Source organism: Rhinoraja longicauda, chromosome 37 (genome assembly GCF_053455715.1).
Source record: "Rhinoraja longicauda isolate Sanriku21f chromosome 37, sRhiLon1.1, whole genome shotgun sequence".
NCBI classification, from domain to species: domain Eukaryota; kingdom Metazoa; phylum Chordata; class Chondrichthyes; order Rajiformes; family Arhynchobatidae; genus Rhinoraja; species Rhinoraja longicauda.
Genome location: NC_135989.1, coordinates 8,118,126 through 8,388,273, shown reverse-complemented (window position 1 = coordinate 8,388,273; position 270,148 = coordinate 8,118,126). Strand labels below are relative to the sequence as shown.

Here is a 270,148-nt window from a genome sequence, read left to right as displayed (position 1 = left end):
CCCTCCACCCTGGGACAGATGAGAGAATGGATCTGTGTCCCTCTCTCCCTCTCCCTCCTCCCCCTCACTCTCCCTCTCTCTCTCTCCTCTCCCTCTCCCTCCCCTCTCCCCTCCCCCTCCCTCTCCCTCCCTCCACCCTGGGACAGATGAGAGAATAGATCTGTGTCGCCCCCTCCTCCCTCTCCCCTCCTCCCCCTCACTCTCCCTCTCTCCCTCACTCTCCCCCTCCCTCCACCCTGGGACAGATGAGAGAATAGATCTGTGTCCCTCCCTCTCCCACTCCCTCCCCCCCCCCCTCTCCCACTCCCCCACTCCCACTCCCCCCTCTCCCACTCCCCCCTCTCCCACTCCCCCTCTCCCACTCCCCCTCTCCCACTCCCCCTCTCCCACTCCCCCTCTCCCACTCCCCCTCTCCCACTCCCCCTCTCTCCCTCCCTCTCCCCTCTCCCTCTCCCCCTCCCACTCCCCCTCTCCCACTCCCCCTCCCTCTCCCCCCCTCCCTCCCCCCCCCTCCCTCTCTCCTCCTCCCTTTCCCTCTCCCCCTCCCCCTCCCTCTCTTCCATTAGTACTCTTGCATTCCCCTCTCTCCTAGTCTCTGCTGTTCCACAGTGCATATTACAGAGAGTCTCCCACTAAGTCTCTTGTCATTAATCTGTCCACTTACCTTGTGATCTATTGATACAGCATTACGGACATTTGGTTAGAATCCCTCGGCTTCGGAGCACAGAACTGTCCAAAGAAGAGTCCCGACCCAATCCGCATTCCCCCGCCCCGCTGAGTTACTCCAACACTTTATCTTTTTTTTAATGACCAGGCCCTTCGGCCCAAAATGTCCGTGCCGATCATGATACTGTTAAAGCTAATCTTCCCCCGCTTGCATGGGATCCACACCCCTCCATTCTCCACTCTTCCCTCATTCCTTCCTTCTCGACATAAAATTAAACTTTGAAGTTTCAGTCTGAGGGATCACAACCGGATACTTTGCCAATCCATGTTCTCCAAAGATGCTGCCTGACGGACTGAATTACTCCAGCACTTAGGAGCAAAGAGGTCCTTCTGCAGTTGTACAGGGCCCTAGTGAGACCGCACCTGGAGTACTGTGTGCAGTTTTGGTCTCCAAATTTGAGGAAGGATATTCTTGCTATTGAGGGCGTGCAGCGTAGGTTTACTAGGTTAATTCCCGGAATGGCGGGACTGTCATATGTTGAAAGACTGGAGCGGCTAGGCTTGTATACACTGGAATTTAGAAGGATGAGAGGAGATCTTATCGAAACATATAAGATTATTAAGGGGTTGAACACGTTAGAGGTAGGAAACATGTTCCCAATGTTGGGGGAGTCCAGAACCAGGGGCCACAGTTTAAGAATAAGGGGTAGGCCATTTAGAACGGAGATGAGGAAAAAAGTTTTCAGTCAGAGAGTTGTGAATCTGTGGAATTCTCTGCCTCAGAAGGCAGTGGAGGCCAATTATCTGAATTCATTCAAGAGAGAGCTAGATAGAGCTCTTAAGGATAGCGGAGTCAGGGGGTATGGGGAGAAGGCAGGAACGGGGTACTGATTGAGAATGATCAGCCATGATCACATTGAATGGCGGTGCTGGCTCGGAGGGCAGAATGGCCTCCTCCTGCACCTATTGTCTATTGAGTTCCATTTAAAATCCATTCAGAAGCCAGCATCCAACTTCCACACTCTGCCCGTCACTCTCTGTGCTAGCTCACTCTGCCCCCTTTAAAAAGTGTAGTTTAGTTTAGAGATCCAGCACGGGGAGAGGCCCTTCGGCCCACTGTGTCCACACCGAGTTCTGTGTTGTCCCGTTTTCTCACCCACTCCCTCCACAGCTCAGTTGTGTTGAGTTTATTGTCTCGTGCACTGAGGTACAGTGAAAGGCTTTTGTTGTGTGCTCGCCAGCCAGCAGAAGGCCAATACACACCAGGGGGCAATGTGTAGAAGCCCATTAACTTACAAATCCACACATCTTTGCGATGTGGGAGGAGATGGGGTCACGGGGAGAACGTGCAAACTCCGAACAGTCAGCACCCGCGGCCAGGATCGAACCCTGGAAGCTGTTCAGTTTATCAATTCCCTTGCCAAACTTCACTTCCCTCTCAGCCTTTTTGAAGCAGCTCCTTAAAATCTGCTGGCACGGTGGCACAGCGGTAGAGTTGTTGCCTTACAGCGAATGCAGCGCCGGAGACCCGGGTTCCATCCCGACTGCGGGTGCCGTCTGTACGGAGTTTGTACGTTTGACCTGCGTGGGTTTTCTCCGAGATCTTCAGTTTCCTCCCACACTCCAAAGACGTGCAGGTATGTCGGTTGATTGGCTGGGCGAATGTAAAAATTGTCCCTAGTGGGTGTAGGATAGTGTTAATGTCGGCGCGGACCCGGCGGGCAATAAGGGCCTGTTTCCGCGCTGTGTCTCTAAACCCTGTAAAAGATTTGCACAAAGAAGTGCAAAGTATTTGGAGCTTGATAAACAGGATCTGGTTCAGGGCAGTCTATGTGCTGGGATGGTGTGATCAACGAGCACAGCTCTCGGCTGTGATTGAGAACCGTTGTGATGTGCATTGTCATGCAGGGTCGCTGGGGCTGAGTTGCTGGCTACCGCAGTTTGTGCATTGACGACCTTTACTGAATGCGCTGCTCCCTAAACTGACTCGCCCCTTTGCCTCTGCAGCCTCTCCCAGCCCAACATCCCCGTGGTCTGCGTGGACGTGGAAAGAATCCAGCTCCGGCCTTCGCGGTGAGTGAAACCACAGCCTGTTCACCGGACAACCTCCCCAGATGTTGCACATCACGGTTGGCACGGTGACCCATGTTCGATCCTGACTATGGGTGTTGTCTGTACGGAGTTTGTACGTTCTCCCCGTGACCTGCGTGGGTTTTCTCTGGAAGTTGCAGTTTCCTCCCACACTCCAAAGACTACAAGTTTGTAGGCTAACTGGCTCGGTAAAATTGTAAAAGTGTCCCTAGTGTGTGTAGGATATTGCTAGCGTTCAGGGATCGCTGGTCGGCGCGGACCCGGTGGGCCGAAGGGCCTGTTTCTGCACTGTATCTCTAAACTAAACCAAACAAAACCAAAAAAGTCAGAATACAATTCAATACAATACAATATATCTTTATTGTCATTGTACCCAGGGGTACAACGAGATTGGGAATGCGCCTCCCATACGATGCAATATTTTAAGTAATTTAGACAACAGCAACCCAACGAAACGAAACAATTGTAACAGTTTTTAGACAGGGTAAAGTGCAAGTTGATCTATGCGTTGTGGCCATCCGGCTCAGCAGGACCGGTTCATAGCAGCTATGGCCCTGGGGATGAAGCTGTTCCTGAGTCTGGAGGTGCGGGCGTAGAAGGCCTTGTATCGTCTGCCCGATGGAAGGAGTTCAAACAGACTGTTGCAGGGGTGTGAAGAGTCTTTGTGGATGCTGGTGGCTTTTCTGAGGCATCGTGTGTTGTAGATGCCCTCCAAGTCTGGTAGCTGTGTTCCGATGGCCCTCTGAGCTCTATGGACTACCCGCTGTAGAGCTTTCCTTTCTGCCTCCGTGCAGTTGAGTTTAGTTCATTGTCACGTGTACAGAGGTACAGTGAAAGGCACGTGTATCGAGGTACAGGGGTAATTTGCTCCTTTATCCCTAGTGTGTAGTTCTATCCTACAAACGTGGGGTAAAGAAACCAATTAACCTACAAACCCGCAGGTCTTCAGAATGTGGGGGGAAACCGGAGCACCCGGAGAAAACCCACGTGGTCACTGGGTAAACACGCAAACTCCGCACAGACAGCGCCCGTAGTCAGGATGTAACCCGGGTCCCTGGCGCTGTGAGGCAGCAACTCTACCGCTGTGCCACCGTGCCGCCATCTTGAGGCTTTCCTGTGTACCACTGTTCAAACATCGGTCGCACCGCTGTTTCTCCTCCGTTTCCACGAACGAATAAATCATCGTGGAAAGGAAAATAAAAGGTCATTTCATTCACATTTCCCCAGAGCCGCTTCTCAATCAGTGGTAACCGCGGAAGGCTGAACTCCAGGGCTCCTCCAATGCTGTGGGGCTGGTGGGCCGGAAGCGATTTCAACGTTGCGTTTGGCGTGCACGTCAGGTTGGATTGTAAGGCCCAGTGCCCACGTCTCCCCCTCCCTTCGTCCCCACTGCCCTTGGAATAAAACGGCAAGGCACGTGGCAAACCTTGCAGCCATCCCTGCCCTTCCGTGACATTAAGAATACACGCGCACTGCCTCTGTCACAAGGTATCAGCCTTAGACGAAGGGATTAAAAGTACCATTAGCAAATTTGCAGATGATACTAAGCTGGGGGGTAGTGTGAATTGTGAGGAAGATGCAATAAGGCTGCAGGGTGACTTGGACAGGTTGTGTGAGTGGGCGGATACATGGCAGATGCAGTTTAATGTAGATAAGTGTGAGGTTATTCACTTTGGAAGTAAGAATAGAAAGGCAGATTATTATCTGAATGGTGTCAAGTTAGGAGGAGGGGGAGTTCAACGAGATCTGGGTGTCCTAGTGCATCAGTCAATGAAAGGAAGCATGCAGGTACAGCAGGCAGTGAAGAAAGCCAATGGAATGTTGGCCTTCGTAACAAGAGGAGTTGAGTATAGGAGCAAAGAGGTCCTTCTACAGTGAGACCGCACCTGGAGTACTGTGTGCAGTTTTGGTCTCCAAATTTGAGGAAGGATATTCTTGCTATGGAGGACGTGCAGCGTAGGTTCACTAGGTTAATTCCCGGAATGGCGGGACTGTCGTATGTTGAAAGGCTGGAGCGATTGGGCTTGTATACACTGGAATTTAGAAGGATGAGGGGGGATCTTATTGAAACATATAAGATAATTAGGGGATTGGACACATTAGAGGCAGGAAACATGTTCCCAATGTTGGGGGAGTCCAGAACAAGGGGCCACAGTTTAAGAATAAGGGGTAGGCCATTTAGAACGGAGATGAGGAAGAACTTTTTCAGTCAGAGAGTGGTGAAGGTGTGGAATTCTCTGCCTCAGAAGGCAGTGGAGGCCAGTTCGTTGGATGCTTTCAAGAGAGAGCCGGATAGAGCTCTTAAGGATAGCGGAGTGAGGGGGTATGGGGAGAAGGCAGGAACGGGGTACTGATTGAGAGTGATCAGCCATGATTGCATTGAATGGCGGTGCGTACAGGCTCGAAGGGCTGAATGGCCTCCTCCTGCACCTATTGTCTATTGTCTATTGTCTCCATAGGCTCGACAGTGCCACACAATCTGGGCCTTACCCCTCGTTGTGTCTCTCAAACTACAGGGTTGGACAGACTTAGATCATTATCTCTGTAATGTCGGAGGTCGAGGGGAGACTTGATAGAAGTATTTAAAATCATGACAGGGTAGACAGACAGAACCTTTATCCCAGGATGAAAAGGGGATAACTAAACAGGGCGGTCACGGTGGCGCAGCGGTAGAGTTGCTGCCTTACAGCGAATGCAGCGCCGGAGACTCAGGTTCGATCCTGACTACGGGCGCCGTCTGTACGGAGTTTGTACGTTCTCCCCGTGACCACGTGGGTTTTCTCCGAGATCTTCGGTTTCCTCCCACACTCCAAAGACGTGCAGGTTTGTAGGTTAATTGGCTTGGTGCATGTGCCAAATTGTCCCCCGTGTGTGTGTGTAGGATAGTGTTAGTGTGCAGGGGCCGCTGGTCGGTGTGGACTCGATGGGCCGAAGGGCCTGTTTCTGCGCTGCATCTATAAAACTAAATAAACTAAAACTAAATCGTCCCTAGTGTGTGTAGGGTAGTGTTCGTGTGCGGGGATCGCTGGTCGGTGTGGACTCGATGGGCCGAAGGGCCTGTTTCTGCGCTGTATTTCTAAACAAAACTAAACCCAAACATAGCACTGTGGTGAGAGGGGAGCAACTTAATGGAGATGTGTGTGGGGTAAGTTTAAAACAAACATTGTGGTGTAGATGAGAAAGTGGGATTACATCGAACTAGTGTGAATGGGTGATTTATGGTTGTCGTGGACTCGGAAGGCCGAAGGGCCAGTTTGCATTCTGTACATCTTTGAACAAAACCAAATGAAGACGTTTGCAAGCCTTGCGACTGTCGAGGTGGCTTGGAACATTTCCTCACGCCTGCCCTCTGGATACAACCCTCATTCCCTTTCTCATGTTACCTGGCATTCAAAGCGGCCTCTGTGAAACCAGTCATTCATTGGCAGGGATTATTCCCGCAGTTTCCTTTGCAACCTGATTTTTAAAAAAACTTCACCAGGTCACCTTGAACTCTTGTGGCTTACCAAAGCAAACACGTGCATTTCCTTTCAACCAAGGCTGCACAGTTAAATCTCTGTCAAAAGCAAGCCATCCAGAGTATAAACCGGGACTGGGAAAATGGGTGCACTTAGATGGCAGTACTTCAAGCCAGCAGAAACTGTTCCTTCACAGTGCCAGAGACCCGGGTTCGATCCTGACCTCGGCTGCTGTCCGCGAGATGAAATCGCACATTCTCCCTGTGACTGCGTGGGTTTCCTCGGTTCATAGAAACATAGAAAATAGTTGCAGGAGGAGGTCATTTGGCCCTTTGAGCCAGCGCCGCCATTCATTGTGATCATGGCTGATCATCCACAATCACTAACCCGTGCCTGCCTTCTCCCCATATCCCTCGATTCCCCTAGCCCCCAGAGCTCTATCTAACTCTCTTTTAAATTCATCCAGTGAATTGGCCTCCACTGCCCTCTGTGGCAGAGAATTCCACAAATTCACAACTTGAAAAAGTTTCTTCTCACTTCAGTTTTAAATGGCCTCCCCTTTATTCTTAGACTGTGGCCCCTGGTTCTGGATTGCATTGATGTGCAGGTTTGTGGGTTAATTGGCCCTCTGTAAATGGACTCCTCGTGTGCAGGGAGTGGATGGGAGCGTGGGATATCAGGCAACTGACTCCACTCCTTTCATCGGCTAGAGTGTGATCCTGAACTCCCACCTAACTCACTGGAGAGCTTTGAACTCTATAATTGGACTTCAATGTTATATTTTTGCACTAAACGTTATACCCTTGATCCTTTATCTCCGCGCTTTATCTACGTACAGTTTTGTCTTTCACTGGATAGCACGCAAACAAAACCATTCCACCGTACCTCGGTATTTGTGACAATAAGAAACTAAGCATTGAACTTGTGTGTGAAAGGGTGATCGATGGTCAGCACGGACTCGGAGGGCCGAAGGGCCTGTTCACAGGTTCTAGGAGGAGAATTAGGCCATTCGGCCCATCAAGACTACTCCGCCATTCAATCATGGCCGATCTATCTTTCCCTCTTAACTCCATTTTCCTGCCTTCTCCCCATAACCCTTGACACCCGTACTAATGAAGAATCTGGCAGTCTCTGCTTTAAAAGTACCCATTGACTTGGCCCTCACAACCATTTGAGGGCAATGAGTTCCATAGATTCAGCACCCTCTGACTAAAGAAATTCCTCCTCATCTCCTTTCTAAAGGTATGTCCTTTTATTCTGAGGCTGTGGCCTTTGGTTCTAGACTTCCCCATCTGTGGAAACATCCTCTCCACATCCACTATCCAGGCCTTTCATTATTCTGTAAGTTTCAATGAGGTACCCCCTCATCCTTCTAAACTGGTTAGTTTAGTTTAGAGATACAACGTGGAAACAGGCCTACCGAGTCCGCACCGACCAGCGATCCCCACACATCAACACCACCCTACACACACTATGGCCATTTTTTAAACGTTTATACATTTACACCAAGCCAATTAACCTATAAACCTGTCCGTTTTTGGAGTGTGGGAGGAAACCGAAGGTCTCGGAGAAAACCCACGGGGAGAACATACAAACTCCGTACAGACAGCGCCCGTAGTCAGGATGGAACCCGGGACTCTGCCGCTGTAAGGCAGCAACTCTACCGCTGTGCTCCTGTTGCTATGCTTCATCGCCAAACTATATTTTCATTTTGATCTGCTCCCCCTCCTTCCCCCCCCCCCCCTGCTCGCACATCCACTCTTAATCTGCACAGACGTCCATTAGAGATGGGGCAGAGATTAGGCTCACCGTGTGTGCAGACAAGCCTGTACATTTTCCCTGCTGGCAGCATCTCCTACAGAACTGGGTCACCACACATCGGAACAGTTGTCCACCCGAGTGCATCCTATCTCCTTCAGCACAACTATCGCCTTGTTATTTTTATTCCCCGATTAAAATATTCATGAACCATGTCCATTTTAACCATTATTCCAATTTACCAGCTCAATTTTTCTAAAGTAACATTGATCTTTTAAAAAACGCTGCCCGGATTCTGTGAAAGGCGTCTACATTTCTTTCATGGTGATCCTTGCATGTATGGTGAAACGCAGTGCATAGAAGCTGAGGATCCTAAGTCAGGGGTTATGGGGAGAAGGCAGGAGAATGGGGTTGAGAGGGAGAGACTGATCAGCAGTGATTGAATGGCGGTGTAGACGCGATGGGCCGAATGGCCTAATTCTGCTCCTGTCCCTTATGAAGACCAAAAGACGTTTGAGCAGAATAGGGCCATCCAGCCCACCGAGTCTGCTCTGCCATTCAATCGTGGCTGATCTATTCTTCCCTCTCGACTCCATTCTCAAACTTTCACCCAGTAATCTTTGACACCCGTGCTAATCAAGAACCTGCCCATCTCCACTCTAAAAATGCCCTGCAGAGTTGTCAAGTGTAGTTTAGTTTAGAGATGCCAGGCCCTCTGGGTCATCCAAGTCTGTACCGACCAGCGATTGCCCGTTCACACTAGTTCTGTGTGATCCCACTTTCCCATCCACTCCCTACACGTTCGGGAGCCCAGTGTAATCTACAAACTCGCACGCCCGTGGGATGTGGGAGGAAACCGGAGCATCTGGTGAAAACCCACCGGGTGAACGTGTAAACGTCACACAGCCAGCAGCCGGGCTCAGGATTGAACCTGGGTTCCTGCTGCTGTTCAGCAGCGGCCCTACCCGCTGCGCCAGTGTGCCGCCATTGTCTTTGGCAACGAATTCCACAGATTAACCATCCGAATTGGCCCTCTGTAAATTGCCCCAAGTGTGCAGGGAGTGGATGAGAAATTGAGATAGCACAGAACTGGTGGGCCGAAGGGCTTGTTTCCACGCTGTTTCTCGAAACTAAAGACAGGCCCGAAGTACAAAAAGCAGGCAGGTACAGCTTAGCTTTTTAAGCGGTGGTACAGCAACAGATGGGGTGTGAAGCCCAGTTCTTGCCAACGCACTTTGGGAAGGATGTGAATGAACAAGAGGGGATGCAGAAGAGATTTGCTGGAACTGTTCCAGGAACGAGGGATTAGACCTGAGATGTGAATGCTCTCCTTGTAGCACAGGCAGTCGAGAGGCCCTCGTGTACAGCTCAGACCCCTCTGTGCTTTATAACCACACTTTCAACACATTCTTTCAAAGATTTATGTCCATGTTCTCCCAGGACTCTGTACAGCCTCTGGAAGTACATCGTCTCACTCATATTGTTACTGTTCCCATCCGTCTCACCGCCCTGTTACGTTTCTCTTGGCTGTCTAGCCTGCCAGCCTCTCCGGTCTGGAGACTCTTACCGTCCTTACAGTTGATCCAACTGCCCAACGTGTACCAACTGCAGCTGCTGCCGACAGACACAAAATGCTGGAGTAACTCAGCAGGTCAGGCAGCATCTCTGGAGAGAAGGAATGGCTGACGTTTCCGGTCGAGACCCTTCTTCGACCCGAAAAACGTCATCCATTGTCGCCCGTCTCTTTGAGTTACTCCAGCATTTTGTGTCTATCTTCGGTGTAAGCCAGCATCTGCAGTTCCTTCCTGCACATTTTGTCCGCAATTTTATTCAGCACAATCCCAAGGGAATAAAAGTCAGTGGTCCCAGCACTGAGCCTAGGAACACACTGCCAACCATCCTCTGAAATGATAGTTCTACCTTTTAGGATAAAGTCAGCGGATGAGAACTTTAATCAATGTGCCTCCGTTTTGCGGTCTATTTTTGTGTGGGAGTTGCATGGGGCTGCACGGTGGCGCAGCGGTAGAGTTGCTGCCTTACAGCGGCAGAGACCCGGGTTCCATCCCGGCTACGGGCGCTGTCTGTACGGAGTTTGCACCTTCTCCCCGTGACCCGCGTGGGTTTTCTCCGGGTGCTCCGGTTTCCTCCCACACTCCAACGACGTACAGGTTTGTAGGTTAATTGGCTTTGGTAAAGATTGCAAAGTGTCCCTAGTGTGTGTAGGATAGTGTTAGTGTGCGGGGGATCGCGGGTTGGCGCGGACTCGGTGGGCCGAAGGGCCTGTTTCCGCGCTGTATCTCTAAACTAAACTAAACATTATCCACTGCATTCCATCAAGCGTCTGGGAAACTCAGTCATCTTGGTCAACTCTGATATATATTTTAAAGACACAAAGTGCTGGAGTAACTCAGCAGGTCGGGCAGCATCTTCAGAGATCAGGCAGTGTTTGATTAGGACCCTCTTTTGGTCTGAAGAAAGGTCACCTATCCATGTTCTGTAGAGAAACTGTGTGATCCACTGAGTTACTCCAGCACTTTGTGTGTTTTTTTTGTATACCACATCTGCAGTATCTTGTGTCTTTTAACTTATGCCTTGCTTCAGATCTGTGTCGCTCTCCTCTGTTAACCCTTCCCTTTTTAATCTGTTCCCAGATTGCCACTGAATGTTTTTTTGCAGCCAAGCTAACGTGACCAGTCTGCAATAGACAATAGGTGCAGGAGGAGGCCATTCGGCCCTTCGAGCCAGCACCGCCATTCAATGTGATCATGGCTGATCATTCTCAATCAGTACCCCGTTCCTGCCTTCTCCCCGTACCCCCTGACTCCGCTATCCTTAAGAGCTCTATCCAGCTCTCTCTTGAATGCATTCAGAGAATTGGCCTCCACTGCCTTCTGAGGCAGAGAATTCCACAGATTCACAACTCTCTCTGACTGAAAAGGTTTTTCCTCATCTCAGTTCTAAATGGCCTACCCCTTATTCTTAAACTGTGGCCCCTTGTTCTGGACTCCCCCAACATTGGGAACATGTTTCCTGCCTCTAACGTAATAATCTTATACGTTTCGATAAGATCCCCTCTCATCCTTCTAAATTCCAGTGTATACAAGCCTAGTCGCTCCAGTCTTTCAACATATGACAGTCCCGCCATTCCGGGAATTAACCTAGTAAACCTACGCTGCACGCCCTCAATAGCAAGAATACCACCATGTCGAAACAAGGAACTGCAGATGCTGGTTTAGACACTACAGCACTAAACGTTATTCCCTTTATCCTGTATCTGTTCACTGTGGACACTTGCTTGTCATCATGTATTGTCTTTCCGCTGACTGGACAGCATGCAACAAAAGCTTTTCACTACATCTGTACACATGACAATCAGCTAAGCTAAACTAATTCAGCAGGTCAGGCAGCATCTCTGGGGAACATGGATAGGTGATGTTTTAGGTCGGGACTGAAGAAGGGTCTCAACCCAAGACATGAATGCGGCAGGGTGGCACAGCGGTAGAGTTGCTGCCTTACAGCGAATGCAGCGCCGGAGACTCGGGTTCGATCCTGACTACGGGCGCCGTCTGTACGGAGTTTGTACGTTCTCCCCGTGACCTGCGTGGGTTTTCTCCGAGATCTTCGGTTTCCTCCCACACTCCAAGGACGTACAGGTTTGTAGGTTAATTGACTGGGTAAATGTAAAAATTGTCCCTAGTGCGTGTAGGATAGTGTTATTGTGCGGGGATCGCTGGGCAGCGCGGACTCGATGGGCCGAAGGGCCTGTTTCCGCGCTGTATCTCTAAATCTAAAGAAATCTTTTAAATATCTAAAATCACCTATCCGTGTTCTCCAGAGATGCTGCCTGGCCCGCTGAGTTACTCCTGCACTTTGTGTTCTAACCTGCGGTTCTCCACAGAGGTCATTGCTATGCTCAATCTGCCTCAGACTGGGTCAAACCTGGGCTTGCAATGGTCTGGAACTCGAGATAGAACGGGATGCTGCCTATTAGTTAGGAAAAGGGGACGTACAACGAGATCTGGGTGTCCTAGTGCATCAGTCACTGAAAGGAAGCATGCAGGTACAGCAGGCAGTGAAGAAAGCCAATGGAATGTTGGCCTTCATAACAAGAGGAGTTGAGTATAGGAGCAAAGAGGTCCTTCTGCAGTTGTACAGGGCCCTAGTGAGACCGCACCTGGAGTACTGTGTGCAGTTTTGGTCTCCAAATTTGAGGAAGGATATTCTTGCTATTGAGGGCGTGCATCGTAGGTTTACTAGGTTAATTCCCGGAATGGCGGGACTGTGATATGTTGAAAGACTGGAGCGACTAGGCTTGTATATACTGGAATTTAGAAGGATGAGAGGGGATCTTATCGAAACGTATAAGATTATTAAGGGGTTGGACACGTTAGAGGCAGGAAACATGTTCCCAATGTTGGGGGAGTCCAGAACAAGGGGCCACAGTTTAAGAATAAGGGGTAGGCCATTTAGAACTGAGATGAGGAAAAACTTTTTCAGTCAGAGAGTTGTGAATCTGTGGAATTCTCTGCCTCAGAAGGCAGTGGAGGCCAATTCTCTGAATGCATTCAAGAGAGAGCTAGATAGAGCTCTTAAGGATAGTCAGGGGGTATGGGGAGAAGGCAGGAACGGGGTACTGATTGAGAATGATCAGCCATGATCACATTGAATGGCGGTGCTGGCTCGAAGGGCCGAATGGCCTCCTCCTGCACCTATTGTCTATTGTCCCCAAGTGCTGCCCTGCTGCACAGCAAAGAAGTGGAAACGGTGAACTGCAGGTGCTGGATAGTACGCAAAAAGTGCTGGAGTTACTCAGAACCGGAGAACAAGGATAGGTGACGTTCTGGGTCAAGACCCTCCTGCAGTGGACAGCTAGCTCCAGGGGGCAAGGGCCGGAGTGGATGCAGATGGCATTGAGCGGCTCTGACAAGTGTACGATGAGTCAACATGAATGCACTTGAGTGGAAGTGACTGCATTTGCGTAGTTCAGAGCTCTGGGCTAGAATGTGCCGTTTTTAGCTCTCTCCTCCTGTCATATTTGTTCTGATCATTCCCCCTGATCCTGGCTGCAGATGACGGTGGCTTCACAAGCCTGCGGCCAATACTCCCCTTATTAATTTATAACAATGAAGCCAGCCCTCAGTGAAATTCTTCAGCCAGATGTCGGTTGGGGAAAGTAGGTCTTATATAAGGAAAAGTCAAAAGATTTAGATTTTCAACTGCTAATTAGGGTAAATAACATGATTTCTTGACAGGACTTAATCATCCCTTTACACTTTTTGAAAAAAAAAGGTTTCAGGATCATTAAGTACAAAATGTGACTGGAATTGCCTTAAACATCCCTGTGAGATTGCCCCTTCATCTTCAAGGGGGTAGGTTTGCTCTTTGTCATCCATCTCCATAGATTAACTCCAGTAGTGCAGAAACAACGAACTGCAGATGCTGCTTTATACAAAAGAAAGACGGGAATGCACAGTGGTGCAGCGGTAGAGTTGCCGCCTTACAGCGAATGCAGCGCCGGAGACCCGGGTTCCATCCCGACTGTGGGCGCCGTCTGTACGGAGTTTGTACGTTCTCCCCGTGACCTGCGTGGGTTTTCTCCGGGATCTTCGGTTTCCTCCCACACTCCAAAGACGTGCAGGTTTGTAGGTTAATTGGCGGGGCAAATGTAAAAATTGTCCCTAAAGGGTGTAGGATAGTGTTAGTGTGTGGGGATCGCTGGGCGGCATGGATCCGGTGGGCCGAAGGGCCTGTTTCTGCGCTGTATCTCTTAAAAAAAAAATCGAAATCTTCAGTAACCCCTCTCCTCCTCGCCTTCCCCCCATACCCTCATGAAGTAGGATCCCGACCCAAAACCATCACTGTGTAAAGCACAAAATCTTCCCGGTTCCAGCTCCCTCTATCAATGCTTGGCAGCAAGCAAGGTTCTTCCCAAAGCTCCAGTTTCTTCCTGGGCTGGTTGGTTAACTGGCCACTGTAAATTGTTCCTCTTGTGTAGGTGAATGACGGAATCTGGGGGGGAAAGAGTGAGAATGCGGGGAGAACAAAATGGGGTTAGTATAAATGACCAGTTTAATTTAGTTTGGAGATCCAGCGTGGAAACAGGCCCTTCGGCCCACTGAGTCCACGCCAACCATTGATCGCCCGTACACAAGTTCTATGTTATCCCACTTTCGTATCCTTCACGCTAGATTGAGGCAACTTACAGGAGCTAATTGACCTACAAACCTGCACGTCGTTAGGGCGTGGGAGGAAACCGGAGCACCTGGAGAAAGCCCATGCGGTCACAGTTAGAGCGTGCAAACTCCACACACGGCAGCACCCGAGGTCAGGATCGAACCCAGTTCTCTGGCAAGGAGAGGCATTTAAAAAAAATGTTCTCAATTTTATTTAAATCTATCTCCCACTCAATCTAATGGTCAGCACAGACACAAAGGGTCTGTTTACCTTCTGTATTTTTCCAATTACTATATGACTTAGCAATAACAGCCTGTATTTTCCACGCGAGTTTGAGTTTCGTTTATTGTCACGTCTAGCGAGGTACAGTGAAAAGCCTTTGTTGCGTGCTAACCAGAAAGACTATACCTATTAACAATATATCCATCCACAGTGTGAGATATATATATTGGCATTTTCTATGTAAAGTAGAATATCTCACAGGTCACACATCCCCCCCATCAAAGGTAGGCAGCAGAGTAAATAAATAAATCCTTCTCTTCACGGATTTAATCAGTGTTGCCCTACCATGACAGTTCAGCACAGGACTGATGAAGCTGATGTGTGGCACGGTGGCGCAGCGGTAGAGTTGCTGGCTGACAGCGCCAGAGACTCAGGTTCGATCCCGACTATGGGTGCTGTCTGTACGGAGTTTGCACGTTCTCCCCGTGACCTGCGTGGGTTTCCTCCAGATTCCTCCCGCACTCCAAAGACGTGCAGGTTTACAGGTTAATTGGCTTGGTATAATTGTAAATTGACCCTAATGTGTGTAGGATAGTGTTAATGTGCAGGGATCGCTGGTCGGCACGGACTCGGTGGGCCGAAGGGCCTGTTTCCACACTGTATCTCTAAACTGAACTAAAAGCTGCCGCCAGAGATTCCCTTTCTTTTGGCTAACCCACGCCACATGTGCTGAAGGAGTATACGCACGCAAGTGGCCATTATGGTCAAAGTATTTCAGGACATTAATAATTGAAGCCACTGCATTGAATTTCGACAAACTCCGAGGGAACATCTCTGAGATGAGCTCTGGTAAGTTGCACAGTTTCCAAGGAGACGGGAATTTCAGGAGGCAACTGTGGCTCGTCGGGTGGAACAAGCTAATGGCATTGCTTTGGGATCTAAATCTTCCAGGTCAGTTGTTCCTTGAATCTAATACGAACTGCTGCCTGTTTGTGTTTAAATATAAAGTACTCCTTAGGCAAATGCACTGTAAGATGCGTGATTGTCTGTCCTCATAAGATTAAACCGATGTCTCGCCAATTGGTGCATGAAAAGGATGGGACATTTATACGTTACCTTGTTACAAAACACGCGAAGACTTAAACAAAAAGGCACAGTGGTTGTCACTTTGAAGGCCGGCTAGCGGAGATGAAGAACACCACTGAAGGTGGCTGGTTAATCTCTTAGTCTTGCTCCTTTGGTGCCCCATTGTTGTGATAAATGTTGTTGTTGTTCGTCCTTCGGGTCGGAAGATGACCATGACTTCACTTTCAGGATTGGTGACTGTGGGTCCAGAAGTGACTGGTGAGGCCATTCAAGATAGAGCTCTTAAGGATAGCGGAGTCAGGGGGTATGGGGAGAAGGCAGGAACGGGGTACTGATTAAGAATGATCAGCCATGATCACATTGAATGGCGGTGCTGGCTCGAAGGGCTGAATGGCCTCCTCCTGCACCTATTGTCTATTGCCAATCTGGGCCCGGAAGGCACGCCCACACGTAGGACACAAGTGGATGGGTGCTGCAGTGGAAGTGGAGGTAGCCCGGGCCTTGCACGCGGTGCGTTTCCTCTGGGCCTCTGCTGTGCGTCTGTTCTCTGCTGCACGGGCTCCTGTGGTGAGCTTGCTACGCCAAGTTGGACGGTCCAGAGCAAGAGACTCCCAAGTGCTGAGGTTGATGTCCAAGTCTTTGAGGGACACTTTGAGGCAGTCCTTAAACCGTTTTATACTCAACGTAGAAATGTACCGCGCAGAAACAGGCCCTTCGGCCCACTATGTCCGTGCAGAACATGATGCCAGGTTAAACGTGATTAAGTATGTGTGTGCCTTGAGCTGTTTGCACTGCATGCAAACAAATAGTTTCACTGTAACTTGGGGGACATAAAGTACCATTGAAACATAAAGTGCCATTGAACCATGGAACATGGAACCGTACAACACAGGAATAAGCCCTTTGGCCCACCATGTGCACACCAAACATAATGACAACTTAAACTAATCTCTTCTACCTGCACGGGATTCATAGCTTTCCATTCCCTGCATATCCATGTGTCTATAAAAGCCCCTCAAAACTCCACTGCCAAGTCTGCCTCCACCACCACCACCACTGGCAGCAGTTTAATTTACTGTCACGTTGATCGAGGTACAGTGAAAAGCCTTCGTTGCGTGCCGGCCAGACAGCAACACATGATTACAATCGAGCTATTTACAGTGTAGAGATACTTGATAAGGGAATTTATTCACAAAACGCTGGAGTAACTCAGCAGGTCAGGCAGCATCTCGGGAGAGAAGGAATGGGCGACGTTTCGGGTCGAGACTGAAGAAGGGTCTCGACCCGAAACGTCACCCATTCCTTCTCTCCTGAGATGCTGCCTGACCTGCTGAGTTACTCCAGCATCTTGTGAATAAATACCTTCGATTTGTACCAGCATCTGCAGTTATTTTCTTATACTACTTGATGAGGGAATAATGCCAGCAAAGTCCGATCAAGGATAGTCCGAGGGTCACCAATGAGGTCGATAGTAGCTCTCATGTTCCAGGCGTCCACCACTACCCAAGTAAAGAAAAAACTGCCTCTTTAAACTTTGCTCCTCTCATCTTAAAGCAATTTTTGACATTTCCACCCCGCGGAAAAGATTCTGACTGTCTATTCTATACATGCCTCTCATAATATTATATACCATCTCGCAGGTTTTCCCTCAGCCTTCAATGTTCCAGAGAAAAGAATCTCAGTACGTCCAAGGTCTCCTTATACATGTCTGTACAAAGTCTGTACGTTCTCCCTGTGACCTGCGTGGGTTTTCTTCGAGATCTCCGGATTCCTCCCACACTCCAAAGGACGTGCAGGTTTGTAGGTTAATACTCCAATACACACAGCATTCTGGTAAACCTAAATCTGAAGAAGGGTCTCGACTGGAAACGTCGCCCATTCCTTCTCACCAGAGATGCTGCCTGTCCCGCTGAGTTACTCCGGCGTTTTGGGTCTATCTTCGGTTTAAACCAGTTTCTGCAGTTCCTTCCTGCACATGCTAATAAATCCATTCTGCATCCTATCGGAAGCCTCTGCACTATTCCTGTGAGGCGATGACTAGAACTACCAATGATTTGGTGCGTCAGAGAGAGACTGGATTCATTATTTCCCCAACAGCTCGCTTGCCCACACCTTAAAACTCTGCTCACAATTGCCCACATGGAGACCGAGCCACTGGAGGGGGTAAAGGACACAGATAGCAGACGAGGTGGCCGGGAGTTTAAGACGATGGACTGTGAGCTCATTGTGCTCTACAGGCCTGTGTTCGAATCCCATCCTCATTGGGAGCTGTTACTGTGGGTAATGGATGGGGTGCTGTTAATGATATTGAGTGCAGCACGGTGGCGCAGTGGTAGAGTTGCTGCCTCACAGCGCCAGAAACCCGGGTTCGATCCCAACTATGGGCGCCGTCTGTACGGAGTTTGTACGTTCTCCCCGTGACCTGCGTGGGTTTTCTCTGAGATCTCCGGTTTCCTCCCACACTCCAAAGACGTGCAGGTTTGTAGGTTAATTGGCTTGGTGTAAATGTAAAAGTTGTCCCTCGTGTGTGTGAGATAGTATTAATGCGCGGGGATCGTTGGTTGGTGCGGACTCGGTGGGCCGAAGGGCCTGTTTCCATGCTGTATCTCTAAACTAAAGTAAACTAAACTAGAACTACCAGTGAATTGGTGGGTCAGAGAGAGACTGGATTCGTTATTATCCTGGCAGCCCACTCGCCCATCAAAAGGCACCTTAAAAAAACTCTGCTCCCAATCACCGCCATAGAGACAGTCTCTGGAAGATGAAAGGGACACAGAGTGCTGCAGTAACTCAGGGGGTCAGGCAGCATCTGTGGAGAACATGGATAGGTGACGTTTCACAGAGTGCTGGAGTAACTCAGCGGGTCAGGCAGCATCTGTGGAGAACATGGATAGGTGACGTTTCACAGAGTGCTGGAGTAACTCAGGGGGTCAGGTAGCATCTGTGGAGAACATGGATAGGTGACGTTTCACAGAGTGCTGGAGTAACTCAGCGGGTCAGGCAGCATCTCTGGAGAGCGTGGATGAGGGATGTTTTGGGTTGGGACACTTCTTCAGCTTTGAAGAAGTTCTCCTCGTGTGGAAGGACAGCTTTTCTCTGGACGTACTGGGATAGAGGCAAGGAAAGGCCCAGACTCGGTTCTCTGGGTTCTCATGACCTTATACACCTCTATAAGATCCTCCCTCAGCCTTCTGCGCTCCAAGGAACAATGTCCTAGCCTACCCACCCACTCCCTATAGCCCAGGCCCTCAGATCCTGGGAACATCCTTGTTCCCTGCACTCTTTCCAGCTTAACACCATCCTTCTTGTAGCAGGGTGACCAAAACTGAACACAGTCCTCCAAATGTGAGATGGAGTATGGTAGTGAGCTAGAGAGGTGGAGTGTGTGAGAGATAGGGAGAGAGAGATGGAGTGTGTCAGAGAGAGCGATGGAGTGTCAGAGAGAGATGGAGTGTGTGAGAGATAGGGAGAGAGAGGTGGAGTGTGTTAGTGAGAGGTGGAGTGAGAGGTGGAGTGAGAGAGAGAGAGAGAGAGAGAGAGAGAGAGAGAGAGAGCAATGGTGTCAGAGAGATGGAGTGTGTGAGAGAGAGAGAGGGGAGTGTCAGAGAAAGAGGAAGTGTGTCAATGAGAGATGGAGAGAGAGAAGTATGTCGGAGAGAGAGAAATGAAGTGTCATTGAGAGAGAGGGGAGTGTCAGAGAGAGAGAGAGAGGGGGGAGTGTCAGAGAGAGAGAGAGAGGCGAGTGTCAGAGAGAGAGAGAGAGAGAGGTGTCAAAGAGAGAGAGAGGGGAATGTTTCAGTGAGAGATATGACTGATGTACATGAGAGGGTGGGATGGAATATGTTGGTCAATGTGTCCATGAAGGTCAGAGAGGGAGGAGGTGTGTCAGTGATAGTGATGGTGTACGTGTGAGAGAGAGTGTCAGTGATAGTGTGTCTGTGAGATGGACTTAGTGGGTCAGATAGTGAGAGTGGAGGGAGGAGTGGGAGGAATATTAGTGTGGAGCTGAATATTCGGCAGCTCACGGCATTTTCTGTTTCTGTTTCAGATTTGCAGCATCTACAGGGTCTGGAAACCAAATGGTCATCCAGGGAGAACGTGCAGACCCCCACGCACAAGAACAGCAACCAGAGGTCAGGATCGAACTGAGGAATGAGGGGAGAGAATCAGGGGAAAGCATCCGAGACTGGGGAGTTAGGGGAGGGCACCAGTAAATGGGGGAATTAGGGGAGGGCACCAGTAAATGGGGGTATTAGGGGAGGGCACCAGTAAATGGGGGATTAGGGGTGAGCACCAGTAAATGGGGGAATTAGAGGAGGGCACCAGTAAATGGGGAATTGGGGGAGGGCACCCGTAAATGGGGAATTAGGGGAGGGCACCAGTAAACGGAGGATTAGTGAGGGAGAGATGCGTCATTGAGAGAGAGATGGTGTGTCAGTGAAAGAGATGGTGTGTCAGTAACTGAGGCGTGGAGTGCATCGGTGAGAGTGCAAGTGAGAGATAGAAGGTGTGTGTGAGAGAGAGAGAGAGAGATGTGAGTGTGAGTGAGGGTCTTTGATGATGTTGGCTGCTTTCCTGGGGCAGTGTGCTGTGTAGATGGAGTTGATGTGCAGTGTAGATGGATGGGCTGGGCTACATACATACTGTGTAGCTTCCTGCGGTCTTGGGCAGAGCCGTTGGCAAACTAGGCTGTGATGCAGCTGGACAGGACGCAGTGTATGATGTCTCTGAGGACGTTGTTGTGCGTTGTGGAGAGAGAGTCCTTGAGCAGAATCGGAGACATGTGCGATCTCCGCAGCCTTCTGGAGAAGTCGAGGCATGGCGTGCTTTCATATCTGCAGCAAGAATGTGGTCGGGCCAGGACACATTGTTGGTGATATTTATGCCCAGACGCATGAAGCTCTCGACTATTTGGGCGGCACGGTGGCGCAGCGGTAGAGTTGCTGCCTCACAGCGCCGGAGACCCGGGTTCCATCCCGACTACGGGTGCTGTCTGCACGGAGTTTGTTCGTTCTCCCCGTGACCGCGTGGGTTTTCTCTGGGAGCTCCGGTTTCCTCCCACACTACAAAGACGTGCAGGTTTGTAGGTTAATTGGCTCGGTAAATTGTAAATTGTCCCTAGCATGTGTGGGATAGTGTTAATGTGCGGGGATCGCTGGGCGGCACGGACTCGGTGGGCTGAATGGCCTGTTTCCATGCTGTATCTCTAATCTAAACTAAACTATCTCCACTTCAACCCATTGATACCAACTGGGAACTATACTCCACCCCACTTCCCAAAGTCGATACCTGCAGATTCTATTCACAAAATGCTGGAGTAACTCAGCGGGTCAGGCAGCATCTCAGGAGAGAAGGAATGGGCGACGTTTCGGGTCGAGACCCTTCTTCAGGCTGAAGAAGACTCCAGCATTTTGTGAATAAATACCTGCTGATTTGTACCAGCATCTGCAGTTATTTTCTTATACTACCTGCAGATTCTACAATCATTTAGTTGCTGCAACTTTAAGGTAGAAAGGTTTTGAGATTCTTCTGGGTGAATGGATTGAGAGGGGCCCCCTAAAGCAAGTGGCCTTAGATCTTGGTCAATAAGGGTCTTGACCTGAAACATCACCCATTCCTTCCCTCCAGAGATGCTCCAGCTCTTTTTATATCCACCTTCAGTTTAAACCAGCATCTGCAGTTCCTCCTACACTAAACATCTAACTTCCAGCTCGGTGCTGCCGACCCGCCATCTAATGGTCAGACTGAGTACTGCCGCAGCACAGCACAAAACATCACTGATACAACCAGAGTTCTTCACCTAACAGAATCTCAGAGCTGCAATATTCTTGCAGTCTCAGGGGAGGGTAGATTCACAGCACAATCATCAGCTTTATGAATGGCCAATAAATATGCAGAAATGAACTCTCATCATAATCCGACGCGCCACAACTTATTTAATAGGAGAATGTTTAACCAAGGAATTGCAGATGCTGGTTTAAAGTCTGAAGAAAGATCTCGACCCAAAACGTTATCTGTCCGTGTTCTCCTGAGATGCTGCCTGACCCGCTGCGTTACTCCAGCACTTTATAGCAGGTTCAATCAGAGCAGAAGGCTTCATTTAAACATAACATAGAACAGGAAAACCGTCTTCAGTCAGAGAGTTGTGAATCTGTGGAATTCACTGCCTCAGAAAGCAGTGGAGGCCAATTCACTGAATGCATTCAAGAGAGAGCTAGATAGAGCTCTTAAGGATAGCGGAGTCGGGGTATGGGGAGAAGGCAGGAACGGGGTACTGATTGAGAATGATCAGCCATGATCACATTGAATGGCGGTGCTGGCTCGAAGGGCCGAATGGCCTACTCCTGCACCTATTGTCTATTGTCTATAGTACAGCACAGGAACAGGCCCTTCAGCCCAAAATGTCTGTGCTGATCATGATGCCAAATTGGTCTCCTTAAACCTTTACCCTCTGACCTTAAATCTATGCCCTTTAGTACTTGTTATTCAATTTAGACTTTAAAGATACAGCACGGAAACAGACCCTTCGACAGACCCTGTCTGTGCCGACCAGTGATCACCCCATACACCATCCTACACACTAGGGACAATTTACAATTAACAGAGGCCAATTAACCTGCAAACCTGCACGTCTTTGGAGTGTGGGAGGAAACCGGAGCACCCGGAAAAAAACCCCACGCAGGTCACGGGGTGAACGTACAAACTCTGTACAGACGGCACCCGTAGTCGGGATCGAATCCGGGTCCGTGAGGCAGCAACTCTACCGCTGCGCCACCTATTTTGACGGTGTGCGGAAATATTCAGCAAAACGTCAGCTGTGGATCGGTTCCGACTTCAGTGAACATTCAACGCTGTCGGTGAGTTTGGACATTAGAGGAACCATCGACCGTTGACTGTACCCTGCGGCTGTGATGATAACCGCGAGGGAGGGTCGTAGACGGGGGGGGGGGGGGGGGGGGGAGCATTTGGGAGTGACTGCCTAGTTGCAGAGATGTACTGAAGGGAGTGGTGACCTTGCATTGGAAGTTTCACATGGAGTTTGGGAACAGCTCCGTCCAAGACAGCAAGAACTTGCAGAGAGCTGCAGAGGAATCCCACGCGGTCACGGGGAGAGCGTGCATACTCCACACAGACAGCACCTGAGGCCAGGATGGAAGCAGAGTCTCTGGCACTGTGTGGCAATAGCTCTACCAGCTGAAGACTGCTACAGGAATGTAACCAGTTGTTGCTGCCTGTTACACTTTAGTTTCGTTTAGTGTCACGTGTACCGAGGTACAGTGAAAAGCTTTTGTTGCGTGCTAACCAGTCAGCGGAAAGACAATACATGATTACAATCGAGCCGTCCACAGTGTACATAGGGAAAAATGTTCAGTGCAACATAAAGCCGAACAAGATAAAGTCCGATCAAAGATAATCCGAGGGACTCCAACGAGGTAGATAGTAGTTCAGCACTGCTCTCTGGTTGTGGTAGGATGGTTCAGTTACCTGTTAACAGCTGGGAAGAAACTGCCCCTGAATCTGGAGGTGTGCGTTTTCACACTTCTGTAACTTTTGCCCGATGGGAGAGGGGAGAAGATGGAGTGGCCGGGGGTGAGACTGGTCCTTGATTGTGCTGCTGGCCTTGCCGAGGCAGCGTGAGGTGTAGATGGAGTCAATGGAAGGGAGGTTGGTTTGCTGGATGGTCTGGGCTACGTCCACAATCCACTGCCGTTGGTGAGAGTGGTTGGGGACGTGCGGATCCTGCTGGAGCTGGTCACCGGTCGGTAAAGGCCCCAATCAACATTCATTGCTGTCGGTGGGTTGTAAGTCATGGAAAACTCACTGACCAATGAGTGGGACTGTGGCCGGATGATTCATCCTTCTTTCTAAGAGTTGGACCATGGAGCCTGAAACCAAATAGAACAGATTCCTCACGCCAAATAGAACAGGAGTATGTTTAACCATCTCCATCTTGCAGGGGGCTTTGATCAGGCCACGTGAAATGGTCCTTTGCAATTTTTCCTGTAATATTCAGTTTTTAGTTTTAGAGATGTAAGGTGAAAACAGGCCCTTTGGCCCACCGAGTCGGTGCAGACCAGCGATCACCCCCTACGCCAGTTCTATCCCACACACACACACACACACTAGGGACAATTGACGGAAGGCAACAACACAGGTTTGGGACGTGGGAGGAAACGAGAAGGGGAACGTGCAATCAATGAATTGATTCAGTCTGAAGAAGGGTCTCGACCCGAAACGTCACCCATTCCTTCTCTCCAGAGATGCTGCCTGACCCACTGAGTCCATCTCCAGAGATGCTGCCTGACCTGCTGAGTCCATCTCCAGAGATGCTGCCTGACCCACTGAGTCCATCTCCAGAGATGCTGCCTGACCTGCTGGGTCCATCTCCAGAGATGCTGCCTGACCCGCTGAGTCCATCTCCAGAGATGCTGCCTGACCCACTGAGTCAATCTCCAGAGATGCTGCCTGGCCCACTGAGTCCATCTCCAGAGATGCTGCCTGACCTGCTGACTCCATCTCCAGAGATGCTGCCTGACCCGCTGAGTCCATCTCCAGAGATGCTGCCTGACCCACTGAGTTACTCCAGCACTTTGTGTCTACCTTCGATTTAATCCAGCATCTGCAGTTTGCTTTCCAACACATCAATTAATTGATTATCAAGTTATTGTGTGATTGACTATCGTTTATTTATTTGTTGTGTTTACAGGCATGTAAAGCTGCAGCAAGTGTGAAGTTCGTTGTTCCATTGCAGGTACACTTGCCAATTATACACTCCTGATGCCATCTTGAACAGCTAGCTGCCTGCGAAGTCAGTCTGAGGAAGGGTCTCGACCCGAAACTAGACACAAAATGCTGGAGTAACTCAGCGGGGACAGGCAGCATCTCTGGATAAAATGAATAAGGGTGACGTTTCGGGTCGAAACACTTCTTCAACCCCATTCCTTCTCTCCAGAGATGCTGCCTGTCCCACTGAGTCACTCCAGCACTTTGTGTCTATCCCGGGAAGACTGGACTGGAAGCAAAGTATTCTCGACCTACGGCACCACCTCAGACCGGGTGAGGCAGCTGCATGGAAGGTCAAGCCCTTTCTCTTATTTATTTTTCACGACTTAAATTTCTGAATGTCTCATCTTTTGCCATTTTATCCCAGGGTCTAATCTGCTCTTGTTCCCACCTGAGAAATCCTGTTGACTGAAGTGAGCGGAAGCCCTTTGATGTTCAGTTGCTGTGTGTGTCGCTGGGTTCCAGGTGAAGGGGCAAAAAATATTAACACTTCTGGTGATTTAGACACCTGCACGGCAGATGAATGGTGAATGAGGCCAGACGTCAGCCAGCCAGCTACATAAAAGGATGAGCCAACACTGCAGATGGCAGATTAACACACAATGCCTATCGCAGAGACACTTGACTGACTTTAAATGATGGGAAGGACTTTTTTTACAGGAGTAATTTCTCGTGTACGAAAGAACTGCAGATGCTGGTTTAATTCGAAGATAGACACAAAATGCTGGAGTAACTCAGCGGGACAGGCAGCATCTCCGGAGAGAAGGAATGGGTGACGTTTCAGGTAGAGACCCTTCTTCAGACTGATCAAGGGTCTCTGAAGAAGGGTGCCTGACCCACTGACTTACTCCAGCATTTTGTGTCTACCTTCGATTTAATCCAGCATCTGCAGTTTTATTTCCAACACATCAATTAATTGATGATCAAATTATTGTGTGATTGACTATCATTTATTTATTTGTTGTGTTTATAGACAATAGGTGCAGGAGTAGGCCATTCGGCCCTTCGAGCAAGTACCACCATTCAATGTGATCATGGCTGATCATTCTCAATCAGTACCCTGTTCCTGCCTTCTCCCCGTACCCCCTGACTCCGCTATCCTTAAAAGCTCTATCCAGCTCTCTCTTGAATACATTCAGAGAATTGGCCTCCACTGCCTTCTGAGGCAGAGAATTCCACAGATTCACAACTCTCTGACTGAAAAAGTTTTTCCTCATCTCCGTACTAAATGGCCTACCCCTTATTCTTAAACTGTGGCCCCTGGTTCTGGACTCCCCCAACATTGGGAACATGTTTCCTGCCTCTAACGTGTCCAACCCCTTAATAATCTTATATGTTTCGATAGGATCTCCTCTCATCCTTCTAAATTCCAGTGGATACAAGCCTAGCCGCTCCAGTCTTTCAACATACGACAGTCCCGCCAGTCTTTCAACATATGACCGTCCCAGTTTACGGGCCTGTAAAGCTGAAGAAGGGTCTGGACCAGAAACATCACCCCATTCCTTCTCTCCAGAGATGCTGCCTGACCGGCTGAGTTACTCCATCATTTTGTGTCTATCTCCCTGTAATATCTCCCCACCTCTAAGTTCATTTGTACAATATCACCCAGATCAGGGGGCACACTGAAGCTTGGAGCAGCCAACTCCAAGGCTCTGTGGGGGAGGATCCCAGTCTAGGATCCTTCTGCTGCTGCACATTGAGGGGCAGAGTCCAGTGGGGACCCCCCCCCCCCCCCCCTCAAACAAGGGCAGGTAGATCACCCCAGGGTGCCACATGAGTAACAAGGATGTTGGATATATAATGATAGTTCCATGAACACCACCAAATACAACGCTAACAAATGTATGTGTTGCCGATGAGAATGCTGGAAGAGTTTTTGCACAGCTCTTTTTGTACATATTTATAATTCCCAATAAAGTTTATTGTTGGAAATAAAAAATATATTAACCCAGGAACATTGGAGAGGGGAGGTCAAGTCAAGTCAATTTTATTTGTATAACACATTTAAAAACAACCCACGTTGGCCAAAGTGCTGTACATCAGTTCAGGTGCTAAGAAACGAACATACAATGGCACACAAACATAACAGCACATACATAAACATTTCACAGCGCCCCCTCAGAGGGCCTCAAACGCTAGGGAGTAGAAATAGGTTTTGAGCCTGGACTTAAAGGAGTGGATGGAGGGGGCAGTTCTGATGGGGAGAGGGATGCTGTTCCACAGTCTAGGAGCTGCAACCGCAAAAGCGTGGTCTGGCAGAGACACCTCCTCAAACAGACATATCAACTCAGGGGGGCACTTGAGTAGCAAGACTGCTTGGTATTCGGATAGATTGTGCACACCACTGAATATAACGCTAATGAATGTGTAATCGCTGAGAATGTCAGAAGAATTTTGACACTGATCTCTGTTCTGTATCTATTTTTTTATTCTCAATAAAATTTATATTTTGTTTTTTAAAAAATCGTGTGATAGTTGGTTGTATTTTGAATAAACTGCAATTCTACGATGGTGCAAAGTGCTGGGGTAACTCAGCGGGTCAGGCAGCATCTGTGGAGAACATGGATAGGTGACGTTTCACAGAGTGCTGGAGTAACTCAGCGGGTCAGGCAGCATCTGTGGAGAACATGGATAGGTGACGTTTCACAGAGTGCTGGAGTAACTCATCCGGGTCGGGCAGCATCTGTGGAGAACATGGATAGGTGACGTTTCACAGAGTGCTGGAGTACCTCAGCGGGTCGGGCAGCATCTGTGGAGAACATGGATAGGTGACATTTCACAGAGTGCTGGAGTAACTCAGCGGGTCGGGCATCTTCTCTGGAGAACATGGTTAGGTGACGTTTCACAGAGTGCTGGAGTAACTCAGTGGGTCAGGCAGCATCTGTGGAGAACATGGATAGGTGACGTTTCTCAGAGTGCTGGAGTACCTCAGCGGGTCAGGCAGCATCTGTGGAGAACATGGATAGGTGACGTTTCAGGTTTGGACCTTTCTTTAGGCCAGTATTCCTGCACTTATCCCCAGCATTTTCTGTCTTATTTTGTGAGCCAGTACCTGCAGTTCCTTGTGTGTACAATTTTAATATGTATAAGAATTATATCCTTAGAACTTTAAATTAAAGGACATTTAATTTTATTCCCAAAGTCTGTATGACATTGCCAGCTATCACTTCCAGTTTTAAGTGTGTGCTACCAAAGCCAATAGTTTGCAGTAGACACAAAGTGCTCTAGTAACTCAGCGGGTCAGGCAGCATCTCTTGAGAAAAAGGATGGGTGACGTTTAGTGTCAAGATCTGACTTCAGAGAAACATCACCCATCTTTTTTCTCCAGAGATGCTGCCTGACCCGCTGAGTTACTCCAGCATTTTGTGATACCTTCAGTGTGGAAACAGGCTCTTCGGCCCAACTTGCCCACACCGGCCAACATGTCCCAGCTACACTAGTCCCATCTGCCTGCGTTTGGTCCATATCCCTCCAAACCTGTCCTATCCATGCATTTACTCTAGCACTTTGTGTCTATCTTTGGTATAAACTAGCATCTGCAGTTCCTTTCTACACCAATAGTTTTCAGTATGCAACTAGTTTTAAATAGGTAGTGTTTCCTGCAGTGCCTTAATGAAACTGGCACGTCAGTTTTTCCCTTCATAGAACATGGAAACAGGCCCTTCGGCCCAACGTGACCATGCCAGCCAATATGCCCCATCTAAGCTAGACCCATTTTCCCTCTAAATCTTTCCGATCCGTATACCTGTCTACATTTATTTTAAATGTTGTTATTGCATCTGCCTCTACTACTTTATCTGGCAGCTTGTTCCATATATGCTCCACCCTCTGTGTGAAAAAGTTATTCCTTAGTTGTCTTGTGTACACTGGAATTTAGACAGATGAGAGGGGATCTTATCGAAACATATAGGATTATTAAGGGGTTGGACACGTTAGAGGCAGGAAACATGTTCCCAATGTTGGGGGAGTCCAGAACAAGGGGCCACAGTTTAAGAATAAGGGGTAGGCCATTTAGAACGGAGATGAGGAAAAACCTTTTCAGTCAGAGAGTTGTAAATCTGTGTAATTCTCTGCCTCAGAAGGCAGTGGAGGCCAATTCTCTGAATGCATTCAAGAGGGAGCTAGATAGAGCTCTTAAGGATAGCGGAGTCAGGGGGTATGGGGAGAAGGCAGGAACGGGGTACTGATTGTGAATGATCAGCCATGATCACATTGAATGGCGGTGCTGGCTCGAAGGGCCGAATGGCCTCCTCCTGCACCTATTGTCTATTGTCCCTCTCACCGTAAACCCCTGTCCTCTTGTTCTTGATTCCTCTACGTGGGATAGAAGGCTCTGGGCATTCACCCAATCTATGCCCCTCACAATATTATACACCTCTATTAGATTGCTCATCAGTCTCCTATACTCCCAAAAATAAAGTCCCAGCCTGCCTAACCTCCCCGACAGCTCAAGCCCTCAAGCTCAGATAACATCCTCGTGAATCTTCTCTGCATTCTCTCTAGGTTAATGACATACACCGATCAGCCAAAACATTATGACCTGATGAGCCAAGACATTATGACCACCTGCCTAATATGCTGTTGGTCCTCCGTGTGCAGCCCCATACGCAGCAGGGTGCGATGCACTGTGTATTGTGACACATTCCTCCCGTGACCACCATTAAAATTTTCTGTGACGTGCCGCAGTAGACCTCCTGTCGGTTCGGACCAGACGGGACAGCCTTCGTTGCCCTCGCGCATCGATGAGCCTTGGGCGCCCAACACCCTGCCTGTCACCGGTTTGTGGTTTGTCCCTCCTCGGACCACTGTCGGTAGGTACTGCTGACCGGGAGCACCCCACAAGCCTTGCCGTTTCAGAGATGCTCTGACCCAGTCGTCTGGCCATAACAATTTGGCCCTTGTCAAAGTCGCTCAGGTCTTTACTCCTGCCCATTTCTCCTGCATCCAACACATCAACTTCAAGAACTGACTGTTCACTTGCTGCCTAATATATCCCACCCCTTGATAGGTGCCATTGTAGCAAGATAATCAATGTTATTCACTTCGCCCGTCAGTGGTCATAATGTTTTGGCTGATCGGTGTATTTCTTATAGCAGTGTGAGCAAACGTGAACACAGTATTCCCAAGTGCAGCCTCAGCAACCTCTTAGAGTCATAGAATCACGCACGTCTGAAACAGACCCTTCGTCCATGAGGCTCAAGATGCCTCATCTAAGCTCGTCCCAATAAATCTGTTTTTGCCCCATCTATATACTAAAACTCGTTTGTTTGTTTGTTTGTTCCTGAACTACAACCAAAACGGTACACGGTAGCGCAACAATTTTAGGCCCACCTTACTCACCGTCGTCCCTTTGGTGCTAATGGAAGAAGTTTCATTGAAATCGGTGTTATATTTTTAAAGTTATTCACATTTTAAAGTTTAAATCTATCTCCTGGGGAGGGAGGGAGGAAGGATAGGGTGGGTTGAGGGGGATAGAGTGGGGGGAAGGGGGTAGGGGGAGGGGGGGAGGAGTGGGTGGGGGAGGAGGGAGGGAGGATGTGGGTTGAGGGGGATGGACTGGGGGGGAAGGGGAGGGGAGGGGAGGGGAGGGGGGAGGAGGAGGAGGGAGGGATGATAGGGTCAAGTCAATTTTATTTGTATAGCACATTTAAAAACAACCCACGTTGACCAAAGTGCTGCACATCTGATTAGGGGAAAAAAAGAAACATATAGTGGTTGGGTTGAGGGGGAGGGGGAGGGGGAGGGAGTGGCGGAGGGGAGGAAGGGGGAGGGGAGGAGGGAGGGAGGGAGGGAGGGAGGGGAGAGGAGAGGAGAGTGGAGGAGAGTGGAGGAGGGAGGGAGGGAGGGAGGGAGGGAGGGAGGGAGAGGAGAGGAGAGTGGAGGAGAGTGGAGGAGAGTGGAGGAGGGAGGGAGGGAGGGAGGGAGGGAGGGAGAGGAGAGTGGAGGAGAGTGGAGGAGGGAGGGAGGGAGGGAGGGAGGGAGAGGGAGGGAGGGAGGGAGGGAGGGAGGGAGGGAGGGAGGGAGGGAGGGAGGGAGGGAGGGAGGGAGGGAGGGAGGGAGGGAGGGAGGGGAGAGGAGAGTGGAGGAGAGTGGAGGAGAGAGGAGAGGGTGCTGCATCAATGCAGGAGAGGTTTGGGTCCAATGAGTCCACTTGTCTAGTATCCCTTCAAATCTTTCCTATCCTTGCCTTGTAAACTCGTTACATCAATTCATGTATTTAGTGTGATTGCCCACAAAAATAACTTCACCGATCCACAGCTGGGGATTTATTAAAAATATGATTTCACATTTTTAAAAGTGAAAACATGACAGGACATGGAGAGGACATAGTTTTGAGGTGAAGGGGAAAGATTTAAAAGGAATCCGAGGGGTAACGTTTTCACACAAAGGGTGGTGGGTGTACAGAGTGAGCTGCCAGAGGAGGTAGTTGAGGCAGGGACTATTGCAACGTTTAAGAAAGGTACATGGATCGGACAGGTTTAGAGGGACATGGGCCAAACGCAGGAAGGTGGGACTAATATAGATGGGACATGTTGGTCGGTGTCGTAGGTTGTAGGAGCAGAATTAGGCCATTTGGCTTATTGAGTCTACTCCATGGCTGATCTACTCTCAACCCCATTCTCCTGACTTCTCATAACCCTTGACACCCTTACTAATCAAGAACCTATCAATCTCCGCCTTAAAAAAATATCCATTGACTTGGCCTCTGCAGTCGTCTGTGGCAATGAACTCCACAGATGCACCATCCTCTGACTAAGGAAGTGAACAAGTTGGGCCGAAGGGCCTTCATCCACTCTGTAAGACCAGGACTCTCTGACACAGTCTCTATATTTTCTGTGATCTTCACATCCACTGAGGCCATAAACAGCTTTGAAGAACAAATCCCCTACGACACTGATAACAATCTCCAACCAATCTTATTCATTCAGTCGGTAACAATGCAGGAGTCGCCTTTAAAGGTGGTCTCCCCAGTACCCAGCACCTACTGACAGCCAGGCACCATGTTCAACGTCTGGACAGACTACCTGGAATTGGGTTCGCTGGTGCAGAGTATGATGGAAGCTCGGCGGCGCCCACGGGCAGAATCGGGAATGGAGACGGTGGGGAGAACACTGAACACTGGGCTGGCCGACATGCAAAGCTGGAGGGCAGCTGGTGAGTCGAGGCAAACGGAAAGACAACCTGCCTGGAAGAACAGTGTTATCGAGATGCAACGTGTAGCAGAAGCTCTGAGGAGCCAGGGTTTGACTGTGGGACTGGGGACTGGCCAATTTTTGACCGCCGATTCCATGGGGCGAATGCATCGCAAAGGCATGAAGGAGCAACGCTTGTTCGATGGGGAATCACAGCACATTCCATGGATTCACAATTCACCATCTCATCACCGAGGTGCAGAAAGACAAGCTGGTGTCTTGGATTGGGAATCCAGTGGCCTGGCACCAAAACATAGGAGAGAGGTAGAAAGACACAACTTACTGGAAGACCTCTACCCATCGACAGGTCGCTCTGGAGGTAAGACGGAATCCCGAGAGCTTTTAGTCCTGCATCTTGGGGGGAATGCCCTGCTCCTCAGGGGAGAAATGTCAGACTGTGATTTCACTGCTACGCGGCGGTCGGCCTGTAAGACCGGACAACGGCCAAGCGTGTGTACGTTCTGCAAACAAAACGGGGAGTCGAGAAAGACCTACACTTCACATGTACTGAAAGAGGCAAGTGGCAAGGTTGTTTGTCCAATTCTGCGTGGATACACCTGTCCACTGTGCAACGCCACTGGGGACAAGGCACACACCAAACGTTTCTGTCACCTTCAAGGTAACTACAGATCTACATACAGGAAAGCAACCCGAACCATGGACATCTGAGACTTGATAAACAAGCTGCAATGTGGCATTTTGGGTCGAGACCCGTCTTCAGAGAAACGTCACCCATCTTTTTTCTCCAGAGATGCTGCCTGTCCCGCTGAGTTGTATAGTCATAGAGTGATACAGTGTGGAAACAGGCCCTTCGGCCCAACTTGCCTACACCGGCGTTATCGGTACCAATGTAGATATCGTTAATGTAGCAAAATTTATAATCATGTAGCAAACGTTTGATATTTTGCTTCTATACTCTGGAGTTTCTTTGTAATATTTAATAACAGTTCACAAGTTTAGCAAATGACGTGTCAGTCAAGATCACTTTAGGTTGAAAATGAATGTTTTAATTGTTAATTAAAATTGGCAATTTATATTGTCGGTACTTTATTTCAAAGTTGTACTGGCTTATGCCACGCTGACCTATCAGTCAAGATTAACACAAAAAGCTGGAGTAACTCAGCGGGACAGGCAGCATCTCTGGAGAGAAGGAATGGGAAACGTCACCCATTCCATCTCTCCAGGGATGCTGCCTGACCCGCTGAGTTACTCCAGCTTGATGTGTCTCTCTTCGGTTTAAACCAGCATCTGCAGTTCGTTCTTACACATATCAGTCGATTACTTTGGATTGAAAATTAGTAAGTTTAATAGTTCATTAAAATTAGCAATTTATATTGTCATCACTTTATTTCAAAGTTGTACTAATTTATATTGTTCTAAATAAAATACTTATTTTAAAAGGTTTTTCGTGTGAAGGCGATTTAAAAATACAAGCATCATTGCGGGTAAATCAAAGCCTAGTTTTCTATTTGCGTCTTCTTCTGTTTACCCTATAATGCCCAATGCTAACTTGGTCGGTGTATATCTAGAGTAAGCTCTATAAATAGTCTGAAGAAGGGCCTCGACCTGAAATGTCACCTATCCATGTTCTCCACAGATGCTGCCTGACCCGCTGAGGTTATCCAGCACTTTATGTCCATACATTTCTGGACGTGGTTAAATTTTCGAATCACGTTGAGAGTCTGCCTCACTTTCGGATGTGGAATTACAAATATGGGGCAGACCGGGGAAAGAATCCTGAACCGTTTTTTATCATCGCTTAAGATAGACACAAAAAGCTGGAGTAACTCAGCGAGTCAGGCAGCATCTCTGGAGAAAAGGAATGGGTGACGTTATGGGTCGAGACCCTTCTTCAGACAGCGTTACCTTGCTGCCTGACCTGCTGAGTTACTCCAGCATTTTGTGTCTATCCTCAGTGTAAACCAGCATCTGCAGTCCGTTCCCTCACCATTACTTCAGTTTAAGTTCCCTGACGACAAAGGTGTGATCTGAACACATATTCCAGACCTATCGCCAGATACTAGTCCAGTAACGGGTCTGAAGAAGGGTCCTGACCCGAAATGTCACCCATTCCTTCGCCCCAGAGATGCTGCCTGAGTTACTCCAACATCTTGTGTCTATCATCAGTCCAGTAACTAAACCTCTGTGCGATGTCACAGTGTACCCAGCCCAATCAGAAGGCACTTTCATTTCCCTGTGCCTTATTTTTCGTAAACCAGCATCTGAGGTTCTTGCTCTCCGACTCCACGTTCTCCTAACATCTGTGGCTCTATGTTTCCCCAATTCTCCAGTTACTGCAGACACCGCCTAGGTGCTTTTTAAAAATATGTTTGGGTATTTGCCAGATGAATTCCATCTCGAGGTGGCTTCAAAGTGAAAACCAACAAGCTACCTTCTATACTTCTCGTTTCCCTTTCCCTGACTCTCGTCTGAAGAAGGGTCTCGACCCGAAACCTCACCCATTCCTTCTCTCCAGTGATGCTGCTGCCTGTCCCGCGGAGTTACTCCAGCACTTTGTGTCTTATTTTTGGTGTAAACCAGCATCTGCAGTTCCTTCCTACTCTGAAACGTCACCTATTCCATTTCTCCAGAGATGCTGCCTGACCTGTTGAGTTACTCCTGCTTTTTGTGTCTTTCTTCTGCTTAATATTCTAATGTATACAGCCTTTTGAAAAGAGGGTAATGAGTCTCTAAAAAATATGCAAAGCTGACAAATGTATCCAGAAGGGTCCTGACCTGAAACGTCACCTATCCATGTTCTCCAGAGATGCTGCCTGACTGGCCGAGTTACTCCAGCACTTTATGTCCTTTTGTTGTAAACCAGCATCTGCAGTTCCTTGTTTCTACATTTATTTCCTACCCATCCCTTGGTCAGTGGCTGCTCAAATAGTTAAAGCAGTGCACTTGTTCAGATCGGAAGTATCAGCTAAGAAAAAAAGTCAAGTCAAGTCAAGTCAAGTCAATTATATTTGTATAGCACATTTAAAAACAACCCACGTTGACAAAAGTGCTGTACATCTGATTAGGTACTAATTTTAAAAAAATGAAACATACAGTAAGTAGCACGCAAACAGTTCACAGCGCCTCCTCAATGAGCCTCAAACGCTAGGGAGTAGAAATAGGTTTTGAGCCGGGACTTAAAGGAGTCGATGGAGGGGGCAGTTCTGATGGGGAGAGGGATGCTGTTCCACAGTCTAGGAGCTGCAACCGCAAAAGCGCGGTCACCCCTGAGCTTAAGCCTAGACCGCGGGATAGTGAGTAGCCCCAAGTCGGCCGACCTGAGGGACCTGGAGTTAGAGAGGTGGGTTAGAAGATTTTTGATGTAGGGGGGGGAATGTCCATTTAGGGCTTTATACGTGAATAGGAGGAGCTTGAAGTTGATTCTGTACCGTACAGGGAGCCAGTGGAGAGAGGCCAGAATCGGGGTGATGTGGTCCCTTTTACGGGTACCCGTCAGGAGTCTCGCTGCGGCGTTTTGGACCAGTTGCAGGCGGGACAGGGAAGATTGGCTGATCCCAGTGTATAGGGAGTTGCAGTAGTCTAGGTGGGAGGAAATGAAAGCGTGAATGATTGTTTCTGTGTCGTCGAATTGGAGGAAAGGTTTGATTTTAGCTATGGTGATAATGCACCATAGCTGTTGATGCACTGAGGAATTGATGTGTTTTTTCCAATTTTATAGTGCCAACCAACGATTGCAATTAACAAAAGACCCATGTGATAAATACAGAACAGCATAAGCACAGGAACAGGCCCTTCGGCCCACATTATCCATGCTGAACATGATGGCAAGTTAAACTGATCTCCTCTGTCTGCACGTGATCCATTCCCTAAATATTATTTTCGTGGGGTAAATAACTTTTAGTAGTTTCTACACGTGGCCTCATGCATCTACACTCACCTGCTCACCTGGTTTCCCCCCCCCCCTAGGGGTTGCCAACTATACCACTCCCAAATACGGGACAAGGTGACGTCACCGCCCCGCGCCCCACGTGACCTCACCCAGCCAGCGGCCACGTGCTCCCGCTCCCCCAATGGTGGCCGCCCGGGCCGGGAGGCGGGTTGCTAAGCAACCTCCATTAGGCGACGCCCGGGCCTCGGGGCCTACACTGTCTGCACCTACTGTCCGGTGGCCAATTCTCTGGATGCTTTCAAGAGAGAGTTAGATAGAGCTCTTAATGATAGCGGTATCCCAGGGGATACGGGGAGAGGGCAGGAGATGGGTACTGACTGTGAATGGTCAGCCATGATCACATTGAATGGCGGTGCTGGCTCGAAGGGCTGAATGGCCTCCTCCTGCACCTATTGTCCATTGGAAGGTACGCACGGGTTTTAACCAGCATCTGCGGTTTTTTTCCTACTACACTGTACGGACCAACAATGTCCGGGCCTTCAGCGTCCGGGCCTACAGCGCCCCCCCCCGGGCCTAATACAATACAATATATCTTTATTGTCATTGTACAGGGGTACAACGAGATTGGACAAGGGCTGTCCTGTAAGGGACAAGCCAATTTAGCCCAAAATACGGGATGTCCCGGCGAATACGGGACAGTTGGCAACCCTGCCCCACCCCCACTTTCTTCACCTCTCCTGTCCCCCACCCACCTGGTTCCATCTTTCACCCATTAACCAGCCTTTGCCTCAATCTCATTCCTGACACTGCCACCTACTGGCAATGCTTCCTCTTCCCTCTCAGCCCTACCCTAAACATTAACATTCACCTGCTGAGTCTGTTTTATCCACGCACAACTTTCCTAACAAGTAGTTATTGTCTTACTAAACAGGAGTCACATCTGACCCCAGGTAGCTCACCAGGCTGAATTAAAGAATAGAGTCATAAAGGGTGTAAACAGGCCCTTCGGCCCACCATGCCCATGCCGATCAACATGCCCCATCTACACTAGCCCCACCTGCCTGCGTTTGGCCCATATCCCTTTAAACCTATCCTATCCATATACCTATCTAAATGTTTCTTAAACATTGTGATAGCACCTTTTGTTTTGTAATCTATACACTAAAACTCTTGTTTGTTTGTTTGTTCCTGAACTACAGCCAAAACGGTACACGATAGCGCGACAATTTTCGGCCCACCTTACTCACCGTCGTCCCTTTGGTGCTAATGGAAGAAGTTTCATTGAAATCGATGTTATATTCTTGAAGTTATTCACATTTTAAAGTTTAAATCTATCCCCTCGGGAGGGGGGGGGAGGTAGGGAGGGAGGGAGTGGAGGGAGGGGGGATAAGGGAGGTTGAGGGGGATGGAGTGGGGGGGGGAGGGGAAGGGGGGACGTCGAGAAGGAGTGGGGGGGGGGGGGGAGGAGGGGGTGCTGCACCAATGCAGGAGAGGTTTGGGCCCAACTTGGTCCAGTGTTTAGCTAAAATCATTATTTGCAATCTTTTGGTTTTGAAACGGGGCAACTTAGTAAGGTTTTTATTCTGTTAAACTAAGGAACTCCATTACAGCCTTAAAGGTTCATTGGAAACAAAATGAATATGCGTTGTGTTTAGAAGATGTGAACAGCACTGTGAAAGACCACACATTGTGACATTTGGTTGTAATCTTCCAGCATGTGTTGATTGCATGCAAGGGTGAAAGTGGGAGGCTCCAAGTGGGAGCAATTTATTACTGCTGTGTCAGTGTGTTTAAACCACACCACAGACCTTTATAGACACAGAATGCTGGAGTAACTCAGCAGGTTAGGCAGCATCTCTGGAGGAAAAGGACATGTGATCATCTGGGAATGGTCACGTGTCCTTTTCCTCCAGAGATGCTGCCTAACCTGTTGAGTTACTATTTCTCCAGAGGTGCTGTCTGACCTGCTGAGTTACTCCAGCACTTTATGAGGTCATAAGTAATAGTAGAATTAGGACATTCGGCCCATCAGTTCTACTCCACCATTCAATAGTGGTTGATCGATCTCTCTCCTAACCCCATTCTCCTGCCCTTCTCCCCATAACCTCTAACACCTATACTAATCAGAAATCTATCTATCTCGGCCTTAAAAATATCCACTGACTTGGCTTCCACAGTCTTCTGTGGCAAAGAACTCCACAGATTCACCACTCTTTGACTGAAGAAATTTCTCCTCATCTTCTTGCTAAAAGAACGTCCATTAATTCTAAGGCTATGACCTCTAGTCCTAGACTCTCCCACTAGTGGAAACATCCTCTCCACATCCATTTGCGTCTATCTTCGGTATAATCCAGCATCTGTAGTACTCCTCCATTGCCAGAGTAAGGTTAAACGCAAATTGGAACAGCATCTCATATTTCGATTGGGCAGCTTATAACCCAATAGACAATAGGTGCAGGAGTAGGCCATTCGGCCCTTTGAGCCAGCACCACCATTCAATGTGATCATGGCTGATCATTCTCAATCAGTACCCTCTGTACTTCAAGTAACCTCTCCATTCCCTCTCCATCCCTCCCCCACCCAAGTCGCACCAGCCTCTCGTTCTCACCTAGCAGACAGCCAACAATGGCCTGTTTCCTTTATCATCGTTACTTTTTTGCACATCTTTCATTCATTTGTTCTATATCTCTCTACATATCCGTCTATATCTCACGTTTCCTTTCCCCCTGACTCTAGTCCGTAGAAGGGTCTCGACCCGACACGCCACCCATTCCTTGTCTCCAGAGATGCTGCCTGTCCCGCTGAGTTACTCCAGCATTTTGTGTCTGTCTTCAGATTAAACCAGCATCTGCAGTTCCTTGTTTCTACATGTTTAACATCTGCTTGAGAAACACACATCTTGGGCTGTGTGCCACTTCATGTTCAGTGCTGGTTCTACATTGAAACATTTCTCAGGGATCGCTGTGCGCACAACCTTATAAAATGCACCTTTCGAGGTTCATCAATTTTATACATTATTTAAAAAATAATTAATATTGAATGAGCTTAGCTTTTCACTCAAACTATTTACCCATCCTATTTTTGTTAGCCTGATAGTGAGGTGTCAAATGAAAATGGTAAAGTTATATTCTGCCGCAGTGAAAAATAATAATTGGTGCCACTGAGTCCTGTGGTTTAAATTGCTAATGACCCCAATTCAGGTTTGTTTTTGGATCTTCTCCAAACCATCTCTGCTCATTTCTTTTTCCATTGCCACAGCAGTCATTCTCGTGTGCTGTTAACTTTTTTGTTTGTTTAGTGTCTCATTTGCAAGGCTTTTCAAATTCCAGGAGCCCCCAAGTGTAGCTGAAACCTCTCCATATTCGGTACTTGTGTGGCTGATTCCTCGAACAGCTTCAGAAACTACAATTGACAAGATTAATTTTCTGGATTCGGCTCTGAGAAACGTGATGGTTAGGGGTGGTGTGTGTGGTATGGTACTTAAGTGTGTAATATTTGTATCTTTTAAAACTTTTACTTATTAGTCACAAAAATAATGAAGGTAGGAAGCTCTACTCAACAAGCAAAAGTCTGTTGCCTCCTTTTGTTCTGGTATTTTATTTCATTCACATGTGTAAACTATAATGTTTTATTCTTAATTGTTTACTGTATGTCGTGTTGTTACTTGCGAGCAAAGCACCAAGGCAAATTCCTTGTATGTGTACATACTTGGCTAATATAAGAAAATAACTGCAGATGCTGGTACAAATCGAAGGTATTTATTCACAAAATGCTGGAGTAACTCAGCAGGTCAGGCAGCATCTCGGGAGAGAAGGAATGGGTGACTTTTCTGGTCGAGACCCTTCTTCAGACTGATGTCAGGGGGGCGGGACAAAGGAAGGATATAGGTGGAGACAGGAAGATAGAGGGAGAACTGGGAAGGGGGAGGGGAGGAGAGGGACAGAGGAACTATCTAAAGTTGGAGAACTTAATGTTCATACCACTGGGCTGCAAGCTGCCAAGGCGAAATATGAGGTGCTGTTCCTCCAATTTCCGGTGGGCCTCACTATGGCACTGGAGGAGGCCCATGACAGAAAGGTCAGACTGGGAATGGGAGGGGAGTTGAAGTGCTCGGCCACCGGGAGATCAGATTGGCCAACGCGGACCGAGCGCAGGTGTTGAGCGAAGCGATCGCCGAGCCTGCGTTTGGTCTCGCCGATGTAAATAAGCTGACATCTGGAGCAGCGGATGCAATAGATGAGGTTGGAGGAGGTGCAGGTGAACCTCTGTCTCACCTGGAAATGTATTGGCTAATACATTTATTCCATTCAATTCAATTCAATTCAAAATGATGCACTGCAGACTTGCTCGATGACAAAGTTCCAACTTGAAAAGTCGTCTGTCCATATAGATTGTTTAGTTTATTTTAGAGATAACAGCATAGAAACAGGCCCTTCAGCCCACTGAGTCCATATTGACCATCGATCACACTAATTCTATGTTATCCTACTTTCACATCGGCCCGATATCAGAAGCGTTCACGTTTCGGAGCTTGAAGCTGGAAGTGTCCTGAGCTAATCCTGCTACCACCATCATCTGTTGTACAAGTGATGGCCCCCACTGACTGTCGCCGGAAGCTTGCGCCCTCTTCAGGACGGACGATGACAGCGATGTAACATTTGAAACACGGATGATGGACACGAAAGAAGACTTTCACATCTACTCTCTGCACATTAGGGGCGATTTACTGAGAAAGGCCAATTAAGCTACAAACTTGCACATCTTTGTGATGTGGGAGGAAAGCAGAGCGACCGGAGAAAACCCACTCGGTCCCAGGGAGAACATGCAACCTCCACAAAAAACGTATCTGAGGACAAGATTCAAACGGGATCAAATCTAATCTAATCTGCCTACTTTCCACTGAGCGTGGGAAGTCAGTGTGTGCTGCAAAGATCAACGATGACAGTAAAAGATGGAGGTCACACATTTAAAGCACTTCCGACCAGAATTAACATTACAGCACCCTCTAGTCACGAGCATAAAAGCATAGCAGGCAATTAAATGTTTTCCACAGATCTTCTCTGTTACTCTGTACTAAACGGACTGGGACTCTGAAGTTTCTAATGAATTAGGAAGCGATTATATATTATCTGCAGATTTTAAATTACAGCCAAATTTAATTATCTTGGGGAAATCATAAACAAAAAGGCTTCTGTAAAATTGCCATTAGCGTGAAGAGAGTCAATGAGAAACTCAGATAACAGAACTGGTGATTGATGGACAGCATGGACTCGGAGGGCCAAAGGGCTCGATTCCATGTTGTATCTTTGAACTAAAAGATCAACTAGAAGATGCCACAGAAGGCAGTGGAGGCCAATCCACTGGATGTTTTCAAGAGTTAGATTTAGCCCTTGGGGCTAACGGAATCAAGGGATATGGGGAGAAAGCAGAAACAGGGTGGGGTACTGATTTTAGATGTTCAGCCATGATCATATTGAACCGGCTCGAACGGCCTGCTCCTGCACCTATTTTCTATGTCTATAACTGTGGAGCACAGGAATTCCTTTGGTCTGCATTTCTTTAAAAATGATAAGTTGAAGTACTTTAATACATAGGATAACAGTATTACTGCGTAGCCCAAGGACTGCAAGTGACCCATGCAGTGGGTGGCATGGTGGCGCTGCGGTAGAGTTGCTGCCTTTCTGCGCTAGAGACCCGGGTATGATCCATACGGGTGCTGTCTGTATGGAGTTTGTACCTTCTCCCCGTGACCTGCATGGCTTTTCCCCGGGTGCTCCGGTTTCCTCCCGTACTCCAAAGACGTACAGGTTTGTAGGTTAATTGGCTTGGTATAATTGTAAATTGTCCCTAGTGCTTGTAGGATAGTGTAAGTGTATCGGGATCGCCGGTCAGCATGGACTCGGTGTGCCGAAGGGTATGTTTCCACTCTGTGTCTCTAAAACTAATTCATACCTGTGGTGAGTTCAGGGAGATGAAGCTTCACAGTCTATTGTGTATATATTAGAAAAGCAGTTTTGATCACCCTGCTATAGGAGGGATATCATTAAGCTGGAAAGAGTGCAGAATGTTCTAAGGATATTGCCAAGAATTGTGGGCATGAGCTTTAGGGGAGGTTGGGCAGGCTAGGACTTTATTCCTCAAAGTGCAGGAGGCTGTGGGGTGATATGCAAGAGGTGTATAAAATCACGAGGGGAATAGATAGGGTGGCTGCAGAGTTCTTTTTCCAGGGTGGAGGAATTAAGAACTAGAGGGCATAGGTTTAAAGTGAGAAGGGAAAGTTTTAATAAGAACCTGAAGAGCAACCTTTTCACACAGGTGTACCGATCAGCCAAAACATTATGACCGCTGGCAGGTGAAGTGAATAACATTGATTATCTTGGCACAATGGCACCTGTCAAGGGGTGGGATATAGTAGGCAGCAAGTGAACAGTTCTTGAAGTTGATGTGTTGGATGCAGAAATGGGCAGTAGAGACCTGAGCGACTTTGACAAGGGCCAAATTGTTATGGCCAGACGACTGGGTCAGAGCATCTCTGAAACGGCAAGGCTTGTGGGGTGCTCCCGGTCATCAGTGGTGAGCACCTACCGACAGTGGTCCGAGGAGGGACAAACCGGCGACAGACAGGGTGTTGGGTGCCCAAGGCTCATCGATGCGCGAGGGCAACGAAGGCTATCCCGTCTGGTCCGAACCGACAGAAGGTTCACTGTGGCACAAGTCACAGAAATTTTTTATGGTGGTCACGGGAGGAATGTGTCACAATACCCAGTGCATCGCACCCTGCTGCGTATGGGGCTGCACACGGAGGACCAACAGCATATTAGGCAGGTTGGTCATAATGCTTTGGCTCATCAGGTCATAATGTTTTGCCGATCGGTGGGTATATGCAATTGAGGTAGGTACAGTAACAACTATTAAAAGTCATTTGGACAGGAACATGGATAGGTTTGGTTTAGAGGGATGTGGGCCAAATAAAAGCAAATAGGAATTGCTTAGATGGGGCAGCTTGGATGAGTTGGGCCGAAGGTCCTGTTTCCATGATGTATGACATGTATAAATGATGATGTGTATACTATCCTTCATTAAGAACCCATCAGTTGATTGCCAACCTTATTAAGATACAAACTTTTATTTCAACCACAGTTTATGGAAATTTCAATATAATAAGAACTACATCACAATGAGGCAGTAGCATTGCTCCCTACCTAAAGATCATTCACTGCAAGAACTTATTTTAACCTCTGCAAAACAAGACTAATTATGCCCCAGGATAACGTTCCCTTGTTAATATGTCGAGTGACTTCAATAGAAACACAAACCACAGGACTTTCACCCACACGTTCTCATGAATCAGCACAAGGCTATGTACATTTTTCAATTAATACTACAGTCAAATAATATGAAAGAGAAACTGTGCAAGACACTGGTGGTAAATCTCTGCTACCCACAATGATGTGATGAAATATTTCTCACAAGACAACAAGATCCCATGGTTTCCTGATAGTCTGAGATGTTACTGGCTTGGTTTTCACATCCTCTGTAATATTTACCAGAACTTTTCTATGGACTACCTATTTCAGACTGGTGATGGTGAACTTTTAATTTCTTTAAATGTTACAATTTATTTTTCTTAATCCCTTCACCTCTCCAATTAAAACACTCTTACTTGACAATTGCATTTAAAAGTGTCTATGAAAGGGAAAACAGAATAAGAGTTGAAGGTAGCTAACGATAGACACAGAAAGCTGGAGTAACTCAGTGGGTCAGACAGCATCACAGGAGAAAAGGAATAGGTGGCATTTCGGCTCGAGACCTTTCTTCAGACTGAGAGTGAGGGGATAGGGAAACGAGATATACAGACTCTCAGTCTGAAGAAGGGTCTCGACCCGAAACGTCACCTATTCCTTTTCTCCAGAGATGCTGCCTGACCCGCTTAGTTACTCCAACATTTTGTGTCTATCTTCGGTTTGAACCAGCATTTGCAGTTGCTTCCTGCACATTGAAGGTAACTACGTTTCACAAGGTGGGATACAGTGATCTAATAGGATTGGTGCTGGGCCTTCTCTTGTTCATTTACTAGAGAAGTAAAGGTTCAGAAGTAGTCATTTCAACATTTGTGACTAGAACCAAATTGAAGTATGTAAGTCATACAGAGGACTGGTTCAATACAGGAGGGAATTAATGAGCCTGAAGGATAAGTGTGCAACTGCATTTCAAAATAAGGCAAGAATGCAATATATATATTATGGCTACATGAATAAGGAGACCATGCAATCCTTGGAAAATAATGAGGTGCAGGAAGAGGGATCTGGGATTATAAATACACAAATAAATGCTAACAGTAAATGCAGAAGAATGAAACACTGCAGCTTATTACTGGAGAAGAAACTGGAATGTAAACAACTAACGTTAGGTCTTTACAGAACAATGCTTTATGAAACTTGGAATGCTGTTTGTAGAAAATGGATTTGCAAGTTTTGGTGGTGTGTCAAAGATTAGTTAAGATGGTATCGTATTTCAGATAATCAGGAAAGATTGATCATTCTCAGGCACTTTTCAATAGAAACGGGAGAACTGAGGGATGGTTTTATAATGAGACTTTTGTGAAAGGGTAATTATAGATGTTTTCTCTCGTGCAAGCCACCATAATTATGGTCTATAAATGTAAAATAGTCATTGGAACAACGTCAAATGAGGATTTCAAGAAAACCTACTTACCAGGGGGTGGCTGCAATTTGGAACTTGTGGGCACAATTAGTATTGAAATGGTCCAGATCCATTTAAAGGGAAGCTTGAAAAAACACTTGGAACAAAGATACCTCGAGATTTAAAGAAGTGAGACGGAGAGTTTTTAGTGCAGCAAGTGCAAGAAAATAACTGCAGATGCTGGTACAGATCGAAGGTATTTATTCACAAAATGCTGGATTAACTCAGCAGGTCAGGCAGCATCTCAGGAGAGAGGGAATGGGTGACGTTTCGGGTCGAGACCGTTTTAGTGCAGCATAAACTACAAATGGACATGTTGAGGCAACTGGCCTATTTCTATGTGCTGGAAGTGCCTCAGTGACTGTGTGAAACACCAGCAAGCCCCAATTCCTTTCACAGATCTTTTCTCTTCAGTAAATACGGTACATTTGCCGCTCCTTTTGGGAAGTGTGGGTGTCTGCCGGCGGGTCTCGCTTTCCTGTTTTTGTGCCGTTTCATGCTTTCCAGCTCCCGGTGAGTGATCATAATGATACGACTATGAAGAAATGATCAAGAAACAGTTACAACATTGTACATATATGTAATTTATAAGATAATACTAGACCAAGTGGACCCGTTGAGCCCAACCTCTCCTGCATTGGTGCAGCACCCTCTCTTCCCTCCTTCCTCCCCCTCCCTCCCTAAGAGATCGATTTAAACTTTAAAATGTGAATAATTTAAAACATATAACCGATTTCAATGAAACCTTCCATTAGCACCAAAGGGACGACGGTGAGTAAGGTGGGCCTAAAATTGTCGCGCTATCGTGTACCGTTTTGGCTGGAGTTCAGGAACAAACAACCAAACAAACGAGAGTTTTAGTATATAGATAGATGGTCAATGATTTAACTTTCCAGCTGCCAGCCGTGCCTTGTTCTGTCTGGGTGGGGATCCTGACCCATCCTTTTTTTCCAGAGATGCCACCTAACCCGCTGAGTTACTCCAGGACTTTGTGTCTATCTCTGTTATAAACTGGCATCTGCAGTTCTTTCCTACACACTTAACTTCCCAGGCTGGCTTAGTGTGCAATGCTCACGGCTTTCAAATAGAGACTGTGGCGTTCAACACCGACCTTCGGCACGGACATAGTGGGCCGAAGGGCCTGCTCCTGTGGCTATACTGTTCAATGTTCTATAAGACTGCAAATAATGTAATAAAAGACACAAAGTGCTGGAGGAAATGTGCAGGTCAGGCAGCATCTCTGGGGAACATGGTTAGATGACATTTTGGATCAGGACCCTTGTCTGTGTTTTATTTTGTAAACCAGCATCTGCATTTCTGGCAGTGTAATGGTTTAGTTTAGTTTTAGTTTTGAGATTTAGAGAGGAAACAGCTCACCAAGACCGTGCCGACCAGCGATCACCCATACACTGGTTCTACGCCACACACTCGGGACAATTTGCAAAAGCCAACTAAACCTGCACGTCTTTGGAATGTGGGAGGAAACCGGAGCACCCGGAGAAAACCCACACGGTCACAGGGAGAACGTACAGAATCGGCGCAGACAGCACCCGTGGTCAGGCTCGAATCCGGGTCTCTGACGCTGTAAGGCAGCAACTCTACCGCTATATAAGAAAATAACTGCAGATGCTGGTACAAATCAATTTATTCACAAAATGCTGGAGTAACTCAGCTTAGGTCTGAAGAAGGGTCTCGACCCGAAACGTCACCCATTCCTTCTCTCCCGAGATGCTGCCTGACCTGCTGAGTTACTCCAGCATTTTGTGAATAAATCGAACTCTACCGCTATTCTGTTTGTCATCAGTGTCACCTCATCCTTTTCAAAGAATGTGTGGATGGTAAAATACCTGAAGTTTTGCTGAACAAGAACTGCAAGTTCTTTTGGTAGTCCAATCCTTGCTCAACAACAACCACCAAGAGGTTCCTCTATTCACTCACATTATGGCCACTGCACTTTACTGTTAGTAAACTGTTCGCCAAGATTTCCTATCCAGATGGTAATCCTGCATTCTCCGGTGCTTGTGTGGAGGAGAAATCAGCTTTAATTCTAAGAGATAATAAACCACTAGGCTATTTATGGAAGAACATTAAGCACTTCACCTCATCATGTTCTACTGCAAGTGGAAGTTCTGCTGCAGAATAATCAAGGAAGAAACAGCCAGATAGGCTGCACTTTATTAAGGAATTCATGTTTCATTTGTCTCGATGATCTGAAGTCAAGTGCAATGGCCCTTCAGAAACGCAAACATGCCTTGGCCTGAAGAAAAGACACAAAGACTGGAGTAACTCAGCGGGTCAGGCAGTAACTACGGAAAACATAGACAGGCGACGTTTCGAGTCAGGACATCTGAAGTAGAGCCCCGACTCAAAACGTCACCTTTCCAAGTTCTCCAGGGATGCTGCCTGACCCGCCGAATTACTCCAGCACTTTGTGCCTTTTTTTGTATTAAAGCTTCTGTTTCTTGGTTTATGTGACTGTCTAGGCTAGGTCGACACCTCTCTGCAATTTCTTGCAGCCTTGTATGGAGCTGTTCTCAAACTATGCTGCGTTGCAGGTAGTTACTACAAACAGCTTTGTTTTAATTCCAGATTTTATTTAATGACTTGAGTGTTATCTCCTCTGCTGCAGTGGGGGGAATGTTCTATCAGTTCTCCTTTCACTGCTGTGGGTTCTCCAACTCTGCACAAACAAACACATATAAAAGTCTAGATGCAACTTAAGGGCCTGTCCCACTTAGGCGATCTTTTTGGCGACTGCCGGCGACTGTCAGTCGTAGCAGATTGCCAAACTTTTCTTTTACCCGACGACAATAACGACAATGCCGAGTCAGGTCGAGATTACAGCGTCTTCTGAAACATCGCGAAAATTCCCACGCTGTCAATGCTTCTCCGGCGTCATGGTTTTTGATGAAATCACTGACAAGTCGGTAAGTACTTGAGAGTTTTGGACTATAACACCTTGTATGGGTTACTTAAAAACCAAGCTTCACTGTAACAAGGAATAAACTGGATTTACTTCCAGTTTACTAATAGCTGTATTTAAAAATATTTTTTTTTTAAGTGGTTCAGTGGATTCTTGTGAAAAGTGTGTGGGCATTCTTTGGAAATGTAAGGGAGATGCATATCTGGTTTGTGGGTTGCACATCTGGGTTTGGAGCCCACTTTAAATGTAATGGCTGAGGCCAAAAACATCGTGAAAATTCCCACGCTTACCTGACCGTCAAACGGTCGCCTCCAATCTACCTGTCAAATGTCCTGACGGTAAATAAATTGGTTAAACACAAGCATTTTATGGTATTTTGAAATGACTTTACTTATTTTAATATTTTGTGCTTCTAAATGCATCTTAAGAGAACCTATCAAACCTGGGGACAGCATGCGACAGTGACTGCAATAAGCTACGATGCCTGGCGACAAGCCAGCTGTCGCCGAGAGATTTCAACGACGCGCCGAGATCCACTACGATCTGTGGAAGACTCCTCATGATCACGCCCGCGACACCCCGGCGAACTGTCGGCAACAGCCTAGTCACCGGCAGTCGCCTTACAATCGCCTAAGTGGGACTGGCCCTTTCCACCCTCCTGCCCCAATGACTGCCATGCCGGCAATGACCCCTATTGAACATAATTAGAGTGTATGGGGTGTTGACAAGTAAAGAATCACAGAAATGGAAGGTGAAACTGATAGTTTGTTCTTTTAATAGGCGAATGGCGAATGGAAAAAAATTCCTCAGACTCTTGTTCTCGTTAATTCCTCTTCTTCAAATAAAAAATTATTTTTACGAGCTAATTACCTACTTTTTACTTTCCTCCCCGGCATAATCTCTTCCTGGCATTAGTCATACTGTAAGATTACTGTAACAAAATTGGCCACATCTAGTGCTGCTTTTGGCTGGCTGCTTGGATGCATACAAGTGCAAGCATTGAGTAAGTAGGTCGGATTCCCTCACCCATGGAGTTGTTTGGCCTGTGCACAGTTTTCCCCCTACACTGAGCCTGTGTGTGAACTGGCAGCCCAAATGCTCCAGATAACATACATACTTCCTTAAAAGTAGTCAGCACAGCATTCCCTGAGGTCTCCAGTGATTTATATTTGTGTGTAAAATATGGGCCTGAGCACAAATATATACCTCCTTTGGTTCATTCTATATACCCACCACTTTTTGTGAAAAGCTTGCCCCTCAGATTCCCATTAAATCGTTCCCCTCTCACCTAAAACCTGTGTCCACTGATTTTGATTCCCCTACTCTAGATGAAAGACAGTGCATCTACCCCATCTATTCACCTCATGATCTTATGCACCTTTATAACTGAGCATAGATTTATATCTAAGATAGACACAAAAAGCTGGAGTAACTCAGCGGGACAGGCAGCATCTCTGAAGGGAAGGAATGGGTGACGTTTCGAAACCCTTCTTCATACCTTCTCTTCAGAGATGCTACCTGTCCCGCTGAGTTACTCCAGCATTTTGTGTCTACGGTTCAAACCAGCATCTGCAGTTCCTTCCAACACAGAATTATATCTGCCCTGCATAGAGTAGTCAGCAGCAACTGTTCTCATAAATACAGGTAGGTCTACTATCACATGATTGATGCGTTGTATTATAGAAAATCGTATTAGAAAGATAATTTTGTCAATGAGGGAAAAGCAATCAGGAGTTAGAAAGTCACAATAACGAAGTTAATTTTCCTGCAGGATTTTGAAAAACATAAAGGTCTTTTCAATAGCAGGAAGTTTTCTTTGGGTTACTGCAAGGTAAAAATACCAAAGGCTGTACATTGTTCAACAGGATATCATTGCATAAGTGTCAATGGAAGTGATTGGCTGTTAATTTCAAGTAGCAACTGTGTTCTTAAGAGACAAAGGTATCTGATTACTGCAGGGAATCAATTTTCCCCCGAACTGTTGAAATCTGCTAGTTTTTTCCCCCGATTGTCAATTTCCAAAGTAACTTTTAAGTGGTTCGCTATTTCTCAATCAAAATTGTGTTGCAATCAAATTTGGACTGCGTGATACAGTGTTCCTGGATTCATAACCCTTGTTACAACAGAACTACCTCATAGTGTCATACAGCATGGAAACAAACACTCGGCCCAACTTGCCCAAGCCAACTGCTCATCTACACTCATCCCACCTCGCTGCATTTGCCTCATCTCTCTCTAAACCTTTCCTGTCCATGTACCTGTCTAAATGTCTTTTCAATGTGGTTATGGTATCTGCCTCAACTACCTCCTCCAGCAGTTCATTCTATATACCCACCACCCTCTATGTGAAAAAGTTGCCCCTCAGTTTTCCATTAATTCTTTCCCCTCTCACTTTAAACCCAAATCTTCTGGTTCTTGAGTGCCCTACTCTGGGTAAAAGACTGTGCATCTACCTTATCTATTCCCCTCGTGATCTTATACCATTATAATGTATACGAAAATAACTGCAGATTATTTTCGAAATCGAAGGTATTTATTCACAAAATGCTGGAGTAACTCAGCAGGTCAGGCAGCATCTCGGGAGAGAAGGAATGGGCGACGTTTCGGGTTATACCATTATAAGATCACTCCTAATCCTCCTACACTCCAAAGAATACAGTCCTAGCCTGCCCAACCTCTTCCTAGAGCTCAGGCCCTCGAGTCCTGACAACGTCCTCGTAAATCCTCTCAGCACTCTTTCCAGCCTAACAACATTTTTTCCAAAAGCAGTATAAAGTGTTAACAGAACACGATCCACTGCCAAAAGAACTGTGATCATATTTATATTGATTGTTTCTTCTGCACCATTTTCACGGAATTTGAAGCAGTTGTATAAAATGTTTAACATTCCAACAGTGCCACTGCTGGAATGATTTCAAGTGCATAAATATTACTCACTTGATTTTGGAAAGTTCATTAATGAGCCCACAGACGACATGTGTGGCATCTTCCTCTTCTGCAAAAGAAAGGGACTGCCAATCTGCCTCACTGTAAGCACATCAAGAGCAGACACATTTAGACGGCCAGATTACGGCAGCACTCACTAAGGTCACTAATACCGAATCTGACAAGAACTATTCGGGACGATTTTCAACTGGTCACTTCTTTCCTTATTTTCCCGGTTGGCAGACAAAATTTGGGAGAGCGAGAAATGGCAGAGCAGTGGGGCAGCCAGTAGAGCCACATCTTCACAGCGGCAGAAACCTGGGTCAATCCTGACCTGTGTGTGTGGAGTTTGCACGTTCTCCCTGTCAGGTTTCCTCCCACATCCCAAAGATGTGCGGGTTTGTAGGTTAATTAGCCTCTGTAAAGCGCCCCTGGTGTGAAGGGAGTGGATGAGAAAGTGGGATAGCACAGAACTAGTGTCAACGGGTGATTGATGGTTGGCATGGACCTGGTGGGCCGAAGGGCCTGTTTCCATATTGTATCTCTAAACTAGAAATCAGAGCATCGAGTATAGAAGTTGGGATGTAATGTTGAAATTGTACAGGGCATTGGTGAGGCCGAATCTGGAGTATGGTGTGCAGTTCTGGTCGCCAAATTATAGGAAGGATGTCGACAAAATGGAGAGGGTACAGAGGAGATTTACTAGAATGTTGCCTGGGTTTCAGCACTTAGGCTACAGAGAGAGGTTGAACAGGTTGGGTCTTTATTCTTTGGAGCGTAGAAGGTTGAGGGGGGACTTGATAGAGGTTTTTTAAATTTTGAGAGGGACGGACAGAGTTGACGTGGGTAGGCTTTTCCCTTTGAGAGTGGGGAAGATTCCAACAAGGGGACATAGCTTCAGAATTGAGGGACAAAGGTTTAGGGGTAACATGAGGGGGAACTTCTTTACTCAGAGGGTTGTGGCTGTATGTAATGGGCTTCCGGTGGAAGTGGTGGAGGCTGGCTCGATTTTATTATTTAAGAGTAAATTGGATAGGTATATGGATGGGAGGGGATTGGAGGGTTATGGTCTGAGTGCAGGTAGATGAGACTAGGTCAGGGAGAATGGTCGGCGTGGACTGGTGGGGCCGGACAGGCCTGTTTCCATGCTGTAGTTGTTATATGTTATATGTTATATAGACAGTTTCCTCAATTCTACTTCTGACTCCTGAACCTCAAATGTTACAGATAGGGGTGTAAGTAAGTTAGCAGCACATTGACTTAAAATAGATAAGTGATACTGTAAACAGACACAAAATGCTGGAGTAACTCAGCGGGTCAGGCAGCATCTCAGTAGTAACTCAGCACGTCAGGCAGCATCTCGGGAAATGGGCGACGTTTCGGGTCGAGACCCTTCTTCAGTGATATGGAAAGTGGATTCCAATGCTCTTTTAAACTACAATTGTATTTATCAGAGTCACGCTGGCACACATAGCCTCCAACGTGGAGCATCTGGAGTTCAAGAAGGCTTTTCAAAAATTAGCTAATCTACAGCTTCTGGCCACGTTGAGCAGCTCAATAGAGGAGCCAGATGGTCCCCCTCTCTCCAGAGGTGTACGGCAACCAGTTCTAAGCATCTTGAAGAATTAGGTGAGACAGAATGGGCCACATAATGTCCTAGGCGAGTGGGATTAAGTAAAATGCCAAGACATTAAAGACATAGATTAAAAACAAGAGGGCAGACATAGAGATGGTCGGAGCACTCCAGGACAAAGGAGAGGACATTCCTGGAGCCAGAGGAACTAGGCGAGTTATTAATCAACAACTTTGTATCACCAATTCACCAAAGAGAACTTGGAGGATAGTGAAGACGTGGAGAGACAAGGAGCTTCAGATGCTGGTTTCCAAAAAAAAAAAGTGTGCTGGAGTAACTCAGCGGGTCAGGCAGCATCTCTGGAGAACTTGGATAGATGAAGCTTTGCGCTCCATTATGCATTAATGCAGAGTAATAGAAAATGGAGTTTAATCCAGAAAAAGAAGAATGAGGTGTAACATTTTGGGAAGTCTAAGGTAAGGGGAAAGTATACAGTTAATGCAAGTACCCTTAACAGCATTGTTGTACCGAAAGATCCTGGGTCCAAGTTGGTGGAACTCCAAAAGCAACAACACAAGTAGATGGAATGGTCGTGTATAGTGTGCCTGCCTTCAATGGTCAGGACATTGAACATAAGGGTCAGAAAGTTATTTTGCAGCTTAATACAGCTTTGGTTAGGCCGCTTTTGGAGTACTGTGAGAATTTATGATCACCACATTGTGGCGAAGATGCGAAGGCTTTAGAAAAGTTGTAGAAGAGCTTTACCAGAATGCTGCCTGGACTAGAGGATATTAAGGAAAGGTCGGACAAATTTGGATTGTTTTCTGTGTAGCGTCAGAGGCTGAGGAGACACCTGATAGATGTTTATAAAATTATGAGAGAGGTAGTTGGGTTGACAGTGAGAGTATTTTTCCAGGGTAGAAATGTCAAATACGATAGGAGATAGCTTTAAGATGAGAAAGGAAAATTTGAAAGGAGACGTGTGAGAGGTTTTTTTCCACATGGAGATTGGTAGATGCCTGGAACATGCTACCAGGTGGCTGTGGTTGGGGCATAATGGTGCAGCAGACACGAGAATGACATTTATGAGGCATGAAGTCAAGCAGATGAACATTCAGGGAATGGAGGGATATGGATAATTTGTAACGGTTGGCATTTACACATCAACAGATGCTGGTACAAATCGACGGTATCACAAAATGCTGGAGTAACTCAGCGGGTCAGGCAGCATCTCTGGAGTTTTTTTATATAATGGTCGGCACACACATCATGGGCCGAAGGGCTTGTTCCTAAGCCGTACTGCTCCATATTCTACACTCTAAACTAACATTGTAGGAATTAGATCGAGTCTTCCCTGTAAACGGAACTATAAAATCTGTATGAAATTCAAATCAGACACGAGGGAACGCCATAGCAATGTACTAACAAGCTCAAGTTCTGCTTTTTAATTAAAAATCATGGTTAATATTTTACTAATACCTTAAATGGAGGTCTTCCAACTCCGATGAGAAATTAGCATTATCCTGAGGGGCAATGAGCAATGAATCATCCATCATATCCTTGTTATCTGTCACTGGTTTAACGAGTTGCAATCCGTAACCTTTATCATCTATGAAGCAGATATGAGAGATAATTCTTTTAATTAGTAATTACAATAGCTTTCTGTACATTAACAATTCTAGAGATTGCCTGACTGGAAGTTTATATTCCATACATCCACGTCCACAGCAGCCATTCTGTGAACACTTCAGTGCAGGATAGAACCAGGCGATCACTGGTCGGTGGTAAAACCAAACGCAGGCTCGGCGATCGCTTCGCTCAACACCTGCGCTCGGTCCGCGTTAACCAATCTGATCTCCCGGTGGCTGAGCACTTCAGCTCCCCCTCCCACTCCCAGTCTGACCTTTCTGTCATGGGCCTTCTCCAGTGCCATAGTGAGGCCCACCGGAAATTGGAGGAACAGCATCTCATATTTCGCCTGGGCAACTTGCAGCCCAGTGGTATGATCATTGACTTCTCCAACTTTAGATAGTATCTCTGTCCCTCTCTTCCCCTCCCCCTTCCCAGATCTCCCACTGTCTTCCTGTCTCCACCTATATCCTTCCTTTGTCCCACCCCCCTGACATCAGTCTGAAGAAGGGTCTCGATCCGAAATGTCACCCATTCCTTCTCTCCTGAGATGCTGCCTGACTTGCTGAGTTACTCCAGCATTTTGTGAATAAATACTGGTCGGTGTGGACTCGGTAGGCCGAAGGTTTCCATGCGGTATCACTAAACTAAACTCTACATTTCTCCGCCTTCCCCCAATTTATGTGATTAAGTTTAATAAAACAACAACCAATAAAATCTTGTCCCTTTCTCTTAATGTTCTCCATCTTTGCTATTGTGCAGATCTACGCAGATTTCCAGGTGTTAGCAAGTAATACTTTTCCACCTTGCTTATGGTCTTTTTACATACCATATTCATTCATGGGATAAGAGCAGAATTAGACCATTCGGCCCATTATATTGTCATGGGTAAAATCATTTACACATCAACAATTGGAGTGGAATGTGCCTGGAATTATTACCATGGCTAATTCTCAGTCTGCCGCTGTGAAAGGTTAAATGGTATTGAAATGGGGGAAAAAGTCAATGAACAGTTCAGCTTTCCTACATGTCCTGGCAACAGGCTAATGTTTAACACAGACAAAGCCTTCAACACGATTTTCCATTTCCCAATGAGTCAATGAAAAGTATAAAAGAATTTAAAGAGTGGAAAGGAAGCTAAACCCAGACCCAGCAAGATAGTGCCAATACACCATGCCAAGTGGTACACTGAGTGTAAGAAAATAACTGCAGATGCTGGTACAAATCGAAGGTATTTATTTCACAAAATGCTGGAGTAACTCAGCAGGTCAGGCAGCAGGTCTGAAGAAGGGTCTCGACTGGAAACGTCACCCATTCCTTCTCTCCTGCGATGCTGCCTGACCTGCTGAGTTACTACAGCATTTTGTGAATACCTTTGATTTATACCAGCATCTGCAGTTATTTTCTTACACTACCTGTTGCTCTACTGCGATTTATCCTCAAGGTATGTCCACTTTGAAGAAGTTCTCCTCCTCTCTTCGACGAGAGTTTAGCAACATGCTCTCTTGCTGCCCCCCCTCCCCTCTGTGATTTCTCCTGCCCTCCGACTACATTTTGACACAGACTCGCTACCACAGCCACATCTGCTTTCTTGGGACTTCTCTTCCCCTCCCCCTTCCCAGTTCTCCCTCTATCTTCCTGTCTCCACCTATATCCTTCCTTTGACCCGCCCCCTGACATCAGTCTGAAGAAGGGTCTCGACCCGAAACGTCACCCATTCCTTCTCTCCTGAGATGCTGCCTGTCCTGCTGAGTTACTCCAGCATTTTGTGAAAAGTGGTATACTGAAGTCATTTCTGCAGGGAAGCCAGTCCATCTGCCTATAAGAGGCATTGACAGTGTAGACAGTCAGCACCTTTATCCCAGGATGGAAATGTTCAACACGAGAGGGCATAGAAATAAGGTGGGGGAGGGGGGGGGAAGAGAGTGTAATGGAGATGTGTGGGACAAGTTTTATTTTACACAGAGGTTGGTGGGGGCCTGGAACGCATTGCCAGGGGTGGTGGTGGAAGCACATGCAAGAGGCTTTCGGATAGGCACATGGAAGTTCAGAGAGTAGAGGGATATGAATCACACGAAGGCAGATCAAATCAGTTCAACTTGGTATCATGTTCAGCACAAACATTGCGGGCCCGTTCCTGTGCTGTATTGTTCTAATGTTATATAAACTCATATAATCTAACATGTCCCCAACTGTCGATGTACAAACCCGAAAGAGAAGGTATTTATTCACAAAATGCTGGAGTAACTCAGCAGGTCAGGCAGCATCTCAGGAGAGAAGGAATGGGTGACGTTTCGGGTCGAGACCCTTCTTCAGACTGAAAGAGCACTGACTTGTAGAATTTGTGTGTGGTTTATTGTTTATATATTAATTTTTTTTTTGTGTGAATGACTGAATCTATGTGCATGTGATGCTGCTGCCAGTTTTTCATTGTATCTGTACCACATGGTATTTATGCATACAACAATAAACTCAACTTGAATTGATACGTAGACTCAAAAAGATGGAATAACTCAGCGGGACAGGCAGCATCTCTGGAGAGAAGGAATGGGTGACATTTCGGGTCGAGACCCTTTGATATGTACAATTAAAGACTTGAAAGAAAATTGTGAAACATATAGCATACAACAAAAAAGAATAAACTTATAAACTTTAATCAAAACATAATCATGTCACAAGAATTACCTGGATGAACCTTGGCTGGAATGGATTTGGAGAGAATCTAAAACAAAATAAATAATGTTAGTGAAATAGCAAAGAACCTGTCCAAAAAGGAGTTACATTTGTTGACTGAGTAAGATACTGAAATTTGAAAACGCATGCCTCCAGATTCAGGAACATTCCCTTCACTAACAGGCAGATTCACGAACAGTCCAGTCCCTAATAGGCAGCTGAACAGTACGCTCTACAGCTAAAGTGCAGTCCTGACCTCCTATCTACCTCTGTGGAGACCTTTGAACTATCTTAATCGGACTTTAGCTCTTTGCACTAATGGTTGTATTCTTTATCTGTGCTTGATCGTAGTCATGCACACTTATCTTTGACTGGATAACATGCAAGTAAAAGCATTCACTGTACCTCGGTACACATGACCATAATAAACGAAACTAAATTCTGATGCCGCAGAACAGAGTCAGATTCACCACTGAGCACTAAATCGGCCACCCATTTACACCAGTTCTACTTTTATTCTCCCATTCCCTTGAAACTCCCCCAGATTCTACCACTCGCCTGCACCACAGGAAAGATTTACAGTGATTAATTAGGCCTCCAACCATCTCTGGGTTGTGGGAGGAAACGAGCACCTGGTGGAAAGCCGCACTTCTCAAGGAGATCGTTAAACCTCCCACCTCGGTGGCTGAAGCTGTGGAGGCAGCTGCTCCATCCCACACCGCATCAAAGGAGGTGTCGCGAACTTACACAGTTAGAGGCAATTCATGCATTAAATAATGATGAAGGAATTAGTCCTATAACAATGTAAATGCACTCAGAACTATTTGCTTTGGTTGTCACTTGCAAATTAATAAATCATTTCGTTTATTTTTGGTTTAGTTTTGTTTCGAGAAGCACCTTGTCTTTCGGAGCACCTTGAGTTCCTAAAAGAACACAAAGTACTGGAATAACTCAGCAGGTCAGGCAGAATCCCTGAAGAACATGGATAGGTGATGTTTCAGGTCAAGACCCTTCTTCAGACCTTGGTTCGTAGTGTGAAGAAGGCTCCTGACCCAAAATCGTCATCTATTCATTTCCTCCTCAGATCAAACAGACAGCATGGTGGCGCAGCGGTAGAGTTGCTGCCTTACAGCACCAGAGACCAGGGTTCGATCCTGCTGTCTGCACGGCGTTTGTAAGTTAGATAGAGATCTTAATGATAGCGGAGTCAGGGGGTATGGGGAGAGGGCAGGAATGGGGTACTGATTGTGAATGATCAGCCATGATCACATTGAATGGCGGTGCTGGTGGAATGGCCTTCTCCTGCACCTATTGTCTATTGTCTCCCCGTGACCTGCGTGGGTTTTCTCCAGGTGGTCCAGTTTTCTCCCACACTCCAAAGACGTACACGTTTGTGGTTTAATTGGCTTTGGTAAAATTCCAAAATTGGCCCTACTGTGTGTTGGAGAGTGTTCGTGTAAGGGGTGATTACTGGTTGGCGTGGACGAAGGGCATATTTCTATACCCTATCTCTAAACTAAACGAAATAATGAAGAACAAAATATTCATGAACACATTTACAACATCTTAGATTAAGAACCAGATGAATTCTTGCCTTTAAGTCTGGGTTTTAGCATAAGCAAAGTACATAGTTTAAAAAAATGACATTTATGAGTTAATTTGTCTTTGGTTGTTAATGCTAAATATATGATTATATATGCCTCCATATATTAAGCTTCACTGAACTCATTATTTGAAGAGATGGAGACTGATCCAGTCAATAGCTGTATTCATGTGGTTTGTGTTTGAAAAATAATTTAATAATTTCTCACAGAGGACTTTGAGGAATTATGGCTGAAGGGGTATAATATAGTAAGATTATTAATAATCATTTACCTCACAATTCGTACTGTGGTATGCATTTTGCTCACTTTCATCCTTTTGGTTCACAGTCCAAAATGCAATCACATGTTGAGAATTAACCCTGTCCTGAGCCATCGTGGAGGGTCTCTCGTGTGCCATGGACAAACTGTCGTCCTTACATTCTCCAGCATTATTTATCCTCTCATTAGTTTCTGTGTTTGCATTCTCATGAGCAGAGGCAGCAACTGCTGAATCCACACTTGAAGTTGGTAACGTCATTGAGAGGCCTCCATGCCTTGCAATGGAATCCTCAACTTGATGTTGCGAGGAAGCTACTGAAATGGTCGTTAGATTTTGACCACTTACAGGTAACGTGGTCTTGTCTCCAGTTGCAAGGTCGCAACTTACTTGCAAATCCATCTCTTCCACAGAAAAAAACGTCTGATTAAACATATCCGATTTATCGACATCTTCCTCCTTAGGATGGTCATTTGAAGTCTGCACTCTCTGCTCTGCTACATTTTCATTCTCTTCTTTATCATCTCCGTTCACACCCCCACGTTCCATACTTCCTCCATCTTGAATCTGTTTATTTTCTTTTTGATAGTAACTATCAGCATCATCGTCCATTCCTTCGCCAGGTAACTGTGAAGCTGCTACAATGTCCTCCTTCTTTGTTTCACTGCTGACATCCTGCTGGATTTCCTTTCTGTTTAAATCTACCGTCCCTGAATCTTCAGTGGGAGTCGTGTGGCATTCAATCTGGAAGCCCTGGTTAGCCAGCGATGACAATTTATTGCACATTACTTCTTTAGTGGTGGCCAATGACATGTTATTGATTATCTGTCCTTCTGCATTCTCTGTTCCTTTTCCATCACAGTTATCACTAAAATGTTTCTGATGGCTATTTACTTCAATATCAGGAATAACTTCTTCATTGTTGACAGGATGGTCAGGTGTTTGCGAACGGTTGATATTTGTATTTTGCAGTGTTTCCTCTGAGATTTGTGATCCTCTTTCTATATCTGCTTCCTGCACAGAACCACCGCTGTTTTCTGTACACACCTTAAAAGCCACAGGGCTTTTGGGCACATCAGCTTCCGAGCAAATGATTGCTGAGTTGGCCAACTGAGTTCCAAAAAAAGTTGAGTCATTGGATCCAACACATTGTTCTCCTGGTCTACCTTGTGCAAAAAAATCACACTTCTGGTCTACACAGTCAGTTGATACAGCACCACTATCATGGTTTTCACTTAATGCTTCCTTGGTTAGCAGTTTTGTTTCTTCATCAGCAGTATGGCAATTTATGGAATTACTCCCCTCTATATTATCTCCACAGCCATGAATGGTTTCACAAGAATTCTGGGTGATCTCCTGATGTTCATGGCTTCTGGCTATGTCCGTTACTGCTTGATCACCAGGATGTATCTCGGACTCACTCTCCGTCCTTTTAACTTCTGAAAAGCATTGGCTTGGCTGCTCTTGAGGCTTAGCATCTTGATCACCCGAGTCTCTGTGGAGAATTATACTGTCGACCATAGAGGGGCCTGGAACATTCATGTCAGACCAGTTGCTGTTGGAGCCATTTTGAGATTCAAAGTTCATCAAGAGACAATTTCTCACTGAATTGGGCGACTCTGGCATTTTCTCATTTACATTGCAACATTTATCCATTACATCAGGCTGAGAATTAATTTGACACTTATCCATTACGTTAGGCTGAGAATTAATTTGACACCTATCCATTACGTTAGGCTGAGATTTAATTTGACACTTATCCATTTCGTTAGGCTGAGAATTAATGCTGTAGCTCTCCAGATGATTTTCAGCATCAGTATCAACTGAAAGGTCAACAGGCTGTGAACATGTTGGCCCCTTTAGGTCACCAGTCAGATTCATTTGCACAAACAGTTCTTGTTCCTGTTTGTTAACCTCTGAGACTTCAGATACTACATGATGAGTCTCCTCTTTACAAGTAAAGTTCCTTAATTTTTCTGGGGTATGCACACAGCTGTCAACATTTTTGTCAGCATTCTCACTGATTACGAGAGCCCATTTTGTTTGCTTACTTTGGAATGCTACTTCCTCATGGGTGACTGGCACTTTATCAATTGTTTCCTGGTTAAAATGGTGCAACAGTTCATTGTTAGGCTCTCCCTCAGAGAAAGAGGTGCTTGAGTTCTGTGTTTTGCGCTCTGATTGAGTTAGTGGCTCAAATGCTGTGCTATGAGCTACTGGGATTGGCGTGCTGCAGAGCACAACCATGTCATATTGATGGCTGCCTAGTTTGCTACTGGTGTTCTTTACTTCAGTAACACCAGAATTTATGGGATTTGAGTAGCACATTAGCCCTTCGATGGAATGATCTCCAAAGTCTACTCCCACTTGCATTGCTGAATGTGATACACAGTCGTTGCTTCCTTGTTGAATGCAGTTGTCATCTGCACAAATCTCCTGTTGCTTGTTCCCTGACACTTTGGAATCCAGATGACTTGCATTAGAGGCAAACTGTTCTGAAGGCTGTTGTGATGCCTGCTCTTGATGTTTGATAGTAGCCAAACAGAATCCTGAACTCTCGAGGACCATGCTATGAGATTTGTCACCATCTTCCGTTTTACTGACGTTTGAGCTCTTAAGTAATGAAGAAAAATTAAATTAGGACATGTCTAATGCATTAATTTACATTCTATAGCTGGGATACACGTCACTCTTTATTTTATGTTTAGGAAGGAACTGCAGATGCTGGTTTACACTGAAGATAGACACAAAAGCTGGAGTAGCTCAGCAGGTCAGGCAGTATCTCTGGAGATAAGGAATACGTGACATTTCGAGTCAGGACCTTTCTTCAAACTTAAAAAAGGGTCTTGATCTGAAACATCACCTATTTCTTTTCTCCAGAGATGCTGCCTGACCCACCGAGTTTAGTTTAGTGATACAGTGTGGAAACAGGCCCCTTGGCCCACAGTGACCGCACTGACCAGCGATCCCCGCACATTAACACTATCTTACACACACGAGAGACAATTTTACATTTATACAAAGCCAATTAACCTACAAACCTGTACGTCTTTGGAGTGTGGGAGGATATCGAAGATATAAACTCTGTACAGACAGTACCCATTGTCAGGATTGTACCTAGGTGTCTGATGCTGCAAGCACTGTAAGGCAGTAACTCTTCCGCTGCTCCAGCATTTCTCCAGAATTTTGTGCCTATGTTTGTTTCATGTTATTATCCTACGCGTGATTTTGCATTGTGAGAAATTGTGTTATTCTACACAAAGGGATACAATAAATGAACCTAAAATTTACAAAAAACCTTCCAAAAGTACAGTCTGATGAGATCTCTCCCATAGAATATACCATCATTCTGAGTTTCAGAAAGGAAATGCATCACAGGGCAACTGGTAAACTGGTCATTGAAGCCTTTGGAAGACTGGGGAGACTCAATCAATGGGACAGCTGGTAAGGGTACTGCATGGGGTATCGTCATGCTACAATTCGGATTCAGTTCTTCATCTCTGTTAACTTTTCCGATCTCAGCCAAGGCAGTGAAAGGTACGTAATGCTAATTTTAATGAGCATAAGACTGAAGAAAGGAATAAAAACACAAACATCTGCAAATATTCTGCGCTGGGCTGTGGAGAAACAGAATGAATGGTCAGTTAATGACCTGAAAAAAAGTTTTCCAATTATCATTCTGTGACACAAAGGGTGGAGGGTGTATGGATCGAACTGCCGGAGGAGGAGTTGAGGAAGGGACTATCGCAACGGTTAAGAAGCAATTTGACAGGTACATGGATAGGACAGGTTTGGAGGGATATGGGCCAAATGCAGGCGTGGGACTAGTGTAGATGGGACATGTTGGTCGCTGTGTGACTCCTGTTGTTGGGTGTGCATATTGGTGGAGGCAACAATATGCTGTGAGAATGTCTTCCAGTGTCATCAGTCCATTGCTATTTTATGTCTAAGGCTTGTGCATTAAAATAAGTCTATTGGAAGAAAAATAGGTACCAATAAAATAACATCACACCACAAACCAAGAAGAAATAAAATCTTCAGAATATTTCCAATAATTGAGATTGAAGAAATACATACTCTGGCATGACGTACTGATCAGTTACAAAGAAACATAGAAAATAGGTGCAGGAGGAGGCCATTTTGGCCCTTTGAGCCAGCACCGTTATTGACATGTATCTATTGACAGTTCATTGACATATATTTATATATAAAATGGATATGTTATAATGCCATCTCATGAAACAAGTGCAGCAAAATACCTCTTTGCTTGTCTTCTGCAGAGCATTCTTCAAAGAATCACTGCGTTTAAGTCGATTTTTTGGCTTTGGAAAGACAGGAACATATCTTCCAGCTGAAATCTATGGAGCAAATTACAAACGGAATAAAATAAAACTGAAATGACATTTATTTCAGAAAATAATATTTATTTCACATTTTACAAGATGTATACAGCTTTAGTGAATACTGGGGTGCCACAAGGATTTGTGCAGGCGTCTCAACTATTTATAATCTGCAGTGATGATTTGTATGAAGGGACAAAATGCCCAGCAGCCAAACTTGCTGAAGGTACAAAGGTAGGTGGGTGAGCAAAGTGTGAGGAGGATGTATGGAGTTTGCAGAGGAATGCAGATCTGAGTAAATGAGCAAGAGTGGGCAGATGGAGTATATTCTGTGAAAATAGGATATTATCTAGTTTGGAAAGACGAATGAAAGAGTGAATGTTTACATGGTGTGTGGCTACAACATGTTGTAATAATGGAGAGATCCGGGGGTCCAGTACAAGAAACACAAGTGGGTATAACATGTGTGTAGAAAGGAACTGCAGATGCTGGTGCATACCAAAGTGCTGGAGTAACTCAGCGGGTCAGGCAGCATCTCTGGAGAAAAAGGATGGGTGATGTTTCGGGTCGGGACCCTTCTTCACACTGGACAGTCAGACGGGTCCCGACCTGAAACATCACCCAACCTTCTTCTCCAGAGATGCTGCCTGGCCTGCTGAGTTACTATAGCACTTTGTATGTATCTAAGGTGTAACAAGTTATAGTAATAGAATATTGACCTTTCTTGCAAACGATACGGATAAAAATTCAATTGATTTTAAATTCAATTCTACAGGGCACTGACAAGACTACATATATTGTCTTACATCCCTTTTAATCCAAGGAAGAATGTGGTAGCCTTAGAGAATGCGTAGAGATAGTACATCTCATTAATTCCTGGGGTGAAGGAGGTGATGCATGAAGATAGATTGAATTTGGGTTTGCAATCATTAGAGTAAAGAATAAGAGAATATCTTATTGAAGCTACCAATGGGGACTGATGGTGTGAATGCTCAGCTATTTCTGAGTGTTCGGAATTCTCACAAGAAATTCTCCGACAATAGTCTGCCCTTCAGCTCTAACCTACAAACCGTGTACATTTTTGTGTGAAGGATACTGAAAGGAAGTATAAACTTTCACCCCATTTATACCTCTGCAATGTCTAAATCTGAGTAAATCAGATTATATAAATCCAGCTTTAAGGTATTGGCGTGGAAAAATTGAGCCAATGGTGAAACTTAGGGTTGTTTTGTGTCTAATTAGTAAATCAAGGCCAACAAGGGATGTTCTGATGCTGACCTCATCTCAGGTGCAAGAGAGAAGTAAATTCTTTACTGTTTCTCATAAGTGAACCAATTCTCTTCCAATGTGCCAGTAAATACACAGAAAATAGTGTCACAATGTGGTGGGTTCATTTCACTACAGCCTATGGCCTAATGCTATATAGAAGTAAGCAAAATCTAACTTCTATTAAAGTGAAGTACGAATCTGTGCTTGGTTGGCAGTGCTAAATGAGCAGTAGGCACAGCTGCAGCTGTAGCCTCACAGCACCAGAAACCCAGGTTCGATCCCGATCTTGGGTGCTGTCTGAATGGAATTTACACGTTCTCCCGTGACCATGTGGGTTTCCTCCGGGTTCTCTCCCACATCCCAATGTCATGCGTATTTGTTGGTTAATTGGCCTCTGTGAATTGCTCCTAGTGTGCATGCAGTGGCTGAAGGAAGTGTGATAGTGTGAATGGGTGATCAACAGTCAGTGTTGACTCGGTGGGCCGAAAGGCCTGTTTCCATGGAGTAGATTTTAAACAATCAATCAAATATTCAGATGCACATAGGACACTGATTCCAAAGTTCTAATGAAGGCAATGCACATTTAAAACACATAATATGTAAGTACACCAACAAACCTGGGAAAGCGGAAGTGATAACTGTTCTCCTTCCTGAGATCCATTCACTCTGCCTTTTTCTTCTACCACTGATACATTCAGATCGGTTCTAAAGTAACGAGAAAATAGCAATGAAGTGAATCTAATTAAAGTGCATGACGCAAGGAGCAATTTTGAGAACTAATATACATCCAGTCTTTTATCAATCTTTTTCTACCTAAGAGAAAATAAAGTATCAACCACCTCAGAGCTAAATGGAGTCTGTATGGAGTTTGTACGTTCTCCCCGTGACCTGCATGGGTTTTCTCCGAGATCTTCGGTTTCCTCCCACACTCCAAAGACGTAATTGGCTGGGCAAATGTAAAAAATTGTCCCTAGTGTGTGTAGGATAGTGTTAATGTGCGGGGATCGCTGGGCGGCGCGGACCCGGTGGGCCGAAGGGTCTGTTTTCGCGCTGTATCTCTAAAAAAAAAAAATCTAAATAAAAATGCTGGTGATGAATCAATGTTTTTCATATTCCCATAATATTTTACCCAATTCCCATCGAGATCTATTAATGGAAAAACTAGCAACCATCTGAAAAAGTAGCGAGATTAGTCTCCAAAGACCGCACAAAATAATTGGACTGTGAAAAATTTACCCCCTTCCCATGATCAATTGAACTTTTGAAAATTGCGTCACAAATACAATTAGCTCTCCTAAATGCAGCAATTCAGAGATCAAAATCACCCTGAATGGGAGGAAGACGTTCTTGAGGTAGCTAATTGTCTCAGAGGTAGCTTGATTTCTTCCACTCTGGCTAACTAACATGCTTGACAGGGAGAAGGGTCTGAAGAAGCGTCTCGACCCGAAACGCCACACATTCCTTCTCTCCCGAGATGCTGTCTGACCCGCTGAGTTACTCCAGCGTCTACCTTCGATTTAAACCAGCATCTGCAGTTTTTCTCCTACACATGCTTGACAGGGAGTTGGGTGGGTACTTAGGGACATGATGTGCTTCTTCTGTTGTTTACAGCAAGCATAGCCAGAGGTTATGAAATATTAATTTATTCCACACCAGGGGCTTAATTGCTCAATGGTGACACCAGGGTATCAGGAGTTATGGGGCGAAGGCAGGAGAATGCGGTTGAGAGGGAAAGATAGAGTCTGAAGCCATGACTGAATGGCAGACTTGATGGGCTGAATGGACTTATTCTGCTCCTAGAACTTATGAACTAGCTATTTATTCACAAAATGCTGGAGTAACTCAGCAGGTCAGGCAGCATCTCTGGAGAGAAGGAATGGGTGACATTTTGGGTCGAGACCCTTCTTCAGACTGATGAACTAGCTCATTCTTGAATTCCATGAACACATTCTATTCCCGAGTTAACCTTCCAGAAGATGTAACTATTGTCTTTCTTTCAGCCGTTCATCCTCTGCTTATTGTGTCTCATTCAGTGTGGTGATATCAGTTCAGTTCAGTTCATTGTCACGAGGTAAATGTTTTTGTTGCGTGCTATCAGTCAGCAGAAAGACAATACGCGGCGTCCAAAACGTCGCAGCGAGACTCCTGACGGGTACCCGTAACAGGGATCACATCACCCCGATTCTGGCCTCTCTCCACTGGCTCCCAGTACAGTACAGAATCAACTTCAAGCTCCTCCTATTCACATACAAAGCCCTAAACAGGCTTGCCCCCCCATATCAAAAATCTACCAACCCACCACTCTATCTCCAGGTCCCTCAGGTTGGCCGACTTGGGGCTACTGACTATCCCGCGGTCTAGGCTTAAGCTCAGGGGTGACCGCGCTTTTGCGGTTGCAGCTCCTAGACTGTGGAACAGCATCCCTCTCCCCATCAGAACTGCCCCCTCCATCCACTCCTTTAAGTCCAGGCTCAAAACCTATTTCTACTCCCTAGCGTTTGAGGCCCTCTGAGGGGGCGCTGTGAACTGTTTATGTATGTGCTGTTATGTTTGTGTGCCATTGTATGTTCGTTTCTTAGTATCTGAACTGATGTACCGCACTTTGGTCAACGTGGGTTGTTTTTAAATGTGCTATACAAATAAATTTGACTTGACTTGACATAATTGAGTCATTTGCAGTGTATAGATACACCATAAGAGAATAACGTTTAGTGCAAGGATAGTCCGAGGGTCACCAAAGAGGTAGATAGTAGTTCAGCACTGCTCTCTGGATGTGGTAGGATGATTCAGTTGCCTGATAACAGCTGGGAAGAAACTAAGTGTTGGAATGTTTGAATGTCTGGGCGATGACAACAGAGTGATAGTCAAGTCTATCACTTTGGGTAATAAACAAAGTGCTGAAGGATCTCAGCAGTTCAGGCAGATTCTTCTTCGGACTGTTGACAAGTTTGTAGAGATTCCCGACCCGAAACATCATTTTCCTCCACAGATACTGCCTGATCTGCTGAGTTCCTCTGGCACTTTGTTTTTTTACTCAAGATGCCAGCATCTGCAGTTTCTTGTTCCTCTGTCACTTTTCAGTTGCCTCTCAGGAAACTGATATTCTAGATCCTGAACTTCCTCCTGCGATGTGGAAATTGCAAGCGTTGATTTATTTTAACATGGAGTGGCTATTGCAAACTGATATGAAGAAAAAATAGGCACAGATTTAAGAAGCAACATGCTCAAGAATCACGGGCAGGACAAGGTTGACGATGGGTGACAATTTATCCATCATAACATATGAAGTCACAATGAATAGTTCTCCCGATTTCATTGCTTTTAGATTGTACCATTTTCCCACATTATATTGATTTTGCATCCTCATCCGCAAGACCAAACCTGCAATAAAGACGGTCAAAATATGGCCCGAGGATGCCACCCTACAACTCCAGTACTGCTTTGATCGCACCGACTGGGACCTGTTTGCACAACAGGTGACCTGTGTGTCAGAGGTAGACTTGGAGGAATACACATTCACTGTGCTACATCATTCTACATCAACTGCTGTGTGGAGAATGTCACAGTGGACAAGAAAATAACCGGAAACCGTGGATGAACAAGGAGGTACAGAACCTGCTGAGGGCACGCAACAATGCCTTTAAATCTGGTGACACTTCAGCATACAGTGTTGCCAGATCAAAGCTGAACAAAGGTATAAAAAAAGGCGAAAGATACCCTTAGGCTAACGGGTGGAAGACCACTTCAATACCACGGACTTTATACTGTTTTAACTGTTTCTAATTTTGTTTCACTGGGTTGTCTAAATTTATACTGACTAGCTAATTAATTTATTGCATCGAATGGAAGTCGCATTCCCAATCTCGTTGTACCCCTGTACAATGACAATAAAGATATATTGTATTGTATTTTAAGAAGTTAAGGGAGGACAATGTTTTACCTTTGCCTTTTACATTCCCGATTGTGACCTATGGTTACTGGTTCTTCATCCTCTCCAGGTTTCAAGGCAATTCCCTCTGTACCTTGCCTTTCAGTCGTAGTGTTGCATTCTATCTCCATAGTGTCTGTATTCTGGTCCTTCCCAGCTTGGAAATGTTTCTTTCTCAGTGTTCCATTTTCTCTTTCGTCAACTGGCAAAGGAGTTAAGAAGCAGGGACTCTTAAATATTCCCCACACTTTGTGATAGAATACAGTATATTTAAGACTCTTAAAATACTCTAAATTACATTCTCAAAATATGAATTAATTTAAAAGCAGCCACAAAATAAAGGTAAAGCAGAAAGTGAATCAGGAAACTTTTATTGGAAAAAAACATTATAACATTAATAATTACTCCAGAACTTTGGAATAGTGCACTATAAAAATGCTACGCTCTCTTTGTGCTATGCAACATTTTATTTATAAATGTCTGAGCTTCATTAACTTTTGCACTTCTCAGAATATTTATGTTAGTTACAAAAAAGGCAACCCTGAATCACAGAAGACCTGCAGATTCCTCAAGTGAGTGGAAGGGTTCTCCTTAAATCTAGTGTATATCAGGATGCTTGGAGCACATCTGTTACTTTCTGTTAGTTAGAACTTTCTCTTTGGCATCTTTTCATATCTAGCAAACATAGAAGGGTAGCTTTCAAAGTATACTTTGGAAAGGTAATGCCTTATAGAATTAGATTATTCCCATGTTGTAGGAAGGAACTGCAGGTGCTGGTTTAAACCGAAGATCGACACAAGGCTGAAGAAGGGTCTCGACCCGAATCGTCACCCATTCCTTCTATCCAGAGATGCTGCCTGTCCCGCTGAATGACTCCAACATTTTGGGTCTATCTTAGATTATTCAGATGTACAAGTTGGTTAGGTCAAAATTAAGAGCATTAAAAGTTACGGAGAAAAGGCAGGAGAATTGGTTTGAGAGGAAAAAATAGATCTTCTATGATCACACGGCAGAGCAGGCTCTAGGGGCCAAATGGATTAATTCTGCTCCTATGTCTTACGGTCTCAATGAATGTACAACAATGAATGCATTCTGCAAATACCTTACACTAACATATCTACGTCAACTGAGCAAGATAGCACTAAAGATTAAGTCTGCAGAAGGGTCTCCACCCGAAACATCACCCATTCCTTCTCTTCAGAGATGCTGCCTGGCCCACTGAGTTACTCCAGCATTTTGTGTCTATTTGTGTCTATTTTGTGGTTATACCCCCAGACTCCGCTATCCTTAAGAGCTCTATCTAGCTCACTCTTGAATGCATTCAGAGAATTGCCTTCTGAGGCAGTGAATTCCACAGATTTACAACTCTCTGACTGAAAAAGTTTTTCCTCATCTCCGTTCTAAATGGCCTACCCCTTATTCTTAAACTGTGGCCCCTGGTTCTGAACTCCCCCAACATTGGGAACATGTTTCCTGGCTCTAACATGTCCAACCCCTTAATAATCTTGTTTCGATAAGATCCCCTCTCATCATTCTAAAATTCTAATATTCTGTCACATAAATCAGGAAAAGGCCTGATTGAAGACTATTGCCCCGCTTAAATATACATCTGCTTTTGTTCTCTAATCAGCCTCAGATTAGTTTGACCCTGCTTGGATTCTACTGACTAATAAATAGTTAGTGACAATTCAATAAATTACAAAAGATAATGGCATGTGTGAACATTCAAACATAAAAACAATAGAAGAAAAATATTTGCAGCTTCTCCCAGATTAAGTGCTGAAAGCATTGCAGGTGCAATGAATGTTGTAAGGCAGCTGTGTGATCTCAGTAATGTGCCAGAATAGGGGGGTTTGATTTTGACAAGTACTTATGAAAGTGTAATAGTGTTGGAGATAGCAGATTTACGACTTAGGCGAAAGTTCAAAGCTTTAAATTGTATATGTCTTGATTAAAGATATGAAATCGGAAGGGGAAGGTTAACGCCATTGTAAGAACCACACAACAGACTCTAGTATTTTTAGAACAGAATCTTTAAGTCTCTAACCATCTAACTGCAATATAAACCGCATTATTGTTGTTAACTTAAAATAATGACTTGCAAATCATTTCAGTTTCGGGGGAAAAAGCAAATCTGAGAAAGTATCTCAGCAAGACTGGTGGAAAATGATGACAGACAAGCTTACACTTACTTGCAGGAATTTCCTTCTTTCTTTTACTCATGCCCAAGATATTATCTGTAAAGCAACAAAAACAGCAAGTTATGGGTGTACAAATAAAAATAAGTCTGAAGAGTGAAATAAAGTGAGAATATCTATCAGTAAGGCTATAAAAAGCTAAAATAGTGCTCAGGTAACAATTCTAAATAGAACCCTACATTAGAACTAAGTGACCACATATACTTATTTTACAATCAAATTACTGAATTTATTCAACTTAAATTTAGCAGCACAATCAATCAAATAGTGTGGAAACTGAATGTTAACAATTCAATTCAATTATTAGTAGCATTGAGGGAATTAAAAAAATATTGAATGCAGGATCTTAAGAGTTCTAATTTCAGCATTTCCTGCATTAAATGCTAAAATAATTATCCCATACTAAGCAGTAATAACAATTATGATGATTTATTCCTCTCCCATATGTGTAACATCCATGTCTAATGGCAGTGTGCTCAGCTAATACAGACTATATAAATATCCTGTACTCAAACACACAGCTTGGACATCTTAAAAGAAACAAGAACACGTCCACATTAACAGCAAAAAATGCTTTTAAATCCAAACTACAGCAGAAAGTAATTACTTCACCAAATGAGCACCAAACACTGTTTTAATTACTATTTGCAATGAGGGGCTTAATCAAATTACAAATCTGTGGCATTCTCAGCAACAAAGTTTGAAAATGTAAACAAATTCCTGACGTTTCCCAGTAACATTTTGTTTACAAGTATCAATAGACAATAGGTGCAGGAGTAGGCCATTCAGCCCTTTGAGCCAGCACCGCCATTCAATGCAATCATGGCTGATCACTCTCAATCAGTACCCCGTTCCTGCCTTCTCCCCATACCCCCTCACTCCGCTATCCTTAAGAGCTCTATCAGATGAGCATAGAAAGGAACTACAGATGCTGGTCCTGACCAAAGATAGACACAAGTGCTGGAGTAACTCAGCGGGTCAGCCAGCATTTCTGGAGAAAAAGGATCGGTGACATTTTAGGTCGAGACCCTTCTTTGGATTAAAGATTTTTTTGGAGTCATACAGTACAGAAACTGGTCCTTTGATCCAACTCGCTCACACCGACCAAAATGCCATCCACACCAGTCTATCTGCAATGTCTTTTAAATATTGTTAGCGTACCTGCCTCATCTACCTCCTCTGGCAGCTCGTTCCATATACCTACCACCCTCTGTGTGAAACCTCACTCAGGTTCCTATTAAATTGCTCCCTTCTCACCTTAAATCTCTGTCCTCTGGTTCTTGATTCCCCTACTCTGGGAAAATGGTTTGGTGCATTTACTCTAAAATGTTCCGTATTCTAGAGCCTGCAGTCTATCATGTGGCATTTCTTCGGGAGCTTATCGCCAAAGCAACAAATCACCTATCCATGAGGGTATCCATGTGAACTGTTCAAACAGTACCTCTTCATATATTTACAGTAAACTTGTGTTTAATACATGTTATAGAACTGAAGGGGTTCAAGAAGGCAGTAGGTCCTATTCCCACCTTCAGAACAGTGGCTGGCTCAACATTACAATGATGGCAAGACCAAAGATACTAGAGGAGCAAGATGAACCACTCCGTTGAAATCGCCTATACTGAAGTGTAGTACGCAATGTAGTCCGCCATTTTAGTAAGCAAAACCCGCCGTTCGCTATGCCTCTCACAGTGTAATCAGTGTTTTGTGGGAACAGTATGTGCGAATTTTTCTTTTAAAATGTTTCTGCAAGTTTCTGCCTACTAAAATGGCGGCATGACATACTACGGTTTTTAAGGTCGAGTGGTCTATCTTGCTCTGCTCTATTATATTTGGGCAAGACCAAGCGTCGACTCGGCGACCATTTTGTTGAACATTTGCATTCGGTCCGCCAAGGCCAATTGGATCTCCTGGTTGCTAACCATTTTAACTCCCCTTCCGAATCCCATACTGGACTTTCTGTCTTTGGCCTCCTCCACCGACAGTGAGGCCACATGCAAATTGGAGCACTTCATTTATTCACAAAATGCTGGAGTAACTCAGCAGGTCAGGCAGCATCTCAGGAGAGAAGGAATGGGTGACGTTTCGGGTCGCGACCCTTCTTCAGACTTCATGAGAAGTGTTCCTTGGAGCACTTCATATTTTGCTTAGTTAGCTTACCACACAGCGGTATGAAGAAGGGTCTCGACCCGAAATGTCACCCATTCCTTCTCTCCTGAGATGCTGCCAGACCCGTTGAGTTACTCCAGCATTTTGTGACTACCTTCGATTTAAACTAGCACCTGCAGTTTTTTTTCCTACAGTGGTATGAATGCTGAATTGTCTAATTTGAGGTAATTTCTACATACACTGGCCTCCCCCATCCCTTTGATTTTATCCCCCGCTCATTGCCATCCCCCTCCTCCTCCCTCCCTGGTTAATTTGGTTAACCAGTTCCACAGTTCGCAATTATGTATTCCTCTTGGGATCACATCGTCCCTCGCCAACATTCGGCCGATTAGGGTGATTGTGTGTGTTATTGCTTATTTTTATTGCTCTTATTGTTGGACTGTGTGTATGTGACTGTGTGTATGTGATAAATATGTGATAAATAAAATTGACTATTGACCTAGCATGAGGTCATCTTTTGCCAGCTCTTGTATGTCCTGGTCTTTACTTGCTTCCAGTCACCCTCACACCCCCCATCCCATAATCACCGAAGAAGGGTCCCAACCCAAAATGTCACCTGTCCATTTTCTCCAGAAATGCTGCCTGACCCGCTGAGTTGCACCAGCATTTTGTGTCCATCTTTAGTATAAACCAGCATCTGCAGTCCCTTTTTATTATATTTAATTATTACACTGATCTGCCAGGCCAGGCAATAAAGTTACAGCAGATGGGAGAGCCCCTTGCAAAAGTCCAATATACATAGCATTATTATCTGCTATTCTCACTGACTTAAACATCTACTCATAATTTCAACTGATACCTTACTTCATTTGTAAGCATTTGACAGCTAAACTGAATACCATCCATTTCATGTGTTGTCTGCTGATCAATAGTCACCTGGTCAGCAGTTAGTGCGTGTGGGAGTGAGGAGAAGGGTAACTGACAGGTGCCCACCCTGCTGAGTTTATCCAACACCCTGTGTTTTGCTCAAGATTCCAGCATTTGCCGTTTCCTGTGACTCGATAATTTTGGAGGAACTGTGCTCTGGAGATCACAATTTGTCAGTCTGGGAGGGGAAAATGCTTTAAAGACTGGTTTGAGAATCTCAAAGGTGGAGCACTCTGTTGGAGGAGTACCACCCGATGCAGCATTCAAGCCTGCAGCTTCCTGAGCTCTGGACCACCTGCCTCACCCATACGGCCAAATTCAGCCCAAAACACTCAGCATCCATCATTATAGATAGAATCATATGGCACAGAAACAGACTCTTTGACCAAATCTGCCCATGCGACTAAGATGGCCCATCTAAGCTAGTCCTATTTGCCTGCATTTGGTCCATATCAGTCTAAACCCTTCCTACCCATGTACCTGTGTTTTTTAAATGTTATTATAGTACCTGCCTCAACTACCCCCCTGGCAGCTCTTTCCATTTGACCTTATGACATGACCTCAGGCAGCTCCCTTTTAAATCTTTCCCCTCTCATCTTAAATCTATACGCTCTGATTTTTGGTTGCCCTACCGTGGGAAAAAGACTGCATTTACACAAACTATTCCTCTCATATACGCTTCTATAAGAACCACCACTGATTGTCCTGTGCTCAAGTCCAAGCCTGCTCACCTCTCCCTGTAACTCTGGCCTTCGAGTTCTGGCAGCTTGACCATTAATCTTCGCTGTACCCTTTCCAGCATAGCATCATCGTTCCTATAGCAGAATGACCAAAACTGACCACAATACTCCGTGTAGGAGCCATTTATGCTTAATTCAGTTACTGTCATTGTGTTATGGCTATGTTTTAATATTTCTAGTTTATGGGGAGTGTCTAGATGGGAGGAGGCTAGTGTGGCGACAGAGGTTGTGGGTCAGTTTAGACTCGGAGGATGGTGAGCATACAGTTCTTTACCATGCGCTCGCACCGGTTATATTTGTAAGAACCATACGGTAATAACTACAAGAATTCTGAGATATTATTTGAAGAAGAAACAGTTGATAAAGTACCGAAAGTGATGAATTACTCTTTGATTTGTGCTATTTTAATAAAAACCAATTAAAGAAGAAAAGAAGTTTGGAAGATTCGTTTTGTCATATCAGGGTGCGACGTGTGCGTAAGCTATACCTACATTTCATCCCCGAGCAGTAATGGCTATCGAAGTGGGACTTTGAGATGATAAAGAAACTGCCATTACACTCTGAATAAAGTCTCACCAATGTCTTGTACAACTGTAACATAACATCCCAACCTCTATACTGACTCACAAAGGCCAATGTACCAAAATCCTTCTCGCCTACACGCCCTTTTCGCAAGTTTCCGATATAAAATATACTCAAATTATCTAACTACCTGAATATTTTCGTGTTAATAAACTCCGCGTTCTCACACGAAGCCAACAACTCCTTCCCGCCCGATTCGCCAGTGCAATATGCGCCTGCGCGGCACCGCGCTGCACCTTGGGTAGTGTAGTTCCATCATGGTCCACTCTGATCGTAACGATGGGCATTAGGACGACATCTCCCGGCAGGCACTGCGCAGGCTGCGCCCTGTTGCTAACGATGAGCTGGTGAACGACAACTCCCGGTAGGCACAGCGCCCTGTTGCCATTTACGTCAGTTACAACTACAACGTCCAGCAGGCACAGCGAGCCCCTATTGTGAACGATGTCAGGGTGAACTACAACTCCCGGCAGGCACAGCGAGCCCCTATTGCGAACGATGTCAGGTTGAACTACAACTCCCGGCAGGCAGAGCAGCCGCCATTTTCCTCTAGCACTGAACCTCCTGCGTCCAGCGCGGCTCCGGGTTCGTTCACGCCCGTGTGGGCGTTTGTTTGTTTGGGCAGAGCCGTCAGCTTGTTGTCCGCCCGCGGTGGCGGTGGCGAGGGGAAGGCGGAAGCTGGCGATCTCCCCTCAGACTCCGGCCTGTCGGAATAAATCCCATTCCCATCGTATTGAGATGCCCTCCCGCTCCATCCTCGGCGGCCCCGCCCAGCCCTAGGCAGCCGGGCCGGGTGGGGATCGACGAAGGGAAGGTTTCGGACGTGTTTCTCCTCCTCGGATATGAGGCTGTGAGAGCTGCGGGCGATGAACAGGCACAAGAAGAGAGCTCCGGAGCCCAAGGGCCTGGGAGCGGCCAGGGCCAGGCAGGTGAGGCCTGCTGGGAATGGGGGTATCTGGTCAGAGAGGAGAGCCAGGGGAAGGCAGGGAGGGAGGGAGGGGTTCAGGTGAGGGGTGGGGGGTGCATCTTGTATAGGAAAATAACTGCAGATGCTGGTACAAATCGAGGGTATTTATTCACAAAATGCTGGAGTAACTCAGCAGGTCAGGCAGCATCTCAGGAGAGAAGGAATGGGTGACGTTTCGGGACGAGACCCTTCTTCAGACTCGATCTGAAACGTCACCCATTCCTTCTCTCCTGAGATGCTGCCTGACCTGCTGAGTTACTCCAGCATTTTGTGAATAAATGCCTGTCTTGTATCTTGTGGTCATCACTTCCGAAGAGTCCAGCAGGGACTATACTGGAAGTATCCTATACCCACTGGGGACATTTTTTTAAACACTATCTTACACCCTCTCTAGGAACATTTTTAAAAGCACTATCCTAGGGACAATTTTTACATTTACCCAGCCAATTAACCTACAAACCCGTAGTCAGGATCGAACCTGAGGCTCGGGCGCTGTGAGGCAGCAACCTTACCGCTGCGCCACCATGACCGCCAGTTGAGGGGAAGGGGAGGGGTGTCAGGCGAGAGGGGTGTGTTAAGTTAGGGGGGTTTGTGTGTGTGTCAAGTGAGGGGTGTGTGTGTCAGGTGAGGGGTGTGTGTCAGGTAAAAGGGGTGAGTGTCGGGTGAGGGTGTGTGTGTGTGTCAGGTGAGGGTGGGGTGTGTCAGGTGAAGGGGCTATGTATGTCAGGTGAGGGGTGTGTGTGTCATGTAAGAGGGGGAGTATGTCAGGTGAGGGGGGCTGTGTGTATGCCAGGTGAGGGTGGCTGTGTGTCAGGTGGGGGGGTGTCAGGTGAAGGGGCTATGTGTGTCAGGTGGGGGTGTGTGTCAGGTGAAGGGGCTATGTTTGTCAGGTGAGGGGGGTGTGTGGGTGTCAGATAAGGGGGGGTGGGTGTGTCAGGTAAGGAGGGGTGTGTGTCAGGTGAGGGGCTGGAGCAGCCAGGAAGTCCAGGTGAGGGGCAGATTTAAAGTTTCGCAATCAAATGAGTTTCTCATGTTAACTCGTAAAACACAAGCAGTTACTTCATTATCACTTCTAGTCTGGGACATCAAAAGTGTCTCAATATAGCACAAACAAATCATTGATGTTAGCAGTGGAAAAAGTTTATAAATAGAGTAAATACATTAATTGTGCATCAGTGCACATCTTGTATATGTATGTGACAAATAAAGTTGACTTGACTTGTAGGTCAGTATTCCAGAGATAACATGTGTTGGGTGTGTTTTGAGGAAATAAGAGTTGTGTTGTCAGCCTCGGATTGTCTGGCAAATGCACTTTGACCGTTTGAAGTCTGCCGTTTCGTAACCAAGTTGAGTTTATTATGATACTGTACTCGCAAGTACGGTGAGGGACAGATACAGTGAACCAACAAGTCCTGACTGGGTGAAGGTCTGAGGATTACTAATTTTAATAATAGCCACAGCTTAAGGCTAAAATTAAAAAAGAACGAAATCTACAATATTGGAGTATTGGTTACTTGAAATCCACCCTCTTAGTGTTATGACAACACTGCCACAGAGTGGTAGGACAAGAGTTTATTTAACAGTTAATTAACCTGATCTGCCCTACATGTATAAATATCTTCATGATATAACTTTTTATTAGAATTATTAATAACTGTGTGCAGTTTTGCTCTCCAAATTTGAGGAAGGATATTCTTGCTATTGAGGGCATGCAGCTTAGGTTTACTAGGTTAATTCCCGGAATGGCGGGACTGTCGTATGTTGAAAGACTGGAGCGGCTAGGCTTGTATACACTGGAATTTAGAAGGATGAGAGGGGATCTTATCGAAACATATAAGATTATTAAGGGGTTGGACACGTTAGAGGCAGGAAACATGTTCCCAATGTTGGGGGAGTCCAGAACCAGGGGCCACAGTTTAAGAATAAGGGGTAGGCCATTTAGAACGGAGATGAGGAAAAACTTTTTCAGTCAGAGAGTTGTAAATCTGTGGAATTCACTGCCTCAGAAGGCAGTGGAGGCCAATTCTCTGAATGCATTCAAGAGAGAGCTAGAAAGAGCTCTTAAGGATAGCAGAGTCAGGGGGTATGGGGAGAAGGCAGGAACGGGGTACTGATTGAGAATGATCAGCCATGATCACATTGAATGGTGGTGCTGGCTTGAAGGGCCGAATGGCCTACTCCTGCACCTATTGTCTATTGTCTAATTAGTTTGAATACTTTTATATATGGAAATTATTCAATTTGCTATTCAAATTAGAAGTAAAAATTACATTATATTAGCAATATCAAATAAATTATAGTGGGGGGCGCAATTAAGATTTTGGGTTAATCAGAACCAGCAATGTGAGAAATCAAGCGTTTTTAAGTTGTAAAGAGGAGGAGTAATCCTAAATCAAAGTTGTTCCGGAGAGCATTGTTGTCTGATGGGGGAAACTAATGCTGATCAATCATGGCTGATGTTATCAGAAGGAGCTGCAAGCGACTGCTGATGTTGGAATCTTATGCAAAACACAAAGTGCTGGAAAACTCCGTGGCGGCACAGTGGCGCAGCAGTAGAGTTGCTGCCTTACAGCGAATGCAGCGCCGGAGACTCAGGTTCGATCCTGACTACAGGCGCCGTCTGTATGGAGTTTGTACGTTCCCCCCGTGACCTGCGTGGGTTTTCTCCGAGATCTTCGGTTTCCTCCCACATTCCAAAGACGTACAGGTATATAGGTTAATTGACTGGGTAAATGTAAAAATTGTTCCTAGTGTGTGTAGGATAGTGTTAATGTGCGGAGATCGCTGGGCGGCACGGACCCGGTGGGCCTGTTTCCGCGCTGTATCTCTAAAATCTAAAAATCTAAAAAAAATCTAAACTCAGCAGGTCAGGTAGCATCTATGGAGGGAAATGGACATGTGATGTTTCAGGGTGGGACCCTTTTTCAGACTTTCCCATAGCCAACAATGAACCATTCTACATTTTCTTGAGCATTGTCTGCTTTGATCTGTCATTTTTGTACCTAATTCCTCCATATCTCTAGTTTCCCTCTACCCTGACTCTCAGTCTGAAGAAGGGTCTTGACCCGAAATGTCACCCATTCCTTCTCTCCAGAGATGCTGTCTGTCCCGCAGAGTTACTCCAGCATTTTGTGTGTCTTTTCTTTTTTGAGCTGATCCACATCGATGACTGCTTCGGGGCTGCCTCCAGCACCGATGGAGAACTCGTTGATTAATCAACTTTACTGCTAACTTCCACCCTGCCATCAGTTTGAAAAAGGGTTGAGTCCCGAAACATTGTCTCTCCAACCCTCCACATGGCGGAGTAGACCTGATGGGCCAAATGGCCTAATTTTGCTCCTATAACTTATGCACATATTTGTTTGTAACAGTTTGTAATACTCGACCAGAAAAGTGGAACAAATTTGAACATTCTGCAAACTCAAAGATGTGATCCATGACATGGGAAGAATTAGACAACTTGTTAACAGTGTAGCTTTAGCTAACTGATCAGTATGCTGCTCCCCCTCTGTGATTTCTCCTGCCCTCCTACTCTACGATCAGTCTGAAGAAGGGTCTCGACCCGAAACGTCACCCATTCCTTCTCTCCCGAGATGCTGCCTGACCTGCTGAGTTACTCCAGCATTTTGTGAATAAATACCTTCGATTTGTACCAGCATCTGCAATTATTTTCTTATACTACAGTATGCTATACCAAGTAATTTCAGGAACCATGAGAAGAAGATTGTGTGCTTTAGTAGCGTCAATTTGACCAGGAGATTTATTTTGATGCAGACATCTATCTATATACTAAAAGTCTCGCTTGTTTGTTTGTTTGTTCCTGAACTACAGCCAAAACGGTACACAATAGCGCGACAATTTTAGGCCCACCTTACTCACCGTCATCCCTTTGGTGCTAATGGAAGAGGTTTCATATAAATCGGTTATATTTTTAAAGTTATTCACATTTTAAAGTTTAAATCTATCTCCTGGGGGGGGGGGGGGGGGGGGTTGAGGGGGAGGGGGAGGAGAGGGTGCTGCACCAGTGCAGGAGAGGTTTGGTCTAGTTATTAGATAAAATTCAACTAGAAAAATATTTGTATTTTAAGATTTCACTTTGTCCCATGGTTAATACCAAAACTATTTAGCATGGATCATTTCCTGCATGTTCTAGCTGATGTCAGTTTATTTCCAATGTTTATACAAGGGCTTGAATTTAACAATAATGCTGTTTGAGTGAACATTTCTAGTCATACCCAATTGAATAATGTTGGCAGTAGAAATGGGTTGCGGTAAGAAACATTGTGCACAACTAGTTTGCGTTTATTTAAGCAGTATAGCTCCACGAGTGAAAATGTAGAAAGGCCTTTGACTCACAAAAATAAAAAAACATTAACCAGCACAGCTAAACTCTTAACCTGGCCATGCAATGCTGACAGTGACTGAGTGGCAAAGAGCGTGATGTATTGCACCAGTGGAAAGCAATTGAAAATGGCTGCACATGGATGTGAAGGAACTGTGGCATTGATTTATGTTTAGTTTAGCTTAGAGATACAGTGCGGAAACAGGCCCTTTGGCCGACCGAGTCCACACTGACCAGCGGTCCCTGCACACTAACACTATCCGACACACACTAGGGTCAATTTACATTTACGCCAAGCCAATTAACCTACAAGCCTGTATGTCTTTGGAGTGTGGGAGGAAATCTGAGATCTCAGAGAAAACCCACGCAGGTCACGAGGAGAATGTACAAACTCCGGACAGACAAGCCCGTCGTCAGGATCGAACCCGGTTCTCCGGCGCTGTAGGGCAGCAGCTCCACCACTACGCCACTGTGCCGGTGGTCACTGATGATCAGTGAACAGGTCAACATCAGTGATGACTAGTGAACAGTGATCACTGTTAGTGAAGGTCGCATTACTTCACCTATGTATTGGCTTTCCTGGAAACAGAATAAGAAGCCGCTTTTATAAAATTAATAATCTAAGTAGTTAATCGTAGAGATCGTGTGGAAACAGGCCCTTTGGCCCACCGAGATTACGCAGACCAGTGATCATCCAGTACACTAGCACTATCCTACACACTGGGATCAGCCAATCATCCCTGTCCCGCCTGCAATTGGTCCAAAACGCCGCAGCGAGACTCCTGACGGGTACCCGTAAAAGGGACCACATCACCCCGATTCTGGTCTCTCTCCACTGGCTCCCAGTACGGTACAGAATCAACTTCAAGCTCCTCCTATTCACATACAAAGCCCTAAACGGGCTTGCCCCCCCCCCATATCAAAAATCTTCTAACCCACCACTCTATCTCCAGGTCCCTCAGGTCGGCCGACTTGGGGCTACTGACTATCCCGCGGTCTAGGCTTAAGCTCAGGGGTGACCGCGCTTTTGCGGTTGCAGCTCCTAGACTGTGGAACAGCATCCCTCTCCCCATCAGAACTGCCCCCTCCTCCTTTAAGTTCAGGCTCAAAACCTATTTCTACTCACTAGCGTTTGAGGCCCTCTGAGGGGGCGCTGTGAACTGTTTATGTACGTGCTGTTATGTTTGTGTGCCATTGTATGTTTGTTTCTTAGTACCTGAACTGATGTACAGCACTTTGGTCAACGTGGGTTGTTTTTAAATGTGCTATACAAATAAAATTGACTTGACTTGACTTCATATCATATCATATCATATCATATATATACAGCCGGAAACAGGCCTTTTCGGCCCTCCAAGTCCGTGCCGCCCAGCGATCCCCGTACATTAACACTATCCTATACCCACTAGGGTGACTTGGGAACAATTTACAATTTTTATTGAAACCAATTAACCTACAAACCTGTACATCTTTGGAATGTGGAAGGAAACTGGAGCACCTGTGGAAAACCCACGCGGTCACAGGGAGAGCTTGCAAACCATACAGACAGCACTTATACTCGGGATCGAACCTGGGTCTCTGACGCTGTAAGGCAGCAACTCTACCGCTGCGCTGTCCCATGTACATTTGTGACTATGTACATTTAATCTGGTTTAAAACTGCACTGTATATTGAACAACGATAGTTATTACCTTTGGAGTTATCTGATGTGTTTCCCAAATTTGCAGTCTTTTTTAATTGTGAGTGGAAGGGTTTTCCACATTTGTCATCAATTAAAGATAATGTTAATGACAATGTAGAAACAAGTAATTGCAGATGCTGGTTTATACCAGAGATAGACATAAAGTGCCGGAGTAACTCAGTGGGTCAGGCAGCGCCTCTGGGGAACATGGACAGGTGACTGCTGAGTTACTCCAGCTCTTAGTGTCTTTTTTGTGTTTATTTTTTTTGTATGTCTCTAGTGAGATCCTGAACAATGATCGAAATGTATAAGATTATTAAGATCTTATCGAAACGTATAAGATTATTAAGATCTTATCGAAACGTATAAGATTATTAAGGGGTTGGACACGTTAGAGGCAGGAAACATGTTCCCAATGTTGGGGGAGTCCAGAACCAGGGGCCACAGTTTAAGAATAAGGGGTAGGCCATTTAGAACTGAGACAGGAACGGGGTACTGATTGAGAATGATCAGCCATGATCACATTGAATGGCGGTGCTGGATCGAAGGGCCGAATGGCCTCCTCCTGCACCTATTTTCTATTGTCTAATGCAAACTGAGACAGAAAGTAAGCCCAGTTATACGAGTGATTTTAATGCAGTTTCATTTGGAAATGCTGTACCTGTGTGTTTACAGGACATCAAGTTTATGATAAGTGTGTTTTCACAGCTTGGTTTGCTGGTTGACGTCTCGCCGGACGTGAATGACAATGAAAACGAAGTTGACTTGGAAGCAGAACTGGCAATGATTACTGGACAGAAGCCAGCTGGTAGAGGAAACCAAAAGCGAAAAGGTATGATGTGAGATTTACCACTTTTCCCCACCCTCATAAGTAGAATTAGCATAAAGGGTTAGAGCAAGTTTCTTATATTCTTTAAAATTCTACGTCTGTACATTATTTGAGACGTGTCATTGTGCGGATTGCAAAGTTAAAGTGTGTGTGTGTGTGTGTGCGCTCCTGCATACAGCTGCTCTCAATACTGATGTCTACTTTTGTTTTGCTTGCTGTGGAGTCATAACTGATAAGCTATGATTTGAAAATTGTCTTGGAGTGGAGTCATAAGTTAGATTATCATTTAAGTATTTTGTTGGGTTTGAATTGGGAATGGAATAGGGAAGAACCTAGTGGTGCAGGGAAATCAACCCTTGCCCTGGTGCTATTTCCAGTGTTGGAAAGTAGAATGTAGAACAGTTCAACACAGGAACAGACCCTTCAGCCCACAATGTTGGTGCTGAACATGATGCCAAGATAAATTAGTCCACCTGTTCGCCTGTGATCCGTATTTAGATTGTATCTGCACACTGTGGATGGCTCAATTGTAATCAAGTATTGTCTTTTTGCTGACTGTTTAGCACGCAACAAAAGCTTTTCACTGTACTTCGGTACATGCCAATAAACGAAACTTGTCTCATAAGCTCAATATTCCTCAATTCTCTGCATATCCATGTGCCTTTCGGAAATCTGCTTAAGCAGAGGTGTTGTATCTGCCCCCTTGCCGCAAGTTGCAGGCTCCCACCACCCTCTGTGTGCAAAGAAACTTCCCCTGCACATCTCCTTTAAACTTGGCCCCTCTCATGGAGTGATACAGTGTGGAAACATGGCCTTCAGCCCAACACCAGCCAACACTAGTCCCACCTGCCTGCACTTGGTCCAAATCCCACCAAAACTGTCTTATCCATGCACCTGTCTAACTGTTTCTTAAATGTTAGGATAGTCCCAGCCTCAACTACCTCCTCTGGCAGCTTGTTCCATACACCCACCACCCTTTGTGTGAAAAAGCTACCCTTCAGATTCCTATTAAATCTTTTCTCCTTCACCTTGAACCTATGTCCTCTGGTCCTCGATTCCCCTACTCTGGGCAAGAGATTCTGTGCATCGACCTGATCTATTCCTCTCATGATTTTATAAACCACAATAAGATCATCCCTCATCCTTGTGCGCTCCAAGGAATAGAGACCGAGCCTACTCAACCTCTCCCTATAGCTCACACCCTCTAGTCCTGGCTCACTTGAAAACTATGCCCTCTAGTGGCTTTCAAGTGACTTTGGTGCAAGCTTGGAATATCAGAACATTTTGCAATTGCCATGACTATATGAAGAAGAGCAGAGAACTTGAAAACAAGAAATGGGAGCATACCATGCAGCCTCTTGATCATTACCTACATTCAATAAACACATGGCTGATTTTTATTTTTATTATTTTCTGCCTTATCTGCCATTTCTCTTTATTTTGTTGATGTGTAATATCTTTTGATGTTGATCTTGAATGCACTCGATGTCTGAGCCTCTAAAATCCCAGAGAATCACCACCCTCTGAGTGAAGGGCTTACTTCTCTTCTCAATGCCAATACGTTGACCCTTTATTTTGAAACTGATACCACTGCTGAGGGAAGTATTAATCTTGCCTTCAACTCTGACAAACCTGTAAGAATTTGAATGATTCTGTGTGCCTTTCAATGATATCTTCTTATTCATGTAAATTGAAGAGAGTATTGGCTCCTTTTTGTCTACCTCGCCCTCTGTCCCATCAAATCCCAGGAATCAATCTGTGAGCCTATGCTGCATTCCCTCTGTAACAAGTACATCCTTAAATGGGGAGACCACATCTGTACACTATTTCAAGGGCAGTCATGCAAGGAAAATTCTTTTGATGACTGAACAAAAATCTGTTCCAAACGAGCACTTCCGAATACAGACTATCTGTCACTTATCTCAATGCTGTATCTGCAATCTTGTCCACAAGCTTGCTTCCACATGTTCCTGCGGTATAGCAATGACAGCATTTGGCTCAGACATCCTGGAGCATCAGTGCTTTTGTACGAATAGATATATGAAATCCATATTGCTTTGGAGAGCATTTATTAAAGAAACCTCCTTTCTATGTTAGATGTTATCTCGGCCAGTTGTTCAAAACAATTACTGCAACCTCCCATTACTTTCATTTGAATGACTTTCAATCCTATTCAACAGGCCTTGACCTAATTAGAAAAGCGAATAATTATTATACCAAGACCCACAATAGAAATATTAATACGCAGATCCATGCAGGTACCCCAGCGTGATATTGCTGCACTGCCAAAAATTCTATTTGTCAGATGCTGTTAGGTTTATAGAAAAGATCCTATGGGTTTAATACAAAGAGGATGTTGGTAGTTCTTATTGGTACTAAACAATGTTTATCCCTCACTTAACACGGCCAATTTTTTTTAATTCAGAAAAAACCCCATCAGATTTGTTTTTGGAAGCTACCTGTGAACACATTACGTGGCTCATAAGCTGACCGGATTTCAAAAATATATCAGTAACTTAGAGATTTTTACACAAGGCATGAAAGGTGGCTTCAAAATTTTTCTATATCCGCAGAAGAAGATTAAACAGATCTTCTGTTTAATGTGAAATGCATTGCTTCTGGCCTTTATTACAAGGAATAGCATTATGTCATTTTAAAGGCTATTTTTCTTTTGCATCTTTTCTGAGTAAGCGCTGAGGTGATTGAGGGCAAGGAATAAACAATTTCCCCTATTTGTATCGGGTATCTGGCACTTTTGGATCAGCCTTGCAATGGACCGGGTATATTTTCCCCTGACAAATCTTTTAGACAAAACTCTAATTACCACCTCTCTTTTTTCGATTTCATTTAATTGCGATCAATACGGTATTACTTTACAAAACAGTTTGCAGTTATATACCAGATAGACACAAAAAGCTGTAGTAACTTAGCGGGTCAGACAGCATCTCTGGAGAAAAGGAATAGGTGACGTTTTGGGTCGAGACCCTTCAGACTGAGAGTCAGGGGAAAGAGAAACTAGAGATATAGACGGTGATATAGAGAGCTCAGCATTGTCGAGGTACATTACAGGCATGTTTTCAAATAATTGAAACCTGACTACTGTGTTCAGTTAAGGGTAGACACAAGGAACTGTAGATACTGGACACAACACAAAGTGCTGGGGTAACTCAGCAGATCAGGCAACATCTCTGGTGACCATGGATAGGTGATGTTTTGAACTCTTCTTAAGACTTCAGTTGAGACCTGGGTTGATCGGCGAACCTGTCTGAAAGAAATGGCTATGGAGGTGGTGGATGTGCTTCGTCATCTTCCCAAATTGTGTAGATTCGACAATGGTTCCTGCAGACTAGAAGAGAGAATATGTACATTTGAGGAAAAAAGAGAGTGAAAACGGTACCAGATAACATCACAAGAGTATGTAGTAGAATCTATTATTTGGGACGTAGTAATGTGGTACCTGAAAATAATAATAGCAAGATTGGGTAGAGTCTAGATGGACACAAAATGCTGGAGTAACTCAGTGGGACTCAGTCTGGAGAGAAGGAATGGGTGACGTTTTGGGTCGAGACCCTTTTTCAGACTGAGGATTCAAGACAGAGGATTTAGGCAATCATGTTTGACAAATGTGTTGTAATGTTCTGAATTTGTACCTTGCAGAATAGAGAAAGGGGGAGAATTGATGGTTGTGGTTTGCTTGTACTTTCAGAAGGTTGTTGTTGAGGTGTCACACATGGTTATTGAACAGATTTAGAGTAAAACCAGCGTCTAGTTCCTTATGTCTCTCTAGAGCAAGATACTATTGTACTTGGAATGGGTTAATGAAAAGTCAGAATAAATAGGTCACCTTTGGGTTAAGAGGCTGGGATTAGTGGGGGTACCATGGAACGATGCTGGGGCCCCAACTGTTCACAATCTGTCAATGATTTGAATGAGGGAATCATGTGAACATTATCATTGCTTTGCATATCTTTCATTCATTTGTTCTATATCTCTCTATATCACCATCTATATCTATCATTTCCCTTTTCCCTGACTGAAGAAGGGTCTCGACCTGAAATGTCACCTATTCCCTTTCTCCAGAGATGCTGTCTAACTCACTGAGTTATTCCAGCTTTTTGTCTATCTTCCTTGTAAAAAATATAAGCAGGTTTGTAGATGATAAAAAGTTGGGTAACAGTGTGCATTATGAAGAGAATGCAAAAACCTCTGGGTTATAGATAGGTTAAGTGCGGGAAAGCAAGGACATGTCAAATTGAATATAATGAAGCAAAATATGAAGCCGTCCTTTTTGTTAGAAAAAATGCAGTAATCATTTAAGTAGTGAGAGACTGAAATGTGTTAGTGTTAATGGGACTTTGGTGTCTTTGTATGTGTATTACTGCAAATTAATATGCACTTACGACAATTAATTAGAAAGCACAGCACAACTTTTGGTGTAAGAGCATTTGAGAAAAATAATAAATTCATCTTACCACACCAATACTAAATCATACTGAACGTGCCTAGAATATTGTGTACAGCTCTGGTCTTACTATCCAAGAAAAAACAGAGGGTGTGCAATGAACAATTGTCAAATTGACTGCTGGGTCAGAGGGTTTATCTCATGTGGAGAGACTAGATGAGCTGTGCCTGAGCTTAATTAGAATTTAGCAAAATAAGAAGTTGATCTTATGGAAACATAACATTTTTGATACAGTAGGTGCAAAGTTAACATTTGCCCTGATGCGATTTCTTTGAACCAATGGTCACAATGTGAAAAAAAATACTCATCTATTCAGGGCTGTGGAGAGTTGTTTAAAAAAAAAACTTTCCCCAGAGAGCACTGAGCCTTTAGAATTTTTCACCGAGAATCGTGGACATCTGCTCACTGAGAATACACAGTGGAAAGGAATTGACTGATTTTATTTTTTGATATTTGCGAATATGTGGTTAGTGCATGAAAGTGGCAGAGTTAACAGATCAGCCGTGATTTAATTAAGTGATAGAGTTGGGGCAGGGGGCTGAATGGCCATCCTCTGCTTCTGTTTAAGACAGACACAAAGTGCTGGAGTGACTCAGTGGGTCGGATAGCATCTCTGGAGAAAATGGATAGGTGATGTTTCGGGTTTGGACCCTTCTTCAAACAGACTGCTTCTCTTCTAAAGAGATCCAGTCTGAAGAAGGGTCTCGATCCAAGACATCACCCATTCCTTCATCCAGAGATGCTGCCTGCCCCGCTGAGTTACTCCGGCATTTTGTGTCTATCTTCTGCTTCTCTTCCTCTGCTTCTGTTTCTTGTGCTTGTGACGTGCCAGCGATGTTAATTTGAAATCTGCACGCTGCGAAAAATGTTTGTGCACTGAATGAAGCAACAAAATAAAATGGGTTAATTTTTACTGCAAATTAACGAGCAGGTGCAACACATAATTAGAGAAAACAGAGTATGTTAACATCTGTAAGAGCAATTAAGTACAAGAGTATAAATTTTACGGCAACAATATAGGATCCTGCTGAATGTGTCTGGAATATTGTGTGCAGGCCTGGCCTTACTGCCTTTTGAAAGATATGTTTAGGAAAGAAGGTGTAGGGTGAACAATTGTCAGATTGATTCCTGGATTAGAGGGTGTATCGTGTGGGGAGAGACTAGATAGTCTGGGCCTATGTTTATTTAGATGGTCTCTTGCTTTTGTAGCTCCACTCCCAATGGAAGCTATTGAGAGAATGGCTGCACTGTGCATGAAGGACCCCGATGAAGAAGACAGTGACGACAATGTGGACGATGATGACGCAGACTTGATGGTAAAGATATTTTCGCATGAAATTTTTGATTTTCTTTTGCCTGAGCTGAAGTCCAAGTCTGGTTTTCATTGTTTTCTGTGGCCCTACACCATTAAAAAAAATGGGCAGTACATTGGCACAGTAGTAGAGTTGTTGCCTTACAGTGCCAGAGACCCGGGTTTGATTCTGGCTACGGGTGCTGCGGGACAGGCAGCATCTCTGGAGAGAAGGAATGGGTGACGTTTCAGGTTGAGACCTGTCTGAAGAAGGGTCTTGACCCGAAATGTCACCCATTCCTTCTCTCCAGAAATGCTGCCTGTGGCACTGAGTTACTCTAGGATTTTGCGTCTCTCTACAGGTATATCTTTCCTTAAATAGGAAGACCAGATACATAATATAGTGCAAAGTATAGCTGATAGTGCTCCAGCTTTTTGTGTCTATCTTCCCTTTCTTTTAATGTTCTCTATCTTTTCTTTGTCTTAGATTGTGTTTAAGTAGCTGAGATTTGCTGTCCTGGGCATTACTGCTGCAGAGACAGCCAAGAGCTGACAGTTTTGCCTCTAAACACTGACCAGAGCCACGTATTGGCCTTTGGAATCCAGATTGCAACTTTGGTGTAGAACTGAGTGTTGCTCTTCGATGCACTGTAAAAGGTGGGCAGAAGAGATTCCAAGAGAAGCGAGAGCCCTGGTGGCTACCAGGCATCCTTTAACTAATATTTACAAAAACAGATTGCCTCGTGATGTTAAGTTGTAGGAGCAGAATTAGGCCATTCATCCCATCAAGTCTACTCTGCCATTCAATCATGTCTGATCTATCTCTCCCTCCTAACCCCATTCTCCTCCCTTCTCCCCATAACCCCTGACACCTCTAAAAATCAAGAATCTATCTCTGCCTTAAAAATATCCACTGACTTGGCCTCCACAGCTTTCTGTGGCAAAGAATTCCACAGATTCACCACCTCTTCATTCTCTTGAAGGAAATGGGGTTTATTCATCTCGCACAATGCAGAGGACTGACTTATGTTTAAAAAAAAATACGTCCAAAAGTTTCTTGCCTAGAATTGCTTTGTGACTTTGCATTTCATTAAAGAGTGGGTCTTATTTTCCTTTTCAAAATGTTAGTAGAACAAAGTAGCCTAACTTTCTGGAATAAATCTTTCAACACCTATTTCTTTTGGAGGCTTGCATTCTAGACAATAGACAATAGGTGCAGGAGGAAGCCATTCGGCCCTTCGAGCCAGCACCGCCATTCAATGTGATCATGGCTGATCATTCTCAATCAGTACCCCGTTCCTGCCCTCTCCCATACCCCCTGACTCCGCTATCTTTAAGAGCTCTATCTAGCTCTCTCTTGAATGCATTTGGAGAATTGGCCTCCACTGCCTTCTGAGGCAGAGAATTCCACAGATTCACAACTCTCTGACTGAAAAAGTTTTTCCTCATCTCAGTTCTAAATGGCCTACCCCTTATTCTTAAACTGTGGCCCCTTGTTCTGGACTCCCCCAACATTGGGAACATGTTTCCTGCCTCTAACGTGTCCAACCCCTTAATAATCTTATACGTTTCGATAAGATCTCCTCTCATCCTTCTAAATTCCAGTGTATACAAGCCTAATGGCAAATGTTAGGAAAAGGAACCATAATGGAACTTAAATACCGTTGAGTTAACTTCTTTGTGAAGGGCTGTTAACAAATCTACTTGAAAGTATTACAACAATAAATTGAGTGCTCTTTCAAATTGGTATCCTTTTTGTTTCTCGACTATTAATACTGATGGAAACACTGTAGTTTACATTGTTTCTCTGCATTAGTTTAGTTTAGAGACATACCACGGACACAGGCCCTTCGGCTCACCCAAACCACACCGTCCAGCGATATCTGCACGTTGACACTACCCCACACACACACTAGGGACAATTTTACAATACAATCCAATACAATATATCTTTATTGTCATTGTACAGGGGAACAACGAGATTGGGAATGCACCTCCCATACGATGCAATAAATTAATTAGCTACTCGGTATTAATTTAAACAACCCAATGAAACAAATTGGAACAGTTTTAAAACAGAATAAAGTGCAAGTAGATCTGTGCCGGTTCACTGTGCGATGTGACCATCCGGCTCAGCAGGACCGGTTCATAGCAGCTACGGCCCTGGGGATGAAGCTGTTCCTGAGTCTGGAGGTGCGGGCGTAGAAGGCCTTGTATCGTCTGCCCGATGGTAGAAGTTCGAACAGATTGTTGCAGGGGTGTGAAGAGTCTTTGTGGATGCTGGTGGCTTTTCTGAGGCATTGTGTGTTGTAGATGCCCTCCAAGGCTGGTAGCTGTGTTCCGATGGTCCTCTGAGCTCTATGGACTACCCGCTGAAGAGCTCTCCTCTCTGCCTCCGTGCAGCTGAGGTACCACACAGGGATGCCATGTGTTAGAATTTTTACATTTATACTAAGCCAATTAACCTACAAACCTGTACATCTTTGGAATGTGGGAGGAAACCGAAGATCTCGGAGAAAACCCACGCGGTCACAGGAAGAACGTACAAACTCCGTACATAAAGCACCTGTAGTCAGGATTGAACCCGGGTCTCTGGCACTGTAAGGCAGTAGCTCGGCCGTTGTGCTGCCCACGTATATGAGTGGAAAGAGTTAATCGCCAGTCACGTGTTTGAATTTAGATAATTCTGTGCAATTTTAGACTATTTTAAAGTCACTACTTTTCCAGGCAGAACTGAATGAAGTGCTTGAAGATGATGAACGGAGTATGAATGGCACTCGACCTGCGCCTGACAGAATTTCACAGGTAGATTAAATTTCATTTACATTAATGTTTTTAAATGAAATGAACATATTAAGATTGCATTTTTTGCTGTTGCCATTTGAAGTTACTATTGGAATTTAGACTTTGAATTTCCTTCAAAGCATGGTTCATTTAGCAGTGAAGTCACGAGAAACTATAGATGCTGTAATCTTGAAACTTAGTGTTGGAGGAACTCAGCCGGTCAGGCAGCATCTGCGGGAGGACATGAACAGATCAATGGGTCTGAAGAAGGGTCTCAACCCAAAATGTCATCTGTTCCTTCCTTTCCTTCCACTGTTGCTGCCCGACCATCAAATTACTCCAGCAATTTGTGTTTTGATTTGACAATGAGTATTGCCAGCCCCAAGTTTAATCTCTACATTATTACTGCCGTGAAAGTCAGCAGGGACAGAGTGGGCTTGTTTCTATGCTGCCTCAGTTCAGTTTAGTTAATTGTCATTTGGTACAATGAAACACTTTTGTTGCATGCTATTCAGTCAGTGGAAAGACAATACATGATTACAATCGAGCCATTCACAGTGTACAGATACACGATAAAGGGAATAACGCTTAGTACATGATAAAGCCAAAGTCCGATCAGAAATAGTCCAAGCTTCACCAGTGAGGTAGATAGTCGTTCAGGACTGCTCTCTAGATGTGGTAGGATGATTCGGTTGCTTGATAACAGCTGGGAAGAAACTGTCCCTGAATCTGGAGGTATATAAGAAAATAACTGCAGATGCTGGGACAAATCGAAGGTATTTATTCAGAAAATGCTGGAGTAACTCAGCAGGTCAGGCAGCATCTCAGGAGAGAAGGAATGGGTGACGTTTTGGGTCGAGACCCTTCTTCAGTCTGAAGAAGGGTCTCGACCCGAAACATCACCCATTCCTTCTCTCCTGAGATGCTGCCTGACCTGCTGAGTTACTCCAGCATTTTCTGAATCTAGAGGTGTTTGTTTTCACACTTTTATACTTTTTGTCCGATTTCTTGCTTTGCCTTTTTCTATGCTATCTGACTCTTAAGTTTTAAGGGAAGTCTAATATATCATACGAAACGATAAACTTTATTCATCCCCGGAGGGACATTGGTCTGCCAACAATCACAACACACAGCAAGGTGCACAAACACTTGAGATTAAAAGTGGGAAAAGAAAAGAAAATGACAAGTGACTGTTGGCTGGCTGCCATGTGCACGGCGCCTAAACCGGAACAGACGAACAAACGAACAAACACCTGCAGACTTATCCCCTGTGCAGAGGATTCTAAAACTACAGTGCTCCCCCCTCCCCCACACCGGATTCCCCTTTGTTCTCCCACCACCCCCCCACGCCGGGTCCTCCGTTGTTTTTCATGGCGGTTCCCCCATGCCAGGTCACCATTGTTTCCCCCTCCACGCTCCACCGCTGCCGCCGCCGATGCTCCGTTGCCGCTGAGGCCCCACCACCGCCGAGGATCCCGTTGCCGTCGAGGCACAAGCTGCCGCAGCAGAGGGTCAAGTCAAGTCAAGTTTATTTGTCACATGCACATACACGATGTGCAGTGAAATGAAAGTGGCAATGCCTGCGGATTGTGCACAAAAAAGAATTACAGTTACAGCATATAAATAAAGTTAATACAGTTAATACAGAGAAGACAAAAATTTAGTCCCTGGAGTTATAAAAGTTAAAAGTCCTGATGGCCTGTGGGAAGAAACTCCGTCTCATCCTCTCCATTTTCACAGCGTGTCAGTGGAGGCGTTTGCCTGACCGTAGCAGCTGGAACAGTCCGTTGCTGGGGTGGTAGGGGTCCCTCATAATCTTGCTTGCTCTCGATCTGCACCTCCTGATGTATAGGTCCTGCAGGGGGGCGAGTGTAGTTCCCATGGTGCGTTCTGCCGCGCGCACTACTCTCTGCCCCTGCCCATCGCCACTGCCCATCGCCACTGCCACTGAGGCTCCTCCGGCCCAGACGGGCCTCGCTGCCCGGCTCCTCCGCAGTTCCCTGGCAGCCCCGGGGGTTCTCTAGTTTAGGATCTCTCATTTAATGGCTTGTGTTTGAGTAGCTCTTATTTGGGGAATCAGGAGAGCTTGAGGAGTTAGGAGCAGCACAGATAGCTTAAACCGAAAAGCTCCAATACATTAATTTTGCATTGCTGATTCATGGGAAGTGGAATGAAGATTAAATTGGATGAATAATTGAATATAAAAAGGGAAATTAATTATGTGGGGATAATGAAGACAAATGACTTTAAAGCCACTTGGTCACGTTGAGAAGAAATCTTTGTGCTGTATTTGGTGGTAGAATTTAATTTAAGGTGTCCACCTAGATTAATATTGAGGAGTCAGATTTGATCTTCTGGGACTAACATCTATCTTCAGACCTGACATGTTAACTGAGCCTTTTTTTCCTGACCTTGGGAGTGTTTCGTGCGACTGGGATCTTTGCCTTATCAGCATTCCGGACTGGACTCCAAGCGCGCACCAGAGTTATCTTAATAGAACTCGGTCAACGGAATGTTATATCAAATCAATACGTACAAGGAAAAGCTCTTGCAGAGCGCTGTGGGAGGATGGGGTAGTGCGGGGGTATAATCTCAAAGTAAAGATTGTCCATTCAAAACAGAAACAAGGAATAATTAATTCTGAGGGTTGGACATGTTTGGAATTTTCTGCCTCACCAGAAGTGTAGTTACTGCTCAAAGGGCCCTAATCAGTTACTGTCCCATTTCTTGTGTTACTTTATGAATCTGTGGTCCCAGCAATGCTCGAGCGATCAGAAGTATCTCCTTGGTTTAGTACTTTGGCGGCACGGTGGCGCTGCGGTAGAGTTGCTGCCTTACAGCGCCAGGGACCCCGGTTCGATCCTGACTATGGTCGCAGTCTGGACGGAGCTTGTACGTTCTCTGTGACCGCATGGGTTTTCCCCGGGTGTTCTGGTGGTTTCCACCCACAATCCAAAGACATCCACGTTTGTAAGCTAATTCACTTCGGTAAAAGTTCTAAATGTGTAGGATAGGGCTAGTGTATGGTGATCGCTGCTTGGCGTGGACTCGGTAGGTCGAAGGGTCTGTTTCTGCGCCGTATCTCTAAACTAAACTAAAAAGAGTGCTTAATCACAGTGTGAATTGTTGTAGAGAGCGTTACACTTTAGATTTAGATTTTTAGATTTAGAGATACAGCGCAGAAACAGGCCCTTCGGCCCACCGGGTCCGCGCCGCCCAGCGATCCCTGCACACTAACACTATCCTACACACACTAGGGACAATTTTTACATTTGCCCAGCCAATTAACCTACATACCTGCACATCTGTAGAGTGTGGGAGTAAACCGAAGATCTCGGAAGAAAACCTACGCAGGTCACGGGGAGAACGTACAAACTCCGTACAGACGGCGCCCGTAGTCTGGATCGATCCTGAGTCTTCGGCGCTGCATTCGCTGTAAGGCAGCAACTCTACCGCTGCGCCACCGTGTCGCCCCACTCTAAGATCATGAACTAATTGAGTGTGCCTATGTTTAATTACAGCACAGTACATCATCTGTGGGCAGCCTGGAAGGCACCCTGGCGGAGAGGATTGAGATGTACAAATGTGCGATAGACAATGCGAAACAATCAGGCGAAAGCTCCAAACTGCGAAGATACGAACGTGGCCTTAAGGTTAAAAGTATCAGTCAACTATCTGAAATCAGCTAGTTATGTAGATATTCACAAAATGCAGGAGTAACTGAAGAAGGGTCTCGACCCGAAACGTCACCCATTCCTTCTCTTCTGAGATGCTGCCTGACCTGCTGAGTTACTCCAGCATTTTGTGAGTAAATACCTTCGATTTGTACCAGCATCTGCAGTTATTTTCTTACAGTTATGTAGATATGGTGGTCAAAAAAGCTTGGCCTTCATTAGTCATAGTATATATTGAGTATGGAAATTGTAGTTATACAACACATTGGTGAGGCCACATTTAGAGTATTGCGTTCAGTTTTGGTCACCATGTTATGGGAAAGGTATGCTTGCCTTTATAAATCAGAACATCGAGTATAGAAGTTGGGATGTAATGTTAAAATTGTACAGGGCATTGGTGAGGCCGAATCTGGAGTATGGTGTGCAGTTCTGGTCGCCAAATTATAGGAAGGATGTTGACAAAATGGAGAGGGTACAGAGGAGATTTACTAGAATGTTGCCTGGGTTTCAGCACTTAGGCTACAGAGAGAGGTTGAACAGGTTGGGTCTTTATTCTTTGGAGCGTAGAAGGTTGAGGGGGGACTTGATAGAGGTTTTTAAAATTTTGAGAGGGACGGACAGAGTTGACGTGGGTAGGCGTTTCCCTTTGAGAGTGGGGAAGATTCCAACAAGGGGACATTGCTTCAGAATTGAGGGACAAAGGTTTAGGGGTAACATGAGGGGGAACTTCTTTACTCAGAGGGTGGTGGCTGTATGGAATGGGCTTCCGGTGGAAGTGGTGGAGGCTGGCTCGATTTTATTATTTAAGAGTAAATTGGATAGGTATATGGATAGGAGGGGATTAGAGGGTTATGGTCTGAGTGCAGGTAGATGAGACTAGGTCAGGGAGAATGGTCGGCGTGGACTGGTAGGGCCGGACAGGCCTGTTTCCATGCTATAGTTGTTATATGTTATATATGTTATATGTTATATGATGGAACGGGCGTGGAGAAGATTTGATGATGATGATGCTTTATTGGCACACTTACCTTAGGGACAGTGTAATTTTTAGTTTTGCATACCATAGACAAAGTATGCAAAGAGTCGCAACATATAGGGTGCCTCAAGAAATGCCTATAGGGTGTCTGAAGAAGGGTCTCGACCTGAACTTTTTTTTTTATAGAGAAACAGGCCCTTCGGCCCAGCGATCCCCGCACATTAACACTATCCTACACACACTAGGGACAATTTTTACATTTGCCCAGCCAATTAACCTACATACCTGTACGTCTTTGGAGTGTGGGAGGAAACCGAAGATCTCGGAGAAAACCCACGCAGGTCACGGGGAGAACGTACAAACTCTGTACAGACGGCGCCCGTAGTCAGGATCGAACCTGAGTCTCCGGCGCTGCATTCGCTGTAAGGCAGCAACTCTACCTCTGCGCCACCGTGCCGCCTTTCCTCACCCATTCCTTCTCTTCAGAGGTGCTGCCTGTCCTGCTGAGTTACTCCAGCATTGTGTGTCTATCTAAGGTGCCAATGATGTTTGCCAGAACTCTGGGGCCTTAGCTTTTGGGAGAGTTTGGGCAGATGTTGACTCTATTCCTTGGAGTACAGTGAAGGAAGAGGCGTGACCTGATAGAGGTGAACAAAAACATGAGAGGAATAGATCGGGTAAAAACACAGAGTCTTTTGACCAGAGTAGGGAGTATCGAGAACCAGAAGAGATAGGTTTTTTGCTGTGGGGGGAAAGATGTAATAGGATCTTGAGGGGTAACATTTTTACACAAAGAGTGGAGGGTATATGCTCAGCCGCGGGACTTTTCATCGCCCGGCGCGGCGGGGCCTTCCATCACCCGGCACGGCTCGGCCACGGGGCCTTCCATCACCCGGCACGGCTTGGCCGCGGGGCCTTCCATCACCCGACGCGGCTCGGCCGCGGGACCTTCCATCTCCTTGCGGGGGCTGCGCGAGTCGGGAGCCTCGGTCACCTCGGCAGAAGTTGAACCATCTATCCGTGGGAGAAGCAGGGGGGAAGAGAGAAGAATTTTTTTTGCCTTCCATCACAGTGAAGGGGTGTCTGGAGGAGTCACTGTGATGGATGTTTGTGTTAAAATTGTGTGTTTTGTGTCTTTTACTCTGTATTGTTGTGGCTGCGTGGCAAATGATTTTCGTTCAATTCATTTTGAATGACAATAAAGGTAATTCAGATTCAGATCACGGGAAGCCCTTTGAGCTCTTTTAATGGTCTCGGCCACCTGGATTGTGGAGTGCAGTCAAATGAGAAAACATTCTTTTTTTGAGTCCTGTTAATGATCTCTTTTTTTCTTTTTCAGACTCTACAATCGATGTTTACATCTGCGAAGAAAGGGAAGCTGATTGATGAGGAGGACATCCCACCCGCCGTGGCTTCCGGGAGAAATAATAACACAACCACTCCACCTGCCTCAGAGAAAGCAACACCCTCAACAGGGGATCGGTCTTTGTTGATCGACCTTTCTGAGCCCACAGAGCACCCTGTGCCACCACCGAAGTCTGCAGCACCTCCTCTGCTACCCAAGCCAAAGATATTCGTACCCCAAGTTATTTCTCCATCGGTCATGGAGCAAAGCCCACGGGCACTGCCAGTCCCGGCAAAAATAGAAACAACCATCCCTGTGTCTAATAACAAAGCAGGTAGGGTTGGAGGAACGCGTAGGAAAGAAAACTGCAGTTGCTGGCTTAAGTCGAAGGTGTACACAAAATGCTGGAATAATAGACAATAGACAATAGGTGCAGGAGGAGGCCATTCGGCCCCCCGGTCAATGTGATCATGGCTGATCATTCTCAATCAGTACCCCGTTCCTGCCTTCTCTCCATACCCCCTGACTCCGCTATCCTTAAGAGCTCTATCTAGCTCTCTCTTGAATGCATTCAGAGAATTGGCCTCCACTGCCTTCTGAGGCAGCATCTCTGGAGAGATGTTTCTGGGTGACGTTTCGGGTCGAGACCCTTCTTTGGACCCGAATTCTGCACGCTGTCGGTAGCTTTCTCTGGTCGTAGTCATGCAGCTAAGAAATCGGCCCAGCTTGCCCACACCGGCAACATGTCCCAGCTACATCCACCACCCTTTGTGTGCAGAAATGTCCCCTCAAATTCGTATTAAATCTTTTCCCCTTCACCTTAAACCTAGTCCTCTGGTTTTCGATTCCCCTACTCTGGGCATGAGACTGTGCAGCTACCCGATCTATTCCTCGTGTAGGAAGGAACAGCCGATGCTGGTTTAAACCGAAGAGGAGGTGTGAAGAAGGGTCTCGACCCAAAGCGTCAACTATTCCTTTCCTCCAGAGATGCTGCCTGACCTGCTGAGTTACTCCAGCATTTTGTGTCTATCTTCGGTAGCTTTCGATTTCTTGACGGCTTTTATTTCATTTTTATTTCCAGCCATGTCGCAATGAGTATCCTTTTTGACTCTGAGTTAAAAGCTTGGAGTTTAAATGCTGCCCCAGAGATTTGCTCACTGAACTGAACCCGACACCCTTCATTGCAGTGCAGAGTGTGGGTTACACTGCTGGAGCCATTTTGTTTGGGTGAGATGGTCTTCATCTCTGGCAGCCCTTAACAACAAATACCACGGGTCTAGTTTGCAGAACATTGTCGGGGAGTTCTCCCAGTGTCCAGCCCAATATTTACTTATTATATTATTCACTGAATCAGTGAAGAACTGGATTCTCTCTTTGAAGAACTTCCTTTCTCCACTTTGCCTAAGTTCTCTCAATGTGGTGGCGCAACGGTAGAGTTGCTGCCTTACAGCGAATGCAGCGCCGGAGACTCGGGTTCGATCCTGACTACGGGCGCCGTCTGTACGGAGTTTGTATGCTCTCCCCGTGACCTGCGTGGGATTTCTCCGAGATCTTTGGTTTCCTCCCACACTCCAAAGACGTGCAGGTTTGTAGGTTAATTGGCTGGGCAAATGTAAAAATTGTCCCTAGTGGGTGTAGGATAGTGTTAATGTGCGGGGATCGCTGGGCGGCGCGGACCCGGTGGGCCGAAGGGCCTGTTTCTGCACTGTATCTCTAAATCTAAATGTTGATTCTATAAGTGATAGGAGCAGAGTTAGGCCACTCTTGTGTTTTGATTGAATAATATGAGTCGTGTTCCTTCTGAAGCCACAATTCTCATACGCGTACAGTGTTGGCGCAGTCTGCCTTTCAGCTTGGTGTTATTGTCACAGGGTACTGCTCTTGGAATGAAAGAGGTATTATTGTTTCTAAGGAGCAATGTACATGACTTCTCTGTGGCAGTGACATCTCTGAGCTTCGTTCTTTCAATGTGTTTCAGTATCAGTGAATTCTAGCATGAAGGAGAGTGCAATGAGCAGGCAACGAGAATACAAGCTGGCCGCACTGCACGCCAAGCGCAACGGTGACACGGAGCTCGCAACCAAGTACTACCAAATAAGCAAGGTGAGGTTAATGATAAACCCTATTAACTTTCATGTTTCAAAGCACATGAATTTGAGCAGGGACTGAGGACATTATATATTTCCCAATATACTTAAACATTATCACGTTCCGCTTGACTGTTGATGCTCAGTTTTGAATTAAGCTGAGAGTCATGTTAAAATAATATAGTACTCTTCAACCGCGAAGAAACTTGGGTTCAACAGCCTCGGCCCAGGTTCCTTCTCTGCAGAAGAGTACGTTGACTTTAGACTTTAGCGATGCAGCGCGGAAACAGGCCCTTTGCCCCACCGAGTGTGTGCCGACCAGCCATCAACCTATACTCTAGCACTATCCTACACTCTAGGGACAATTTACAATTTTTACACGTCTTTGGAGCGTGGGAGGAAACCAGAGCACCCGGAGAAAACCCACGTTGTCATAGGGAGAACGTACAAACTCTTTACAGACAGCACCCGTAGTCAGAATCGAACCCGGGTCTCTGGTGCTGTAAGGCAGCAACCCTACTGTGCCACCAAAAGTCAATACTTGTCTTAACACCTTTTCTGCTTGTTACTAGTATAGATCTGACCCAAAATGCATTTGGTCAGTTTCCGTTGCTTCCATAACTTGACCAAAGAACAAAATCAATGCTGCATATCTGGTGAAAGTAATGGGGGAAATAATAGGATGATTTTATTAACATCTGAGAATTCTGGCACTGTGTACCTGCACTGAAAATACTCCATTCCCTCTCCCCCACCCGCCCAGTTCCCATTAACCTCTCTCATCCTAATTAATGTAATCAGACAGAAGCTGCACTTGCAGCCAAAGATTGTTAGATTTTTATGAAATGAGGGTGTTGAGGTGATTGTGAAGCTGGATGCAGATCTGTCATAATGTCATCGAATGCAAAACGGACCTGAGAAAAATGAATCTCCCCTTTTTGCAATTTTGCACAGTATCTGGGGAGAGAAATAATGTCGTGATTACTCCAGCAAGCCCAAGGACTTCCATGTGGACTGGGGGCTGTGGAGAAAATGTACATTTTCTGACATCCTTAACAGAATTTTTTTTTTTCTCTTCTCATCAAACTAGAAATTTGATCCTTTTCTTGAGGCACTGGATAGAGGAGGGACCATGGATTTCAGTCAGCTGCCACCCCCTTTTGGTATGCGTTTGTACATCAGTATCTCTCTATGCTTCGGTGTAATTCCTTGCTTCCATAGACGCAGTTCATAATTCTTACAAAGTGTCGCGGGAGATAATTCTTACCTGTTTAATCTGGAGCACTCTCTGAATGTTGTGATTTTTAGGAGATGGATTCGCATGTAGAATTAGTTTAGCTGCTACCATTCTAGAGTCAAGAGTGTTTTATTGTCAAATGTCCCAGGTAGAACAATGAAATTCATACTTTGCAGCAGCACAACGGAATATGTAAACATAGTACACTGTAAACAATATAATGTATGTGAGTGTACTTGCAGAGTATGTGAGTGGGTGTAAGTGTGTGAGTGATTGTGAGCGTGTGTAAGTGAGAGTGAGGGAATGGAAATATGTGAGTCTGTGGTACACTTCAATGACGTGTGCGTGATGTATGTTTTTTTTCTTCACATGCACACGTTATTGAAGTGTATGTTAGACACAGGCACACGTATACACGCTCACACATACATACATGCACATGCACACATTGTTGAAGTGTATATGTTAGACACAGGCACACATATACACGCTCATACATACATGTACATGCACACATTGTTGAGGTGTATGTTAGACGCAGACACACATATACACGCTCACACATATATGTACATGTACACATTGTTGAAGTGTATAGGTTAGACGCAGACACACATACACGCTCACACATACATACATGTACACACACACACATTATTGAAGTGTATGTTAGACACAGGCACACATATACATGCTCACACATACATGTACATGCACACATTGTTGAGGTGTATATGTTAGACGCAGACACACATACACGCTCACACATACATACATGTACACGCACACACATTATTGAAGTGTATGTTATCTTCGTAGAAAGTGTCAAAGTAACTCAGTGGTTCAGGCAGCATCTCTAGAGCATGGATTTGTGACGTTGTGGGCCTTCAGACTCCTATCTAATTTGCACCTTTACATTCCTAGATGCACCAAAGGACAAGCAATCGATCCCTCCTCCCTCTCGGTTGCCTGCTCTCTCGGCTCCGGCAGCGCCTCCAGCACAGTCAGCGCCGGCATCAGGTGGGTCTTGGATGCATTGGGGGATTTCCCTCTGTTGGTACGAAATGACCCTGCTGTTCGCCACCCACTTCTCTCCCATTCTGCCCTTTCGCAGAGTTCACTTTTTTTCTTGCTACGAGCAATCAGTCTGCACCAATTCCAGTATTGCTTGGCTGTAGGGATCATTAAATGGGAATCGGGCATGCTGGCAGACGTTTAATGCCCAATCCTGGCAGCAGTCTCAGCTTTACTATTGCTCTGCCTGAGATCTGACTCGACCATCCACCCTAACTGCAAACCCTGGCAACCATTGGACCTATTGTTATCAACTTGGCATTCTGTTCCCCCCACCATATTTCACCTACTGTATCTGGTATCTGCGGTATGTTTGCATTACTGGTTGCAGGCACCATCTCACTGCTGGTAATCCCAATGCAATACTGCATTTCTATTCTCCGCGGCCTGCGTTGCCATAGAGCAGTGAAAGTACACAAAAATACACAGTGCTGGAGTAACTCAGCAGGTCAGGCAGTATCTCTGGAGAACATGGATAGATTTTAGATTTTTTTTTTAGAGATACAGCGCGGAAACAGGCCCTTAGGCCCACCGAGTCCGCGCCGCCCAGCGATCCCCGCACATTAACACTATCCTACACACACTAGGGACAATGTTTACATTTACCCAGTCAATTAACCTACATACCTGTACGTCTTTGGAGTGTGGGAGGAAACCGAAGATCTCGGAGAAAACCCATGCAGGTCACGGGGAGAACATACAAACTCCGTACAGACGGTGCCCGTAGTCAGGATCGAACCTGAGTTTCCGGCGCTGCATTCGCTACACTGGATAGATGATGTCTCGGGTCGGGACCCTTTTTGTACACGTTTGGCAGGTGTTGCATGCATTCAGTACGGTGCTGTTACACTGGTTGTATCCTGACTAAATGGAGCTTGTTCTGCCTTGAATCAGGAGAGATTAACAGTCCTTTTGTTAATCAATGCTGTTAATTTTCTTGTCCAGCAGGAGTTCCCCCTCCCCCGAAAGATATCATGGAGGCCCTTCAACAGAGAATGGACAAGTACAAATCAGCCGCTGCACAGGCGAAGGGTGCGGGCAATGACCGGAAAGCAAGAATGCATGAACGCATCGTTAAAGTAAGCAAGCTTCTAGAATAGCTCACTTTGGTCAACCCTTCAAAGCAACCCCATTGTTCCTCTTTCATTGTAGCCTGAATGTTTAGAGCTGGAACGACTGCAGAGAAGATTTACGAGGATGTTACCGAGACTCGGGGGAGAGATTGGGCAGGCTAGGACTTTACTTCTTGGAGCGCAGGAAACTGAGGGGTAATCTCTTGGAGATGCTTTAAAATTATGATTTGGTGGATGCACAGAGTCTTTGACCCAGAGTAGGGGAACCACAAACCAGAGGACGGAGTTTTAATGTGAGAGGGAAAGATTTAATTGGAACCTGAGGGGCAACTTTTTCCCCACAAAGGAGGTAGTTATATGGAATGAGCTGCCAGAGGAGTTAGTTGAGGCAAGTATAATAACAACATTTAAAAGACTCATACAGGTACATAGATAGGGGAAGTTTATATGGATCTGGACCAAATGCAGGCAAATGGGACTAGCTTAGATGAGGCATCTTGGTCGGCATAGACGAGTTAGGCTGAAGGGCCTGTTTCCGTACAGTGTGACTCTTCTGATTAAGTTGTATAAGAAAATAACTGCAGATGCTGGTATAAATCGAAGGTATTTATTCACAAAATGCTGGAGTAACTCAGCAGGTCAGGCAGCATCTCAGGAGAGAGGGAATGGGTGATGTTTCGGGTCTGAAGAAGGGTCTCGACCCGAAACGTCGCCCATTCCTTCTCTCCTGAGATGCTGCCTGACCTGCTGAGCTACTCCAGCATTTTGTGAATAAATACCTTCTAATTAAGTTGATCTCTTTGTTCAGTAGTTGTTCAAACTACCCATCTTTGAAGTCGTTTTTGAGTTTGGGCGAGTGTGTCCAGCGGGTCATTTCTTACCTTGTAATGGCAACTTTCCGACTTTTCCAATGACGTCTTTTCCTATTGGCATTACTACACAGGGAGTCGGAGTGATTTTACGCAGACCCAACAGAACCAATCTTCCAGTCATTATTTCCAGTTTAATTAGTTGTTTAATGAAGTAGTTGTACAAACAAGGAGATGAACATACCAGGCTATATATTCACAAAATGCTGGAGTAATTCAGCTGGTCAGGCAGCATCCCGGGAGAGAAGGAATGGGCGACGTTTCGGGTCGAGACCCTTCTTCAGACTGATGTCAGGGGAGCGGGACAAAGGAAGGATATAGGTGGAGACAGGAAGATAGAGGGAGAACTGGGAAGGGGGAGGGGAAGAGAGGGACAGAGGAACTATCTAAAGTTGGAGAAGTAGATGTTCATACCACTGGGCTGCAAGCTGCCCAGGCGAAATATGAGGTGCTGTTCCTCCAATTTCCGGTGGGCTTCACTATGGCACTGGAGGAGGCCCATGACAGAAAGGTCAAACTGGGAATGGGAGGGGGAGTTGAAGTGCTATACGTATACCAGTGCTATACGTGTACCAGGCTATACGTATTTTGCGTACAAGTCGTAGCTGGCTGCTCTGTCCCAGGTCTCGGGTCTTTCCAGTCGGTCTGTCCAGGTCTGCTGAGAACTGTATGCTCTCCCTCCCTGTGTCTGTCACTCCCTGTCCCTTATGCCCATATATATACACACCACACTGTACATCCAATGACCGCCTCCAAGTGTCAAAATAACACGGCAAGATATATCTAGACAAAATAATATAACATGCCAACAGTAGCTCGTCTAAACATAAATGGCTCCTACATGCCTAATTGTTGGTTTTCGATAGAAATACAAAATAAATGTGTGAATTGGTCTGCTGACAGTCTCAACACCCCTCCCCCCCCCCCCTCTCCTTGCTTTCCTTGTGTGAGCTCATCTTCTTGCTTTGCTACCATTTCTCTCTTCAAACGTGAAGCGGGTGAAGGAGCAGATACTCAGTATAACAATTCCCTGCCTTTCTTTACAAATGTCTTCTAATCTTTTTCAGCAATATCAGGATGCCATTCGAGCTCACAAAACAGGAAGAAATGTTAACCTCAGTGAACTTCCAGTGCCACCAGGTAAAGAACAGATTTTATTTTCTTACTTTGAGGTGTCCCGAGCTTAATCGTCACCCATCCTTTCTCTCCAGGATGCTGCCTGGCCTGCTGAGTTACTCCTGTTCTTTGTCACTATCTTTGGTATAAACCAGCATCTGCGGCTCCTTTCTACACACTTAATTTCTTACTCGTTCATTGTTGGACAGATCAGTGGCGGGCAGAGGGTTAAAATCAAACAGAAATATAAAAGAAACCCATTTTTAAAATCCTTTTTTTCTAAAGATGGAGATTTGTCAACAAGGAAATAAAAGTGTGCTGTAGCTGCCATGGTTTGGGTAGATCATGCTGAGCAGAGGTAGAGTTGCTGCCTTACAGAGCCAGGGACCCAGATTCGATCCTGACTACGGGTGCTGTCTACAGAGTTTTGCGTTCTCCCTGTGACTATGTGGATTTTCTCAGGGTGCTCTGATTTCAATAGACAATAGGTGCAGGAGTAGGCCAATCGGCCCTTCGAGCCAGCACCACCATTCAATGTGATCATGGCTGATCATTCTCAATCAGTACCCCGTTCCTGCCTTCTCCCCATACCCCCTGACTCTGCTATCCTTAAGAGCTCCATCTAGCTCTCTCTAGAATGCATTCAGAGAATTGGCCTCCACTGCCTTCTGAGGCAGAGAATTCCACAGATTCACAACTCTGACTGAAAAAGTTTGTCCTCATCTCCGTTCTAAATGGCCTACCCATTTCCCCCCACATTCCAAACACATGTGAGTTTATAGGTTAGATAGCATGTTAACTCGGAAGGCGGTGGGATATTGTGTTGGGGAAAAAACTGCAGGTGCTGGTTTAAATTGAAGGTAGACACAAAATGCTGGAGTAACTCAGCGGGTCAGGCAGCATCTCTGGAGAGAAGGAATGGGTGACGTTTCCGGTCTCGACCCGAAACATCACCCATTCCTTCTCTCCCGGGATGCAGCCTGACCCGCTGAATTACTCCAGCATTCTGTGTCTACCTTAGATATTGTGTTATATCTTTCTGTCTCGCTCCTGTACCTCCAGGTTTCCCGCCACTTCATGGATCGGAGAGCGGCGCTCACAATCAGACCATCGTGGGAGTGTTGGAGAATGCAATGAAGCTGGCCAACCAGGATGTGAATGAAGACGGTGACCATGAGGATGAGGTAGGCTTTCAAAGGTGGCAGAAACAATGACCATCCCGCCTTGAAACATCTTCATGCCCTTCTTCTTGGGCTTCAAACCTGTTGGTAACATGTTTTCACCCAGCGTGGCAGTCCTATTGTAAAGCTGTGACAGAAAATAGTACATACAGTAAAACTCTAATCTTCTGAACACATGTTTGTGAGCGCTGATGTTTCAGCGTCTGGCCCTGCTGGGTTAAGCTGGCTGGTTTCACTGGGCCATTCATTGTATCAGCAAGTTTCTAAAGATTCCTGAAATTCTGTCAGTCTGAAACCACCAAAGGGGCAGAGCATGGGGCGGGAGCAGAACTGCAATGATGGCTGATCATCTCCCTGTCCCACAAAGAGTTGGGTGTAGCTGGGGCTTTTGCATTCAGCCGCTCTGCCATTCAGTAAGGTCAAGCCTGATCTACCCTTGCATAGAAAATAGGCCACTCGAGTAGGCCATTCGGCCCTTCGAGCCAGCACACCGCCATTCAATATGATCATGGCTGATCAACCAAAATCAGTACCCCCGTTCCTGCTTTCTCCCCGTATCCCTTGAATACATTCACCCTAAGAGCTAAATCTAACTCTCTCTTGAATACCCTTTGCCCCTTGGACCACGTGAGAATAGATTCAGTCAGGTTGTCGAGGAGGAGACGGACTGGGCCTCTGGCCAAGGAAGAGGCAGGGGATTCCTAGACCATGCAGGTGAAGGACAGAGATATAGAAGGACAGGAAGTCTTTCGTGCAAATAACATTTGTTCACCAGAGGAAAGGTGTTAAGTAATAGGAGCAGAATTAGGCCATTTGGCTCGAGGCTATTCCGCCTCATTGCTGATCTATCTCTCCCCATTCTCCTAACCCCATTTTTAGGATTTAAAAAAAAGAGAGATTTAGATATACAGCGTGGAAACAGACCCTTCGGCCCACCGAGTCCGTGCCGCCCAGCGATCCCCGCACACTAACACTATCCTACTAGGGACAATTTTTACATTTTTTACCCAGTCAATTAACCTACATACCTGTATGTTTTTGGAGTGTGGGTGGAAACCGAAGATCTCGGAGAAAACCCACGCAGGTCACGGGGAGAACGTACAAACTCTGTACAGACAGCGCCCGTAGTCAAGATCGAGCCTGAGTCTCCGGCGCTGCATTCGCTGTAAGGCAGCAACTCTACCGCTGCGCCACCGTGCCGCACCATTCTGCTTTCTCCCCCTAACCCCTGACACCCGCACTAATCCAGAATCCATCTGTCTCTGCCTTAAAAACATCCGTTGACTTGGCCTCCACAACATTTAAGTGGCAATGAATTCCACAGATTCACCATCCTCTGACGAAAGAAACTGGGAGCATTCCAGGTATTGAAGGCATTGGAAGTGTTACAAGGTAAATGGGAAATAAATGAGAGGAGGAACAATTGAGTTAAGGTGGGACATGACGAGGCTACAACAATAGGTACACAGTTATCATCTTAGTAGTCTTCTGTTATCTAAACATTGCAATGTGCTGGAATGTGAGTGGCAATGCATTTTTCCCCTCTGCTCTTTTTTCAAAGCCAGCACAAAGGACACCAGCTCAGAGGCTTTCTCAGCAAGTGCCCTCCCGGGCATCCACACCAAGTGCATTGCCAGCTGCCCCCAATGGCTCAGAAAACCCAGTGCCAAAGCAAGTGTCAAGCAAAGGTAAGGTTGAAATTGAACTTTGGAGAACAGCCCAGGCGCAGTCAATTCTGGTTTTGGGGGTTTCATTCATTGCAAGCTCTTCCGCAGCACCAAAGTTATTGTAAGCACTGATCTATTGTCTGGATCAATGCTCAGTCCGTCTTAACCTACCTGATCTCCCGGTGGCTCAGCACTTCAACTCCCCCTCCCCTTCCCAGTCTGACTTTTCTGTCCTGGGCCTCCTCCATTGTCAGAGTGAGGCCCAGAGCAAATTGGAGGAACAGCACCTCATATTTCGCTTGGGCAGTTTACACCCCAGCAGTATGAACATTGACTTCTCTAACTTCAGATAGTCCCTGCTTTCCCTCTCTATCCCCTCCCCCTTCCCAGTTCTCCCACTAGTCTTCAGGCTCCGACTACATTCTATCTTTGTCCCGCCCCCCTCCCCTGACATCAGTCTGAAGAAGGGACTCGACCCGAAACGCCACCCGTTCCTTCTCTCCCGAGATGCTGCCTGACCCGCTGAGTTACTCCAGCATTTTGTGCTCCTTTAACATTGACGATTGAGATAGAGCGTGGAAACTGGCCCTTGGGCCCACCGAGCCCACACCGACCATCGATCGCCCATTGCACTAGTTCTATGTTATCCCACTTTCTCATCCTACACACTGGGGGAAATTTACCTGAGCTAATTAACGTACAAACATGCGTGTCTTTGGAATGTGTGAGGACATCAGAGCACCTGGAGAACACCCACGTAGTGAGGATCAAACCCGAGGGTGGCACGGTGGTGCAGTGGTAGAGTTGCTGCCTTACAGTGAACGCAGCACCGGAGACTCAGGTTCGATCCTGACTACGGGCGCCATCTGTACGGAGTTTGTACGTTCTCCCCGTGACCTGTGTGGGTTTTCTCCGAGATCTTCGGATTCCTCCCACACTCCAAAGACGTACAGGTATGGGTTAATTGGCTTGGTAAATGTAAAAATTGTCCCTAGTGTGTGTAGGATAGTGTTAATGTGCGGGGATCGCCGGGCGGCGCGGCCCCGGTGGGCCGAAGGGCCTGTTTCCGCGCTGTATCTCTAAATCTAAATCTGAGTCTCTGGCGCTGTCATGCAGCTCTGCAGCTGTGTCCTCTCTAGAGCACCTACTTCCCTCTCCCCTCTCATTCCTGATGCAGGGTCTTGACCTGAAACATCGACGATTCCTCCTCCCGCACCCCCACAGACGCTGCTCGATCTGCTGGGTTCTTCCAGCTGATTGTTTGTTGCTCGGTGGAACCGGACTGTTTTGTTTTCTATTTCCTGTCCTCCTGCCTCTGGCAAGATCCCTTGTCACTCCTCCTCTGTCCCTCCCTCTAACCTGACGTCACATCCCTGCGAGCAGGCGTGAGGGTTGGACACAGCGCCCCCTCACACGCTTGACTCAATGCTGCCTGGCATGGGGCTTGCCACATTGCAAATATAAGTCTCAACCCCTCCTTGTGTACCTTTCACCCGGCAGCTCAGCAGCAGTTGCAATTCTTGCAGAACAGGAAGAAGCAGTTCATGCAGGCAGCGCTGCTGAAGAAGCAGAAGAACGACATTGAAGGAGCAAAGTTGTATCTTCGACAAGCTAAAGGCCTGGACCCCATGATAGAAGCTTCTAAAGGAGGGCTGCCTGTAGATATCACCAAGGTAAATCGATCGATTGAAAGACACAGCACGGAAACAGGCTATTCCGATGGTCCATTATTGCAATTTACAACGAGATTCACAGTTTATTGCAAATTTACAAAGAGACTCGCAAAATCACCCCATCAAATCTCCCGTCATCCCAGAGCACCAACTGCCATGAAATAAGACAAAATATCTACATCATCAACTCGCTAAATTTCAATAAACTTTGCTGCTAATATTCCCTTTACCCTAGGGCGATAAGGGAATGGAATATGTTGCCACCCGACACACCGATGTTCAGTCATTTAAAAAGGGGATTGAGCAACTAGATCTCCTTAATTTGGTCAAAAAGGCCCACTTCAAAATGTAATCACTGCTCTACTCACTCCGGCCTGAGCGAGATCACCACTTAGGAGGAAACCCACCAAGGGAGAACGTGCACACTCCACACAGACAGCAGCCGAGGTCAGGATGGAACCCGGGTCTCTGGCGCTGTGGGGCACCCGCTCTACCAGTGTTTCTCTAAATATTATCATGGTGCCATTTTATGCCCATCTGAAAGGATAGGCAAGACCTCTTTTAAATTATCGTCCAAAAAAATGTCGGCGGCATTTTATTTTTGTTCGAGACTTGGGTGCACGATTTGAGTTGATCTGATCCACGAGTTTGTGCCGTTATCAGTATACTGGCAGCCGGGATTAGTAGACGGCCTAGTAATCTGGCCAAGTCCATGCCTGCTTCCAGATGTGGGGTACAGCTAGTAACCCAGAGGAGACACAAGGGGCTGCAGATGCTGGAATCTAAAGCATAAAACAAAATGTTGGAGGAGCTCGGCTCGTTATGCAGCATCTGAATAGGGAAATGGACATACAAGGTTTCGGAACTGAAAAAGGATCCCAATCAGGAACCACCATTATTTATTTCCACAGATGCTATCTGATCCGCTGACTCCTCCAGCAGTTAGCGTTTTGGGGACCATAGATCTGGTTTGGCTCAAGCCTGTTAACATTGCGAGTGGGCGGATAACTTATCTGACTTAAGTGAATGAACAAATGGGCAGTGCTTAATGAACAAATGGGCACTTCGCCACCCCCTTCAATTTCTAGGTACCAGCACCCCCGGTAAATGAGGAAGACTTTGTGTTGGTGCGGCAAAGAGGGGTGAATTTACCCCAGAAAACTGCAGAACAATACGGTCACCTGATGGAAGTTCTGAGACAGCAGTATGAGGTAAAACAACAACTCAACAATAACATTGGGGAACAGAGTCATGCAAAGTATCAGTCTGCCTGAAGAATGGTCCTGACCCAAAATGTCACCTATCGATGTTCTCCAGGGACGCTGGTTGACCCGATGAGTTACTCCAGCACTCTGTGTCTTTTTTTTCTGGAACATCAGAGTCTTATGATAATAATAATCGTATTACGATAGTATAAGACAATAACAGCAGATGCTGGTACAAATCGAAGGTATTTATTCACAAAATACTGGACTAACTCAGTAGGTCAGGCAGCATCTCAGGAGAGAAGGAATGGGTGACGTTTCGGGTCGAGACCCTTCTTCAGACTGATCTCACTCATAAGCAGTCCCTCAGGATTGATTTATCCACTCTGGTTCGGGGGTAGTCGGGTGGGAACCACGGACTCATTCACAGGCGGACTTTAGTTTAGACAAGTAAAGCAAGTACTTTTTTTTTCAGTCAAATATACCAACTTAAAATTGTGCAAGTTAAACTCCTCTGAAGATGAGATATATGTTTGGGAAATTTTTGTTCCACCATTGTCTGCACTAATGATGCTATATTTATGTGTCTGCCTACAGAAGTGCATGAAGTACTCCAAGCAATACACACACCTTGGCAGCGTGTCTGAGACCACCAAGTAAGTGTCTGTACTTTCACCCTTTCCCATCCGCGATTAAATAATCGATTTTTCTGAACTAATTCTGACGGTATCGCCAAAGATACTGTTTAATGGGATGGTACGAGACGTAATAAATCTCCAATAATCCCACCCCTACTTATCTGGTTGTTTGGAACTTTTGATGGATTGGCTGAGACTCCGTTTCAACTAAGGGGTTCACTGGAAAGTGAGTAACAAAGGAAAAAAGGTGAAGTTATAGAGTAACATACAACAGTCTTCAAACTCTGCCAATCTGGCACCGTCTCAAGGGTAATTGTAATTCTCAAGTCTCAAGGGTAATTGTAATTCTCAAGTCTCAAGGGTAATTGTAATTCCGTTGGGTGCAACTCTTATGGATTGTATAGTTCTGTCAGCATTGTCTTGGAGCTGATTTGCTTAATTTTACCTTTTTTGTCCAGTGGGGTGCGAATTGGTGACGGCCATTGGATCTCCATTTTGTTAGACTTTGCTCACAGTCGTACAGCATGGAAACAGGCCTTTTGTGATCTGATAGACACAAAATGCTGGAGTAACTCAGTGGGACAGGCAGCATCTCTGGAGAGTAGGAATGGCTGACCCTTCTGAAGAAGGGTCTCAACCCAAAACATCACCTATTCTTTCTCTCCAGAGAAGCTGCCTGTCCCACTGATTTACTCCAGCATTTTGTGTCTATCTTCGATGTAAACAGCATCTACACATTTCATGATCTATGATTTGATGAAAGAGAAACACGATTAATCTTTCAGGTCAGAGATCCCTGCGAGTTGGTTCTGAATTTTGAGTCAATTTCTCTTTCTAAAAATGCTACCCAACATGCTGAGCATTTCCAAGATGTCCTGCTTTTGGTTCAGATTTCCAGCATCTATAGTGTTTATTTGATTTAACAATCTAAGCAGCCGTGACATTCATTTGTTGGAGATGGATGGATGAGCTTCAAAACCATTCTTCCATAAACGGTATGTGTCGGAAGCAACTGCAGATGCTGGTTTACACCGAAAATAGACACAAAATGCAGGAGTAATTCAGCGGGTCAGACGACATCTCTTGGGCGGCACGGTAGCGCAGCGGTAGAGTTGCTGCTTTACAGCGAATGCAGCGCCGGAGACACAGGTTTGATCCTGACTACGGGTGCTGCACTGTAAGGAGTTTGTACGTTCTCCCCGTGACCTGCGTGGGTTTTCTCCGAGATCTTCGGTTTCCTCCCACACTCCAAAGACGTACAGGTATGTAGGTTAATTGGCTGGGTAAATGTAAAAATTGTCCTTAGTGGGTGTAGGATAGTGTTAATGTACGGGGATCACTGGGCGGCACGGACTTGGAGGGCCGAAAAGGCCTGTTTCCGGCTGTAGATATATGATATGATATGATAAATGGAATGCGTGATGTTTTGGGTCGAGACCCTGCTTCAGGCTGAGACTGAGATCTCGACCCGAAACATCTCCCATTCCTTCTATCAAGAGATGCTGCCTGTTCCGCTGAGTTACTCCAGCATTTTGTGTCTACCATAATAAACAGTACATTTGAATGAAAAATTGCCTAGGAAGGGATTATTCTCCCATCAATTCATTCCTCTGCTTGTTTGTGTATTAAAGGTTTGAGAAAATGGCAGATGATTGCAAAAAGAATATAGAGATCCTGAAGCAGGCACATGCCCAGGGCTGCCCACTGCCTAGATACCACCAGGAGGAGAGGACCTTCCAGGTTGTCAAGTGAGTAGCAGCTCGAGAGATGTGCGGAAGGTTTCAGAGCAATCGGCTGGATTCATTCGGTCCTACTGTTGAACATTGTTTAAATTATTTTGGAACAACTTTGAGTAATATTGCCAAGTCAATTGATATTTTGAAGGCAGAGATAGCTAGATTCTTGATTAGTACGGGTGTCAGGGATTATGGGGAGAAGGCAGGAGAATGGGGTTAGGAGGGAGAGATAGATCAGCCATTATTGAATGGCGGAGTAGACTTGATGAGCCGAATGGCCTAATTCCACTCCTATCACTTATGATCTTATGAATTTTTAAAATGCAAATCTTAATCATAGGGCTTAATCATGAGCACACACAGTTTGGGGATGCTTCAATTCATTTAATTAAATTTGGAACAAAGTCAATTTATAACCGGAAATTTAAGATTTAATTTAAGAAATAGTTAGACAGGTGAGGAAGACTGACGCATTTCTAAAGTGAACCAGAACTTTGTGCCAACGTTGGGGCGGCACCAGAGACCCAGCTTCGATCCTGTCTACGGGTGCTGCCTGTGTGGATCTTGTACGTTCTCACTGTGACCGCGTAGGTTTTCTCCAGGTGCTCCGGTTTCCTCCCACACTCCAAAGATGTACAAATCTGTTGGTTAATAATTAGCATCGGTAAAAATTATGAATTGTCCCTCGTGTGTAGAATAGTGCTATGGTACAGAGATGATCGCTGGTTGGTGCGGGCACGGGCCGAAGGGCCTGGTTCCACGTTGTGAATCTAAAGTGATGCAATACTGCAGTGATTCTGTCACTTGGTTTATAATCCTGTAGCTTGTCTTGGATAATTTGGCAGTCGTCAGCCTGCATTCACATCACTTTGGGTGTTTCAGATTAGACTTTAGGTATGCAGCGTCCCTTCACACACTGAGTCTGCACCACCTATGATCACCCCGTACACTAGCACTATCCTACACATGAGGGACAATTGACTGTTCTTACAAAAGCTAATTAACCTACAAATCTGCACGTTTTTGGAGTGTGGGAGGAAACCGGAATGCCTGGAGAAAACCCACGTGGTCACGGGGAGAACGTACATACAAACTCCATGCAGACAGCACCCGTAGTCAGGATTGAACCTGGGTCTAGAGTCGCTGTAAGGCAGCAACTCTACCGCTGCATCACTGTGCCGTCCTGAAATTCAGTTAATTATCTCTGGAACAATGGCAATTCATTATCAGAAGTGGTGACAATAAAAACACGCAGCAAAACACAAAATGCTGGAGGAATTCAGCGGGTCAGGCAGCATCTGGGAAGGAAATGGACAGCAATGTTTTAGGTTGAGACCCGTCCTTAGACTTTGGGGAAGGGTCTGGACCCATATTGGCAGCTGTCCATTCCCTCAGGAGATGCTGTCTGATCTGCAAAGTTCCTCCATCCCTTTGTGATTTACTCTAGATTCCAGTATCTGCAGTCTCTCGTGTCTCCACAAAACCATACAGGATTGTCAAGACAATTTCTGGCCCCTGAGAAAGAGTTTTTCATCGACCATCTATGCTTCATACGTCCAGTGCTTGATCCTTGACTCCTTCCTGCTATTATTTGGAAATCCACTTCCTTGGAATTGGCAATAAATGTTCTTGCCAGCATTCCCATTCCTCACCCCCCCCCCCCCCCCCCCCAATATCCCATGAACAATTTACAGAAACAATCGGTGCTGGCTCCAAGGGCCGAATGGCCTACTCCTGCACCTATTGTCTATTGCCTCTAATCCAGGAAAGTGCTGTTATGTACAATCTGAAAATAGACAACAAATAGCATATAGGCTCTTATTTTAAAGGATTTGGAGTAGTAATCGGAATTATTTTTACACAAATACCGGGTGTGATGGTGGGATCACCTCTGGAGTAATGGGTCTGGTTTTGCCTCCTAATCTGTGAAAACATAGTAAAGTTGGAGTCAGTCTGAAAGTGATTGTCCAGAGTTTGACATTCTTTGGCTCATGTAATGCAGAAATATGTTTTGACGTCTGTTTCTACCTTTGTTTCAGGATATTTCCTGATCTCTCAAACAGTGACCTGGTACTTTTTATCGTGAAAGGAATCAACCTGCCTTCTCCTCCAGGTAACACCGTTGACCGAACAGTTTACCAACCCTGACTTGTCCAGAAGGAAGGACAACGTTGGCCATCGGAGTGAGAAGCACGACTGAGCCAGGGTGGCTGGTGCTTGCTTTAGCTCTTGTCCCTTCAGGGTGTTCGGGGAGAGTCTAGGACTAGCCTCAGAATTAAAGGATGTTCTTTTAGGAAGGAGCTGAGGAGGGTGGTGAATCTGTGGAATTCTTTGTCATAGAAGGCTGTGGAGGCTGTCAGTGGATATTTTTAAGGCAGAGATAGATAGATTCTTGATTAGTACGGGCGTTAGAGGTTATGGGGAGAAAGCAGGAGAATGGGGTAGGAGGGAGAGATGATCAGCCATGATTGAATGGCGGAGTAGACTTGATAGGCCGAATGGCCTAATTCCACTCCTATCACTTATGATCTTATGAACTTTTAATACTATCCCTTATGATCTATCCCTTTAATTCTATCCCTTATGATCTAGATACAGGCAGGTGCCAAACGCTCTGACACCTCAGTGGCTCTTTCACTACATAGCTTTCGTTATTCATTGCAAAATAACCTCCACCACATTAAAGCAGGATACTTGAGCTTGCATTGCACTTTGGTTGGAATCCTGTAGAGAAGGATAGCTCGGTTTGAGGTGGGAAATTAGTGGCAGGCAGTCAGAAACATTCACCGTGGCCAACTGACCAGATAGTGCATAGTACTAGTACATAGTGCAGTCCCATTCTGCATCGTAATGGGAAGCACGGTGGCGCAGCGGTAGAGTTGCTGCATTACAGCACCAGACACCTGGGTTCCATCCTGACTACGGATGCTGTCTGTACGGAGTTTGTACCCATGACTTTGTGGGTTTTCTCCGGGTGCTCAGGTTTTCTCCCGCACTCCAACGACGTACAGATTTGTAGGTTAATTGGCTTGGGTAAAGATTATAAATCATCCCTAGTGTGTAGGATAGTGCCAGTGAACGGGGATCGCTGGTCGATGCAGAGTCGGTGGCCAAAGGGTCTGTTTCTCTAAACTAAACTAAACCCAATCGTTTCCCCGTGTCAAAGAGAGCACATCATAAAGGGTGAATGCAAAGGATTAAAGTAAATTGCACTTTGCCTGAAAGTGGTTGGGGGCCCATGGCAGTGTGAAGGAAGATACAAGACAAGTGTGGTATAGCTGGCTGTCACATAGAGAACTGCTAAGGGAACAAAACCTCAGTCTGTTTTCTTGCAAGCAAGGCAGGACCAATGTTTGTGGATGTTGCAAGTTATCAGTCTGAAGAAGGGTCTCGACCCGAAACGTCACCCATTCCCTCTCTCCTGGATGCTGTCTGACCTGCTGAGTTACTCCAGCATTTCGTGATACCTTGCAAGTTATTGGACATCTGTTCTACATTCTACAATGCATGCAATCCCCAAACAGTCTGCAGTTTGTATGTTTACATCAATTTCCTCTGCATTTCAGGGAATTTCATCAATGGAGTTTATTTTCATGTGATTAATCTATTGATGGAAAAGGTGGCTGAACCCACTGCCCATTCATTGACGGGATATGGGAGTGGTTGTATTTTGGAGGGACTGAAGCCTGTTTCAGTGAGGGGTGGATAGACACAAAATGCTGGAGTAACTCAGCGGGACAGGCAGCATCTCTGGAGAGAAGGAATGGGTGACGTTTCGGGTCGAGACCCTTCTTCAGTGAGGGGCAGCGAGATACAAAATGACTGCTTTCTGTTCCCTACAGGTGTTGCATCAAATGACCTGGATGCCTTTGTCAAGTTTGAGTTTGCCTTCCCAAACACGGTAAGCACAACCATGCTCGCAACATAGCATAGCATAGAAGATGCGGGGATCGCTGGACGGCACGGACCCGGTGGGCCGAAGGGCCTGTGTCCACGCTGTGTCTATGTTGAAAGACTGGAGCGACTAGGCTTGTATACACTGGAATTTAGAAGGATGAGAGGGGATCTTATCGAAACGTATAAGATTATTAAGGGGTTGGACACGTTGGAGGCAGGAAACATGTTCCCAATGTTGGGGGAGTCCAGAACCAGGGGCCACAGTTTAAGAATAAGGGATAGGCCATTTAGAACTGAGATGAGGAAAAACTTTTTCAGTCAGAGAGTTGTGAATCTGTGGAATTCTCTGCCTCAGAAGGCAGTGGAGGCCAGTTCTCTGAATGCATTCAAGAGAGAGCTAGATAGGGCTCTTAAGGATAGCGGAGTCAGGGGGTATGGGGAGAAGGCAGGAACGGGGTACTGATTGAGAATGATCAGCCATGATCACATTGAATGGCGGTGCTGGCTTGAAGGGCCGAATGGCCTCCTCCTGCACCTATTGTCTATTGTATCTCTAAACTAAACTAAAACTAAGATAGACACAAAATGCCGGAGCAACTCAGCGAGTCAGGCATCATCTCTGAAGAAAAAGAATAGGTAGTGTTTCCAGTCGAGACCCTTCTTCAGACCTCCCTCCCCTCACCTGTATCCACCTATCACTTGCCAGGCTTCGTCCCGCCCGCACCTCCCTTCCAACTTTCTTCCCCGTCTCCAACCTTGCCCCGAAGCATCACCTATTCCTTTTACTCCAGAGATGCTGCCTGACCCGCTGAGTTACTCCAGCACTTTGTGTCTTATCTTCACTGTACACCAGCATTTGCTGTTCCATCCCACACATAGAATGGCACAGCACTGGTACAGGCCCTCTGGCCGTATGCAAAGTTAAGTTGCCCAAATCTCCTCTGCTGACACGTGAGCTCTGTCCCTCTATTCCCTCAAGAGCAGCACTTTTGGCCCACACACAAAAACATATATCCTACATAAATGAATACATACACTGAAGGGCACGGTGGCGCAGCGGTAGAGTTGCTGCCTCACAGCGCCAGAGACCCGGGTTCAATCCTGACTACAGCTGCTTATTCACAAAATGTTGGAGTAACTCAGCAGGTCAGGCAGCATCTCAGGAGAGAAGGAATGGGTGACGTTTCGGGTCGAGACCCTTCTTCAGACCAGGCAGAGTCCCACAGCACCGCTGGGTCCTACTGCCCACCCCCTACTACAGGGAACCACGGCACGTTATCCACTGGGTCTCCCCTTTCCCCCTCTAGCCAGGCAACCCTAACTACTCCCCACATCAGTCCTCATGCCCCCCTCTGCTCTCTTAACCCACCACCCCCTCACCATACATCCCCTCCACCTCCGCCTACCCCCCTGCCTTCATCCGACCCCAACCCCCACACTTGCCGGGTGTTCACCATCCCCCCTGATCTCCCCCTTTCAGACACCGAACGGATACCTATTCTGACTACAGGTGCTGTCTGTAGGCAGTTTGTATGTTCTCCCTGTGACCGTGTGGGTTTTCTCCGGGTACTCCAGTTTCCTCCCACATTCAAACGACGTACAGGTTTGTAGGTTAATTGGCTTTGGTAAAAATTGTAAATTGTCCCTGGTGTGTGGGAGGATAGAGCTAGTGTATGGGGTGCTTGCTTGTCGGTGTGGAGTCTGTGGGCTGAATGGGTCTGTTTCCACGCTGTATCTCTAAAGGCCAAAGTGCTTTTAAGGAGCTGTGAACTGCTGCCGCCATGGTGGTCACTTTGTTTCTTTCAACAGGAAGAAGCACAGAAAGACAAAACCAATGTTGTGAAGAACACCAACTGTCCAGGTATGTGAACAGCTGCGGCTGCTGCAGATGTTGGGGTGGATATCAGCTGGCACGTGTTCACCGTCAATGCTGGCTCACAGTGACGTCTGAACCTCCAAGGTGTCATCATTTACCCCATGTCTGAAACATCACTTAATCAAGGCCCGCACGGCTGCGCTGGGGCAGTGGTGCATTCTTAGAGAAGCACTTTTTTTACAGGCCGACATTACACAAAGCACTGATGTAAATAATCACTTTGCATTATTGCACGAATCGAGTGTGAGGGATTTTTTTGTTTACTCTTTTGGACGCAGAAAATTGAATTTACTGAGGAGAGAGATGTGCGAGGTGATGTTAATGGGTCTGAAGAAGGGTCTCGACCCGAAACGTCACCCATTCCTTCTCTCCATTGAACGCCAGAGATTGCGGAAGACCTGGTAGAAATATTGAGAAACATAGACAGGGTGGACAGTGAGAACCTTTTCCCCCAGGGTAGAAAAGCCAAATACCAAGAGCATACTGTAGAATGAAGATAAGAGGGGCAGAGTATAGAAATGTATAGGGTAAGTTGGTGAGAGTCTGTAACGCGCTGCCAGGGGTGGTGATGGAGGAAGGCACAACAGTGGCATTTAAGAGACTTTTTGATAAACACACATTTTTGGCGGTCACGTTGGCGCAGCGGTAGAGTTTCTGCCTTACAGCGAATGCAACGCCGGAGACCCGGGTTCCATCCTGACTACAGGTGCTGTCTGTACGGAGTTTGTACGTTCTCCCTGTGACCTGCGTGGGTTTTCTCAGAGATCTTCGGTTTCCTCCCACGCTCCAAAGATGTACAGGTTTGTAGGTTAATTGGGGTTGATAAATGTAAAAAATTGTCCCTAGTGGGTATAGGATAGTGTTAACGAGCGGGAATCGCTGTTTGACGTGGACCCGGTGGGCCGAAAGGGCCTGTTTCCGCGCTGTATCTCTAAACGAAGCTATAAACATGGATCTGCAGGGAATGGAGGAGTGTGGACAATGCTCGGGCAGGCAAGGCTAGATCTTGGTACCTAGTTTGGCACAGTCCTGTACTGTTCTGATTTTAAAGTGGTCACCATTGAGCGGCAGTAAAGGCCAGTGATCAGGGTAACGGTGGGATGTGGGGGAGACAACTCGCTGATGGCTCTGCTGTCCCACTGGACCTTGCACTGGTTTGGCGGGAGCAATGGAAGCTATCGCCAATTCACTCGTTTCTCTTTGATCGCTGACTCTTTGTGTCGCCTGCTATAATTGCACTTTTGTTTGCCTTCTAGAGTTCCAAGAGAAGTTTAAATTGAACATCAACCGAGAACATCGAGCATTCAAGCGGGTGGTACAGACCAAAGGAATTAAATTTGAAATACTTCATAAAGGGTATGAAGTTGCACTTCAGAGCATTATTTCAGTGAATGGATGGTTGGGTCAGTGCCCATTTAGATTATACATGATGTTAATGAACTTGGATGGGGCATCTTGATCGGCATTGGTTCAAAGGTCCTGTTCCCGTGCTGTAAGACTCTTGACACCGCAAACACTGTGGAGATTTGCAGTAGGCTGATCTGATGGATTTTCTAAAGTCAACCACATGCCAAACCTTTGCAATGATCTCAACTAAGCTGGCATGCTTGGAACTGTTGGTGGACTAGCAAATGTTCTGGGCTATTGGGTGTTATAGACTTTTCAATAGAATAGGTGTGAGGGATGGGAGGTAAGCTGATGCCCCGATGTCTGGGGAAATGAGCACGGGAAGCGGGAAAGAAGCACAGAGAATATCACTTGGCGATCCACGTGCCGAGCCATTAGGATTTCCGAATCGGAAACAAAGTGCTGGAGCAACTCAGCAGGTCAGGCAGCATTTGTGGAGAACATGGATAGTTAACGTTTTGGGTCGAAACCCTTCAGTCCAGTCTGAATAGGGGTCTCGACATGAAACATCACCTATCCATGTTCTCCGGGAATGCTGCCTGACTTGCTGAGTTACTCTAGCACTTTGTGTATTTTTGTGTGCAAACAAGCATCTGCAATTCTTTGTTTCTATGCTGGGATTTCTGAATCAATGGATAGAGGATTACCAGAGTGTGATGTCACTAATTCTCTGGAAACAGGCCCTTCGGCCCCCCAAGTCCACACCGACCAGCGATCCCCACACACCAACACTATCCCACACACACTAGGGACAATTTACAATTATACCAAGCCAATTAACATACAAACCTGTACGCCTTTGGAGTGTGGGAGGAAACCGGACCTTCTAGACAAAACCCATGCACGTCATGGCAAAAACGTGTAAACTCCATGCGGACAGCATCGGTAGTCTGAATCTAATCCGGGTCTCTGGCACTGTGAGGCTGCAGCTCTACCTGCTGCGCCACCCTGCCGTTAGTCTGCAGGCCATGAAGGGTAAATGAATCCACTCTCGCTCATCATCCCTAACCCCAACTCAAAACAAACACCCAGGCTCCTGCAAAACATTGCATGAGGTTACTCAAGAGTTGACGCTTGGTGTAAAATAACAATGCTGTTATATTTTTCTAACAATAAGTTATTGTTCTTTTTCACCTTATCAGGGGACTTTTCAAGAATGATCGTGTTGTGGGAACAACTCAGCTTAAGCTGGACAAACTCGAATCGCGGTGTGAGATTCGGGAAATCCTGGAGGTGAGTCTCACACTGATTATCAAACTGAGACTTCCTTTAACGTGTCAATTACAAATTATCATCTTGTGATTTTGAAAACTAGAATTCAAAAGAAATCTGGAATGATTTAAGATAGACACAAAATGCTGGAATAACTCAGCGGGTCAGGCAACATCTCTGGAGAGAAGGGATGGGTGATGTTTCGGGTCGAGACTCTTCTTCAGACTGATTTTGTAACTGAGTAAATAAACAGAATACCACTGAATTGATTCAAACTCTGCTATCTCCCCCGGTCGCAGCATGAAAGAGGCTATTCAGCCCATCAAGTCTGTTCTGCCTCTGTCTCCAACTAATCCCTCTCAAATAGTTATCCTGCTTTGAATGCCACATTTGACTCTACTCCCCCTAGTGGCATAATTGGACACCATTTACTTTGGACTTTACTTTAGAAATTTTAGGGATACAACTCGGAGATAGACTCTTCGGCCCACCGAGTACGCGCCGACCGAAGATCACCCTGTGCTCTAACACTATCCTACACACTTGGGACAATTTACAATTTTTTACAGAAGCCAATGAACCTACAAACCTGTACATCTTTGGAGTGTGGGAGGAAACCAGAGCACCCGGAGAACTCGCCATGTTTGGCTTTTGACTGTGGAACTCATTGTGAATTGGCTTTGATTCCAAGCCAACTGAACCAGTTCCCTTGGTTTCCTTCCATTCAGGCTGGGGGGATGCAAGATCGACTGCAATTTTCATCCTTGTGGCGTGCAATAACTTTTCCTTTTTTATAAACGCCTGCCTAGGTTCTGGATGGCAGGAAGACCACTGGAGGCCGGCTGGAGGTGATTGTAAATATCCGTGAACCGCTGAGCTCCCAGCAGCTCGAGAGAGTGACGGAGAAGTGGCTTGTCATCGACCCCGAGAGCTTGCCGGTGGTAAGGCCGCATCTGCCCAACACTCCTATACACTTTGTACTTGTGTACGGTGATAACTTAGTGAATTGTGCGCAAAGACGAATTTCACAGCACCTTGGTGTATGTGATAATAAAGGACCACTGAATAATTCACTCTGAAGAAGGGTCTCGACCCGAAACGTTACCCACTCCTTCTCTCCAGAGATGCTGCCCGTCCCGCTGAGTTACTCCAGCATTTTGTGTCTACCTACTGAATAACTGAAGCTCTTTGAAGCTGGGATTCTGAAGCTTCAGTAACAATTCATGGCCGTCAGGGTCGCAGATGTTTCCGTTCTCTCCTGCAAGTTGAGCAGGGAAGCTAGGATGTAAATATTAATATGAAGGTAGACACATAAAGCTGGAGTAACTCAGCGGGACGGGCAGCATCTCTGGAGAGAAGGAGTGGGTGACGTTTCGGGTCGAGACCCTTCTTTAGACTGGTTAGGGATAAGGGAAACAAGAGATATAGATGATGATGTAGAGATATGAAGAACAATGAATAAAAGGTAGGGGGAGCAGTGAGAGAGGATGTTGCTGAACTGTCGGAGAGAGGAGGAGAACATATTCAAAGTGACATACCTGAGGAGATTTCGTAGTGGAGCAGACGAAATGTGTAGGAAGGAACTGCACCTGCTGGTTTAAACCAAAAATAGACACAAAAAGCTGGAGTAACTCAGCTGGACAGGCAGCATCTAACTTATATAATGTTACACTGGAGCTCTGTTGCTTTTAATAAACATAAAGTACTTTTATTCTCATTTGTGAAGTTGTTACTCTGAAATCATGTCATCTTGTATGCTGTTTTGGTGCCATTTTGAATCGTTCCCTCGGGATTTAGGCTCCCTCGGGATTTAGGCTGTGGCTGGAAAAGATAGGGAAGGGAAGGGAGTCAATCTACTCCCTCTCTCTCTCTCTCTCTCTTTCAGTCAGGCTACAGCAGTAGGTACCTGGGGATTTATTAAGATTAATTAAGACTAAGAATTAAGATTTATTAAGATAACCTTAAGAATATTTAGGGGTTGGACACGTTAGAGGCAGGGAACATGTTCCCAATGTTGGGGGAGTCCAGAACCAGGGGCCACAGTTTAAGAATAAGGGGTAGGCCATTTAGAACGGAGATGAGGAAAAACTTTTTCAGTCAGAGAGTTGTAAATCTGTGGAACTCTCTGCCTCAGAAGGCAATGGAGGCCAGTTCTCTGAATGCATTCAAGAGAGAGCTAGATAGAGCTCTTAAGGATAGCGGAGTCAGGGGGTATGGGGAGAAGGCAGGAACGGGGTACTGATTGAGAATGATCAGCCATGATCACATTGAATGGTGGTGCTGGCTTGAAGGGCAGAATGGCCTCCTCCTGCACCTATTGTCTATTGAAAGATGTGAATAACTAACAAACAAATTTTGTTTCCTTGCAGATCGCGGTTCCAAAGTCGAAGGAGCGGCGGGACACTCCACAGACGGGTGGAAGGTAGGTGCAGACCTTCGTCAGTGCACGTGGGCTCATATATCTCACCAGCCTGGAGCTGGGTATTCTTGTGTTGAGGGAAGGGGTAGCTGAAGATCGGGGATTCATCTATCCTTGGATCAACCGGTTTCTTGGGTCTGAGCTATCATGCCTTGCTTGCACATTGTACGATCATACATTTTCTTTAGAGATACAGCGTGGAAACATGCCCTTCGGCCCACCGAGTCCATGCCAGCCAGTGATCAGCCTGTACACGAGCACTATCCTGCACACTAGGGACAATTTAAAAATTCTAATTAACCTACAAACCTGTACGTTCTTGGAATGTGAGAGGAAACCAGAGCTCCCGGAGAAAACCTACAGGGTCACAGGGAAAACGTACAAACTCCGTACAAGCAGCACCCATAGTCGGTATCGAACCTGGGTCTCTGGCGCTGCAAGGCAGCAACTCTACTGCTGTGCCTCTGTGATGATAATTAGCCTGTGATAATTACCTTTCCAACAGTGGGATTTCCCACACCATTTTACAACTAAGGCAGGTCGATGAAAAGAGGGCAGATCAGCAATGATCTGATGAGACAAGTCCAAGTTACCGAGTGATTTATTCCTGTTTTCCTACGCAAACAGAATATAAAGGTGGACATGGGTCCCAGTGAAAAATGGTGAGTCAGATTGAATTGCAATATGCGATTGCCTCCAGGAATTTTCTACTGAGGGGGCTCCCTGGCCTTGTGTGAGCACTTGCAGTGACTCTGACCCTCTCTGCTCTGGGGGATTCCCAGCCATTATTTGGCAGTCTGCCTAATTCTACAATTGCTCGGCTGGGCCTTCTGAGTTCAGTAATTATTCCTGTTTTAATTTTTAATTTCCTTTTCAGATCTTCAATTTGCTCTTTAAGTTAACGAAATAAAAGCCCGAGAGAAAGCGGTCTCGCAGACATCCGCAGAACATTTTTTGTTTTGTTTCTGTTTTTGGTTCCAGTTTAGACGTCTTTTAAGTTTCATTCCGTGGCGAGGAGCCAGTGACTAACGGAAGTGCAAGCCCAAGAAAGCCAGCTCCCTGGGAATGGCGAACTCTTCAGAAATCACTGAACAGAAACCCAGACAGTCCTCTCAGGTCAAAGTGAGACGTGCTCCATTTGTTGCTCTCGGCCTGTGCTGCAAATCTGAAGCCATTGTGCAAAATCCTGGACTGTGCAGTGAGCCCATCCATAGCCTGAGAGGACAGCCTAACGCTTCCAGTCGGCACTCCGTCAGAGTGAAAAAGGAAGGCAGAAAAATCCCTTTTTAATTTTGCAAAGTGTTTAGAAGTCGAGGAATTGCGAGCCACCTTTCACTGTAGCGTTTCAGTTTCTTTTCCACCGTCCTCCCCCTGAACATCCCTTTCACAAACCCCCCTAGATTTTATCCAGTAGTGTAGTTCATCTTTAATTATTTGAGAATTCTAGTTCTACATTATGATACGCACATACAGCTTCTTGATGCACGGGTGACAGTCAAGTATCTGATTAGTTTGCGGGGAATGCAAAATAATTAAATCTTTGGTGTAGTATGAATTTTTAGCAAATTTGCGTGGTTAAGAATGAGCGTTGCAATCATTTTCTTATATTTGCCCATTTGTACTGAGCACTAATCCAGTGTATGAATTTCATGACTTTGTGCTGGGGAGGTAAGGCAACACTGCAGGGTTGAAGTTGTAGACCACAAAATATCTAGCTTAGTACGGGCACCATGGAATCTTGACAGAGAGCTTACGTGTCCAACACAGTGAAGTTCTTCAGGAGTTGGTGATAATGAGTGTTGCAGATGGTATGGTTTGTAAACTTCCTGAAAGCTGGCTTTCAGGATGCAGCTGACAGAGTATGGCATTATTAGAGAAGACTGGGTTGTTAGAGGGAGAAAGAGAGAGAGAGAGGGTAATTGTGTTGTACCTATCTGAGCATCAAAGAACCTGTTTGAACATTTGACCCCTGATGGTATAACACGAATTTCACCTTTTGGCATAAAACTCTGCAAACAAAATCAATAGTTGTACAGCATGCCAAATATTTGTCCAACATGACTTTCAGCCGCACTGGCCTGAAAATAGATTTTGCAAAGGTCAAAGTTGCTGAGCTTGTCAGCCTAGAGCATGTGGGCCTTGACTCCCTGTGGAGGTCAGGTTCACGGTCGCTATCGGCTTCCCAGCCTCGGGATCGTTCCAAGCTGCTCCCGACAGTAATTTGCCGAACTTTGTTTGCTGCTCCCTGCTGTCTTGAGGGGGGCAGCCACACACAAGCTTGATACGTGGACAGCAAAGACATCATCTCTGTTTCCCACGGGAGCAGGCAGGGCAAATGTTCTATCAGAGCACAGACTTGCAGGGTGACTCTTTGCGCCTACCTTCCAGGCTAACTTCCTTCCAGCTGGTCCCTTGCGTAATAAAGATGCCTCTTGCGGCCACTGTTTTCACCAGCCTGCCCACTTGACCCTTTATAACGCTCTCCCACCACCTCTATTCAACATCTATTCATCGAGTGTCTGCTCTTCCGTCTCATCGCAAGGGTGCTGCTGCTGTTGCTGTATGGTGGACCTTTTATAAGCTGACGGCTTAACTTGCACCGCATGACTAAATATGACGGCCTTGAGAACAAGGAATAAATTAATAGAGCGTCTCTAATAAAGACTGGAGCGACTAGGCTTGTATACACTGGGATTTAGAAGGATGAGAGGAGATCTTATCGAAACATATAAGATTATTAAGGGGTTGGACACGTTAGAGGCAGGAAACATGTTCCCAATGTTGGGGAGTCCAGAACAAGGGGCCACTGTTTAAGAATAAGGGGTAGGCCATTTAGAACAGAGATGAGGAAAAACTTTTTCAGTCAGAGTTGTGAATCTGTGGAATTCTCTGCCTCAGAAGGCAGTGGAGGCCAATTCTCTGAATGCATTCAAGAGAGAGCTAGATAGAGCTCTTAAGGATAGCAGAGTCAGGGGGTATGGGGAGAAGACCTATATAGACCTATTAGTTTGACGTCTGTGGTGGGAAAATTAATGGAAAAGATACTTAGGGACAATATATATAATTATTTGGACAAACAAGGCCTGATTAGAAACAGTCAACATGGATTTGTGCCTGGAAGGTCATGTTTGACTAATCTTCTTGAATTTTTTGAAGAGGTTACCAGGGAAATTGATAAGGGCAAGGCTGTGGATGTTGTCTATATGGACTTCAGTAAGGCATTTCACAAGGTTCCACATGGAAGGTTGATTAAGAAGGTTAAATCGTTGGGTATTAATAGTGAGGTTGCAAGATGGATTCAACAATGGCTGAATGGGAGATACCAGAGGGTAATGGTTGACAATTGTATGTCAGGTTGGAGGCCAGTGTCTAGTGGAGTGCCCCAGGGATCTGTGTTGGGTCCACTGTTGTTTGTCATTTACATTAATGATCTGGATGATGGTGTGGCAAATTGGATTAGTAAATATGCAGATGATACTAAGATAGGTGGTGTAGTTAGTAATGAAGTAGAGTTTCAAAGTCGACAGAGAGACTTGGGCCTTTTGGAAGGGTGGGCTGAAAGATGGCAGATGGAGTTTAATGCTGATAAGTGTGAGGTGCTGCATTTTGGTAGGACAAATCAAAATAGGACGTACAGGGTAAATGGTAGGGAATTGAGGAATGCAGTGGAACAGAGGGATCTGGGAATAACTGTGCATTGTTCCCTGAAGGTGGAATCTCATGTGGATAGGGTGGTGAAGAAGGCATTTGGTATGCTTGCCTTTATAAATCAGAGCATCGAGTATAGAAGTTGGGATGTAATGTTAAAATTGTACAGGGCATTGGTGAGGCCGAATCTGGAGTATGGTGTGCAGTTCTGGTCGCCAAATTATAGGAAAGATGTCGACAAAATGGAGAGGGTACAGAGGAGATTTACTAGAATGTTGCCTGGGTTTCAGCACTTAAGCTACAGAGAGAGGTTGAACAGGTTGGGTCTTTATTCTTTGGAGCGTAGAATGTTGAGGGTGGACTTGATAGAGGTTTTAAAAATTTTGAGAGGGACGGACAGAGTTGACGTGGGTAGGCTTTTCCCTTTGAGAGTGGGGAAGATTCCAACAAGGGGACATAGCTTCAGAATTGAGGGACAAAAGTTTAGGGGTAACATGAGGGGTAACGTCTTTACTCAGAGGGTGGTGGCTGTATGGAATGGGCTTCCGGTGGAAGTGGTGGAGGCTGGCTCGATTTTATTATTTAAGAGTAAATTGGATAGGTATATGGATAAGAGGGGAATAGAGGGTTATGGTCTGAGAGCAGGTAGATGAGACTAGGTCAGGGAGAGTGGTCGGCGCGGACTGGAAGGGCCGAACGGGCCTGTTTCCGTGCTGTAGTTGTTATATGGTTATATGGTTAAGGCAGGAACGGGGTACTGATTGAGAATGATCAGCCATGATCACATTGAATGGCGGTTCTGGCTCGAATGGCCGAATGGGCTCCTCCTGCATCTATTGTCTATTGCACTGCTGAAACTGTTTACATCGTATCAGTAGTGTTACGTAGGGAAACCCAATATTGTTAATATTATTAACATTATTATTATTAATATTATTATGAAGAAGGGTCTCAACCCGAAACGTCACCCATTCCTTTTCTCCCGAGATGCTGCCTGACCTGCTGCGTTACGCCAGCATTTTGTGAATAAATAACCCAATATTGTTGTTCTGCCGGCTCTATCATTGAAGAATGTGATCCTCATTGATCCTAGCAAGCATTGCTGTGGTGACCCGCTTTGCTATTTTTATTGCCATCAAAAGGCGGTAAAACGAGTTCTGTGCTCCCCTCTTGTCCTCGTCGTTCATGTGTGCACGGACTATCGCCATTTTGCAGGGGAGAGCCAGCGCCGTCTCCTACTGTTCAAACAATCTGTCACTTATCCAGGACCTTTAAAATAAATTACAGGGCCAGTCACCCGGAAGAAAGATTTAATAGGAATCTGAAGGGCAATGCTTAAGCACAGAGGGTGGTGGGGATATGGAACGAGATGCCAGAGGAGGCAGTTAAGGCAGAAACAGTAACAATGTTTAAAAGACATTTGGACTGGTACGTGGATAGGAAAGGTTTGCAGGGTTATGGGCCAAACGCAGGCAAGTGGAATAGTGTACTTGGTTAGTATGGGCATGCTGGGCTGAAGGGCCTGTTTCACGGCTCAATGGTCTGTTTCCTGGATCTTTCTGTGAGAAAATTATCTGCCTTTGCCAGCATTATGTACTATAGGGTAATTTGCTATTACAAAGCTGTTTGTATAGAAGGATGTACATTAGAGGCATTTAAGCACACGGTGTTGGTTCCTGAAAGGATTACAGAGCTATTCTTTTCCTTTGGGAACAGAATTACTATTTCAGAGAAGGGAGTAGCTTGTATTTCTATGATGCCTTTCGCAATCTTGGAACAGTAATGGGCATCTTGTTCAATGTTGTCAGTTCAGGCCGTTTGCTGGTCTGGTCGAAGTGTCTTCAGCCCAAAACGTCAGCTCTGTTTTTCCACAGACGCTGCCTAATCCCGTTGGCGTTTCCAGCAGTTTCTGTTTTTGATTCAGATTTGCATCATCTGCAGTTGTTTTGATTTTCACGACTTGGTCATTGTCGGAGACGCCTTGGCAGTCGTTACGTGCATGGCAAGTTCCCGTGCAACCGCGCGCACGAGCATGGGGCGGCACGGTGGCGCAGCGGTGGAGTTGCCGCCTTTCAGCGTCAGGTCCGACTACGGGTGCTGCCTGTACAGAGTTTGTACGTTCTCCCTGTGACCGTGTGGGTTTTCTCCAGGTGCTCCGGTTTCCTTCACACTCCAAAGCCGTACAGATGTTTAAGTTTCAGGTGCTCCCCGGCTTACGATGCTTCGACTTGCGATGTTTTGACTTTGCGATGGTGCAAACGGCAGCTACCCGTAGCGAGCCGCAGCTCGCTTCCGGCCACGTGATCAGGTGTAGAAAAAAAAAAGCATTTCGACTCACAATATTTTCGGTTTGCGATGGGTTTCTCGGAACGGAACCCAATTGTAAGCTGAGGAGCAATTATAAATTGTCCCTCGTGTGTAGGATTGTGCTAGTGTACAGGGATCGCTGGTCGACGCGGACACGGTGGGCCGAGGAGCCTGTTTCCGCGCTGTGTCTCTCTAAAGTCTAAAAGAGCAGATGATTTATTTTGAGTGCTGCATGTTGCCAAGTACACCAGAGAGAACATTATTGTGTCTACCAGTGCTTAGGGGTCTTTTACACCCAACTGAGATGGTGGCTACAGTTGGGTTAATGTCTCATCTGAAATCTGAGCCGTTGGTTTGGATTTATGTGCTGGAATGTCTGGAGTTGGATTGCTCTGTTTTGACTCCGAGGCAAGATATTTAAGACCACATATTAGTAGGACTCTCTTTCGTTAAAATGATTTTTTTTAATCCACGCTAACTGCATTTGGAGCAAAGATGCTTTTAATTTTTCAATTGAAACAAAAGTGAAGATTGTGATTCCAAAGTAGTTAGCCGCATCGTCTCAGTGTGCTTTCCAATCCATCCGAGCTGCTTCATTCTTATGATCAGTGCAGCATCCCAGACTGGTCAGAGTGCCAGGTGTATTGGCTGTACCTCAACCACAGTAGTTCATCTCAGTGCAGTCAGTTGTTCCAAAGTGAACTGCAGGGAAAAGACAGTAACATTCCGTGGCTTTCCCAGTAAAAATGCACTTGTGGCTCCACCTCAGACATTGGGTGCCCTGTTCTTGCAAATTCCTGTGGTACTTTTTCATATTACAACATCAGCCATTCTCGATCTGAATCTCTGCCACAGCAGTCAGTGGAGGCCAATTCACTGGATGAATTTAAAAGAGAGTTAGATGGAGCTCCAGGGGCTAGTGGAATCAAGGGATATGGGGAGAAGGCAGGCACGGGTTACTGATTGTGGTTGATCAGCCATGATCACAATGAATGGCGTTGCTGGCTTGAAGGGCCAAATGGCCTCCTCCTGCACCTATTTTCTATTTTCAGAATCAGTAAAGTGATTGGAGACTGTCGGATAAGCCAAGAACTGGTCTAGGTGGAACCGTTTTTATTTTTGTCTTTTGGTACTCTATTCTAGCTGCCTGCAGTTCTAGAGTAATGCAATATGATCATGGCTGATCATCCAACTCAGTATCCTGTACCTGCCTTCTCTCCATACCCCCTGATCCCTTTAGCCACTAGGGCCACATCTAACCCTCTTAAATATAGCCAATGAATTGGCCTCAACTACCCTCTGTGGCAGAGAATTCCACAGATTCACCACTCTGGACTTCATCTCGTCTCGTTCTCATCTCGGTCCTAAAAGACTTCCCCCTTATCCTTAAACTGTGACCCTTTGTTCTGGACTTCCCCAACACCGGGAACAATCTTCCTGCATCTAGCCTGTCCAACCCCTTAAGAATTTTGTACGTTTCTATAAGATTCCCCCTCAATCTTCTAAATTCCAGCGAGTACAAGCCGAGTCTATCCAGTCTTTCTTCATATGAAAGTCCTGCCATCCCAGGAATCAATCTGGTGAACCTTCTCTGTACTCCCTCTATGGCAAGAATGTCTTTCCTCAGATTAGGAGACCAAAACTGTACGCAATACTCCAGGTGTGGTCTCACCAATGCCCTGTACAACTGCAGCAGAACCTCCCTGCTCCTATACTCAAATCCCCTCGCTATGAATGCCAACGTACCATTCACTTTCTTCACTGCCTGCTGCACCTGCATGCCTACTTTCAATGACTGGTGTACCACGACACCCAGGTCTCGTTGCATCTCCCCTTTTCCTAATCGGCCACCCTTCTCCTAATGGTGGCCTACCTTCCACACCAACCTGAAGGCATGTGTGCCACACATTGGGGCTGGTGCCACACATTGGGGCTGGGGTGCCACACATTGGGGCTGGGGTGCCACACATTGGAGCTGGGGTGCCACACATTGGGGCTGGGGTGCCACACATTGGGGCTGGGGTGCCACACATTGGGGCTGGGGTGCCACACATTGGAGCTGGTGCCACACATCGGGGCTGGGGTGCCACACATTGGAGCTGGCACCACTTTTAATGAGCGCAGCGTAGCAGGAACCATTTTGTGCCTTTTCAGTAAATGTTGATTTGACACTAGATATTTAAATAGAGTGAAATTATTGGAACAATCTGTGTACATTTGTATTTAATAAAAGTTTATTTTTCATGCAGATGTGGCTGATGACTTGGGCTGTCATTTAAATTATGGGTTCCAGGGAGATTTTGTCCAGAGGACTGGGTGTATTTTGGGAGGATGGGAAAATCTACGACTTGGGGACACTGGTTTAAAAAAAAAAAGGGTCGCTCATTTAAGACGATGAAACCATATTTCTTTCTGAGAGTTGAGCTCCCAATGACTGAGACTGTCGACTAAAACTGACTGCCAAAGTCAGCTCTCAATGACTGCAGATAGACACAAAGCTGGAGTAACTCAGCGGGACAGGCAGCATCTCAGGAGAGAAGGAATGGGTGACGTTTTGGGTCGAGACCCTTCTTCAGACTGGCCACCAGAGATTATAATCCCACACCTCCAGCTTCCTGGCTCTGGTGTTAAACACGCCAAAGAAAAATGTTATCACTCCCTGAACATTGTGGTCATGTTCTTGAGACATCATTTAAAAAAAAATAATATCTTTGTTTTCTCACCAAGAGCATTTCAGAACTTGCTCATTTTTTGTAACTTAGTCTCAGCCTTTCAGTTAACAAACCATGTGTTTACCAATCCTTTGCAATTGTTTCACAAAAAAAAATTTTAAAAAATGAGGGTCAGGCAGCATCTAAGGTGGAAGTGGACAGACAATGCTTCAGGTCGGGACTGAACTGTCAACTGTTCATTTCCCTACACAGATGCTGCCTGACCTGCTGAGGTCATCCAGCGCTATTTTTTGCTTAAGACTCCACATCTATAGGTTCTTGTGTCTCCTCTTTGCAATTGTATAATTACTCTCGCATGGTGGCAGTGCAGTAGAGTTGCTGCCTTACAGCACCAGAGACCTGGGTTCGCTCCTTACTACAGGTGCTACATGCACGGAGTTTGTACGTTCTCCCCGTGACCATGTGGGTTTTCTCCGGGTGCTCCGGTTTCCTCCCCCATTCCAAAGATATACAGGTTTGTAGGTTAATTGGCTTTGGTAAAAATTGTCCCTGGTGTGTAGGATAGTGGTAGTGTATGAGGATCGCTGACTATGGCCTGTTTCTGCACTCTATCTTAAAGCTAAACTAATCATACCAAATGCATCAATAAACACAGCATCTAGTTAAATACTTCAGAAACATAAGGTGACTTTCGTATTTTCTTCCAAAATGTGTGGCATGGGAAGAGGTCTTGGCCAACATTTATCCACTTCTCTAAGATGTGAAGATGGACACAAAATGCTGGCGTAAATCAGCGGGACAGGCAGCATCTCGGGAGAGAAAGAATGGGTGATGTTTCGGGTCGAGACCCTTCCTCAGACTCTCCAAGAGGTGATATTGGGTGGGAGTTCCAGCATTTAGACTTGGGAAATCCACAGCCCAAGACCCCATAACCATGAGTGATTGTTAGACTGCACAGTCTCATCCACAATAAGGCAAGTGTTTGATCTCAGGACCCCATCTACCACCCTGAATATTCATTCCCTCCATCTTCTGGGCACTGGGCTTGTATCTACAACATGCTCTGTAGTTACTTGCATCGTCTACACCTCCCCAAAATCATAAACTCAACCACCTAGAAAAACAAGGGCAAGTGGATATCTAGATACTGCATATACTGATACTGCATATATGCAAGATACTGCATATCTGCACAGTGGAGATAGATACCAGTTAATCAACGATGTCCAGGAATCCCTGTCATAGAGTGATACAGTGTGGAAACAGGCCCTTCAGACCAACTTGCTCACACCGGCCAACATGTCTCATCTGCAATAGTCCCATCTGCCTGCGTTTGGCCCATATCCCTCTAAATCTGGCCTATCCGTGTATCTGTCTCTTAATGTTTCTTAAATGTTGTGTTAGTAGCGGCCTCAACTACCTCCTGGCAGCTCATTCCATACACCCACCACCCTTTGTGTGAGAAAGTTACCCCTCGGGTCCCTATTAAATCTTTCCCCGCACACCTTAAACCTGTGTCCTCTGGTTCTTGATTCCTCTGCTCTGGGCAAGAGTGCGTCTAGCCGATCTATTCCTCTCATGATTTAGTACGCCTCTGTAAGATCACCCCTCATCGTCCTGTGTCTCCAAGTCATACAGCACGGAAACATGCCCTTTGGCCCATGCCGACAAGGATATCCCCACGTAAGCTGGTCCCATTTGGCCGATATCCCTCTCAAACCTTTTCCATCCATGTACCTGCCCATGTGCAAATGCTCTCAGTCATTCCACACCCTCTCTACGTCATGCGTTCTGGGCCAGCCTTTTGTATTCCAAGCACTCTTTGCCAGCTCCTTTGTTCTAATGCTTCGACTTGCAATACCCTGTGATTAGTGAAAGCACACCAGGCACACGCCTTTGCTTTGAGGTTTTGACTTTCTGCTGTACCCAAAGCAATCCAAGCTGACGATGGGTAACTGTTGTTAATGACCAATATTTGTGGGGGTTTTTCAACCTAATTGAACTGTCTTTGTTTTGTCTTTTCCAGCAAACCCGCCTACACTCTACAAAGCTACAACATACTGAAGTTTGACAAAGAGCAGATAGAAAGGAAGGTGAGTAAAATTTGAGAGTAAGGGGATTTATTTATCATGATGTAACCTGGTGTAACTATATCGGGCTGCTACAGTACATTGGGTGAAAGTGCTCCCACAGTGCTGTCGGGAAGGGTCTCGATAGTTTAAACCCCAAGATAAGACACAAGAAGCTGGAGCAACTCAGCGGCGACAGGCAGCGTCTCTGGAGGAAAGGAATGGGTGACGTGTCGGGTCGAGGCCCTCCTTCGATCTTCAGTTTAAACCAGCATCGGCAGTTCCTTCCGACACATCTCGAAGGTTTAAGCCCAGTGACGATAAAGGGATCGTGATACAAGAGATTGCAGATGCTGGAATCCAGAGCCAAAGAACAAAACGCTTGAGGAACATGGGGCCCAGCAGCATTTGTGGGCTAAAAGGAACTTTAAAGAGGCAGGGTCTGCAATGTTCTCGACCCAGCTATTTGTTTTATTTTTGATGAAGGAATGGAGATATATTTCCATGAAGATTGATCTGACTTGGTCAACTGGACAATGGGGTTTTCTTCACTCCTCTCATCTTTTTTGCTAGCAGAGGAAAGGGGATTTAGGGGATGCTTTCAGTGTAGGTGAGTAACTGTGGTGCATTTTTGTAAATGGTACACATTGCAGTGAACAGGGCTGGAGAAACTCAGTGGTTCGGGCAGCATCTGTGAAGGGAATGGGCAGACGTTTTTTTGGTTTGGGACCCTTGGTGAAAACACCTGTACATTCCTCCACCCATGTTGACTGTTTAGTTCAGAGATTATCATCACGCTATTGAGGGCGTGCAGCGTAGATTTACCAGGTTAATTCCCGAAATGGCGGGACTGTCATATGTTGAAAGACTGGGGCGGCTAGGCTTGTATACACTGGAATTTAGAAGGATGAGAGGGGATCTTATCGAAACGTATAGGATTATTAAGGGGTTGGACACGTTAGAGGCAGGAAACATGTTCCCAAGGATTTTGGTGCAAGGTGTTGGACACTTGTTGCAGTGATTCGAGGCATTAGGTTTGTGAATATGGGCGGCACAGCGGCAGAGTTGCCGCCTTACAGCGCTAGAGTCCCGGGTTTGATCCTGACTGCGAGTGCTGTCAGTACAAAGTTTGTACGTTCTCCCCGTGACCGCCCGGGTATTTTCCGGGTGCTCCGGTTTCCTCCAGCATTCCAAAGTTGTGCAGTTTTGTAGATTAATTGGCTTCTGTAAATTATCCCCAGTGTGTAGGCTCGAACTGATATGCGGGTGACCGCTGCTTGGCGTGGACTCGGTGAGCCGCAGGGAATGTTTCCAGGCCCTGTATCTCTAAACTAAGCTGAACTAAATGTATTCACTGATTGTGCATTTTGTTTTCTTTCCAGCAAGCCTGGGCGTAGATTTGATATTTTCCCAATCGTTTTTTCCAGATCCTCCAGTACAAACAGGAGCACAAAGCACCTCCAGAAGCGCTCCTGAATCAACATCAGGACATTAAGCAGAGGATCCAGTGGCAGAAATCACAGCTGGATCAGAGAGATGGCAACGTTTTGAAAGGTAGCCCACCAGGTCTTGCTCCAGTGGAATCAAAATCCCTTTTATTTCTTTCTATTTTCAGCTGAGGTGCGTTTGCTGTTACCACGACTGAACAGTAGGTATAGGTTAAAAAAGACTGGACTGATTCGCCATCCCATTCAAGCACGCCTGTCTTCCCCTGAGTCTTAAAACAGCACAGGAACGAGCTCTTCGGGCCTCAGTGTTTGTGCTGAATATGATGCTAAGTTAAACTGATCCCATCTGCCTGTACATGATCCATATCCCTCTACTTGCACTGCCATGTGCCTATCTAACAGCTTCTAAAATGCCGCTATCGTATCTGCCTCCACCACCATCCTTGGCAGTGTGTTCCACGCCCCCACCACTCATTACTCATTAGACCTGAAGGAAATCCTGATTTTGATTTTCTGGGGCGTCACAGTGACTCTCTGGCCTTCCAGCGCCAGAGACCCGGGTTCCAACCTGACTATGGCTGCTGCCTGTTCAGAGTTTGTACGTTCTCCCCGTGACCGCGTGGGTTTTCTCCGGGTGCTCTGGTTTCCTCCCACACTACAAAGACGCGCAGGATTGTAGGCTTCAGTAAAAATTGTAGTGTGTAGGATTGTGCTGCTGTACGGGGATCGCTGGCTGGCACAGACTCGGTGGGCCGAAGGGCCTGTCAGGCAGCAGCCACAGTCAGGTTCCAACCTGGGTCTCTGGCATTGGAAGGCAGCAACTCTACCGCTGAGCCACTGTATCTCTAAACTAAACTGAACTTTACTAGACAAATGAGAAGGATGAGAGGGGATCTTATCGAAACATATAAAATTATTAAGGGGTTGGACACGTTAGAGGCAGGAAACATGTTCCCAATGTTGAGGGAGTCCAGAACCAGGGGCCACAGTTTAAGAATAAGGGGCAGGTCATTTAGAACGGAGATGAGGAAAAACTTTTTCAGTCAGAGAGTTGTAAATCTGTGGAGTTCTCTGCCTCAGAAGGCAGTGGAGGCCAAGTCTCTGAATACATTCAAGAGAGAGCTAGATAGAGCTCTTAAGGATAGCGGAGTCAGGGGGTATGGGGAGAAGGCAGGAACGGGGTACTGATTGAGAATGATCAGCCATGATCACATTGAATGGTGGTGCGTACAGGCTCGAAGGGCCGAATGGCCTCCTCCTGCACCTATTGTCTATAAATGCAATATTAATGTAGGAAGCAAATGCAGAAGATATTCATAAAATGCTGGAGTAACTCAGCAAGTCAGGCAGCATCTCTGGAGAGAAGGAATGGGTGACGTTTCAGGTCGAGACCCTTTTGACTGCAACATTAGGATCTACTTGGAGCACATCACTTGTGATGGTTTTGTTTTGCAGAGTATGTAGTCCAGTTGGAGAGGTACGTGCACCATTACACCGACGCAGCGAAGCGGCTTGGTAACGAAGGCAACCGGGTGAGTGGTGAGAACATCTGAGCGTTGTGACGGGAAAATACATGGCTAAGCAGATCAGAAAATGGAGTGTGTGTTCTTCCATTGAAAGGTAGAATCTTCACCTTCCCAGAAAGCCCACATTCTCCAGTGGAACCAATTCCTTTTCTTGGCCGACAACAAACCTCCTTGGACTCTAGTCCTCCATTAACTCAATTAGACTTAATCCAGATGGAAATTTGTAGTGAGACCCACTGTTGGTGTTGTGATGCAGACACTGATAGGGGGCAGACACACAATGCTGGAGTAACTCAGCGGGTCAGGCAGCATCTCAAGAGAGAAGGAATGGGTGACGTTTTGGGTTGAGACCTTTCTTCAGAAACTTTCTTATAGAAACTTACAAAATTCTTAAGGGGTTGGACAGGCTAGATGTATGAAGATTGTTTCCCGATGTTGGGGAAGTCCAGAACAAAGGGTCACAGTTTAAGGATAAGGGGGAAGTCTTTCAGGACCGAGATGAGAACGTTTTTTTTCACACAGAGAGTGGTGAATCTGTGGAATTCTCTGCCACAGAAGGTAGTTAAGGCCAGTTCATTGGCTATATTTAAGAGGGAGTTAGATGTGGCCCTTGTGGCTAAAGGGATCAGGGGGTATGGAGAGAAGGCAGGTACAGGATACTGAGTTGGATGATCAGCCATGATCATATTGAATGGCGGTGCAGGCTCGAAGGTCCGAATGGCCTACTCCTGCACCTATTTTCTATGATTCAGACTGATGTCAGGGAGGGGGGCGGGACAAAGATAGGATGTAGTTGGAGACAGGAAGACTAGTGGGAGAACTGGGAAGGGGAAGGGGATAGAGAGGGAAAGCAGGGACTATCTGAAGTTAGAGAAGTCAATGTTCATACCGCTGGGGTGTAAACTACCCAAGCAAAATATGAGGTGCTGTTCCTCCAATCAGTGCCGGGCCTCTCTCTGACAATGGAGGGGGCCCAGGACAGAAAGGTCAGACTGGGAATGGGAGGGGTAGTTGAAGTGCTGAGCCACCGGGAGATCAGGTTGGTTAAGACGGACTGAGCGGAGGTGTTGAGCGAAACGATCGCCGAGCCTGTGCTCGGTCTCGGGGGGCAGCTGGCCACCTCCGTAGAATTGACCCAGTAACCCAGGGTCAACCAACCACCCTCGTCTTGGAGAAGTCTAAGACTGCCTTCTGTTTCCGAAGTTTCATTGCCCTTATTTCTAATATCCATCAGTCTTCTGTCTGAAGAAGGGTCCCGACCCAAAACGGCACTGATCCATACTCTCCAGATGTCAACTTCATTACATCGGCGAAACCAAACGCAGGCTCGGCGATCGCTTCGCTCAACACCTTCGCTCAGTCCGCCTTAACCAACCTGATCTCCCGGTGGCTGAGCACTTCAACTCCCCCTCCCACTCCCAGTCTGACCTTTCTGTCATGGGCCTCCTCCAGTGCCATAGTGAGGCCCACTGGAAATTGGAGGAACAGCACCTCATATTTCGCCTGGGCAGCTTGCAGCCCAGCGGTATGAACATTGACTTCTCCAACTTTAGATAGTTCCTCTGTCCCTCTCTTCCCCTCCCCCTTCCCAGATCTCCCACTGTCTTCCTGTCTCCAACTGTACCCTTCCTTTGTCACGCCCCCCTGACATCAGTCTGAAGAAGGGTCTCGACCCGAAACGTCGCCCATTCCATCTCTCCTGAGATGCTGCCTGACCTACTGAGTTACTCCAGCATTTTGTGAATACATTCCCTCCACCGATGCTGCCTGACCCACTGAGTTACTCCAGCGCACCGTGTGTTTTACCTGTCACTACACTGGTGACTGGGTTGCCACAGCCTCAGTCTCTGGTGTCCCTTTCCCCGATCATTGTAGTCCTTTCCAACTGTACAGCCCGTAGATTCTTACGCTCCCCATTCTGACCCATTGTCACTACTTGCTCCTGGTCGCTGTGCCTACAGTTGTCGGCATCCCGAATTCCCCTTTACCACCACCTTTAAAGAACGGGGGAAGGGGGGTGGGGACCGCCCGACGAGGGGGGTGGGCGCCAAGACCGAAGGGAGACCCGGTGTGAGGGGCCTACTGCCACCGCGTGCCACAGCGGGCTGTAGATAGGACTGTTTGGCGAACTTCTGCATCATCGTTGGCGACGTACATCGTTGTGTACTGCCTAGGTGACGTCTGCTGTATGATTTTACCGGGTTGGATGCAAAACAAAGCATTTCTCGGTACATGTGACAATAAAGTATCATTGATTGGAGGGACGGCACGGTGGCGCAGCGGTAGAGTTGCTGCCTCACAGCGCCGGAGACCCGGGTTCCATCCCGACTACGGGCGCCGTCTGTACGGAGTTTGTACGTTCTCCCCGTGACCGCGTGGGTTTCCCCCGAGATCTGCGTGCGGTTTCCTCCCACACTCCAAACACGTGCAGGTATGTAGGTAAATTGGCTTGGCAAAATGTTAACAAAACTGTCCCGTGTGTGTGTAGGATAGTGTTGATATGCGGGGATCGCTGGGCAGCATGGACTCGGAGGGCCGAATGGCCTGTTTCCGCGCTGTATCTCTAAACTAAACCAAAATTGATTGAAAGTTACTCATTTCCCCCTGAACTTGGTAGGAATTACAGTTGGCCAGATAATTCCTGCTGAGGTGAATTTGTTCAATGACAACTTCGTACAGATAGTACGACGGTATTATATTGTAGGTTTTCACTCTCCAACCTAAGTGGCTTTGTTCTCCTTTCTGGGCAGGATTTGGCGAAGGAAGCGTTGGTCAAAAGGAAGCTGGTGAATGACGAGGTGAGGCACGATAGTTATCTAGAACAGTTGCATATAGCATTTGCAACAGCTACATCCAGCATGGTAACCATATGCCCTGCATACATAAGTCTTGTGTTTTAGCTGTCTGCCACCAAAAGTAAAGCAATCCAAGATGAAGGTACAAGGGCTTGTTTCCATGTTGTAAAACTCTGGGACTCTGTTGGGCTGTGGGTAGATCTCCTGCTTCTGAGTTAGTAAGTAGTTCAGGAGTTCAACTTGACATTTGAACAGAAATTGGAGGCTGATGCTTAATTGGGAGTGCAGCACAGTCCTCGACATCTTTTGGATGAGGAGAGAGTTCACTAATTCACTCCAAATGTCTTTAAAAATCCCTTGGTGTTTCTTTGAAAACCCAGGAAGCCTCTTCCAGGCTCCTGGTGAAATATAACATCCAGATAATGTTACGGCAACTGAATTATCCTGCCAGCACCTTGTGAGCGGTCCTGAGCTACTAACTACCTAATTGAAGACCCTCGGCCTATCTTTAATCGGACTTTAATGCACTATCTTAGAAAACATAGAAACATAGAAAATAGGTGCATGAGTAGGCCATTCGGCCCTTCGAGCCAGCACCGCCATTCAATATGATCATGGCTGTTCATCCAGGATCAGTATCCTGTTCCTGTTTTCTCCCCATAATCCCTTGATTCCGTTAGCCCTCAGAGCTATATTTAACTCTCTCTTGAATACATCCAGTGAATTGGTCTCTACTGCCTTCCGTGGCAGAGAATTTCACAGATTCACAACTCTCTGGCTGAAAAGGTTTTTCCTCATCTCAGTCCTAAATGGCCTACCCCTTATTCTTAAACTGTGGCCCCTGGTTCTGGACTCCCCCAACATGGGGAACATTTTTCCCGCATCTAGCTTGTCCAATCACTGAAGAATTCTATGTGTTTCTATAAGATCTTGCACTAAATGTGACTCCCTTTTAACAAGAATCTGTACAGTGTGGACGGCTCGATTGTAATAATGTTTAGTCTCTCCGCTGACTGGTTGGCATGCATTAGACAGTTTTTCATTGTACCTCGGTACACGTGACAAACAAATTTAATTTAAAAAAAACTTGTCTGTGGATAAGACATCCAAGGAACTTAACATGAGAACCGAGAAGCGAATGAGAGTATACTGTACATTGACAGTATAGTCACACTGCTGCGTCCTTTGGTGTCGAGACAGGTGGAAGACTGAACAATGGGTGTTGTGATCTTTAAAGGGAAATGCGGACAGGTGGGACTAGTGTAGATGGGGCATCTCGATCGCCAAGAGCAAGTTGGGCTTAAGGGCTTGTTTCCTTGCTTTGAGACTCGTATCAACGTACTGTCAGTACTTAACACACTGGCCATTGGGAACGAGGCACAGTCAATGCCCGAGAAACTCAGGATTAAAAAACCTTCCTTTAGGAAGGAGATGAGGAGGAATTTCTTTAGTCAGAGGGTGGTGAATCCGTGTAAACATTCATTGCCACAGAAAGCTGTGGAGGCCAAGTCACTGGATATTTTTTACGGCAGAGGTAGATAGATTCTTGATTAGTATGGGATGTCAGGGAGTGATGGGGAGAAGGCAGGGTAGAATGGGGTTAGGAGGGAGAAATGGATCAGCCATGATTGAATGGCGGAGTAGACTTGATGGGCCGAATGGCCTAATTCTGCTCCGATGACTTATGAAACCAGATGCTGTGGTCTGTGATGTATGTTGCTAGAGGTCTCTTTTTATTTGGATGGGCGCTGAGTTAGACACTGTTCTGGGCTGTTCAATTCCTTCCCTTGTGCTTGAAAGCTGTGAACGTGTGCAGACAATGCAATGTTCCTGCTCCACTGCCAGTTTTGTCTTTGCTGATGCCCGTTATATTTTACGTGTTTCTGTGGTCTCCCACGGGCGACATGAGGAGTCCATCGCAGGTGTATCGGTGGTCAACATACCCAGCAGGCCATCGCAGGTCAACATACCCAGCTCTCCAAATTGAGACATGGCCGATGTCTGATTTTGTTTTAGTCACAAAAAGCTGTGGTAACGCGGCGGAACAGGCAGCATCTCTGGATAGAAGGAATGGGTGACATGACGGCTCGAGACCCTCGACCCAAAACGTCACCGATTCCTTCTTTCTGCCCGTCCCGCTGAGTTACTCCAGCATTTTTATGTCTATCTTCGGTGTAAACCAGCGTCTGCGTTTCCTTCCTACACATCAGATTTGTTTAGCTGTTAATGCTTCTCAAATGATTTTGGCCACTCGAGGACGACGGCTCGAATTTTAATAAAATAACCGACTTTCACTTTTTCCCCCTTCCCTTTTTCATTCCTGTACTCTCTGCTCCCGCTTGCAATCACCTGATTGCCTGTGCTCCCTCTCTCTCTCTCTCTCTCTCTCTCTCTCTCTCTCTCTCTCTCTCTCTCTCTCTCTCTCTCTCTCTCTCTCTCTCTCCCTCTCTCTCTCTCTCCCTCTCTCTCTCTCTCTCTCTCTCCCTCTCTCTCTCTCTCTCTCTCTCTCTCTCTCTCTCTCTCTCTCTCTCTCTCTCTCTCTCTCTCTCTCTCTCTCTCTCTCTCTCTCTCTCTCTCTCTCTCTCTCTCTCTCTCTCTCTCTCCCTCTCTCCCTCCCTCCCTCTCTCCCTCCCTCCCTCTCTCCCTCTCTCCCTCTCTCCCTCTCTCCCTCTCTCCCTCTCTCTCTCTCTCCCCCTCCCTCTCCCTCTCCCTCTCCCCTCCCCTCTATTGCCCTCACTCTTGACCATTGCCCTGCTGTGTGGCCGCATGCTCTCCCACATGTGCTGACCATCACGCCCTCCCTGTTGTGCTTTATCGCCCACTTCCCCGTCTCCTTCCCTGGCTGCTGCCCTCTCCCCTCCCCCTCAATGTTGCACGCTCTCCCTCACCTCCCCTCTCTCTCCCTCCTTGTCACTCACTCCCTCTCTCGTTCTCTCTTGCCCGCTCCCTCCCTCCCTCCATCCCTGTGGCGCGCTGTCGCTCCCTCCCTCTCTCCGTCCTTCACACTCTTTCTTCCCACTCTCTCTCTTGTTCCCTGTTGCCCGCTCCCTCCCTCCCTCCCCTTCAATGTTGCACGCTGTTGCTCTCTCTCTCCATCCTTGCCACTCCTTTTGCCCACTCTTTCTTTCCCTATTGCCTACTCCTTCCCTCTCCTTCAATGTTGCATGCTATCTCTCTCCCTCTCTCCCCCGTCATCCTTTTTGCCCTCTCTCTCCCCTTCAATGTTACATGCTATCCCTCTCTCTCTCCACCCTTTTTGCCCGCTCCCTCCCTCTTTCTCCTTCAATGTTGCACACGATCCTTCTCTCTCTCTCTCTCTCTCTCTCTCTCTCTCTCTCTCTCTCTCTCTCTCTCTCTCTCTCTCTCTCTCTCTCTCTCTCTCCTTGTCACCCCTCTTGCTCATTCCCTCTCTCTCCTTCCCTGTCGCATGCTCTCTCCTTCCCTGTCCCCTCTTTATTGCTCCTATCCCTCCCTCCCTGTCTCACGTAGCTGCAGAGATTTAGACGGTAATGTTCACCGTACTTGGACCAGTGGCACGCTCCCTCCCTCGCCCTCCACACCGAACCATCGTCAGAAGCTGCTTCATCGCTCTACTCGTCTCTAAGGTTAGCCGGCGTTTTCTCGTCAGAAGACCTATGAACTGTGGGCATCTGGTAACGCTGCCCCCTGGGGCTGGAGCTGACGGGAGGGCCTCCTTCCCCTGCAGGCTGGACATGCGGCAGAAGAACATGCACACTTGCAAACTGCAACTTGGAGACCGACCGAAATGCCCACAGGTGGCATGTCCCTGTGCAGAAGATACCCGGGCGATCTGTCAATGGACATCAGCTGAAGATCGCAAATTGGCTCGCGATGCCCCCTTTTTGTTGTCAGGGTTCCCCCCCCCCCCAACCCCCTTGCAGTGCCTGACCTCCCCCCTGTCTAACAGCAGGAGATGGTCACAGACGCAGTACCTTGTCACTTTCTGATGCTCGAGACAATCTCCATGTGAACGGATTACTGGGCCCACCCACAGTCATTATCTGCACCACCTCCAACTCTCCAGGGAACTATTGTGACGATCCAGCCTGATGCTAATTCAAATGCAGCTTCTCCTGCGGGAATCTGGACCGTCCTTCCATTACCCATGCATTCAAATCGAGCTTTTCTTTCCCAATAATCTTCTGCCCCCCTCCTCCCCTCCCCCCCCCCCCCATTAACGGGTGTGCGTGACTTCCTGTCAGTTGCTGATGTGTTACTAATTTGAACAATATTTCCTATTTGGTCACTGAACGGAGTTTTGTGCGGTGGGAAAGCACCTGTAATGCTGAGTATTCAATGCGATGCATTGCCCGGGGATAGTCGGGACAGTCCTGGATCCCGTCAGGGGTTAATGCCGTGCCATGTTTGAGTTATTGATCTTGCCGGTGTACCGCTGAGGCTGCAATAATGCTTCAAAGTAGAACTGCCAATTGGTTTCCACCTTTAGTTGACGCGGTGATATTGGAAGCAACCGGTGACGTCCTTGAGATTGGTGTCCTTGGATCCAGGAACAGATTTCCCACCGCTTGACGACTAATTAGTGGGGAGATTAAAATAAGGCACGGCCTGTCGTTTGCCTTTGAGCTCTTTCATGATTCTAAGCGGAGCCTGGATTCACTGCAGTCCCTCAATTCCATGCACTGTTGAAGGATACTCTGCCTGTTGTAGCTGGCTGCCTTTAACAAAACGTTGTTGGAACATTTGCAACTTACTTGCAACTGTCTTATTGTGAAGGCTTTTGATAACTGACACGTGATGGTCTTAACAAATCAGTGCAGTGGTAGAGTTGCTGCCTTACAGCGCCAGAGATCCAGCTTTGATCCTGACTACGGGTGCTTGTCTGTACGGAGTTTGTTCGCTCTCCCCGTGACCTGCATGGGTTGTCTCTGGGATATCCGCTTTCCACCCACAATCCAAAGACGTACAGGTTTGTAGGTTAATTGGCTTCAGTAAGATTGTAGATTGCTCCTCATGTGTGTAGGATGGTGTTAATGTGCAGGGATCGCTGGTCGGCGCGGACTCGGTGGGATGAAGTGCCTGTTTCTGCGCTGTATCTCTAAACTTAACTAAATTAAAATGGATGTCCTGCCAAATGAATGGCACTGATTTTGGGCCTGTGTTTAGCCTGGGGATGGTGGATGATTTTCAGTACTCGGCAGAAGGTTATAGATTTCTGCCAGTCTCTAATTTTGTGGTGTTCAACATATTAAGACAATTAACCAACAGGGTTCCTTAGGGATGTTCAGATCTTTAGCCTGCTTCTGAATTAAGTGATTTTTGATTTGCTTTTCTGCTTTCCTCTCCTTCCCTGCTGAAGTCGCAGCCTGCACTTGGGGCTTGTTTCCACAAGTCCCACAGGTGCCTTGTCCCACTGCATTGGACCCCACAGTGGAGTCGATTCTCTGAGGCAGTGCAGCTCTAAGCTTTGAGAGAGGCAAATAAGAAAGGAACCATTTCTTGCGGTAGCACCTTAACTCACGAAGGGTGCACTGGTACGTTACAGTCCCTGTGTGCTAACTCATTGTATGTAGTCCAAAACAAGACACTGGTCAGAATTGGCACAAGGAGACTCAACTCAGCTTTCACCCAGTTCTTCCTCCGGGATAGTGGCCCAGTGCCTGTAAATCCACCAGACTCTGAAGGCCCAGGACAAATTACGCGACAGATCGACCACAAAGTGCAGGAGCAACTCAGCGGGACGTGCAGCATCTGTGGAGGAGAGCATGGACAGGCGATGTTGTACGGGGGACCCTTTTTCGAAATATGCCTGAAGAAGGATCCTGACCCGAAACGTCACCGATCCATGTTCTCCAGAGATGTTGCCTGACCCACTGAGTTGGTCCAGTACTTTTATGTGTCTTTTAAAAAAATGTAAGTCAGCATCTGTAGTTCCTCGTGTGTATATATTGTGGCTGAGGCTACTATAATAATTTAAAGGGAGATAGAAAGTAGAACTGTCAAAAAGAGAATGATTGCTTTCCGTGTTTAATTGATTTGGTGATATTGGAAGCAACAAGTAATGTCCGTGAGATTGGTATCCTTGGATCCAGGAACAGATTTCCCACAGTTTTTACCATAATTAGCGGGGGAGATTAAAGGAAGGCATGCACATAATATATAGTCCATGCTGTGTGAATGCAGGAACGTAACTGACGCCCAAGATAGACACAAAATGATGGAGTGTCGACCCAAAATGTCACCCATTCCTTCTCTCCAGAGATACTGCCTGTCCTGCTGAATTACTCCAGCATTTTGTGTCTATCCTCGGTGTAAACCAAAGGTACTAGAGGAACAAGATGAACCACTCTGTCGAAATCGCCTATACTGAAGTGTAGTACGCAAAGGAGCGTAACGTCCGCCATTTTAGTAGGCTAAACCCGCCGTTCGCTTTGCCTCTCGCAGTGTAACCAGTGTTTTGGGGGAACAGTATGTGTGATGATACCATAAAAATGCTGAATATATCTCATCTATCAATTCACAGATTTTAGTTATTATTCTTTTAAAATGTTTCTGCAAGTTTCTGCCGACTAAAATGGCGCCGTGACGTACGACGGTTTTGTGGGTCGAGTGGTCTATCTTGCTCCTCTAGTATCTTTGGTAGCATCTGCAGTTCCTGCTACACCCAGTTAAAGCCCACCTCTGTGTGTACGTGTGAGCCCACAGTGAGCGAGTGGTGACGCACTTTTGCACACTTTCCCATTGCGCACGAATGCCCGTGACATCGAGAGGTGTCGCTTCACTGTGGCTGCTCAGCAGTGTCCACTCATCCACTCCCCCCCCCCCCCCCCCCCCTCCCAAAACATCGGATATGCTTGAGTCCTTTGGTCAACCATGACCTCACAAGGGCCTTTGACCAAAACCATGGAAGTACAGCAGTCCCATTAAATGCAGAGGGATTGGGAGCAGCAGGCCCTGGCACACCACAATCTGATTGGAATCAGATGGTAGTTTATCCGACCTTTAGCTACCCCTTCCTGGATGAAGGTGCACTCACAAGCAGTACAAGCCTTGAGTCATTCTCTGCCACAACTGGCTTTGTGGCACAAACACAGCCTGGATTATTATTCTAATAAATATATTTTTTTATGAGTTGGTAAATGAAGTACATTAAGTTACACTGGTGTATAAAAAGTATATTTATTTCAAGCATTAATTTGGCACTACAATGAATGCTGATGGATGAAGCATTTTACTAATGGGCACCCTGGAATGCATTATATCTATATTGTTTTTTGCGTAAATGTTATAAATTTCTGGAACGAGTGGCATGCGGTCAAACTACATCTGCCTGTCTGTGTTTTTGTCATTTACTGCTTTGCAGTGTGGCAGTCTCATTGCTATCTCTTGTTTGCTAAAAGCGTAAGTGCAAGGATGCTGTGGGTAGATGTGAGTGAGGTTGAAGACCATAGTTTGTGCCAAAGAAGGTTATTTCTTCCCCACCCCCCCACACACACACATACACACATACAAAACAGCCGTCAGATTTTAAGGTCATGTTTTGGAGTCCCCATAGGTTCCTCTAGGTCCCAAAGCTCACTGGAGCCACAAATGTATTCCCTCTCGCAATGAAACAGGAGGAGTGATTTAGCTTAGTTTCGAGATACAGTGTGGAAATAGGCCCTTCAACCCATGGAGACCCCGCCGACCAGCCGTCACCTCGTACGCTGGCACCATCCTGCACATCAGGGATTCACAATTATACCAAAGCCAATTAACCTACAGACCTGTACGTCTTTGGAGTGTGGGAGGAAACCGGAGCGCCCGGAGAAAACCCACACAGGTCACGTGGAGAACGTACAAACTCCGCTCAGACAGCACCTGTAGTCAGGATCGAACCCTGCTGCTGCCGGGTTTGTAGGTTGATTGGCCTCTGCGAATTGTCCCTAGTGTGCAGGGAGTGGATGGGAAAGTGGGATAGCATAAAACTAGTGTAAAATGGGTGACGGGTGTTCACAGTGGGATGAAGGGCTCGTTTCCACGCCGAGCGTTTCAATCAATCAACTCAAATGTGAGGCATTTTGTATTGGGTGAGAGGGTGCGTGGGCATGTGGTGGTTGGCAAATCAATTCAATGAATCAAAACCATTTCTAAGCGGTAGAGTTGCTGCCTTACAGAGAATGCAGCGCCGGAGACTCAGGTTCGATCCTGACTACGGGCGCCATCTGTACGGAGTTTGTACGTTCTCCCCGTGACCTGGGTGGGTTTTCTCCGAGATCTTCGGTTTCCTCCCACACTCCAAAGACGTACTGGTCTGTAGGTTAATTGGCTGGGCAAATGTACAACAACAAAAAAATTGTCCCTAGTGTGAGTAGGATAGTGTTAATGTGCGGGGATTGCTGGGCGGCGCGGTCCCGATGGGCTGAAGGGCCTGTTTCCGCGCTGTATCTCTAAATCTAAAAACCCTCTTCAGACCTTCCTCCTTCCAGAGCGCCCAGAGTTGAACAGAACTCAACAGGGGTGGAGCGACCGGTGATCTTGGGAGAGACACGTTGGAGCATTCAGGGCTGTCTGCACTAGTTCATTGACTGGGGTTTCTGTTTAGAAAGGCTGCATGTTTCTGGCTGTCTTGGCTTTCATATTCCAAACCGTTCCCTCTCTCTGGGGTGGGTTCCAGGCCTAGTGCAGCAAAAAGCAGAATCGGGTGACTTTGTGCCTGACTGTGAACCTAACATTACCAATAGCCCCTCATCAGTCTGAAGAAGGGTCTCGACCCGAAACGTCACCCATTCCATCTCTCCTGAGATGCTGCATGACCTGCTGAGTTACTCCAGCATTTTGTGAATAAAGCCCCTCTTGTAGTGGCCTGGCGGAGGCCAGAGAAAAGGCAAGACGCCAGGCAGTTTTTAGTAAGATTCTTTTATTAGGCTGCGAGCTCCAGCCCACAGCGTAGTTCCCCTAGGGATGAGCCACGCCTCCCCCTGGTCTGGCTTTTAACCCCTTACGCCTGTCCGTCACGTAACGAGGGGGCTGACCCAAGGAGTGGCCTGATCCGCCACAGGACCCCCCCCAAGATCCGCCACACTCTCATCAATGTTTGATGCTCCTCAAACATTGACCCTTCTCTCTCTCCCGGGCACTCCAGCAATGGAATTTGGTTGGGACGAGACAGTCAGGCAATGGCAGGTTTCTTTACAACGTTCAAAGTCCGTTGTTGGCAGGAAAGGTTCGGGGGAGGCCGAGGCCTGTTGTCAGAACACAGAGCTTGGCCAAGGGGAAGAGTCCTGTGTAGACACAAGGAACTGCAGATGCTGGTTTACAACAAAAAGTGAAAGAAGAGGGGCAGCACAGCGCCAGAGTTGCTACCTCACAGCACCAGAGAGCAATATTCGAGCCTGACCACGGGTGCTGTTTGTACGGAGTTTGTACATTCTCCCTGTGACTGGAGTACATTTTCGCCAGTTCCCCCAGCTTCCTCCCACACTCCAAAGACATACAGGTTTTTGGCTTGTTCAAATTGTAAATTGTCCCCTAGTGTTTGTAGGGTAGTGTTAGTGTTCGGAGATTGCTGGTCGGTGCTGACTCAGTGGGCCGAAGGGCCTGTTTCCACGTTGTATCTCTAAATTGAAAAACGAATCTATGTGCTGGAGTAACTCAGTGGGTCAGTCAGCATCTCTGGAGAACATGGATGGGTGACGTTTCGGTTCAGGACCCTTCTTCAGGGGAATAGCCCTCTGGTTCATTAGTTGTTGGTCTACATCCACTAATATATAAAGGACGGAAAACATTTACTATCTCAGTATTTCAAAACAGCTTTGTTTCCCAGCATGGCCTTGTATAACGATCCAGTGGTCAGCTGCAGCAAATCCTATTCAACATGTGTAGGAAGGAACTGCAGTTTAAACCGAAGATAGACGCAAAATGCTGGAGTAACTCACCCATTCCTTCTCTCCAGAAATGCTGCCTGTCCCGCTGAGTTACTCCAGCATTTTGTGTCTAAATCCTATTCAACTGTGTGTGTTCCCCTAGCCGATCAGTAATGATGTTGTGCCTTGATCTTTTGTCGTCGAAACTTATGGATATCTTCCTGCACTGATTATATGATCTAAATAAATGGAGATAGGTGTTGGGGAGTTGGGTGGGTGTGCAGGGGGGAGGGTTGCATTATAGCTTTCACCCAGGGTGAGGCATTACTACAGTTCTCTTTGGGAGGTGATCCTCTTTACAGGGAGTGCCTGCGCTAACACGAGCCCTGCAAAGCAGCTTACTAATGAGAGACGGTTCATCCATTCAGACAGTGAACGCAGTCTGTCAATAAAGCCTCAGCACTCTGCATGTGAACTGCCTACACACTGATCCCTGTTTTTGCGGCTGCCCTGACCAGCTATTCCCTCTGCTCCCCGTACAAAGGGCGGCACAGAGGTAGAGTTGCTGCCTTGCAGCACCAGGCACCCGGGTTCGATCCTGACTACCGGTGCTCTCTATACATTCTCCCCGTGACCTATGTGGGTTTTCTCCGGGAACTCCGGTTTCCTCGCACACTCCAAAGACGTACAGGTTTAGACAATAGGCATTAGGTGCAGGAGTAGGCCATTCGGCCCTTCTAGCCAGCACCACCATTCAATGTGATCATGGTAGATCATTCTCAATCAGTACCCCGTTCCTGCCTTCTCCCCATACCCCCTGACTCCACTATCCTTCTATCTAGCTCTCTCTTGAATGCATTCAGAGAATTGGCCTCCACTGCCTTCTGAGGCAGTGAATTCCACAGATTCCTCTACAGGTTTGTAGGTTAATGGCTTGGTAACATTGTAAATTGTCCCTAGTGTGTGTGGTGTAGTGTTAGTGTGCGGGGACCACTGGTCGGTGCGGACTTGGTGGGCCGAAGGGCTTGTTTCAGCGCTGTATCTCTAAACTAAGTCTGAGGTACAGAAGCATTGCCCACTACAGGAGAGAGAACATGCCCCCTTTCCTCTATAGGACATTCAGGGGACAGCCTCGGCTGCCAATTGGGGAAAGGCAGGGACACGAGCTGCCTGTGCTGATTCCCATTCCAGCCGACAGCTCTCACTTGCATTTCCTACATTAAAAAAGACACTAATATTCACTTGAGAAAGACCCAAAGATTTGCGGGCAGACTGTACATGCATCGGATATGCAGAGTTAACGACTGAGCAGGATTGCTGGTTCCAGCTCTTCAACCGTGCTAATATTTAAGGAATACTTTACACTAATATTATTATTATCTGCATTGGAAACAATCCTGAACAATCATAATTTGGGGGACAGGAGAACTATTCTATTTGTGTGCGTGTGTCGGGGCTGATCCCGGGGGTGGAACGCATGGGGGAGAATTTATGATGTTGCACCCTTTGTCAACCATTTTGAACATTCCTAGTGGAATATTCTTCACTTTAATCTCTGACTGAAACTATGGTGCTGGGGTTGGAAGGAGGGGGGAGGGGGGGGGGGGGGGTGGGTTTGGATGGGGATGATCATTGGGGTGGTGGTGTTTGGAATTCGGTGAAGTGCCTGCTAATTGTCCTGAATGTTTTACAATTTGGAAAGTAATGTATAAAGTGGAAATTATTATTCATAATAAAGAGGTACGTGAAGATTTGCTAAACGCTTGTCCGTGGTTATTTTTGATAGGTTTCTCTTTGTCAGTAACTCGAGGCCCAGCGTCATCCCTTGCACCTCACACCTACACTCTTATGTTCTCATTTTCACACAAATGCTGCTGGATGGAGTGAATGGTAAGAATGAACAAACATTTTAGGCAGGTGGTCAAAAGGAACTGCATTACCTTGAAAAAAGCACAAACTGCTGGAAGCTCTCTGGGTCAGGCTGCACCTGTGGAGGGGATGGATGGATAATGTTTTGGGACGAGACCCTTCTTCAGAATGATAGGGAGTAGAAAGCTGGAAGCATGGCACGGCGACGCAGCGGTAGAGTTGCTGTCTTACAGCGCCAGGGACCCGGGTTCAATCTTGACTAAAGGTGCAGTCTGTACGGAGTTTGTACGTTCACCCCGTGACCGCCTGGGTTTTCTCCGGGATCTTCGGTTTCCTCCCACACTCCAAAGACGTACAGGTTTGCAGGCTAATTGGCTTGGTATAATTGTAAATTGTCCCTAGTGTGTGTAGGATAGTGTTCGTGTACAGGGATCGCTGGTCGGCAGGGACTCAAAGGGCATGTTTCCGCGCTGCATCTCTAGATTAAACTAAACTTTGAGATAGTTATATGGATATGCAGGGAATGAAAGGATATGGATCACATGCAGGCAGAAGAAACTAATTGATCTTGGCATCATGTTCAGCACAAACACTGAACTGTTCTCTGTATGTGGGACCCTTCATCAGAATTCTCGTTTCTCTCTCTACATATGCAGCCTGATCTGTTTTACTTCAGATTTCCATCACCTGAGGTTGTTTCTTGATTTTCCTTCATGTTTAACATTGTCCCGATGTGGCTGAACAGATTTCTGTTCAAATCCTTTAATTTTATTGAGCATTGGATTAGTCAAAAACATTTAATATAAAGACATGTTGATGTAATTGGCAGTATGTAGCAGCGGTTATGGCTGTTCTCAGCAGTGTATGGAAATAACTGCAGATGCTGGTTCAAATTGAAGGTCGACTCAAAATGCTGGAGTAACTCAGCGGGTCAGGCAGCATCTCGGGAGAGAAGGAATGGGTGAGGCTTCGGCACGAGACCCTTCTGCAGACTGAGTTCTCAGCACGATGATTGTTTAGGCTGGTCATTCTTTAGGCTGCTCGGTTGGTGGGTTCTGATGTTGAGCAAAGTTATGAGAGGAATGGATACGATAGACAGTCAGAACCTTTAACCCGGGGTGGGAATGTCCAAGACTGGAGCTTTAAGGTGAGAGCGTGAAGGTTTAATGGAGATGAGCAGGGCAAGTATTGAGGGCGTGCAGCGTAGGTTTACTAGGTTAATTCCCGGAATGGCGGGACTGTCATATGTTGAAAGACTGGAGCGACTAGGCTGGAATTTAGAAGGATGAGGGGGGATCTTATCGAAACGTATAAGATTATTAAGGGGTTGGACACATTAGAGGCAGGAAACATGTTCCCAATGTTGGGGGAATCCAGAACCAGGGGCCACAGTTTGAGAATAAGGGGTAGGCCATTTAGAACAGAGATGAGGAAAAACTTTTTCAGTCAGAGAGTTGTGAATCTGTGGAATTCTCTGCCTCAGAGGGCAGTGGAGGACAATTCTCTGAATATATTCAAGAGAGAGCTAGATAGAGCTCTTAAGGATAGCGGAGTCAGGGAGTATGGGGAGAAAGCGGGAACGGGGTACTGATTGAGAATGATCAGCCATGATCACATTGAATGGCGGTGCTGGCTCGAAGGGCCGAATGGTCTCCTCCTGCACCTATTGTCTATTGTCTATAAGTATTTGTTTACACAGACTGGTGAGCGTTTGGGACACATTGCCAAAGGTGATGGTGGAGGTAGATATGATAGTGGCGTTTAAGAGGGTTTTAGATAGGTACGGAAGGGCAGGGAATGAAAGAGTATGGATCATATGCAGGCAGACTAGCGAGGCATCGTGTGCAGCACAAACATTGTGCGGCCATTCCTGTGCTTTGTTCAATGTTCCAAGCGGGCTGATGAGTTGGCGGTCCGTGGCTGTGTGTTACTCACTGGTCTAGCCCGCTGTGGACAGTCTGAGTTGGTGGGTTGTGGTTCTCTCCACGGCCGTCGTGCTGTTGCCCGCTCCCCGCGTTGTTTCTCCGGGCGCTCTGTGCAGGAGGACGCTGATGTGCTCCAGGTTGCCCGCCAGGTCCAGGACTTGGAGGTGGTGCATCCCCTCGAACGCTTTCATCTCCACACCAGCGGACGCCAGCCGGTTCGACCTGTGGAAGGAAGCGGCCTCAGCTGTGAACATCGACAGCAACGATGTGGGAGATGGGGTTGTGACAACAGTCTACGGACGTAGGAGCAGAATTAGCCCATTTCCCCCCATTGAGTCTGCTCTTCCCTTCGATCATGGCTGATCTAGTCTTCCCTCTCATCCCCATTCACCTGCTTTCTCCCCATAACCTTTGGCACCCGTACAAATCCTGAATCTGTGGAGATCCCGGTAACATCACAACCTTGGAGCTTGCACCAGTGGTTTAGGTTCAGGTTTATTATTGTCACGTGTTCTGAGGCACAGTGAAAAGTTTATTCTGCATGCTATCTGAACAGGTCAGACTAATCAAGTCAAACTCAAGCACAATAGATAGAGCCCAGGGGAAGATACTGAGTGCAGAATGTAGTTCTCAGCATCGTAGCGCACCAGTTCCAGAGATAAAGTCTACTGTCTGCAATGGGGAAGATGTGAATCGGACAGTGCCCTAGCTTATGGAAGGGCCATAATCAGAAGATGATAGGACCCTGCTGTCTCTCACCTCTCATTGGCGGCACGGTGGCGCAGCGGTAGAGTTGCTGCCTTACAGCGAATGCAGCGCCGGAGACTCAGGTTCGATCCTGACTACGGGCGCCGTCTGTACGGAGTTTGTACGTTCTCCCCGTGACCTGCGTGGGTTTTCTCCGAGATCTTCGGTTTCCTCCCACACTCCAAAGACGTGCAGGTATGTAGGTTAATTGGCTGGGCAAATGTTGTTTTGTTTTTTTCAATTGTCCCTAGTGTGTGTAGGATAGTGTTAATGTGCGGGGATCGCTGGGCGGCGCGGACCCGGTGGGCCGAAAGGCCTGTTTCCGTGCTATATCTCTAAATCTTAAAAAAAATCTAAGAAAATCTCATTCTTCTAAACTCTGAAGAATTGGGGTCTTGCCTAGTCCAATCTCCCTTTTTGTGACAGATCTGCCTGTCGATGCCTCAGCTTGCTGCCCATCCTGTACGGTCTCCACAGCGAAGAGCTTCAGTGTGCAATGTGTGTCTGAGGCAGGAAACCTTCAGTTGTAGAACGTGGCCCAGCCGAACGCAGCGGGCAATTGTTGTCCACTTACCTCAGAACTATGACCTTAATGTTCAACACGGAGGCAAAAGAGTCTGAGGTGATCGTTGAAATGCGGTTATTCTGCAGATATAGGTACTCCAGGGACTCAGGGAGATCTGCAGGCACGTAGGATAAGTCATTATCTCCCAGATCCAATAACTAGAAATAATGAAAGGAGATTGATTTTGTTTTTTTTGACTGGGCGTTAAATATTCCATGCCTGCTTGAAAGCCAATGTGCTTGGGAGAGAGTGTAGAAAAATAACTGCAGATGCTGGTACAAATCGAAGGTATTTATTTCACAAAATGCTGGAGTAACTCAGCAGGTCAGGCAGCATCTCAGGAGAGAAGGAATGGGTGACGTTTCGGGTCGAGACCCTTCTTCAGACTGATGTCAGAGGGCAGGACAAAGGAAGGATATAGGTGGAGACAGGAAGATAGAGGGAGAACTGGGAAGGGGAGGGGAAGAGAGGGACAGAGGAACTATCTAAAGTTGGTGAAGTCAATGTTCATACCGCTGGGCTGCGAGCTGCCCAGGCAAAATATGAGGTGCTGTTCCTCCAATTTCCGGTGGGCCTCACTATGGCACTGGAGGAGGCCCATGACAGAAAGGTCAGACTGGGAGTGGGAGGGGGAGTTGAGGTGCTCAGCCACCGGGAGATCAGTTTGGCCAACGTGGACCGAGCGCAGGTGTTGAGCGAAACGATCGCCTAGCCTGCGTTTGGTTTCGCCGATGTAAATAAGTTGACATCTAGAGCAGCGGATGCAATAGATGAGGTTGGAGGAGGTGCAGGTGAACCTCTGTCTCACCTGGAAAGACTGTTTGGGTCCTTGGATGGAGTTGAGGGGGGAGGTAAACGGACAGGTGTTGCATCTCGTGCGGTTGCAGGGGAAAGTGCCCGGGGATGGGGTGGTTTGGGTAGGAAGGGACGAGTGGACCAGGGAGTTACGGAGGGAACGGTCTCTGCGGAACGCAGAGAGGGGAGAGGATGGGAAGATGTGGCCAGTGGTGGGGTCCCGTTGTAGGTGACGGAAATGTTGGCGGATGATTTGTTGTTGATGATGGATGATTTGATGATTTGATTTGCTTGGGAGAGAAATCTGCCTTTGGTTTGTATAGAAAGTGGATGAGTCATTTCTAATAAGGATTCCCGCACAGGGAACACTATAATCCATACTCACATCCATTTCCAATTTGAATACTAAGTGGTGAACTTCCAACTAAGTTTGAACTACATAGACTTGAGGGGCATTGTTTTTTAATAAAATCATTATTGTCTTTGCAGTGTTAAGTGATTTTGTTTTAATGTACTGAACTGAACTTTTTTGTTGTTAGGGCGTTTATAGATGACTATGTTTACATTTCTAAGATCGGCAAAATGCTGGAGTAACTCAGCGGGACAGGCAGCATCTCTGGAGAGAAGGAATGGGTGACGATTAGGGTCGAGACCCTTCTTCAGACCACAAACGTCACCCATTCCTTCTCTCCAGAGATGCTGCCTGTCCCACTAAGTTACTCCAGCATTTTGTGTCTAACTTTGATTTAAACCAGCATCAACAGTTCTTTCCTACATGTTTACATATCTGTTGGGGTGCTGCATGTAAGACTTTTATGTAAGACTACTGTCTCCGATCTCATTCTATCTTTGTCCCGCACCCTCCCCTGACATCAATCTGAAGAAGGGTCTCGACCCGAAACGTCACCCATTCCTTCTCTCCAGTGATGCTGCCTGACCCGCTGAGTTACTCCAGCATTTTGTGTCTAGCTAAGAATTGTATTGTTCCTTTGCGGGACATATGACTTTATAGACAATAGACAATCGGTGCAGGAGGAGGCCATTCAGCCCTTCGAGCCAGCACCGCCATTCAATCTGTTCATGGCTGATCATTCTCAATCAGTACCCCGTTCCTGCCTTCTCCCCATACCCCCTGACTCCACCATCCTTAAGAGCTCTATCTAGCTCTCTCTTGAATGCATTCAGAGAATTGGCCTCCACTGCCTTCTGAGGCAGAGAATTCCACAGATTTACAACTCTCTGACTGAAAAAGTTTTTCCTCATCTCAGTTCTAAATGGCCTACCCCTTATTCTTAAACTGTGGCCTCTTGTTCTGGACTCCCCCAACATTGGGAACATGTTTCCTGCCTCTAACGTGTCCAACCCCTTAATAATCTTATAAGTTTCGATAAGATCCCCTCTCATCCTTCTAAATTCCAGTGTATAGAAAACATAGAAAATAGGTGCAGGAGTAGGCCATTCGGCCCTTCGAGCCTGCACCGCCATTCAATATGATCATGGCTGATCATCCAACTCAGTATCCCGTACCTGCCTTCTCTCCATACCCCCTGGTCCCTTTAGCCACAAGGGCCACATCTAACTCCCTCTTAAATATAGCCAATGAACTGGCCTCAACTACCTTCTGTGGCAGAGAATTCCACAGATTCACCACTCTCTGTATACAAGCCTAGTTGATCCAGTCTTTTAACATATGACAGTCCCGCCATTCCGGGAATTAACCTAGTAAACCTACGCTGCATGCCCTCAATAGCAAGAATATCCTTCCTCAAATTTGGAGACCAAAACTGCACACAGTACTCCAGGTGCGGTCTCACTAGGGCCCTGTACAACTGCACACAGTACTCCAGGTGCGGTCTCACTAGGGCCCTGTACAACTGCACACAGTACTCCAGGTGCGGTCTCACTAGGGCCCTGTACAACTGCACACAGTACTCCAGGTGCGGTCTCACTAGGGCCCTGTACAACTGCACACAGTACTCCAGGTGCGGTCTCACCAGGGCCCTGTACAACTGCAGAAGGACCTCTTTGCTCCTATACTCAACTATATGACTCTTGAACAGTGCACTGGGCTGTGGCAGGTAGGGTGAGGCTCTTGAGAAGCTAGTGGTACTTGCCTTGAGGTGGGGCACCTGCCCCCAGGTCCCTGGCTCTATCTTGCCGATGGTGAGCTTGTTGTGACTGAGGCGCAGTTCCTGCAGAGCGGCCATGTTGCGTAGAGCTCCCGGGGAGAGTTGGTTGAGCTGTCCGTGATGCACCTTCAGGACCTCCAGGCTGGGGGGCAGGCCGGTGGGCAGCAAGGTCAGACGGTTCCCGGACAGGTCCACCCTCCGCAGCCGGTGGAGCTTCCGGAAGGCCAGCCGGTGTATGCCGGCGCTGTGGAGCTGGTTGTGGCTCAGGTTCAGCTCGCGCAGGTGGTACGTGGCATGGAAGTCGCTGGGGCCGATCTGCTGGATGCCGTTGTGGAGGAGCATGAGCGAGTTGACCCGGCGGGGGAGGCCGGCCGGAACCTTGCCCAGAGGGTTGCTGAAGAGGTGAAGAGTGTGCAGTTTCCTCAGCTTTGCGAAGGCCTCCCTGTGGATTCCCGCCGCCCTGATCAGGTTATTCTGAAGCAGCAGGTATTCCAGGTTCCGAATCCCGTTAACGCTGCTCCTGGAAATGGAGCTGATGCGGTTCTTCCCCAACTGCAGGATGATGATATTCGGGGGTAATCCTTCAGGAATCTTTACCAGGTTGTTGCTGGATAGATCCAGGTATTCCATCCCCTTCATTTTACTAGCAAGTGGGAAAGACAATGGAATTATTTGTCAAAGATGCATCCTAGAGTCAGTGTAACACCTGTCCCTTTACCTCCCCCCTCAACTCCATCCACCCCCTCAACTCCATCCACCCCCTCAACTCCATCCACCCCCTCAACTCCATCCACCCCCTCAACTCCATCCACCCCCTCAACTCCATCCACCCCCTCAACTCCATCCACCCCCTCAACTCCATCCACCCCCTCAACTCCATCCACCCCCTCAACTCCATCCACCCCCTCAACTCCATCCACCCCCTCAACTCCATCCACCCCCTCAACTCCATCCACCCCCTCAACTCCATCCACCCCCTCAACTCCATCCACCCCCTCAACTCCATCCACCCCCTCAACTCCATCCACCCCCTCAACTCCATCCACCCCCTCAACTCCATCCACCCCCTCAACTCCATCCACCCCCTCAACTCCATCCACCCCCTCAACTCCATCCACCCCCTCAACTCCATCCACCCCCTCAACTCCATCCACCCCCTCAACTCCATCCACCCCCTCAACTCCATCCACCCCCTCAACTCCATCCACCCCCTCAACTCCATCCACCCCCTCAACTCCATCCACCCCCTCAACTCCATCCACCCCCTCAACTCCATCCACCCCCTCAACTCCATCCACCCCCTCAACTCCATCCGCCCCCTCAACTCCATCCACCCCCTCAACTCCATCCGCCCCCTCAACTCCATCCTCCCCCTCAACTCCATCCACCCCCTCAACTCCATCCACCCCCTCAACTCCATCCACCCCCTCAACTCCATCCACCCCCTCAACTCCACCCACCCCCTCAACTCCATCCACCCCCTCAACTCCATCCACCCCCTCAACTCCATCCACCCCCTCAACTCCATCCACTCCCTCAACTCCATCCACCCCCTCAACTCCATCCAAAGACCCAAACAGTCTTTCCAGGTGAGACAGAGGTTCACCTGCACCTCCTCCGACCTCATCTATTGCATCCGCTGCTCTAGATGTCAATAGACAATAGACAATAGGTGCAGGAGGAGGCCATTCGGCCCTTCGAGCCAGCACCGCCATTCAATGTGATCATGGCTGATCATTCTCAATCAGTACCCCGTTCCTGCCTTCTCCCCATACCCCCTGACTCCGCTATCCTTAAGAGCTCTATCCAGCTCTCTCTTGAATGTATTCAGAGAATTGGCCTCCACTGCCCTCTGAGGCAGAGAATTCCACAGATTCACAACTCTCTGACTAAAAAAGTTTTTCCTCATCTCTGTTCCAAATGGCCTACCGCTTCTTCTTAAACTGTGGCCCCTGGTTCTGGACTCCCCCAACATTGGGAACATGTTTCCTGTCTCTAACGTGTCCAACCCCTTAATAATCTTATACGTAACACCTGTCCCTTTACCTCCCCCCTCAACTCCATCCACCCCCTCAACTCCATCCAAGGACCCAAACAGTCTTTCCAGGTGAGACAGAGGTTCACCTGCACCTCCTCCAACCTCATCTATTGCATCCGCTGCTCTAGATGTCAACTTCTGTGTGGGCGTCACGGTGGCGCAGCGGTAGAGTTGCTACCTTACAGCGAATGCAGCGCCGGAGACTCGGGTTCGATCCTGACTACGGGCGCCGTCTGTACGGAGTTTGTACGTTCTCCCCGTGACCTGCGTGGGTTTTCTCCGAGATCTTCGGTTTCCTCCCACTCTCCAAAGACGTACAGGTATGTAGGTTAATTGACTGGGCAAATGTAAAAATTGTCCCTTAGTGTGTGTAGGATAGTGTTAGTGTGCGGGGATCGCTGGTCGGCGCGGACTCAGTGGGCCGAAGGGCCTGTTTCCGCGCTGTATCTCTAAATCTAAAAAAAAATGTAAAAACTTATTTACATCGGCGGAAACAAATGCAGGCTCGGCGATGCATCCTAGAGCACACAGTGTGGAAACAGGCCCTTCAGCTCTACTTGCCCACGTCAGCCAACATGTCCCATCTACACTAGACCCACCTGCCTGCGATTACCCACATATCCCTCTAAACCTGTCATATCCATGTACCTGTCCAAATGTTTCTTAAACGTTGCAATACTACCTGCCGCAACTACCTCCTCCGGCAGCTCGTTCCATACACGCACCACCCTCTTGTGTGAAAACATTACCCCTCAGGTTCCTATTAAATCTTTCCCCCCTCACTTTAAACGCATGTCCTCTGGTTTGTCTTTTTCTGGGCAAGAGACTGCGTCCACGGATCTATTTCTCTCATGATCTTCTGCACCTCTGTAAAATCACCCCTCATCCTCCTGCGCTCCAAGGAACAAAGTCCAGGCCTGCCCAACCTCTCAGGCCCTCGAGTCCTGGCAACATTTTCGTAAACAGGAAAACACATGGAAAGATGATGCAATGGCGTCGTATCAAGCTGGACAGAAACAGGCCCTTCGGCCCATCGAGTGTATGCCAACCATCAGGCAGCATTTACACTGATCCTGCTTCAGTCTGAAGAAGGATCTCGACCCGAAACGTCGCCCATTCCTTCTCTCCCGAGATGCTGCCTGACCTGCTGAGTTACTCCAGCATTTTGTGAATAAATACCCTATATCCCATGATCCCACTACCCCCCAGAGCTCTATCTAACTCTCTCTTAAATCCATCCAGTGATTTGGCCTCCACTGCCCTCTGTGGCAGAGAATTCCACAAATTCACAACTGTCTGGGTGAAAAAGTTCCTTCTCACCTCATTTTTAAATGGCCTCCCCTTTATTCTAAGACTGTGGCCCCTGGTTCCGGACTCACCCAACATTGGGAACATTTTTCCTGCATCTAGCTTGTCCAGTCCTTTTATAATTTTATACGTCTCTATAAGATCCCCTCTCGTCCTTGTAAACTCCAGTGAATACAAGCCTAGTCTTTTCTGTCTTTCCTCGTGTGACAGTCCTGCCATCCCAGGGATCAATCTCGTGAACCTTGATTACAATCGAGCCGTCTACAGTGCACAGATACAGGCTAAGCAAGATTATGTCCAGCAAAGACCGATCAAAGATAGTCTGAGGGTCTCCAATGTGGTAGATAGTGGCTCAGGGCTGCTCTCTAGTTGGATGGTTCGGTTGCCTGATAACAGCTGGGAAGAAGTTGTCCCTGAATCTGGAGGTGTGAGTCTGGAAGAGAGCGTCCAGTGTGGTCACAGAGAGAACGTGCAAACTCCACACAGACAACACCCGGGGTCAGGATCGAGCCTAGATCTCTGGCACTGTGAGGCAGAGGCTCGACCAGCCGGGCCGCTGATCTCCCCACTACCCCATGGCTGTGCAATCTGATTTATACGGGATGTTTGACCAACTCTTGGGTGAATGATTCGATAGTCACGCTGTTGGGTTGTAGGACACCAAGGCACAATAAGAGGTGCTGTTCCTCTTGCTTGCGTTGCCCCTCACTCTGGCAGTGAGGGATAAGGGCGGAGAGGTCAGTGTGGGAATGGAGAGGCCAATTAAGTGGCTAGCTATCGAGAGCTCCAGGTGGCCGTGGTCGACAGTGCAGATGCTCTGCAAAGTGGCTGCTTTGTCTGCGCTTGGTCTCACTGACGTATGGAGACCACCTCAATAAGAGGGGGTATGAAGAAGGGTCTGGAGCCGAAACGTCACCCATTCCTTCTCTCCCGAGATGCTGCCTGACCCGCTCAGTTGCTCCACCATTTTGTGAGACCACCTCAAGATCACTTGGTACCAATAGACAAAGTTAGAGGAGGTTTAGATTTAGATTTTGAGATACAGCGCAGAAACAGGCCCTTCGGCCCACCGGGTCCGCGCCGCCCAGCGATCCCCGCACACTAACTCTATCCTACATCCACTAGGGACAATTTTTACATTTGCCCAGCCAATTAACCTACATACCTGCACGTCTTTGGAGTGTGGGAGGAAACCGAAGATCTCGGAGAAAACCCACGCAGGTCACGGGGAGAACGTGCAAACTCCGTACAGATGGCGCCCGTAGTCAGGATCGAACCTGAGTCTCCGGCGCTGCATTCGCTGTAAGGCAGCAATTCTACCGCTGCGCCACCGTGCCGCCTGTGTGTGTGTCTTTGCCTCATCTGGGAAAGCTGTTTGTGGCGTTGGATAGTGGTGAGGATGGAAACGTGGGACAGGTTTGGAGGGATATGGACCAAGCGCAGGCAGATGGGACTAGTGGAGCTGGGACATGTTGGCAGGTAGGGCCAAAGGGCCTGTTTCCACACTGTATCACTCTCTGACCTCTTAGAGTTGCTGGGGAAAGTGCTTGGGGAGGGGCAGGGAGAGGGAAAGCATAGTGGTTGAGCCCTGTAGGGTGAGGGTGGGCCACACTTGAAGCCTGGTCCTACAGGTGAAAGGTGCTGTGCCTCACCTGAATGTCTGTGCACTGATGCCCATGTTGGTCAGACGGTTGCTTTGCAGGTAGAGCTCGCGAAGGTGCTGCAGGTGACTGAGGGCCCCTTTGGGAATCTTTGTGATCTTGTTGTTCTGTTGCATGGAAAGACAAGAAAAGAAAATCGATTGAGCTTCGAGTAGCTTCAAGTTGCTGGAGTAACTCAGCGGGTCAGGCAGCATCTCTGGAGAACATGGAATAGGCGACGTTTCAAGGTCGGAACCTTTTTTCAGACTTTATTATTGTCACATTTACCAAGGTACAGTGGAAAGCTTTGTTTTGAGTGCTATCGGATCCGATAATACTCTACAGGAGTACAATCAAGTCAGACTCAAGTACAATGGGTAGAACAAAGGGGAAGATACAGAGTGTAGAACTTTGGAATGTGGGAGGAAACCGAAGATCTCGGAGAAAACCCACACAGGTCACGGGGAGAACGAACAAACTCCGTACAGACGGCGCCCGTAGTCAGGATCGAACCTGAGTCTCCGACAGGCAGCAACTCTACCGCTGCGCCACCGTGCCGCAGTGTTGGTTTATGATTGTGTGTGTTATTGCTTATTTTTATTGGTCTTATTGTTGGACTGTGGGTAATCTTTCATTTCACTGCACAGTTATGTGTATGTGACAAATAAATTGACTATTGACTATTGATTGAACCCAGGTCCATGGAGCTGTAAGTCAGCAACACTACAATTGGCCCACCGTGCACGACCCCTCCCCAAGAAATAACCTTGAAAGATTCCAACAGATTTAATAAATGTGATCTCCCTTTTATAAGTCCAGGCTGACTCACACAGTCATATTAATATTTTCCAAGTGGCCTATTACCACAAGTTTAATATGAGATGCCAGCTGATGTCAGAGTAATTGGACTCGAGTTCTGTGTTTACTGTCTCCCTCTTCTTAACTAGTGATGTTCCATTCTATTCAGTGCAATCTGTGGGAGCCTTTCTAGAATTGGGACATCTGGAAGCTCACAATCTGTGCATTCACTAGCCCACGGAGGATATAAGTCGTCGGGTGCTAGGCATTTATTAGCTATCTGTTGCGTTAAATTACATCCAAGATTTAAAAAAAAATTAATGCTGATACTGGTCGACCACTGATTTTCCGGCACCTCCTTTAATCCGGACAAAATTACGAGAGCACACTTGAAATAGACAATAGACAATAGGTGCAGGAGTAGGCCATTCGGCCCTTCGAGCCAGCACTACCCTTCAATGTATAAGAAAATAACTGCAGATGCTGGTACAAATCGAAGGTATTTATTCACACAATGCTGGAGTAACTCAGCGGGACAGGCAGCATGCTGGTTTAAATCAAAGGTGGACACAAAATGATGGAGTTACTCAGCGGGTTAGGCAGCATCTCAGGAGAGAAGGAATGGGTGACGTTTCGGGTCGAGACCCTTCTTCAGACTGATCAAATTCAATGTGATCATGGCTGATCATTCTCAATCAGTACCCCGTTCCTGCCTTCTCCCCGTACCCCCTGACTAATAGACAATCCGAAGGGAGAAGGTCTCGACCTGAAACTTCATCCATTCCTTCTCTCCAGAGATGCTGCCTAACCTGCTGAGTCACTCCAGCATTTTGTGTCCACCTTTGATTTAAACCAGCATGTACAGTTATTTTTCCCAACCCTTCCGAAATGCCGACCCGAAACGGCACCCGTCTTCTGGCTGGACGTCCGTGAGGCGCTCGTCTCTTGGGTGCGGCTTTGCTGGCTCGGTTGGGGCGGGAGAGCCAGGCTTGGTGCCGGGGGAAGCAGCCGGAGCCAGGGCCTGGTGTGACTGAGTAACCGTGAGCATGAGGTGGGTCAGGAGGAAAGGGGGCAGTAGCAGCAGCGGCCGTGTTGGTGGAGGCCGAGGCTTTGAGTTGGCCTGGCGCTGGGCCTGCCCTTGGCTCCCCCGTTCACTGAATCCCCTCACTGAAGTCCCCACGAAAATGTGACGTAAGGCGGCCAAACTCTACCCCATCGGGACACCCGCGCCAATCGGCGGATCGAATTTGCCGACTGCGGCTGGGGCCCTGGAGTTCAGGCCTGGCCTGGCTGGCAGATCCGCTCCCGTGGCCGACTTTGGGGCCGATATCTCAGCTCCTCGACGGCCTAGGTGGACCGATCCAGTACCCCTGCTCCCCTCTCTGTGGCTGTGACATTGTCGGGCAAAATGGATAATCCACAAAGGCTCTGGATCCAAGGATGCCAGAAAATCGGTGGTGGACTTGCATATTTAGACAAGAGACAATAGGTGCAGGAGGAGGCCATTCGGCCCTTCGAGCCAGCACCGCCATTCAATGTGATCATGGCTGATCATTCTCAATCACTACCCCGCCCCTGCCTTCTCCCCATACCCCCTGACTCCGCTATCCTTAAGAGCTCTATCTAGCTCTCTCTTGAATGCATTCAGAGAATCGGCCTCCACTGCCTTCTGAGGCAGAGAATTCCACAGATAGGTGCAGGAGAAGGCCATTCGGCCCTTCGAGCCAGCACCACCATTCAATGTGATCATGGCTGATCATTCTCCTTATTTACCCTCCACCTCTACCCCTCCATTATTTCCAGGGTGTTTTTAAAAATATATATTCCATGGAACTAAACATTTTTCGAATTTCTTTGCTGTTCCCCATCTCCCAATATAATTATCCCAGTCCAATCAGCAACGGGCCCTCATTAATTCTTATTATATCTTTTTATTTTCTCATATCTGTGGAAGCTCTTGCGATTTGATTTTGATTTGATTTCTTGCTGGTTCCATTCTCACATTCCACTTTCTCTTTTCGGTGTCTTGCTCCTTTGCTGGGCGGCACGGAGGCGCAGCGGGTAGAGCTGCTGCCTCACAACGCAAGAGACCCGGGCGATCGCTTCGCTCAACACCTTCGCTCAGTCTGCCTTAACCAACCTGATCTCCCGGTGGCTGAGCACTTCAACTCCCCTTCCCACTCCCAGTCTGACCTTTCTGTCATGGGCCTCCTCCAGTGCCATAGTGAGGCCCACCGGAAATTGGAGGAACAGCACCTCATATTTCGTTTGGGCAGCTTGCAGCCCAGCGGTATGAACATTGACTTCTCCAACTTTAGATAGTTCCTCTGTCCCTCTCTTCCCCTGCCCAGATCTCCCTCTATCTTCCTGTCTCCACCTATATCCTTCCTTTGTCCCGCCCCCCTGACATCAGTCTGAAGAAGGGTCTCGACCCGAAACGTCACCCATTCCTTCTCTCCTGAGATGCTGCCTGACCTGCTGAGTTACTCCAGCATTTTGTGAAATAAATACCTTCGATTTGTACCAGCATCTGCAGTTATTTTCTTACATGACCTCTGCTGCTGTCTGTGTGGAGTTTGCACGTTCTACCTGTGACCGCAGGGAGCCCATGGGTTTCCTCCCACAACACAAAGGTACGCAGGTTTGTAGGATAATTGGCCTCTGTAAGTTGCCCCTGGTGTGTCGGGAGTGGATGGGAAAGTGGGATGACATCGCACTAGTGTGAACGGATGATTGATGATTGGCGTGGACTCGATGAACCGAAGGCCCTGTTTCCATGCTGTATCTAAACTCAAGTAAACTATATGTGCACATCCTTGCTATTGAGGCAGTGCAGAGTAGGTTCACCAGGTTCATCCCTGGGATGGAGGGACTGTCATATGAGGAAAGATTGGAAAGACTGGGCTTGTATTCACTGGAGTTTACAAGGATGAGAGGGGATCTTATAGAAACGTATAAAATTATAAAAGGACTGGACAAGCTAGATGCAGGAAAAATGTTCCCAATGTTGCGGAAGTCCAGAACCAGGGGCCACACAGTCTAAGAATAAAGGGGAGGCCATTTAAAACTGAGGCGAGAAGAAACTTTTTCACCCAGAGAGTTGTGAATTTGTGGAATTCTCTGCCACAGAGGGCAGTGGAGGCCAATTCACTGGTTGGATTTAATAGAGAGTTAGATAGAGCTCAAGGGGCTGGTGGAATCAAGGGATATGGGGAGAAGGTAGGCACGGGTTACTGATTGTGGATGATCAGCCATGATCACAATGAATGGCGGTGCTGGCTCGAGGGGCCGAATGGCCTCCTCTTGTACCTATTTTCCATGTTTCTACGTTTCTATGACTGGTTAGCACACAAAAGGTTTTCACTGCACCTATTTTCTGTGTTTCTATGAAGGTCTGTAGATAGACGCAAAAAGCTGGAGTAACTCAGCGGGACAGGCAGCATCTCTGGAGAGAAGGAATGGGTGACTTTTCGGGTAGAGACCCTACATTAGACTCGACGTTTTGGGTCGAGACCCTTCTTCAGATTCAAAGACATTGTTGGGCCTTTGATGACACAGAGGCAAGGGTGCATCACTCTGGCAGAGAGATGAGGGCCAGTTAACGGTCATTGACTCCTACCTGTAGATGCAGTTGGGCGAGCAGAGGCGGGAGGTCCTCGGGGACTTCTTGGAGGTTGTTGTTGGACAGAATTAGAGTGGTCACCATCTGAGAGCCGTTGAACATGGCCTTGGGTAAGCCTGCGTTTGTCAGCTTATTGTTGTGGAGGTAGACCGCGCTAGAAAGAGTCAAGAATGTTTAATTGTAGGAACAAGAAGCGGCAGATTTAGTTTAGAGATACAGTGCGGAAACGGACCCTTCGGCCCACCGAGTCCGCGCCGCCCAGCGATCCCCGCGCATTAACACTATCCTACACACACCAGGGACAATTTTTTCATTTACCCAGTCAATTAACCTACACACCTGTATGTCTTTGGAGTGTGGGAAGAAACCGAAGATCTCGGAGAAAACCCACGCAGGTCACGGGGAGAACGTACAAACTCCGTACAGACGGCGCCCGTTGTCAGGATCGAACCTGAGTCTCCGGCGCTGCATTTGCTGTAAGGCGGCAACTCTACCGCTGCGCCACCGTGACGCTTCTTGTGCCCCCATCGTGCATCCATTCCCTCCATATCTAAAAAGTCTGAAGAAGGGTCTCGACCCAAAGCGCCACCGAAGCAACCCAACTCCTTTGTCCGGAGTTGCTGCCTGACCCGCTGTGTCAAGTTATCTCCAGCCCTTTGTGCAGACTGGATGCGTGAGTAGGTGCAGGAACACAAAGTAACCTCCACCTGCTTCCGTTCCTCGCCACGTTGGGATTTACCTGAGCCTCGGCTTGTGGCAGAAGGTGAGCAGGGAAACCTCCTGGAGATGGTTGGCAGCAAAGTCGGCCATTTGCAAAGTGTTGGGCAGTCTGCGTGGAGTCACTGTCAGCTGAACACAACAACAGGAAGCCATGGTTCAACAGTCTCTCATTGCGGTGCTTCTCAGAGAAGTTTCCAACGCCGCCCATCGCGGGAACGTTGAACAAAGCCCATTCGGACTCTATCTCTGTTTGCTTTGGTGTTACCTTCTCCCAACTAACAGTGACCTGTTCTGCATTTTCCTTGATCTCCATTCCCTTTGTCCTGTTTTCACACCTTACACTTCCGTATCTATGTACTGCCCACTGCCCTGACATCAGTCTGAAGAAGGGTCTCGACCCGAAACGTCACCCATTCCTTCTCTCCAGAGATGCTGTCTGTCCCGCTGAGTTACTCCAGCGTTTTGTGTCTTATTTTCCATTCTAATTCCCTCCTGCTTTAGCTCCAAAGCCCCACCACTGGTCTCACTGCCCTGAGACTTGTTCATAGGCAAATCTCCTTCCTCCCTTGTCTTCGCCCTATACTCTTTGCATACTTTGTGTGTGGTATGCAAAACAAAGAATTGCACTGTGACAATAAAGATTAATTCATTCATTTATTCATTCATTCATTCACCCCTCTCACCATGCAACATGATTGAGAATACTTTCTCCTTGTCATACACTGGATGGGGAAGGATTGGAATCTGAGTTGGATGCCAGGAATGAGTAGGTTAACATGTGATGAGGGTTTGAGGGCACTAGGCCTATATTCGCTGGAGTTTTGAAGGGAGGACCCCATTGAAAAGTACAGAACAGTGAAAGGCTTGGAGAGAGTGCATGTGGGGAGGATGTTTCCACTAGTGGGAGAGTCTAGGATTAGAGGTCACAGCCTCAGAATTAAAGGATGTTCTTTTAGGAAGGAGATGAGGAGGAATTTCTTTAGTCAGACAGTGGTGAATCTGTGGAATTCTTTGCCACAGAAGGCAGTGGAGGCCAAGTCAGTGGATATATTTAAGGCAGAGATGGATAGATTTTTGATAAGTACAGGGTGTCAGAGGTTATGGAGAGAATGGAGTTAGGAGGGAGAGATAGATCAGCCATGATTGAATGGCGGAGTAGACTTGATGGGCCGAATGGCCTAGTTCCACTCCTAGCACTTATGATCTTATGAATCTAAGGAGCCTGTGACCTTGCCAGGACCTGAGAGCCTCTGCTATAGGGAGAGGTTGAGCAGGCTAGGTCTCTATTCCTTGGAGCACAGGCAGATGAGAGTTGATGTTGCAGAGGTGAATAAGTTCATGAGGGGAATATATAACAGATAGGGCACAGTTTTTTACCTAGAATAGGGGAATCAAGAACCAGAGGACATAGATGAGAGGGGAAAGATTTTATAGGAACCTGAGGGGCAACCTTTTCATTCAGCGGCTGGTGGGTATATGGAACGAGCTGCCAGAGGAGGTAGTTGAGACAGATACTATAACAACATCAACATGGGCAGCTTGCTGCCCAGCAGTATGAACATTGACTTCTCCAACTTTAGATAGTTCCTCTGTCCCTCTCTTCTCCTCCCCCTTCCCAGATCTCCCTCTATCGTCCTGTCTCCACCTATATCCTTCCTTTGTCCCGCCCCCCTGACATCAGTCTGAAGAAGGGTCTCGACCCGAAACGTCACCCATTCCTTCTCTCCTGAGATGCTCCCTGACCTGCTGAGTTACTCCAGCATTTTGAGAATAAATACCTTCGATTTGTGCCAGCATCTGGAGTTATTTTCTTACACATAACAACATTTAAAAGACATTTGGACAGGTACATGGATGGGAAAGGTTTCAATAGACAATAGACAATAGACAATAGGTGCAGGAGTAGGCCATTCAGCCCTTCGAGCCAGCACCGCCATTCAATGCGATCATGGCTGATCACTATCAATCAGTACCCCGTTCCTGCCTTCTCCCCATACCCCCTCACTCCGCTATCCTTAAGAGCTCTATCCAGCTCTCTCTTGAAAGCATCCAACGAACTGGCCTCCACTGCCTTCTGAGGCAGAGAATTCCACACCTTCACCACCCTCTGACTGAAAAAGTTCTTCCTCATCTCCGTTCTAAATGGCCTACCCCTTATTCTCAAACTGTGGCCCCTTGTTCTGGACTCCCCCAACATTGGGAACATGTTATCTGCCTCTAATGTGTCCAATCCCCTAATTATCTTATATGTTTCAATAAGATCCCCCCTCATCCTTCTAAATTCCAGTGTATACAAGCCCAATCGCTCCAGCCTTTCAACATACGACAGTCCCGCCATTCCGGGAATTAATCTAGTGAACCTACGCTGCACGCCCTCCATAGCAAGAATATCCTTCCTCAAATTTGGAGACCAAAACTGCACACAGTACTCCAGGTGCGGTCTCACCAGGGCCCGGTACAACTGTAGAAGGACCTCTTTGCTCCTATACTCAACTCCTCTTGTTACGAAGGCCAACATTCCATTGGCTTTCTTCACTGCCTGCTGAACCTGCATGCTTCCTTTCATTGACTGATGCACTAGGACACCCAGATCTCGTTGAACTCCCCCTCCTCCTAACTTGACACCATTCAGATAATAATCTGCCTTTCTATTCTTACTTCCAAAGTGAAGAACCTCACACTTATCTACATTAAACTGCATCTGCCATGTATCCGCCCACTCACACAACCTGTCCAGGTCACCCTGCAGCCTTATTGCATCTTCCTCACAATTCACACTACCCCCCAACTTAGTATCATCTGCAAATTTGCTAATGGTACTTTTAATCCCTTCGTCTAAGTCATTAATGTATATCGTAAATAGCTGGGGTCCCAGCACCGAACCTTGCGGTACCCCACTGGTCACTGCCTGCCATTCCGAAAGGGACCCATTTATCCCCACTCTTTGCTTTCTGTCTGTTAACCAATTTTCTATCCATGTCAGTACCCTACCCCCAATACCATGTGCCCTAATTTTGCCCACTAATCTCCTATGTGGGACCTTGTCGAAGGCTTTCTGAAAGTCGAGGTACACCACATCCACTGACTCTCCCTTGTCAATTTTCCTAGTTACATCCTCAAAAAATTCCAGTAGATTTGTCAAGCATGATTTCCCCTTCGTAAATCCATGCTGACTCGGAACGATCCCGTTACTGCTATCCAAATGCTCAGCAATTTCGTCTTTTATAATTGACTCCAGCATTTTCCCCACCACTGATGTCAGACTAACTGGTCTATAATTACCCGTTTTCTCTCTCCCTCCTTTCTTAAAAAGTGGGATAACATTTGCTATTCTCCAATCCACAGGAACTGATCCTGAATCTATAGAACATTGAAAAATGATCTCCAATGCTTCCACTATTTCTAGAGCCACCTCCTTAAGTACTCTGGGATGCAGACCATCAGGCCCTGGGGATTTATCAGCCTTCAGTCCCATCAGTCTACCCAAAACCATTTCCTGCCTAATGTGGATTTCCTTCAGTTCCTCCATCACCCTAGGTTCTCCAGCCCCTAGAACATTTGGGAGATTGTGTGTATCTTCCTCAGTGAAGACAGATCCAAAGTAACGGTTTAACTCGTCTGCCATTTCTTTGTTCCCCATAATAAATTCCCCTGCTTCTGTCTTCAAGGGACCCACATTTGCCTTGACTATTTTTTTCCTCTTCACGTACCTAAAAAAACTTTTGCTATCCTCCTTTATATTATTGGCTAGTTTACCCTCGTACCTCATCTTTTCTCCTCGTATTGCCTTTTTAGTTAACTTTTGTTGCTCTTTAAAAGAGTCCCAATCCTCTGTCTTCCCACTCTTCTTTGCTATGTTATACTTCCTCTCCTTAATTTTTATGCTGTCCCTGACTTCCCTTGTCAGCCACAGGTGTCTCTTACTCCCCTTAGAGTCTTTCCACCTCTTTGGAATAAATTGATCCTGCAACCTCTGCATTATTCCCAGGAATACCTGCCATTGCTGTTCTACCGTCTTCCCTGCTAGGGCCTCCTTCCAATCAATTTTGGCCAGCTCCCGCCTCATGCCTCTGTAATCCCCTTTGCTATACTGCAATACCGACACTTCCGATTTTCCCTTCTGCCTTTCCATTTGCAGAGTAAAACTTATCATGTTGTGATCACTGCCTCCTAATGGCTCTTTTACCTCTAGTCCCCTTACCAGATCAGGATCATTACACAACACTAAATCCAGAATTGCCTTCTCCCTGGTAGGCTCCAGTACAAGCTGTTCTAAGAATCCATCTCGAAGGCACTCTACAAACTCTCTTTCCTGGGGTCCATTTCCAACCTGATTTTCCCAGTCTACCTGCATGTTGAAATCTCCCATAACCACCGTAGCATTACATTTTTGACACGCCAATTTTATCTCCTGATTTAACTTGCACCCTAAGTCGAGGCTACTGTTTGGGGGCCTATAGATAACTCCCATTAGGGTCTTTTTACCCTTACAATTTCTCATTTCTATCCATACTGATTCAACATCTCCTGATTCTATGTCACCCCTTGCAAGGGATATGAACCAAACATGGGTAAGTGGGATGAGCGTAGATGGGGCAAGTTGGTCAGCATAGGCAAGTTGGGCTGAAGGGCCTGTTTCTGTGCTGTGTGACTCTATGACTGATTGCTGGGGTGGCAAAATGCCGGTATGAAGAGACATTGCATCGATTAAGCTCATGTGTTTTTCCCGGTTTAGGGGACTGATATTGGAAGGTGTGGATCTGACGTGAAGGGGAAAAGGTTCGATTTGGACGGGGGGGGGGGGGACGGGGGGCAGGGGGGAAGGAACGGCCTTTTTGCACAGAGGGTGGTGGGTGTGTGGGGAGGGCCGTCAGAGGCGGGTGCAATTATAATGTTTAAATTACAATTGGACAGGGTCATGGATCGCACAGATTGGGAGGAATATAGGCCAAACATGGGCAAACGGGACTCGTTCAGATAGTAGACACAAAAATGCTGGAGTAACTCAGCGGGTCAGGCAGCATCTCTGGATCGAAGGTAAGGCCCATTCCTTCTCTCCGGAGATGCTGCCTGTCCCGCTGATTTACTCCAGCATTTTGTGTCCATCTCCGGTGTCAATAGACAATAGACAATAGGTGCAGGAGTAGGCCATTCGGCTCCTCGAGCCAGCACCGCTATTCAATGTGATCATGGCAGTATCGTACCGCATAGCGCTAGCCCGGGAAAAGATCATAATTCAAATTACGAAGTGCGGTTTCTACTGAATGTGAATCGCTTTTGCGCCATCGTAAAGACAAAATATCGTAAGTCGAAGCATCGTAAGTCTGGGTGCGTCTGTGCTCTGAATATGAATCTTTCCTTTGAGAAGTGTGGCCTGTGTAAACTGGTCCTAGCTGGGTGGAGAAGGCCAGGAGCAGCTCACCTTGTTGTTGGACAAGTAGAGGTATTCCAGATCCTGCAGAAACTTGAAAGCCTGGTCTGGTAACCCTGGAAAGACAGGACACCGTGAGAGAGCGGCAGGGCCAGTCCAGGCCATCCCAGTCTGACTAATTTAACTGAGAACACTTGTCTCGTACCCAATGCTATTTCCTTGGATTCTTAGTCCCATGGAACAGAACAGCACAGGCCTGGATCAGTTTGGTGTAATCTCGTCTAGTCTAGCGAAGGAGCAGGCCCTTCGGCCCACCGAGTCCGCGCTGACTAGTGATCACATACATACATACATACATACATACATACATAGATACATAGACAATAGGTGCAGGTGTAGGCTATTCGGCCCTTCGAGCCAGCACCGCCATTCAATGTGATCATGGCTGATCATTCTCAATCAGTACCCCGTTCCTGCCTTCTCTCCACACCCCTTGATTCTGCTAGCCCTAAGAGCTCTGTCTAATGTTTCTATAAAATCACCCCATGCACTAGTGCTATCCTACACAATAGAGACAATCTCCAATCTTTATCGAAGCCAATTAACCTGCAAACCTGTACGTTTATGTGGAGTGTGGGAGGAAGCCACAGCATCCGGGGAAAACCCACGCAGGTCACGGGGAGAACGTACAAACTCCGTACAGACAGCACCCGTAGTCAGGATCGAACCCAGGAGTCTGGTGCTGCAAGGCAACAACTCTACCGCTGTGCCACCATGTCACGCTTTATTCTAAGGTTTAATAGACAATAGGTGCAGGAGGAGGCCATTCGGCCCTTCGAGCCAGCACCGCCATTCAATGTGATCATGGCTGATCATTCTCAATCAGTACCCCGTTCCTGCCTTCTCCCCATACCCACTGACTCCGCTATCCTTAAGAGCTCTATCTAGCTCTCTCTTGAATGCATTCAGAGAATTGGCCTCCACTGCCTTCTGAGGCAGAGAATTCCACAGATTCACAACTCTCTGACTGAAAAAGTTTTTCCTCATCTCAGTTCTAAATGGCCTACCCCTTATTCTTAAACTGTGGCCCCTGGTTCTGGACTCCCCCAACATTGGGAACATGTTTCCTGCCTCTAACGTGTCCAACCCCTTTATAATCTTATACGTTTCGATAAGATCCCCTCTCATCCTTCTAAATTCCCCTCTCATCCTTCTAAATTCAAGGTGAGAGGGGCAAGATTTAACAGGAACCCAAGATGGTGGGTATGTGGAACGACCTGCCAGAAGAGGTAGTTAAGGCAGGTACAATAACAACATTTAAAAGATACTTGGACAGGTTTTGAGGAATATGAACCAAACTGCAGACTAATGTAGATGGGGCATGTTGGTCGGCATGGACAAGTTGGGCTGAAGGGCCTGTTTCTGTGCTGCATGAGTATGACTATACAGTGAAAAGCTTTTGTTTGCCATCCATTAAAATCAGATAATACAAGAGCTAGATAGAGCTCTTAAGGATAGCGGAGTCAGGGGGTATGGGGAGAAGGCAGGAACGGGGTACTGATTGAGAATGATCAGCCATGATCACATTGAATGGCGGTGCGTACAGGCTCGAAGGGCCGAATGGCCTCCTCCTGCACCTATTGTCTATTGTCTATCACACGAGTACAATCAGGATAAACACAAGCACAACAGACAAGGCAAATGGAAAGATACCAGCGTGCAGAATAGAGTTGCAGTGTCAGAGAGAGTGATGAGCATAGAACCAGGCCCTTTGGCCCATTGTGTCTGTGCTGACCACCTTCTCCCCATCAGCACTAATCCCGTTTGAAGGTAGACACAAAATCCTGGAGTAACCCAGGCAGCATCTCGGGAGAGATGGAATGGGTGACGTTTCGGGTCGAGACCCTCCTTCAGTCTGAAGAAGGGTCTCGGCCCGAAACGTCACCCATTTCTTCTCTCCCGAGATGCTGCCTGACCCGCTGAGTTACTCCAGTATTTTGTGTCTGCCTTCGATTTTTACCAGCATCTGCAGTTGTTTTCCTAATCCCATTTGCCTTGTCTTTGGATTGTATCCAGATCTGCTCTCCCCAAGTTTCAGTTTCAGTTTCAGTTTAGATTTTTTAAAGATTTTTTAGATACAGAGATACAGATTTAGTTTATTGTCACCTGTACCGAGGTACAGTGGAGAGCTTTTGTTGCGTGCTAACCAGTCACCAGATAGACAATGCATGATTACAATGGATTACAGTGTGAGGTCATGAGAGCCTGTATTTGGTTGACAAGGAGCCATTACCCATTGCCCTGTATACCCCCCCTGCTCTCCCCAGACCCCCTACCTCTGGAGAGCAGCCTGTTGTTGTGCAAGCTCAGCGTCTTCAGTTTGGTCATCTTGGCCAGCTCCTCAGTCGGAATATTTTCCAGTTTGTTATTCTGCGGGAGACAAAACTCTTTCATCCCATTCATTCCCACCTCACTGGAGAAGCACAACGAACGGCAGATGATGGAATCTTGGGCAAAGCACAGAGTGCTGGAGTAACTCAGCGGGTCAGGCAGCATCTCTGGAGATAGACACAGAGTGCTGGAGTAACTCAGCGGGTCAGGCAGCATCTCTGGAGATAGACACAGAGTGCTGGAGTAACTCAGCGGGTCAGGCAGCATCTCTGGAGAACATGGACAGGTGACGTTTCAGGTCGAGACTGATGGAGTAGTGGGGAGAAAGCTGGAAAAGTAGATTAACAGGGGTGTCAGGGGTTATGGGGGTAAGGCAGGAGAATGGGGTTGAGAGGGCGCGCGATAGATCAGCCATGATTGAATGGCGGAGCAGACTTGATGGGTAGATTGGCCTCATTCTGCTCCTATCACTTATGAACTGATGAAGTCGGGGTGGAACAAAGCCTGGGAAGTGATAGGTGGATACAGGGGAGGGGAGCTGACTGTCAGATGGGTGGACTTAGTGACGAAGGCTGGAGGTGAAATGGAGACAGAAAGCAGTCAGGTAAGGTGAGAAGAAGAAGGCTGAAACGGAAAGCCGGAGGGAGGGATGGGGGTGGAAAAGAAAGGTGTGAGGGAAATGGGAGAGGAGAAAGAATAACCAGGGAGTTGAGAATAGGAGATGGGTGTACGGAGGAGGGGAGGGTAGAGGAGCAGGGGAAGATGGGAGAGAGGGAGAAATGTGTGGGGAGGACATGGGAGGGTGAGGGGTGGAGGGGAGTGTTGGAGGGGGTATTACTTGAAATTGGAGAACTCAATGTTCACAGGGTTGGGGTGTAAGCTACCCAAGCGCAATATGAGGTGCTGTCCCTCCAGTTTGCGCACGCCCTCACTCTGACAATGGGGGGTGTCGAGGATGGAACGGTCGGTAATGGGAACGGGAAGATGAGTTAGAATGGTTAGTGACCGGGAGATCCAGCAGGTCTTGGCGAACTCGAGAGAATCTGCTCTTTCCCTCGAGCTTGCCAATTTTGCGGATCGTGCAGTAAGGGTGGCCACGGTGGCGCGGCGGTAGAGTTGCTGCCTTACAGCGAATGCAGCGCCGGAGACCCGGGTTCCATCCCGACTACGGGCGCTGCCTGTGCGGAGTTTGTACGTTCTCCCCGTGACCTGCGTGGGTTTTCTCCGAGATCTTCGGTTTCCTCCCACACTCCAAAGACGCACAGATTTGTAGGTTAATTGGCTTGGTAAATGTAAAAAAAAATTGTTCCTAGTGGGTGTAGGATAGTGTTAATGTGCGGGGATCGCTGGTCGGCGCGGACCTGGTAGGCCGAAAGGGCCTGTTTCCGCGCTGTATCTCTAAACTAAACTAAACCCAGGCTCCCTGGTCAAGGGCAATACTTCCTGGGTAAATGCTTGCAGGGAAAGCCAGCAGGTTATTCATCTGCACAGGCATAGTGGCACATCCTGGGTTCAATCTCACCCTTGAAGACCTCTGCTCCATATCCCCAGGGAATTTCTTTGATTAATCATTGATTGTTAAATTTGAAGGGACTGCATTTTCCCTGAATATTCCTGTATCTTCCAGTCCGAAGACATTTATACCAGAGGTAGGCACAAAATGCTGGAGTAACTCAGCGGGTCAGGCAGCATCTCTGGAGAGAAGGAATGGGTGACGTTTCGGCTCAGACTGATGTCAGGGGAGGGGGCGGGACAAAGATAGGATGTAGTCGGAGACAGGAAGACTGGTGGGATAACTGGGAAGGGGGAGGGGATAGAGAGGGAAAGCAGGGACTATCTGAAGTTAGAGAAGTCAATGTTTATACCGCTGGGGTGTAAGCTGCCCAAGCGAAATATGAGGTGCTGTTCCTTCAATTTGCGCTGGGCCTCACTCTGACAATGGAGGAGGCCCAGGACAGGAAGGTCAGATTGGGAATGGGAGGGGGAGTTGAAGTGTTTCCTACACTTTATACCAGAGCCCTGGACGGAGGAGTGAGCAACTGTGTGGCTCAAGGCATTGTTGGACCATTGGCTTCGTAGAGAAGCAGAGGCACAAAGAGCTACAGTAACACAATAGGTTAGGTGGAGGTAGACACAAAATGCAGGAGCAACTCAGCGGGTCAGGCAGCATCTCAGGAGAGAAGGAATGGGTGACGTTACGGGTCGAGACCCAGAAGGGTCTGCAGTTATTTTCCTACTCAATATGCCAGGCAGCATCTCTGGAGAACATGGATAGGTGACGTTAGCTCAGATACTTATTTTTCCACCAGATTTGGGCAGTGCAATGGCAGTCTGAAGAAGGGTCTCGACCTGAAAGGTCACCCATTCCTTCTCTCCAGAGATGCTGCCTGTCCCGCTGAGTTACTCCAGTTTTTTTGTGTCGATCTTCAGTTTAGACCAGCTCCTGCAGTTCCTTCCACTGCCAGAGGTGGGCTTCACGTCTCCTGACCCTCCGAACAAGCTCGGTCATCTTCTCTAGGAGGTCAGGAGGGAGTGGTTGGACCAGGCGCGGGTCGGGTACCTGCAGGGACAGGTGCTGGGTGCTGGAGGACAGGTTCCTTGGGAAGGAGCTGATGTCCAGGCCACTGCAGTCCACGGTCGCCTCCACTTTGCAGAGACATCTGGGTGGGCACCTGGCCACCTCGTCTCCTGGCAGCACCGACAGCTCGTCCTCATCGCTGCCAGGTGCGGGGGAGACAGGGGGGATGGTCATCAAGTAGACAACCAACAGGGACCCCCAGCGCAACATCTGGAGGAGGAAGCACAGATGTGGCTGAGATGGGAGGAAGACAGTCGGCCAATGCTCCATCAAGCACCATCGTAACGTTTTTTTCCCCCCCCCCAAAATAAATTGAATCAATTATTTACAATAATACAATGTGCAAAACAATACAATACCAACAAACCCGCCACCATAATACAAAGTAAATCAAATATTCTCTAATAGCAAATATATTGAATTTTAATTAACTACCATACCAGAGGGTTGTGAATTTGTGGAATTTGTGGAATTCTCTGCCACAGATGGCAGTGGAGGCCAACTCACTGGATGGATTTAAAAGAGAGTTAGATAGAGCTCTAGGGGCTAGCGGAATCAAGGGATATGGGGAGAAGGCAGGCACGGGTTACTGATTGTGGATGATCAGCCACGATCACAATGAATGGCGGTGCTGGCTCGAAGGGCCAAATGGCCTCCTCCTGCACCTATTTTCTACGTGTCTATGTTTCTATGAAGTGCAGACAGAAGGCTCTAAAGTATAATTGAATCATTGATTGTCCCAATGTGCTAAAGGTAACCCACTTACACCACATCTCCCAATATCTGTTCAATTTCTGGCCCACTGTTCCTTTGCTTCAACTCCCCAAGTGTTAAGTGTTTGGAGTTAGAGAGCCAAGGAGCTGGCAGTGTAGAAACAAACCATTTGGCTCATCTTTCCAGGCTAATAGGTTGGGCTTGACCCATTTACCTGCATTTGGCCCAGAGCCTTTAGACGTTAGAGATACAGAGTGGATATAGGCCCTTCGGCCCACCATGCCGACCAGCGATCACCCCGTCCACTTGCACTATCCTGCACACGAGGCCAACTTACCCTACAAACCTGTATGCCTTTGGAGTGTGGGAGTAAACTGGAGCAGGCGGAGAAAACCCACGCAGGTCACGGGGAGAACGTGCAAACTCCGTACAGACAGCACCCGTAGTCAGGATCGAACCCGGGTCTCTGGAGTTTTAGATTTAGATTTAGAGATACAGCGCGGAAACAGGCCCTTCGGCCCACCGAGTCCGCGCCGCCCAGCGATCCCCGCACACTAACACTATCCTACACTCACTAGGGACGATTTTTACATTTTACCCGGTCAATTAACCTACATACCTGCACGTCTTTGGAGTGTGGGAGGAAACCGAAGATCTCGGAGAAAACCCACGCAGGTCACGGGGAGAACGTACAAACTCTGTACAGACGGCGCCCGTAGTCGGGATCGAACCTGAGTCTCTGGCGCTGCATTCGCTGTAAGGCAGCAACTCTACCGCTGCGCCACCGTGCCGCCACAGTTTAGCCCTCTAAACACTTTGTCCATATATCTGTCCAAATGTCGTCACTGTATCCGCTTCTCTGGCTTCCTCTGGCTGTTCATTCCAGATACGGGCTAAGTCACCCCTCAAGTCCCTCTTAAATCTCTCCCTTCTCAGCTGAAGCCTGTGCTCTCTAGTTTGTGAATCCTCTACCCTAGGGGAAAAGACTGTGAGGGTCCACCTTATCCATGCCCCTCATGATCTTTAGCAAAACAAAACAAATCTGCAGACGCTGGTTTAAATCGAAGGGAGACACAAATTGCTGGAGTAACTCAGCGGGACAGGCAGCATCTCGGGAGAGAAGGAATGGGCGACGTTTTGGGTCGAGACCCTTCTTCAGTCTGCCCTCCAACTGAGCTGGGAAGTAATGTGCCCTCAGCCATAGGTGTTATCCACCCCCCCCCACCCCCCCCTCCCTCTCTCCCACCTCCACAAGTGCCACTGGCGATCAACGCTAGTTTGGGATTTCTCGGACATTCTTTTAATACAACAGAGGAAGTTCACGGCCAATTAAGAAAAATAAATCTCCCATCCCAGGCGTTCTCAACACAGATACAACGGTAGCTTCACTTACCCGGGGAGTGCTGCCAAAGATCACCGCTCCAACGGGACGATCCATGGATCACAGAGACCGATCTGCTCCCTCGGACTGAGCTGCCAGCTCTATCCCACCCTCCCACACTCTCCCTCTCCCTCCCTCCCTCCCACATTCTTCCTTCCTCCCACCCTCTCTCCCTCCCACCCTCTCTCGCCCTCTCCCTCTTTCCTCTCTCACTCTCTCTCTCTCTCTCTCTCACTCTCTCTCTCTCTCTCTCTTCTCTCTCTCTCTCTCTCTTCTCTCCTCTCTCTCTCTCTCTTCTCTCTCTCTCTCTCTCTCTCTCTCTCTCTCTCTCTCTCTCTCCTCTCTCCCCCTCTCACTCTCTCTCTCCTCTCTCTCTCTCTCTCTCTCTCTCTCTCTCTCTCTTCTCTCTCTCTCTCTCTCTCTCTCTCTCTCTCTCTCTCTCTCTCTCTCTCTCTCTCTCTCCCCCCCTCTCTCTCTCTCCCCCCTCAAAAAACAAACCAACAGACCTAGAGTCAGCAGAAATTTTTTTAGAAATGTATAATCGTGGCTCACCACTAACTTCCTAAATGGATTTTTTTGAGATTACACAGATTTAAGATCTTTCCATTGCCAGAATATTCTGTCAGCTTCACTTTATGAATGCCTACACACACACACACACACACACACGCACACACAAGATGTACACTCACTAATATGTACGCACAGATACATGCACACCACATGCATGTACATGCATGCAGGTGCACTCACACACACACACACACACACACATACGTGCATGTACACAGGATGTAACATAGAAACATAGAAAATAGGTGCAGGAGTAGGCCATTCGGCCCTTCGAGCCAGCACCGCCATTCAATATGATCATGGCTGATCATCCAACTCAGTAACCTGTACCTGCCTTCTCTCCATACCCCCTGATCCCTTTAGCCACAAGGGCCACATCTAACTCCCTCTTAAATATAGCCAATGAACTGGCCTCAACTACCTTCTGTGGCAGAGAATTCCACAGATTCACCACTCTCTGTGTGAAAAAAAAACGTTCTCATCTCGGTCCTAAAAGACTTCCCCCTTATCCTTAAACTGTGACCCCTTGTTCTGGACTTCCCCAACATCGGGAACAATCTTCCTGCATCTAGCCTGTCCAACCCCTTAAGAATTTTGTAAGTTTCTATAAGATCACCCCTCAATCTTCTAAATTCCAGCGAGTACAAGCCGAGTCTATCCAGTCTTTCTTCATATGAAAGTCCTGCCATCCCAGGAATCAATCTGGTGAACCTTCTCTGTGCTCCCTCTATGGCAAGAATGTCTTTCCTCAGATTAGCAGACCAAAACTGTACGCAATACTCCAGGTGTGGTCTCACCAATGCCCTGTACAACTGCAGCAGAACCTCCCTGTTCTTATACTCAAATCCCCTCGCTATGAATGCCAACATACCATTCGTTTTCTTCACTGCCTGCTGCACCTGCATGCCTACTTTCAATGACTGGTGTACCACGACACCCAGGTCTCGTTGCATCTCCCCTTTTCCTAATTGGCCACCATTCAGATAATGTACACTCACTAATGTGTATACACAGATTGCATGTACATGTATTTAAACGCATGCATGTGCATGTATGCACACACAGACACACACATAGACATACATGCACACACACACTCACACAGACACGCACACACAATGCTGATTGATGTTCAAACAATCTGGTCACCTGTACAAGTTTTCACATTCTCTGGAGTTTGAAGGATTTTAAGCCTGATTTTCAGCAAGACAACGCTGCCGTGTTGCATTTTGCTGGTACGGTTTGTGGAAGTCAAGTCAAATTTATTATCCTATACACAAGTGCTGTGAGGCACAGATACAAGAAACATCTTGTTCACAGCAGCACCACAGACACCTGGCGAACACGACACATAAACTACACAAATTACTCCCACCAGCCTGAAGAAGGGTCCCGACCTGAAACATCGCCTATCTATGTTGATGCCTGACCCGCTGAGTTACTCCAGCACTTTGTGTCTTTTTTTTGTTGCAAACCAGCATCTGCAGTTTCTTTCTACCCACCTATCGCTACGCCAGACTTTGTCCTGCCTCTCCTCTTTCCCAACATTCTCCCCCACTCCCCTCCCTAGCGAGGCAGTGAAAAGTATGAAGCCTGTGCCAAACAACGAGACATCAGTGCAATACCAAAAGAGATATACAATCATGAGGGGAATTAGATCGGGTAGATGCACAGTCACAGAATAGGAGAATCGAGGACCAGAGGACATAGATTTAAGGTGAAGGGGAAAAGATTTAATTTAAATCTGAGGGGTAACTTTTTCACACAAAGGGTGGTGGATGTAGGGAATGAGCTGCCAGAGGAGGTAGTTGAGGCTGGGACTATCACAACGTTTAAGAAACACTTTGACAGCTACATGGGTAGGACAGATTTAGAGGGATACTAGACCAAGTGGACCTGTTGGGCCCAAACCTTTCCTGCATTGGTGCAGCACCCTCTCCTCCCCCCCTCCCCTCCACCTCCACCTCCCCCACTCCATCCCCCCTCCCTCCTCCCCCCCTCCCTCCCTAGGAGATAGATTTAAACTTTAAAACGTGAATAACATAAAAAATATAACACCGATTTCAATGAAACTTCTTCCGTTAGCACCAAAGGGACGGTGAGTAAGGTGGGCCCAAAATTGTCGCGCTATCGTGTACCGTTTTGACTAGTTCATGAACAAACAAACAAACAAACAAACGAGAGTTTTAGTATATAGATGGACCAAACGCTGGCAGGTGGGATGAGTGTAGATGGGACATGTTTTGTACTAGATCACCCCTCATTCTCCTACGCTCCAAGGAAAAGAGTCCCAGCCTGCTCAACCTCTGTGTAGCCCAGAATAAATTCCTTCAGCACTCTGTGTTCTGCTACACATTGTCAAGCTGTGTGTGTGTGTGTCTGTGTGTGTGTGTGTGTGTCTGTGTGTGTGTGTCTGTGTGTGTGTGTGCGTGTGTGTCTGTGTGTGTGTGTGTGTCTGTGTCTGTGTGTGTGTGCGTGTGTGTCTGTGTGTGTGTGTGTGTGTCTGTGTGTGTATGTGTGTGTGTGTGTGTGTGTGTGTGTGTGTGTATGTATGTGTGTGTGTGTGTGTGTGTGTGTGTGTGTGTGTGTGTGTGTGTGTGTGTGTGTGTGCGTGCATGCGTATGAAGTAATGTCACTACTGAGCAGCAGATGGTAGTGTTGAGCTACATAACGAACTGAGTGAAAAAGGACACAAAGTGCTGGAGTAATTCGAAGATAAACACAAAATGCTGAACTCAGCAGATCAGGCAGCATCTCTGGAGAGAAGGAATGGGCGACGTTTCTGGTCGAGACCCTTCGTCAGACCGATAGTAGCTGGAGCGGGAGATACAGAGATAAGGAAGTGTGAGGTGTGAGAACAAGATATCAAAGGGGATGCTTGTTGGCTCAGAGAAGATAACAACAAAGCAATCAGAGATAAAATGTAATCAGGGACAGTCAGACTGGTCAGAGAACTGGGAACTGCGGCACGGTGGCGCAGCGGTAGAGTTGCTGCCTTACAGCGAATGCAGCGCCGGATTCTCAGGTTTGATCCTGACTACGGGCGCCGTCTGTACGGAGTTTGTACGTTCTCCCCGTGACCTGCGTGGGTTTTCTCCGAGATCTTCGGTTTCCTCCCACACTCCAAAGACGTACAGGTATGTAGGTTAATTGGCTGGGTAAATGTAAAAATTGTCCCTAGTGTGTGTAGGATAGTGTTAATGTGCGGGGATCGCTGGGCGGCGCGGACCCGGTGGGCCGAAGGGCCTGTTTCTGCACTGTATCTCTAAATCTAAAATCTAAAATCTAAAAGGAATGGGCGACGTTTCTGGTCGAGACCCTTCGTCAGACCGATAGTAGCTGGAGCGGGAGATACAGAGATAAGGAAGTGTGAGGTGTGAGAACAAGATATCAAAGGGGATGCAGTTCTAGGAAAATGTCGCATTAGATCATTGTTGGCTCAGAGAAGATAACAACAAAGCAATCAGAGATAAAATGTAATCAGGGACAGTCAGACTGGTCAGAGAAAAAGGGATGGGTGATTGGACCCTTTCCCAACCTGAAACTTTGCCTATCCATTTGAATGAGAGTCCTGAACCGAGACCGCCACCTATCCCTGTAAACTCCCTCCCCAACAGCCCTGTGAAGCACTTTCACCAGAACACATAGCAGAGGCTCAACAAAGATCAGCCTCTTAAGGGAATGTAAGGAAGGGCGATCTTCGTTTAACAAGTGTCCTTTTTTTGTGAAGCAGCGTTTGCAGTTCCTTGTTTCTAACTCTTCAGAGATACAGCAGGGAAACGGGCCCTTCGTGACGATCAGCGATCCCCACACATTAACACTATCCCACACGCACTAGGGACGATTTACATTTATACCCAGCCAATTTACCTACATACCTGCACGTCTTTGGAGTGTGGGAGGAAACCGAAGATTTTGGAGAAAGCCCACGCAGGTCACGGGGAGAACGTACAAACTCCGTACAGACAGCACCCGTAGTCGGGATGGAACCCGGGTCTCCGGCGCTGCAAGGCAGCAACTCTACCGCTGTGACACCGTGTCACCCACTAAACTAAACTCTTGTGGAGGGATGTGGATCATGTGCAGGCAGATAAGAGGAGGTCTCGGCCTCGTGTTCGCACAGACATTGTGGGCCGAAGGGCCTGTTTTTGCGCTGTGCTGTGTTCTATGTTTTATGTTGTGTCACAGAAACATCTAAATGACCAAACCACTTGGGGATGCTCTGATTAGTTACATCAGCAGGACCTGCTTTCCTTCTACAGACCTGAAGGCAGATGAGACCGCCTCTGGGGGGGGGGGGGGTAACATGGGTGTGAGCTATAGGGAGAGGTTGAGCAGGCTGGGTCTCTATTCCATGGAGCGCAGGAGGATGAGGGGTGATCTTATAGAGGTGTACAAAATCATGAGCGGAATAGATCCGGTAGATGCTCAGAGTCTCTTGCCCAGAGTAGGGGAATCGAGGACCAGAGGACATTGGTTCAAGGTGAAGGGGAAAAGATTTAATAGGAATCCAAGGGGTAACCTTTTCACACAAAGGGTGGTGGGTGTATGGAACGAGCTGCCAGAGGAGGTAGTTGAGGCTGGGACTATTTAAGAGACAATTAGACAAGTACATGGATAGGGCAGGTTTGGAGGGTTATGGACCAAGCGCAGGCAGATGGGACTAGTGTAGCTGGGACATGTAGGCTGGTGTGGGCAAGTTGAGCCGAGGGGGCCTGTTTCCACATTGTATCACTCTATGACCAGAGACAGGCATGAGTAGACGCTCAGATGCTGGAGCCCTGGCAGATCTTTCCCTCCTCATCACCCGAGAGGCCTGACTGTGTTCGGCTGGTGTCAGTGGGCTTAGCTTTCCAACTAACTTCTGACGAGTCATGTACTTGGAGGTGTCTTCCTCATGTCTAAGGACTCCCCGAAAGGTCGCAATGCCTCCACTTTAACATTGTGGAGTCGGTATTTGGGGGGACAGAGGGTGGTAGACTGTCTCTTTAAGACTGTGGGGGGCGGTTAGTTGTGGACTGTCTCTTTAAGACTGTGGGGGACAGTGAGTTGTGGACTGTCTCTTTAAGAGTGTGGGGATGGAGAGCTGTGGGCTGTCTCTTTAAGAGATTGTGGGTGAGTTGTGGACTGTCTCTTTCAGGCATTGTATGGGAAGGTGAGTTGTGGACTGTCTCTTTAAGACATTGTGGGGCCAGTGAGTTGTGGAATGTCTCTTTAAGAGATTGTGGGAGAGTTGTGGACTGTCTCTTTAAGGCATTGTATGGGAAGGTGAGTTGTGGACTGTCTCTTTAAGGCATTGTGGGGCCAGTGAGTTGTGGACTGTCTCTTTAAGAGTGTGGGGATGGAGAGTTGTGGACTGTCTCTTTAAGACATTGTGGGGCCAGTGAGTTGTGGACTGTCTCTTTAAGACATTGTGGGGCCAGTGAGTTGTGGACTGTCTCTTTAAGAGCAGTATTCATCCAAGCATAATTATCTTTCCATCAAAACAACCTTTGCTGTCACATGTTCGCTGCCTGGTTTGGCAAGCTGATTATGTAACCCACCTTTAACCAAACATGTAATCAGTGACCCTGACATTCCCAGAAACACTCCTTCCACCCACCCCTCCAGGATCACTACAGCAAATCGCTCTTTTGTTCTGCACAGAACTTGTTGGCCTCCCAGCGGAGCGAGCTGTCCGTGGGGGAATGTTGCTGACTGGGCCCGCTGCAGACTGCAGGAGTACGTGCTGAGGGACGCACTGAAGCTCGGTGCTGCCAACGCCAAGGCCCTGTGTGGGAGGACCACAGTCTAGGGTCCTTCCGCTGCTGGACATTGGGGGGCAGGGTGTGGTGGAGACACCCCCCCAAACAAGGGCAGGGAGATCACCTCAGGGTGCCACATGAGTAGCAAGGGTGCTTGGTTTAAAGATAGGTGCGAACTCTACTGAGCACGACACCAGTCTGGAGAAAGGTGTCAACCCAAAACGTCACCCATTCCTTCTCTCCAGAGATGCTGCCTGTCCCGCTGAGTTACTCCAGCGTTTTGTGTCTATCTTCAGTTTAAACCAGCATCTGCAGTTCCTTCCTACACATGACACCATTGAATGTATACAATGTATGAACAGATTTGGCACGCTTTTTGTTTTGTGTATTTTTGTTTATTTTGAATAAAATTTAGTTTTGAAATATTTAAAAAGTTAACAAAGGGAACTGCAACCAGCCCAGTCCATTGTACTCCACCCACCCTGGAGAATCAGAACAGAGCGAATACCCACCCCACACCCCTCCCCATCCCCCCCTCCCTCCCACCTGCCCTCCCATCAAACAATCCACTTCCCCCATTCCCAGAAAATAGACACAAAGTGCTGGAGTAACTCGGCAGCATCTCTGGAGAGAAGGAATGGGTGACGTTTTGGGTCGAGACCCTTCTTCAGACTTCAGACAAGGGATGTCGTCCCGAAATGTCACCCATTCCTTCTCTCCAGAGATGCTGCCTGCCCTGCTGAGTTACTCCAGCGTTTTGTGTCTATCTTCGGTGTAAACCGGCATCTGCAGTTCCTTCTCCCACTCCCAGCCTAGCTCTTCCAATGGTTTCCCATGGAACTGAGCCAGGAGTGAATAGCCTTCCCAAGTACACAGCAAGACGTTGAGTAACACCAAGAGCCAAGAGCCAAGACTGTTTCAGCAGGTCAGGCAGCCTCGCTGGAGAAAAGGAACAGGTGACGTTTTGGGTCGAGACCCTTCTTCAGACGGCCTCTGATGAAGGGTCTCGACCCAATACATCAGTATGACAATAGACAATAGAGAATAGGTGCAGGAGGAGGCCATTCAGCCCTTCGAGCCAGCACCGCCATTCAATGTGATCATGGCTGATCATTCTCAATCAGTACCCCGTTCCTGCCTTCTCCCCATACCCCCTGACTCCGCTATCCTTAAGAGCTCTATCTAGCTCTCTCTTGAATGCATTCAGAGAATTGGCCTCCACTGCCTTTTGAGGCAGAGAATTCCACAGATTCACAACTCTCTGACTGAAAAAGTTTTTCCTCATCTCCGTTCTAAATGGCCTACCCCTTATTCTTAAACTGTGGCCCCTGGTTCTGGACCCCCCCAACATTGGGAACATGTTTCCTGCCTCTAACGTGTCCAACCCCTTAATAATCTTATACGTTTCGATAAGCTGTTCCTTTTCTCCACAGATGCTGCCTGACCCGCTGAGTTACTCCAGCATTTTACGTCCATCTTCAGTGTAAACCACCATTTGCAGTTCCTTCCTACATGCACATTCAAGAGTGTTTCATCGTCTGGCACAAGGAACTGCAGGTGGTGGCTTACAAAGAAAGACACAGAGTGCTGGAGGAACTCAGCGGGCCAGGCAGCATCTATGGAGGGAAATGGAACGTTCCGACAACGTTCCGAGTTGGGACCCTTCCTCGGACAAATTATAGTAGGAAGGTTTAGTTTAGTTTAGTTTATTGTCACGTGCACCAAGGTACAGTGAAAAGCTTTTGTTGCGTGCTAACCAGTCAGCGGAAAGACAATACATGATTACAATCGAGCCGTCCACAATGTACAGATACATGATAAAGGGAATAATGTGAATAACATTTAGTACAAAGATAAAGTCAGTCAAGTCCGATCAAAGTTAGTCCAAGGGCCTTCAATGAGGTGGATAGTAGTTCAGCACTGCTCTCTGGTTGTGGTAGGATGGTTCAGTTGCCTGATAACAGCTGGGAAGAAACTGCCCCTGAATCTGGAGGTGTGCGTTTGCACATTTCTACACCTTTTGCCTGATGGGAGAGGGGAGAAGAGGGAGTGGCCGCTGTGAGACTGGTCCTTGATTGTGCTGCTGGCCTTGCCGAGGCAGCGTGAGGTGTAGATAGTTACTGATTGTGGATGATCAGCCATGATCACAATGAATGGTGGTGCTGGCTCGAAGGGCTGAATGGCCTCCACCTGCACCTATTGTCTATGTTTCTATGTTTTTATGTAAATGTAATAGGTGGCGGGGACAAAGGGGGAAGAGATGTGAGGTGAGGCGAAGGATGGAGGCTGATATCCTTTGTCTATCCATCTGCAAATTAAACTCTCCCCTCACCTGTCTCCAACTGTTGCCTGGCAGGCACTAACTTCGTCACAGCTTTCTCCCCCCCCACCCCCCACACCACCCTCTCCACCAACACAATCAGTCTGAAGATTCCTGACCCAAAATATCACCTATCCATATTCTCCAGCGATACTACCTGACTTGCTGAGTTAGTCCAGCACTTGAGTGTTTAATTGTTCATATAAAGGTAGACACAAAATGCTGGAGTAACTCAGCGGGTCAGGCAGCATCTCTGGAGAGAGGGAACATGCGACGTTTCGGGTTGAGACCCTTCTTGTTACATGTACCGGCAATGGAATAATGATATTATTACTTACGCACAGATAAATGTACAATAAGCAGTAATGCAATAAATGAATAATCATTAATACCAAATAATCAGACTCCAATACTGTACAAAAGATGTGATAATGACTTAAATATCATGGTGACATTGAAGAGGCTTTTAGATGTGCACAGGGAATGGTAGGGCATGGATCACAGGCAGACAGAGGAGATTAGTTTAACCTGTCATCAGGTTCAGCATGGTTATTGTGGGCTGAAGGGCCTCTCCCTGTGCTGTACAGTTATTGTGGGCTAAAGGGCCTCTCCCTGTGCTGTACAGCTCTATGTAAAACCCAAGTCTACAATGCCACTAATAACAAAGACCTAGGTCCAGACTAGTTCATAGTTGTTGAATCTGAGGTTAGTTTATAGATCAGTCTAAAGACCCGAAACGTCACCCATTCCCTCTCTCCAGAGATGCTGCCTGTCCCGCTGAGTTACCCCAGCATTTTGTGTCTATCTTCGATCTAAACCAGCGTCTGCAGTTCTTTCCCACACATCGAGGTTAGTTTAATTTAGTTTTAGTGATGGAGCCCCCTTCGGTCCACCGAGTCCGCACCGACCAGCGATCCCCGCACATTAACACTGTCATACACACACAAGGGACAGTTTACAATTTTACCAAAGCCAATTAACCTAGGTCTTTGGAGTGTGGGAGGAAACCGGAGCACCCGGAGAAAACCCACGCAGGTCACAGGGGGAACGTACAAACTCCGTAAAGACAGCACCCGTAATCGGGAACAAACCCGGGTCTCTGGCGCTGTACGGCAGCAACTCTACCGCTGCGCCACCGAGCCGCTAGTGTTGGGCAGTGTTCAAGACCCTGATCGATTTTGGGAAGACGCTGCCCTCGAGGTCATCTTGATGTTTCTCAGGCTCCTGTGCATTCTTCCTGATGGTGGCAACGAGATGAGAACGTGGCCAGCGTGGTGTAGGCACTTGATAATGCTACAGAACATGCCATAAATATTACATCATATTGATAAGGGGTTTGGAAAGGTGCCTGGTCTTTCATCAATGGCATGCAGAAATACTTTGATCCTGGACTGCGGAGAGATTAGGAAGGCTTCTGAAGATAACACACATGTTCATCATTAACTGGGTTAATGGCCAGACTACATCGTCTGTTCAGTGTAGGAAAATAACTGCAGATGCTGGTACAAATGGAAGGTATTTATTCACAAAATGCTGGAGTAACTCAGCGGGTCAGGCAGCATCTCAGGAGAGAAGGAATGGGTGACGTTTCGGGTCGAGACCCTTCTTCAGAAGAGTCTTCTGAATGTCCCGGAATGGCGGGACTGTCGTATGTTGAAAGACTGGAGCGACTAGGCTTGTATACGCTGGAATTTAGAAGGATGAGAGGGGATCTTATTGAAACATAAGATAATTAGGGGAATGGACACGTTAGAGGCAGGAAACATGTTCCCAATGTTGGGGGAGTCCAGAACCAGGGGCCACAGTTTAAGAATAAGGGGTAGGCCATTTAGAACGGAGATGAGGAAAAACTTTTTCAGTCAGAGAGTTGTGCATCTGTGGAACTCTCTGCCTCAGAAGGCAGTGGAGGCCAATTCTCTGAATGCATTCAAGAGAGAGCTGGATAGAGCTCTTAAGGATAGCGGAGTCAGGGGGTATGGGGAGAAGGCAGGAATGGGGTACTGATTGAGAATGATCAGCCATGATCACATTGAATGGCGGTGCTGGCTCGAAGGGCCGAATGGCCTCCTCCTGCACCTATTGTCTATTATTGTCTGTTCAGGATGGCTGGAGGTCATTCAGCCCTTCAGGGCCGTTTCACCTCTCGGGAGAGATTGCAGCTAAGCCCACCAAATGTGAACGGGTGATCGATGGATGGCGTGGACCACTATGGCATCTGCCTCGACCACCACCATCCCTGGCATCCACCATCCCTGCCCCAAACAACTCCTTTAAAACAGTGTCCCCTCTCACCTCAAAGCTTTGCCCTCACATCTTTGACATTTCGAACCTGGGAAAAAAGGTTCTGCCTACCTATGCCTCTCATCTATATACTCACCCTCCGGGGAGGGTGGGTGAGGGTTACTATTATTATTATTATTATTATTATTATTATTTTTGTTGTTGTTATGTATGGAGTGGAATAAAAAAAAATATTTAAAGAAAAACTCGTTTGTTATCTTGTTTGTGACTGAACTTCAGCCAAAACGGTACCTTTGGCTGAAGTTCAGTCACAAACAAGATAACAAACGAGTTTTTCGCGACAATTTTAGGCCCGCCTCACTCACCGTCATCACTTTAGTGATAATGCAAGTAGTTTTATTGAAATCGGTGTTATATTTTTAAAGTTATTCACATTTTAAAGTTTAAAAGGAGGGGAGGGGGAGGGGAGGAGGGAGGGGGGGAGTGGGGGAGAAGAGAGAGGGGAAGGGGGGGTTGAGGAGAGAGGGGAGGGGAGGGAGGGGGGAGTGAGGGAGAAGAGAGAGGGGAAGGGGGGCTGAGGAGAGATGGGAGGGGAGGGAGGGGGGAGTGAGGGAGAAGGGAGAGGGGAGGGGGGGGTTGAGGAGAGAGGGGAGGGGGGGAGGAGAGGGTGTTGCACCAATGCAGGAGAGGTTTGGGCCCAACTTGGTCTAGTAATTTTATAAACTTTTCACAGCCTCTGGCGTTCCAGTGGAAACAATCCATTTAAAAAAACGCCCTTCACATCACCTCTCATCTCAATAAAGCCGTGCCCTCTACTATGTGCCATTTACACCCTGGAATAGAAGGTTCTGACCGTCTACCCTATCTATGCCTCTCGTAATGTTATATACTTCTATCAGGTCACGACTCAACCTCCGATGTTCTAGAGAAAACAATGCAAGTTTCCAGCCTGGTGCATAGTGCGGCACGGTGGCGCAGCGGTAGAGTTGCCGCCTTACAGCGAATGCAGCGCCGGAGACCCGGGTTCCATCCCGACTACGGGCGCCGTCTGTACGGAGTTTGTACCTTCTCCCCGTGACCTGCGCCGGTTTTCTCCGAGATCTTCGGTTTCCTCCCACACTCCAAAGACGTGCAGGTTTGTAGGTTAATTGGCTGGGTAAATGTAAAAATAGTCCCCAGTGGGTGTAGGATAGTGTTAGTGTGCGGGGATCGCTGGTCGGCGCGGACCCGGTGAGCCGAAGGGGCCTATTTCCAACGCTGTATCTCTAAACTAAACTAAACTAAACCTAATATTACGGACAGAAAAGACTACGTGCATGGCATGCTTCAGGAGGTGGAGTGATAACAAATCTCTCTCTCAACAGACCCAGGGCAAACTCCACACTCTCATTTAACCAAGGTTTGCACCCTGTGGTCTGTTTCTACCTTCCTAACCTCCTGGCATTAGAGTAAGTATACTAGGCTCACTAGGTTCACTAGGTTCACTAGGTTAATTCCCGGAATGGCGGGACTGTCGTATGTTGAAAGGCTGGAGCAATTAGGCTTGTGTACACTGGAATTTAGAAGGATGAGGGGGGATCTTATTGAAACATGTAAGATAATTAGGGGAATGGACACGTTAGAGGCAGGAAACATGTTCCCAATGTTGGGGGAGTCCAGAACAAGGGGCCACAGGTTAAGAATAAGGGGTAGGCCATTTAGAACGGAGATGAGGAAGAACTTTTTCAGTCAGAGAGTGGTGAAGGTGTGGAATTCTCTGCCTCAGAAGGCAGTGGAGGCCAGTTCGTTGGATGCTTTCAAGAGAGAGCTGGATAGAGCTCTTAAGGATAGCGGAGTGAGGGGGGTATGGGGAGAAGGCAGGAACGGGGTACTGATTGAGAGTGATCAGCCATGATCGCATTGAATGGCGGTGCTGGCTCGAAGGGCTGAATGGCCTCCTCCTGCACCTATTGTCTATTGTCTATAAGAAAATAACTGCAGATGCTGGTACAAATTGAAGGTATTTATTCACAAAATGCTGGAGTAACTCAGCAGGTCAGGCAGTATCTCAGGAGAGAAGGAATGGGTTCCTTCTTTCTTCTCCCATTCCTTCTCTCCTGAGATGCTGCCTGACCTGCTGAGTTACTCCAGCATTTGGCATTAGAGTAAGAATCTGTCTGCCCCTCAATATCTTGAAACCTTAAACCCAATCACAAACTGTGGATACTGAGACCAACTGATAACAGTCACAGAGTCACGGAGTCACACAGCGCCCTTTGGAACGCTGCAGAATGTCTTTCGTCTTCGTCCCGACGTCGTTCGTGCCGACATGCACCACCTATCTGTGGGCAGATTCCTCCCCATCCTGGACCAGTCCAATCAGGGTTGTGGCACCCGCAAACTTGAGGAGCCTGACAGAGGAGTCTGTGGAGGTGCAGTCTTTGGTGTAGAGGGGGTGAAGGAGAGGGGAGAGTACGCAGCCTTGTGGTGCTCCGATGCCAAGTTTGATGCTAAGTTAAACCGATCTCCTCAGCCTGCACGTAATTCATCTCCATCCAACAGGACAAGCAAAGAGTCTGGCTTTCCCTGGAATCTGTTTACAGTGGCTTGCTTTGCGCAATCTGTTGGTCATGTTACATGTTGTTTCCCCGTTGACAGACGAAGGCAGGTGACAAATCTCTCAATCTAGAGGAGAATATGAGGAACTGCAGATAAAAAAAAGACTGGCGTAACTGTGCTGGAATAATAACTCAGCAGGTCAGTCCGAAGAAAGATCCCGACCCGAAATAAGCCCAGTCGATCCATTCTTTCATCGTATTTATTCACAAAGTGCTGGAGTAACTCAGCAGGTCAGGCAGCATCTCGGGAGAGAAGGAATGGGCGACGTTTCGGGTCAAGACCCTTCTTCAAACGTCACCCATTCCTTCTCTCCTGAGATGCTGCCTGACCTGCTGAGTTACTCCAGCATTTTGTGAATAAATGCCTTCGATTTGTACCAGCTTCTGCAGTTATTTTCTTATACATTCTATGTCAGTCCTGCCATCCCGGGAATTAAGCTGGTGAACTTACGCTGCACACCTTCAATAACAAGAATGTCTTTCCTCAAATTAGGAGGACCAAAACTGCACACAATACTCCAGGTGCAATCTCATTGGGGTCCTGTACAACTGCAGTAGGACCTCCTTGATCCTATACTCAGTTCTGGGCACCATGTTATAGGAAATATATTGTCAAGCTTGAAAAGGTTCAGAGAAGATTTACGAGGATGTTGCCAGGACTAGAGGGTGTGAGCTATAGGGAGAGGTTGACTAGGCTGGGACTCTATTCCTTGGAGCTCAGGAGGATGTGGGGTGATCTTATAGTGATGTATAAAATCATGAGAGAAATAGATCGGGTAGATGTGCAGAATCTCTTGCCCAGAGTAGGGGAATTGACGACCAGAGGACATAGGTTCAAGGTGAAGGGGAAAAGATTTAATAGGAATCGAAGGGGCAACTTTTTCACACAAAGGGTGGTGGACGTATGGAACAAGCTGCCAGATGAGGTAGTTGAGGCTGGGACTATCCCAACAATTAAGAAACAGTTAGACAGGTACAGGTTTGGAGGGATATGGACCAAGCGCAGGCAGGTGGGACTAGTGTAGCTGGGACATGTTGGCCGGTGTGGACAAGTTGGGCCGAAGGGCCTGTTTCCACACTGTTTCACTCTGTGACTCTGTGACTCTACTCAAATCCTCTCGCTATGTATCCTCTGATGGATTAGATCACGGAGCACAGCCTTCCCCCGGGAGTGCAGGGGAATGCCAGCTTGGTCCCAAGACCGATTACCAAACACATCCGCACGGATCAGGTTTATTGATGTCACCACGACACGAGGCCAGCATCTACCCAGGAATAGTCTTCACTTTCGGAACACTCTGTCCCGCCACAGCTGGAGAAGCCGATCCCGAACCCGAAACGTCACCCATCCGTGTTCTCCAGGGATGCCGTCAGACCCGCAATTCTTTGTTTCTACTGAGAAAATACCGCATCTTACCAGGTGAAAAGGGGCCTATTCTGAGCACTGGCGCGGGCATGGTGCCAACACCGATTGAGTAATAGTTCTTGGAAAGACTTTTGTAGGGCGTTTATGTATCTTTCTCATAGTTGAAGTGTTGAGTGTGCAAGAGTTAGATGCTGTGTACGTGCCGGTGACCACGGGTAGCTGTTTATGTAGGAAGGAACTGCAGGTGCTGGTTTAAACCGAGGGTAGACACAAAAAGCTGGAGTAACTCAGCGGGGCAGGCAGCATCTCTCGATCTGAAACGTCACCCATTCCTTCTCTCCAGAGATGCTGCCTGACCCGCTGAGTTACTCCAGCTTTTTGTGTCTATCTTTAGCAGTTTGTCTTTTGGACAATCTTGCATTGTTTCCTCTGCAATGCCAGAGGTTGATAGAAGTATATAAAACAATGAGAGGGTGGACAATCAGAGCCTTTTCCACAGGGGGGAAATGTCAAATACTAGAGGGCGTGGTTTTAAGGTGAGAGGGGCAAAGTTTAAAGGAGATGTGCGGACACGTTGGCAATGGGGATTGTTACACTCACCCTGGGACTGTGTATAGTAACCCTGGGGATTGTTACTCTGACCCTGGGGATTGTTACTCTGACCCTGGGGACTGTTACTCTAACCCTGGACTGTGTATAGTAACCCTGGAGACTGTTACTCTGACCCTGGAGACTGATACTCTGACCCCGGAACTGTGTATAGTAATCCTGGGGACTGTTACTCTGATCCTGGGGATTGTTACTCTGGCCCTGGGGACTGTTACTCTGACCCTGGACCGTGTATAATAACCCTGGGGATTGTTACTCTGACCCTGGAGACTGTTACTCTGACCCCGAGACTGTGTATAGTAACCCTGGGGACTATTACCCTGACCTTGGAGACTGTTACTCCGACCTTGGGTACTGTTACTCTGACCCTGAAGATTGTTACTCTGACCCTGGAGACTGTTACTCTGACCCTGGGGACTGACCTGGAGACTGTTACTCTGACCCTGGAGACTGTTACTCTGACCCCGGAACAGTGTTTAATAACCCTGGGGACTATTACTCTGACTCTGGGGATTGTTACTCTGACCCTGGAGACTGTTACTCCGACCTTGGGGCCTGTTACTCTGACCCTGTGGACTGTTACTCTGACCCTGAAGATTGTTACTCTGACCCTGGGGACTGTTACTCTGACCCTGGGGACTGGTACTCTGACCTTTGGGACTGTGTATCTGACCCTGGGCACTGTTACTCTGACCCTGGGGATTATTACTTTGACCCTGGAGACTGTTACTCTGACCCTGGGGATTGTTACCCTTACCCTGGGGACTATTACTCTGACTCTGGGCTGTGTATAGTAACCCTGGGGACTGTTACTCTGACACTGGGGACTGTTACTCTGACCCTGGAGACTGTTACTCCGACCTTGGGGACTGTTACTCTGACCCTGGGCACTGTTACTCTGACCGTGGGGACTGTTACTCTGACCCTGGGGATCGTTACTCTAACCCCGGGACTGTGTATAGTGACCCTGGGCACTGTTACTTTGACCCTTGGGACTGTGTATCTGACCCCGGGCACTGTTACTCTGACCCTGGGGACTGTTACTCTGACCTGGAGACTGTTACTCTGACCCTGGGGATTATTACTCTGACCCTGGGGACTATTACTCTGACCCCGGGGACTGTTACTCTGACCCTGGACTGTGTATAGTAACCCTGGGGACTGTTACTCTGACCTTGGGGATTGTTACTCTGCCCCTGGGGACTGTTACTCCGACCCTGGACTGTGTGTACTAACCCAGGGGATTGTTACTCTGACCCTGGGGATTGTTACTCTGACCCTGGACTGTGTATAGTAACTCTGGGGATTGTTACTCTGCCCCTGGGGACTGTTACTCTGACCCTGGTGATATTTACCCCTGACCCTGGGGATCACCCCTCATTGACCCTGGCGACTGTTACTCTGACCCTGGAGACTGTTACTCTGGGTTACTCTGGAGTAACTAGTGTCCAGTGACTTTAGATACTGGACACACTGACTGTGGGGGTACACACAAAATGCTGGCGTGACTCAGCGGGTCAGGCAGCATCTCTGGAGAGAAGGAATGGTTGACGTTTCGGGTCGAGACCCTTCTTCTGACCCTGGGGGTGTTGGCCACTGCCCACGATGGTCGGCAGCCCCAGTGTGTCAATGTGAAGCTGCTGTTGAAATGGATGGAATGAATGTGCAGAGTTGTGCAATGGGCTGGTTCCACCTCAACCCGCTTACTTCTAGTTCCCTTCACAGAACCCAGAAACATCTTTGGAGAAAAGGTCTCGCAAGAAGGAAGGGCGAAACAAGCCCTGTGCGTTGCGTTACCCTTCCCTGCGTACAGGGCCCGTGCTGGAGGTGAGTGCAGGAGGAGCTGGCTAGGACAGAGTCCCTCGTGTCGACATTTGGGACTGATCGTCGGCAGTGGAGGCACAACCGCGCAGCAGGTAGAGCTGCTGCCTCACAGCGCCAGACACCCACGTTTGATCATGACCTTGGCTGCTGTCTGTGTGGAGTTTGCACGTTGGCACCAGACAGGTGTGTGTTCCCAACATGTCGCTCAATAGACAATAGACAATAGACAATAGGTGCAGGAGGAAGCCATTCAGCCCTTCGAGCCAGCACCGCCATTCAATGTGTTCATGGCTGATCATCCACAATCAGTACCCCGTTCCTGCCTTCTCCTCATACCCCCTGACTCTGCTATCCTTAAGAGCTCTATCTAACTCTCTCTTGAATGCATTCAGAGAATTGGCCTCCACTGCCTTCTGAGGCAGAGAATTCCACAGATTCACAACTCTCTGACTGAAAAAGTTTTTCCTCATCTCCGTTCTAAATGGCCTACCCCTTATTCTTAAACTGTGGCCCCTTGTTCTGGACTCCCCCAACATTGGGAACATGTTTCCTGTCTCTAACGTGTCCAACCCCTTAATAATCTTATACGTTTCGATAAGATCCCCTCTCATCCTTCTAAATTCCAGTGTATACAAGCCTAGTCGCTCCAGTCTTTCAACATATGACAGTCCCGCCATTCCGGGAATTAACCTAGTAAACCTACGCTGCACGCCCTCAATAGCAATAATATCCTTCCTCAAATTTGGAGGCCAAAACTGCACACAGTACTCCAGGTGCGGTCTCACTAGGGCCCTGTACAACTGCAGAAGGACCTCTTTGCTCCTATACTCAACTCCTCTTGTTGTGAAGGCCAACATTCCATTGGCTTTCTTCACTGCCTGCTGAACCTGCATGCTTCCTTTCATTGACTGATGCACTAGGACACCCAGATCTCGTTGAACTCCCCCTCCTCCTAACTTGACACCATTCAGATAATACTCTGCCTTCCTATTCTTACCACCAAAGTGAATAACCTCACACTTATCTACATTAAACTGCATCTGCCATGTATCCGCCCACTCACACAACCTGTCCAAGTCACCCTGCAGCCTTATTGCATCTTCCTCACAATTCACACTACCCCCCAGCTTAGTATCATCTGCAAATTTGCAAATGGTACTTTTAATCCCTTCATCTAAGTCATTAATGTATATCGTAAATAGCTGGGGTCCCAGCACCGAACCTTGCGGTACCCCACTGGTCACTGCCTGCCATTCCGAAAGGGACCCATTTATCCCCACTCTTTGCTTTCTGTCTGTCAACCAATTTTCTATCCATGTCGGTACCCTACCCCCAATACCATGTGCTCTAATTTTGCCCACTAATCTCCTATGTGGGACCTTGTCGAAGGCTTTCTGAAAGTCGAGGTACACCACATCCACCGACTCTTCCCTGTCAATTTTCCTAGTTACACCCTCAAAAAATTCCAGTAGATTTGTCAATCATCTGCAGTTATCCTCCTACACTAGTGATCATTGGTCGGCACAGACATGCTGGACTTGGATAATACGCTGCAAATATTCTCCCTCCCCTGAAATACTGGGCTAACAGCTCTGGAAAATGATGCAATAAACACTTCTGGTCTGTTTGACAGGGTGCAATTAAATGTCATTAAATCAGGCTGGTATTTACAATAAGGATCAGCAGAACTGTTGTTAAAAGTGCACAGAACACAGCGATCTCCAGAGAGGTGCAGGTTACACAAAGAAATTCCAGGAGGAAACAAATCCGGTTCTTCTCAGAAGTTGGGCTGATGGTGGTGGAGGCAGATGCGATAGTGGTATTTAACAAGCTTTTGGATATTCACATGGATATGCCGTGAATGGAGGGATATGGATCTTGTGCAAGCAGAGGAGATAGGTTTACTTTAGCATCATATTCGTCATGCAAATTGAGAGCCGACGGGCCTCTTCCTGCGCAGTGCTGTTCCATGTTTAGCTTAGTGTAGAGATACAGCTTGGAAACAGGCCCTTCGGCCCATTGAGTCCACACTGACCACCAACAACCCATGCATTAATTCTATGTTACTGCCACTTTAGCATCCTACATACTAGGGGCAATTTATGGAGGTCAATTAACCAACAAACCTGTACATCTTCGGAGGAAACCGGAGCACCCGGGGAAAACCCACGCGGTCACAGGGAGAACGTACAAACTCTATAAACTCTACAGACCGTACCCAGAGTCATGATTGAACTCGGGTCTCTGGTATTGTGAGATCAGGGCCTCCAATGCCTCATTTTTAAGAAGCAGTGACTCGGATCAAAATATTCTGATCAATGCTAAAACCAGCCCTGAGATGAGTCACGATCACTGAATTTGGAATTCAGATTCAAACTGCAACTTCGTACGCCTGTTTTTCATCGACAAGCTGTCCACAAAATGGCTAATCCGGGGTTAAACACTCAGCAGGCCAGGCAGCATCTGGGGAGAGGGAAACTGAGTGTGTGTGCGCGCGCTCAGGTGGGTGGTGTTTCCCCGAAAGTGACAGGGGTTAGAGGGAGAAGGCAGGAGAATGGGGTTAAGAGGGAAAGATAGATCAGCCATGGTTGAATGGTGGAGTAGACTCGATGGGCCGAATGGTTTAATTCTGCTCCTAGGACATGAATTTATCACCTATCCATGTTCTACACAATCAATGACCTGCAGGACAAAACCTGCAGGGAGCAAACGATGGGTGTTAAGGTGAGAGAGGGCAACGTGTAAAGGAGATGTGTGGGGGGCGGCTTTATTTACACAGAGGGTGGTGGGTGCCCGGAACGTTCTGCCACGGGTGGTGGAGGTAGATACCATAGTGCCGTTTAAGAAGCTTTTGGATAGGTACATGGATACGCAGGGGATGGAGGGATATGGATTGTGTGCAGGTAGATAAGAGTCTAGTTTATTATTGGCATGTATACCAAGGTACAATGGAAATGTTGAGTGCTATCCAATCAACATAAATACTATACATGATTGCAGCCAAGCCATCCACCGTGTACACGTACAGGTAAAGAGTATAATAGTGGTTAATGGAAGATAAAGTGCAGTGAAGTCCAATTGAAGATAGTCCGAAGGTCTCCAATGAGGAAGATTTAAGAGGGAGTTAGATGTGGCCCTTGTGGCTAAAAGGATCAGGGGGTATGGAGAGAAGGCAGGTACAGGTTACTGAGCTGGATGATCAGCCGTGATCATATTGAATGGCGGTGCGTACAGGCTCGAAGGGCCGAATGGCCTACTCCTGCACCTATTTTCTATGTTTCTATGTTTCTATGGGAGAATGTAGAAACAAGGAACTCCAGATGCTGGTTTACACCAGAGATAGACAGATAGACACAAAGTGCTGGAGTAACTCAGTGGGTCAGGCAGCATCTCTGGAGAAAAAGGATGGGTGATGTTTTGGGTTGGGACACTTCCACAGACTGGGAGTAGGGAGTTGGGTGGTTGGGGGTGGAGGGGGGGGGGGGGGGTGGGGGATGAAGAGCTGGAGACGAGAAATGACCAGGACCTATTAAATGCCAGCCACAAGTGACCTCAGGTGCCTGGGAAACCCCTTTGCTGGCTCAGGAAGTGGTCAGGACCGCCATCTAGTTGGTGAGAAGACAGTTCAGTTGCCTCATAACAACATGGGCGGCACATTGGCGCAGCGGTAGAGTTGCTGCCTTACAGTGCCATAGACCCAGGTTCCATCCTGACTATGGGTGCTTATCTGTACAGAGTTTGTACCAAAGATACTAGAGGAACAAGATAGACCACTCGGCCCTAAAAACCGTAGTACGTCACGGCACCATTTTAGTAGGCAGAAACTTGCAGAAACATTTAAAAAGAAAAATAACAATAATCTGTGAATTGATAGATGAGATATATTCTGCATTTTAATGGTATCTTCTCACATACTGTTCCCCCAAAACACTGATCACACTGCGAGAGGCAAAGCGAACGGCGGGTTTTGCCTACTAAAATGGCTCCTTTGCCTACTATACTTCAGTATAGGCGATTTCAACGAAGTGGTCCATCTTGTTCCTCTAGTATCTTTGGTTTGTACGTTCTGCCCGTGACCTGCGTGGGTTTTCTCCGAGATCTTCGGCTTCCTCCCACACTCCAAAGGCGTACAATAAGTGTAAGAAAATGAATCAGTCTGAAGAAGGGTCTCGACCCGAAACGTCACCCATTCCTTCTCTCCTGAGATGCTGCCTGACCTGCTGAGTTACTCCAGCATTTTGTGAAATAAATAACAAAGACGTACAGGTTTGCAGGTTAATTGGCTTGGTATATAAATGTAAAATTGTCCCTGTTGTGCATGGGATAGTGTTGGTTGGCGGGGATCGCTGGTCAGTACGGACTCGGTGGGCCGAAGGGCCTGTTTCCGCGCTGTATCTCTAAACTAAACTGAAGTAACTGGGAAGAAACTGTCCCTGAATCTGGAAGAGACTTTGTATCGTGCCCCTGAATGTTTGACTGTGTCTTGTTGGCCCTTAGATGGAGTCAACTTAGTTTGAAGCTGAGCCAAAAATGAATCAGAGCCCTTGAGCCCAATTATGAGTGCCAAATCCAGCACTTACATAAGTCACTGTGCCACATTGTATAACACAGCCCTGCCCGCCCCTGATAACCACTTACATAACACGTAGAGGGAAAAAAAAGCTTCCCATGATCGTGTTACATTAATTCAAGGCTTGGTTAGAGTCAACATCTTACATAAAGGGGTCTTAGTCACAGTAAACTGTAACAGGTTATGTAACCTCCTGATTTAACACAGGGCCCAGCACGAATCAATGCAGTGCCACAGGTTTAAAATAATGTTGTCCCTGCAAGGTGGGGTGGGGGAGTGGTTCAGGGACCAGGTTTTTGAGATGAGCGGAGGGGGGATAAAATGGGAGAGGGCGGTGCACTCAAGAGAGAGCTGGATAGAGCTCTTAAGGATAGCGGAGTCAGGGGGTACGGGGAGAAGGCAGGAACGGGGTACTGATTGAGAATGATCAGCCATGATCACATTGAATGGCGGTGCTGGCTCGAAGGGCCGAATGGCCTCCTCCTGCACCTATTGTCTATTGTCTATTGTCTAAATTAATTTTGGAGGGATCGGGTTAGTTAAATGAAGCTGAAAGTTCAACAAAGTTAATGTAACGTAAAATAAAGCGGTGTTGTTAGCTGTTGAGGGTCAAACTGTGATGGTTCTGTAAGGTGAGTTTAACCCTTACATTCCCAGGGAGTCATACAGTGTAGAAACAGGCCCTTCGGCCCAGCTTGCCTACACCGGCCAACATGTCCCAGCTACACCAGTCCCACCTGCCTGCGTTTGGTCCATATCCCTCCAAACCTGTCCTATCTTGTTGAGTTCTCGTTGAGCCCCTTAGGAATAGCATTTATTTCGAGAGGAGTAGAACACAAAAGCAGGGATGTAATGCTGAGTCTCTTTAAAGGCGCTGGTCAGACCACATCTGGAGTGTTGTGAGAAATCTTGGGCGCCATAACTGAGGAAGGGTTCGCTGGCATTGGAGAGGGTCCAGAGGAGGTTTACACGATTTACCCAGGAATGAGTGGGTTAGCATACGATGAGTGTTTGACAGTACTGGGCCTGTACTCGCTGGAGATTAGAAGGATGAGGAGGGACTTTATTGAAACTTACCGGATAGTAAAATGACTGGATAGAGTGGATGTGGAGAGGATGTTTCCACTAGTGGGAGAGTCTAGAACCAAAGGCCACAGCCTCAGAATAAAAGGACGTACCTTTAGAAAGGAGAGGAGGAGGAATTTCTTTAGTCGGAGGGTGGTGAATCTGTGGAATTCATTGCCAGGTTTTTAAAAAAGACTAGGCCAAGTCAGTGGAGTTTTTTAAGGCAGAGATAGATAGATTCTCGATTAGTACAGGTGTCAGGGGTTACGGGGAGAAGGCAGGAGAATGGGGTTATCAGGGAAAGATAGAACAGCCATGATTGAATGGACACCAAACACAGACTACACTGAGTAGGAAACAAACTGCAGATGCTGGTTAACATCTCAGGTAGACACAAAATGCTGGAGTAACTCAGCGGGTCAGGCAGCATCACGGGAGAGAAGGAATGTGTGACGTTTCGGGTCGAGACCCTTCTTCAGACTGGTGTCAGGGGAGGGGCAGGACAAAGATAGAATGTAGTCGGAGACAGGAAGACTAGATTTAGATTTAGATTTAGATTTAGAGATACAGCGCGGAAACAGGCCCTTCGGCCCACCGAGTCCGTGACGCTCAGCGATCCCCGCACACTAACACTATCCTACACACACTAGGGACAATTTTTACATTTACCCGGTCAATTAACCTACAAACCTGCACGTCTTTGGAGTGTGGGAGGAAACCGAAGAAAACCTCGCAGGAAACCTCGGAGAAAACCCACGCAGGTCACGGGGAGAACGTACAAACTCCGTACAGACGGCGCCCGTAGTCAGGATCTAACCTGAGTCTCCGGCGCTGCATTCGCTGTAAGGCAGCAACTCTACTGCTGCGCCACCGTGCTGGCCTTGGGAGAACTAGTGGGAGAACTGGGAAGGGGGAGGGGATGGAGAGGGAAAGCAGTGACTCTTCTCTCTTCTCTCCGATGAGAGTTTAATCTAACTTCAGATAGTCCCTGCTTTCCCTCTTTTTCCCTCTCTATCCCCTCCCCCTTCCCAGTTCTCCCACAGTCTTCCTGTCTCCAACTACATCCCATCTTTGAACCGCCCCTCCCCTGACATCAGTCTGAAGAAGGGTCTCGACCCGAAACGTCACCCATCCCTCCTCTCCAGAGATGCTGCCTGACCCGCTGAGTTACTCCGGCATTTTGTGTCTACCACGGACTACACTGATCCTGCACTAATCTCGTTTATTCCGTCCCACACTCCCATCAACTCTCCTTCGATCATCTGCACACAAGGAGCAATTTACAGAGGGCCAATTAACCTAGCGACCCACAGGTCCTTGGGATGTGGGAGGAAACCGGAGCACCCGGTGATCACAGGGAAGTAGGTGCAAATGACGGGCTAGGAGGCTAGGTCTGAACCTGGATATCTGGAGCTATGTTGCTAGTTGCAGAGTATTATCTGAATGGTGTCAAGTTAGGAAAAGGGGACGTACAACGAGATCTGGGTGTCCTAGTGCATCAGTCACTAAAAGGAAGCATGTAGGTACAGCAGGCAGTGAACAAAGCCAATGGAATGTTGGCCTTCATAACAAGAGGAGTTGAGTTTAGGAGCAAAGGAGTCCTTCTGCAGTTTTACAGGGCCCTAGTGAGACCGCACCTGGAGTACTGTATGCAGTTTTGGTCTCCAAATTTGAGGAAGGATATTCTTGCTATTGAGGGCGTGCAGCGTAGGTTTACTAGGTTAATTCCCGGAATGTCGTATGTTGAAAGACTGGATCGACTAGGCTTGTATACACTGGAATTTAGAAGGATGAGAGGAGATCTTATCGAAACGTATAAGATTATTAAAGGGGTTGGACACGTTAGAGGCAGGAAACATGTTCCCAATGTTGGGGGAGTCCAGAACATGGGGCCACAGTTTAAGAATAAGGGGTAGGCCATTTAGAACTGAGATGAGGAAAAACCTTTTCAGTTAGAGGGTTGTAAATCTGTGGAATTCTCTGCCTCAGAAGGCAGTGGAGGCCAATTATCTGAATGCATTCAAGAGAGAACTAGATAGAGCTCTTAGGGATAGCGGAGTCAGGGGATATGGGGAGAAGGCAGGAACGGGGTACTGATTGAGAATGATCAGCCATGATCACATTGAATGGCGGTGCTGGCTCGAAGGGCCGAATGGCCTCCTCCTGCACCTATTGTCTATTGTCTATTGCTCCACTATTCGTGCTTGACTCTTTCTTTGATCTAAAAGGAAAGCAGTGCAAATGTTATTTAAAATTAACCAAATTGCAGATGCAAAGGCACAATATTGTCCCTCGTGTGTGTGTAGGATAGTGTTAGTGTGCGGGGATCGCTGGTCGGCGCAGACTCGGTGGGCCGAAGGGCCTGTTTCCGCGCTGTATCTCTAAACAAAACTAAACCAAAACTAAAAAACTAAATATTGTAATTATGATTTGCGTACAAACCAACCTCTATAAATACAACAGAACACCTGTTTGTAAATTCTGACGCAAGGACGAGGTTAGAGTTTCAGTCAAAGATATTCCATTCTGCCCCGTGTCTTTTTTATTATTGTCATGTAAACAAAATTACAATTTGTACCTCAAGAATTTACAAACCCACAAGCCACTAAAGCATCTACTGACGACAAAACTCCCACCACCGTTCATCTTCATAGGTTATAGGAGCGGAATTTGGCCATTCGGCCCATCGAGTCTACTCTGCCATTCAATCATGGCTGATCTGTCAAGTTTAGATTAGTTTATTGTCACGTGTACCGAGGTACAGTGAAAAGCTTTTGTCGGGCGCCAACGAGTCAGCGGAAACACAACACATGATTACAATCGAGCCATTTTCAGTGTATAGATACATGATAAGGGGATAGAGGGTTTAGTGCAAGGTAAAACCAGTAAAGATTAGCAAAGCGATCATGGATAGTCTGAGTAGGAAAATAGCTGCAGGTGCTGGTACAAATCGAAGGTATCACAAAATGCTGGAGTAACTCAGTGGGTCAGGCAGCATCTCTGGAGAGAAGGAATGGGTGACGTTTCGGGTCGAGACCCTTCTTCAGACTTCAGTCTGATGAGGTACAGAAGTTTGAAATCGCATACCTACAAATTCAGAGGCAGTTTCTTCCCAGCTGTTTTAAGGGATCTGAACCAGGCCTTGTTCCCACGAGTTCTATGTTATTCCACATTCTCATCCACTCCTTACACACTAGTAGGGTTGCCAACTGTCACACACGAGGGAGAATATTGTGCCTTTGCATCTGCGATTTGGTTAATTTTAAATAACAGTTGCACTGCTTTCCTTTTAGATCAAAGAAAGAGTCAAGCACGAATAGTGGAGCAATGGACAATAGACAATAGGTGCAGGAGGAGGCCATTCAGCCCTTCGAGCCAGCACCGCCATTCAATGTAATCATGGCTGATCATTCTCAATCAGTACCCCGTTCCTGCCTTCTCCCCATACCCCCTGACTCCGCTATCCTTAAGAGCTCTATCCAGCTCTCTCTCTTGAATGCATTCAGAGAATTGGCCTCCACTGCCTTCTGAGGCAGGGAATTCCACAGATTTCCTCATCTCAGTTCTAAATGGCCTACCCCTTATTCTTAAACTGTGGCCCCTGGTTCTGGACTCCCCCAACATTGGGAACATGTTTCCTGTATATTGCGCTAAATGTGTTTGTCCTGCACGGGACCGCCCTTGTTCCGTATTAGGCCTGCCATCTACCTCACTGGAGATCACAAGACTATTTTTAACCGGACTTTACTGGAGTTTATCTTGTAGTTAACATCATTCCCTTTATCCTGTATCTGTACACTGCGGACTGCTTGATTGTAATCATGCATAGTCTTTCTGCTGACTGGAGTTGCTGATGAAGAATTCACCAGGGATCTGGAAGGTCTTGGAGAGGAGTCCGAGATAATCCTGGAGGTTTGGCAGCGGGTTTTTGCAAATTGCGCGGAAACACAAGTCGTTGACGTGACTATAAATAAAAGCAGTTGCCGTAACAGTTTACAGCTCAGTGACCGGGCAGCTTTTTAAACACAGTGAGCTATTTTAAGCTCTCTGATGTGTTGTGGGATTCAGATAAGAGCTGTGCGACTGAGGGTGTTGATATAAATAGCAAGAGTGTTTCAGCTTTAGAATTTCGGTCTGAAGAAGGGTCTCGGCCCGAAACGTCACCCATTCCTTCTCTCCTGAGATGCTGCCTGACCCGCTGAGTTACTCCAGCATTCTGTGAAGTAAATACCTTTGATTTGTACCAGCATCTGCAGTTATTTTCTTACACTCACCTTTAGAATGAATCAGTCTCACACGTCCAGGGCGGCCCCCTCTTCAGTCAGTGGGGGTTATTATACGCGTTCAGTGGTGCAGCAGGTATTCCGGGGACCCCGGTTCGATCCTGACTCCGGCAGCTGTCCGTGTGGAGTTTGCACGTCCTCCCTGCGACCACATGGGTTTCCCACGGAAGCCACTTTACCATGGAGTCTCCACACCGTGGAAAGGATGCGGGGAAGGTTCACGAGGACGCTGCCAGGACTGGAGGGCGTGAGCTATAGGGAGAGGTTGAGCAGGCTGGGAGTCTGTTCCTTAGAGAGCGCAGGAGGATGAGGGGGGCATCTTATAGAGGTGTACAAAATCATGAGAGGAATAGATCAAGAGGCGAGTCTCTTGCCCAGAGTTGGGGAATCAAGAACCAGGGGACATAGGTGAAGAGGGAAAGATTTAATGGGAACCTGAGGGGTAACTTTTCCACACAAAGGGTGGTGGGTGTATGGAACGAGCAGCTGGGGGTGGTAGTTGAGGCAGGGACTATCGCAACGTTTAAGAAACATTTAGACAGGTACATGGATAGGACTGGTTTAGAGGGATACGGGCCCAACGCAGGGAGGTGGGACTAGTATAGATGGGGCATGTTGGTCGGTGTGGGAAGGTTGGGCCGAAGGGCCTGTTTCCACACTGTATGATTCTCTGACTCTATGACACACAAGCAGGCTCTTCAGCCCCACACGTCCACACCGTCTAAGATGTCCATCTGAGTAGGTCCCATGAGCCAGCATGTCCATCTGCCTGGCATTATAAATGTCACTATAACCTGCTTCAACTGCTTCCTCTGGCAGCTCGTTCCATACATCCAACAATTTCAGTTTCTATCCCTGGGCCATAAGAACTGTGAATGGAAATACTTGACTTGATGTGACTCTCACTTTCTTTGCACTTTTAAAAAAATATATACAGCACCTTAGGTGCAAAACTCATTTATTATTTATTAGTTTTTATTGGTTTTTATTGATATTGGTACTTATTGTGTTGTATTATTTATGCGATTGTTTTTGGAAGATTTGCACTGTTTCAGATGTAGCACTTCTAATTTTGTTGTACTGTTTGTACAATGACAATAAAGGCATATTATTATTATTATTATTACTATTATTATTATTATTATTATTATTATTATTATTATTATTATTATTATTATTATTATTATTATTATTATTATTATTATTACTCCTTCTGAGCCCATTTTAAATCTTTCCCCTTCGGAGTGTGGGAGGAAACCGGAGTTCCCGGAGAAAACCCACGCAGGTCACGGGGAGAGCGTACTATCTCCGTACAGACAGCGCCCGTAGTCAGGATGGAACCCGGGTCTCCGGCGCTGTGAGGCAGCAACTCTACCGCCGCGCCACCGTGCCGCCCTCTCATGTAACCCATGATGCACTCATGATGTGCACCAGTAACTCATGAACAAGTGTTCACCTATAGTTGACCACACGTAGTTGACAAACGAACTGAACTCCAAACACATTGCGGCACGGTGGCGCAGCGGTAGAGTTGCTGCCTTACAGCGAATGCAGCGCCGGAGACTCAGGTTCGATCCTGACTACGGGCGCCGTCTGTACGGAGTTTGTACGTTCCCCCCGTGACCTGCGTGGGTTTTCTCCGAGATCTTCGGTTTCCACCCACACTCCAAAGACGTACAGGTATGTAGGTTAATTGGCTGGGCAAATGTAAAAATTGTCCCTAGTGTGTGTGGGATAGTGTTAATGTGCGGGGATCGCTGGGCGGCATAGACCCGGTGGGCCGAAGGGCCTGTTTCTGCGCTGTATCTCTAAATCTAAATAAATCTAAAAATATGAGGCAAGTGTTGACTCTGGTAGTCTAAGAAACTACATTAAAGTGTATGAACATAGAGAAGCAATGGGTAATATCTAAAGAATTGGTGCTTAACTTCACTGAATCCTCTTATAAACATCTACAGATGCACTGTAGAAAGTATGGTACTATGGCATGGTGGCGCAGCGATAGAGTTGCAGCCTTACAGTGGCAGAGACCCGGGTTGTATCCTGACCACAGGTGCTGTCTGTACGGAGTTTGTACGTTTGTACGTTCTCCCCGTCACCTGCATGGGTTTTCTCCGGGATCTCCGGTTTCCTCCCACACTCTCCAAAGACGTACATGTTTGTTCACAGAATGCTGGAGTAACTCAGCAGGTCAGGCAGCATCTCAGGAGAGAAGGAATGGGTGACGTTTCGGGTCGAGACCCTTCTTCAGTCTGAAGAAGGGTCTCGACCCAAAACGTCGCCCATTCCTTCTCTCCTGAGATGCTGCCTGACCTGCTGAGTTACTCCAGCATTTTGTGAATAAATACCTTCGATTTGTACCAGCATCTGCAGTTATTTTCTTACATACATGTTTGTTGGTTAATTGGCTTCAGTAAAACTGTAAAATTGTCTCTAGTGTGTGTAGGATAGTACAAGTGTACGGGGATCGCTGGTCGGTACGAACTCGGTGGGCCGAAGGGCCTGTTTCTGCGCTGTATCTCTAAACTAAACTAAACTATCATGGCTGGCTGCATCGTGGCCTGGTACAGCAATTGGCCCACTCCTTCCAGAATCCATAAACTGCTGAAAGCTGTATAATTGCGTTTGAGTGTATGAACCTTTAGAGATTCCTTGCTGCAAGGATTCGCTTGAGTGGTTAAACATATTCCATAGTCAAAGTAGATCATTTCTATGCTTTGGGCAGGTTACAACCCAGCGGTATAAATATTGATTTCTTTAACTTCTTGTAACCCTTGCTTTCTCTCCCTCCCTCTCGTTCCCTCCCCCACCCTAGTTCTCCGACTAATTTCACCGTCCTTCTGATTAATTCTACTGTCTGATTTCCTTGTCACCTTCCCCTCAGCTAACGATGAACCATTCTACATTTCCTTATGTGTGGGAAGGAACTGCAGATGCTGGTTTAAACCGGAGATAGACACAAACAGCTGGAGTAACTCAGCGGGACAGGCAGCGTCTCTGGAGACAATAGACAATAGACAATAGACAATAGGTGCAGGAGTAGGCCATTCAGCCCTTCGAGCCAGCACCGCCATTCAATGCGATCATGGCTGATCACTATCAATCAGTACCCCGTTCCTGCCTTCTCCCCATACCCCCTCACTCCGCTATCCTTAAGAGCTCTATCCAGCTCTCTCTTGAAAGCATCCAACGAACTGGCCTCCACTGCCTTCTGAGGCAGAGAATTCCACACCTTCACCACCCTCTGACTGAAAAAGTTCTTCCTCATCTCCGTTCTAAATGGCCTACCCCTTATTCTCAAACTGTGGCCCCTTGTTCTGGACTCCCCCAACATTGGGAACATGTTATCTGCCTCTAATGTGTCCAATCCCCTAATTATCTTATATGTTTCAATAAGATCCCCCCTCATCCTTCTAAATTCCAGTGTATACAAGCCCAATCGCTCCAGCCTTTCAACATACGACAGTCCCGCCATTCCGGGAATTAATCTAGTGAACCTACGCTGCACGCCCTCCATAGCAAGAATATCCTTCCTCAAATTTGGAGACCAAAACTGCACACAGTACTCCAGGTGCGGTCTCACCAGGGCCCGGTACAACTGTAGAAGGACCTCTTTGCTCCTATACTCAACTCCTCTTGTTACGAAGGCCAACATTCCATTGGCTTTCTTCACTGCCTGCTGAACCTGCATGCTTCCTTTCATTGACTGATGCACTAGGACACCCAGATCTCGTTGAACTCCCCCTCCTCCTAACTTGACACCATTCAGATAATAATCTGCCTTTCTATTCTTACTTCCAAAGTGAATAACCTCACACTTATCTACATTAAACTGCATCTGCCATGTATCCGCCCACTCACACAACCTGTCCAGGTCACCCTGCAGCCTTATTGCATCTTCCTCACAATGAAGAAGGTTCTCGACCCGAAACGTCACCCATTCCTTCTCGGCTGAGTTACTCCAGCTTTTTGTGTCTATCTACATTTCCTTAACATTGTCTCCTTTGATGTCATTTTCACACCTTTCCCTTCCACTTATTATTATTATTTATTTTCATATTATTATTTTCATATTTCAGATACAGCGTGGAAACAGGCCTTTTCGGCCCACCAAGCCCGCGCCGCCCAGCAATCCACGCACATTAACACTATCCTACACACACTAGGGACAATTTTTTTAATTTTTTTTTACATTTACCCAGTCAATTAACCTACATACCTGTACGTCTTTGGAGCGTGGGAGGAAACCGAAGATCTCGGAGAAAACCCACGCAGGTCACGGGGAGAACGTACAAACTCCTTACAGTACAGCACCCTAGTAGTCAGGATCGAACCTGAGTCTCCGGCGCTGCATTCGCTGTAAGGCAGCAACTCTACCGTTGCGCCACCGTGCCGCCCTTGTGAGCAGTTTTGGGCACCATACCTGAGGAAGGATGTGTTGGCACTGGAGAGGGTCCAGAGGATGTTTACAAGAACGATCCCAGGAATGAGGAGGTCAACCTATGGTGAGCGTTTGTCGACACTGGGCTTGTACTCGCTGGAGTTTAGAAGAATGAGGGGGGATCTTATAGAAACATACAAAATTCTTAAGGGGTTGGACAGGCTAGATGCAGGAAGATTGTTCCCGATGTTGGGGAAGTCCAGAACAAGGGGGTCACAGTTTAAGGATAAGGGGGAAGTCTTTTAGGACCGAGATGAGAACGTTTTTTTTTCACACAGAGAGTGGTGAATCTGTGGAATTCTCTGCCACAGAAGGTAGTTGAGGCCAGTTCATTGGCTATATTTAAGAGGGAGTTAGATGTGGCCCTTGTGGCTAAAGGGATCAGGGGGTATGGAGAGAAGGCAGGTACGGGATACTGAGTTGGATGATCAGCCATGATCATATTGAATGGCGGTGCAGGCTCGAAGGGCCGAATGGCCTACTCCTGCACCTATTTTCTATGTTTCTATGTTTCTATGAACCACATTGAAACATACAGAATAGAGAAAGGCTTGGATAGAGTGGATGTGGAGAGGATGTTTCCACTAGTAGGAGAGTCTAGGACATAGAAACATAGAAAATAGGTGCAGGAGTAGGCCATTCGGCCCTTCGAGCCTGCACCGCCATTCAATATGATCATGGCTGATCATCCAACTCAGTATCCCGTACCTGCCCTCTCTCCATACCCCCTGATCCCTTTAGCCACAAGGGCCACATCTAACTCCCTCTTAAATATAGCCAATGAACTGGCCTCAACTACCTTCTGTTGCAGAGAATTCCACAGATTCACCACTCTCTCTCTCTCTCTCTCTCTCTCTCTCTCTCTCTCTCTCTCTCTCTCTCTCTCTCTCTCTCTCTCTCTCTCTCTCTCTCTCTCTCTCTCTCTCTCTCTCTCTCTCTCTCTCTCTCTCTCTCTCTCTCTCTCTCTCTCTCTCTCTCTCTCTCTCTCTCTCTCTCTCTCTCTCTCTCTCTCTCTCTCTCTCTCTCTCTCTCTCTCTCTCTCTCTCTCTCAGATTTAAAGGACATTCTTTTAGGAAGGAGATGAGGAGAAATTTAGTCAGAGGGTGGTGAATCTGTGAAATTCTTTGCCACAGAAGGCTGTGGAGGCCAAGTCAATGGATATTTTAAAGTCAAGTCAAGTCAATTTTATTTGTATGGCATATTTAAACACAACCCACGTTGACCAAAGTGCTGTACATCAGTGCAGGTACTAAAAAAGAACATACAATAGCACACAGACAAAGGCAGAGATAGATAGATTTTTGATTAGTACGGGTGTCAGAGATTATGGGGAGAAGGCAGGAGAATGGGGTTTGGAGGGAGAGATTGATCAGCCATGATTGAATGGCAGAGGAGACTTGATGGGCCGAATGGCCTAATTCTTCTCCTATCACTTATGACCTTATATCCCTAAACTCCCTCTCCCCTGACTCTCAGTCTGAAGAAGGGTCTCGACCCGAAGTGTCCTTCTCTCCAGAGATGCTGCCCGCCCCGCTGAGTTACTCCAGCATTCTTTGTCCCAGCTCTGTGCCGTCTTGCTATTGATGGAACCGAGGAGGGGGTCAGTGATTGCGGGCCATGGCAGGAACATGGTCAACAGGAAGACCTTGCCGGGAGTTCACGTGGGTTCGGCTGAGTTCATGTTGCGCGAGGGCAGGGAGGTCTGTATCCTGCTTGTAAAGGTTACTGGGTCCAAGGCATATCCCAGGCTGAGGGCAGGCACTCCTGTATCGGGTTCACTGAGTGCAGGACAATGTGTACACAGAGCCAGAGTCCCAACGTCTCTGGGCTGAGCTACATTGCGTACAGCGTAGCAGTAACCGATTAATGTTTAAAACCCTTAACCAGCTGGGTTACTGAGTTGCCACACACAGGCTACATGGAGCGGGCAATATTGACAGAGGGCGGCACAGGTGGCGCAGCGGTTAGAGCTGCTGCCTCACAGCGCCAGAGACCGAAGGTTCGATCCTGACGATAGGTGCTGTCTGTACGGAGTTTGCATGTTCTTTCTGTGACCGCGTGGGTTTTCTCCAGGTGCTTCGCTCTCCTCCCAACCTCCCAAAGACGTGCGGGTTTGTTGGTTAATTCACCTCTGTAAAAAAATGCCCCTGGTGCGTGGGGTTGCCAACTTTCTAACTCGCAAATAAGGGACAAAAGGTGACATCAACGCCCGCGCCCCACGTGACCTAGCCCAGCCAGCAGCCACGTCCTCCCGCTCCACCAATGGCGGCCGCCCGGGCCAGGAGGCAGGTTGCTACGTAACCTCCATTAGGCGAACATACTTGGCCCCACTCCCCGAACACACTCCGTTAGCCTACACTGCCCGGGCCTACAGTGTCAGGGCCTACAGTGTCCGGGCCTACAGTGTCCAGGCCTACAGTGTCCGGGCCTACAGTGTCAGGGCCTACAGTGTCCGGGCCTACAGTGTCCGGGCCTACAGTGTCCGGGCCTACAGTGTCCGGGCCTACAGTGTCCGGGCCTACAGTGTCCGGGCCTACAGTGTCCGGGCCTACAGTGTCCGGGCCTACAGTGTCCGGGCCTACAGTGTCCGGGCCTACAGCGCCCCCCGGGCCTAATACGGGACAAGGGCGGTCCCGTACAGGACAAACAAATTTAGCGCAATATACACGATGTCCCGGCTAATACGGGACAGTTGGCAACCCTACTAGTGTGAAAGGAGTGGATGAGAATGTGGAATAACATAGAACTCGTGGGAACAAGGCCTGGTTTATTATTGTCAGGTGTACTGAGACACAGTGAAAAGCATTTGTTTGCATGTTGTCATCAAACACAGTCTTGTCCCACCCCAGTCATTCCTTCTTAGGGTTGCCAACTGTCCCGTATTAGCCGGGACATCCCGTATTTTGGGGGAAATTAGTTTGTCCCGTACGGGACCGCCCTTGCCCCGTATTAGTAGGGTTGCCAACTTCCTCACTCCCGAATAAGGGTCAAAGGGTGACGTCACCGCCATGCACCCCATGTGACCTCACCCAGCCAGCGGCCACGTGCTCCCACTCCACCAATGGCGGCCGCCATTGGTGGAGCGGGAGCACGTGGCCGCTGTCTGGGTGAGGTCACGTGGGGCGCGGGGCGGTGACGTCACCTTGTCCCGTATTTGGGAGTGAGGAAGTTGGCAACCTTATTCCTTCTGCAGGCCTTTCCCACTGGCAGAAGATACTGGCAGAAGAAAGTGCCGTCCACCAGACTCAGGAACAGTTTTTTCTCCTCTCTTATCAGGCTTCTGAATTGGCTCTCCACTCGTTTAGTTTAGTTTGGAGATACAGCGCGGAAACTGGTCCACCGAGTCTGTGCCGACCAGCGATCCCATGCGCACTAACACTATCTTACACACACCAGGGACAATTTTACATTTACACCAAGCCCCACCCTTAACCTACAAACCTGTACATCTTTGGAGTGTGGAACTCATTCGTACTCCCCGTGACCTGCGTGGGGTTTCTCCGAGATCCTGGGTTTCATCCCACACTCCAAAGACGTACAGGTTTGTAGGTTAATTGGCTTGGTATAAATGCACAAAAAAGCTGCCTCTAGTGTGTTGTAGGATAGTGTTAATGTGTGGGGATCACTGGCCAGCGCGAACACGATGGGCCGAAGGGCCTGTTTCTGCGCTGAATCGCTAAACCAGCGTTTCTCAACCGGGGCTCCCCGGGTTCCGCTAGAGGTCACTACGGGTTCCGCGAGAAATGCCCTGCACCCTGGAAGTCTCCCCGAAAATGTGGCACCTGGGCTGGGCAAGGCGGCCAATCTCGACCTCATCGGGACTTCCACGGCCAATCGGTGGGTTGAACCTCCAGCCCAGCTGGAGCCAGCACATGTACCCCCAGAGCCGACTTCCTTGGCCGGCTTTGCAGCCCTGTATCTCAGCCCCCCGCCCAGCAGCCTAGGTGGAATGTTCCGGTAATGTTGTACCCCTCTTGGAGGCCGTCACCTCCTTTGGTAAAATGGATAAACCATTTTCTGATTTTCTGGAACCAAGAGTGCCAGAAAAAAATCAGTGGTGGAACTGTAATGAGTAAATATTAAATTTAAGTGCAAGATTATATAAGTATATTAATTAATTAAGACGTCGTTAAAATATAAAACACAGCAAAAAAGCCATTTGCCACCTTTTTGGGCTGATTATCAATTTATGTGCGAATTTACTTAAACAAGTACTTCAATATGTACTTCAATAAGCAAGATGACATTATACTCTAAATTACTGCAATTAGTGGTCGTATGTGGGTTTGTTTTCCCCAGAACTCGAACCAATGTAGAGCAGAAATACACATCCTTGCTCATCATGTAGGAAGATAACTGCAGATGCTGGTACAAATCGAAGGTATCACAAAATGCTGGAGTAACTCAGCAGGTCAGGCAGCATCTGTTGTTGTTGTTGCTTGTCCTTCGGGTTGGAAGATGACCATGACTTCACATTCAGTTGGAGGATTGGTGACTGTGGGTCCGGAAGTGACTGGTGAGGCCAATCCGGGCCCACACGTAGGACACAAGTGGATGGGTGCTGCAGTGGAAGTGGAGGTAGCCCGGGCCTTGCGCGCGGTGCGTTTCCTCTGGGCCTCTGCAGTGCGTCTGTTCTCTGCTGCACGGGCTCCTGTGGTGAGCTCGCTACGCCAGGTTGGACGGTCCAGAGCAAGAGACTCCCAAGTGCTGAGGTTGATGTCCAAGTCTTTGAGGGACACTTTGAGGCAGTCCTTAAACCGTTTCTTCTGCCCTCCTACTGAGCGCTTGCCCTGACACAGTTCTCCATACAGAAGCTGTTTTGGCAGTCGACTCTCGGGCATTCTGACGACATGGCCTGCCCATCTGGCTTGGGCTTTCCGTAGGAGGGTGTGGACGCTGGGGAATCCGAAACGTTCCAAGACCTCTGTGTCGGGAATTTTGTCCTGCCGCCTGATGTGAAGGAGTCTGCGTAGGCAGCTCAAGCGAAAGTGGAGCTTTCCTTCCATCTAGGAGAGGAATGGGTGACGTGTTGGGTCGAGACCCTTCTTCAGACTGATGTCAGGGGGGCTGGACAAAGGAAGGATATAGATGGAGACAGGAAGATAGAGGGAGATCTGGGAAGGAGGAGGGGAAGAGAGGGACAGAGGAACTATCTAAAGTTGGAGAAGTCAATGTTCATACCGCTGGGCTGCAAGCTGCCCAGGCGAAATATGAGTTGCTGTTCCTCCAATTTCCGGTGGGCCTCACTGTGGCACTGGAGGAGGCCCAAGACAGAAAGGTCAGACTAGGAATGGGAGGGGGAGTTGAAGTGCTTGGCCACCGGGAGATCAGTTTGGTCAATGCGGACCGAGCGCAGGTGTTGAGCGAAGCGATCGCCGAGCCTGCGTTTGGTTTCGCCGATGTAAAGAAGTTGACATCTGGAGCAGCGGATGCAATAGATGAGGTTGGAGGAGGTGCAGGTGAACCTTTGTCTCACCTGGAAAGACTGTTTGAGTCCTTGGATGGAGTTGAGGGAGGAGGTAAAGGGACAGGTGTTGCATCTCGTGCGGTTGGGAAAGTGCCCGGGGATGGGGTGGTTTGGGTAGGAAGGGACGAGTGGACCAGGGAGTTACGGAGGGAACGGTCTCTGCGGAACGCAGAGCGGGGAGGGGATGGGAAAATATGGCCAGTGGTGGGGTCCCGTTGTAGGTGACGGAAATGTTGGCGGATGATTTGTTGGATCCGCTGGCTGGTGGGGTGGAAGGTGAGAACGAGGGGGATTCTGTCCTTGTTGCGAGTGGGGGGAGGGGGAGCAAGAGCGGAGCTGCGGGATGTAGAAGAGACCCTAGTGAGAGTGTGAATCGGCCTTTAGTGGTCAGTGGACAGGAGCTGCAAGTGCAGAATTTTTATGTAGGGGTTCCCTGAGACATGAAAGTCATTTCAAGGGTTCGGCAAGGGGTAAAAAGGTTGAGAAACACTGCACTAAACTAAATTAAACTGTGTTGGACTTTCTTGGAGATAGACACAAAATGCTGGAGTAACTCAGCAGGACAGTCCATTCCTACACATTTCGTGCCAGCATCTGCAGTTCCTTCCTACACGTTCAGGCTTTCTTGGTCCGTGTTTCAAGATGGGACGGGTGGGTGACCGATCGGCGTGGACCCCTGGTGCATTCTCAGTGGGCGGAGCAGCCCGTGTGTGGCAACTGCTGTGGAGTGAGGCAGTAGAACTGTGTGAGGATGTTGCCAGGACTAGAGGGTGTGAGCTATAGGGAGAGGTTGGGCAGGCTGGGTCTCTATTCCATGGAGCGCAGGAGGATGAGGGGTGATCTTATAGAGGTGTACAAAATCATGAGAGGAATGGATCGGGTAGATGTACAGAGTCTCTTACCCAGAGTAAGGGAGTCAATAGACAATAGACAATAGGTGCAGGAGGAGGCCATTCGGCCCTTCGAGCCAGCACCGCCATTCAATATGATCAAGGCTGATCATTCTCAATCAGTACCCCGTTCCTGCCTTCTCCCCATACCCCCTGACTCCGCTATCCTTAAGAGCTCTATCTAGCTCTCTCTTGAATGCATTCAGAGAATTGGCCTCCACTGCCTTCTGAATTCCACAGAATCGAGGACCAGAGGACACAGGTTCAAGGTGAAGGGGAAAAGATTTCATAGGAATCCGAGGGGTAACCTTTTCACACGGAGGGTGGCGGGTGTATGGAACAAGCTGCCAGAGGAGGTAGTTGAGGCTGGGACTATCCCATCGTTTAAGAAACAGTTGGACAGGTGCATGGATAGGACAGGTCTGGAGGGTTATGGACCAAGTGCAGGCAAGTGGGACTAGGGTAGCTGGGACATTGTTGGCCGGGGTGGGCGAGTTGGGCCGAAGGGCCTGTTTCCACACGGTATCACTCTATGACTGTATCACTGCAGCCACACCACCAGCACTCTTGGCTCCTCTTGTTTCATTTCCCCTACTTGCGGCTTTAGCCATAGTCTATATCTCGGTCATCCCTCTCTTCTGCATCTATATCTGTTTACACTCTGCCTTCAGTTCCCTCCCAACTCTCCCCTAATTCCTCCATCCTCTCACTCACCCAGACTGACCAGCACACCCACCCACCAGCACATCGTTCTCCACCGAAACGATAAACAAGTTTGGTGGTCTTGATGAAGTCTCCATTCATTATAAGGCGAGGAGTGCTTTGTCCTTGGGTAGTGGCACACAGGAGCATCTGTCTCGGCCAAGACTACCTCACCCTCCCACCAGCATCTGCATCCCCCTCCCCCTCCACCCCCACCCCTCACCTCAATCCACAAGTGGGCCAGGCAGCATCTCTGGAGAGAAGGCATGGCTAACGTTTCGGGCCGAGACCCTTCTTCAGACTGAGAGTCAGGCAAGAGGGAGTCTAGAGATAGACATAGAGATAGATTGCAGGCTCGGCGATCGTTTCACTGAGGACCTCCGCTCAATCCGTCTTATAGACAATAGACAATAGGTGCAGGAGGAGGCCATTCGGCCCTTCGAGCCAGCACCGCCATTCAATGTGATCATGGCTGATCATTCTCAATCAGTACCCCGTTCCTGCCTTCTCCCCATACCCCCTGACTCCGCTATCCTTAAGAGCTCTATCTAGCTCTCTCTTGAATGCATTCAGAGAATTGGCCTCCACTGCCTTCTGAGGCAGAGAATTCAACAGATTCACAACTCTCTGACTGAAAAAGTTTTTCCTCATCTCAGTCTTAACCTACCTGATCTCCCGGTGGCTCAGCACTTCAACTCCCCCTCCAATTCCCAATCTGCCCTTTCTGTCCTGGGCCTCCTCCATTGTCAGAGTGAGGCCCAGCGCAAATTGGAGGAACAGCACCTCATATTTCGCTTGGGTAGTTTACACCCCAGCGGTATAAACATTGACTTCTCTAACTTCAGATCGACCCTGCTTTCCCTCTCTTTCCCCTCCCCCTTCCCAGTTCTCCCGCTAGTCTTCCTGACTCCGACTACATCCTATCTTTGTCCCGCCCCCCTCCCCTGACATCAGTCTGAAGTAGGGTCACGACCCGAAACCTCACCCATTCCTTCTCTCGCGAGATGCTGCCTGACCCGCTGAGTTACTCCAGCATTTTGTGCACACCCTAGAGATATGGATATCAAGTTGCAAGGTGTAGAAACATGGAACTGCAGATGCTGGAGTAATTCAATGATGTCAGGCAGCAACTCTGGAGAACATGAATAGGTGGCGTTTCGGGTCGGGACCCTTCTTCAAGCAGATTGTAGAGGGCATCAGGGGGAAAGAAGGTTGGGAGAGAGGAGAGGCAGGACAAAAACTGGACATGTGGGGGGTGGGGGGGTCTGATAGGCGGATGGTTGAAACAAAGCCCAGAGATGAAAACAGGTGTGAGACAAAAGGATTGAAGAGTTACAAATTGTGAAGCCAGAGGAAGGAATGTGGGTGAAGAGGGAGGGCAGGGGGGGGGGGGGGGGGAGAAATAGGTGTGGGACCAGGTATGGGGACAGGGAGGGGGGAGGAAGGTGAGGAGTGGGGGAGAAAGGGTTTTAATGCCTGACCTCTGCCCCACCGAGATACTCCAGCACTGTGACTTCATCAGCTAAAGTACAGTCCTGACCTCCCATTGACCTCATTGGAGACCTTTGAACTATCTTTAATTGGATCTTATCGGACTGTATCTCGCACTAAATGGTGGACTCTTTGTCCGTTACCTGCGCACTGTGGACAGCTTGATTGTTATCATGTTTAGTCTTCTATTTGACTCGAGTGGTTAGCATGCGAACAAAAGATATTCACTGTACTCCGGTACACATGACAACTTGGGCGTCACGGTGGCGCAGCGGTAGAGTTGCTGCCTTACAGCGAATGCAGCGCCGGAGACCCGGGTTCGATCCCGACCACGGGTGCTGTCTGTACGGAGTTTGTACGTTCTCCCTGTGACCTGCGTGGGAGATCTTCAATTTCCTCCCACACTCCAAAGACGTACGGTTTAGCAGGTTAATTGGCTTGGTAAATGTGAAAAAATTGTCCCTAGTGGGCGTAGGATCGTGTTAATGTGCAGGGATCGCTGGTCTGCGCGGACCTGATGGGCCGAAGGGCCTGTTTCCGCGCTGTATCTCTAAACCAAACTTAACTAACCAATAAACTAAGCTAAGCTAAATTGTAATAGGAAGGAACTGTAGATGCTGGTTTATAGCAAAGAGAGACAAAAAGTGCTGGAGTAATTCAGCGAGTCAGGCAGCATCTCTGGAGAAAATGGAAAGATTACATTTCGGGACAGCACTGAAGAAGGTTCCTGACCGGAAACATCACCTATCCTTTTTCTCCAGGGATCCTGTCTGACCCGCTGAGTTGCTCCAGCAATTTGTGTCTATCTTAAACTAAACCAAACCTTGTTATCAAGTTGTATCTGAAGAAGAGTCTCGACCTGAAACGTCACCCATTCCTTCTCTCCAGAGATGCTGCCTGTCCCGCTGAGTTACTCCAGCATTTTGTGTCTACCTCTTATTATCTCTTATCATCTGTGGAATTCTCTGCCTCAGAAGGCAGTGGAGGCCAATTCTCTGAATGCATTCAAGAGAGAGCTGGATAGAGCTCTTAAGGATAGCGGAGTCAGGGGGTATGGGGAGAAGGCAGGAACGGGGTACTGATTGAGAATGATCAGCTATGATCACATTGAATGGCGGTGCTGGCTCGAAGGGCCGAATGGCCTCCTCCTGCACCTATAGTCTATTGTCTATCAAGTTGCAAGACATTCGCATCGGGATGTGATCCCTGTCCCAGACCACAATAAGACTTTCTTCAAAAGAATGTCCTTTACAAAACTTTCAGTTCGACTAACAATTTCCTTGCAGTCACATTGAAACCCCAGCTATTGCCCAATGCTGCACCCCTTTCTCACTCTAACTTTCACTCAGCCACTGTATTAATAACCAGATGATTCATATATCGCGGAGTTTGTTTGAGGTAGTGTGGTTGCTAAATGTTAAAACTCTGACTGATGGTCAACAACACCTCGCTCAGAACCCAAGCAAAACACAAAGAGCTGGAGGAACTCAGCGGGTCAGGCAACGTCAGGGGAGGGAAATGGACAGGTGACGTTTCAGGTCGGGATCCTTCTTCAGACCAATGGAGTTGGAGGTACGTGTAGGACCTACAAACCTGTACGTCTTTGGAATGTGTGAGGAAACCGGAGATCCCGGAGAAAACCCATGCAGGTCACGGGGAGAACGTACAAACTCCACACGGACAGCACCCGTAGTCAGGATCGAACCCGGGTCTCTGTTCTCCATTTAGAACTGAGATGAGGAAAAACTTTTTCAGTCAGAGAGTTGTGAATCTGTGGAATTCACTGCCTCAGAAGGCAGTGGAGGCCAATTCTCTGGATGCATTCAAGAGAGAGCTAGATAGAGCTCTTAAGGATAGCGGAGTCAGGGGGTATGGGGAGAAGGCAGTAACGGGGTACTGATTGAGAATGATCAGCCATGATCACATTGAATGGCGGCGCTGGCTCGAAGGGCCGAATGGCCTCCTCCTGCACCTATTGTCTATTGTCTATTGTCTATTGTCTATTGTCTGGCAGTGTAAGGCAGCAGCTCTGCCCGCCCACTCTTTCTGTTATCCTGTTGTGCAGCTGCAAGTAAGAATGTCATTGTTCTATCTGGGACATGCAGTGTGACAATAAAACATTCATGACTTGACTCGCCAAACTTTGTCCCATCCCCACCTATTTCTTGAATCAGTGTAAAGAAGGGCCCCAACCCGAAACATGGCCTGTCCATGTTCTCCGCAGATGCTGCCTGACCCGCTGAGTTCCTCTACCACTTTGTGTTTTACTCTTACAGAGGTACCCTGCCATGCATAGCCCCAGACCAGCATGGAGGGAGGTCACCTTATACTCCACACGTGAATGGTCAGGCTCTTAGTTCCCTCCGCGAATTTATATCTACCGAGGATAAAATGTGTGGGCGCAGCGGGTAGAGCTGCTGCCTTACAGCGCCAGAGACCCAGGTTCAATCCTGACTACGGGTGCTGTCTGTACAGAGTTTGTACGTTCTCCCCGTGACCCGCGTGGGTTTTCTCCGGGTGTTCCTGTTTCCTCCCGCACTCCAAATACGTTCAGGTCTGTAGGTTAATTGACTTCAGTAAAATTGTAGATAACCCTATTGTGTGTAGGGGTGTGATGGTGTGCGGGCATCGCTGGTCGGCGTGGACTCGGTGGGCCGAAGGGCCTGTTTCCACGCTGTATCTCTAAACTAAACTAAACTAGAAATTATGCACTTTAAAAAAAGTTATTCATTTTTTTGGATCTGGGCCAACATTCTTGTCCATCCTGATCACCCTCCAGAGGGTGATAGACAATAGACAATAGGTGCAGGAGGAGGCCATTCGGCCCTTCGAGCCAGCACCGCCATTCAATGTGATCATGGCTGATCATTCTCAATCAGTACCCTGTTCCTGCCTTCTCCCCATACCCCCTGACTCCGCTATCCTTAAGAGCTCTATCTAGCTCTCTCTTGAATACATTCAGAGAATTGGCCTCCACTGCCTTCTGAGGCAGAGAATTCCACAGATTCACAACTCTCTGACTGAAAAAGTTTTTCCTCATCTCCGTTCTAAATGGCCTACCCCTTATTCTTAAACTGTGGCCCCTGGTTCTGGACTCCCCCAACATTGGGAACATGTTTCCTGCCTCTAACGTGTCCAACCCCTTAATAATCTTATATGTTTTGATAAGATCCCCTCTCATCCTTCTAAATTCCAGTGTATACAAGCCTAGTCGCTCCAGTCTTTCAACATACGACAGTCCCGCCATTCCGGGAATTAACCCAGTAAACCTATGCTGCACGCCCTCAATAGCAAGAATATCCTTCCTCAAATTTGGAGACCAAAACTGCACACAGTACTCCAGTTGCGGTCTCACTAGGGCCCTGTACAACTGCAGAAGGACCTCTTTGCCCCTATACTCAACTCCTCTTGTTATGAAGGCCAACATTCCATTGGCTTTCTTCACTGCCTGCTGTACCTGCATGCTTCCTTTCAGTGACTGATGCACTAGGACACCCAGATCTCGTCGTACGTCCCCTTTTCCTAACTTGACACCATTCAGATAATAATCTGCCTTCCTATTCTTACCACCAAAGTGGATAACCTCACACTTATCCACATTAAACTGCATCTGCCATGCATCCACCCACTCATACAACCTGTCCAAGTCACCCTGCAACCTCATAGCATCTCCCTGACAGCTCACACTACCACCCAGCTTTGTATCATCTGCAAATTTGCTAATGATGGGGTGTCATCTCAAACCTCCGTCTCCCTTCCAGTGTTGGGTGTGGAGATCGAGGATTTAGATCCAGTAACGATGGATCCACACAAACTAACCTCCCTTCCATTGAATCCATCTACACCTCACGCTGCCTCGGCAAGGCCAGCAGCATAATCAAGGACCAGTCTCACCCCGGCCACTCCCTCTTCTCCCCTCTCCCATCGGGCAAAAGGTACAGAAGTATGAAAACACACACCTCCAGATTCAGGGACAGTTTCTTCCCGGCTGTTATCAGGAACCATCCTATCACCAACTAGAGAGCAGTGCTGAACTACCATCTACCTCTTTGGTGACCCTCGGACTGTCCTTGATTGGACTTTGCTGGCTTTACCTTGCACTAAACGTTATTCCCTTATCATGTATCTGTACACTGTAAATGGATTGATTGCAGTGTATACAAGCCTAGTCGCTCATATCTTTCAACATACGACAGTCCCGCCATTCCGGGAATTATCCTAGTAAACCTACGCTGCACGCCCTCAATAGCAAGAATATCCTTCCTCAAATTTGGAGACCAAAACCTTTTTGTCGCATCCAACCCAGTCAGCAGAAAGACAATACATGATTGCAATCAATCCATTTACAGTGTACAGATACATGATAAGGGAATAACGTTTAGTGCAAGGTAAAGCCAGCAAAGTCCAATCAAGGACAGTCCGAGGGTCACCAAAGAGGTAGATGGTAGTTCAGCACTGCTCTCTAGTTGGTGATAGGATGGTTCCTGATAACAGCTGGGAAGAAACTATCCCTGAATCTGGAGGTGTGTGTTTTCATACTTCTGTACCTTTTGCCCGATGGGAGAGGGGAGAAGAGGGAGTGGCCGGGGTGAGACTGGTCCTTGATTGTGCTGCTGGCCTTGCCGAGGCAGCGTGAGGTGTAGATGGAGTCAATGGAAGGGAGGTTAGTTTGTGTGGATCCATCGTTACTGGATCTAAATCCTCGATCTCCACACCCAACACTGGAAGGGAGACGGAGGTTTGAGATGACACCCCATCATTAGCAAATTTGCAGATGATACAAAGCTGGGTGGTAGTGTGAGCTGTGAGGGAGATGCTATGAGGTTGCAGGGTGACTTGGACAGGTTGTATGAGTGGGTGGATGCAAGGCAGATGCAGTTTAATGTGGATAAGTGTGAGGTTATCCACTTTGGTGGTAAGAATAGGAAGGCAGATTATTATCTGAATGGTGTCAAGTTAGGAAAAGGGGACGTACGACGAGATCTGGGTGTCCTAGTGCATCAGTCACTGAAAGGAAGCATGCAGGTACAGCAGGCAGTGAAGAAAGCCAATGGAATGTTGGCCTTCATAACAAGAGGAGTTGAGTATAGGGGCAAAGAGGTCCTTCTGCAGTTGTACAGGGCCCTAGTGAGACCGCAACTGGAGTACTGTGTGCAGTTTTGGTCTCCAAATTTGAGGAAGGATATTCTTGCTATTGAGGGCGTGCAGCATAGGTTTACTGGGTTAATTCCCGGAATGGCGGGACTGTCGTATGTTGAAAGACTGGAGCGACTAGGCTTGTATACACTGGAATTTAGAAGGATGAGAGGGGATCTTATCAAAACATATAAGATTATTAAGGGGTTGGACACGTTAGAGGCAGGAAACATGTTCCCAATGTTGGGGGAGTCCAGAACCAGGGGCCACAGTTTAAGAATAAGGGGTAGGCCATTTAGAACGGAGATGAGGAAAAACTTTTTCAGTCAGAGAGTTGTGAATCTGTGGAATTCTCTGCCTCAGAAGGCAGTGGAGGCCAATTCTCTGAATGTATTCAAGAGAGAGCTAGATAGAGCTCTTAAGGATAGCGGAGTCAGGGGGTATGGGGAGAAGGCAGGAACGGGGTACTGATTGAGAATGATCAGCCGTGATCACATTGAATGGTGGTGCTGGCTCGAAGGGCCGAATGGCATCCTCCAGCACCTATTGTCTATTGTCTAATGTCTAACTCAACTCAACTGAAACAATGGAAGGTTGGTGTTTCATTTGCAGGTCAGGTCAATGTGCGCCTTGGAGGGGAACCTGCAAGTAGTGGTGCTTGGGAGAGGGGGGGGGGAGGTGAGGGAGGGGTAATTAGCAGATGGCTGAAGATAGTGTAGCCCACCCACCTTCTGCAATAAACCCTCCTCCCCTCACCTGTACCAACCTATCACCCTCCTCCCCAGCTCCCTTTTCCAGCTTTCTCCCCCCGACTCCATCAGTCTGAAGAAGGGTCCCAACCTGAAACGTCACCTGTCCATTTCCCTCCCCTGACGTTGCCTGACCCGCTGAGTTCCTCCAGCTCTTTGTGTTTTGCTTGGGTTCTGAGCGGGGTGTTGTTGACCATCAGTCAGAGTTTTAACATTTAGCAACCGCACTACCTCAAACAAACTCCGCGATATATGAATCATCTGGTTATTAATACAGTGGCTGAGTGAAAGATGGAGTGAGAAAGGGGTGCAGCATTGGGCAATAGCTGGGGTTTCAATGTGACTGCAAGGAAATTGTTAGCTGAACTGAGAGTTGTAAGGGACACACTTTTGAAGAAACTCTCATTGTGTTCTGGGATCATATCCCGATATCAATGTCTTGTAACTTGATACCAAGGTTTGGTTTAGTTTAAGATAGATGCAAAGTGCTGGAGTAACTCAGCTAGTCAGGCAGCATCTCTGCAGAAAAAGGATAGGCAACGTTTCTGGTTGGAACCCTTCTTCAATCCTGATCCGAAACATCACCTATCCTTTTTCTCCAGAGGTGCTGCTTGACTAGCTGAGTTACTCCAGCACTTTGTGCCTCTCTTTGCTATAAACCAGCAGCTGCAGTTCCTTCCTATTACAATTTAGCTTAGCTGAGTTTATTGTTGTCATGTGTACTGAGGTACAGTGAATACCTTTTGTTTGCATGTTATCCACTCGAGTCAAATAGAAGACTAAACATGATAACAATCGAGCCTTCCACAGTGCGCAGGTAACAGATAAAGGGTCCACCATTTAGTGCAAGGTACAGTCCGATAAAGTCCAATTAAAGATAGTTCAAAGGTCTCCAATGAGGTAGATGGGAGGACCGTACTCGAGCAGGTTCTCCCCGTGACCTGCGTGGGTTTTCTCCGAGATCTTCGGTTTCCTCCCACACTCCAAAGACGTACAGGTTTTGTAGGTTAATTGGCTGGGCAAATGTAAAAATTGTCCCTAGTGGGTGTAGGATAGTGCTAGTGTGTGGGGATCGCTGGGCGGCACGGACCCGGTGGGCCGAAGGGCCTGTTTCTGCACTGTATCTATAAAAAAAAAAGTCACAAAGTGCCAGAGTAACTCGGTGGGGCAAAACCCTTTCTCCCCCACACCCCGCCTTCATTTCCCCTCCCTGTGCCCTATCCCACACCTATTTCTCCCCCTCCCCCTCCTCCTACACCCACATTCCTTCCTCCGGCTTCACAATTTGCTACTCTTCAATCCTTTTGTCTCACATCTTCTGTTTTAATCTCTGACCTTTGTTCCACCCGCCCCCCCCCCCCCTCCCTCTACAACCAGCTTGAAGAAGGGTCCCGACCCGAAGCATCTCCAGAGATGCTGCCTGACCCGCTGCGTTACTCCAGCATCTACAGTTCCTTGTTTACACACCTTGCAACTTGATGTTTCAATATCTGACGGGCACCAACAATTCAGCATCGAGAGGTCTGGTCGTATCATCTGTTTCACAGCTCACTGTAGGGCGACACCGTGGCTCAGCGGTAGAGTTGCTGCCTCACAGCGCCGGAGACCCGGGTTCGATCCCGACTACGGGTGCTGTCTGCACGGAGTTTGCACGTTCTCCCCCGTGACCTGCGTGGGTTTTCTCCGAGACCTTCGCTTTCCTCCCACACTCCAAAGACGTGCAGGTTTGTAAGTGAATTGGCCTGGTATAAATGTAAATTGTCACTGGTGTGTGTAGGAGAGAGTCCGTGTACGGGGATCGCTGGGCGGTGCGGATTCGGTGGGCTGAAGGGCCTGATTCCGCGCTGTACCTCAAAACTAAACGCTGCATTTCTGAGAAATGCTTTGCTGACAATAGCTATCATTATGCTGTGATGTACAATGCCGTACCAAGTAGTTCTTAGGTCAGGGAAACCTAAGACAAGGAGAAGTTTGTGTGGACAAGCCCATATAAGGCCATGACCATCGGCCTTACTCTCTCTGGTGTACAGAGAAGGATCATAGCCAAGAAACCAGGACCTCTCTCCAGCAACACAGCATGGCTGGAGATAGCGGCGACTCAGATTTATGGATGGGATGCATGGATGGCAGACTCAATGGGCCTAATTTTGCTCCAATATCTTGTGATCATGGTTGGCATGGACATTATGGGCTGGATGGCCTGCTCAACAAAAAGAGACATTTCAGGTTTTTGTTTTTTTAGTTTAGTTTAGAGATACAGCGCGGAAGCAGGCCCTTCGGCCCACCGAGTCCGTGCCAACCAGCGATCCCCGCACACTAGCACTATCCTACACACACTAGGGACAATTTACAATTGTACCAAGCCAATTATGCGAACCTTTATGTCTTTGGAGTGTTGGAGGAAACCGAAGATCTCAAAGAAAACCCAGGCAGTCATACAATACAATACAATATATCTTTATTGTCATTGGACAGGGGTACAACGAGATTGGGAATGCGCCTCCCATACGATGCAATAAATTAATTAGCTAGTCAGTATTAATTTAAACAACCCAATGAAACCAATGAGAACAGTTTTAAAACAGTATAAAGTGCAAGTAGATCTGTGCCGGTTCACTGTGCGATGTGACCATCCGGCTCAGCAGGACCGGTTCATAGCAGCTATGGCCCTGGGGATGAAGCTGTTCCTGAGTCTGGAGGTGCGGGCGTAGAAGGCCTTGTATCGTCTGCCCGATGGTAGAAGTTCGAACAGACTGTTGCAGCGGTGTGAAGAGTCTTTGTGGAAGCTGGTGGCTTTTCTGAGGCATCGTGTGTTGTAGATGCCCTCCAAGGCTGGTAGCTGTGTTCCGATGGTCCTCTGAGCTCTGTGGGCTACCCGCTGAAGAGCTTTCCTCTCTGCCTCCGTGCAGCTGAGGTACCACACAGGGATGCCATGTGTTAGGATGCTCTCTATGGTGCAGCGGTAGAAGGTCGTCAGCAGCTGTTGGGGTAGACCAGACTTTTTCAGTGTTCTTAGGTAGAACAGTCGTTGCTGTGCCTTCTTGACCAGCGCAGCAGTGTTATTGGACCATGTTAGGTCCTCCGAAATGTGAGTGCCCAGAAACTTGAAACTGGACACTCTCTCCACACTGTCCCCGTTGATAAAGATCGGGGCGTATTCCCCGTTATGTGACCTACGGAAGTTGATGATCAGCTCCTTGGTCTTGGTGGTATTTAGGGACAGGTTGTTATCCGAGCACCAGTCCGCCAGGTTCTGCACCTCCACTCTGTATTTTGTTTCATCACCGTTGGTGATCAGCCCGATCACCGTTGTGTCATCTGCAAACATGACAATGGTGTTGGTGTCGAATGCAGGAACACAGTCGTGTGTGAATAGGGAGTAGAGCATGGGGCTCAGAACACAGCCCTGTGGTGTGCCGGTACTCAGGGTAATAGTGGAGGACAGGTGCGGGCCCATTCTCACTGCCTGCGGTCGCTCCAGCAGGAAGTCCAGGATCCAGTCGCATAACGACGAGCTGAGGCATAGCTGGTGGAGTTTGGTGATGAGCTTGGTGGGGCAAACTCCATACAGACAGCACCCGTGGTCGGGATCGAACCCGGGTCTGTGGCGATGCAAACGCTGTAAAGCAGCAACTCTACCGCTGCGCCACTGTGCTGCCTTAGGGTTGGGACCCTTCTTCAGACTGATAGTAAATGGTCACAGGGCAAACTCCACACAGACAATGGACAATAGACAATAGGTGCAGGAGGAGGCCATTCGGCCCTCCGAGCCAGCACCGCCATTCAATGTGATCATGGCTGATCATTCTCAATCAGTACCCCGTTCCTGCCTTCTCCCCGTACCCCCTGACTCCGCTATCCTTAAGAGCTCTATCTAGCTCTCTCTTGAATGCATTCAGAGAATTGGCCTCAACTGCCTTCTGAGGCAGAGAATTCCACAGATTCACAACTCTCTGACTGAAAAAGTTTTTCCTCATCTCAGTTCTAAATGGCCTACCCCTTATTCTTAAACTGTGGCCCCTTGTTCTGGACTCCCCCAACATTGGGAACATGTTTCCTGTCTCTAATGTGTCCAACCCCTTAATAATCTTATACGTTTCGTTTCGATAAGATCGAAATCGAAAGAAAGATAGACTATAGCCAAGGTCGGGATTGAACCTGGGTCTCTGGGGTTGGGAGTCAGCAGCTCTACCAGCTGCACCCCAATAATTTATTATGTCTTGAATGTCTTTTTAGTCGTCATGCATTAAGAACCGATGCAGCACCAAAGACTGACTAATGTTCCAGGGATCCCACACAAGCCTTAAGAAAGAAAGAACATGCCAAAAGACCAGGACCGGAGATTGTAGGAACAAGGAACTGCAGGTGCTGGTTTACACAAAAGGACACAAAGTGCTGGAGGATCTCAGAGGGTCCGGCTGAATATGGACACCATGGATAGGTGACGTTTCAAATTGAGTCAGGGGTTAGTCAGGGGTTATGGGTCGAAGGCAGGAGAATGGGGTTGAGAAGGAAAGTTAGACCAGCCATGATTGAATGGCGGAGCAGACTAGAACTTATCAATGCTCCGAGAACATAAATTTATCACCTATCCATGTTCTCTCAGGATGCAGCCTGACCCACTGAGTTACTCCAGCACTTTGCGTCTTTTTTTGTTGTTGCAAAACCAGCATGTGCAGTTCCTTGTTGTCTGTACTGGGTTAACTCCAACCCAGGTGACAGGCGTTGAGTGTGGATCTGGCCTGGGGGTTTGGGAAGATCAGAGGAGATGTGATCAGCAGCATCTGAGTCTGGGTTTGAAGCAAAGATAATAGAGCAGAGCAAGAGAGACCACTCGACCCTAAAAACCGTAGTACGTCAAGGCGCCATTTTAGTAGGCAGAAACTTGCAGAAACATTTTAAAAGAAAAATAACAAAAATCTGTGAATTGATAGACGAGATATCTTCTGCATTTTAATGGTATCATCACACATACTGTTCCCCAAAACACTGATTACACTGCGAGAGGCAAAGCGAACGGTGGGTTTTGCCTATTAAAATGGCAGACGTTACGCTCCTTTGCGTACTACACTTCAGTATAGGCGATTTCAACGGAGTGGTTCATCTTGCTCCTCTGGTATCTTTGGTTTGAGGTATGCAAATCCCTGTCACTGGGACAGCTGCTTGCTCTGATAATTATAGAAAGCTGGCAGCTTGGATTCCTGTCACCCACCTCACCACCATCTCCCCAGGGTGCCAGTCAGCACAGCACCCATCCTGTGCAGCTGCTTCCAGCCTTTGCCACGTGCAGGAGCATTGGCAGAGTCCGTCTACCAATATCACCTGCAGCTCGGGGTTGCCAACTATCTCACTCCCAAATACGGGACAAGGTGACTTCACAGCCTCGCGCCCCACGTGACCTCACCCAGCCAGCGGCCACCTGCTCCCGCTCCACCAATGGCAGCCGCCCGGGCCGGGAGGCGGGAGGAGGCTGGACCTAGACTGTCCAGAGCTAAAAGTTCAGAAACCTACAGTGTCGGGACCTAAACTATCGGGACCTACAGCGTCGGGACCTACAGCGTCGGGGCCTACAGTGTCCGGGCCTACAGTGTCCGTCTGGGCCTACAGTGTCGGGGCCTACAGTGTCGGGGCCTACAGTGTCGGGGCCTACAGTGTCGGGGCCTACAGTGTCGGGGCCTACAGTGTCGGGGCCTACAGTGTCCGGGCCTACAGTGTCGGGGCCTACAGTGTCGGGGCCTACAGTGTCGGGGCCTACAGTGTCGGGGCCTACAGTGTCGGGGCCTACAGTGTCGGGGCCTACAGTGTCCGGGCCTACAGTGTCGGGGCCTACAGTGTCGATGCCTACAGTGTCGGGGCCTACAGAGTCGGGGCCTACAGTGTCGGGACCTACAGTGTCCGGGCCTACAGCCCACCCCCGAGCCTAATACGTGACAAGGGCGGTCCCGTATGGGACAAACCAATTTAGCCCAAAATACGGGATGTCCCGGCTAATACGGGACAGTTGGCAACCCTTCCTGCAGCAGGTACTGGATACGCAGAGTTCGATCCTGACCTCGGGTGCCGTTGGTGTTGTCATAGAGTCATAGAGTGATACAGTGTGGAAACAGGCCCTTCGGCCCAACTTGCCTACTCCGGCCAACATGTCCCAGCTACACTAATCCCACCTGCCTGCTTTTGGTCCATGTCCCTCCAAACCTGTCCTATCCATGTTCCTGCCTAACTGTTTCTTAAACGTTGGAGTAGTCCCAGCCTCAACTACCTCCTCTGGCAGATCGTTCCATACATCCACCACCCTTCGTGTGGACTTTGAGCGTTCTCCCTGTGATTTTTACAGTGGAGATTGATGGGTTTTTGATTAGTACGGCTGTCAAAGGTTACGGGGAGATGGCAGGAGAATGGGGTCGGGAGGGAAAGATAGATCAACCATGATCAAATGGCGGAGCAGACTCGATGGGCTGAATGGCCGGATTACGCTTCTATCACATATGAATTTATGGTTTCCTCCGGATTCCTCCCACATTCCTAAGACGTGCAGGTTTGTGTGTTAATTGGCCTCTGTAGTTGATGTAGGGAGTGGATGAGAAAGTGGGGTAACATAGAACTAGTGAACTTGGGTGATTGATGGTCGGCGTGGTCTCGGTGGGCTGAAGGGCCTGTTTCCATGCTGTATCTTTCAATCAATGAAATAAAACTCGCACTTCTGCTGTGCTGCAGTGGATCATGACCTGAGATTGTGCACGGAGCTTGAACCCATGACATGAGAGGAAATTGTCACCAAGAGAACGCTTCCTTTATGAAGAAAGGAGGAACTGCAGATGCGGGTTTACCAAGGAAAGACACAAAGTGCTGGAGTAACTCTGGGTCGGGTGGCATCTCTGGAGCACCGTGATAGGTGGCTTTTATGGTGACCTTTCCACAGATCCTTCACTCTCATCAATTTAATGATGCAATGATACTTTATTCTCACCTTATTGAATGGTGGTGCTGGCTCGAAGGCCGAATGGCCTACTCCTGCAATGAAATTCTTTGTTTTGCAAACAGCCTGGTAAAATCATACATAGAAACATAGAAAACATAGAAAATATAGAAACATAGAAAAATAGGTGCAGGAGTAGGCCATTCGGCCCTTCGAGCCAGCACCACCATTCAATAAGATCATGACTGATCATCTAAAATCAGTACCCTGTTCCTGCTTTTTCCCCATATCCCTTGATTCCATTAGCACTAAGAGCTAACTCTCTCTTGAAAACATCCAGCGAATTGGCCTCCACTGCCTTCTGTGGCAGAGAATTCCACAGATTCACAACTCTCTGGGTGAAAAAGTTTTTCCTCATCTCAGTCCTAAATGGCCTCCTCCTTATTCTTATTCTTAAACTGTGACCCCTGGTTCTGGTCTCCCCCAATATCGGGAACAATTTTCCTGCATCCAGCCTGTCCAATCCTTTAAGAATTGTATATGTTTCTATAAGATCCCCTCTCATCCTTCTAAATTCATGTGAATATAAGCCCAGTCGACCCATTCTTTCATCATATGTCAGTCCTGCCATCTTGGGAATTAACCTGGTGAACCTACCCGCAATGGCAAGAATACACCGAGGCAGTGTAAGTCATAAAAGTTCATCAAACAGTCTTATCTTCTTGCAGCAGTTAACACCCCCAACTTCATTTTCACTGGGTTGCTAACAAAAATAAATGTCATCAATTATTGCACTAATAAGTCTGAAGAAGGGTCTCGACCCGAAACGCCACCCATTCCTTCTCTCCTGAGATGCTGCCTGACCTGCTGAGTTACTCCAGCATTTTGTGAATAAATACCTTCCATTTGTACCAGCATCTGCAGTTATTGTCTTATATTATATTGCACTAATATATACAATACACGGTAGCGCAGCGGTAGAGTTGCTGCTTTACAGCGAATGCAGCGCCGGAGACTCAGGTTCGATCCTGACTACGGGTGCTGCACTGTAAGGAGTTTGTACGTTCTCCCCGTGACCTGCGTGGGTTTTCTCCGAGATCTTCGGTTTCCTCCCACAATCCAAAGACGTACAGGTATGTAGGTTAATTGGCTGGGTAAATGTAAAAATTGTCCCTTGTGGGTGTAGGATAGTGTTAATGTACGGGGATCGCTGGGCGGCACGGACTTGGTGGGCCGAAAAGGCCTGTTTCCGGCTGTATATATATGATATGATATGATATGATAATACCAAACAAACCCACCACCATAATACCAAATCACTCACAGACGAAGGACAGGGAGGTATAGAAGGTGTAGAAAAATAGAAAGGTATAGCAAACGGTGTAGAAAACGCACACCTCCAGATTCAGCAACAGTTTCTTCCCAGCTGTTATCAGGCAATTGAACCATCCTACCACAACCAGAGAGCAGTGCTGAACTACTATCCACCTCATTGGAGACCCTCTGACTATCCTTGATTGGACTTTACTGGCTTTGTCGTGCGCTAAAAATTATTCCCTTATCATGTATCTACACACTGTAAATGGATGGATTGTAATCATGCATGGTGGCGCAGCGGTAGAGTTGCTGCCTTACAGCGAATGCAGCGCCGGAGACTCAGGTTCGATCCTGACTACGGGCGCCATCTGTACGGAGTTTGTACGTTCTCCCCGTGACCTGCGTGGGTTTTCTCCGAGATCTTCGGTTTCCTCCCACACTCCAAAGACGTGCAGGTATGTAGGTTAATTGACTGGGTAAATGTAAAAATTGTCCCTAGTGGGTGTAGGATAGTGTTAACGTGCGGGGATCGCTGGGCGGCGCGGACTCGGTGGGCCGAAGGGCCTGTTTCCGCGCTGTATCTCTAAATCTAAAAAAATGTACTCTCTTTCCGCTGACTGGTTGGCACGCGACAAAAGCTTTTCACGTGACAATAAACTAAAATAAAGGGGTTGCATGTAGCCGGCCTCCCCTTTGGTCCAGGGTAACCCACCGTGCATTACACCAGTGCAGGGCCATGCATCAGAGTTGGTACACACACTCGCATTACACCGGTCGGTGCAGGGCCCATGCTGCAGAGTTGGTACACACACTTGCGAAACACACAGGCCGACCGCAGTGGCCAACCCACACAGTCTTGTTCTCAGAATAAGGAAGTCGTCCGCACAGTGTCTCAACCCACAGCGGCCAATAACCAGAAGTATGAGTGAAACCTGCTTCAGAGTGTACAGACCGTCAGAATAGAGAAGCTGGAGGAGCAACAACGGCAGTCCTTTGAGGAAACCAGGCACCAAATCTTGGAAATCCTCAGCAGATCAGGCAGTGTCTTGTAGAAAGAGTCATAGAATGATACAGTGTGGAAACAGGCCCCTCGGCCCAACTTGCCCACAACGGCCAACATGTCCCAACTACACTAGTACCACCGGCCTGCGTTTGTCTCCCCAAACCTGTCCTATCCATGCACCTGTCTAACTGTTTCTTAAACGTTGGGATAGTCCCAGCCTCAACTACCTCATCTGGCAGCTCCTTCTCTCCTGAGATGCTGCCTGACCTGCTGAGTTACTCCAGCATTTTGTGAATAAATACCTTCGATCTGTACCAGCATCTGCAGTTATTGTCTTATATATATCCTCTGGCAGCCCGTTCAATACACCCACCACCCTCTGTGTGAAAAAGTCACCCCTCAGATTCCTATTAAATCTTTTTCCCTTCACCTTGAACCTATGTTCTCTGGTCCTCGATTCCCCAACTCTGGGCAAGAGACTCTGTGCATCCACCCGATCTATTCCTCTCATGATTTTACACTCCTCGATATGATCCCCCCTCATCCTCCTGCGCTCCAAGGAATAGAGAACCAGCCTACTCAACCTCTCCCTATAGCTCACACCCTCCAGTCCTGGCAACATCCTTGGAAATCTTCTCTGAACTCACAAGCTTGACAATATCTTTCCTCTTACATGGTGCCCAGAACTGAACACAATATTCTAAATGCGTTCTCACCAACATCTTATACAACTGCAACATGACTTCCCAACTTCTATGCGAAATCGTTAGTGTGTAGGGAGGAACTGCAGATGCTGGTTTACACCGATGATAGATGCAAAATGCTGGAGTAACTCAGCGGGCCAGGCAGCATCCCTGGAGAGAAGGAATGGGTGACGTTTCGGGTCGAGACCCTTCTACAGACTGAGTGTTTCTGATTAATAACCATTCAATTCTCTGACTTCAATTCATACCCTCCTGCCCAATCCTTCTTTCCTGTGCTCCCCACCCTCATCCCAGTTTACACCCAGTTCTTCCACTGAACTCCTGAACTACTATCTTCTACATTGATCTTCATCAGACTTGACTGGACTTTACCTTGCACAAAACAATATTCACGTTTAGTGTCCATCTTCAGTGTAAACCAGCATCTGCAGTTCCTTCTTACACAGTCAAGAGTATTTAGTTGTCATTTATAGGGTTGCCAACTGTCCCGTATTAGCCGGGACATCCTGTATTTTGGGCTAAATTGGTTTGTCCCTTATGGGACCGCCCTTGTCCCGTATTAGGCTCGGGGGGGGGGCGCGCTAGGCCCGGACACTGTAGGCCTCGATGCTGTGGGTCCCAATAGTTTGGGTCCCGACACTCTAGGTTTCGGACATTTTAGTTCCAGACAGTCTAGGTCCGGAGGCCTGGGCGCCGCCTAACGGAGGTTGCCTAGCAACCCACCTCCCAGCCTGGGTGGCTGCCATTGGTGGAGTGGGAGAACATGGCCGCTGGCTGGATGAGGTCACATGGGGCACGGGGCGGTGACATCACCTTGTCCCGTATTTGGGAGTGAGATAGTTGGCACTTCTAGTTGTCAAGCACAAGGAATTGTGGATGTTCGAACCTTGTGTAGACTGCACAGGGCAAGGATGGTCGTTGGCCAGGCTGATAAAGACGACAAGGCTAGGAATGTGTATCCCAGCCCCAGGAATGGATCAGAGGATTCTGTGTTGCTCCCCTATTTATAGCTCTGATCAGTGCCAATTATAAACGCACGCATAACGAACGTAGATGTGACTCAGCCTCCCTCAGGCCGACGAGTTAAATGCAACTTAAATATCACCTGCGCTGCACGGTGGCGCAGTGGTAGAGTTGCTGCATCACAGCGCTTACAGCGCCAGAGACCCGGGTTCCATCCTACTAATGCTGTCTGTACGGAGTTTGTACCTTCTCCCCGTGACCTGCGTGGGTTTTCTACGAGATCTGTTTCCTCCCACACTCTGACAACGTGCAGGTTTGTAGGTTAAATGGCTTGGTGTAAACGTAAATTGTCCCTAGTGCGTGTGTAGGATAGTGTTAGTGTGCGGGGATCGCTGGTCGGTGCGGACTCGGTGGGCTGATGGGCCTGTTTCCGCGCTGTATCTCTAAACTAAACTAAACTTGTAAACCTCCGACCTTGCTATCGGCCGACCTGCCGACGAGCCGTTTAACAATGACCAGCGGATCTGCCAAAATGCTGGAGTAACTCAGCGGGACGGGCAGCATCTCTGGAGAGAAGGAATGGGTGACGTTTCGGGTCGAGACCCTTCTTCGGACTGACTTCAGTAGGAGGGCCTTGGAATTTCGATTCTAAGTTTGAATACAATACACAGGGATGGTACCAGAACTAAAAGTTATAACGGTGTAGGAAGGAACTGCAGATGCTGGTTTACACCAAAGATAGACACAAAGATTCTGGAGGAATTTGTCAGTTTCACTGTCCACACGTTAGAGGCAGGAAACATGTTCCCAATGTTGGGGAAGTCCAGAACAAGGGGCCACAGTTTAAGAATAAGGGGTAGGCCATTTAGAACTGAGATGAGGAAAAAACGTTTTCAGTCAGAGAGTTGTGAATCTGTGGAATTCTCTGCCTCAGAAGGCAGTGGAGGCCAATTCTCTGAATGCATTCAAGAGAGAGCTGGATAGAGCTCTTAAGGATAGCGGAGTCAGGGGGTATGGGGAGAAGGCAGGAACGGGGTACATGAACGGAGTATAGGAGCAAAGAGGTCCTTCTACAGTTGTACCGGGCCCTGGTGAGACCGCACCTGGAGTACTGTGTGCAGTTTTGGTCTCCAAATTTGAGGAAGGATATTCTTGCGATGGAGGGCGTGCAGCATAGGTTCACTAGGTTAATTCCCGGAATGGCGGGACTGTCGTATGTTGAAAGGCTGGAGCGATTGGGGTTGTATACACTGGAATTTAGAAGGATGAGGGGGGATCTTATTGAAACATATAAGATAATTAGGGGATTGGACACATTAGAGGCAGGAAACATGTTCCCAATGTTGGGGGAGTCCAGAACAAGGGGCCACAGTTTAAGAATAAGGGGTAGGCCATTTAGAACGGAGATGAGGAAGAACTTTTTCAGTCAGAGAGTGGTGAAGGTGTGGAATTCTCTGCCTCAGAAGGCAGTGGAGGCCAGTTCGTTGGATGCTTTCAAGAGAGAGCTGGATAGAGCTCTTAAGGATAGCGGAGTGAGGGGGTATGGGGAGAAGGCAGGAACGGGGTACTGATTGAGAGTGATCAGCCATGATCGCATTGAATGGCGGTGCTGGCTCGAAGGGCTGAATGGCCTACTCCTGCACCTATTGTCTATTGTCTATTGTCTATTGATTGAGAATGATCAGCCATGATCACATTGAATGGCGGTGCTGGCTCGAAGGGCCGAATGGCCTCCTCCTGCACCTATTGTCTATTGTCTAAAAGCTGGATATTGGCAGGTTGTTTGATTATTGTTTCCAGGGGCAACGAGAAGCAGTGAAAAGCTCTCGGGACAAGAGCCAACAGGGCAAATAGAGCCATAACATGAGCACACGTTTAGTGCAGGAGATACAAGGAAATAAGGGTGCAGAATACCGTGCCGGAAGGAAGTGCAGGTGCTGGTTTACACCGTAGACAGACACAAAGTGCTGGAGTAACTCAGCGGGGCAGGGCAGCATCTGTGGAGAGAAGGAATGGGCGACATTTCGGGTCGACTCGCCAAAGGGGGTGCTCTGCTCCCTCACCATCGATTTGCAAAGACTGGTTCAGATTTACGAGCCTTCGCTCAGGCAGACACAATAACATTTGCAAATCGCAGAGCTATTCCTGGCTGCCCTTGACGTCAGGGGTTGCCATGGCGATCCAGGGGGGGGTTGACACACGCCTGCTGCCATGCACACATATGTGTCGGTCGTCAAGGGGGATGCAGTTGCCGTGGCGACGGCGCATCCTCAGCGACGGCTCAGCATGTTTCAGGTAGAACCCCGTCCCTAGCTCCTTCCCCCTCCCCCCTCACCTCCACCTCCGTCCCCACCACGGCTGAAAGAGGTGTTGGCACAAATAGGAGGCAGAGGAGTGTGCTCACCGACAAGGAGGGCAACTTCTCTTTGGCAGCTGCGGTCCGGGGGACCGGGACAGCCGGGACACGACTAGGGTAAGTGGCCGTGGTCTCCTTGTCAGCCCTGACCATCCTGTCCAGTGATGGTGTGTGGGCTGTGCTGGTGTGGGATGTTGGGACTGAGACTGGTGTTGTGGGATTGAGGGGGTGTGCTGCTGTGGTTGGTGAAGAGGGGGTCATGGGATTATGAGGGGTGTACTGGTGTGGGCTGATGGCATTGTGAGGGGTGTACTGGTGTAGGCTGCTGGTTCTGAGATGAGTGTACTGGTGTGGGATGGTGGGGTTGTGAGGGGTGTACTGGTGTAGGCTACTGGTACTGAGATGAGTGTACTGGTGTGGGCTGGTGGGGTTGTGAGGGGTGTACTGGTGTGGGCTGTTGGTACTGCGCTTGGTGTACTGGTGTAGGTTGTTGGGATTGTGAGGGGTGTACTGGTGTGGGCGGGTGGGATTGTGAGGGGTGTACTGGTGTAGGCTGTTGGTACTGCGCTTGGTGTACTGGTGTGGGCTGGTGGGGTTGTGAGGGGTGTACTGGTGTGGGCTGCTGGTACTGACCTTGGTGTACTGGTGTGAGGTAATGGGATTATGAGGGGTGTACTGGTGTGGGCTGGTGGGATTGTGAGGGGTGTACTGGTGTGGGCTGTTGGTACTGAGACGAGTGTACTGGTGTGGGCAGGTGGGGTTGTGAGGGGTGTACTGGTGTGGGCTGCTGGTACGGACGAGTGTACTGGTGTGGGCTGGTGGGGTTGTGAGGGGTGTACTGGTGTGGGCTGTTGGGATTGTGACTGGTGTTGGCTGTTGATACTGTGACGTGTACTGGTGTAGGCTGTTGGGATTGTTTGGGGTGTACTGGTGTGGGCTGTTGGTACTGTACCTTGGTGTACTGGTGTGGCATGGTGAAGTTGTAAGGGGTGTACTGGTTTGGCTAATGGGAATATGAGAGCTGTACTAGTGTGGGCTGGTGTACTGGGCTTGGTGTACTTGTGTGGGCTTGGTGTACTAGTGTGGGCTGGTGTACAGGGCTTGGTGTACTAGTGTGGGCTGGTGTACTAGTGTGGGCTGGTGTACTGGGCTTGGTGTACTAGTGTGGGCTGGTGTTCTGGGCTTGGTGTACTAGTGTGGGCTGGTGTACTAGTGTGGGCTGGTGTACTAATGTGGGCTGGTGTACAGGGCTTGGTGTACTAGTGTGGGCTGGTGGTACAGGGCTTGGTGTACTAGTGTGGGCTGGTGTACAGGGCTTGGTGTACTAGTGTGGGCTGGTGTACTGGGCTTGGTGTACTAGTGTGGGCTGGTGTACAGGGCTTGGTGTACTAGTGTGGGCTGGTGTACTGGGCCTGGTGTACTAGTGTGGGCTGGTGTACAGGGCTTGGTGTACTAGTGTGGGCTGGTGTACAGGGCTTGGTGTACTAGTGTGGGCTGGTGTACTGGGCCTGGTGTACTAGTGTGGGCTGGTGTACTGGGCTTGGTGTACTAGTGTGGGCTGGTGTACAGGGCTTGGTGTACTAGATGGGCTGGTGTACAGGGCTTGGTGTACTGGCGTGTGGTGTGGTGAGGTTGTGGGTGTGCACTGCTTAGGGGCAATGGCCTTTGTTCTAGGTGGGGTCTTCCTAAAATAACCGTGCACATCAGTAATGTTCACGGGTGAGAAATGTGCAAACTCTGGGCTGGGCCATGCTGCACTTTATTTTATTGCAAATTTGTAGATATTTCAAAATGTGTTTCCTGTTACAGGGAAAGAGTTTAATTTAGGTTAACTCTATCTGTACCTGGGCACGCTATGTGTACGATAGGATGTGGGATCAGTATGAAGAAAGGTCTCGACCCGAAATGTCACCTCACCCATTCCTTCTCTCCACAGATGCTGCCCGTCCCGCTGAGTTACTCCAGCATTTTGTGTCTAGCTTCGGTTTAAACCAGCACCTGCAGTTTCTTCTTGCACAGGTTTGTGTAGGAAGGAACTGCAGGTGCTGGTTTACACTGAAGATGGATGTAAAATGCTGGAGTAACTCAGCGGGTCAGGCTGCATTTGTGGAGAGAAGGAATGGGTGACACTTTGGGTCGAGTCTGAAGAAGGGCCTTGACCCGAAACGTCACCTATTCCTTTTCGCCAGAGATGCCGTTTGAGCCGCTGAGTTACTCCAGCTTTCTGTGCCTATCCTTGGCAAGCTAATGTTAGCTTTGGTAAGATTAACGTGCTTGAAAGGGTTGGCTAGGATGCTTTTGGCAGTGAGGGATGTTCAGAGCTGATGTCTCATTGTGACCCAGCGCTGTGGGACTGCGGGGTGCCGATGCATCACAGTTAGTTCCAGGGGTCTAGGCACCATACACCAATCATCCTATCAACACATCCAAAGCTCACTCCATAGCATGTTGACTACAACAGCTTCTGATGGGGGATCTACAGAGAGAGAGAAGGGGAGAGAGAGGGAGAGGGAGAGAAAGGGAGAGGGGTAGAGAGAGGGGGGAGAGGGAGGGGGGGAGAGAGAGAGAGAGAGAGAGGGAGAGAGAGGGGGGGATATCGAGGGGAGAGAGAGGGACGGAGAGAAAGAGTGAGAGGTGAGAAAGAGAGAGGGACAGAGAGAGAGAGAAGGGAGACAGAGAGAGGAAGAGTTAGGGGAGAAAGAGAGGGGGAGATAGTGAGAGGGAGGGAGGAAGGGTATCTGTGTGTGAGGGAGAGGGAGAGAGAGGGAGAGAGAGAGAGAGAGAAGGGAGAGAAAGGGAGAGAGGTGGGTGTGTGGAAGGGACAGAAAGAGATAGGGGGAAAGGGGGAGAGAGAGATGGAAAAGAGAATGAGAGAATGGGGAGGGAAAGTGGAGGAGAGGAAACACTGAGGTACAGAGGGAGAGGGGAGAGAGAGAGAGAGAGGACATGATAGGAAAGAGAGAGAGGTGCTCGGAAAAGGGAAGTGAAAGGGACGAGAAGGAAATAGATACAACAAATTAGATTGAAAACAAGAGTGAAATTAAACTGGGGCAGCATGATCTAATGAGGGTCAGTGGTGAGGAAGGCAAACGCAATGCCAGCATTCATTTCAAGAGAGCGAGAATACAAAAAACGGGATGTAATGCTGAGGCTCTATATCATCATATCATATCATATATATACAGCCGGAAACAGGCCTTTTCGGCCCACCGAGTCCGTGCCGCCCAGCGATCCCCGTACATTAACACTATCCTACACCCACTAGGGACAATTTTTACATTTGCCCAGTCAATTAACCTACATACCTGTACGTCTTTGGAGTGTGGGAGGAAACCGAAGATCTCGGAGAAAACCCACGCAGGTCACGGGGAGAGCGTACAAACTCCGTAGTCAGGATCGAACCTGAGGCTCCGGCGCTGCATTCGCTGTAAGGCAGCAATTCTACCGCTGCGCCGCCGTGCCGCCCATTCTCCCTGTGTGTAGAGGTTGCCCATTCTCCCTGTGTGTAGAGGTTGCCCATTCTCCCTGTGTGTGGAGGTTGCTCGTTCTCCCTGTGTGTGGAGGTTGCCCATTCTCCCTGTGTGTAGAGGTTGCCCGTTCTCCCTGTGTGTAGAGGTTGCTCGTTCTCCCTGTGTGTAGAGGTTGCTCGTTCTCCCTGTGTGTAGAGGTTGTTCGTTCTCCCTGTGTGTGGAGGTTGCACGTACGTAGAGAGTGGAATAACTGTGGTGGCTTGGTTGTCGTCATGTATGGTCTTTCTGCTGACTGGATAGCATGCAATGATCAAAGCTTTTGAACGCAGGCAGGTGGGACTAGTGTTGCTGGTGCATGTTGGTCGGAGTGGGGAAGTAGGGCCAAAGGGCCTGTTTCCACGCTGATTCATTCTCTGACTCTAATGAGGCCTCACCTTGTTTTTGTCTTGTTTTGAAGATGTTCTGTGCTGAATGACAGATGATTGTTTCATCTGCGTTTGTTTGTTGGAGGTTTGGAACAAGATTGTAGAGAGAGTCGGTGAAGTCAATGGATTTACCACTCTCAAATCTTCGGTCCAGTATAATGTAATCAAGCTTGTACATATTCAACAGTGAGGCATCAATGGCCAAGGTGTACCATACTCCGTAGACTGGTTCCAGAATCATAATTACCTTTCATGGTTAGACACAAAATGCTCGAGTAACTCGGCTGGACAGGCAACATCGCTGGAGAGAAGGAATGGGTGACGTTTCAGGTCGAGACCCGATCCGAAACGTCACCCATTCCTTCTCTCCAGAGATGCTGCCTGTCCCCCTGAGTTACTCCAGCACTTTGTGTCTATCTTCGATTTAAACCAGCATCTGCAGTTCTTTCCTACACATTTTACTTATCATAGCCCCAGGATGACAAGAGTGGAAGTCATTGAGGACATTAGGACCATTGCCTGAGACCACTGTCTCTGCCTCCAGTCTCCATAGCAGCAACGGTGTTACTGGTGATAATCTGTGTGCTGGGCAGTGTTTGTGTGTTGTATATCCAGCATGCTTGGGCGGCACGGTAGCGCAGCGGTAGAGTTGCTGCTTTACAGCGAATGCAGCGCCGGAGACTCAGGTTCAATCCTGACTACGGGTGCTGCACTGTAAGGAGTTTGTACGTTCTCCCCGTGACCTGCGTGGGTTTTCTCCGAGATCTTCGGTTTCCTCCCACACTCCAAAGACGTACAGGTATGTAGGTAAATTGGCTGGGTAAATGTAAAAATTGTCCCTAGTGGGTGTAGGATAGTGTTAATGTGCGGGGATCACTGGGCGGCACGGACTTGGTGGGCCGAAAAGGCCTGTTTCCGGCTGTATATATATGATATGATATGATGATATGCCTGGTGATATTTGATATATTTGGTGACAGTAGAACAGTTGGAGATGCTTAGTACACTTGTAGATACTTAGTGCACTTATAGATGGTACACATAGATACTTGATACACTTGTAGATACTTGGTACACTTGTAGATGGTACACGTAGATACTTAGTACATTTGTAGATACTTGGTACACGTACATACTTAGTATACTTGTAGATGCTTAATACAATTATACTTTGTACACTGGTAGATAGTACATTTGTAGATACTTGGTACACTTGGACATACTTAGAACACTTGTAGATGGTACACGAAGATACTTGGTATTGTAGATACTTGGTACACTTGTAGATACTTGGTACACTTGTAGATACTCGGTACACTTGTAGATACTCGGTACACTTGTAGATACCCGGTACACTTGTAGATACCTGGTACACTTGTAGATACCTGGTACACTTGTAGATACCTGGTACACTTGAGATGGTACATGTTGATACTTTTTACACTTGTAGATACTTGGTACACTTGTATATGGTACACTTGTAGATGGTACACTTGTAGATGGTACACATAGATACTTTTTACACTTGTAGATACTTTTTACACTTGTAGATACTTGGTACACTTGTAGATACCTGGTACACCTGTAGATACCTGGTACACTTGTAGATACGGTACACTTGTAGATACTTGGTACACTTGTAGATACTCGGTACACTTGTAGATACTCGGTACATTTGTAGATACCTGGTACACTTGTAGATACTTGGTACACTTGTAGATACCTGGTACACTTGAGATGGTACATGTTGATACTTTTTATACTTGTAGATACTTGGTACACATAGATACTTGGTACACTTATGGTACACTTGTGGTTACTTGATGCATTTGTAGATATTTGATACACTTGTAGATACTTGGTACACTTGTAGATACTTGGTACACTTGTAGATACTTGGTACACTTGTAGATACTTGGTACACTTGTAGATACCTGGTACACTTGTAGATACTTGGTACACTTGTAGATGGTACACATAGATACTTGGTACACTTGTAGATACTTGGTACACTTATAGATACCTGGTACACTTGTAGATACTTGGTACACTTGTAGATGGTACACTTGTAGATGGTACACTTGTAGATACTTGATGCATTTGTAGATATTTGATACACTTGGTACACTTGTAGATGGTACACATAGATACTTGGTACACTTGTAGATACTTGGTACACTTGTAGATACGGTACATTTGTAGATGGTACACGTGTAGATGCATAGTACATGTAGATACTTAGTTGACTTGTAGATGCTTAGTACACGTAGATACTTTGACCATAGATTATCAACACAAGGTTGAGCACAGAAATACCAGAGGGGGAATTCAAAAAGCAAATGAGAGAAAGAGCAGGACTTAAGACCGACGGCAAACATCGACACAACCTGTGGAGCTGCTGCCTCACAACTCTATTGTCCCGCGTTCAATTCTGACCTCAGGCGCAGTCCGTGTGGAGTTTGCATGCTCTCTTTGTGACCGCGTAGGTTTCCTCCGGGTGCTCCGGGTTTCGTCCCACATCCCAAAGACGAGCGGGCTTGTAGGCTAATTGGCCCTCTGTAAATAGCCCCCTAGTGTGTAGGGATTGGATGGGAAAGTGGGATAACGTGGAACTAGTGTGAACGGGTGACCGATGGTCGGCGTGGACTCGGTGGGCCAAGCCGGTTGGCCAACTCCGAGGGCCATCTGAAGAAGGGTCCCGAACCGAAACATCACCCCTCCTCTTTCTCCAGAGGTGCTACCTGACCTGCTGTGTTACTCCAGCAGTTTGTGTTTCCCTTCGGTTTAGACCCAGCTGTACCTCTGATCTAAGCTAAGATTGAGGGGGGATCTTATAGAAACGTACAAAATTCTTAAGGGGTTGGACAGGCTAGATGCAGGAAGATTGTTCCCGATGTTGGGGAAGTCCAGAACAAGGGGGTCACAGTTTAAGGATAAGGGGGAAGTCTTTTAGGACCGAGATGAGAACGTTTTTTTTCACACAGAGAGTGGTGAATCTGTGGAATTCTCTGCCACAGAGGGTAGTTGAGGCCAGTTCATTGGCTATATTTAAGAGGGAGTTAGATGTGGCCCTTGTGGCTAAAGGGATCAGGGGGTATGGAGAGAAGGCAGGTACGGGATACTGAGTTGGATGATCAGCCATGATCATATTGAATGGCGGTGCGTACAGGCTCGAAGGGCCGAATGGCCTACTCCTGCACCTATTTTCTATGTTTCTATGTTTCTAAGCTAAACTAACAGTCAGTTGGATAAGTACAAGTTGATAATAGAAATCATCGTTGGATTGGTTAAAGATAAATCTCGTTTAACTAGTTTGCTGGAGTTTCTCGATGAGGTGTCAGAGTTGGTAAGGGAACTATGCTTGCGGCTGGCTCTATGTTTGGATTTCTCAGAGGTATTCAGCAAATTGCAACACCATTGACTTGTCAACAAGACCGTGAAATAAAAGGGGATGTAGCAGCATTTACAGAACATCGGCAAAGTTACAGGAAACTGTGAGTAGTTCTGAAAGGTTTAGTGTTTCAATGGAAGGGAAGTGTGCAGATGACCAGGGGTCAGTATGGAGGCCACTCCTTTTTTTTAACGTGTACAGGCCACCCCGATTTATTGATTGTTTAAAAGAATATTGATTGATTGAAAGATACAGCGTGGAAACGACGACAATATATTCATCTCACATCAACACTCACACTTCTTTAAGTTCATAAGTGATAGGAGCAGAATTAGGCCACTCGGCCCATCGATTCTACTCCCCCATTCAATCATGGCTGACCTATCTTTCCCTCTTAACCCCATTCTCCTGCCTTCTCCCCACAACCCCTGACACCCGTACTAATCAAGAATCTATCTATCTACGCCTCACAAATATCCATTGACTTGGCCTCTACAGTCTTTTCACAAGTTCACAAGTTATAGGAGTAGAATTAGGCCATTCGGCCCATCGAGTCTAATCCTGCCTGATCTCTGCCACCTAATCCCATTTTCCTACCTTCTCCCCATAACGCTTGACACCCATTCTAATCAAGAACTTATCTGTCTTTTAATATAATACAATGCCATTTACATGCTTTAAACTCTAGGTTAAATGCTTTGCCTTTTACCATTTATATGGTAAATTTTGAGGCAATGAATTCCACAGATTCACCATCCTCTGACTAAAGAAATTCTTCCTCATCTTTTTACTAAAGGAATAAAGTCGTGGTCTTCCCAATCTCTCTCTATAGCTCAGGCCCTCAGGCCATGATCACATTGAATGGCGGCGCTGGCTCGAAGGGCCGAATGGCCTCCTCCTGCACCTATTGTCTATTGTCTATTGCCCTCGAGTCCTAAATCTCTAAACCCTTTCCAATTTAACGGCATCCTTCCACTGAAGTAGGATGACCAAAACTGAACACGGGACTCCAAATTTTAAATGTGATGTTAACTTATTTGTGTATTAAGTGGCAAAGTGAATCGAATGTGAAACTGTGTACCTGATTTGTATTAACATAGAAACATAGAAACATAGGTGCAGGAGTAGGCCATTCGGCCCTTCGAGCCTGCACCGCCATTCAATATGATCATGGCTGATCATCCAACTCAGTATCCCGTACCTGCCTTCTCTCCATACCCCCTGATCCCTTTAGCCACAAGGGCCACATCTAACTCCCTCTTAAATATAGCCAATGAACTGGCCTCAACTACCTTCTGTGGCAGAGAATTCCACAGATTCACCACTCTCTGTGTGAAAAAAAACTTTCTCATCTCGGTCCTAAAAGACTTCCCCTTTATCCTTAAACTGTGACCCCTTGTTCTGGAAAAAGAAAAATAAACACGGTGGCGCAGCGGTAGAGTTGCTGCCTTACAGAGCTTACAGCGCCAGAGACCCGGGTTCGATCCCGATTACGGGCGCTGTCTGTACGGAGTTTGTACGTTCTCCCCGTGACCTGCGTGGGTTTTCTCCGAGATCTTTGGTTTCCTCCCACACTCCAAAGGTTTGTAGGTTAATTGGCTGGGTATAAAAAATTTAATTGTCCCCGGTGTGTGTAGGATACTGTGTGGGCATCACTGGTCGGTGCGGACTCGGTGGACCGAAGGGCTGTTTCTGTGCTGTATCTCTAACCTAAACTGTTGAGGATTTTTGGCTGGATAATAATTGGTAAAGGTAAAGTAAACCGTGGTCTCACCAACGTCTTTTATTTATTCACAAAATGCTGGAGTAACTCAGCAGGTCAGGCAGCATCTCAGGAGAGAAGGAATGGGCGACGTTTCGGGTCGAGACCCTTCTTCAGACTGAAGAAGGGTCTCGACCCAAAACGTCGCCCATTCCTTCTCTCCTGAGATGCTGCCCGACCTGCTGAGTTACTCCAGCATTTTGTGAATAAATACCTTCGATTTGTACCAGCATCTGCAGTTATTTCCTTACACTACAATGTCTTTTATTTAGTACATGCTGTAAATTCACAAGAGATAGGAGCAGAATTAGGCCATTCGGCCCATCAAGTCTACTCCACCATTCAATCATGGCTGATCTATCTCTCCCTCCTAACCCCATTCTCCTGCCTTCTCCCCATAACCCCTGACATCATGAATCTATCTATCTCTGCCTTAAAAACATGCCGGGCTATTCCACAAATAAATGTGCAGAGAGTGAATAAAAATGTCCCAGTGTGTTTTTTTTTACTAGTTGAGATTGAGTGAAAGTAATATCCTGAACAGTTTCCATGTCAGATTAGCGTAGTAAACAGAAAGAGCAGAGAAATGAGTGGGAGTCAGCCAGAGAAATAGTGTCAGGGAGGGAGGGAGAGAGGGAGGGAGGGAGGGAGGGAGAGAGAGGGGGGGAGGGGAGTGAGTGTGAGAGAGAGAGAGAGAGAGAGAGAGAGAGAGAGAGAGGGAGAGAGAGGGGGAGGGAGAGAGGGAGAGAGAGAGAGAGAGAGAGAGGGGGGGAGGGAGGGAGAGAGAGAGAGAGAGGGGGGGAGGGAGGGAGAGAGAGAGAGAGAGGGAGAGAGGGAGAGAGGGAGAGGGGGAGGGAGAGAGGGATAGAGAGGGAGAGAGAGAGAGGAGGGAGAGGGAGAGAGAGAGGGAGGGAGTGAGTGAGAGAGAGAGAGAGAGAGAGAGAGGGGTTGGGAGGGAGAGAGAGAGAGAGAGAGAAGGGAGTGAGTGAGAGAGAGAGAGAGAGAGGGGGAGAGGGAGAGAGAGTGGGAGAGAGAGAGAGAGGGAGAGGTCTAGCAACCGTGGGAGGAGTTCCTCTTACGATTGGGTCGCAGGCAGAGAGCAGAAAAAAAGTATTGCAAAAGTTTAGATAACTCTGCTGACCGGACAGATCTGCTTTCGAGGAAGTGGACAGATCTTGTACTTGGAACTGAGGTGATTAAAGATACTTCCCTCGCTGGAGAGCAGGGCCATTAGCGGGGGAGGAGGACTACGAGCGACGTTGTGAGTTTTCTTTTCTCTGTCCTGCCGTTGAAATCAGGGGCTCGGTCAATCATTCAACGTGGAGCAGGGGAGCAATGAGGTGGGACTTAACCTTGGAGAAAGCTTGGGACTTTTCATGGGATTTTAAAGGGGGGGGGGGGGTGAGAGGAAAGGAGGGGATTTCAACTTGAATTGAAGGCTTCTATCACAGGGTTGAGCACTGGGGTATTGTTGGGGATGGTCAGGGCAGCATCAGTCACAAGTAACAGGGGTTCGAACCCAGCTCCCGGCTAACAGCTACACACACACACACACACACACACCACTGCTGGTAAATCAACAGCTAACTAGTCTGTGAGAAAATGACTGCAGGATGCTGGTACTGGTGGGATTCCCACAGTGCTGGTGGGATTCTTAATAGAAATTAAAATAGGAAACACATCAATTATCCAGAGTGAAAATCAAAAATGAAAATCAAAATTAGCTGTTAGATCAAGTATAACAGACATAGAAATTAAATGTTACATAAATAGTGCAGAAATCTAAATATTGTGTTGCATTAGGGTAAGTGGAGTAAAGGTTAAGTATTAAAGGTAAAATTACAGGTTAAGAATTAAAAGTTAAATTAAGATTAAAACTGCCTTTGTTTATTTGCGTGAAATTACCGTACTTGCCTATAATATTCCATTAATGCCCCATTGAATTACCGTACTTGCCTATAATATTCACTCTAACAAATGCCCCATTAATGCCCCATTGATGCCCCATTGAATTAATGGGGCATTTGTTAGAGTGAATATTATAGGTAAGTACGGTAATTCACGCAAATAAATAAGGACAGTTTTAATCTTAATTTAATTTTTAATTCTTAACCTTTAAACCATTAATGGGGCATTTGTTAGAGTGAATATTATAGGCAAGTACAGTAATTCACACAAATAAATAAAGAGAGTTTTAATCTTAATTTGATTTTTAATTCTTAACCTTTCATTTTAATGTTGGACGGTCTTTCACACTAACCCTTGTTAATTATCTTTTGGTCTCATTCACTGCTAGATTAGTTGTGTCTGATGTACAGGTATGTAGGTTAATTGGCTGGGTAAATGTAAAAATTGTCCCTAGTGGGTGTAGGATAGTGTTAATGTACGGGGATCGCTGGGCGGCACGGACTTGGTGGGCCGAAAAGGCCTGTTTCCGGCTGTATATATATGATATGATATGATATGATGTGTACCTGATGCATAATTATAATTTTTAATCATTTAAAAAAACCAGGAAGTGCTGGAAACATTGTGCAGATCAGGCAGTTCTCAAAAGTTTGAAAGTACCTGTCATTAGATTTAAGAACAGCTTTTCCCTGCGAAGTAAAACTTTTTATTTTCTGAGGATGTATTCCTAATCTTCCAATCTACCTTGCACTTTTTTTACTTGCAATTTCTCTGTCGCTGTAACAGTATTCTGTGGTCTGAAGAAGGGTCTCGACCCGGAACGTCACCTATTCTTTTTCTCCAGAGGTGCTGCCTGTTGTATTTTGTGTCAATCTTTGGTGTAAATCAGTTCCTTCCTACACAGTATTTTGCACCCTGTTTCTTTTCCCTCTTGCACTAACTTGTGCTCATGTACGGTATGATTTGCCCTGTTAGCAAAAATAACAGGTGACGTTTCGGGTTGGGACCCTTCTTCAGACTTTATTATTGTCACGTGTACTGAGGTACTATGTTTTGCACGCTATCTAATAACCAGATAATCAAGTCAAACTCGGGTACACCAGGTTGAGCAAAGGGGAAGATACAGAGTGCAGAATATAGTTCTCAGCGTTGTAGTGCATGAGTTCCAGACACAAAGTCTCGTGTCTACAATGGGGTAGAGGTGAATGGGACAGTACCCTAGCTTATTTATTAAAAACAGCTTTTTCCACAAGTGATAGTTCTACTCAATAACCAAAGTTATTTGATTATCGGCGGCACGGTGGCGCAGCGGTAGAGTTGCTGCCTTACAGCGAATGCAGCGCCGGAGACTCAGGTTCAATCCTGACTACGGGCGCCGTCTGTACGGAGTTTGTACGTTCTCCCCGTGACCTGCGTGGGTTTTCTCCGAGATCTTCGGTTTCCTCCCACACTCCAAAGACGAGCGGGCTTGTAGGTTAATTGACTGGGTAAATCTAGAAATTGTCCCTAGTGTGTGTAGGATAGTGTTAGTGCGCGGGGATCGCTGGGCGGCGCGGACTCGGTGGGCCGAAGGGCCTGTTTCCGCGCTGTATCTCTAAAATCTAAAAAATCTAAAGTCTGTAGACTCTTTTTTGCTCTGGTTTATTTTCACCCACATGTTTAGACCGTAATGTTGTACCCTTATTGTTTTGATGTGGTTATGCTTTATTCTTAATTGTTAACTGTATGTTTGTGTTGTCATTTGTCAGCGGAGCACCAAGGCACATTCCTTGTATATGCACATACTTGGCCAATAAACTTATTCATTCATTCATTTATTCATTCATTCATTATGGAAGGACGTTCAGAAGCCTGATAACAGAGGGGAAGTTGCTGTTCCTGAGTCTGGTGGTACGCACTTTCAAGCTTCTGTACCTTCTGCCGGATGGGAGCGGGGAGAAGAAGGAATGGCCGACCGGGGTGGGACAAGGCTTTGATTGTGTTGGCTGCTTTCCCGAGGCAGCGTGAAGTGTAGATGGAGTCAATGCTGGGGAGTCTGGTTTGCGTGATAATAGACAATAGGTGCAGGAGGAGGCCATTCGGCCCTTCGAGCCAGCACCGCCATTCAATGTAATCATGGCTGATCATTCTCAATCAGTACCCCGTTCCTGCCTTCTCCCCATACCCCCTGACTCCGCTATCCTTAAGAGCTCTATCCAGCTCTCTCTTGAATGCATTCAGAGAATTGGCCTCCACTGCCTTCTGAGGCAGAGAATTCCACAGATTCACAACTCTCTGACTGAAAAAGTTTTTCCTCATCTCAGTTCTAAATGGCCTACCCCTTATTCTTAAACTGTGGCCCCTTGTTCTGGACTCCCCCAACATTGGGAACATGTTTCCTGCCTCTAACGTGTCCAACCCCTTAATAATCTTATACGTTTCGATAAGATCCCCTCTCATCCTTCTAAATTCCAGTGTTTACAAGCCTAGTCGCTCCAGTCTTTCAACATACGACAGTCCCGCCATTCCAGGAATTAACCTAGTAAACCTACGCTGCACGCCCTCAATAGCAAGAATATCCTTCCTCAAATTAGGTGACCAAAACTGCACACAGTACTCCAGGTGCGGTCTCACTAGGGTCCTGTACAACTGCACACAGTACTCCAGGTGCGGTCTCACTAGGGCCCTGTACAACTGCACACAGTACTCCAGGTGCGGTCTCACTAGGGCCCTGTACAACTGCACACAGTACTCCAGGTGCGGTCTCACTAGGGCCCTGTACAACTGCACACAGTACTCCAGGTGCGGTCTCACTAGGGCCCTGTACAACTGCACACAGTACTCCAGGTGCGGTCTCACTAGGGCCCTGTACAACTGCACACAGTACTCCAGGTGCGGTCTCACTAGGGCCCTGTACAACTGCACACAGTACTCCAGGTGCGGTTATTATAACTAGTGTTATAATAAATGATTTTTCCATTTGTTGTTGTAACAGGTCATTCACCCGCGGTTGAGCCCTTTATCGGAGGCGAGAGGCTTCGTCAGGCGGGATGGACATTTCTGCAGCTAAGCTGGAGGGAGGAGACGGACGCCCGCTGGGGGCGGGAGCCCCAGGGATGTCCTTCACGGAGGAAGCTGTGTCCCTGCTCACCACCAACAGCCTGCTGGCCAGGTCCCTGCTGGGCACCAGGCCGGCCAAGCCCCCCGCCGACGCCAGCCCCGCCAACCGCAGGAAGCGCGAGTTCACCCCGGACGAGAAGAAGGACGGCAGCTACTGGGACAAGCGCAAGAAGAACAACGAGGCAGCCAAGAGGTCCCGTGAGAAGCGGAGGGTCAATGACCTGGTCCTGGAGCAGAGGGTGATCGGCCTGCTGGAGGAGAACGGCAGGCTGAAGGCCGAGCTCCTGGCCCTCAAGTTCAGGTTTGGCCTCATCAGGGACCCTGCGGAGATGATGGTCACCCAAAGGCCTGCACCCCCCCTCTGCTGCGTGACCGCCAGCCGGTCGGCCTTCCAGCCCAGGCCCGGGGCGGGCTGCGTCACGTGCCGCTGTGACAGGAAGGCCTTCCCCGCACACTGCCCCCTGCTGGGGGCCAGCCCTGGGCCGGATCAGCAGGAGTCCACCATGGTGTCTGAGGACTCCGGTATCTCCACCCCTGGGAGCTCCAACGTCGGGAGCCCGGTCTTCTTCGAGGACCACCTGAGCGACCAGGGCAAGTTCTCCCCCAACCGGGAGGACCACCTGGAGGGCCGGCTCTCCTCCCCCAGCGACGGAGAGGCGGACCTGGGCAGAGCGGGCGAGGGAGCGAGCGAGAGGCCCACCAGGTCCCAGGAGCTGACGGAGTTGATTCGGTGCCTGCCCCACAAGCTGCGGTTTAAGATGGGAGCGGGGGCAGAGGACAACAACGAGGTGGACTCGAGGCTGAGGATGTTTCAGACGTCCGTGGGCAACAGAACCGTCTGTGAACAGCAAGCCAGCCAGGGCCGGGAGCCAGGGCAAGGCTGTTACACCAGCCCCTCGATGCCCCTCTCCGACAGAGTCCCTGCCCCCGGCTTGGCCTCACCAGCCTGGAAGCCTCATGGAGGCTTGGCATCAGACGGGAGCAGAAGCCCCCTCAACAACAGGTACCTTCAGGAATCTGCCCAGGTCAACAATGCCCTTGCACACTCAGAGTACACAAAGACCCCACTGAAGGTGGACTCTGCATTCAGGTCCGAAAACAACGTGCTCAGGAATCAGCTCGCCTCACTGTCTGCAGAAGTCGCACAACTTAAGAAGATATTTTCCCAGCAAAGATGTACTGGTTTCAACTAATCCATGTCAACGTGTGTACGCTGTAAATGTGATCTGACCCCCCCTGCTCAGTGGTTAAGTGATTCACATAAAACTGAAGCCTTGCAAATATTTATTGTTGTACCTGTGACTGGATTTCAAATGTGTGTAAATATATTTTTACTTTATTTTCTAATCACTCATTGGTGTCGTTAATCAATCCTTTCGAACCATCTAGTAATGGAAGTTGAGGCTAGTTTATAAGAAGATAACTGCAGATGCTGGTACAAATCGAAGGTATTTATTCACAAAATGCTGGAGTAACTCAGCGGGACAGGCAGCATCTCGGGAGAGAAGGACTGGGTGACGTTTCGGATCGAGACCCTTCTTCAGACTGTCAGGGGAGTGGGCGGGACAGAGATAGAATGTAGTCGGAGACAGTAAGACTGGTCTGAGAACTGGGAAGGGGATGGAGAGAGAGGGAAAGCAAAGGCTATTTGAAGTTAGAGAAGTCAATGTTCACATCGCTAGGGTATAAGCTACTCAAGCTAAATATGAGGTGCTGTTCCTCCAATTTGTGCTGGGCTTCACTCTGACAATGGAGGCCCAGAGCAGAAAGGTCAGATTGGGAATGGGAGGGGGATTTAAAGTGCTGAGCAATCAGGAGATCAGGTAGGTTAATATAAGAAGATAACTGCAGATGCTGGTACAAATCGAAGGTATTTATTCACAAAATGCTGGAGTAACTCAGCAGGTCAGGCAGCATCTCGGGAGAGAAGGAATGGGTGACGTTTGGGGTCGAGACCCTTCTTCAGGACCCTATCTCAGTTTAGTTTGGAGATACAGGCCCTTCGGCCCACCGAGTCCGCGCCGACCATCGATCACGCGTTTCACACTAGTTCTATGATATCCCACTTTCTCATCCCCTCCCTGCACACCAGCGGTAATTTACAGAGGGCCAATTAACCGACAAACCCGCACGTCTTCGGGATGTGGGAGGAAACCGGAGTACCCGGAGGAAACCCACGTGGTCTTGGCTCTACCGCTGGCTCTACCGCTGCACCACTGTGCCGCCCAATTTAGACTTCACAATTTTAGAGATACAGTGTGGACGCAGGTCCTTCGGCCTACCGAGTCCATGCCGACCAGCGATTACCCCGTACACTAACACTATCCTACCCACTAGGGACAATTTTGCAACGTACCAAAGCCAATTAACCTACAACCCCGTATGCCTTTGGAGTGCAGAGGGAAACCGGAGCACCCGGAATAAACCCACACGGTCACAGTGAGAAGGTGCAAACTCCACATGGACAGCACCTGAGGTCGGGATTGAACCCGGGTGTCTGGCGCCGTGAGGCAGTAGTTCTACTGCTCAGCCACTGTGCCGCCCAATTTGCTCACTCTGAAAAGCTTTCTAGAAAACCCGGATGGGAAGCCATTACCCATTGGAGTAACGATGCGTAAGGAACATTTGCTTTGATCTCCAAGCTGTGTAGGAAAGAACTGCAGAAGCTTTTTTTACATCGAAAATAGACACAAAATGTTGGAGAAGTCTGAAGGAGGGTCTCGACCCGAAACGTCACCCATTCCTCCCCTCCGGAGTTACTCCCGCCGAGTTACTCCAGCATCTAGGTCTACCATTGATCTCCAAGCTGACGGCTGTCCCTTTGTGAGTGATCCTCTCATCGGGAAGTGAGATGGGACAGGATTTCGGCATCAGCTCTCTGTTAAGGTCGTTGCTGGCTCGCAGATGAGAGAAACGCCTAACCAGGGCCGAATCAAAGAGTGTGCAATGCCTTCTGAGATGCAGACTTTGTCTGCAACACTAATGATAAATTCTACATCAGAACAGTACCAATGCTAGTTGGGGAGATGGCACAGAACGTTGGCAGCTCTTTACATGCTGGTCCTGAAAGAGGATCTGCTATTATATATCACACTCTTAAATCTTGATTTTGTCTCTTACACCATCTGTGCTTCTAGCTTGCACTAAGTGTTGTATCCATTATCCTTTACATGCACACTGCGGACAGCTTGATTGTAATCACGCATAGTCTTCTCTTTGACGATACACACAACAAAAAGCTTTTCACTCCACCTCGATATATATGTGATAATAATAAGCTCAGTTAAGCTGTACAATATTCATATCATATCATATCATATATATACAGCCGGAAACAGGCCTTTTCGGGCCATCCAAGTCCGTGCCGCCCAGCGATCCCCGTACATTAACACTATCCTACACCCACTAGGGACAATTTTTACATTTACCCAGCCAATTAACCTACATACCTGTACGTCTTTGGAGTGTGGGAGGAAACCGAAGATCTCGGAGTAAACCCACGCAGGTCACGGGGAGAACGTACAAACTCCTTACAGTGCAGCACCCGTAGTCAGGATCGAACCTGAGTCTCCGGCGCTGCATTCGCTGTAAAGCAGCAACTCTACCGCTGCGCTAATTAAACTAAATTAAATTAAACTAAACAAAAATGGGATGAACTTTGGGAAGAGGCGTTTATTAACGGGTTGAACATAGAGCAGATAACAGGACAGCGTAAGAACAGGCCCTTCGGCCCACAATGCCGGTGCCAAACATGATGCCAAGACCATCTCTTATCTCCCTGCACATGATCCATATCCCTCCATCTCCCTACACATCCATCTGTCTCTTCAAAAGCATTTTGAATCCAGTGAGATTGTATCTGCCTCGACTGCCAATCCTGAGATTGAGTTTCGTTTATTGTCACGTGTACCGAGGTACAGTGAAAAGCTCTTGCTTTGTGCTAACCAGTCAACATCCTAACACTAACCTACACACACTAGGGACAATTTACAATTTTAACCAAAGCCAATTAACCTGTACATCATTGGAGTGTGGGAGGAATCCGGAGATCCTGGGGAAAACCCATGCAGGTCACGGGGAGAACGTGCAAACTCCGCACAGACAGAGCCCGTAGTCAGAATTGAACCAGGGTCTCGGGCACTGTAAGGCAGCAAATCTACCGCTGCCCCGCCAGTCGAAGACCCTTCTTATCTACATAGCTTTGGTGCAAGTGAAATAAAAGTCTGTCGAGCAGAGCATGGGTTAACAATGACTTAACACTGGTCTGTTCAACAAGGAAAAACACACAAGGAACAATTACAAGGACAAAAACATAATATTTGGAAAAGTCCAACACCTCCGTGCTCCCCTGTAAGCATAGTAGTGGAATAAGTTACTTAGACACATGGGATGGCAGATACAAAGTGCTGGAGGCAGAAAACAGATTGGTGACGTTTCGGGTCGAGACCCTTCCTCAGACAGATTGTAGGAGGGGAATAAGCTGGGAGAGAGGTGGGGATGGGACAAAGCCTGGCGAGCGATAGGTGGATACGGGTGAGGGAGGTGGGAGGGATTGGATGGACAGATGGGTGGACAAAGGCTGAAAGAGATGAAAAGACTAAACTCTGTCAGATCAAGGAAATGTAGAATGGTTCATTGTGTAGGAGGAACTGAAGGTGCTGGTTTAGACCGAAGATAGACACATAAAGCTGGAGTAACTGCTTTTCACATATCACCATGTAGAAAACATAGAAACATAGAAAATAGGTGCAGGAGTAGGCCATTCGGCCCTTCGAGCCTGCACTGCCATTCAATATGATCATGGCTGATCATCCAACTCAGTATCCCGTACCTGCCTTCTCTCCATGCCCCCTGATCCCTTTAGCCACAAGGGCCACATCTAACTCCCTCTTAAATATAGCCAATGAACTGGCCTCAACTACCTTCTGTGGCAGAGCATTCCACAGATTCACCACTCTCTGTGTGAAAAAAAACTTTCTCATCTCGGTCCTAAAAGACTTCCCCCTTATCCTTAAGCTGTTAAACTGTATATAGGTATCACAAAATGCTGGAGTAACTCAGCGGGTCAGGCAGTGCGATTTCCCTCACCATCTATAGTTCTCGTTTCCCTTTCACCTGACTCTGAGTCTGAAGAAGGGCCTCGACCCGAAACATCACCCATTCCTTCTCTCCAGAGATGCTGCCTGACCCGCTGAGTTACTCCAGGTTTTTGTGTGTAGGATGGTTCATTGTTGTCTTGGGTAACAAGTTCTGGGTATGGCATCGATGCCCCATATAGTTGTATGGACTTCTATCAGGTTTCCTTGCAACCTCTGGCATTCTAGGGAAAACAATCCAAGTTTGTCCAAACTCTTGCTGTAGATATTACCCCCTAATCCAGTCTGCATCCTGGTAAACCTCCTCAGCACCCTCTCCAAAGCCTCCATATCCTTCCCGTAATGGGGCACCAGAACTGCATGCAATGCTCCAAATGTAGCTACCAAAGCCTAGTGTAGTTTAGTTTAGAGATACAGCGTGGAAACAGGCCCTTCGGCCCACCGGGTCCGCGCCGACCAGCGATCCCCGCACACCAACACGATCCTACACCCACTAGGGACAATTTTTATATTTACCAAGTCAATTAACCTACAAACCTGCACGTCTTTGGAGTGTGGGAGGAAACCGAAGATCTCGGAGAAAACCCACGCAGGTCACGGGGAGAACGTACAAACTCCGTACAGACGGCGCCCGTAGTCAGGATCGAACCCGGTCCCACAGAGTCATGACATCCTGACTCTTGTACTCAATGTCCTGCGATGAAGGCAAACATACCGTACAATTTTTTGACCACTCTATCTACTTGTGTTGGAACATTCAGGGAGTTGATAAGGGCATGCAGGTTTGCAGGTTAACTGGCTTCTATAAATTGTCCCTAGTGTATAGGATAGCATGTGTACAGGTGATTGTTGGTCAGCATGGACTGGGTGGGCCGAAGGTCCTGTTTCCACCCTGTATCTCTAAACTAAAACTCAACTAAATAAGACATAGGAGGAGAATTAAGCCATTCGGCCCATCTAGTCTGCTCCGCCATTCGATCACGGCTGATCGATTGTTCCCTCTCAACCCCATTCTCCTGCCCCCTTTCTTGAATGGGTTTGGGACTTGCACCCCATCATCTCTCTGTACATAAATAGATGTTAAGCGAGAATCAAGGTGAGTTAGCTCAATGGGACTCTGGCATGCAGCTAACAGCAGGTGTATCTATGGCCAGTACCTCACATCACCAGGAGAGGGAGCTCACAGCCCACACATCAGCCAGCAGTCTTTCCAAAGTTGATCTTCTCTCCAAAGCAAATAACTGCAGATGCTGGTACAAATCGAAGGTATTTATTCACAGAATGCTGGAGTAGACAATAGACAATAGACAATAGGTGCAGGAGGACGCCATTCGGCCCTTTTAGCCAGCACCACCATTCAATGTGATCATGGCTGATCATTCTCAATTGTCTACCCCGTTCCTGCCTTCTCCCCATACCCCCACTAGGTTAATTCCCGGAATGGCGGGACTGTCGTATGTTGAAAGGCTGGAGCGATTGGGCTTGTATACACTGGAATTTAGAAGGATGAGGGGGGATCTTATTGAAACATATAAGATAATTAGGGGATTGGACACATTAGAGGCAGGAAACATGTTCCCAATGTTGGGGGAGTCCAGAACAAGGGGCCACAGTTTGAGAATAAGGGGTAGGCCATTTAGAACGGAGATGAGGAAGAACTTTTTCAGTCAGAGGGTGGTGAAGGTGTGGAATTCTCTGCCTCAGAAGGCAGTGGAGGCCAGTTCGTTGGATGCTTTCAAGAGAGAGCTGGATAGAGCTCTTAAGGATAGCGGAGTGAGGGGGTATGGGGAGAAGGCAGGAACGGGGTACTGATTGAGAGTGATCAGCCATGATCGCATTGAATGGCGGTGCTGGCTCGAAGGGCTGAATGGCCTACTCCTGCACCTATTGTCTATTGTCTATTGTCTATTGTCTACCCCGTTCCTGCCTTCTCCCCATACCCCCTGACTCCACTCTCCTTAAGAGCTCTATCTAGCTCTCTCTTGAATGCATTCAGAGAATTGGCCTCCACTGTCTTCTGAGGCAGTGAATTCCACAGATTATAACTCTCTGACTGAAAAAGATTTTCCTCATCTCCGTTCTAAATGGCCTACCCCTTATTCTTAAACTGTGGCCCCTGGTTCTGGCCTCCCCCAACATTGGGAACATGTTTCCTGCCTCTAACGTGTCCAACCCCTTAATAATCTTATATGTTTCGATAAGATCCCCTCTCACCCTTCTAAATTCCAGTGTATACACGCCTAGTCGCTCCAGTCTTTCAACATATGACAGTCCCGCCATTCCGTGAATTAACCTAGTAAACCTACGCTGCACGCCCTCAATAGCAAGAATATCCTTCCTCAAATTTAACTTAAATAAAATTAAATAAATTTAAAATAAACTTGACTTGACTTGATTTGGAGACCAAAACTGCACACAGTACTCCAGGTGCGGTCTCACTAGGGCCCTGTACAACTACAGAAGGACCTCTTTACTCCTATACTCAACTCAGGACCTCTTTGCTCCTATACTCACCAGAGATGCTGCCTGCCCTGCTGAGTTACTCCAGCTTTCTGTGTCTATTACATTGCTAAGTTCAGTAATTATATCGCAGTTATTATATTGTAATGCCCAGGGCAGGATGGTGTTGCAGACCCTATATTGCTGTTGGTGCAGGATATGGCTGGACAGTGCTTCCCCAGTGAGTGGGCATGTGTTTGAGGCTGGATCTGCAAACTCTGCCACTGAACAGAATATTTCCCCCTTCAGCCAGCTTTCCTGAACACGTCTTTGTTTTTCCACAGAAATCAAATTTATTCGGTCGTTCACAATAGTATTTACACTTCAAACTGTACCTAAGTGTAAGAAAATAACTGCAGATGCTGGTGCAGATCGAAGGTATTTATTCACAAAATGCTGGAGTAACTCAGCAGGTCAGGCAGCATCTCAGGAGAAGGAATGGGTGACGTTTCGGGTCGAGACCCTTCTTCAGACTGATGTAGGGGGCGGGACAAAGGAAGGGTATAGGTGGAGACAGGAAGATAGAGGGAGAACTGGGAAGGGGGAGGGGAAGAGAGGGACAGAGGAACTATCTAAAGTTGGAGAAGTCAACGTTCATACCGCTGGGCTGCAAGCTGCCCATGTGAAATATGAGGTGCTGTTCCTCCAATTTCCGGTGGGACTCACTATGGCACTGGAGGAGGCCCATGACAGAAAGGTCAGACTGGGAGTGGGAGGGGGAGTTGAGGTGCTCAGCCACCGGGAGATCAGTTTGGCCAACGCGGACCGAGCGCAGGTGTTGAGGGAAGCGATTGCTGAGCCTGCGTTTGGTTTCGCCGATGTAAAGAAGTTGACATCTGGAGCAGCGGATGCAATAGATGAGGTTGGAGGAGGTGCAGGTGAACCTCTGTCTCACCTGGAAAGACTGTTTGGGTCCTTGGATGGAGTTGAGGGGGGAGGTAAAGGGACAGGTGTTGCATCTCGTGCGGTTGCAGGGGAAAGTGCCCGAGGATGGGGTGGTTTGGGTAGGAAGGGACGAGTGGACCAGGGAGTTACAGAGGGAACGGTCTCTGCGGAACGCAGAGAGGGGAGGGGATGGGAAGATATGGCCAGTGGTGGGGTCCCGTTGTAGGTGATTGAAATGTTGGCAGGTGATTTGTTGAACTGTACCTAAACACCCGCCACCCTAATGGAAAGCTGGCAAAAATATTCCGTACAACTAAACAGCAATGGGTGCTGTGAAGCTATTAATGATTTCGACGAGGGGATTGAAGGCGTTGTGGCCAAGTTTGCAGATGATACGAAAATAGGTGGGAGGGCAGGTAGTGTACAGAAAGCAGGGACTCTGCAGAAGGACTTGGACGGGTTGGGAGAGTGGGCAGAGAAGTGGCAGGTGGAATACAGTGCAGCAAAGTGTGGAGTCGTGCATTCTGGTAGTAGGTATAAAGGCGTAGACTATTTTCTAAATGGGGAGAGAATCCAGAAATCGGAGGTGCAAAGGGACTTTGCATTCAAGAGAGAGCTAGATAGAGCTCTTAAGGATAGTGGAGTCAGGGGGTATGGGGAGAAGGCAGGAACGGGGTACTGATTGTGGATGGTCAGCCATGATCACATTGAATGGTGGTGCTGGCTCGAAGGGCCGAATGGCCTACTCCTGCAGCTATTGTCTATTGTCTGTTGACTTGGGAGTGCTGGTGTAGGATTCACTAAAAGTTAATCTGCAAGTCGAATCGGTAGTAAAGAAAGCAAACTCAATGCTTGGATTTAAACAGGAATGTAATGCTGGGGCTCTATAAGATTTAGATTTTAGATTTAGAGATACAGCACAGAAACTGGCCCTTCGACCCACCGGGTCCGCGCCGCCCAGCGATCCCCGCACACTAAACACTATCCTACACCCACTAGGGACAATTTTTTTTTACAATTGCCCAGCCAATTAACCCACAAACCTGCACGTCTTTGGAGTGTGGGAGGAAACCGAAGATCTTGGAGAAAACCCACGCAGGTCACGGGGAGAACGTACAAACTCCGTACAGACGGCGCCCGTAGTCAGGATCGAACCTGAGTCTCCGGCGCTGCATTCGCTGTAAGGCAGCAACTCTACCGCTGCGCCACGGTGCCGCAGTGCTGGGTCAGACCGCATTTGGAGTATTGTGAGCAGTTTTAGGCACCATATCTGAGGAAGGATGTGCTGGCTCAGGAGAGGGTCCAGAGGAGGTTTACAAGACTGATCCCAGGAATGAGTGGGTTAACCTATGATGAGCATTTGTCAGCACTGGGCCTGCACTCGCTGGGGTTTAGCAGAATGAGGGGGAACCTCGTTGTAACTTATAGAGACTTTTTTTTGCTTGTGTGTCAGACAACGTTCTGCCATCGCTTTGCCACAGCCAGTGCCACATCTGTGCCTCTGCGGAGATCGTCCGCAGTTGTGTAGGGCCCTGGTGAGACCACATCTGGAGTAATGTGTACAGTTTTGGTCTCCTAATTTGAGGAGGAACATCCTTGTAATTGAGGCAGTGCAGCGTAGGTTCACGAGATTGATCCCTGGGATGGCAGGACTGTCATATGAGGAAAGATTGAAAAGACTAGGCTTGTATTCACTGGAGTTTAGAAGGATGAGAGGGGATCTTATAGAGACATATAAAATTATAAAAGGACTGGACAAGCTAGATGCAGGAAAAATGTTCCCAATGTTGGGGGAGTCCAGAACCAGGGGCCACAGTCTTAGAATAAAGGGGAGGCCATTTAAAACTGAGGTGAGAAGGAACTTTTTCACCCAGAGAGTTGTGAATTTGTGGAATTCTCTGCCACAGAGGGCAGTGGAGGCCAAATCACTGGATGGATTTAAGAGAGAATTAGATAGAGCTCTAGGGGCTAGTGGAATCAAGGGGTATGGGGAGAAGGCAGGCATGGGGTATTGATTGGGGACGATCAGCCATGATCACAATGAATGGCGGTGCTGGCTCGAAGGGCCGAATGGCCTCCTCCTGCACCTATTTTCTATGTTTCTATGCCGCTCCGCCACAAGTCAGTAAGTGGGCCATTGTCTGTACCTCTCCACAGTTGCACTTGTCAGAGTCCGAGAAGCCCCACTTCCTCAGGCTGAGTCTGTAACGTTCCACTCCAGTGCGGAGGCGGTTCGGGGCTTTCCAGGTAGTGTAAGGCAGGTGGTGTCTTGGTGCCGTCTGTGGTTTGGTTTTGGTGGCTGGCACGGTTGGCTCGAGTTCCACGAAGCTGTTCTGACTCCTCAAGCGTTTCTTGGCACGTTGGTGATTGTGCAGTTATTTTCTTACACTACAGGTAGCATTGGTGGTGATAGCAGTCCGAACATTGACTTCTCTAACTTCAGGTATTCCCTGCTTTCCCTCTCTATCCCCTCCCCCTTCCCAGTTCTCCCACCAGTCTTCCTGTCTCCGACTACATCCTATCTTTGTCCCGCCCCCTCCCCTCCCCTGACATCAGTCTGAAGAAGGGTCTCGACCCGAAACGTCACCCATTCCTTCTCTCCAGAGATGCTGCCTGACCCGCTGAGTTACTCCAGCTTTATGTATCTATCTTTAGTTAGTGTCCTCAGCATAAGTTGGTATAACCAGTTTAGATAGTAGTTTGGGTTTGGGCTCGGTTTTCTTGGTTGAGAGCTTATCCTGGTTTTTATAGTGTAAGAAAATAACTCCAGATGCTGGTACAAATCGACGGTATTTATTCACAAAATGCTGGGGAGTAACTCAGCAGGTCAGGCAGCATCTCAGGAAAGAAGGAATGGGCGACGTTTCGGGTCGAGACCCTTCTTCAGACTGAGCACAGGTACTTTGTGTTTCAATTTGTAATTCCCATCGAGATTGATTGTATAACTCTTGCAAAGGGCCAGCACAGACCTGTGGGCTGAATGGCTTCCTGCTGCACAGGATCGTCCATTAGATCTATAATGAGCAATTAAACGCCCTGCAGTGCAAGCAGACAGGACTGCAGCGGGACATTCCATTCAGGCAGCCTTCTCCAAACCAGTGGCAAAGAACTGCGATCAAAAAAAGGCTGGTGCGTTTGCACACGTTTACACAGCAACAGTGTGGCGCAGCGGTAGAGTTGCTGCCTTACAGTGTTTACAGCGCCGGAGACCCAGGTTCGATCCTGACTACGGGCGCTGTCTGTACGGAGTTTGTACCTTCTCCCCCTGGCCCGCGTGGGTTTTCTCCGGGTGCTCCGGTCTCCTCCCACACTCCAAAGACGTACAGGTTTGTAGATTAATTGGCTTGGTATAATTGTAAATTGTCCCGAGTGTCTGTGGGATAGCGTTAGTGTGCAAGGATCGCTGGTCGGCACGGACTAGGTCCAGATACAATAATGGATCGTGGAGGCTTTTCGATAGGTGTGCAGCAGGCTGTTCTTTTGGTTTTAGATTTCGGTTTTTAGTTTCGAGATACAGCACGGAAATAGGCCCTTCGGCCCATCGACTCCGCGCCGACCAGTTGTGTAGGAAAATAACTGCAGATGCTGGTACAAATCGAAGGTATTTATTCACAAAATGCTGGAGTAACTCAGCAGGTCAGGCAGCATCTCTGGAGAGAAGGAATGGGTGACATTTTGGGTCGAGACCCTTCTTCAGACTGATCTGAATGGGTGACGTTTTGGGTCGAGACCCGTCTTCAGACTGATGTCAGGGGGGACGGGACAAAGAAAGGATATAGGTGGAAAGAGCAAGACAGTGGGAGAACTGGGAAGGGGGAGGGGAAGAGAGGGACAGAGGAGCTATCTAAAGTTGGAGAAGTCTATGTTCATACCACTGGGCTGATCCCTGCACACTATCCTACACATACTAGGGACAATTTACAATTTATAGATATTTAGTTTGTATCTATAAACTAAACTAAACTAAACTAAAGGGAGGCGGATGGAGCAGGGCTGATCTGGACCTGACTGACACTAGGCCCGGCCTACATTATGTAGGATCTAGGCCGGGCCTACATTATGTCAGCTGTTTGAAGCAGGGGAACCAGTTTTCAATAAGGATTATGACATAGTTATTTAATATTAGGTATTTAAGAATGATGGTTTTACTTTGTATTACGGCGGTGGGTATATTTGTATTGTACATGTCATTTTTGTAAATGATAGATTAAAATTATTTTTGTTTAAAAAAAAAGTCGTGGCATCAACACAGGCTGCATTGCAAGTGGTTTCAAGCACCACCAACAGCAGAGGCTCTGATCAAACTAGTAACAGCCACCACTCCCTCAAACGCACTGTGGAAACGCACCGTACAAATGCAGTTCACCCTTGCTTTAACGGACCTCTTCAGAGTGGATTGGGTTTGTGGGGGACTGACCTACTGTCGGCTGCCCACACCGTCCCTGGATCACGGCGCTTCCAGGCAGGACCTTCTGCCACCACCGCCGGCCCACACGGCTTCCCCGGCCACGTCCAGCCCACACCTGCCACCCCCACGTAGGGTTGCCAACTGTCCTGTATTAGTCCTGTATTTTGGGCTAAATTGGTTTGTCCCGTACTGGACTGCCCTTGTCCCGTATTAGGCCCAGGGGTGCTGTAGGCCCGGATGCAGTAGGCCCAGACACTGTAGGCCCGGACACTGTAGGCCCGGACACTGTTGGCCCGGACACTGTAGGCCCGGACACTGTAGGCCCGGACACTGTAGGCCCCGACGCTGTACGCCCGGACACTGTAGGCCCAGACACTGTAGGCCAGGACACTGTAGGCCCGGACACTGCAGGCCCGGACACTGTAGGCCCGGACACTGTAGGCCCGGACACTGTAGGCCTGCACACTGTAGGCCCGGGGGGTGCTGTAGGCCCGGACACTGTAGGCCCGGACACTGTAGGCCCCGGACGCTGTAGGTTCTGACAGTTTAGGTCCCGACACTCTAGGTTTCCGCCATTTTAGCTCCAGACAGTATAGGTCCGGAGGCCCGGGCACCGCCTAACGGAAGTTGCGTAGCAACCCGCCTCACGGCCCGGGCGGCCACCATTGGTGGAGCGGGAGCACGTGGCCGCTGGCTGGGTGAAGTCACGTGGGGCGCGGGGCAGTGACGTCACCTTGTCCCGTATTTGGGAGTGAGATAGTTGGCACCCCTACCCCCCCGCACTCCGGCCACCCGCGTGCCGCGACCATCGGCTCCGATCCTCACCTCGCCTCTCCCCCGGCCACCAGCAGTCCAGGGCCATCAACTCACCCGGATTCCAGGTCCAGTCCCAGACCAAGAGTCTGGAGAAGGGTCTCGACCCGAAACGTCACCCGTCCATGTTCTCCAGCGATGCTGCCTGACCCGCTGAGTGACTCCAGCACTCTGTGTCCTGTTGTGCATTAACCAGCAACTGTAGCTGTTTGTTTCTACTACTTACACAATGATAATCCCTCACCCTGTTATAGTGGACAATCAGCAATAACAGACACCACCCCCCCTCTGTGGCCCGTTATAACGAGGGTTTGGTGGATGGAAACAAGGATTACCCAAAATAAGACACAAAGTGCTGGAGTAATTCAGCGGGTCAGGCAGCTTCCATGGAGAACATGGACAGGTGACATTTCAGGTCAGAACCCTCTTTGGGCAGTCACGGTGGCGCAGCGGTAGAGTTGCTGCCTTACAGTGAATGCAGCGCCGGTTCGATCCCGACCACGGGCGCCGTCTGTACGGAGTTTGTACGTTCTCCCCGTGACCTGCGTGGGTTTTCTCCGAGATCTTCGGTTTCCTCCCACACTCCAAAGACGTGCAGGTATGTAGGTTAATTGGCTGGGCAAATGTAAAAATTGTCCCTAGTGTGTGTAGGATAGTGTTAATGTACGGGGATCTTTGGGCGGCACGGACTTGGAGGGCCGCAAAGGCCTGTTTCCGGATGTATATATATGATATGATATGATAAGTGGTAAAGAAGGCCTCTTGCCTTCATCAATCACGGGCATTGAGTAAAAGAGTCAGGAAATCACATTGCAGCTTTGTGGGGCTTTGGCCGGGATGCAGTTGGAGTATTGCGTGCAGTTCCTTCACCCCCATTATAAGAAGGATGTAGAGGCTTTGAAGAGGGTGCAGGAGAGGTTTACCAGGGTGCTGCTTGGATTACAGGGTGTCGGCTATAAGGTTGGGCAAACTTGGATTGGTTTCTCGGGAATTTGAGACATTTTCTTTGGAGAATTGAAAAATTTGAGGGGAGACCTGATAGAAGTATGTAAAACGACGAGAGGCATAGACAGGGTAGACAGTCAGAAACTTATTCGCAGGGTGGTGTAAGAAAATAACTGCAGATGCTGGTACAAATCGAAGGTATTTATTCACAAAATGCTGGAGTAACTCAGCAGGTCAGGCAGCATCTCAGGAGAGAAGGAATGGGTGACGTTTCGGGTCGAGACCCTTCTTCAGACTGATCCTAGCATAAGTCCTAGCATAAAGACTGACATATCTCCCGGCTGCTGTTCAAAGTATTATCTTTCGCCTCTGTTTCTTTAACCTACTGGGCTAATAATGATTATGATTATGGTTATGATTATAATTATGATATGTGGGTCAAAGTCTTCCAAGAAATGCATTATTACGTATTCAACGCATCTAATTTCCCGATTTTCTGCCACACCCAATATTACAACTATTGTTTCATGATCTATAAATAGGTCTTATTGCGGTTTTTCTGCCCTTTGTTATTTCTTAACATCACCCTGATCGATCTCATTCTACTTCCTATTATATAACGAACGTTCTCGCAACTAATCTAAACTTCTTCCATATCAAGAGAGCCACATTCGGTGGCGCAGCGGTAGCGTTGCTGGCTTTACAACGCTTACAGCGCCAGAGACCCGGGTTCCATCCCGTGCATGTCTGTACGGAGGCAGAGTATAAGAATAGGAAGGCAGATTATGCAGCGTAGGTTTACTAGGTTAATTCCCGGAATGGCGGGACTATCATATGTTGAAAGACTGGAGCGACTAGGCTTGTATACACTGGAATTTAGCAGGATGAGAGGAGTTTTATCGAAACATATAAGATTATTAAGGGGTTGGACACGTTAGAGGCAGGAAACATGTTCCCAATGTTGGGGGAGTCCAGAACGAGGGGCCACAGTTTAAGAATAAGGGGTAGGCCATTTAGAACTGAGATGAGGAAAAACGTTTTCAGTCAGAGAGTTGTGAATCTGTGGAATTCTCTGCCTCAGAAGGCAGTGGAGGCCAATTCTCTGAACGCATTCAAGAGAGAGCTAGATAGAGCTCTTAAGGATAGCGGAGTCAGGGGGTATGGGGAGAAGGCAGGAACGGGGTACTGATTGAGAATGGTCAGCCATGATCACATTGAATGGCGGTGCTGGCTCGAAGGGCCGAATGGCCTCCTCCTGCACCTATTGTCTATTGTTTGTACGTTCTCCCCGTGACCTGCGTGCATTTTCTCCCAGATCTACGGTTGCCTCCCACACTCCAAAGACGTACAGGTTTGTAGGCTAATTGGCTTGGTAGTGTGTGTAGGATAGTGTAAGTGTGCAAGGATCGCAGATCGGAGCGGGCTCGGTGGGCCAAAGTATCTCTAAAACTAGAAAAAACAACGTTAAACCTCCTGGTATACTTAATTCTCATTGTCCTTGGCGAAGTAAGGCCCCATTGTTTGGTTTTGGTAGGATGTCATTAAGCTGGATAAGGTGCAGAGCAAATTTACAAGGATGTTGCTAGGACTCGAGGGCTCCAGCTACAGGGGTAGGATGGACAGGCTAGGGATTTATTCCTTGGAGCACAAAAGGTTGAGGGGTGTAAGAAAATAACTGCAGATGCTGGTACAAATCGAAGGTATTTATTCACAAAATGCTGGAGTAACTCAGCGGGTCAGGCAGCATCTCAGGAGAGAAGGAATGGGTGACGTTTCGGGTCGAGACCCTTCTTCAGACTGAAATGTTGAGGGGTGATCTCTTAGAGTGTATAAAATCATGAGAGGAATTGGGGCGGTCACGGTGGCGCAGCGGGAGAGTTGCTGCCTTACAACTCCGGAGACCCGGGTTCGATCCTGACCACGGGCGCTGTCTGTACGGAGTTTGTACGTTCTCCCCGTGAACTGCGTGCATTTTCTCCCAGATCTTCAGTTTCCTCCCACACTCCAAAGACGTACAGGTTTGCAGGTTAATTGGTTTGAGGGTGGAAGGGGAGGGGTGGAAAGGGGAGGGGTGGAGGGGAGGGGGTGGAAGGGGAGGGGTGGAGGGGGAGGGGGTGGAAGGGAAGGGGGTGGAAGGGGAGGGGTGGAAGGGGAGGGGGGGTGGAGGGGGAGGGGGGTGGAAGGGGAGGGGGGGATTGGGAGGGGTGGAAGGGGAGGGGTGGAAGGGGAGGGGGGGGATTGGGAGGGGTGGAAGGGGAGGGGTGGAAGGGGAGGGGGTGGAAGGGGAGGGGTGGAAGGGGAGGGGGGGTGGAAGGGAGGAGGGGTGTAGGAAGGGAGGGGGGGATTGGAGGTGTGTGGGGGGGGGGGTGGATGGGAGGAGAGGGTTGGTTGGGTGGAGGGGTTTGGATGGGGGGGGAGATTGTATGGGAGGGGAGTGGGGGGATGTGAGAAGGAGAGGTCTCTCTCTCCCTCTCTCTCTCTCTCTCTCTCTCCCCTCTCTCTCCCTCTCTCTCTCACCCCTCTCTCTCTCTCTCACCCTCCCTCCCTCACACCCTCTCCCCTATCTCTCCCCCTCTCTCTCGCCCTCTCTCTCTCCCTCTCTCTCTCTCTCTCACCCTCTCTCCCTCTCTCACACCCTCTCTCCCCCTCTCTCTCACACCCTCTCTCACACCCTCTCTCGCCCTCTCTCTCTCTCCCTCTCTCTCTCACACCCTCTCTCCCCCTCTCTCTCTCACCCTCTCTCTCTCAGTCTCCTCTCCCTCTCTCTTCTCTCTCTCTCTCTCTCTCACACACTCTCTCTCTCTGGAGATGGTGTTGCTTTTTTCTCCAGCGTTTCTATCTCTCATTCGGAGTCTTCAAGCGGT

The 270,148-nt window shown here is 47.5% G+C and overlaps 4 protein-coding genes across 12 annotated transcripts in view; 3 read left to right on the top strand and 1 right to left on the bottom strand.

Annotated features, from left to right (window-relative positions):
* Positions 1-25,455, top strand: part of LOC144610577 (uncharacterized) — a 27,766-nt gene extending 2,311 nt beyond the window's left edge. The window contains exons 2-6 of the mRNA XM_078429386.1: positions 2,674-2,739; positions 17,096-17,251; positions 19,504-19,588; positions 24,163-24,207; positions 24,607-25,455. Coding sequence (XP_078285512.1) covers positions 2,674-2,739; positions 17,096-17,251; positions 19,504-19,588; positions 24,163-24,207; positions 24,607-24,651 — 397 coding nt within the window. The 3' untranslated portion in view covers positions 24,652-25,455. The remainder of the gene's footprint in view (positions 1-2,673; positions 2,740-17,095; positions 17,252-19,503; positions 19,589-24,162; positions 24,208-24,606) is intronic.
* A 48,830-nt stretch (positions 25,456-74,285) lies between these two features.
* On the top strand, positions 74,286-150,410 carry cc2d1a (coiled-coil and C2 domain containing 1A). 3 transcript variants are annotated; one of them, XM_078429549.1, is made up of 29 exons: positions 74,286-74,587; positions 81,357-81,480; positions 87,149-87,255; positions 89,958-90,035; positions 93,536-93,667; positions 96,004-96,343; positions 97,988-98,112; positions 99,187-99,259; positions 100,258-100,353; positions 101,356-101,486; positions 103,417-103,489; positions 104,528-104,649; positions 106,208-106,334; positions 107,814-107,986; positions 109,075-109,197; positions 109,789-109,847; positions 111,461-111,577; positions 113,605-113,678; positions 115,408-115,466; positions 117,272-117,323; positions 118,595-118,694; positions 119,888-119,978; positions 120,767-120,898; positions 122,327-122,379; positions 133,030-133,096; positions 134,500-134,626; positions 135,976-136,052; positions 138,797-138,844; positions 142,331-150,410. In XM_078429549.1, exons 1-29 carry the CDS (start codon positions 74,525-74,527, stop codon positions 142,349-142,351), a joined length of 2,964 nt encoding a protein of 987 aa, XP_078285675.1. In that variant the 5' UTR covers positions 74,286-74,524; the 3' UTR covers positions 142,352-150,410. The 3 variants fall into 3 exon arrangements, with proteins under 3 accessions (XP_078285675.1, XP_078285674.1, XP_078285676.1); XM_078429548.1 differs by having other exon boundaries at positions 101,353-101,486; XM_078429550.1 differs by lacking the exon at positions 93,536-93,667 and having other exon boundaries at positions 101,353-101,486.
* LOC144610674 (podocan-like) lies at positions 128,897-179,350 on the bottom strand. Of its 3 annotated transcripts, XM_078429552.1 has the most exons (11): positions 179,269-179,350; positions 177,144-177,371; positions 174,529-174,622; positions 172,244-172,308; positions 166,841-166,950; positions 166,099-166,255; positions 161,694-161,809; positions 156,681-157,338; positions 153,781-153,929; positions 152,470-152,681; positions 128,897-129,033 (listed from the first exon to the last, which is right to left on the bottom strand). In XM_078429552.1, exons 1-10 carry the CDS (start codon positions 179,311-179,313, stop codon positions 152,474-152,476), a joined length of 1,830 nt encoding a protein of 609 aa, XP_078285678.1. In that variant the 5' UTR covers positions 179,314-179,350; the 3' UTR covers positions 128,897-129,033; positions 152,470-152,473. The 3 variants fall into 3 exon arrangements, with proteins under 3 accessions (XP_078285678.1, XP_078285677.1, XP_078285679.1); XM_078429551.1 differs by lacking the exon at positions 128,897-129,033 and having other exon boundaries at positions 150,857-152,681; XM_078429553.1 differs by lacking the exons at positions 128,897-129,033; positions 166,099-166,255; positions 166,841-166,950 and having other exon boundaries at positions 150,857-152,681.
* Positions 179,351-236,422: 57,072 nt separating this feature from the next.
* nfil3-6 (nuclear factor, interleukin 3 regulated, member 6) lies at positions 236,423-254,200 on the top strand. 5 transcript variants are annotated; one of them, XM_078429357.1, is made up of 2 exons: positions 236,423-236,540; positions 252,514-254,200. In XM_078429357.1, the coding sequence occupies exon 2, from the start codon at positions 252,569-252,571 to the stop codon at positions 253,829-253,831; it is 1,263 nt and encodes a 420-aa protein (XP_078285483.1). In that variant the 5' UTR covers positions 236,423-236,540; positions 252,514-252,568; the 3' UTR covers positions 253,832-254,200. The 5 variants fall into 5 exon arrangements, with proteins under 5 accessions (XP_078285483.1, XP_078285484.1, XP_078285480.1 ...); XM_078429358.1 differs by lacking the exon at positions 236,423-236,540 and adding an exon at positions 238,458-238,522; XM_078429354.1 differs by lacking the exon at positions 236,423-236,540 and adding an exon at positions 238,530-238,700.
* The last annotated feature ends 15,948 nt before the right edge of the window (positions 254,201-270,148 follow it).

What these genes read in the sequence shown, in the direction of transcription:
- nfil3-6 (XM_078429357.1), top strand. Translation starts at nt 252,569, where the DNA reads ATGGACATTTCTGCAGCTAAGCTGGAGGGAGGAGACGGACGCCCGCTG.
- LOC144610674 (XM_078429552.1), bottom strand. Translation starts at nt 179,313, where the DNA reads ATGGATCGTCCCGTTGGAGCGGTGATCTTTGGCAGCACTCCCCGG. An exon ending in CAACAGGCTGCTCTCCAGAG is followed by an intron (nt 172,309 to 174,528) that starts GTAGGGGGTCTG and finishes CTGTCTTTCCAG; the next exon opens with GGTTACCAGACCAGGCTTTC. An exon ending in TCTACTTGTCCAACAACAAG is followed by an intron (nt 166,951 to 172,243) that starts GTGAGCTGCTCC and finishes TGTTGTGTTCAG; the next exon opens with CTGACAGTGACTCCACGCAG.
- cc2d1a (XM_078429548.1), top strand. Translation starts at nt 74,525, where the DNA reads ATGAACAGGCACAAGAAGAGAGCTCCGGAGCCCAAGGGCCTGGGAGCG. An exon ending in AGCGTGTCTGAGACCACCAA is followed by an intron (nt 109,848 to 111,460) that starts GTAAGTGTCTGT and finishes TGTGTATTAAAG; the next exon opens with GTTTGAGAAAATGGCAGATG. An exon ending in AGATTCGGGAAATCCTGGAG is followed by an intron (nt 119,979 to 120,766) that starts GTGAGTCTCACA and finishes ACGCCTGCCTAG; the next exon opens with GTTCTGGATGGCAGGAAGAC.